This window comes from Cervus canadensis, chromosome 1, assembly GCF_019320065.1.
Source record: "Cervus canadensis isolate Bull #8, Minnesota chromosome 1, ASM1932006v1, whole genome shotgun sequence".
NCBI lineage: Eukaryota > Metazoa > Chordata > Mammalia > Artiodactyla > Cervidae > Cervus > Cervus canadensis.
In genome coordinates this window covers 104,665,987-104,892,287 of record NC_057386.1, presented here as the reverse complement: position 1 = coordinate 104,892,287, position 226,301 = coordinate 104,665,987, and the positions used below count along the sequence as shown (strand labels likewise).

General features: G+C 44.1%; 2 protein-coding genes and 1 non-coding gene across 5 annotated transcripts; 2 read left to right on the top strand and 1 right to left on the bottom strand.

Moving 5' to 3' along the window:
* Positions 1-42,701: 42,701 nt before the first annotated feature.
* Positions 42,702-72,456, bottom strand: SLC15A4 (solute carrier family 15 member 4). The gene is made up of 8 exons (XM_043489014.1): positions 71,828-72,456; positions 62,905-63,200; positions 58,614-58,782; positions 58,110-58,187; positions 57,275-57,443; positions 49,171-49,326; positions 47,931-48,089; positions 42,702-43,840 (listed from the first exon to the last, which is right to left on the bottom strand). The coding sequence occupies exons 1-8, from the start codon at positions 72,350-72,352 to the stop codon at positions 43,692-43,694; spliced, it is 1,701 nt and encodes a 566-aa protein (XP_043344949.1). The 5' UTR covers positions 72,353-72,456; the 3' UTR covers positions 42,702-43,691.
* A 19,329-nt stretch (positions 72,457-91,785) lies between these two features.
* On the top strand, positions 91,786-204,749 carry GLT1D1 (glycosyltransferase 1 domain containing 1). 3 transcript variants are annotated; one of them, XM_043488993.1, is made up of 13 exons: positions 91,786-91,920; positions 111,163-111,311; positions 117,246-117,351; positions 125,263-125,314; positions 133,634-133,693; positions 138,311-138,347; positions 142,040-142,096; positions 153,241-153,336; positions 154,115-154,164; positions 168,855-168,898; positions 171,020-171,140; positions 178,638-178,736; positions 201,479-204,749. In XM_043488993.1, exons 1-13 carry the CDS (start codon positions 91,853-91,855, stop codon positions 201,638-201,640), a joined length of 1,101 nt encoding a protein of 366 aa, XP_043344928.1. In that variant the 5' UTR covers positions 91,786-91,852; the 3' UTR covers positions 201,641-204,749. The 3 variants fall into 3 exon arrangements, with proteins under 3 accessions (XP_043344928.1, XP_043344918.1, XP_043344938.1); XM_043488983.1 differs by having other exon boundaries at positions 133,622-133,693; XM_043489003.1 differs by lacking the exon at positions 133,634-133,693.
* Positions 98,796-98,868, top strand: TRNAE-UUC. The gene has a single exon. It is a non-coding gene; the product is annotated as a tRNA-Glu (tRNA).
* Positions 204,750-226,301: the final 21,552 nt, after the last annotated feature.

The following is a 226,301-nucleotide window of genomic DNA, read 5'->3' as shown; positions in this document are numbered from 1 at the left end:
GTGGATTTATCTCTGGGCTTTCTATTCTGTTCCATTGATCTATATTTCTGTCTTTGTGCCAGTACCATACTGTCTTGATGACTGTGGCTTTGTAGTATAGAGACCCACACTTCTAAGTAAGCTCAAGATGGAGATAGGTGTCTGTATTTTGAGGTATGTGTGGTGGTGGTGGTTTACTCTCTAAGTCGTGTCTGATTCTTGTGACCCCGTGGACTGTAGCCCGCCAGGCATGTGTAAAATTGTTGAAAATACATCATGAAGATTATATTTAAAAGATGAGGTGTGATTACAGATTTTATAATGTTTTGCTATGATTTTTTCCTGAGAATGGGCATTCCCTATCTTCAAAGTGCACTTATCCATAAGCCTATTGCTTGACGATTTTCAGGAATTGGGCAGGAAAATGAAGGGACTCTTTGGGATCGAATGATGGAAGGTTCTGGAATCTAGCAGGTCTGTTCTTCCATCGGGCTCCTTGAGTCTCTAGTTACATTAAGAGAACTTAGAGCTTAGGCTGTAGTTAATGTGAATTTGAAATATGTGAAAAATTTTTTTAAAAATGTGGCAACCATAAATTGTCAATAAAATTTCAATTATCAGCAAAATTTAAAACAACATGGATCTCATAAATGTTTGAAAAATCACATACATTTAAAGCTGTCAGATAAAGTCAGTTGTGTGCTGTAGGCTGTCCAATGACATATTTTGCTTCCATTTTTTTTACCAGGTAAACAGAATTAACCACCAACATCTGTTAGGAATCTTGAACTGAATGTCAGGGTACTCCAGGCCTTTGGAAATGCATTCTCTTCAAAGAGCAGTTTTCCTAAATTCTCATGCATGTAGTCTCGGGCTTCCCAGGTGGCTCAGAGGTAAAGAATCTGCCTGCCATGCAGGAGACACAGGAGATGCAGGTTTAGTCCCTGGGTTGGGAAGATCCCCTGGAGGAGGGCATGGAAACCCACTCCAGTGTTCTCACCTGGAGAATTCCATGGACAGAGGAGCCTGTGGGCTACAGTCCATAGGGTGGCAAAGAGTTAGATATTATTTAGCTAATAAACAACAACATGCTTATCGTCTCAAATGCAGAAATACCCTGGCCATTAAATCTTTGAAAACATTCTCAGTTGCAGTGAAGATGGGGAAAATATACAAAGGAAAACAAAATATTTTTGACTTCTCAGATAGTAAAAGATGATGACAAGATAATATGCCGGGTATAGTACCTACATTGTTTGCAATCACGTAAATGGATCGGATTCATTTGGAGGGCAGCTTAGGAATGGCTCCAAGTGTGAAAGGGTACAGGGAGTGACTACTGATAACTTGGTTTCTTTCTGGGGTGGTGAAAACTTGCATTGGTTGAAATGATTGCACAATTATGTGAATGTACCAAAAACTGTGCATGCATGTGCACTTGCTCAGCCGCTTCAGTCATGTCCAACTCTTTGTCAACCTATGGACTATAACCCGCCAGGCTCCTCTGCCCACAGGATTCTCCAGGTAAAAATACCGGAGTGGGTTGCCATGCGCTCCTCCAGGTGATCTTCCTAACCCAGGGGTTGAACCCACATCTCCTGCATCTTCTGCATTGTGGAAAGATTCTTTGCTTACTGAGCCACCTGGGAAGCCCAACAAAAACTATAGATTGTCAGTTCTACTCTAAAAAGTATAAAAAGGTATTTGAACACGTGCAGCTTTCCTCCACTCTTCTGTATCACAGAATATAGTAAGTGGCTACTTTATCAATTTCCCCAAAAGTGCGATATACACTAACACCATTTTAGATGCATGGGAGAAAAGTTAATTTATTACATACAATGGATGCCTTAGGGCAAAGGGTGTAATTCTCGTGGAAACCCTAGTTGAGAAAGCTGTGGATTTCTAAAATGCTGGAAAATTGGAAACAGCCTAAAAGTTTCAGCAAAGGGATAATGGTTGAACCAACACATTCACCTAATGCACTAGCCTGAAGCTATTCAACAGAATAATAGAAGTAGCTATACTGACCTACTAATATTTCCATGAAAAACTGCTAAGCTTAAAAGAAAATTGTACCATAATGAGATACAGCTTCACACCCACTAGAATGACATTTATTTTAACAGGCAGAGTAAAACAAGTGTTGGCAAGGATGTAGAGAGGGTGGAACTCACACACTGCTGGTAGGAATGTATAATCGGATGGTCTCTTTGCAAAACAGTCTGACAGTTCCTCAAAAGTTCAAACATAGAGGTACCCTTGTGCATGCATGCTCAGTAGCTCACTTGTGTCTGACTCTTTGCAACCTTACAGACCAGAGCCCACCAGGCTCCTCTGTCCATGGAATTCTCCAGGCAAGAATATTGGAGTGGGGAGCCAAGCTCTCCTCCATAGGCTCTTAGCATCTCAGGGATCAAACCCGAGTCTCCTGCTGTCTCCTGCATTACAGGCAGATTCTTTACCACTGAGCCCAGAGCTACCCTTGTGAACCAGCAATTCTGCCCCTTAGTATATACTCCATAGAGACGAAGACACACGTCCTCTTAAAACTTTGTACATGAATGTTCATAGCAGTGTTTTTCACGTTAGCCCCAAAGTGTAAATAACCCTTATGTCTATCCACTGATGAAGGAACAAAAAGTGGTATAACAATACAATGGAATATTACTCAGCCAGAAAAAGGAATGAAATGCTGATACATGCTATAACACATGTGAACCTTGCAAATGTGATGCTAAGTGAAAGAAACCAGGTGCGGGGAATTCCCTAGCCATCCAGTGGCTAAGACTTTCAGCTTCCAATGCAGGAGGCAAAGGTTTGATCCCCGATTGGGAAGTAAGATTCCACACTAGCCAAAAAGGTTTGTTTTTTTTTTTAATTAAAAAAAATGAAAGAAATCAGGTGCAAGAGTTCACATACTGTATGATTGCATTTATATAAAATGTCCACACAGGCAAATCCAAAGGGACAGAGACTAGGTTAGTAGTTACCTGGGACTTGGGGGAGGGCAGTGTTGGGAGTGACTATTGGTGGCTACGGGGTTTCTTTCTCAGCTGGTGAACATGTGCCTTGATTGTGGTGATAGTTGCACAATTCTGTAAACACACCAAAAGTCATCAAACTGTACACTTTAAATGGATGCCTTGTATGACATATGAAGTGTCTCAATAATGCAAGCAAGAAAGTTGCAAGTGAGGGATTTCCCTGGTGGCGCAGTGGTTAGGACTCCAAGCCTCCACTGCAGGGGGCACAGGTTCAATTCCCCAGTGGGAATTGGAATCCCAGCATGTGGAATCCCACATGCTGCACAGCACAGTCAAAAAAAAAAAGTTGCAGGTGAAAAAGACGAGGCCCGGGGAAATGAAGGTTCAGAGGCAGGACTGGGCTTGGTTCTGTGCTGAAAAAATGCTGGAGTTGGGAAAGGAATGCATGACAGCCCACACAAGTCTCTTTACCATGCATAAAAAAACAATCAACATATACATATATGTATGTGGTAGATCAAACCAGCCTGGCAGAGTGTTGATTCCTGGAAGCTGAACGATGAACCCATGAACATCACTGTACTACTCTACAAAATTTTTTTATTGAAGTACAGATTTTTTTTAACTGAAGTACAGTTGATTTAGTACTTCCAAGGTGGCGCTAGTAGTAATGAACCCACCTGCCAGTGCAGAAGACATAAGAGACACGGGTTTAATCCCTGGGTTGGGAAGATCCCCTGGAGGAAGGCATGGCAGCCCACTCTAGTATTCCTGCCTGGAGAATTCCATGGACAGAGGAAGCTGGTGGGCTATGGTCCATAGGGTTGCACAGAGTCGGACACGACTGAAGTGACTTAGCATGCACACACACGCACATAGTTGATTTACAATGTTTCAGGTTTACAGAAAAGTGATTCAGTTATGCATATATATATATGTATATTCATTTTCATATTCTTTCCCTTATAGGTTATTACAAGATATTGGATATAGTTTCCTGTGCTATATAGTAGGTCCTTACTGTTTATCTGTTTTATATATGGTGTCTACTAGTCCCAAACTTCTAACTCATCCCTTCCCCTCTTTCTCCTTTGGTAACCATAAGTTTGTCTTCCTTGCCTGTGAGTCTCTTTCTGCTTTTTAAGTAAGTTTATTCGTATCATTTTTAAGATTCCACATGCAAGTAATATCATATATTTGTCTTTCTCTGTCTGCTTTATTTCACTTAGTATGACAATCTCTAGGTTCATCCATGTTGCTGCATATGCCATAATTTCATTCTTTTTGTGGCTAAGTAGTATTTCATCAGATATTTGTACCACATCATTTTTATCCATTCCTCTGTTGATGGACACTTATGTTACTTCTGAGTCTTGTAAGTAGTGCTACAATGAACACTGAGATGCATGTGTCTTTTCAAATTAAGGCTTTAGTCAATTTACTTTTTAAATTTTGTTAGGAAATTCCATATTGTTTAGGAAGATTTTTTTCAAGTAAGACAAATAACAACATTAAGATTATAATTTCCTCTTAGCTAAAGTAATCACAATAATCCATATATAACTAAAACATGCAAAGAAGGTTGTAATCAGTACCAGTGGTTATCTCTGATGTGCTGGGCTGGGTCATAACAAGGTACCCTCATTTTGTAATTTATACATTTTTTCACTGTTTGAATTTTTACAACTAGTAGGCACTGTCTGAGAACAAAAATAGAGATTGGGTATTTTTAAATTTAATTTTTATTTTATACTGCAGTATAGTTGATTTGGGCTTCCCTGGTGGCTCAGATGGTAAAGAATCCACCTGCAATGTGAGAGACCTGGGTTCAATCCCTGGGTTGGGAAGATCCCTGGAGAAGGGAATGGCGACCCACTCCAGTATTCTCTCCTGGAGAATCCCCATGGACAGAGGAGCCTGGTGGGCTACAGTCCATGGGGTGGCAAAGAGTCAGACACAACTTAGCGACTTAGCACAGCACACACACGGTTGATTTATAATGTTCTGTTAGTTTCGAGGGTACAGCAGAGTGATTCAGTTATACATATACATATATCCTCTCTTTTTTAGATTCTTTTCCCAGATAGGTTTGCACAGAATATTGAATTCCTTGTGTTATAAAGTAGGTCTTTGCTGATTATCTATTTTATATATAGTGATGTGTATCTGCTAATCTCGAACTCCTAATTTATCTCCCCACCCCACCGAAGCTTTCTGATAGGGGATATTTTTACTTGCACAAATAAAGCCGAGAGCACCCCAGCTCCTAGTCCTCCTGTGCTGTATCCTCAGCTGGACCACATGTGTTCAAAGCACCTTGCAAAGTTCTTGTGTGGTTGAAACGGACTCACACACCCAGGCACTTGGCCAAGAGCAGCAGAAACCATCTCTTACCTCCCCCCAACCTTCCTTCACAGAGGCAGCGATCCTGCACAGAATTTTGACTTTGGTGAATGGCCTGCCATTCACCCAAATACCACATCACCATCTTTCTTCCTTGTGATGTGTCCTCTTTGCCCTAGCCCCTAAAAGTCCTTCTCACAGGAGTGAGTCAGGTGCATCCATTATATCTGGGAAGTGCATCTGGGAAGTCACAGCACAGGTGACCCGTCAGCACTGGAACACCAAATGGTTCTCCAGGGGTCTGAAAATTATGACTCTCCCCAGGTGTCTGCCCTTCAACAAACCAGCATCCGTACAGACAGGCCCTGACCTTCACAAGTTTGCTGAGTGCCAGGGAGGGTCAGGAAAGTACCTCGGGCTGACACAGAGCCCAAGGCCCTGATGTTGACTCAGACGTGATTATATCTTACAACTAGAATCCTACCTGGGTGATTTGTGGCTGGACCTGTGACTCTTCTCCAGCCTGATAAAACGATGCCGATAAAGGCTTTTCCAATCCCATCAAGGAAAACAGATCACAGCTGGACCCACCGCCGACAGCGAGTTTTGAAAATGAAGGACATTCTTTTTCTTTAAATGAAAGACTTTGTCAAGGTTTATGGTGAGGCAGGTCTAAATCACCTTGTAATTCATTCCCACCAGGGCCCTGGAATTAAAGTAAACGCGTGGATAGCCAGGGTGGAGCATGGCCTCCATCATTCCCGAGAATGTACTTAGAGATGGAAAGTGATGAGCAGGTGTGGGGAACATTTTGCACCCAAGGCAAAACTAGTCTCATCACCAGGTAAGGAAATATCCCTCGTCTTCCACTGTCAATTTCATCAACATTGCCAGAAGCAAAAGAAGAGATTTTCTTTTTGTTGTGATTGTTGCGTGTTCATGATCAGTCATGTCCGATTCTTTGCGACCCCCTGACCTGTAGCCCACCAGGCTCCTCTCCATGAGATTTTCCAGGCAAGAATACTGGGGTGGTTTGCCATTTCCTGCTCCAGGGGATCCTCCCAACCCAGGGATAGAACCCAAGTTTCCTGTGTCTCTTGTGTTGGCAGACATATTCTTTTACCACTGAGACACGTGGGAAGCCCGTTATTGTTGTTAGTGTCCAACTGCAAAAAGCACTGTTGCTCCGTTAAAGACTGGATCCAAAAGGGATGAGGCTTGAGAGGAAAATAGCTGCTCCTTGGATTTGGTGAGACATACAGGGTGGCCCGATGGGGATCGAGGTCCTTGCTCTGCCACCATGTGACAATGACATCCTGAGACGTGGCCTGGATCAGACAAGCATATCCCTCAGTAAAGCCCCCAGCCCTTCAAATACTCACTCAACACTTTAAAAACTTTTCTGTAGGGACATCCTGGCAGTCCAGTGGTTAAGACTCAGTGCATCCACTGCAAGAGGCGTGGGTTCAATGCCAGGTTGGGGAACTACAATCCCACATGCCTCAAGGAACAGCTAGAAAGTAAAAAAAAAAAATAAAATAGAGAAATTAAAAAAATAAAAACTTCCCTATTAATCCATTCATTCATTGAAAGAGTGTTCTGTGTGTAATGCTCATTTCTAGGCAATGAGGGTGCTATAGTAAACAAGACAAGCAAACTCTCTGAATTCATGAATCTGACATTTTCTGGGAAAGACAGATTGCTAAGGAAGCAACTAAGTAATACTCTTAATACAAAAAAAAAGTTATATTGTTAGCTATACCACCAATGTGAAAGAACTTCAAAAATATTATGCCAAGTGAAAGAAGCTACGCACAGAAAGACATCTGTTGAATGATTCGACTTATATGAACTGTCCAGAGGAAGCAAATCCATAGGCAAAGAAAGTAAGTCGGTGCATGCCAGCAGCTGGGGGAGGGGGAATGGGGGACCGCTGGTGGGTCCTGCTGTCTTTCTTGAATGATGAAAATACTCTGAAGTTGGTGTGGGCATGAGATACATGTATATGTATGACTTTGATGTTGGCATGAGATACACGTGTATGTGTGGCTGAGTCTCTGCTGGCTACCGGAAACGATCACAACGCTGTTGATCAGCTATACACCAGTACGAAGTGAAAAGCTTCATAAAAAAATAAATAAAAATAAAATTGAAAAAAATTTTTAAATAAAATTGATATGGACATGGATACGCAAGTCTGTGAATGAAAGGAAAAAACCATTGAGTTGTGTACTTTAATAAGGTAAGATGCAATAGACATGAACTATGTCTCAATAAAGCTGTTAAAAGAAAGTGATGCCCTGGAAATAGGTTCATCTGTGGTGACCTAGACGAGTGGGATGGGGGGGTGGGAGAAAGGCTCAAGAGGGAGGGGATATATGTATCCATATAGCTGTTCACTTTTTTGTACAGTGGAAACTAACACATTGTTAAACAATTATACTTCAATTTTAAAAAAATCTATATACCTGAAAAATAGAGAAAGACGGTGGTGATGGCAGCTCTATGTCTTTGCTGAGTAAATGCTGCCCCAAGACAATGTGACTTAATAACTGCTTATTGTTGATTCTGAGCTTATGGGTCAGTTCAGGGGTTCAGTTGATCTTGGCTGGCTGCCCGTGAGTCTGCAGGCAGCCAGAGAGGAGGCTGAGGGTGGCGATGGCCTCACTCACCTGTCTGGTCGTTGGCATATTCTTGGCTGGGCAAGGAAACACGAGTGGGCCATGTGTCACCTTCCACCAGTCTGATCGGGGCTCATGGTGCCCACAGGATTCTGAGAAACAGTGTGTGAGGCTTTTAGAGACCTTGAAACGGACAAACATCACTTCCTCTACATCCTTTGGACCAAGGCAAGTTCCCAAAATAGCCCCATATCAAGAGTGGAGACTCTTTTTTTTTTTTTTTTTTTTTGAGAGTGGAGACTCTTTATTAACAGCTCTATTTGGCTATAATTCACATACCGTCTAATTCATTCATGTAAAGTGTCTCAGTGGCTTTTAGTACATTCACAACTCTGCATCCATCACCATGATCACTTTTAGGACATCCTTATTAGCCCCAAAAGAAAATCTTCACCCTTTAATCTGACCTCCTAACCCTCTAATCCCCAATCCATGTCTGTGCAAGCCCTAATCTCCTTTCTGTCTGTATGGATTTGCTTGCTCTGGGTGTTGGATAGAAATGGAATCTAACAAACAGCACTGGACCTTTTGCATCTCATTTCTTTCACTTTACACGCTTTCAAGGCTCATCCATGTTGCAGCCTGTATCCCTACTTCATTCTCTTAAAAAAGTTTTTTTTTATTTATTCATTGCTGCATGATGGCTTTCTCTAGTTGCAGCAGTGGGGGCCACTCTGTAGTTGCAGGACATTGGCTTCTCATTATGGTGGCTTCTCTTGTTGTGGAGCATGGGCTCTAGGCATGCTGGCTTTGTTAGTTGTGGCACATCGGCTCAGTAGTTGTGGCAGACCCTGCTTCCCAAAGGACTTGCATAGTGGCTCAGTCGGTAAAGAATCTGCCTCTGATGCAGGAGATGTGCGTTCGATCCCTGGGTCGGGAAGGTCCCCTGGAGAAGGGCATGGTTACCCACTCCAGTATTCTTGCCTGGAGAATCCCATGGACAGAGGAGCCTGGCAGGCTACAGTCCACGGGGTCACACAGAGTCAGACATGACTTAGCAAACTAAACCACCACTGCTCCCCAAAACTAGAGAAAAGCCTGAGCAACAACAAAGACTCAGCACGGCCAACGGAAATAAATCAAATTATTATTTTTTTTAAAAAACAAGAGGGAAATTCAGACACAGAGACATGGGAGAAGTTGAGGACAGCAGAGACCCGAGTGATGAGTTTACACTCCAAGGATTGTCAGCATCTGGTTGCCAGGACCAAGCCTACCGCCACCTTGACTTTGAACATTTAACCTCCAGACTGAGAGGGAGTGAGTTTCTGTTGTTTTAAGCCACTGTGCTGTGATATTTTGTTACGGCGGCCCTAGGAATGGCATGCACCACGAATTCCAAAATTTTGTTTTTTAATTCCTTACACCATACACAGGGACAGGAACGAGAGCCTGTCCGGAGATCAGAGGTGGAGGGGGGGAGGCTTGCATCACACCCTCCCAGCCTCACTCTCAGGCCCTCCACTCTCAGAGCATCGCTCACCCCCCCCCCCAGCTCAGCTCACCTGTGACGGGACAGCGTGTTTCTCTGCCAGCGAGTAAGTGACCTTCGTTGTGATGACTAGAGCAAAAGCCGCCGCACGCTCGTCTCTCCTGCCAGGACAGAGCCTTTTTATCGTAGGAAAGAAAATATACGGTTTCTCATTTTAAAGGATTATGGGCCGTGGATGCCCGCTTTCTGTACCTTAGAAGCATATAAAAATGTGAGAGCGATGAAAGTGAATAACTTGAAGTCTGCATACGATAAAGTAATTTTATTTTTATTATAAAGCAGTTTGGCTTCAGGTGACAAAAAGATGTTAATATTTGGGAGGGCTGGAGTTTTTCCTTTGGTCAAGGACAAGGGTTGGTTTTAGGGAGGGCATTCAGTTACCGACAACTGAAGCTTTGGACTGACTCTTCAAATACAAACTTGGATGAGCTTGGACATCTTAGGGAATGGAACCCGTGTATCGTTATTATCACACAAAACCCTGAGCTTGTCATATGCTATCACATGATATCCTGAGATTGTGTCTCCAGGGTTGACAGTTTATCTGTGCCCATGTATGCACACACACACAAACACCTCACAAACATGCCCCCATGCAGATACACACACACATTGCACGTGAATTCACATACACACACATAGATATGAAAAGATACATGTGTATACATACACATAGGTGCATGTGTACATGCAGACGCACAAACACACGTGCACACACATGCGCACATGTACAGACAGAGTTGTTTAGTTGCTAAGTTGTGTCCGACTCTTGCAACCTCATGGACTGTGGCCCGCCAGGCTCCTCTGTCCATGGGATTTTACAGGCGAGAAGACTGGAGCGGGCCACACACACAAACTGGACAGTCATAGTCCGCACACACACATACATACAGATGCACAGACACAGGCGCCCATAAACACACATGAACAGTCATGTGCACACTCATATACACACACTGACACTTGTGCACACACACAAACATAGATGTGCACACACGCGTGCACACAACTCTCCCTACAGACCACGTGCTCCCAGATCTCACACCCGGTAGGTGTGTTCAGTGTGCGGTGGTATGGCGCTCTTCTTGGGATCTTTACTGGAGACCCCAAGAAAACGTGGACCTCCTGAGGCCCTGTTGCTTCTCCTCTGACTATGTGTACATCTTCTTTGGGAAGGGTCGGAAGATGGAATTCCAAATCATGATAAATCACGTGGATTCAGCCCCCACTCCCCACCACCACCCTTCTTCCTGTAGCCCCGTCACCTGGGAAACTTGCAGGCAGGGACCCTGATGCTGCGACTGGGACCAGGAAGATCAAAGAAATCAACAGGACACGGTGCCCAGAGGCCTGCGGAGAAGACGCCTCCCAGCGGAGTAAGCCTAGGAGATGGGGCCCTTCCGCCTCGTGGAGTAATTGCGTGCATGCTCAAGCGTGTCCGATTGTTTGCAACCCCATGAACTGTAGCCCGCCAGGCTCCTCTGTCCATGGGATTATCCTGGCAAGAACACTAGAGTGGGTTGCTGTTTCCTCCTCCAGGGGATCTTCCCCAATCAGGGATCAAACCCACATCTATCTTCTGTCTCTTGCATTGGCAGGCGGGTTCTTCTATCACAGAGCCGCCTGGGAAACAAACGCTCCCTTATCCACCGTTAACTCTTCTCATCGCGAGGGGGCGCTCAAAACATTGCCTTCTCCTGTGGAGTTGATGCTGACTTTGTGATGTGATGATGCAGTGATGTTCAGTCCATTCACATCCTTGTGCGGCCATCACCTTCAACAAATCCAGAGGAATTTCAGCCCCTAAAAGAGAAACCCTATGCCCACCCGTGCTCACACCCCCCTGCCTCCCCTTCCGGCCCCTGGCACCCACTAGTCAGCTTTCTGTCTCTTCTCTAGACATTTCACATAAATGGAATCATACAGAATGTGGCCTTTTGTGTCTGGCTGCTTTCACTTACCGCCACATTTTTGAGACTCATCCATGCAAATATTTGTATGAGTACTTCATGCCTTTTTCTGGCTGAATACTACTCCAGTGTGGATACATCACTGTGTTTATCCACTCATCCATTGATGGATATTTGCACTATTTTCACTTTTTTCTGTCAAGAATATTTGTGTAAAAATGTTTTATATGAACACTTGTTTCCATTCTTTTAGGTAGGTGGTTCAGCAGTGAAGAATCAGCCTGTAATGTGGGAGACCTGGAGATATAGGTTCAATTTCTGGGTCAAAAAGTGCCCTGGAGGAAGAAATGACAACCTGCTGTAGTAATCTTGCCCAGAAAATCCCATGGGGGTTGCATGACTGAGTGACTAAACAACAATAACAACAACAGGAACGGAATTGCTGGGTCATGTGATCATTCTGTTTAACACCTTTCTTTTTGTTTGGCTGTGTGGAGTCTTAATTCCCAGACCAGGGATCAAACTTGCATCCTCTGCACTGCACGATGGATTCTTAAATACTGGAATGCCAGGGAAGTCCCTGTTTAACTTTTTGAGGGTCTGCCAAGCTGCTTATGCCTTTTTTTCAGTTTATACTTTTTAAATAATTAAATATAACAGAAATACAGAAAGCTGAAATGATACATTGGAATCTATTATTAAATTATAATTTATATAAATTACTACAATAATAAAGAATTCTAAGATGAACACCCTGTAACTAGCACCTATACCATCTAACCCAGAAGCTCCCTGCCCTGTCTGTGGCCCCACAATTGTAATCCCACCTCTTTCTTACGGATAGCCACTACATTGACATTTAGGCATCCTTTTTTAAAGTAAGTGAACACTATAGCTTGGTGATCATTTCAACCATAAAGTTCATTCCATTTAGCAGCTGCCTATGGTGGTGCAGTGGTAAATAATCTGCCTGCCAATGCAGGAGATGCAAGAGACCCAGGTTCAATCCCTGGGGTGGGAATATCCCCTGGAGAAGGAAGTGGCAACCCACTCCCGTATTGTTGCCTGGAGAATCCCATGGACAGAGGAATCTGACGGGCTTCAGTCCGTGGGGTCCCAAAGAGTCAGACGCGACTGAGCTCACATATATACACAGCACTGCGCTGTGTGGATGAGCTATCGTCTGCCTAACAGTACCTGTCCTTGAACATGAGGATTGTTTCCAGTGCTTTACTATGACTTTCAGAGGACTCCTCATCCCTCTAAGACCCTTAGCTCCTCTTCTGTGAAAGAAGAGATGGGGTGATGATAACTTCCCTATTTGAAAGAAAGTCAGGAAAAGGATTTGACAAAGCATAAAGCACCATGCAAACGTAGGTCCGGGTCTTGTGCTAGATCCTGAAAGAACCTAGGTCTCCAGGGGACGAGTGTGGAGTGGAACGTGTTCCTTAGGGAGCGCCTTGCTAAATCCGTGCAGCCAGGTGTGCCTGCATGCATGCTAAGTTGCTCAGTCGTGTCTGATTCTTTACAACCCCGTGGACTATAGCCCGCCAGGCTTCTCTGTCCATGGGATTCTCCAGGCAAGAATCCTGGAGTGGGTAGCCATGCCCTCCTCCAAGGGATCTGCAAGGTGAATTTTCCTAAATAACCACACCAGTTCCCACATTCCACCTGTTCTTAGAATGTGACAGAGGCTCCTTTCCCAGGGAGGTAGTCTCAGTTCCTCTTCCTGAATCTTGAGGGGACCCAACGACTGCTCCACTGAGAGCATATGGCGGAAGTGATGCTACATGACTTTCAAATTAAGGTCTTAAAAAGAATACCGTTTCTACTTGTGTTTCTCTCATGATGAATGATGCTGAACACCTTTTCATGTGTTTGTTGGCCATCTGTACATCTTCTTTGCAGAAATATCTGTTTAAGTCTTCTACTCATTTTTTGATTGGGTTGTTTTTCTTTTTCTATTGAGCTGCATGAGCAGCTTGTATATTTTGGAGATTAGTCTTTTGCCACTTGCTTCATTTGTAAATATTTTCTCCCGTTCTGAGGGTTTTCTTTTCATCTTGGTTATGATTTTCTTTGCTGTACAGAAGGTTTTAAGGTGCTCTGTGATGACCTAGGGGGTGGGATGGGAGGTGGTTGGGAGGGAGGCTGAAGAGGGAGATGATATGTGTATACTTGTAGCTGATTCACAGTGTTGCACAGCAGAAACTAACACAACACTATAAAGCAATTGTATGTTAAATAAAATTTTTTAATGAAGAAAAAAAAGAATAGATTTCCTGCCTGTCTCTATCTGGGAGATGCTCACTCCCTGGAATGCTCTGCCATGCTGTAAGGAAGCCCACACACTGAAAGGGATCTCCACGCAGAGACCACGTAGAAATACCACATAACACACCCATGTGGAGAGAGTCACGTGGAGCCTTCCCTGTTCTCCCTCTGTCTGGAATGGTTTCATATCCTCATTCCCAAACCAGACCTGCTCAGCAAAACGAGATTCTCGTGATGGGTTTAGGAAAGCATACAGCTCTGTGGAGGGACAGTCATTAGCCCAATAATGACGGGTGCTCTTTGCAAGAAGGAAGGCAGGTGAACGTTTGTTTTATCCTATTTATTTATTTATGGCTCCAGTGCAGGAGACCTGGGTCAGGAAGATCCCCTGGAGAAGAGAATGGCAACCCACTCCCAGTATTCTCACCTGGAGAATCCCATGGGCGGAGAAGCCTCGTGGGCTACAGTTCACGGGGTTGCAAAGAGTAGGACACGACTCAGGAACTGACACTTACACTATGGCTGTGCTGGGTCTTCATTGCTCTGTGCAGCCCTTCTCTAGTCGTGGCGAGTGGGAACTACTCTCTAGCTGCGGTGCTGGGGCTTCTCGTGGCGGTGGCTTCTCTTGTTGTGGAGCACAGACTATAGGCGCTCGAGCTTCGGTAGTTGCAGCACACAGGCTTGGTAGTTGTGGCACATGGGCTTAGTTGCTCTGTGGCATGTGGGGCCTTCCCGGACCAGGGATCGAACCTGTGTCCCCTGCATTGGCAGGTGGATTCTTATCCACTCTGCCACCAGGGAAGTTCAGCAGGTGAATGGTTTAGGGAGATTCCTACAGTTATCTGCTGGAAGGGAGGAGAGGGGAGGCCGAGTGCAGGTAGAGCTGAGCTGGCCTTTGAAGGATATGATGAACAGTGGAGAAAAGAAAACATTCTTTTGTACAAATGAGTTCTGTTGAGACTTTTTAAGGCTAAAAACTCCTAAATCTTCCTTCCAGACTTGCGAGCTTCAATCCTTTTACCTGACCAGCATTTTAAGACGTTTGTCCGTGTTCAGCATTTTACCACTTGGATCAGATGTCCACAGACTTCTCAGCTGTTTAAATACCCAAAGAGTGGCACTTTCTTATCTATTAGCATCCTCAGCAGGGCGGCAGAATGCGTGAACCAGATTGAATTTCCCATCAGCCTTGAGCTTCCCCTTAGCGGCAATCCACTCGCAGGGAGAGAAATCGATGGAGAGGTAATTAAGGATCATGTCGTATCGGGGAAATAATTACGGGGGGAGGAGGACCCCAGACAGCAGTTCTCAGATGTTGTGTCTTGCCAGGTGATTCATCAGCAAACAAAGACGTGAAGATTCCTTTGTGGGGAGGAAGAAAGGTGTTCTCAATATGGCAATCACCGGGATTGAAGACGGTAATGGAGGTGTCATCCTTCTAGGAAAGAAACCACCCTTCTTCACAGAAGGTACGTTGGAAACCTCATAGGCTTCGCTTGCTGTGAGTGCAGCAGGGTGGGGTGGGACTTAGAAATATCTTTCAGATATTGGTAGAAAACAATCTACTATGTGTTAAGCTCATTTCACTTGGAATCCAGGGAGCAGCTGAGCCACTGTCCTCCAGAGCAGAGGTTAAATTTGACCCCAGTCCTTTTTCTTGATAACCATAAAAACTTTATACATCATTTCAGAAAATTCTTCATCTGTCATCCCCCAATTCCCCAGACATACAGCTCTGGCCCTTCCCTAGAGAAAGCTAGTCATGTGAACTTCTTGGATTTCATCTATGTCTTAACAAACTACTATTATGGTAGCAAATCTCCAGGTCTTGGTAGCTTGAGTGGTCAGTTGCTCAGTCATGTCTGACTTTTTGGCCCCATGGACTGTAGCCTGCCAGGCTCCTCTGTCCATGGAATTCTCCAGGCAAGAATACTAGAGTGGGGTGCCATTTCCTACTCCAGGGGATCTTCCCAACCCTGGGATCGAACCTGTGTCTCTTGAGTCTCCTGCATTGGCAGGCGGATTCTTTACCACTAGTGCCGCCTGGGAAGCCCCCTGGGTAGCTTAGTGCAGCTCAGATTGGTTTCTCACTCACATTCCCATCCAAGGCAGGACGGGAAGCCTTCGGTGGACACACTCATGAAGCATGTGACTTCCAAGATCACTGTGGCAAAAGACGAGTGTGGTCACCTGAATAAGAGACCCTTGAAAAGTCAATATTCGAATCCCAGAAACCCTTGAATATGTTTCATTCCATGGCAGAAGGGACTTTGCAGACGTGATAGGATTTAGCATCATTGTTGAAGAGATTATGTGAGATAATGTGTGCTGTGCTTGGTCACTCAGTCATGTCCAACTCTTTGCAACCCCATGGATTGAGCCCACCAGACTCCTCTGTCCCTGGGAATTCTCCAGGAAAGAATACTGGAGTGGGTTGCCATGCCCTCCTCCAGCGGATCTGCCCAACCCAGGGATTGAACCCAGGTCTCCTGCATTGCAGGCAGATTCTTTACCATCTGAGTCACCAGGGAAGCCCAGATAGTGAGGGTACTATTACCACCAAGGTCCTTGTAAGAGGGAGGCAGAGAAAACGGATGGCCTGAGAGGAGTGTCAGAGAGGAGTCGGATGGCAGAAGCAGAGATTAGAATGAGATGGCTGGACCACTGCAATATTGTAATTATCATCCAAATAAAATGAAAAAAGAATGAGATAATAGGGAGCCAAGAAATGCCAGCAACCTCTGGAGGCAAAGGACAGAATCTCTCCCCTGGAGCCTGTAGAAGGAGCCAGCCCTGGCTGCCATCACGTGTCCGTTTGTAACTGCACCCATGTTACAGTACACACACACACACACACACACACACACACAAACACACACACACACACTCACACTGTGGGGGGAAGCCAATGCGAAGATACAGGGAGAAGACAGCTATCTACAAAGCCAAGGAGACAGCCCTGGACAGACTCCCCTTCACAGCCTTCAGAAGACATCAGCCCTGGGACTTCCCTGGTGATCTAGTGGTTAAGAATTCACTTTCCAATGCAGGAAACTTGGGTTCCATCCCTGGTTTCAGAAAAGCCCACATGTCCTGGAGTGACTAAGTCCAAATGCCCAACTACTGAGCCTTTGACCCACAACAAATGATCTCACGTGATGCAATGAAGATCCTGAGTGCCACAAAGTCCCAATGAGCCAAATTAATAATAAATAAATATTTAAACGAAAGAGAGAGAGAGTGGACAGCCTGCTGAGACCTGGGTTTTAGACTACTAGCCTTCAGAATTTCAAATCTGTACATTTCCGTAGTTAAACCTATTTTTTTTTTTTGCCACTTCTGTGTCATCAAGGAGACTTGTTCCAAAATTAACCAGTGATCATAGCTTTTAGAAATGTAGTCCTTTAACCAAAGTTCTGGTAGTTGAGAAATCTTTAGACTGTGGACTCTGAGTTTCTAGATACTTGGAAGACGTTTCTTGGAATGGGAATGGCTGGGCAGTTTTTCAGTTAGGGATCACCTATCCCCAGAGAGGTGCTGCCAGAGAGAATCAAAACATGGGCTCCACTGACATTCAGCCATATTCATCTTAGTTCCCTGTTCCCACTTGGGGTGGCTGGAGACTGTCTCTCCATCTCCTGAAAGGGGAGGGCACAGAGGGCACTCCATGTAAAGAAATCCCACCAGGAAGATTCAGACCCAGAGAGGGGCAAGGACGGTGCTGACAACCTATGCCTTGGTTTCTCCATCTTATGACGAGTCTAACAGGGACTTTCCTGGCAGTCCAGTGGTTAAGACTTCACCTTCCAATGCAGTGAGTGCGGGTTCGATCCCTGGTCCGGGAGCTAAGATCCTGCATGCTCCACGGCCAAAAAAACAAAACATAAAACAAAAATGATGTTGTAACAAGTCCAATAAAGACTTTAAAAATGATTCATATATTTTAAAAAAAAGCAACTTAAAAAAAAAATGAGTCTAGTAAAAGGATGCACTGTGCAGGGTTGCTATGAGTGTTCAGTGACTTACGGCCAGGCCAAGAGTTTAGATCCATGGTCTGGCGCTTGGCTGGCATTCAACAATGAGAGCTTTGCAAACAAGAATTGTGGGCATTTGGAGACCAGTGCATCAAAATAAGAGAGGAAGGGGAAAAAAAGCTCTGCAATTAATTGCAAAGTCATAACAACATGGGTAAATTTCATGTTTCTTTAGAAATTTTTCAGACTTCCTGATTCGTTTTTGTGGATCTTTGCCATTCTGGTCTAGCCCAGATTATAGCATAAAGGCATATTACTGTTGGCGGATACTGGTATGTATTTATACTCTGGACATATGAAAATGCTCTGTAATGAAACGCTACCCATCCTTGATTTATAAAAGCTAAGAAAACAAACCCAAAACACAAGGGACTTACTTGGCGGTCCAGTGATTAAGACTCTGCACTCCCAATGCATGGGGTCCAAGTCTGATCCTCGGTGGGGAACTAAGATCCCAAATGCTGCGCAGAGCAGCCAGAACACACACACACACACACACACACACACACACACACCCCAGCAACAAAAATAGGGCTTCCCTGGTGGCTCAGTCATGGAGAATCCAGCTGCCAATGCAGGAGAGTTCGTTTCGATCCCTGACCCGGGAATATCCCACATGCCACACAGCAACTGGGCCGGTGCACCATAACTATTGGGACTGTGTTCTGGAGTCCCGGAGCCACAACCGCTGAAGCCTGAGCACCCTGGAGCCTGTGCTCCAAAACAGGAGAGGCCCCCGCAGTGAGAAGCCACATGCCGCAACTCGAGAGTGGCCCCTATCGCCACAACTAGAGAAAGTCCACACCCAGTCGGAAGACCTCGCACAGCGAAAATCATAAATAAAAAAGTAAAGTAAAAAATGTTGTAAAATCTGGCACAAATTAAGCACTCGTGAATATTAACTCCCCAACACCAGCTGGTCCTTGCTCAGCTATGGGATTTTTGAGGTGGTTTTGTCATTTCTCTGAGAGAAACCAGTGTCTGCTGCAGCCTTTTTGCCAAATGATTCTCAGTTCATTTAAAACCACCTGAATAGCAAGGTCTGGCCTCGTGGGCGGTGTCCCCTCACTGACTCCTCCTGTTTATGGAGAATTCAACCAATCTCACTCTCCCAGGCTTCAAACCCACAGAGTTGCCACAAAGAAGAACCCTTCAGAGTATATCTTGTTTCCGTTTTCACTCTCCATGTACTTGGACAAAATATTTACTCTCTCCTTCCAGGAGTGATTGGAAAAAAGATTCTGAAGTTTGATCCAGTATCTGCTGCTTCCAGAGAGAATCAATATTTAGATAACACCAAAGCCGAATGAAAATAACCTGGTAACAATTCATTCGTAGCTCTGGAGAGAAGGCAGAGGGGCTGTGGGGAGTTTCCCTCTGCTGGACTTGAAAACTGCCTGTTGTAGGAAGAGGCAGGGTTCTGGCAGGGCCTCCAGGCTCTGAGGCAGCCCAGGTCCTGTGGGGTCTTCAACATGTAAAGTAGGACCAGGACTTCCTTGGTGGTCCAGTGGTTGAGAATCCACCTGCCAATGAAGGGGACATGAGTTCGATCCTTGGTCTGGGAGGATCCCACATGCCGTGTGGCAATTAAGCCCGTTCGCCATACTATTGAGCCTGAGCTGCAGAGCCGGTGCTCCACAACAAGAGAAGCCAACGCAATGAGAAGCCATCGCACTTCACCTAGGGAGTAGCTCCTGTGTGCCGCAACTAGAGAAAGCCCACACACATCACCAAGGACCCGGCACTACCAAAAATATAAAAGATAAAATGATAAAATTTTAAAAAATTAAAATATGACTAAAGCAAAGATCTGGTTCCAAAGAAGGACAGTGGAATGATGCCGATGCTCGTGGATATTTGTGCCTTTGTTTCTGGGAATTCTTCCCCCTCTTCACCAGGAGGAGGCGCTGTCTTTAGGTGGAGACTCACCTCTGTCCACTCTCCTTCCCATTCTTTTCAGGGAACACCTCTACCTGCCTCCTCCCTTCACAGGGTGAATTGTGGTGTTCCTTCTTAAGGCAGCCAGTAAGTGCTCTCGCTCTGGCCCTGGGCTTGCTTCAAGGATAAACCTGTGGACTGAGTGTATCTCACACCAGCGGATCTCAGAACTCTTACAGAAGAAGCTGAAAGAAAGATGTTCACTCTCCCTGCTGTCCATGGAGCTGGGAGGATGTGAGGCTCTGGGGTACCATCTTGCTAACTCTTAGAGCATGAAAAAGACCCCCCCAAAATGCCATGTAAAACTTGAACCTTGAATGGAGGTGGGATTGTGGGACCTGAATGAAAGGAGAAATAGAGAAAAAAAATCCAGAAATGAAATAAGGATGTTTGTCACTCAATGGCAATGCAACTTTATATGGAACTTGACTCAAACAAACTATAAAAATGAATGTGTGCATCAAACACTTAGGAGTCCACTGAAAATCTGAACAGTGGCTGGGTCTTTGATGACATTATGGAGCTACAGTTAATTTTTTTAGGTGTGATCATGGTGCTGTGTGTGAGCTAAGTTGCTTCAGTTGTGTCCAACTCTTTGTGAGCCTGTGGACTGTAATCCACCAGGCTCCTCCGTCCATGGGATTCTCCAGTCAAGGATACTGGAGTGGGTTGCCATGTGCTCCTCCAGGGGGTCTTCCTGACCCAGGGATCGAACCCACGTCTCTTATGTCTCCAGTATTGGCCAGCGGATTCTTTACCACTGGTGCTACCTGGGAAGCCCGTCATGGTATTGTGGAGTTTTTAACAGCTCTGATGTTTTAGAGATACAAATAAAATTTTTATGAACACCATGACATGAACAATGTCTGGGATTTGCTACAAAATAATATGTGTATTAATGTGAAGGAGGCAGATAAGGTTATAAAGGAACAAGAGTAACCAGGAAATGATCATTGTTGGCACTGGGTTTGTATGTTTGCCGCTTTCCATAATAAAGATGTTGAACAATTAGTAGTTCTTTAAATGCTCTTTACCCCAGATGGAGCTGTTTCATTGTGAAGTATTACTTTTCTGTTAGATCAAATAACTGCTCTGCTCCGTTAAATTTGTTCATTAAAAAAAAACCAAAAAACGCGTTTACTTGGCTGCACCGGGTCTTAGTTGTGGCACGTAGCTAGCATCTTCATTCTTTGTTGCAGCATGTGGGATCTAGTTCCCCAACCAAGAATCAAACCCAAGCACCCCACATTGGAAGTGCAAAGTCAGCCACCGGACCACAAGGGAAGTACCTAATCTTGCTCATGTTTGATTCCTTCCTTTCTTGCATATGTTCAAACAGTGGACCAAAAGGTATTGTATTGGCATCTCCAGTAGAAGATGAATTTCTTAAGCAGATAAAAGATGACGATTTTACATCATATTTTGAATAAAAATCAGTTTACAATAATGGTTCAAATTTTTTCACCCAGTTCACGAAATCAAAGTTTTTGGAAGTTCGTTCAGTTGAAGATCTAGGATGATTGTCAATGCTACTTTAAATTCAGCGAGAAGTTCAACACTGAAGACCAAATAGTTATTTGTTTTTATAAGAATAACATGAATACAAATTTTAGTGTAGTACGAGGTCCTGATTTAAAAAAGCAACCTAAATGTCCATTGACAGATAAATGGATAAAGATGTAGTACATGTCAATGTATGACAAAAACCACTACAATATTGTAAAGTAATTAGCCTCCAACTAATAAAAATAAATGGAAAAAAAAAGATGTAGTATAGGGAGTTCCTGCTGGTTCGGTGGTTAGGAATTTTGGCACTTTCATCGGCAGGGCCTGGGTTTGATTCCCGGTTAGGGAACTAAGATCCTGCAATCATAGCAGTGGGAAAAAAAAAAAAGATGTAGCATATATATATATATATATATACATACATATATATATATATGTGTGTGTATATATTCCAGGGCTTCCCTAGTGGCTCAGACAGTAAAGAATCTGCTCCTGGGTCCAATCTTTGTATCAGGAAGATCCCCTGGAGGAGGAAATGGCAACCTACTCCAATATTCTTGCCTGGAAAATCCCATGGATGGAGGAGCCTGGTGGGCTACAGTCCATGGTCACAAAGAGTTGGACATGACTGAGTGACTTAGACTATATGTATCCCATTACATATATATATATATATATTCCATTACATATATATATATATATTCCATTACATATGTGTATATGTGATGGAATATTACTTAACCATAAAAAAGAATGAAATGCCACTTGCAACAGCATGTATAGACCTAGAGATTATCAAGTGAAGTAATTCAGACAGACAGACAAGTATTATATGATATCACTTATATGTGGAATCTAAAAAATGACACAAATAAACTTATTAACAAAGTAAAAAGACTCACAGACATGGTTACTAAAGGGAAAGAGGGGGAGATAAATTAGGAGTTTGGGATTAATATATGTACACTACTATGTATAAAATAAATAAACAAGATCTTACTGTATAGCACAGGGAACTATATTCAATACCTTGTTTTTTGCTTTTGATTATGCCTCACAGCTTGTGGGATCTTAGTTCCCTGACCAGGGATTGAACCTGTGCCATTGGAAGTGAAAGCACAGAGTCCTGACCATTGGACCACCAGGAAATTCCTTCAGTATCTTGTAATAATATATAAGAGAAAAGAATTTGAAAAATGATAAAGACATAGAAGACATACAGATAGCTAATAAACACATGAAAAGATGCTCAACGTCACTTGTTATTAGAGAAATGCAAATCAAAACTACAATGAGATATCATCTCACGCATAATGGCCATCAGAAAAGTCTTCAAACAATAAATACTGGAGAAGGTATGGAGAAAAGGTATTGCCCTATTGGTGGGAATATAAATTGATGCAGCCACTATGGTAGACAGTATGGGGATTCTTTAAAAAACTATGAATAAAACTACCATATGACCCAACAATCCCACTCCTGGGCGTGTACCCTGAGAAAGCCATAATTAAAAAAGGCACATGTACCCCAGTGTTCATTGCAGCACTATTTACAATAGCTAGGACAAGGAAGCAACCTAGATGTCCATCAACAGGTGAATGGATAGAGAAGCTGTGGCATTTATGCACAATGGAATATTACTCAGCTGTAAAGAGGAATGCATTTGCATCAGTGCTAATGAGGTGGATGAACCTAGAGCCTATTATACAGAGTGAAATAAGTCAGAAAGAGAAAAATATCATATATTAACGCACATACATGGAATCTAGAAAGCCGGTGAACTTATTTGCAGGGCAGCAATGGGGACACACACACAGGCTTATGGACCTGGGGGTAGGGAGGGAAGGAGAGGGGGGAACGAAGGGAGAGAGCGCATGGCAATACACACACGACCATATGTAAAATAGACGGCCAGTGGAAATATGCTATATGACTCAGGGAACTCAAACCGGGCTCTGTAACAACCTAGAGGGGTGGGATGGGGTGGGAGGCGGGAGGGAGGGTCAAGAGGGAAGGGACACCTGTATACCTACGGCTGATACATGTTGATGTGTGGCAGAAGCCAACACAACTTTGTAAGGCAATTTTCCTTCAATTAAAAAATAAATTTTAGAAAAAGACTATAGATAAAAAACTGAATTCACTTTCCTGTACACTGGAAACTAATACAACATTGTAAATCAACTATACTTCAATTTTTAAAAAAAAAAAAAAAAAAGGAGAAAAAAAAGCAATAGTATACTAAATTGAAAAACCTTAGGAAGTAGAACGTGACTTGATGACACTGCATAAGCAATCCATAATGGTGTATAATCAGGTTGCATATTTAACAGTATTACACAGCAGGTTATAAAGCAGAGACACCACTTTGCCAACAAAGGTCCATTGTCAAAGCTATGGTTTTTCCAGTAGCCACGGCTGTGAGCATTGGACCATAAAGAAGGCTGGGCACTGAAGAATAGATGCTTTTGAACTGTGGTGCTGGAGAAGATTCTTGAGAGTCCCTTGGATGGTAAGGATATCAAACCAGTTGATCCTAAAGGAAATCAACCCTGAATATTCATTGAAAGGACTGATGCTAAAAACTGAAGCTCCAATACTTTGGCCAGCTGATGTGAAGAGCCGACTCAAAAAAGACTCTGATGCTGGGAAAGATAGAAGGTAAAAGAAGAAGGGGAACACAGAGGTTGGGATGGTTACACAGCATCACCGACTCAGTGGACATGAATTTAATCAAGCTCCGGGGGAGCCCAGTGTGCTGTAATCCATGAGGTGCAAAGAGCCGGACATGACTTGGAGAGTAAACAACAGCAGAGGTTGCAGTGATCTAGCAGAACAAGCAAAAGCTGAGGCAGGCAGCCTTTTCAGCGGACCCCAGTGATCCCTGTTCCCACCAAGTCGTCAACGCCCTTTTAATTCTTTTCCCTGAGTGTGGGCTGGATGAAAGGACTTCCATCTAATTGATGGAATATAGCAAAAGCGCCTCTTACTTTGGTTTTGCAGATTCTGTTTCTCTATCTCTGCTCCATCTCCCTGATCTCCATCTCTTGGAGAAGCAAGCTGCCAGGTTGGGACACCCTACGGAGAAGCCATGTGGCAAACATCTGAGGTCCTGCCAAGAGCCACATGAGTGGGCTTAGAAGTGGGTCATCCGCCCATCCAACCTTTGTTTCCACCTGACAGGAGGACCCAGCTAAGCTCTGCCTGGCTCAAAACTGTCTCGTAATCACTGTGTTAAAGCGCCTCTTGATGAGGGTGAAAGAGGAGAGTGAAAAAAATGGCTTAAAACTCAATATTAATAAAACTAAGATCATAGCATCTGGTCCCATCACTTCATGGCAAATGGAAGGGAAAAGGGTGGAAGCAGAGACAGATTTCCTTTTCTTGGGCTCTAAAATCACAGCTCTTGGTGACTGCAGCCATGAAATTAGAAGACGATTGCTTCTTGGCAGGAAAGCTATGACAAACCTAGACAGTGTATTAAAAAGCAAAGACATCACTTTGCCCTGAATATTCACAGGAAAGACTAAAGCTGAAGATCCAATACTTTGGCCATCTGATGCGAATAGCCAACTCGTTTGGAAAAGACTGTGATCCTGGGAAAGATTGAAGGCAGGAGGAAAAGAGGGCGACAAAGGATGAGATGGTTGGATGCATCACCAGTTCGATAGACAGGAACCTGGGCAAACTCCTGGAGATGGTGAGGGACAGGGAGGATTGGTCTGCTGCAGTCCATGGGGTTGCAAAGAGTCGGATATGACTTGGCTACTGAACAACAACAAACGACTGTGTTTTGTTTTAAATAGTCCAGTTTGGGGGGTAATCTGTGACACAACCCTTGATAACTAATACTAAGCTCTAGTTGTAAGCGCTCAGCTATATTTCTATATATTCAGTGTAAGCAGACCTCAGTGACATCAAGCTGAGTAAGAACAATTCACCAATGCAAAGTACACGGTCTATTTGGTGCTATTTCATCCGATGTTAGGATGTCTGAGTCTTTGGAGAAAGTGAAAATGAAAGTCGCTCAGTCATGTCCAATTCTTTGTAACCGCATGGACTATACAGTCCATGGAATTGTCCAGGCCAGAAGAATACTGGAGTGGGTAGCCTTTCCCTTCTCCAGGGGATCTTCCCGACCCAAGGATCGAACCCAGGTCTCCTGCATTACAGGCGGATTCTTTACCAGCTGAGCCACAAGGGAAGCCAAGAAAACTGAAGTGGGTAGCCTATCCCTTCTCCAGGGAATTGAACTGGTGTCTCCTGCATTGCAGGTAGATTCTCTCCCAATTGAGCTATCAGGGAAGCCCTGGAGAACTGCTCGGTCAATTCACCTGCCTGTCCTATGAAGGCCTTAAACTGTTTTGTAAAAATTCGAGATTCTGTTCAAAACCAGATGCAACTCTGGAATCAGAGTATTCAAACAATTGAAGCATCACAAACTAGCTTTTAGCAAATTGTAGTCACTGGAGGGGGGCGGGGGGGAGGAGAGCGGTGCTGGGAAGCAGGAAAATGCCCTGTGAAAGCACATGATTAGCAGAGCAATTGAAACAATAAGGGTGTAACCCCACAGGCAAGATTTAATTTTGAAACATTGGAGGATTTTGCTTTGAAGGATCCTGACCTGGAAGGAGAATCTTGTGATAGAGTTCCTCTATTTAATTAGAGAAATTGATATTCTGTGTCACAACGGAGTACAATTGAGAAAGCCTGCAATTTTGCAGGCTCTAAATGTGGGGGAATATTAAAGGAAACCTTAAGGAGAGGTCATTCATTTGATAGGTTTTGTGTGGTAAAAATATTTGTCAAAGGAAGGTCTTCCAAAGGGAGGCGAAAAGGACATTGCCTGTGAAAATATTTGGACTGAATATTTTATTATTAATTGCAATGTTCAACATCTTAGGGGGAAAAAAAAAAAAACACCTTTATGTAGCAGCTTTGTTTCTGAGCTTGGATAGATTATATTAAAAAATCTTTGTCTTCTTTAGAAAACTAACTGGGCCATAGTATTCAGGACACATGTGACAAAGAAATGAATGAAAGGATGTGAGTATGTGCTATGGTCTCAATGTCATGGGTCAGTTTGACTGGGTTTCCCAGCTACCTGGTTAAACACTTTCTGGGTGTGTCTCTGAGGCTGTTGCAGAAAGAGGTTAACATTTGAATGGATGAATTGAATAAGGTGGGTGGTTCTCTTCAAACTAGGAGGGCATATCCAGTCCACAGAGGGTCTGAATAAAACAAAAACACAGAGGAAGGGAAAATATTCTTTCTCTCTCCCCCTCCATCCATCCTTCCCTCACTCTCTCTCTCTCGGCCCCCTCTCTCTCCCTCTCCATCTCTCTTTTTTCTTTCTTCCTCTCTCCTTCCCTCTCTCTTCCTTTGCCTGACTTTTGACCTGAAACATCCGTTTTCTTCTGTCCTCAGAATGGAACTTCCACCATCTGTTCTCCTGGTCCCCAGGCATTTGAACTTGGACTGAATTACATCACCGGCTTTCCTGGGTCTCCAGCTTACAGATGGCAAATCGTGGGACTTCTCATCTTCCATAATCACATGAGCCAATTTCCCGTAATCAGTTAGTGAATATATCAATCAATCATCGGTTCAATCAATTAATATATCAATCAGTCATTGGTTCAATCAGTTAATATATCAATTCCATCATTGGTTCTGTGTCTCTGGAGAACCCTCATCAATACAGGCACCAAGAATAATTCACCTGCTTGTGTTATCTTTCAGTTAATGTAAAGCATTCATACAAAATGTAATATACATTTTTAAAATGTATATTTATTTTTGGCTGTGCTGGATCTTCGGTGTTGCATTCAGGCATTCTCTAGTTGTGGTGAGCGGGGGCTACTCTTCCATCCTGTGCTCAGGCTTCTCACGGTGGTTGCTTCTCGTGTTGTGGACAGAGCACAGGCTCTAGGCCGTGGGCTCAGTAGCTGTGGCCCATGGGCCCAGCTGCTCCGCAGCCTGTGGAATCCTCCTGGACCAGAGATCGAACCCGTGTCCCTTGCACTGACAGACAGATTCCAATCCACTGTGTCACCAGGGAAAGCCTACACTTTTTAAAGTTAATGTAGCAAATTTAACATTTTTTCCTGTCATGGACATGGACATTCTCATCCGTATGTTTTAGGCAGCATTGTTATATTTTCAAAAATAATTTTTGAGTGGATTTTATAACAATCAATATAACATCAATATAACAAAGTGCATCAATATAACAAAGGCAGTCTTTTCTAGCTCTGCTCACAATTACAAAACATTGGGACCACCCAAATGCCACTAACCGGAGCCTGGATAAAGAAATCCTGGCAAATTAGTCTAAAAGAATACAAAGCATACTATAGAGAGCACAGAGAACTGTATTCAATACCTAAAATGGAAAGGAATCTGGAAGAGAATATTTACATATATGTATAGCTAATCACATTGCTATACATATAGGTGTAACTATTCACTTAGTTATACATGTAACTAATCACAGTAGAAACAAATGCAACACTGTAAATCAACTATACTTCAATTTTTTTTTAAAAAAAAGGAAAAAAAGAATACTGAGTGAAAATGAATGAACAGCCACATCAACAGAGCTGAATCTCATATGTGAAATAACTGAAGCACGTCATCAAAGGATGCATATGGTAAATCTACTTATGCAAAACTTAAATGCTCATGAAACGAAAAAGCAATGCACGTACATGTGCAGACAAGAAAGAGTGAGAAATACAAAACTGACAGTGGGGGAGGACCAGGGACGGGGTCCGTGGGCACACAGATGCTCTGAGGGTTTTGGTAAATGGGATGGAGGGGACATGGGCGCTTATTTTATTCTTCTAAGTTTATGTGTTATTTTTTAAGTATGGAATTTTGTATAATTTGTGTAATTTAAAAGGGAGGAGCCTTCCATGTAGAAGGAATGTATGTATGCTTAGTAGCTCAGTCATGCCCGGCTCTTTGCAACCCCATGGACTGTAGCCCACCAGGTTCTTCTGTCCATGGGATTCTCTAGGCAAGAATACTGAAGTGAGTTGCCATATCCTCCTCCAGGGGATCTTCCCAACCGAGATCAAACCCCTGTCTCTTATGTCTCCTGCATGGCAGGCCAATTCTTTACCTGCTGAGTCATCAGGGAAGCCCCTTATGGAGAAGAAAGCATGCATGAAAAGTTTAGGAACCCAAGGAAGGTGAATTATTAGAGAAAAGGGTAACATCTTCTGAGACCCAAAACCAGTGCTCAGCTCCACCCAGTCTTCATGCCTTCCCTTCTCCCTTATCTGCTCTTCTCCAATCGCCTCCCACCAGATTCAGGAGGTGTGCTCTTCACCTGCTTTTCTGCTCCTGCTCCAGGCATGGCCTCCCTTATGGGGAAGCTGGTGGGAGTCAGAGGCTAAAGCTGACATGAGGTTTCTGAACACTTAATTGTGCACATGTGCATGCATACAGGAGATTGTTGTGTGTGTGTGCACTTGTGTGCATGTATTTATGCCTGCATACATGTGTGTATTAATTCATGAATGTGTACACACACATGTGTGAATATGTATATGTATGTATGCAAACATATGAGCTTGTATTTGCATGCACATAATTGTATTGTGTGCACACATATGTGCATACATGAGTTGGATGTGTGTAAGTGCATGTATTTGTGTATATGTATTCATGTATGCATATATATGTGTTTTTATTCATGAATCTTTACATGTGGGTTTCCCTGGTGGCTCAGATGGTTAACAATCTGCCTGCAATGTAGGAAGACCTGGGCTTGATCCCTGAGTCAGGAAGATCCGCTGGAGAAGAACATGGCAACCCACTCCGGTATTCTTGCCAGGAGAATCCCATGGACAGAGGAGCCTGGTGGGCTACAGTCCATGGGGTCACAAAGAGTCTGACATGACTGAGCAACTAATACACACATGTGTGCATGCACACATGACTGGGTGTATGCACGTGTATCAGCATATGCATGTGTGCGTGTGTGTGTGTGTGTGTGTGTGTGAGAAGAGGCAGTCGCTAAGCTCTGCTATTGGCAGGTCCTGCTGTCCATGCAGAATCTGGAGACAAAGACAGCCTTTGTTTTACAAGCTCCAACAGCTGACATCACCACCAGGGCTGCCTGGGGCCTGAAGACCAAACACCCCCACCCGTCTGGGGTGAGCCAGGCCCACCCCTTCCTGCAGCAGCTGGACCATCTCCGGGGAGATGGCTGAGCGGGTCCTGGCGTGTGGGCATGCTGCTGGTCTGGCGAGGCTGCCCCGAGGCTGTCTGGCCCCATTCTCATAATCCCTGGAATGAAGCCTGTGGGGGAACCTCACCACAGCCCCTGCTTACCACCAGCCCAGCCCTGACTGACCCAAGGCACCAAACAACATTGGCCCAGATCCTGAGAAAAGTGCTGCTGCCCAAGTCCTCCCTGCGGGTCCCAGGCGCAGCCTCGGTGGGTGCTGGCTTGCTTGACTTTGCTTTACCTCAGCACACTGCCTTGTGTTAAGGCCTGAGCCACCGACAGGCAACAGTGTGCAGCTGTGTTTGTGGAATCTGAAGGTTCTCCTTTTTCTTGCAGGGTGAGGGGGGGCTTCCCTGGTGGCTCTGACAGTCAAAATCTGCCTGCAATGCGGGAGATCTGGGTTTCGATCCCAGAGTAGGGAAGATCCTCTGCAGAAGGAAATGGCAACCCACTCCAGTATTCTTGCCTGGAGAATTCCATGGACAGAGGAACCTGGTGGGCTACAATCCATGGGGTTGCAAAGGATCGGACTCAACTGAGCGACAAACACTTTTCACTTCACGTTCTTTGTTTAAAGTAAAAAAAATATCTTTATTTATTTACTTGGCTGCATCAGGTCTTCACTTAAGTGCGCACAGGCTTCTCTCTAGTTGTGGCACTCTGGTTTTGTTGCCCCACAGCTTGTGGGATCTTATTATTACTCCCTGACCAGGGATCGAACCAGCATCCTCTGCTTTGGAAGATGGACTCTTAACCACCGGACCACCAAGGAAGTCCCAAAATTGTGTTTTCTTTATTTCAAATTAATTTTGGCTTCACTGGGTTTTTGTTGCAGTGCATAAGCTCTCTTTGTTGAGGCATGTAGGATCTTAGCTCCCCGACCAGGGATCAAACCTGCATCCCCTGCACTGGAAGGCTGATTCTTAACCCCTGGACCACCAGGGCAGTCCCTTGATGGTTCCCTTTCGTTGGCAGTACCAGGCTGTGGTCTGCCATTCAAGGCATTGATACCACTTCCTTTTACAACAAATCCTGTGATGACCAGATCTCTCCTCTCCTGTGTGTTAGGCACCAGTCAGGGCCTGTGTATGCATTCCTGTATTTAATTCTCATTACCAGCTTATGAGGCAGACGCAGTTATTATATCGAAAAGGATAGAAGCACACAGAGAGAAAGTGATGTGTCTCTTCCCTCACCTAGAAAGTGGAAAAGTGGGATGTGCCCCACCCTCAACCTGCAGGGAATCTGTTTTAAAAATCTACTTCCCACCAGCGCTCTGCCCACTCTCACTTAGGCAGGAGAAAGAGTTGGCTTAAAAATATATTTTAAATAAATAATACCCAGTGTCATGAGTTGGAAGGTGTCCCTCAGAAGAGATACCCAAGTCTTCCCCGCTAGGACCTGTGAACATGACCTTATTTGGAAGTAGGGTCTTTGTAGATGGAATCAGGCTGAGGAGAGGTTTTTACAGCATGACAGTGGGCAATCAGCTCCTGGGTTGAGCCTCTATGTCATGTTGTTTTCATTAAAAGATCTCATTTAGTTCTGATGACAACTCGAGAGATGGATGAAAGGTCAGTTTTGGGAGATCTTGTTTAGACAGTAAGATAAAGCAATATAGACCAGACTATCTGTTAATAAAATGGGTAGGAGACTTGCCTGCTGGTCCAATAGTTAAAATCCATCTTCCAATGCAGGGGATGTAGGTTTGATCCCTGGTCATGGAACTAACAGCCTACATGCCTTGGGGCAACTAAATCCACACGCCTCAACTACAGAAACCCCCATGCAACAACCAGAAATAAATAAACGTATTTATTTATAAAGACCTGGTGGAAACAAAAATAAATAAATAAATATTTTAAAAATAAATAAAATGAGTAAAGTCTTTGTAGAGTATTGACTGCTGAACTTGGGTGAAGGGCTGAAGTCCTAAAAGGGTCCAAACAGATAAATTGCGTTAACAGTATATAACAGTTATTAGTTTGCTAAATTTGTTTTCCCTTCCTGTGGAGACCATCTCCCAGACTTTCCGTGGAGAGTCACACTCCCCCAGTCCTTATTTGTGTGGTTTGGAGGAGCTGAGTCTGACCTTGTCTCCAAGGTGGCATGAGACGCAGTCCTGGGCAATCAAAGCGCTGTACCATCCCGGCCATGGTGATGGACATATGTCTGTAATCCTGCTAGTAGAGCCAGTGATATCAACTCTAAGACTTTCACTGGAGTTTTGGGAAACAGAAACCCTATTTTCATGGGACTTAAAGTTGGTAGAATGAAAGCATATAGCTCCTAGGGATCAGGAACTCTTGCAGTCCTGTGGGGAAATATGATCTGAGAGGGAGGCCAACACATATAAAACCACATCCAAAAAATGGGAAGACTTGGAGTCCTGACAACATAATGTGAGCTGCTGGATCCAGCCATACCTGAAATTCATGTCTGGGTTTTTCATATCCTTAAACCAATGAGTTATGTCTCTTATAACTTCATGACAGTAACATATTTATCCAGGACTGAATCTTTGCAGGATAATGGGCAACATGAGTCAGATTCCCTCTTATCAAGGACAAAAAAGTAAGACCACACAGAATCTGTCTCTTGGATGGACTTTCCCTCTCCAGGAGGTAGGAGTGATCTGGGTTAATGAGTAAGATAAAGAGAGTAAAGCAGTGGCTTTACTTCGTTGGAATGATACAAATGTCCATAATGTGAATTGTCTGCCCCAAACAGAAAAATCCATCGAGGGACTATGTTCTAACTTGTGACCCACTGTTATGAAGATTCTGAAGACAGAAATGTGAATGACTACTTTTTATACCGATGTGCTGTTTGAGAGAGGCGGTTTTGTTTCATTTTGGCCACTATGAACCATAATAGTCATTCTCTGCTATCAAGTGAATTCTGGGACATGGAGGACTGGAAACGTGCCCGATCCAGGCAGATGATGTAAATGCAGTAACCAGCCTGACCAAAGGTGTGTATGTGTGCCTCCTCGGAGAGGCAGGTACCATGACAAACCAGAAATCATCCCTTCCAAAGGAGGCGGCTCCAGTTTATACCCCAGGAACTGGAATCCCATCTTGACCTATTTCCAAAGGTATGGAATTTTTTAAATGGAAAAATCTCATTTTCCAATGCTGGGTGTAGTGGTTTGAATAGTATTCCCCCTAAATTCGCATCTACTTAGAATTACAGAATCGGATCTTATTTGGACATGGGGTCTTTACAAACGTAAGCAAGTTAAGAATGGAGATAAGACCATACTGAATGAAGGTGGCTCTAAATCCAATGAGTGTCCTTATAAGAGACAGAAGAGAACACACGGAGAGACACACGAGGGGAGGCCATAAAGACTGAGATTGAGCCTGGAGTGATACAAGCCAAGGAAAGCCAAGAGCCCTTCCCTGCTGGTCCAGTGGTTAAGAATCCACCTGCCAATGCAGAGGACACAGATTCGATCCCTGGGCTGGGAAGATTCCACTGCCACAGGCAACTAAGCCTGGGAGACACAGCTACTGAGTCTGAGCACCCTGGAGCCCATGCTCCACAACAAGAGAAGCCACTGAAATGAGAAGCCCCTGCTAGAGAGTAGCCCCCACTCATCGCAACTAGAGAAAGACCACGCGTGCAAGACCCAATGCAGCCTAAATAAATAAATAAAATTCTTATTTAAAAAAGAAAAAAAAAAAAAAAGAATGCCAAGAGCCCCAGGAGCTGGAAGAGGCAGGAAGGATCTTTCCCTGATGTCTTTGGGAGATTCATGGCCCGGTGGACACCTTGATGCTGGACTGGTGGCCTCTGGAAGAGTGAGAGAATTAATTCCACTTGTTTTAAGTCACAAAGCTTGTAGCGATCTGTTAATAGCAGCCCCAGGAAACTGATACACTGGCTGAATTTAGAAAAAAGTACTGAGGACCTCGAGCCATTCTGATCTCCCTCCAGCACTCAGGGAGGACCACCTCCAAGAGGCCAGCAAGTGGCTTTGGACACACGGCTCTCGAAACCTGCAGGAGTAAACACGGGTCCCTCGAGACCCTCTTAGGAAATGTTTTTGCAACTAGAAGAGGAGAAGACCCCCACACAGAACACTGCAGGGAAGGCTGTTTCTTGTTACCAGGTACTTTTCTTCTTGAGAAACATCCGAGTGTATCTAGGAGGGGTTTGTCTACTCCAGCGCCTGCCAGCGCAGTCTCCTTGCATCTTCACTTGTGGGAGTTCCCTTGGTCCCTGAGATACCTTCCTGGAAGACTCCCAGGCTAGCTAGCATTGCCTCCCAGTGCCCTGGACACTTCCCATTTTAAAACTCTCCCATCCCCACTAGGTGGGCCAGGAAACCTCTAGAAAACCCTGGGATCTTTCTGTCTCCACTGGGGTTGGGAAGCTGGGGAGTGATGCATGGGGCCCTGCTCAGCAGTCATCCTCGGCAGCCCAGAAACAGTCAGGGAGTGGATGCGGCTCTGCACAAGTGGGGACGGCTGGTCCCCGTGTCCCCAGGCAGACAGCTCTGAGATGCACCTCAGGTCGTTGTTCAGTCACTCGGTCATGTCTGACGCTTTGCGACCCCATGGACTGCAGCACACCAGGCTTCCCTGTCCATCACCAACTCCCAGAGCTTCCTCAAACTCATGTCCATTGAGTCAGTGATGAAATCCAACCATCTCATCCTCTGTTGTCCCCTTCTCTTTCTGCCTTCAATCTTTCCCAGCATCAGGGGTTTTTCTAATGAGTTGGCTCTTCACATCAGGTGGCCAAAGTATTGGAGCTTCGGCTTCAGCATCAGTCCCTCCAATGAATATTCAGGGTTAATTTCCTTTAGGATGGACTGGCTGGATCTCCTTGCAGTCCAAGGGACTCTCAAGAATCTTCTACAACACCACAGTTCAAAAGCATCAATTCTTCGGTGCTCAGCCTTCTTTATGGTCCAACTGTCACATCCATACATGACTACTGGAAAAACCATAGCCTTGATTAGATGGACCTTTGTCAGCAAAGTAATGTCTGTGTTTTTTTCAATATGCTGTTTAGGTTGATCATATCTTTGCTTCCAAGGAACAAGCATCTTTCAATTTAATGGCTGCAGTCACCATCTGCAGTGATTTTGGAGCCCAAGAAAATAAAGTCTATCACTGTTTCCATTGTTTCCCCACCTATTTGCCATGAAGTGATGGGACCAGATGCCATGATCTTCGTTTTTTGAATGTTGAGTTTTAAGTCAGCTTTTTCACTCTCTTCTTTCACCTTCATCAAGAGGCTCTTTAGTTCCTCTTCATTTTCTGCCATAAGGGTGGTGTCATCTGCATATCTGAGGTTATTGATATTGCTCCTACAATCTTGATTCTAGCTTGTGCTTCATCCAGCCTGGCATTTCTCATGATGTACTCTGCATATAAGTTAAATAAGCAGGGTGACAATATACAGCCTTGACGTACTCCTTTTCCAATTTTGAACCAGTCCATTGTTCCATGTCCGGTTCTAAATATTGCTTCTTGACCTTCATACATACATGTTTCTTAGGAGGCAGGTCAGGTGGTCTGGTATTCCCATCTCTTTACGAATTTTCCACAGTTTGTTGTGATCCACACAGTCAAAGGCTTTAGTGTAGACAATGAAGCAGAAGTAGGTGTTTTTCTGGAATTCTCTTGCTTTTCTATGACCCAACAGATGCTGGCAATTTGATTTCTGGTTCCTCTGCCTTTTCTAAATCCAGTTTGAACATCTGGAAGTTCTCGGTTCACGTACTGTTGAAGCCTACCTTGGAGAATTTTGAGCATCACTTTGCTGGCATGTGAGATGAGTGCAATTGTGCAGTAGTTTGAACATTCTTTGGCATTGCCTTTCTTTGGGATTGGAGTGAAAACTGACCTTTTCCAGTCCTGTGGCCACTGCTGAGTTTTCCAAATTTGCTGGATTATTGAGTGTAGCACTTTCACAGCATCATCTTTTAGGATTTTGCAATTGCTCAGCTTGAATTCCATCACCTCCCCTAACTTTGTTCGTAGTGATGCTTCCTAAGGTCCATTTAACTTCTCCCGCCAAGATGTCTGGCTCTAGGTGAGTGATCACACCATCATGGTTATCTGGGTCATTAAAATCTTTTAAAAGATGCATTCCTGGAGGACCCACCAAATCCAGTGCCTGGCATCATAGTGGCAGCATCCAACTCGGTAACTTCTGTTGCCTGCTCTCTCTCTTCTCCTGTTTCTCTTCCTCTCCCTCCTTTCCTGCTCTGGGATCACACTGCAGGCTCTCCCCAGGGAGGTGCAGGTTCACAGTCATTTTACAAGAAAGAATCCCATGTGAGAAAAAGTGAAATAAAGTCAAAGACAAAGGCAACTTAGCTCTAATCAATTCTTCCCCATCGGCTCAGCTGTAAAGCAGTACAGCAGATGGGGCTCCATCTCTGGGTCGGGAAGATCCCCTGGAGGAGGGAATGGCCACCCACTCCAGTATTCTTGCCTGGGAAGTCCCACAGACAGAAGAGCCTGGCTTGCTACCATCCATGGGGTCACAAAGAGTTGGACACAACTGAGTGACTAAACATACAATGCACACAATAAATTCTAAGTAGGTCTCAATACTTACATAGACTCTAAGAGGTTTGGGGGGAAAAAATGACTTGAGGGATCAGGATTCATACATTTTGGTGGATTCTAACTATTTTTCTTCTCTACACAATTAAAAAAGATTATTTGTAACTCAAATATAATTAACACATGACATTGTATCAGTTTACGGTGTCCATGCTGATTTGATACATTTATATGCTGCACTATGATTACCCCAGGTGCTTCTGTTAAGATCTCATCATTACGTAATTATCATTTCTGTTTTTGTAGTTGGGATCCATCAGGAACTGGTCTCTTATCAGCTTTGAAGTTTATATCACAGTATTGTCGACTATAATCACTATGCCATGGATTTGAACTCCAGGACTTATTAATCTACCACTTTGTACCCTTAATCAATGGAATTTTTTTGTATCAAAAATTGTCTTGGCTGTTTAGGAAAATAACCTGTAGTTCTATTTTCAGCCACTAGATGGCAGGGCAAACAAGAAATGGCAGACAATTGACTAGCTTATCAGTAGCTGGACAGGAGGAGGTAGGAGGTCCACCCTGAGAAGTGTTTTAAGCCCAAATCTTGCTCTGCATCCAGTTGCCTCATCGTGGGAGATGATGCTACCCTATCATCTTATACTGTTTTCAGCAGAACCCTTATGCTTTCTGCAGTGTTATTGTTTGCTTACATGTTTATTGTCTCCCTCATTAAGACATGAGTTCCAAGAGAACGGAGACTTCGTTTTGTTCACTGTTGCTTCCCCCCAGGTTTATAACAGAGCCAGCACACACTAGGTGCCTGGGGGTGGGGGGTGTTTGTTGAATGACTGAATGAAAGGGCTGAATGAATGAACAAGACCTGTGATCCATGCGAGCAGGCCGATTCTCCTTCTCTGACTTTGCTGTTTCCAGCAGCATCGTGGTTCCTTGTGAATGATGACTTGCACTTAACACGGTATCCAGGACATTAGAAAACTGCTGAATTCTGTGGTTTGGTTTATGTCTCTGAAATATCTGAGCCCTGAAGAGCAGTAAGCAGGAAGTCCTCTGGGTTTAACTAGCTTGCTTCGGGTTTAAAATTTAAAATGGCACACATAAATCCACTCGGAGGCTTTTCCAACCATCCCTGAAGTGTGTCCATTCCCTTTCAGCTCCCGGAACGACAAACGGCTTAGGCGGGATGGAAGCTGTAAATTCTGGTGCATTGAGGTCGCTTGAGATAAATCACCCATCTGCAATTAGTCAAAGCAGGCAGAGATTTTGCTGGACTCCCGAGGAACGCCAGGGATGCCCCCATCCTGGAAATGAATAAGCTGCAGGGTGAGATGTAGTGAATTCACATAGCGGGGCCAGGATTAAGGGTGAGGAGAGTGAGAGAGTGAGGTTGAGTCTTGTAACAAAAAGGGGCTCGTGGGGGACTTCCCTGGTGGTCCGGTGGTTAAGAATCTGTCTGCCAGTGCAGGGGGATGTGGGTTCGATCCTTGGTTGGGGAACTAAGATCCCACATGCTGCAGGGCAACTCAGCTTGTGAGCCTGGTACCTGTGCTCCACAACTAGAGAGAAGCCTGCACTCCAACTGAAAGATCCTGCAAGCCGCCACTAAGAAAGACCCAAAGCAGCCCCAAATAAACAAACAAACCCCAAAAAGAGCTTGTGGTCCCTTCCTTCCTCTTCAAAGCCAGCGACTGTATCCTCTGCCCCCTCCCTCTGTCCTCACTTCTCCTAGTGCTGAACTCTAGCCTCCTCACCTATAAGGACCCTTGTGATTCCAAAAGCTCTCCCAGATAACCCATCTCCATCTCAGGATCTCTAATCACATCTTCATCTTTTGCAACATGAGGGAACATAGCTTAAGTTCCAGGGATCTGGATGCAGACATCTTTGGGGGAGGGTAGTATTCAGCCTAACACAATGCTGACCCGAACTTCTTTTTCTTTTTTGCCTCTGTTGGGTCTTAGCTTCCGCACACAGGCTCTTCGTTGGGGCACATGGGCTTCTCTCTGGTTGTAGTGCACAGGCCCCAGAGTGAGCAAGTGAGGAGTTTCCAGGCACAGGCTTGGTTGCCCAAGTCATGTCGGATCTTAGTTCCCAGACCAGGGACTGAACCCTGGTCCTCTGTAGTGGAAGTGCAGAGTTCTAACCATTGGACTTCCAGGGAAGTCCTGAACTTTCAGTTGATATAAATGGCCTGTTGGAATTTGCTTGACTCCAAAAACACACTACTTTTGTGTCCAAAATGTAGAAAAATTAAAATCCTGGACCAAAAATGAAAAGGAGGGTCTTCCCTGGCGATCCAGTGGTTAGGGTGCCTGGTTCTTGCTGTCAAAGTCTCAGGTTCAATCCCTGATTGAGGAACTAAGATCCCACAAGCCACATGGGAAGGTCAGAAAAAACAAGGAAACAAGATGACGTGTCCACGGCTGTTCTGGTTTTCTGACCAGCATGCCGTGCTAGGTGGCTTGGACGGATGACTCGATGGGACCAGTGTGTGGCGGAATGTTCCACTTTCTAATTCAGTTCTCTACAACAAATTCAATTTTCCATATGCACATCTGTACCCATCAAATGAATTTATGCCATAATACAAAGTATAAAAATTCATGTCTGGATCTGTCCAAAAAAAATTAATTTTGTTGGCTATTAGCACTGCCAGAATAAGAGAAGGCGAGTTTAGTATTTTTACCAGCTATGTGTGGAAGGTAGTTTTGATTGATGATGGGCTTCTCCTGTGACAACATGCCTCCTCACACAGTGGCTTGAACATTCGAAATTCTGACTGTGGTCGGCCACAGTGATGGGCAGAAGAAAGGCCCCCAAAGATGTCCATATCCGAACTCTCGGGACCTGTGATTACTTTCACCTTATCGGGCAAAGATAACTGCATTTATTAGCCGACTTGAGATCAGCCTGGGTTATCTGTGTGGTCCAGGCATCATTGCAAGAATCCTTAAAAGTGGAAGAGGAGGCAGAGGTCAGAGGGATGTGGGTGACTCAGCGTGAAGACACTGGCTTTGCAGAGGGAGGGACGGGGTCCTAGCCAGTGGATGCAGGCAGCCTCCTGAGGCTCAAAAGGGCCAGAAAACTCATCTCTGGTTAACCCCCTGGAGGCCCAACGGTAAGGAATTGGTCGTGCTTCCACTGCAGGGGGGCCGGGTTCAATCTCTGGTGGGGGAACTAAGATCCCACAAACCGCGAGGCACTGCAAAAAAAATAATAATAATCTTTCCTGGAGCCCCCAGAAAGGAACACAGACCTTGACTTTGGCCCAGTGAGAACTGTGTCAAATCCCTAACCTGCAGAAGCCTGAGAGAATACCTTTCTATGGCACTTGGTGAAGGCAGTCCTGGGAAGGTGTTAACAGAATTGTTTCTTCTTGGGACTTCCTTGGTGGTTCAGTGGCTAAGACCCCATGCTCCCAATGCAGGGGGCCTGGGTTCCATCCCTGGTCAGGGAACTAGATCCCACATGCTGCAAGTATTAGTGTTTGCACACTGCAACTAAGGAGCCCATGTGCTGCAACCAAGATCCAGCACAGTCAAATAAATAAATAATAAATATTATAGAAAGAAAGAATTGTCTTCTCTCCAGGTCTAGAGGCCAGAGGTGCGGGTGGGGCCATGCCCTCTGAAGGGTCTGGGGGAGGGTCGTTTCTGGCTTCTTCCAACCCTGGAATTGCCGTGTCATCCTGTGTCCTTGGCTCGTGGAAACACCGCTCCACTCTGCCTCCATCATCACATGCAGGGTGTCTCGGGCCGAATTGCCCTCTTCTCGTAAGGACACCAGTCATATTGGATTTAGGGCCCACCTTGCTGATTTGATCTTACCTTGATTCTGTCTACAAAGATCCTATTTCCCAACAGGGGCACAATCACAGCACAGCAGCTGTATCTCTACAGGGATGGATCAGAGGCAGGTCTGGTACAAGGAGGGTGTCTGGCCTTTCACGCTCACAGCTTTGAGTCTGGGGGCCCATCTGGCCACGCTGTGCAGAGTTGTGCTGCGTGCATGGTTTTTTGTGTCCTTTTCTCTTCTCCCTCCCAAGTTTGTGGTTCCGAAGGCTTTGATTAACAGTGTGAGGACACCGAGGCTGTGTCCCCCACACAGTGGGAGAGGCAAGTTCGGGCTCCTTCTGTGGGGAAGGGGCCTTGGAAACCCCCCACCCCCTTTACTCTCTTCTCTTCTGGCTCAGCAGACCCACGCCCGGCTCCGCCACCACCCCCAGCAGCGAGAATGTCACTTCGGGCTTCCATCACTTTCCCAAGACACTCTCCCAAAGTTCACTTTATATAAACGCTGGGATTTCACAAAGCTTTCTCTTTTCTCCATTCTCAAAAGCAGAAGGAACGCAAAGCCCTCCCTTGCCCGTTTTGGTCCCTGGCTACCACCCATCATCTCTGGTTCCCTTTAGGGTGAAGTTAGCGCGATTTTATGGGTTCCTAGCTCTCCCCTCGGCTGTCTTGAGACCCTCCTCTCCAGCACACCAGCCCTCGACAGTGCTCACTAGGGTCCCCACCTCTGACTCATCGCTCAGCGGGAGACACTGGTGTCTGTCTCTGCTTCCTTCTGGAGACACGCCCACCGCCCATCCCCCTAACCTTGGAACATGAGAGCAGCCAGGTTATGTCCCTTCTTTCTGTGCTCTCACAAACCGAGGCTTCAAGCATCACCTACCCACCTAGAATCTCCTGCCTACATTCTGTGGTCGGTCAGGCAGAAGCCACTTTGGTTAGGATATTGGTCTATTTTTAAGAACAGCTCATGACTGCAGCTCCGAGTGTTAGGGGAGAGTTAGGGGAGGATTCGGAGAACTTTGTGCAGGTGAGAGATCCTGACTGGCCCGTCCACCTCCAGCTCTGCTGCTGGTGTCCCCAGACCAAGGGCTTCATCATGCGTCTCTTTAAAGCAACAGGTCGGGTGCCTTCCTCTCCACTCCTTACCCAACCTGTTTTGCCGGGACCCATAGCCGCTAGAAAATCAACCTGGCACGGGGAAGAGAATGTGGTTCCTGGCAGGTCTTTGTCACTATGGAGTCCTGGCTGCGGTGAAGTCGCTCCTGTCTGGGCCTGCTCACCTGTCAGCCCTAGACCCCCTTCCCTGCACTCGGGTCTGGAGGAGGCACTAACAGGTCAGACTGCAGGTGCATCTCCCTGGCCCTAGCCTGGCTTCCTTTCCAAGGTGCGTGCCTCTTTCAGCCCGTTTGGAAAATAGCAAATGCTGATGTTCCAGTTACACAGTCTGGTGGTGGTGTGTTTTTTCCTTTGCATTTTGTATTGCTCCCTTAATTTGTCCTAGTTCCAGAAGCACTTTTTAAAAATGTATTATTTTCCCTAAAAGGCCTTCTTTTCAAAAGAGCAAGGTGTTACAATGAACGTTTGAAAAGTATCTGCTCAAATGATTTCATTCTACTTGAAGATGCCCGTAAACTGTGTGGCGATTTCAGATTATTACAGAGCTCTGCTCTTCTTTAATGCACTTTGATTTGCAAGCGATGGGATTGTTTTGCGCCGAGTTGAACAGTTCACTAATATTGAAGATCATCCATTTTTTTTATTACCTGAACTTAAGTGATCAGGGTTTTCTAAAAGGCCCCTGGTAATTTTGCAAGGACTTGTTGCTTTGGAACTTTGCAGTGTTATATATATCATGTTGTGTTTTCCCTGCTCTCCTGAGAAGAGGCCACCTCCACATCTGGATGTTAACGTTGGGGGGAGATGCTCCGGTGGCCCATGGGAGGTGGGACCCCCGCCTGTGAAGCCAGACGTATGGACAGCAGCCTGTGTGCTCTGAGAAACCAGGAGACTTGTGAGCTCCTGAGAAAGAACTCAGCCTAAAGACAAACCTTCTCTTTAAACCCACCCACGAGACTGTGCAGAAATAAAGCACTCAGTTCCATCCACCTCCAAGGAAGAGAAAGCAGGGACGAGTGTCTTCCAATGGAGAACACGAACCTGTGCGCTCGGAGGCCAACGAACACTGGCTGCAGACCCACATCGAGGTCTCCAGGGCAGGCGTGTGTTTTAATGAGAGCCCCATGACAGCATACTGGTTCTGTGGATTTGTTTATTTAACTGCTGTTCAGCGCCACACAGCGACCACAACTGTACACTCTCTAAATGCAGGTGGGAAGTTAAAAGGCCGTCAGTTCTCTAACCGGTTGGCTTTCTCGACAGCTTCCCCTTGACAGGAGAGCGTGTACCTGGCTCTCTACCTGTACAGATTCCCAGCCCAGGTAAGGCCCGGAGGCTGGGCAAGGACTTGGCCCCACATGCCGCCTCCATATGCCTGGGGCGCCCTACCCAGGGACAGGCTGGGCTCTCGTCACACAACCCCTTCCCTTTTGTGCCCAATCCCTTACAGAAAAAAAATGTGATTTTTTTGACAACATGGGTTAATGGTTTTCAATATGTAATAGATCCTGAAGGCTGAAACTATACCCCTGGAGGATGATGTGTTTATTTCCTAGAGCAGGGCTTTCCAACCCTTATTTATCTTTAACACAAACTCACACCCAGATGAGTAAGGTGTTTGCCTTTTGTTTTCTCCAAACAAAATAACAGAAATAATATAAAATTGCATTTTAGTACAGAGTAGGCACAAGGATCACTCTCCTAGAAAGTCAAAGACTTGCAACAGGAGCAGGCATTTTATTGAGACTTCTCATCAGTTCCTGCCTGAGGACCCCTCACACGGTCTCCATGACAGCTGAGGAACCCACACATAAAACGCAGATACGTGACGATGGTGGACAGAGCACACAGTCAGTGGGTCTCAAAATCAAGGTTTTTTTATAATAAAGTTATACCAAAAGCACAGCAACAAACGAAGAACAGTTTATTAGACAAAACGAGAAACCCCCCATCACGTAACACCCCCGGCCCAGAGCCAGCGACTGTCGACACTCCAGGTTCACACCGAATCCTGCCAACCGTCCCCAGCCGCGCCAGCGCCGTTCAGCGGAGGGCCCTCCCCCTCCAGAGCGGGTCTTCAGTCTCAGTGGTACCACAGGGAAATCGTACATGGGCACTGACTGGGCGAGGTTTTAAAACACACGTCAGGCTGCTTCACAGGCTGAGATGAACACATGGTCTTAAATAGTTCTTAGTACAACATCATGTTCTTAAGGAAACAACAGGAAAGCAATCTCAACGGTTTAAAAAATTAGCACTATTTGAAGCAGCAGATAAAATGTATTCACCACCACCCTGTACCGAGGAACTTGGCGTTGGCAAGATTTGTGGCTTAGGAGAGAAACCATGAGCAGGACTTCTCTATAAAACCTTCGCGGCACTTGACCACACTCTCGTTTCTTAACAAATCCTCCTGTTCCTCAATGGAAACAGATGTCTATTCATCAAGAAAGAAGAAGAAGGCGAGCGCAGGTTTTACGGGAAGGAGATGAGATTCTTGTTTAAAATACTGGGATGCCAACCCACATGGGTGCCGTCTCCGGAGACCGGTGTCAGCATCTGCGGGTGTTTGCCAGAGGAGACCAGCTGCAGGGTGAGCCAGGGTCTTCGGTGGTGAGAAGCCCGCGGCAGCCTGTCCATCTGCTCCAGGAAGGCCCGGGCGGCAGGAGGTGAACCGCAGGAAGGCACTTACCTAGGTCACCGGGTGAGACGAGAGACCAATCCCGGTGTTATGCCAAGTCTCAGGAAAGTCAGCCATCCACTCTCCCAGCCCCTGCAGGCCCCTTCCCCCGGATCCGTCTGTCCATCTGTCCGTCCACCAGACCCGACAGGGCTGCGGGAGCGTCAGGTCCTCCTGCTGGCGGGCGTGCCGTTCGCTCTCGACCGCTGCCGGTCGTATTTCACGGAAATGATAAGGAAAAGCAGGAGGGTGGCTCCTTGAATGGCCGCCAGAAGGAAAAAGTAATAGTTCAAATAGCAGCCGTTGATGTTGCCTGGAGAGAAGGAAAGGAAAAAAAAACAGAGTTTAGAGAGACAGTTTACAAGATTTTATTTCTTTAACTTGGTTCCTAGCAAGGTCAGGGTGACTTTTAAATGTGGTCATTAAAAAAAAAGAAAGAAGGAAAAAAGGACCCTATCCCTAACTTGAAGTACACAAGTGCCTTGCTCCCAGAGCCACCGTGAAGCTGGCTGTACGTCAACACCAGCTCCAGCCTGGAGCCCCGTCGCCAGCCTCTCCTGCTCCACAGACAAGGAGCCCAACTGTCCCCGAGTCAGCTCCGGAAGCGGAGGGTCTTGGTATCCTGGGTGCAGAGTCTGTACATTGATCAAGACGGCGCAGTGGGCCAGGACACAGCCTGGACATCACGTCTCACAGGACTCCTGCATTCCCGCATTGTCACCCAACATTAGACACGCGCCAGCGTCCCCTTCACAGGCCAGGGCAGGTGGCTGAACACACAGCCGCACGCTATGGGAAGACACAAGTCTGCTTTTTAAATTTCTCCTTAAAAACTTCAGGCTTCAAGTCGATATACAAGCACCTTACTTTAACCCAAAGAGCTGACATGCTGAATGCCTGAGCACCACGCAGGCATCCTATGCCCAAGGTTCCATTTCATGGACCTCAGAGCTCAACCAGCCAGGCTCAAACCCAGTGTCGTGGTCTCTGGGCCCAGTTTCCTCATTTGTAAGATGTGACATGGTGGCCAGCCCCCCACCCCGCCCCCAGCCTGGGACAGAGCTGCCGTGAGAAGCACCCAGGGCCTCTTATAGCGCCCAGAGCATCTTACAGCGCCCAGGGCCTCGGACCAGCTCCTCGGCAGAACCCCTGTCAGGACCCCCAGTCTTCACGGAGGTCTGGGGTACCCGGTCTGCACACCAGTTGTCTCTCCATGGAGGACTGAGGTTTCACAGAACCACCCACCACGGCCCCTTGGCGTGGAGACGCAGGGCTGCGGGTGAGGGACCATGCCATCCCAGCTCCCTGCAGACGGCTGTCCCCACAGGCCACAGGTGGCCTACCGCTTACACTGCCTGTCACCAGCTGAAAAGGGCCTGGCACACACTCAAGAGAGGGGCGGGAAACGCGTCCACCAGCCACGCGTCCAGAGGACGCCGCCGGCTCGGAGGGAAAGCGCGGTTCTCTCCGATGGGCTTCACATGCATTTCCCCTTTGTTTACTTAGAACACCAGACTTCCTTCCCTCTGACGGTCTCCGTCAGGCTGGGTTATTCTGGAACTTCCTTTTTCTATCTGAACATACACTCATTAAAATTAGAGATTCAACACTGCTTTTATTAAACAGAATGAACGAATAGATACAATACACGTGTTTGTATAATAATCATTCACATGTTTTTAAAGAATTCTCACTCAGGCTGTAGAAGACAACGATTTCCTATGTTTACTGCTTCAGGAAGAAACCCAGTAATACCTAGAATTTCTACTAGACTGTGCTTTTTACTCAACAGATACTTAAAAGCCGTGGTTTGGTCCTTACTGCCTGCGGGGCTCCACCCTGGACAGAGACCCCCAGTCCTGGAGTCTGGTGTGCCCGCGCCCACGTGGCACTGCTGGGTGGTGCCGAAGTGCCAACCCTGAAACATCCTTCTCCCCAAATGACACAGGCGATTAAAACTAGCAAAGGGGAAAGCCGGCAGGCCGCGCGGACTGCACACGGTGTTTTCCCCGTCAGGGCGAGTCTCAGCCTGGCGTTAGGAAGGGTGTTCAGAACTGGGTCCAGCACCTAAAAGCGATCACAGTCAGCCTTTGCTTTCTTGGGCCTCTTACCAGCACTGCATACGAAGGTGGTAAACTCTGGGTGTTCTTTCTTTGATAAGACAGACTCCTGGGCCCCAAGGAACAAGCTCACGTGTCACCAAACACATGCACGCAAACATTCCCAGCTGCTCTATTCATGACAGCCTCCAACTGGGGAGGCCTGCAACACCCATGCACAGCACAGCAGATAAATGAACTGTGACTTATTCGTACAACAGATCCTCCGCAGAAATAACAAAAGAACCGGTTACTGGGGACGACTCGGAGAACTCAGCGCTGAGTGAAAGACGACGGCCACAGCAGAGGCCTGGGAGGCAACAGGACTCAACGGGCTGACATCATAGCAATTCATCCTGCTGGGACCTGGGGGCTTAACTCAGCAAGGACGGGAGGAAGGCTTCTGTCCTGCATTTGGGTCGGGATGAAGAGCACACTGAGCCGCGCGCTTCAAGACCAGCGCCCCTCACAGCACAGATGTGGTTCCCAATCTAAACACAACAAGGACAAGCAGGCCGACAGAGGACAGGGAGAGAAGGACGGAGGGAGGGGAGACTCAGACCACAGCCAGGGACCCGACAGGATGCGATCACACGTCGGTCGGGAAGCACTGAGCCAGCACCCACCGCCACCTGAGCCTGGGCGGAGCAGGGAGGAGCAAGGAGAGTAGAGAAGCTGGCCTGCTGCTCGTCCTCCAGAAGAATCTGGCACGGCTTGGGGGTGGGAGTGGGGTGTCCCCAGGCCCACCCCGTCCCCCAATCACTGCCCCCAACAGCCCCTGCCCCTAACCGAGAGGGAGCCCTGCCATGTCCTCCTACGCCACCGTCATCTCACCCAGCACCCGGGGCTCCAGGCAGAAGGGGCACAAGCTCTCTGCACTAGAGGGAAACAGGGGAGACCACCTGCGCTCCAGAGGGGGCGGCCGATCCAGGACACACGACCCGGTGCCTCCCTCTCGTGGAAATAATATCAACACACAGGACCCAGGTCCAGCACCGGTACCTGTGTGCATCAATACTGGAGGTGACCCTCACAGCTACAAGTATTAAAACCACCTGTCAGAAGGAAAGGATGGATGACAGGCAAACTACAAGTTATTAAATTAGTAGTGGGGGGATTAAATCACTGGAAAGCAACAAGGATGACCAAAGCCAATCAATCCCTTATGATACATTTAAAAATGAAACAAAAACTAAGAAACAGCATCGACATCTGAAGAACTACGGAGGTTTGCTCTCTGTAGCAAGTCTTTGAAGGAGGTCTGTTCCATGACACTAGGAACCCAGGAGGGCTTTCAGAACCCCTGTGTAACTGGACCTTACCCTCTGGGAGGGGGGCAGCCCCTCCTCACCACAACCAGGCTGGGCCTGCCCGCCCCCCACAGTCCCGGCGCTCACAGCTGGACCACATCAGCCACGGTGCCCAGGGGGTACTGGGGGCTCCGGTTCCTGTTACATCAGGGCTTCTCAGGCCTAAACGCTCAGCTCAGCACAGGAATTTTAACTGAATCATGGGAGGGCTTTTGGAATTCTGCCATTTCTGGAGAACAGTCTCTAAGCTTTCATCAGGTTCCTAAGGGGATTTACAACCTAAAAGTACCAGGGGACAGCAAATACCACACAACTACGCAAGGAAAAGCAACCAAAAGCAGTGGTGGTTTTTACTGGTGAAACATACAGAAGGAAGACGCCTCCATCTCCAGGTCCACCTACAGGCGACGTCAACCTACAAACAGCAGAGCTCTTGTCTCTCGCCAGTGATTTTGCTCAAGATGCCACCTACTGGCAGTGGCTGTAAAACTCCATTATGATTGATCACGAGTCACATTTGTTTTTAAAAAAGCAACTTAACTGTCTATCTTTTTTTTAATCACAAGAAATTAAAAGGTACTGTCAGGGAAAGAAAATACAAAACTAAGATAAATGAAGGGAAATTTGTGATACAGATTTTACCTGCCTCCTAATAAAATAAAGACAGTGCTGGACCTGGCTGGACCTGAGAAAGAAGGCAGTGTACCCATCACAGATGTGGGAATAAATAGCGGCCACTCAGCTGCTGGCGGCGGGTGTGGCCAAGGCTGACCTGGGCAGGAGAGGTACACCTGTCTCCAGGAGATCATGTGTGACATGGGTAAACGGGGTGAGGTGGGTGGTCTGACGCAGCTCGGGGAGCAGGGTGGGGGCTCCTGGCCCAGCCCAGAGACACTGATCGCGTCCAGTCCCAGGTGCCCCATGTGACCTAAGGGCTGGGGCTCTGGATGCTGGTCACTGCTGATGGGGTGGGCAGGGGTGGGGTGGTCCTTACCGAAGTCTGTGTGGCTGCTCATCCACCCGATGGCCTTCAGGGACACCAACGCCAACAGTCCTGAGCCCACGAAGGACCCGACGCCGGAGAAGAAGAAGAACAAGCCCATGATGGCGCTCTGCATGGACTTGGGGGCAGCCGAGTATGCAAATTCCAGGCCTGGGGGGGTGGGGAATGAAGGGTGTTTTTGGAGAGGACACAGCACTGCCTCAGTACGGCTGCCCTCGGAGACCTGGGACTCTGGGCTCGGCCCCTCCCTGCTCTGAGACAGCTCCTGGCTGGCTGCTCATCTCCCACCACAGCCCCTGGAAACCCCAAGAGGTGGTGGTGACCCCCACCCTCACATCGGAGGGCAGCATTTGACTTGCCAGCTCTTGGAATTTCCAGTTCCTCATGGAGAGAAGTTGAAGAAGCCAAATTTCCTACATTCTTAACTGATTTGAGTTTGCAAATGAACTAGTGACACTAAAATGTGGAAATCTACTCAGGAATTCTACCTGAAAGGCAAGGTGTTTGAGAACAGTTTTGGGAGGCACATCTATAACCCAGTTCCTACCATGATAACCAGACATGGAGATGTGCGCTGGGCTCTAAAGGAAGGGCCGATCCCTTTGATTTATTCCTTCCCAAGTTCATGAGCCAATTCCGCGTGAGCACAGGGGGAGGGGAGGAGAGGGGAAAACCAGCGCCTGCAGCCCGGCCAGCTCTGGTTATCAATCATTCTCTCCTTCCCTCACTCCCGGCAGCGAGAAACAGGCCCACACAGAATTCACTGTCCACATGCCACCACGGGATCTCACCAATAGGGAGGAGAGGCCTGTGAGAACACGCTTTACAAATGAGGTTTCTCCCTTACACATCTAAAGGCAGACACTGCGAGTCGGGCAGTGAGGGACCCCGAGGCCTGGCCGCGGCGGGACTGGGGAGCCAGTGGCCAGGCCAGGAAGCCGAGCCCCCCACCCCCGAAATGGGTTCTCCTTTCCTGTCTCCTGTGGACGCTCTACAGCAGGTGACTTTCATGTTGATGTTTTGGGAATCCTACTTTTACACCAAGAAAGGGGAGCCTCAGCCATAACATCACGCTTTCCTCACTGATTCACGTTCTGAACCACACCCGCCCACCAACACCCACCGTGCGCTGTGCAGTTCTCTCAACACAGCCTAACAAGGGAGGAAACAGCACGGCCTTAATCGTGCGGCCAGGGGACTGGACACAGATGCCCCCGACAGGAGACCTCACCTGCGATGCTGGCGAATATCTCACTGACGCCGATCAGCACGTACTGCGGGACCTGCCACCAGATGGGCAAGTCCGCGGCGTAGTACACGACGTGCCCGATGGTCTGGTTGATGGTCTTCTCCTTCACGAGGTCCAGCCTCTTGCTTTCCAAAATCCCTACAATTCATAAGTAGCTTATGAGCATTTATTCATTAACATTTGTAATTAAACTGAAAAACCAGATCCTTAGGACAAGATGCCTGTCGATGATTCTGAGAAATGCATGAAAGGTTAACACCAGATGACACATATCCCCCCAAACCCCCGAGCTCAGGAATTTCCCTTTCCCCCTTTCAGCTTCCCAAGTAGGTCACTGAAAAACAGAGGTCACGTCCTCCGTTATCTCACGCAGGTGTTCTGCAGTGACTTATAAAACCAGCGTTCAGCGTGCTTAACACAATCCTCAAAGCTCTGGATCGCTCACCTAAACGCCTTTTGCTTCCTTCAAAAAGAGGAGCAAGAGAAAGCTACACTGTCCTGCAATAAAAAGATTAATCACACTATTTACTTACCAGAAGGTAATAAATCTGGAGATGCTTTTCCCTTCAAGGTAACATATTTACGCTGATTCACTGACTGATTATCATGACTACAATGACTACCACTATTACTACTAAAGCCAGTTTGCCCATGCAGATGGGCTCAACCTTACCAACAAACTACAGTAGTCCCCCTTATCTGTGGGGGATACGTTCCAAGACCCCAGTGGATGCCTGAAACCGAGAACAGTTCTACATCCTATATATATGTATACACATACTATTTTTTCCCTGCCCACACAAACCTGATAAAATTTAACTTATAAATCCGGCACAGTAAGAGGTTAAGTTAACAACAGTAACTAAGAATAAAACAGAACAATGATAACAACACACTGTAATAAAAGTTATGTGAAGTTGGTGGTCTCCCTAAGTATCTCATTGTATTGTAGGTATTTCCAGACTGTGGTTGATCCTGGGGTCACAGAAACCATGGAAACCACAGCCAGGGACGAGGGGGTGACAGCAAACTGGGCTTCACCCGCCACCAGCGGCCTTCTGCCCTCAGCGGCACCAAGGACTCCCTGGATTATCAGTCATCTGTCAGGTGGGGCAGAAGGACATGGGAAAATAAGCAAGATCATGGGAAAATAGCTATTCTACAAAAAAAAAAAAAAGCAGATCGAAATGAAGTTTAAAACAACAACCTGTAGGACCAAGTTTTTAGAGTAAAGATGCTTTTAAAGAATTCTAGTGGCAAATGAAATAATGGACTCTAATAGCTAATGTATTCATAGTAATTATGTGTTTAAAACAGTATGAGGAAGGACAGGAGTCTGGGTAGAGGGATAGTGGAATATATATACACAAGGGGCTTCCGTGGTGATTCAAGTGGTAAAGAATGCTCCTGCCGGCCTTGTAAAGCAAGCCAGCTGTGCCATGTTGGGAGGAAGGGCAGGGAAAGCTAGGTCAACAGAAAACTGAGCTAACTATGTTAGATCCAGCTTTTAAAACACAAGTCGCCCAAATTTTCTGAAGGCATACTTTCCTAGCTACCCTTCAGCCTTATGTCTGGCACCTGTGTCCTTGATGACTGTTCTTTTTGATCCCTTCTGGACTTTTTTAAAAAAAATAAATAAATAGGAAAACCATCTTGATCTTTTTGTCTGAGGACCTGAAATTTAGCTTCAGAAATATATGACATGAATTACATTTCCCAGTTCCCCGACCTGTATACTGGATTTCCTAACACTAGCCAGTTTAAATCTCTAACAAATTGAGGAGAAGGCTGGTATGATAATCATTATCGCTGCCCTCAGACTGGACGATCACCGCACTGCACTGGCCACCCACCCTCTAGCTTGGAAGGGTTAGATTCAAGTATAGAGCGAGGGAAGAACTCACTCAGCCTGGTTTAGGGGAATAAATGCTGAAGCTGGATAAGACTCTCGCCCGTCACGGGAAAGACAAGGGGGAGTGAAGACCACACTGGGCGTGCCTGCGTGTTTACGGCGGGGAGTTACTGGTGGGGACAACACACGGATTTAGAGAAAAGATACTGCTGACTTCTGGCAAGCTGGCAGACAACAGGAGTAAGCTGCAGGACAGATGTCATCCGTTAGAAAAACACAGCCTCCTGTGGAGGCTGAGGGGGGAGAGGTAACAGCAACCAAGGGGCCCGTAAACAAACAAGGACCACGCCCTAAGGGACAAGAGCACGAGAGGTCACAGAGCGCCTCTCCGGTGGGGACGGGAGGACGGAAGGTGTGGCGCGCGCGGCTGACACTAGGAGACAGGGGGAGGAGCAGGGGCCCGAGAGAGGCCGACGGAACCAGAGCGGTCCTCGGACAGCCGCGGCCCTGCGGGGTCTGGGCACGCCGGCCCCGGAGAGGCCGCAGGGCTCGTGACGGAAGAGACAAGAAGCGCGGGAACAAACCAGCATAAAGACAGAAGCTGGGAGAACCAAGGCAGAAAGAAGAGGGGCAAATTCTACATTAACCACACAAACTCCCATCAGGTCAAACACAAGAGAAAACCCAACACTGTGGGTGAGGAGGGAATGGAGTGTGGCAGCAGCAATGGTCGGGTAAGAGGAGGGGCAGGCAGTCACCGGGAGGAAGACGTGACGACGGCAACACAGGGCAGGAAGGGGGCATCCAGGAAACACGCCGAGGGGCAGGAGAGGCCCCGGTGCCCACCCGGCCCCGCGCCTGCTGCTCCCCGACGCCAGCTCATCCACACTCACCACGAGCCGCAGAGAAAACGTGGAGCCAGAGCACCGACCGGGGGAGCTGGCCGGGCTCTCGCTGGGCCTGAGAGCTCCCGTGTGCGGCCTCCCCGCTCAGCGCTGCTCCCCCAGGAACCTTTATGGGCAAAGTACCAGCACAGGCTACAAGTGCAGCGAGAGTCTGAGGCACACCAGCCCTGCTGGTCATCAGAGAAGCGGACGGAAAGGATACGGCTGTGCTTTGGCTTCCCAGGTAGCGCTCGTGGTAAATAATCCGCTTGCCAATGCAGGAGACGCAAGAGACGTAGGTTCAATCCCTGGGTCAGGAATATCCCCTGGAGGAGGAAATGGCATCCCACTCCAGTATTCTTGCCTGAAGAATCCCATGGACAGAGGAGCCTGGCTATAGTCCACAGGATCACAAAGAGTCAGACACGACTGAAATGACTTAGCACGTAGCATGTGCTAGAAGTGCAGTGAGAATCTGAGGCACATGAGCCCTGCTGGTCCTCGTCAGAGCAAGCAGACGGAAAGATACGGCTTTGTTTGGTGACGGGTTGCTAACTGGAGGAGACCCAGGGCAGACCCAAGTCCTGTACTTTAGGGACACTATCATCTGTGCCCCCTCGGGGCTGAGTTCTAACAGACTCATGCTGCCTAACAGAGAACAGTGCCGCTCTAAGGACACTGTCCCCTGGACCGGACAGTGCCTCCCATTCACCAGACCCTGCACAGACCATCGCATCCCTGGACACACGTCATCCCCGTGACCCCAGGCCCCGGGCAGCACTGGACTCCAGGACTCCTGCTACACGGGATCCAAAACTAACGCAGCTGACAGCACTACAGCCATCGGCCATCCTATGCAGCACCCCACAAACATTTTTAGAAAGTAATACTGGCCAAAAAGGAAGCCCTGAAATGCATGATACAGGAATTATAAAGCCATGATCTCTCTCAACTCAACTAAAGCTTTCTTGGTAGCAAATGGACAAACAACAGCATCAACTATTAGGAACTGAAATAAGTTCTCTAAAAGTACTCTTGGATCAAAAAGAAAATTAAAACCACAGTTTCAATATTCTCCTGGGGAAAAAAAAAGAAACCATTACAACAAACCAAAGTGCAACAGACCTTGATAGAAAGGCAGTACCAGGCCAATTAAAAGAAGAACATGGTCTTTACTGTTAAGCGGGAACAAATAAATGGAAGTGAAGAATTTAACTCAAGCAATGAGAAAAAGAAATCAACAAAACACACTGAAGGTAACACAAGTTAATATCTTAATTATTCACCAAGAAAACATAAAAACAATCAAATGATAAATTCAAGAGACACATCTAAGGGAAAATCGTAAAATACAGTTTTGGCCAATCTAATAAAAAAGAAGACATAAAAAAGTGAAACTAGAAAAGAGGAAGGAAATGCAACAGATTTATTTAAATAACCATTTTTATCTCCTTTCAATTTCTCTAACTCAATAAATTATATTCTAGGGACACTAAAAGATAAAAAGCTTAAGTGATTCAACAAAAAACAAGATCTGTACAAAACTGAGGAAAAGGTGGGAAAATGATCATATTTCCTTTCAGAGAAGTGATGCACCCTTGTAATTTTCTAGGTAAAGACTTGGAAGTTCCTGAGAGCAGAAGGAAATTTCTCATCCTGTTAAACACACCCCGCCTCCAGAAACAGGGCATTTACCAACCCTTTAGTGAAGCTGTGTGACCCGGACACCAAACCAGACTGCTGCTGGTTAGACAGGGATGCACAGTCACCCAGCAAAAGAGCAGCAGACTCCAATCAGACCATCAGGGCCAGCCCTTTTAACAAACAGGGTTTATTTATTTCAACAGTTAAACACCAGAGGTTAAAATAAATAAAAATATGAGCTGCCAAAGGTTGGGGAAGGTGGGAAGGGCACGTCATCCTCCTGAAAACGAACGTCTAAGATATTTGAGGAAAACTCAACATTCATTTCTGCCAAAAATATTCAGTAAGCTTGAAATAAAGTTTAGATATTTAACATCACCATAAACACCTATTTCAAACGAGGAGGTGAGCGTGAACTTTGAGCAGTGAGCAGCTGAAGGCACTCCCATCAAAGTCTGGGATAAATGGAGGGAGACTAGGACTTCTTTGGGGGATTCGAGAAGGAAAGTAATTTCACTGGGCGTGGCAACCCACTCCAGGATTCTTGCCTGGAGAATCCCATGGACAGAGGAGCCTGGCTACAGTCCACGGGGTTGCACAGAGTCAGACACGACGGAAGTGACTTAGCACACATAGACGCATGACGGTAACAGTGAGAACTAGAATCCTGAATACCCAACAACAAAGGACTGCAGGTGAGTGTTTGACATGGAAGGATACTTTGGTTTTTTTTTTGTTGTTGTTGTTGTTGTTTTTAATAGCAGGTGACAAAGAAGTACACACACAGACATCACATCATATATAATTTTTCCCATGCACTTGCAGGCTGATAGCAGAAGACATCCTTGGGTGGAATTATGAGTGCTTAAATCTGTGTGTGTGAGAGACACACAGAGGGAGGGAGGAAGGAGGAGAGAAATGGGGGGAGATGTTCATCTGTGTTTGGTGGATTTTTTTTTTACCTGCCTACAGTTAATAAGTGTTTCTTTATACCTTTAAGGGTTTCTTAGGTTTAGTTTTTAAATCAGGCTCAAATCATTGTACACAACAGCCTTTCATTTCTGTAGAAACACAAAAAGTGTATGTGTATGCACACACAGATACACAAAGTTTGACATACACCATCACAGCAGTGAGCATCTCTGGGGAAGTTACAGCTGATCTTTATTTTCTTCTTTATGTTTCTAAGGTTCCCTTTTCTCCAGTGAGCATCTATTATGTTAGTAAGTTAAGAACACATACAATTTTGAAGGGGAAAGGAAACCTAACAAACTAGCACTCTTTTTTCCTCAAGCAGGATGGGAGAAAACCCGCTGGCTGTGCCTGCTTCTCACCTGAGAAACTTTAAAGACAGAACTGTTTCCAGCAGGGATGGTACTAAACAGAAGATTCTGATTTATTATGGATGAACATAGAAAGTTAAAAGGCAAAATCATCTCTTTTCTATTAAAATGTTGGTCTGCTCTCATGACTCCTGGTTTCCATTCAAAGCTCATTAATGTCCCAGTTAAATAATATTCACTAGAGCTGGAAATGAAATGGCATGAAACACCAGTCACTGCTTACATTAAATTTAATAAACTGTGCCTAAGTCAAGTTATGAGACATGTAAACTCTGTGAATCAGTGATGGTTAAGTTCCTTCCTAATATCTGGTCACTCAGCAAAGAAAGCCTCTTTAGACCGTCGGCACTGGAGGCGGTTTCTGTCTAAGCACGTGATTTGGATGCTGACACTCAGCGCGGCCGTGGTCACAGAGGGGCCTGCGGCCACCTGATGGCAGCCCGACCCTGCTGAGCAGGAAGCGAGCTGCTGGCACTGCTTGTGCTTTTAGAAGGCGGCACTGGGACCCCTCGTGGGCCCGTGGGTGAGACTTTGCACTCCCAACACAGCGGGCCCAGGTTTGACCCCTGGCCGGGGAACTAGATCCCACATGCCACACTAAAGATCAGAAAGACAGAGAGAAAGAAGGAAAAAAAGGAAGAAAGAAATGGCAGCGCTGCCCGCCCAACTGGACCCGCTCAACAGGCTCCCGTCTGCCATCATTTCCTACATAAACAGGCACAGAAACCATCGGGAGGGATGACCCCAGGGCTCTCAGGGCACCCGAAGAAGCTACTCAGCCATAAATGAAACTGAAAGAGAAGATGGTGTGTTAAAGGAACCAAACTCAGAGTCTGCTAGAAGATGCCTGGGAACCTAGCAATCTCTCCTTTCCCACAGGCAGCTGACAAGGATACCTTCCCATGGGGTGCGACTGGTTGGCTGGGGTACAGAGGGGGGGCTCTCCCATCCAGGAAGAGAAGAGGTTCTGAAGCTGGGCTCACGGCAAGTGCCCAGGACACCCGCGCCCCGCCCCGCCAGCACGACTGCTCTGCTCCAGGGTGCCCTGCCCACCGCCGATTCCGCATCAGGAAACCTGCCACCAGAGCCCTGCTGTGACCCCGCTCCTGCTCGCTCAGGCCTACGTGCCCACCTGCACGGAACTGGAAGGGAAATGGGTCACGTGGCTAGCACATGGCAGGAACTTCATCCAGAGACGACCTCCCTTTAATCACCTATTTCATTAAGAAAGAAACTAATTGTCCTCCACGATGTCCCAGCGTCTAGAATATAGATTTCTTAGGCCTAGAGACTCACTTCCGTAAATCTGTTAAGTACTGTATCAATATGTTCACCTGGGTGACAGCGGATGGAGGCTGCAGTGAAGCCTTGTCAGAGAATATTAAATTCCACCTCAGCAGTGCTTAACATTAAATTCCTCTTAACGGAGATGATATATAGGTGATTCAGGAATATCAGCTTTTCTTGTCTTGTTATATAACTAAGCTATTTTACGGTTCAATAATTTTCAAATATTAATGAAGGAAGAGTGCCAAAGCAAGGTGAGAAAGTCAGAAACGCCTCAGCCTTATCGGCACAAGATAGTTCAGCTTATACTTCAAAATCTAAGAATTATGAACTCAGAACGGAGCCCCCAATAGATGTTAGAATGCCTGGGCATTAGTTCTTAACTGCCTTCTTTTTTTCCTGGGGGATGGAGCCTGGTTCTAAAGCTGTATTTGATTTTTAAAAAATAACAAAACTTTCTCTCCAGAAAAACGCACATGAAATTTTACACAGAAGCGCAGAGGGCTCAGGGCATTTGACACTGATTAATGGACCTGACATTAAGACTCACAGTCTGAGGATTATTTAACACCTTTAATTTATAAAATTTCCTCTATCTAGCAATTACGAGTGGTCTAAAATCTAAGTCAGTAGGAGACAATACGTCTCCCTTGATTCAACCCAAAAGTCATCTCCCAGAGCATTTCACTGGTTACAATTCTTCAGGGAAAAAAATAAGGACTCGCTGGTGGTCAGGTGGCTAAGACTCCACGTTCCCAATACAGGAGGCCCAGGTTTGATCCCTAGTCAGGGAACTAGAATCCCATGCTGGAACTAAGAGTTCACACACCACAACCAAAAAGCTCCCACAGCCAAATAAAGAAAATACATATTCTAAAAAACCTAAAAGAGCAAATCCTTAGAGAAAGCATCTTAAACTTCATATAACAAAAAATGAACACCACTCCAGTTTAATAAAATAATCCTTATATGTTCTTTGAAGTACACACGCTTCTTGAAGAACCCGAGTGACTACCATATTCCGAATCACCCACAACGGGAAGCAGGAGGGAGCAGAAACGGAGCCGGCTTCTCACCTGCGGCGAAGGCTGAGCACATCACGAAGAACATCCCCACGGCGATCCTTTTCAAGGATGATGGGAGCAGGCCGTGTCGTTTCAAGATGGGATCGACTAGTTTATCTTTCAGGGGAATTAACAGGAGGATGAGCACAGCATCGAACATGGTCAGCCAGGCTGCCGGAAACTAGAATTTGGAGATGCAGAAGACACGGGCTTATTTTTCTACAGTGCCAGCAGTTGCTTGCTTGACAACTAACGTCTAAATGGGAAAAGCTTACTTCAAAAATAGTTCATTTGTACAAGTATGACCTCCCAGGAAAATAGTCTGTCTCAAGACACTGGATCTGAGGAAAGGCTTTCATTTCTAAAGGGATGTGATTTGGGTTTTCTGTGCTTTCTGGGGGGAAGAAGAATCAGGTCAAATATTCATGCTTAATTGACAGTAGCAACTTAGTATGGCCTTGCCAGATGGCTCAGTGGTAAACAATCTGCCTGCCAAGCAGGAAACACGGGTTCAATCCCTGGATCGAGATGATCCCCTGGAGAAGGAAATTGCAACCCACTCCTGTATTCTTGCCTGGAAAGAGCCTGGCAAGCAACAGTCCATGGGGTTGCAAGAGTTGGGACATGATTTAGTGACTAAATAACCACCACAAAGTCAATTTAATCTAGTAAAGGACATAACCAATGGAAAGACAGTTACAGAAGTGAGTAAAAATTTCATTTCAAAAGGAACATGTTTAGTTCAAGCAACCTAAGTCGTTTACAAAGTATCTGTGATTGGCAGGAGAAATTCATTTGTCACGTAAACCCCCAATGACAATTTTCACATCATTTCAATTGTTCTCACCGTATGAGGATTGGTTGTAATACTGGAAATTTCTGGAATCTTCAAATGAAGACTCTGTAAAACATACGTCGTCTGCATCTGGGTGTAAAAAGCAGTGTCATTACATGTGGACAGCTGTCACAGGCCTGCAGCGAGCCACCCCTCCCCCAGACTACTCTGTGATGAGACTCGCAGAGGTCAGGTTGGAAAACAGGCAGGTCAATCTCTTGGTCACCATAAAAGTCGTCTGGAGATGAACTTTGGAAAAGAAGTAATGACTACCCCAGTGAGAAATCAAATTAAAAGGTGGAGCCTGGAAAAACAGAGGTATGCCCATTCTTAGCTTCATTTTTAAAAAGATTTTCAAAACATTTAAGTCCACAAAAATGAGTCCGTAACTAACAGCAAGATTCCAAGATCCTGGAGACTTATGGCAAAGAAAGCAGGGAACCCAGGCACTTGAGTGCTGGGGCAGAGTTCACGGTGGGGGGAAGAGAGGAAATGAGACCTGAATATAAAACTCACTTGAAAATACACTGTCCAGTAAGGTATCAAAGCCAAGAAAACGGGGACAATCTTGACAAGGGCTTTCACATCTTCCACTTTATCTTCTGGGAATGGCCCTCCTCGAGACATCTTACATGAATCAAACAGACTGTGTTTAGAAGATTGCTGAAAGACTCCAATGCCTTCACTTTGGGAAATAAAATGAAGGAATTAGTTTTCTTCCACTCCCAGAAATCAGTTATTTGGTAACAAATTAGGTTTGGGGATAGGAAATGAGCTTGCTGCACTCAATCTGCTCAAACCCCTTCCACTACCTACTAACTGTCCCCCACCCAATATGGCCACCCAGATTACTCCTCAACATGGGGAGACGTCCAGAAACGGCAGATGGTAGCACTTCCTAGCCAGATGCAATGCTGGCCGCCGTCACGGTGTGATCACCCAGCGCTGTCTGGAAGGTGGCCGACCTCATCCCCAGCTTTGTCACGCTGGCCACTGGTCCTGCGCTGTGGAGGAAGCCGGCAGCTTCATCTGAAGCTGGTGACACCTACATCAGCTACATCACTGGGTGAGCATTTGAAAAGACGACTGCCCTGGATTGTTTGGACCTTAAATTAGATTATCTATCAAATGTCAGGAGTCGATGACCAACACTAAACTCTTACAAAACCGAGCTGGTTTACTGTACTGCAGTCACACTGGTGTGACTGGGAGGGAGGGCTCTGTTAAGGCAAAGTAGACATCGGCTCTTCACTTAAGGACGAGCCGAGATGGGGCAGGGGTGATGCTCCGGGTGATAACCTGACGGCGTCACCTGGGGGCAGATGACAGCGAGTGCCCACTGGTGGGCCCTGACCGCCACCCTATCAGGCACCAGGACACTCACGCTGCACCCCCACCCCCGCCGCGAGGAGGAGGAAGTCAGGGCGCGGAGGGTACGAAACGTGCCCAGCGCAGCACACCCAGAGCACGGGCCGGGATCTGACCCCAGGCGGTCCTGGCTGCAGGGCCTGAGGTCCCTGTCACTGTAGGGCCACCTGTCCTTCTGCTCCCGCCCTCAGGCCTCCCCTCCATGCTCGGGCCCGCTGGTCACAGTCCAGAGCTCTCGGCTGGCTCTGGCACCAGGAGGCCTTCCGGTCCTGGCTCTGGGGCTGGCAGCCCTGCCCACTCGCTCACCCTGGCCTGCCTTACTACACTATTTATAACATGCACAGGTCCCAGGTCTCAGGGGTAACTCCAAGACCTTTCCCAACCCAAAACACTCTTAATGGAGAAACACGCTCTAAGGCCCTTTGTGATAAAATAGGGGGGGAAAAAGTTTTAATTGCATACCCTTCTCTAAAACCAGAAATAAATTACCATTAAGAATGCTTGCAATTCTGGGACTTGGACATAAATGGTAGCTGTCAGCTTTCTAGTTCATAAACTCCTGTCCCATTTGACTGAGTCACCAACTACTGTGAATAATTTTTGTCTTTTAACATTGACATTTTAAATCTTAACTTTCTGAGCAGGGAAAAACTGAAAACTATAAAATTTAAACCAAGTTGTGGACAGAAAAAGTAAATTCAACAGATATTTATTGAGCACCTACTATATGCCTCATTCTGTTTCTAACTGGGTGCTGAGTATACATGCATACATTAAAAAAAGATAAATCTCCTGTCCTTATGGAGCTGAGTCCGGTGGGGAAAAATACTCAGAAAAACACACTTAATGTGAAAATATTAAATTCCAAGCATATTATCATTCATACTTTTACTTGAAAAAATTCATAGCTTCTCCTTTTTTTTGGCCAAAGACGTAAAGTCCCTATAAACCTAACATAGACTCTATCAGTGATTACTACATCATACCGCCAACGCTTCTCTAAATACATTCAAATGTCAAAGAGCAAATTCACTTCACACACAGAGTCATGCACACAGGTTGCTGGCTATAATGCTTACGTTTTCATATCATTAAAGTATTTTAAAAACTATTTTAAGTCACTACACATCTAAAACTTTGCCCAGGTCACACACATTGTTAATGTTATTATTCTGTAACATACATGGGTCCAACATGGAGCCACAAGTCACGAACAACAAGGCACGCAGACCAGCGCTCCCCGAGCCCCCGGCCGAGGCTGCATGTGCAGCCGTGCACGTTCTCCCAGGAGCAGGGGCGGGAGGTGGGGCTGTCAGCGCTCAGATCCTCAACTAGCAGAGGTTAAGGCTCTCAGAAAGGGTGTAGCATTGTTTCCACTCACCGATGAACTGAACTGACAGGCATGGATTTCATGTCTAAAACAGCAATAAAATCTTCAAAACAGAGCCCCCCCCCCAAAAAAAAAAACCCAAAACAGAGACCCCCTAGATCAGAAAGAAACTGGGACTGGGCCAGATGAAATCAGCCCCAGTAAATAACGGAATGCTGGGTGATACTGCACTTCCTTCGCTTCTAGAGCAGACATTCTGCAAAAGCATCCTCATCAGTTAGTTACCACTGACGGGCCTCTTATCAGCTTACTAGGCCTCACAATGATCCTATGAGAGAGGACCTCTCCAGCTGCACAAGAAGGAAATGAAGTCTCTGCAAGGCCATTGACCTGCCCAAGATCAGACAGCCCCAACCCGTGCATAAGGAGAGCACAGTCAAGAGAATTTGCCAGACCATCAACTTCTCTGCAAGCTGGTCCTCTTTGAATTGTGCCAAGGAAGACTTCAAAAACCAACGTAAAGGGAAAATCGATTCCCAAGTCCCAACAGTCTTTACCGCGCCCTTTGTGCATCAAAACCCACATGTCCACAAAGCAACAGTGTCCTCCTGCACAGGTGTACCAGGCATCACCCAGAAAGACACTCTGAAACTTTAATGATACATTTTGCTAGTGGACATTTAATCTATAGGCTAAACATCTGGGATCTGAAACCACGCTTTGGCTGAATTAAAACGAGGCCCCGGTAAAGCACTACTGCCGGCTGCAGAGGCAGCGGGGCTTCAATCATTAAAAATTCTTCAGTGTGGTCCCACCAGCAGCTGCTCTGCACTGTGAGTCTGAATGGACACTGAATGCACTCAGGAGCCTGTGGAGCCCCGCCTGGGGACAGCCAAAGCAACCAGAGGCGTTTAGCCTGGAGCCAAGGGGCAGGGCTGTCTGTGGGAGCTGTTCTGGTACAGCTTCAGATCTACCACGTGGGAGAAACACGAGACATCTGTGATGGCTCCAAGGACATAAATAGCATACAGGCAGACAAGCCACGAGGAGGCAGACAGACGCAGGTCAGTCTGCGGAACGTTCTTTCAACGGGGGCCCTCCTTGCGGAGGGGCAGGAGGCTCCCCAGACTGAGCAGTCCCTCTGCGATTCAGGGACTGAGCACCCATCTCAATGCCCCCGTCTTGATCAAAATACTCCCCGAGAGGCTCAACTCCAAATGGCCCCGAGGACTTCTCTGGGGTGATGGACATATTCTACATTCTGACTATGGTTACCTGACAGAATCAATCTGTCATAATTCCCAGAATAGTACAGGTAAAAGGGAAGTCTTTTATTATATGTAATTTACACGTCAATAAGTAACACCAAAAATTTCTGAGGTCTTTCTGTGAGCTAAGTTCTGGACTTTTCTTCACTACTCTGCAACTAGGGTGACCGACCTTTCACCAGAGCTTGCCCGGGACTTTTGGCTTTAAAACCTCAGGTCGTGGGCAGACAGTGCTCCCCCTGGGAAGTCCCGTGTAAACGGGACGATGGCCTTACCCTACCTGCATCTTAGTTCTGCTACCCTGTCCTCCTCAGAGAGCGGCTGACGTGACCACTGCAGTACTGCCCGCGCTGACCTGCTCAGCTGCTGGCCCTGAAGTGGGAGGCAGCGGCTTACTGCTTACGGAGCAGAACATGCATCTGCACCTACAAACTAAGCAACTGCTCGGTTTCTGAGCCAAAGGACTGTCAGGGCCTTTTAAAATAAAGAGAAATGTATCAAGTTTAATACTGTCTCTTCGATGCCCTTGGCAAGCCTCTGTCTTCATCCTCTTTACACAGCTAAGCAGTCGGGGGCCTCTGTCTACATCAGCAGTGAGAGGAGGGTCAAAGTGCAGGTTAGAAATGAAAAAGTGCGGGCCGGGGAAGGAGGCAGGCCTCTGGCTCATCTTTAAGATGGAGACGGGACACCTCACCTCACTACGGGTGCTGCTGTGAGACATTTCAACTCCAGCCCCATGACCCCCCCAGCGGTGAGCACAGGACAGACAGACGCGAGCACTTTATTTCAGAGTGGTTAGTAAGTCACGTGGAACAGTCTGTGATGAGAAAAAGCCACTCACCCGTTAGGACTGTGCTCCCCGATGCGCTTCTGAGGGCGGCAGGAATATACCAATATCCTGAACATGTCGGTGAAGGCGCTGCCGTCGGGTGGCTTGGTGATGAAGAAGGTCTGGCCGCACAGGAAGACCACGAAAGCAACACCGATGCAGACAGCGGGGATGGCGTAGCCGGTGACAAAGCTCACGTTCTGCTGGATGTAGGCAATGCCCCCCAGCGAGACGATTGCGCCCAGATTAATGCTCCAATAAAACCAATTAAAAAATCTTCGCGTGGCTTCTGGACCCCGATCTTTAACCTAAAATAACATGGAAGAAAAAGACTTAAACCCGTGTGATCACCTTCAAGGATGAAAAACATATATGATGCTTTTATATACATTGTTTCGTGTATGTGTGTGTATGTGCATGCTCAGTCATGTCCAATTCTTTGTAACCCCATCAACTGTAGCCTGCCAGGATCCCCTGTCCATGGGCTTCTCCAGGCAAGAATACTGGAGTGGGTTGCCATTTCCTCCCCGAGGGGATCTTCCCAACCAAGGGATCGAACCCAGGTCTCTTGCATCTCCTACACTGGCAGAAGGTTCTTTATCATTAGCGTTAAATGGGAAATCCATTTTATATATATATATATATATATATATATATATATATACACACACACATATATGTAGAATAGTATGATAAATTGATACAATTTTCTATCAATTACTGTTGTCATCATAATCTTTAAGAAATGCAGCACATGGGAATTCCCTGGCAGACCAGCGGTTAGGACCTGGTGCTTTCACTTCTGGGGCCCAGGTTCAATTCCTCTTTGGGGAACTAAGATCCCACACGCCACGGCCAAAAAAAAAAGGGGGAAAAACAGCAGCACAGTCAAATGGTGTTTACAGATAAGCTCAAGGGTCCCTTGACAAAAAATGTGTTTTACACTTCCAATTACTAAAGATTTCTTCAGTTCAATTCAGTCGCTCAGTCTTGTCCTACTCTTTGTGACCCCATGAATCGCAGCACGCCAGGCCTCCCTGTCCATCACCAACTCCCGGAGTTTACTCAAACTCAAGCCCATCGAGTCAGTGATGCCATCCAGCCATCTCATCCTCTGTCGTCCCCTTCTCCTCCTGCCCCCAATCCCACCCAGCATTAGGGTCTTTTCCAATCAGCCAACTCTTCGCATGAGGTGGCCAAAGTATTGGAGTTTCAGCTTCAGCATCAGTCCTTCCAATGAACACCCAGGACTGATTTCCGTTAGGATGGACTGGTTGGATCTCCTTGCAGTCCAAGGGACTCTCAAAGAGTCTTCTCCAACACCGTAGTTCAAAAGCATCAATTTTTCAGCACTCAGCTTTCCTCATAGTCCAACTCTCACATCCATACATACAGATTTCTTAAATATACTTAAATCCAAGAAATCCTAGAGCATTTCTCAAAGTAGCTCCCCATGGACCACGTGCTTTGGGAATGCCCGGAATGCTTCTTCAAAATACAGATTCACAGGACCTATTATTATCCAGGACCAGCCACGCATCATCTCTGGGGTTGGGACCCAGAAGTCTGCGTTTTAAACAACTTTCCAGAGGACTTCTACTCAAAGCCATGTAGCTCCAAGCCTTGATACATCTGGAACCAGGGGAAAATTATAGACAGTGCAACTAAAACTACGTGCTGTTTCCAGACCAGGAAGCCTCTCGGGGAATCAAGAGAAGTTCTGATAAGGACAGGATTCCTGAAAGGTTCAAAGATCACCGACTCCCTGAACGCAGACACACAGAAGAACCAGGTTACACAAGTACTTTCCTCACGAGCTACCCAGTGGGGGCCTGTCCTGGTGCGGACAAGACGATCTGTGTGGGCATGGGTGCCCCGGAACGTCCCTCCCCGAAGATGGCTTTTCACATCTACATGACACCCCGAGAATGTGCTTGAGCCAGTCATTTCTAGCCAGTTCCATCCCATAAAATGTTTAAACAAACCTCCTGGTTTAAAGGCTGATGCTGGATTGTGTACAAAAACTGCCAGGTCTTGCTGTCTCGGGAACCTCTGTTATCTTGTCCTTACATTACAGGTTATGAAAAGGTTGGACACAAATCTCACATCCATACATGACTACTGGAAAAACCATAGCTTTGACTAGACAGACCTTGTTGGCAAAGTGATGTCTCTGCTTTTTAACATGCTCTCTAGGTTTGTCACAGCTTTTCTTCCAAGGAGCAAGCATCTTTTAATTTCATGGCTGCAGTCACCCACTTCAGTGATTTTGGAGTCCAAGGAAATAAAGTCTCTCACTGTTACCATTGTTTCCCCTTTTATTGCCATGAAGAGATGGGACTGGATGCCATGATCTTAGTTTTTTGAATTTTGAGTATTAAGCCAGCTTTTTCACTCTCCTCTTTCACTTTCATCGAGAGGCTCTTTAGTTCCTCTTTGCTTTCTGCCTTAAGGGTGGTGTCATCTGCATATTTGAGGTTATTGATATTTTTCCTGGCAATCTTGATTCCAGCTTGAGCCTCATCCAACCCAGCATTTTGCATAATGTTATCCACATATAAGTTAAATAAGCAGGTGACAATATACAGCCGTGATGTATTCCTTTCCCAATTTGGAACCAGTTCATTGTTCCATGTTCAGTTCTAACTGTTTCTTCTTGACCTGCATGCAGGTTTCTCAGGAAGCAGATCACGTGGTCTGGTATTCCCAGCTCTTTCAAAATTTTCCACAGTTTGTTGTGATCCACACAAAGCCTTTAGCATAATCAATGAAGCAGAAGTAGATGTTTTCTGGAATTCTCTTGCTTTTTCTATGATCCAACGGATGTTGGCAATTTCATCTCTCACTCATCTGCCTTTTCTAAATCCAGCTTGTACATCTGGACACTCTCAGTTCACATACTGCTGAAGCCTCGCTTGAAGGATTTTGAAAAAAAAAAAAAGAAAAGGTTGGACAATTTCTGGTCCAGTAACAGATCTGAATTCTGATCCACAGAGTACTCTCTTCTAACAAAGGTCATCTCACTGGGGGCCTAAACAAACAGTTATGATGCACAAAAACCATCTTTTTGCAGCCATATTATGTGATATGACATTTTAACTTCTATTTCTTAAGATCAAAGTACAGGTGTAAATACAAAATCAGAATCATGTGCCCCTCCAAAAAATTTTAATCCAAAATGATTAAATATGCTGTTAAGTCGCTTAAGTTGTGTCCGACTCTGTGTGACCCCATAGAAGGCAGCCCACCAGGCTCCTCCGTCCATGGGATTTTCCAGGCAAGAGTACTGAAGCGGGTTGCCATCACCTTCTCCCGATTAAACATGCTATGGCGTGGCAAGAGAGTCGGATACAACTTAATGACTAAATAGCAACAACATGGTAACAAGTAATATGCATTAAGTAATTATCTGGTAATCACTGTCTAAAACTGAAAATCTGAGTTTTAAACCTCACATGGTCAGGATGAGCTTAAACTTGACTCCCTTCCACGTCAGAAATGAACAGAGATCCAAGAACAAATGATGGCAAGACTAATTAATGAGTGAATAAATGATTTGTATGGAGGATGTCTTATGTTTCTAAGAAGGACAGCTCCCCCTGAGGACACAATGCACTTGTTTGTTTGTTTAGGCTGTCCCATGTGACTTGTGGAATCTTAGTTCCCCGACCAGGGGCTGAACCCATGTCCCTGCAGTAGAGGCGAGTCCTAACCACTGGAGTACCACGGAGGTCCCCATAATCCATTCAAATGTCACTAAAATGGACTCAAATATTCGTTATCTCCTGGGAACAAACCAGAGGGAAGAAAAAATTCTAAGCAGCCAATGGCTACAGAGAAAATGTAACTAAAGATAAAAAAACAAGTAATTAGGGTGGGGGACAAACTTAACAGGGAAGAGGGCCAGTAAACAGAATATCGAAAATTAACACAGACAACTTATGTATTTACTGAAATATACCAGGGCCCTTCCCACTGTCTATAGAGGTGCTGCACACCTCCTGGTGAACTTGGCAATCAACTTATTTGAACCTCCAAGTGTAATTCACCCAAATTACTTTAAATAACCACATACCAGTAATTTTCTGGAACAAATGGGAAGCTGCCCTTGTAAACCGCAGATCACATGCTTCTGTGCTCTGGACTGACACCCTCCCTTCATGTCGGTCACATTACATCACCATCTGTACCCTCGCCTCCCGCCCGACCAGATCAAGGGCAAACAAGACCATCATGTGACTGGTCAAAAGACACCATGGCTGCAACTCAAAGAGCAGCTGGAAGAACAGGATCCTGTGCAGTGAGTCAAACAGTAGGCTGATTTGGAAAAATTCCTTTAAACACACACAAGGGCAACTTTTCTTTCCTCTAGGTGAAATGTATCTTCGCTCTCATTGTAAAATAAGTTCTTTCAGTCTGCTATTTCAAATACAGGATCCATCCATTAAGAATGATTGTGACCTCTGAGAAAGGTTAAGTACTGGGGGAAAGGTGGGGCTGACAATCCACATCAGCATTGCCCTTGGACTCTGTGGTGTAAGTCTTCTTTCCAAAGCCAGCCAAGGCCTCCTTCTCAGAGCTGCACAGCCTGACCCCATTCATCTTTCCCTCAGACTGTTTCGAAGAAGCCCTGTGTCACAAAGGCGTGAGTGATAGAGAAGCCTAAAAGGTACCTTCTGCGTACCACTCAGCCACAGAAAAGAAAGAAATCATGCCTTGTGCAGCTACATGGACGGACCTGGAGATTATCACACTAGGTGAAGTCAGTCAGGCAGAGAAAGACAAATACTATGTGATATCACTTATATGCGGATAAATCAACTTATTTATAAAACAGAAACAGACTCACCAACATATAGAAAACAATCTTATGGCTACCACAGGGAAAAGTTGGGGGTGACATAAATTAGGAACTTGGGATTAACAGATACACACTACTATACATAAGACAGATAAACAAGGTCCCACTGTATAGCATAGGGAACTATATTCGATACCTTGTAATAGACTATAGTGAAAAGAAATGGAAAAAGGATATGTATAAATGTATAACCAAATCACTTTGCTATATACCTGAAACACAACATTGTAAATCAATCATATTTCAATTAAACAAAAAAGTTCCTGGGAGCTCCCTGGTGGTCTAGTGGTGAGGACTCAGCAGTGTGCAGTGGCCCGGGTTCAATCTCTGGTAAGACAACTGAGATCCAGCAAGCTGCTGGGCACGGCCAAGATTTAAAAAAAGAATCCTTAAAAATACAAATAGATTTCCTCAAACTCAGACAGGCCAGGAGATGTCAAACTAGCTCCTCCTGAAGAACAGACCACAGGCCTCATGCCTAGAGGGCAGGCTCCTGGCCATACCTCCCTGCACCTGCGGGGGAGGGAGGGGAGACTTCTGAAATCCCCTTCAAAGACCAGCCAGCACCTGGCACAGAGCTAGCACTCCAGCTGAAGGGTACTAACATTTTCGTTTCCACTGAGATACAATTCTCACACTATAAATTCACCCTTTTGAAATGTACCACTCAGTGTTTTTCAGTCTTCACAGATGTCTAACCACCACACCACTGCTTTCCAATTCTACCTTCTCATCACACCAGCAAGAAACCTGATTCTGTTCACAGTGGCTTCCCCTCCCCCATTTCCTGACTCCCCGGTAACCACTCATCTCTTAAGTCTTTATTGCTCTGTCTATTCTGGACATTTCATACAAATGGAATCCTATGATATGTGGTGTTGGGTGCCTTGCATCTTTCAACGGCATGATGGTTTCAAGGTTCATCCACAATGAAGCAAGTACTTCATCTCTTTTCACTGTTGAAGCATATTCCGCATATGTCCATCCATCAGTTGATGGCCATCTCCTTGCTGCTGCTGCTGTTTAGCTGGTAAGTTGTATCTGACTCTTGCGAACCCGTGGACCGTAGCCCGCCAGGTTCCTCTGTCCAAGGGATTTCCCAGAAACAATACTGGAGTGGGGTGCTGTTTCCTTCTCCAGGGAATCTTCCCAACCCAGGGATCAAACCTGGGTCTCCTGCTTGGCAGGCAGATTCTTCTTAACTTTAAAAAATTTTTAAACATACAGAAAAGTTGGAAGAACAGTAAACCACGCACACCTATAGCTTTCATCTATATCCTTAGTTCTTTTTCTGTACATACACAAAATACTCTTTTGGCTGAACTATTAAGTTGCAGCATCGTATTTCACCCCAAAGATTTCATCGTGACTCTCCTAAAAATAAGGCTGTTCTTCTACAAGACCACAAACCATCATCTAAGAAAATTAACATCAATGCAGCTTTACCTACTATGTGGTCTGTAATCAAGTTATCCCAGTCATCCTGATAAATGACTTTTAAAAAAGATGGGTTACAATCACAAAGCACATGCTGTGTGTGGTGGTCAAATCTTTGATACCCCTGAATCTGTTCTCCATGACAGTGTCATGTTAGAAGAGACTGGGTCAATTCTCTTGCAGAACAGAACATTTCTTTGTAATGCCCACATCTACATATCAAAAGAGTCCAAATTCTGTCATGCCTTCTAGAGTACTTCTATGGGACCACTCATTCTTTTAAGGAGTATTGATCACTTGTCTATTACCTACTGTAGAGCAGTCATTTCTGAGTCAGACTTTCTGGGTTCAAACCCAGCTTCCCCACTCACTTGCAGTGGACCAGGGCTGGTCAAACCTGCTAAGCCGCTGTTTATTGTAAAACAGGGATAATTATGGGATAGAAATTGTTGCGGGGTTTTATATAAGATAGTGTAGGAAGAGCACTCAGTACCGTGGGGCATGACCTACACACTCAGCACGCACTGGTCCTATGGCCTGGTCTTTAGAGATGGAGCGACTTCCCTGGTGGTCCAGCGGTTATCAATCTGCCTGCTAAAGCAACTACGGAAGCCTGAGCACCACAACTACCAGGGCGTCCTAGAGCGTCTGCTCCGTGATAAGAGACGCCACCACAGTGAGAAGCCTTTGGACAACGAAGAGTATGGCCCCCAATCCCTGCAACTAGAGAAAGCATGCGCGCAGCAATGAAGACCCAGCATAGCCAAAAAAATACTAAATAAATAAAATAAATTTCCAAAAAAACCAGAAACACAAGATGAAGAACTCCCAGTCCTGGGCCTTGGAAGCTGGCAGAACCATCACAGAATGCCCATCTCAGCTAAAGTATACATTAAGAAATCAAACCTGCACCTAAACCATGGTGTGACCACTCACTACCTACAAAACAAAAGAAATACATCTTTTTGCACCTCCATTTCCTCATTTTAAAAATAGGTCTAGGATTCATAAGAGATTCAAATGAGTTCAGGTATGTAAAGCACATTCCATGGTGCAGAGGAAGGAGGTTAAGAATTCAAGACATTAGGCAACTATTATCTCCAGCATCGTGAGAAGGACTCGCCTTACCATAACAGCCTTTCACAGGTGTGACTAATGTTCAGATTCAAAGGATGCAAGTTGTTGCATCCTGGCTCAGTCACGTACTAGCTCTGTAACTTTGGGCAAATGATTTAACCTCTTGAGTCTTCACTTCTTCATCTGCCAAATGAGCACAGTAACAGCAGAGGCGTCCTATGAACTGACGAAGTACTCAGAACAGGGCCTGATGCACAGTAGGCCCTCTGTAAATGCTGGCAGTCACATGGCTACTTGGCCCATAAACCTAGGAGGAGCCTTCTCTGTTGCATAAGATCAGCCGGCAATTCTGGCGCCCTCTCTGCATGCAATGCAGGAGACCTGGGTTCGATTCCTGGGTCGGGAAGATTTCCTGGAGAAGGGAATGGCTACCCACCCCAGTATTCTTGCCTGGAGAATCCCATGGACAGAGTAAGCCGGGCGGGCTACAGCCCATCGGGGGGGTCGCAGAAGAGTCACACACGACTTAGCCACTAACCAACAACCACCACCTCCGTAACGTCCTAAATCCACCACTTCATTCCTTGTCCATTGCCCCCGTTCTAGTGCAAATCTCTAATTTCTCACCTGGCCAGTGCAACAGACTCCTACCTGATCTGCCTGGTGTCAGCGCTTTCCATACAACTTAGGCTCTATACCAGACTGCAAACTTTTTTCTGTGAGAGGGCAGCTTACATTGTAAGTAACATTCAGTCTGTCACAACTACTTGATTCTGCTATCCTATTGTGAAAGCAGTCCCAGCATAGCTGATAGGTGACCAGGTAGGTGCAGGTCTGTGGTCCAGTAAAACTATTTATGGAGGCTAAAATTTGAGTTTCCTGTCAGTTTCATTTGTCACACCCACAAACTTTCTTTTTTTCAAAGGAAAAAAAAAAAAAACCACTTACGAATCATTCTTAAGTTGCGGGCTCTCCAAAAACAGGAAGTAGACCAGATTCGGCTGGCAGGCCACAGCTGCCAGGCCCCTGCTCTACAGAGACACTGGATATTTTTGAAACGTAAATCAGATCACATTACCCTAGGCTCAAACCCTATAAAAGGCTTCCTACTGTATTCAAAACAGACCTCAAACTCTTTACAAAGCGTCACATCACGAAGCCCCGACCTGCCACCTCTGTCCCCATTTCTTTTCTGTCTGAGACAGACCTGTCGACAACCTTCTGTAAGTTTAAGGCGTACAATACGTGTACGTGTTGTAGGTGTTGTACACAATACGTGTACTGATGTGTTCCGTGCTGCAACACGACAGCTACTGCTATGACAACCGGAGCAGCCCTCTCCTCTGGCCCCAGGGCCTTTGCACTTGCGGATGCCCAGTACAGAAACGCCTCTGTACCCTCCCCCAGGTCTCAACTCCAAAGGCCCCTCGGTTGGAAGGAGGTCCCCTGAGTTTGCAGCTCCGCTCGCCAGCACCCACCGCAGGCAGCCCGGGTGGTAACCTGGGTTACCGGGTCCGTGGCCAATACCGCCCCCTCGCCTCCCACCTGCGGACCCCTCACCTGGTCTGCGCCAAAGGGCGTGATGTTGGCCTTGACCGCGCCCACGCCCAGGCCCACTAGAGCGAGCGCGGACAGCACTGCGGGCGCGCAGTAGCGAGCGGGCGCGTCAGTACACGGCGGCGCCGAGCAATTGCGGACGTTCGTAGGGCCTGGGGCCCCGCAGAGCGCCGAGCGTGTGGCGGGCGCGGCCAGCAGCGGGAAGGCCAGCATGCCAAGCAGGTAGAGCGCCAGGCTGAGCAGGATGGCGCGCGCCCGGCCGAGCCGCGCATCGGCGAGCCAGCCCCCGAACGGCGACACCAAATAGGTGAGGCCCATGAAGAGCAGCAGCGCCTGGCTGGCCTCCGCGCCCTCCCAGCCGAACGCCGTGCCGTTGAGGAACAGCACCAGGTTGGCCGTGATGCCGTAGAAGGCGGCGCGCTCCAGCAGCTCCGTCAGCAGCACGGCCGCGCACGCCGCGCGCCGGCCCTCGAACGCCGTCCGCCGCGCGCCCAGCAGCGGCGCCCGCTCGTCGCCCGCACCCTCCATGCGCCCACTCGTGCACCGCCCGCCGGGCCGCTCTGCAGGGTTATGCCCGGCTCTGCCGCCACCGTTGCCGTCGCCCTTCTCGCGAGACTTGCCCCGCCAGCCTCTTCGGCCCGCCCCACGAGCGTCCCCATAGGGCGAGCCCGCCGCGAAGGCCGCCCGGACTTCCGGTCGCGCCCAGGAAGTCTGCCCTGGAGGTGGCCCGGCTTCCGCCAGCTGCAGTGCGGAGTGCGGGAGGGCGGGGGCGTGACTATATGGAAAGGGTTTTAAAAGTAAAAATCAGAGTCTCGCGCTTGGAGGTTCCCAGATTTCTTGCAGTGACCTCAGCCTTTCCTTGCCCTCCAGGCTACTGTACTCAGGCTGGCCCCTGCATCCGCGCCCGGCTTCCTGGCCCTGGAATGTTGTCTCTCTTCTCTGCTCTGTTGACTCTGGGAGCAGATAGTTCTTTTGGCGGTTTGTCCTGTGCGTTGTAGGATGAGTAATGGCATCCCTGGCCTCTGCTGCTGCTGCTAAGTCGCTTCAGTCGTGTCCGACTCTGTATGCGACCCCAGAGACGGCAGCCCACCAGGCTCCCCCGTCCCTGGGATTTTCCAGGCAAGAACACTGGAGTGGGTTGCCATTTCCTTCTCCAATGCTCGAAAGTGAAAAGTGAAAGTGAAGTCGCTCAGTCCTGTCCGACTCTTCGCGACCCCATGGACTGCAGCCTACCAGGCTCCTCCGTCCATGGGATTTTCCAGGCAAGAGTACTGGAGTGGGTTGCCATTGCCTTCTCCGCCCTGGCCTCTAGTCTCCACTAAATGCCCGTTCCACTCTGTTCCCCACTTGTGACAATCAAAGCTGTTTCCAGATGTTCCCAAATGAACCCTGAGAGCAACTGAGAGCCACCACCTGAGAACAAGCTCAGAGCCGATTTCCTTGTCACATGGCTGGCATCCTGTTTTCCTTCAGCCCTCAACTAGAGTGGTGACTCCTTGTAAACATTTCTTGACCAACCCATCTAAAATGGATTCCACGCCCATCGCATTACCCTGTTTTAGTTTCCACATACTATCCGCCGCGTTTTTATGCTTATTCCTTTGGCCCCGGCTTGTGCGTGGTCCCCACAAGTATGAACTCTATGGCGGCAGGGTTCTTGTGCGTCATTTTCTTCACCGTGCTTCATCTTCGCCCCCATCCTCCCCACCCCACCGCCGGGCACCTATGCCAGACACTGTCACAGTGCCACGGGCACCATGTGGGACACTGCACCAGTGGTGGAACTGGAGAGTGTCCTGCAGAAACAGTCCTCAGCATGCTTCAGAAACCAGGAAACGGGGCTATAATGATTCAGTTCGAGCAAGACCACATCCTCTTCTTCCTCCATCCTTAACTCCAGCTAGGATGGAGCAATTACCTAAGTTGTGGCCTTGCTGGTAGGTCATCTGGGTAAGTAGGACTTCCTAAAAGGCTTGAAGCAGCATGTATTAACTTTTTTATTTTTCAAAATGTCTGACATCTTGACTGTAGCAGAGCAAGATGCTGGCACACAGCGGGCAGTAGATAAATATTTAGTAAACATTTAATGAGGAATAACTGAATGCCAACATAAAACTTTACCCATCATATCCGTTAGTGCTAATCATTTTAAGCTGTCAGTTCCAATGTCCCTTTCCTGATCTTCCCAGATTTGAACAGATCCCCCTTTTATATATCATTAGAACACAGGATACAATTTTCTTACACACCACCCATTATAATTTATGCTTATTTGTTTTGTGAAGATGTTTAGTAGCTGTCCTTAAAGCTCAGAGTGCTGAGATTTTGTTTTCTCTGCTACTATATTCCTAGAATCTTGGACCTGCCAGTGATAGATATGTGTGGAATTAAATAAATTATAAATGAATGATTATTTGTTGAATTGTAAGTGGTGTTGGAAGAACTTGTTATGTTCACCTATTTTTTTTTTTTTTTTGAGACTCTTGTGATGTTCTGCAGCATATATTAGTATCCAAATTTTGCTAGTGGAAAAAGCAACTCTCTCAAGATTCCTATCCCAAATCATACATTTAGTAGGCATTAGAATTTAGACTTGAGTAAAAGGCTCCAAAACTAATTCCTAGTCCAGTGCTTCTTCCACACTCCAGCTGGTAGATAAGTCAAGAACTATGAGTCTCTCTCTTTTTTTTTTTTTTTTAATTTATTTATTTATTTATTTCAGTGGGTTTTGTCATACATTGACATGAATCAGCAATAGATTTACACGTATTCCCCATCCCGATCCCCCCTCCCCCCTCCCTCTCCACCCGATTCCTCTGGGTCTTCCCAGTGCACCAGGTTCGAGCACTTGTCTCATGCATCCCACCTGGGCTGGTGACCTGTTTCACCATAGATAATATACATGCTGTTCTTTCGCAACATCCCACCCTCACCTTCTCCCACAGAGTTCAAAAGTCTGTTCTGTACTTCTGTGTCTCTTTTTCTGTTTTGCATATAGGGTTGTCGTTACCATCTTTCTAAATTCCATATATATGTGTTAGTATGCTGTAATGTTCTTTATCTTTCTGGCTTACTTCACTCTGTATAATGGGCTCCAGTTTCATCCATCTATGAGTCTCTTTTTTAAAGACTGGCAGCATGATACACTCAGACAAAGCACAGAATAATATTAGCATTAAACATGGAATGAAAATAAATCTCTTCAAGTGGAATCACATGGTGACTTAGTTTTGAAGCTCTGCCCAAAATGTGGGCAGATGTGCCATTTTGAATGACAGCAAACTAACCCAGTTAGATTGTCTCATTTAAGAAGGATAAAGCCAGGCAGAAAGGGGGGCAGTGGGGTTGAAGGGGAGGGGAGAGGAGGCAGTTACAGAACTCAAGAAGTGCACCCAGGACTGGTGAGCCCTCGTACCTGGTCCTCGGGAGGTCTGCTGTGCACCTCAATCTCTGTACCCAGAGACTGCAACATATATTCAGCTGGCAGAAATGTTTTCCTTTGATTGTGGTGTTTAAAAGAAGTGAGTCAAAACCACATAATGCAAGATTCAGTTTCTGTGAAATGTCCAAAATAGACAAGTCTATAGGGACAGAACTTAAGCTAGTGTGTGATACCCAGGTGCTGGGGGGATGGAAAGAATGAGGAGTGACTGCTAAAGCCTGTGCATTTCGTTTTGTAGTAGTGAAATGTTCTGAAATCATGGTGATAGTTGCACAACTCTGTGAATATACTAAAAACCACTGAATTGTACATGTTAAATGAATGAACCGGATGGTATGTGAATTGCATTTCAGTACAGCCATTGCCCCAAAAAGTGAGCCAACAGCTAAACACTGGGAGGTTTCACATGTAAAGTTAGATGCCCTGCTGCTCTTGAAAAAACAGGCAGAAGCCCCGGCAATACTGGGACGTGTGACTGCCTGTGACACGAGTGACCACTCCCTAAACCCCCTACTTGAACTGTGATGCTGGTATTTGTGTCTTTACATATTCTTTGCAGGCCACAGTGCCAGAGGGCTGTCTGTGACCTGCCCTTGGTGAAGGAACTGTGGTAGAAGAGTCCCTGAGCTAGGTCTCAGGGTAAACCTTGAGAAGTTCTGGCAGCTTCCACTTTTGTGCCTTGGGAGTACTGGACCAAGCTACCTTGCTGGAGAGACCATGTGTTGGGAAAGATTCTGCAACTCCATGGAGAAGGAGTCCCAGCACCCCAGCCTTCCAGCAGGCCTTCCCGCTGAAAGAAGACACATAAGTAACCACCAGCAAGAGCAACAGGAAAAACTGCCCCGCTGAACCTCCACCCAGATCATGGAATCATCAACAAGTTGAATAGTTATTATTTATTTTTTTAATATTTGTGTCTCTGTGGCATGGGAGATCTTAGTTCCCCAGCCAGGGATTGAACCAGCAGTCCCCAACATGGAAGTCTTAACCACTGGACCACCAGAAAGTGAAAGTGAAAGTCACTCAGCAGTGTCCAACTCTATACAGTCCACGGAATTCTCCAGCCCAGAATACTGGAGTGGGTAGCCCTTCCCCTCTCTAGGGGATCTGCCCAACCCAGGGATCGAACCCAGGTCTCCCACATTGCAGGCGGATTCTTTACCACCTGAGCCACAAGGGAAGCCCAAGAATATTGTAATGGGTAGCCTAGCCCTTCTCCCGAGGATCTTCTCTATCCAGGAATCAAACCGAGGTCTCCTGCATTGAAGGTGAATTCTTTACCAACCGAACTATGAGGGCAGTCTAGACCACCAGGGCGGTCCCTAAATAGCTGTTACTTTAAACCACTAAGTTCTGCGGAGGTTTGTTAGGCAGGATGCAAAAATGAAAACACGCCTGCATTCTCCCATGGCCACCATCTGCGACTCCAGGTAACCATCCAACCTTTAGATGGAGCACACACAGTCTAGCTCACACATGTCATCCCAACTCTCTGTTGTCTTTATTTTTTTCACAGTAGAGAAATTATTCCCCATATCTACACTGACCGCTGTCCAACTGAAATTAGTTCAAATTGAATAAAATGAAAAATTCTGTTTCTCAGTCACACCAGCCACTTTTCAGATGCGCAGGGGCCCCAGGTGGTGGATGGCTGCTATTGTGCACAGCACAGTCAAGATCACTCCACTGCTCTGGAAGTTCTACTGCTCCATAGGAATGTGCAGCAGGCGTGGCTGGTTACTTGTTACCAATGTCCACACCCTCTTTCTCCTTCCAAACAATCCTGATCCCACCCTGCTCTCCTCCAACTACCCGTGTAGTTCAGGAGAAACTAACTTCATCTTTGTTTCTGGATCTGACAAGTTCATACCAGTGCTACATCTCTGATGCTTCTTCCTTTTTTAATTTAGTTTTTATTTTTTATTCCTTATTTTTTTGTTTTCACTGTGTGGCATGTGGGATCTTAGTTCCCTGACCAGGGATCAAACCAGTGCCCCCTGCATTAAGAACGCAGCGTCTTATCCACTGGGCCACCAGGGAAGTCCTTCTGATGCTTCTTCACAGCTTTCAGAAACCCAGACTGTAGCCATTCAGGATGTGAATTTCCACCAGGGCCCAGGAGAAGACAAGTGACATAGATGGGCCCGGTCAGGCTAAAGGAAAGAACTCTTACTCAATGACTGCAAGAGAAATACACTCTTCCAGGGCGTGAATGAGAATACCCATAGACCTAGTTGCCACGGACAGCTGTTTCACAATCATGTGACAAATCGGTGTAGGATGAAGCCAGCTTTGTGGATGGCACAGTGATGAATCAGGGAGACGTCACATAACCAAAGAAACAAAAGATAGTAAATCTGACGTTGTTTAAGCCACTGTGCTGGACTTTATGTTAGTATGACCCAAAACCACCTGTTGTGATTCGATCAGAACATGGGAAAACTGGGATTTCCCTGGTGATTCAGTGGCTAAGACTCTGTGCTCCCAATGCAGGGTGCCTGGGTTCTATACCTGCTCAGGGAAGTAGACCCCCACATGCTGCAACTAAGAGTCTGCATGCCACAACTAAAGATCCTGCACACTGCAACGAAGACCCAGTGCAGCCAAATAAATAAAGAGATTCACGCTGGTGTAAAGCAGAAACTAATACAACATTGTAAAGCAATTGTGCTCCAATTAAAGTAATAATAATAATAATAATAATTTTTTTAAATGGGAAAATAAAAAATAGAATAAGGGAAAGCAGCCTGATTTCCTACTCCTTTCCCCCAACACATGGTCCAATTTGCTGTTAGAGTTTTCCACCTGGTCCTTGTAATCAGTGACTTTGCAGCCTGCATACTAAGCCCACAATGATTGTATAGCTAAAGGGTTGATATACATTGACTCTCACCTCTTTGTTGGGTACATTTATGATCCATGCCCTCTTCATGAAAGTAATTGCATACATAAGTCTCTCCCCTGCACCTAAAACAAATAAATATGTAAAGGACCAAACTCATGCAGCAGGTGTCCAGGGATAGGTGACATCATCTTATTATTAAGGTCTTTGGGCAGCTTCTCCCCCTCCAGGGCCCTCTGGGAAAGAGGATCTTACTGCAAGGATGCTTGTGGTATAAATTGACTTTGGAAATGCCCCGTTTGCTCAAAACACAGGGCCCTTCCTTCTCCACCACCACCCTGCCCCTTGTGCCTTGCTCAATGCAGAGCTCAGAGTAGATGCTCTCGGAAGGGAGGTGTTTAGAAACCACCCAAGGCTGAGGCCATTTCAGGGACTGCCCAATCTTTCTGACTCTTTTTCATGACGTTTCTGCTTCTTGTTTCACATCTATGTGGCTCACCCCTTGCGACCAGGCAGTGGCATGTACTTACTCAGTTTCAGCTTCCTCAAAGTGCTGGTTTACAAACAGTCATCACAGACTTTCTGCACATCCATACATCACTCATTTGTTCAACAGACTGCCGAGCACCTTGCCTGCACGTCACGGTGGCTCAGCATCAGCCGATCCTTCTGCTTTTCTGGTTTCCCAGTTCCCTACAGAGGAACTCAGGCCCAGCTCATCTTTTGTGCATCATTAGCTTTATTAGACTAACAGGTCATGTCATCGGTCTTCCAACACTCCACGGAGAGCTGTCAGAAGTTCTCTTTATTACAGGGAATCCCTATTGCAACAGTTCTATCTGGCTGCAGATAGTCTAGGTAGAAGCAGAAAACAGGACTGAAAACAGAGTCAACCAACAGAGTGGAATCAAGTCTTATTTTCTGAAGCCAAAACCAAAGCTACCCTAACCTGCCTCAGTGGGAATTAATTCAGCTCTCAGAATGACCTGTATTTTATTTTTACAGAGGATGTGAGAGTGTGTGACCAGGAAGATGGGTTTTGATTTGACTTTTTTGAAACACTCACTATGTTGGACCTTTGGAGTAGCAACCTCTGCTTCTTGGGTTATTTCCGTCCTGGCTTTTAAAAACCTGTGGGACATCTGCAAAAGTCAGACATTCACCAACAGAAACGGGGAGGTAGAAGAGGGAGTGAGAGAGTAAGTGAAAGAAAATGAACTTCTCTTTCCTCCTATTTGAAGAAGTAGCAGATGTGAACACATAACAGATGTGGACCAAGCCTAACCATTCTCTTTGCACTCCCACTTTAAAAAGTTCCTTATAAATATCTTAATTTATGTTGCAGTTGTAAAATAATTGCTAGTTTTAAGTGTATTTATTTTTTAAATTAGGCCTTACAGGAAAGATCAATGGAGATGAATCCAAAGGACAAAAATTGAAGCACATATTAATACATAAAGTAACTCAGCATGTGAAAATTAAAGGCATTTCCAATCCATTGGGAAAATAATAGATTATTCAGTAAAGTTTGTTGGCAGAGACTAAACATGTGTGGGAAATAGGCTTCACATATTGTACTGACATAAATTAGAGATAGACAAAATAGTATCATGGACAAATTGAAAAGATAAAAGCGTTAAGAGAAAATATGGGCAAATATAAAATCACAGGGTGGAGAAAGCTTTTCTAAGCCTAATGCTAAAACCATAAAGGAAAAGTTAATTGATTTGACTCCATAAAGATTTAAAACATACTTGTAGAAAAGAAAATTGCAGTTGACAGCAAACGAACTGAAAAAAAAATTGAAATACATATGACCAAGTTATTGTCCTATTATACAGTTCTTTGGGATCCTATGAAATGTATTGAATGAGCATCTAATAAATAAAAGTGGCAAAGTGAATGTCCAGGCATTATTGAAGAGAGCTGTCCTTTGGGCTTTGCCAATCTCTGGTCCTGCTCTGGCAATAGTCCCTGGAATTTCTAGGGTCATCCATGCTCCCTGTGGTTCCAGTAGGACTGTCTGAGAGTGATCAGAAGTGGTCGTGTGATCTATGTCCATCCAATCAACAGTAGTTCATCTATTGCTCTACAGTGATTGGTTCAAAGATAGACATGTGACCCAAGTTAGTTTAATCAGAGCTAACCCCATGACTTATTTTGGAGTAACCAGGATGAAACATTCCTATTTCTCCTGGATTTGGAATTGTAAGGATATAAGCTTGGAGTTGCTGGGGACCATCTTATGAAACCTAAGGATGAAGCAACCAAGAAGAAGGCTGAAATGAAGAGAGAAAGCCCTTGTTTCAACGTGGAATTTTCTAGGTCTTACCTAGTTCTGACCTTGACTTAAAGTAGGTCCCCCCCACCCTGGACATTTCAATTTTGAGTCCATAAATTCTCATTTTGATTAAGCAAGTGTGACTTTCCTTATTTGCAGTTGAAAAAGTCCCAGTTAATACAAGCAATACATACACAGAGGGAAAAGCAAAAATGCAAGTGCCCTTCATGGAAGAAAAAAAAAAAATCACATTTCACCAATACTTTAAAAATGCAAAAAGAGAGAATGTTTCATCACTCAAACTGAAAGATACCCAGTATTACCAAAGTTTGGGGAGATGAGTATTCTTGTAAATGACCAATATAAAATCAAAATTGTGCAACTTTTCTGGAGGAGAATTAGTCATTTGTATCAAAATCACATTCCCATACACTTGGAATGTGCAATTACATTTCTAGGAACATAAGAATGTGGCAGAGACTTAGCTATAAAATGCTCATTGCAATGTTGCTTAAAATAACAAAAAGATTAGAAACAGCAAAGATTTACAATCAGTTCGGTTCAGTTCAGTTCAGTCGCTCAATTCTTTCCAACTCTTTGCGACCACATGGACTGCAGCACATAAGGCTTCCCTGTCCATCACCAACTCCTGGAGTTTACTCAAACTCATGTCTATCAAGTCACTGATGTGATCCAACCATCTCATCCTCTGTCATCCCCTTTTCCTCCTGCCTTCAATCTTTCCCAGCATCAGAGTCTTTTCAAATGAGTCAGCTCTTTCCATCAGGTGCCCAAAGTACTGGAGTTTCAGCTTCAGCATCAGTCCTTCCAGTGAATATTCAGGACTGATTGCCTTTAGGATGGGCTGGTTGATTTCCTTGCAGTCCAAGGGACTCTCAAGAGTCTTCTCCAACACCCCAGTTCAAAAACATCAATTCTTCGGTGCTCAGCTTTCTTTATAGTCCAACTTTCACATCCATATATGACTACTGGAAAAGCAAAGCTTTGACTAGATGGAGCTTTGTTGGCAAAATAATGTCTCTGCTTTTTTATATGCTGTCTAGGTTGCCCATAGCTTTTCTTTCAAGGAGCAAGCATCTTTTAATTTAATGGCTGCAGTCATCATCTGCAGTGATTTTGGAGCCCAAGAAAATAAAGTCTATCACTGTTTCCATTGTTTCCCCATCTATTTGCCATGAAGTGATGGGACCAGATGCCATGATCTTAGTTTTCTGAATGTTGAATTTGAAGCCAACTTTTTCACTCTCCTCTTTCCCTTTCATCAAGAGGCTCTTTAGTTCTTCACTTTCTGCCATAAGGGTGGTGTCATCTGCATATCTGAGGTTACTGATATTTCTCCTGGCAATCTTGATTCCAGCTCGTGCTTCATCCAGCCCAGCGTTTCTCATGATGTACTCTGCATATAAGTTAAATAAGCAGGGTGAAAATATACAGCGTTGACGTACCTCCGTCTCGATTTTTAACCAGTCTGTCATTCTATGTCCAGTACTGACTGTTGCTTCTTGACCTGCATACAGATTTCTCAGGAGGCAGGTCAGGTGGTCTGGTATTCCCATCTCTTGAAGAATTTTCCACAGTTTAATGTGATCCAAACAATCAAAGGCTTTGGCATAGTCAATAAAGCAGAAGCAGATGTTTTTCTGGAATTCTCTCGCTTTTTTGATGATCCAGCAGATGTTGACAATTTGATCTCTGGTTCCTCTGCCTTTTCTAAATCCAGCTTGAACATCTGGAAGTTCATGGTTCACAAAGTGTTGAAGCCTGGCTGGGAGAATTTTGAGCATCACTTTGCTAGCGTGTGAGATGAGTGCAACTGTTCAGTAGCTGAGCATTTTTTGGCATTGCCTTTCTTTGGGATTGGAATGAAAACTGACCTTTTCCAGTCCTGTGGCCACTGCTGAGTTTTCCAAATTTGCTGGCATATTGAGGATAGCACTTTCACATCATCATCTTTTAGGATTTCAAATAGCTCAACTGGACTTCCATCACCTCCACTAGCTTTGTTTGTAGTGATGCTCCCTAAGCCTCACTTGACTTTGCATTCCAGGATGTCTGGCTCTAGATGAGTGATCACACCATTGTGGTTATCTGAGTCATGAAAATCTTTTTTGTATAGTTCTTCTGTGTATTCTTGCCACCTCTTCTTAATATCTTCTGCTTCTGTTAGGTCCATACCATTTCTGTCCTTTTTTGAGCCCATCTTTGCATGAAATGTTCCCTTGGTATCTCTAATTTTCTTGAAGAGATCTCTAGTTTCCCATTCTGTTGTTTCCCTCTATTTCTTTGCATTGACCACTGAGGAAGGCTTTCTTTCTTTCTTTTTTTTTTTCATGGAGAGTTATTCAATTTTATTTTATTTTTTTTTTAGGCTTGAAGTTTATTTATTTATTTATTTATTTATTTTTTCAGTGGGTTTTGTCATACATTGACATGAATCAGCAATAGATTTACACGTATTCCCCATCCCGATCCCCCCTCCCACCTCCCTCTCCACCCGATTCCTCTGGGTCTTCCCAGTGCACCAGGCCCGAGCACTTGTCTCATGCATCCCACCTGGGCTGGTGATCTGTTTCACCATAGATAATATACATGCTGTTCTTTCGCAACATCCCACCCTCACCTTCTCCCACAGAGTTCAAAAGTCTGTTCTGTACTTCTGTGTCTCTTTTTCTGTTTTGCATATAGGGTTGTCGTTACCATCTTTCTAAATTCCATATATATGTGTTAGTATGCTGTAATGTTCTTTATCTTTCTGGCTTACTTCACTCTGTATAATGGGCTCCAGTTTCATCCATCTCATTAGAACTGGTTCAAATGAATTCTTTTTAACGGCTGAGTAATATTCCATGGTGTATATGTACCACAGCTTCCTTATCCATTCATCTGCTGATGGGCATCTAGGTTGCTTCCATGTCCTGGCTATTATAACCAGTGCTGCGATGAACATTGGGGTGCATGTGTCTCTTTCAGATCTGGTTTCCTCAGTGTGTATGCCCAGGAGTGGGATTGCTGGGTCATATGGCAGTTCTATTTCCAGTTTTTTAAGAAATCTCCACACTGTTCTCCATAGCGGCTGTACTAGTTTGCATTCCCACCAACAGTGTAAGAGGGTTCCCTTTTCTCCACACCCTCTCCAGCATTTATTATCTCTCCTTGCTATTCTTTGGAACTCTGCATTCAAATGGGTATATCTTTCTTTTTCTCCTTTGCCTTTGGCTTCTTTTCTTTTCACAATTATTTGTAAGTCCTCCTCAGACAGCCATTTGGCCTTTTTGCATTTCTTTTCCTTGGGGATTGTCTTGATCCCTGCCTCCTGTACAGTGTCGAGAAACTCCGTCCATAGTTCTTCAGGCACTCTGTCTATCAGATCTAATCCCTTGAATCTGTTTGTCACTTCCACTGTATAATTGTAAGGGATTTGCTTTAGGTCATACGTGAATGGTCTCGGGGTTTTCCCTACTTTCTTCAATTTAAGTCTGAATTTGGCAATAAGGAGTTCATGGTCTGAGCCACAGTCAGCTCCCAGTTTTTGCTGACTGTATAGAGCATCTCCATCTTTGGCTGCAAAGAATATGATCAGTCTGATTTGGGTATTGATCATCTGGTGATGTCCATGTGTAGAGTCTTCTCTTGTGTTGTTGGAAGAGGGTGTTTGCTATGACCAGTGCGTTCTCTTGGCAAAACTCTGTGAGCCTTTGACCTGCTTTGTTCTGTACTGTAAGGCTCAATTTGCCTGTTACTCCAGATATTTCTTGACTTCCGACTTTTGCATTCCAGTCCCCTATAATGAAAAGGACATTTGGGCGGGGGGTGGGGTGGGGGGTGGGTGTTAGTTCTAGAAGGTCTTGTAGATCTTCATAGAACTGTTCAACTTCAGCTTCTTCAGCATTACTGGTCAGGGCATAGACTTGGATTACTGTGATACTGAATGGTTTGCCTTGGAAACGAACAGACCATTTTGTCATTTTTTAGATTGTCTCCAAGTACAGCATTTCGGACTCTTGTTGATTATGATGGCTACTTCATTTCTTCTAAGGAATTCTTGCCTACAATAGTAGATATAATGATCATCTGAGTTAAAGTCACCCATTCCAGTCCATTTTAGTTCTCTGATTCCTAAAATGTTGATGTCCACTCCAGAAGGCATTGATTAAATGAATTACAGTGCATACATACTCTGTAATATTTTGTAGTTATTCACACGATACTATAGAAGTGGGTTCTAAGTATTGCTGATATGTTTTTGTATTACTTTTCTATGAGTGAAGTTTGCTCAGTTGTGTCCGAATTCTCCAAGCCAGAATAGTGGAGTGGGTAGCCTTTCCCTTCTCCAGGGGATCTTCACAACCCAGGGATCGAACTCAGGTCTTCGACATTGGAGGTGGATTCTTTACTAGCTGAACCACAAGGGAAGCTGCATAACAAATGACCACAACCTTAGCTGCTCAAACAACACTGACCTATTATCTGGAGGCTTTGCAATTCAGGAGACTGGGCGGGGCTGACTGGGTTCTCAGCTCAAGGTCTCACACAGCTGACAGTAAGGTGTGGGAGGGGGCTGAGAGGTCACCTAGAACTCCCCTACTAGTGGTTGATTCTAGTTCTTTGAGGTGGTGGTGGGAGGCGGGGAGTAGGGCTATCCATTTCCTGCTGGCTGGCATCTACTACCTTCTAGTACTTCTTGTCATGGGGACTTCATTTATTCCCAAAGCCATCTTTAAAGAATCTCCCTGACATCAAATCCTCTCTCCTACTTTGCATCTTTCCAACATCAGGAAATGCCCAGTCTCTTTAAAGAGACAGATACTGGGTTTGACTTAGCTTGCATAATCTCCCTATGGAGGGCAACTGATTAGTTTTGTTTGATTTTTTCTGTTTGGTTGTTTTGTGGACTATAAGTCTTTATTAAATTTGTTACAATATCGCTTCTGTTTTGTGTTTTGGTTTTTCGGCTGCAAGGCATATGGGATAGCTCCCCGTCCCCGACCACAGGTCAAACCCCCACCCCCGGCATCGGAAGGCTAAGTCTTAATCACTGGACCACCAGGGAAATCCTATGGGCGACTGCTTTGGGGATTTGATCACTTTTGCAAATTCTCTTCATGGCATCACCTGGATAAGTGTTTAAATTGGAAGAATGTGAAACAGGAGGTGGGAAATCTTGGGGGCTGAGGTAGAATGTTGCCTATCAATTGTCGAAAGAGCAGTTACCGCCTCCCCGCCCCCCAAAAAGTGTAGAGTGTTTCTACATTTTGTAACAGTCACGAACACAAAACAGAATAAAAATCAGCCACAATAAAATAGTGAGTCCAAAGCAGAGCTAAAGAAAAATCACAGTAAGAAATCCAGACTCCTTGTGTTACTTTGGGAAGTTTCTATGCCTGTTTCCTCATCTGGAAAGTGGTGAGAACCATAGTACCTACCATCTAGGACTGGGGGAAGGTCCAGGAGTATGCTGAGTGCGTAGAATGTTGCTAAGCTCAGGGCCCACAACCACTGCTGGGATGATTATATTTACCTGTTAAGTCTGGAAAAACCTGCAAAAGTATTAATAGGGCTGCTCTCAGATAGTGGGATGCTGTGAGATTTTAAAAATCCATTTACCTGTATGGCTATGTAATAAAATTTGGTCATGTAATAAAAAATAAGTTGACAACCTGAAAGAATAACTATGGGCCTCTGCAAGCAACAGGTTGATACTGGAAGCAGTTGGAACATCTTCCCTTTAGTAAAGCTCCAATGTGCCCAGAATTGAACCTGTGTCTCTTGTGTAATTAGAAATAGGAAGCCGTATAGCTGTCAGACTCACTGTCCGCTTCAGCACTGATGAGGATCTTTAGAGTGAGCATCCTCCTGCCGAAAAGTTATGAAAAGAATCTGCTCAGCCATCAGAACAGCAGTGGGAATCAAAGGCCTGCTTTCTTGCCCAAAGCTATAAGGGAAAAGCACTTAGTCCTGGTTGACTTCCTCCTGTTCATTAAACAACACTAGAAGGAATTAGTTACTTTCAGACTAACAGCTTTTTTTTTGTCACTTTCAAATGCTGTCAGTGAAAGCCAGGAAAAGGAAACATAGTCAGCACACTTAAACCACAGTTCTACATGTATCTTTTTTTTTTTAATGAGGATTTCTCACTTGCCTTCCCTCTCCATCTCTCTCTCTCTCTCCCACACACACACACCATTTGTAGTTCTCAGTACTAAGGAGAGGCATGAAGATGCAAAGATGGAAAACTCTGGGGACTTCCCTGGCCATCCAGTGGTTAAGACTCCACTCCTCCACTGCAGGGGGTGTGGGTTTGATTCGTGGTTGGGGAACTAAGATCCCACATGTCAGGGTGCAGCCAAGGGAGGGGGGAAAAAAGGAAACAAAAAAAGATGGAAAACTCTGATGGAAACCAAGAAGCAGAATACCCCATTTATTAATGTCAAGAAGGGCAGGGGGAGGGGAGGTGGGGGGAGGGGGTGGGGGGATGTAAGCGTTGACTTTTTCTCTTTTTTTAAGTCACAGAGCCATTTTAAAAGCCAATATGCCCACAGTGCCCTCCCTTGAAAATGCTATCACTTTTATGCAGGGTAGATAATAAAGTTTCATTTTCCCCTGCCCAGAGCTAGGAATTAGAGAAATAGTCTGAACAAACACTATGATAAAAAAAAAAAACAAAAAAACAAACACACACACATTTTGCATTATGTATATTTTAAGACCCTTATGTTAGAAGCATCTGGAGAAAACTCCTCCAAGATGCCAAGTTCTACCTCCTCACCCCCTCATAATTATTTCTACATTATTCAATAATAACACAGTTGTCTTCGTACCCTTTTATATTACCTACCTGGGAAAATCATAAAAGACTTCATCAAAATGAACTAATTAACTATGATACTGTTTATAGCTTTTCTCATTTTACAAATGGGTAAATGAAAGCCATGAAAGGATAAAGTAATGGTCCCCCAAAGACATGTCAGAATATCTTACCTCATGGAACAGATGTATTCCAGGAAAACTGAATAAAAGTGAGTTTCAGCCTAGCAAAGCCTACCATGGCAGCACTGGCTTTCACTAAAAAAATCAGAAATGCATTCTCAAGGGAATAAAATCTCACAACAGAGCAAATTCAGTGATTTTATTTAATTCAACAAACATCTATTGATGTCTATTGTCTGGTGTTGGACAAGCAAAGGTGAGAGCATTGAATAAGCTCAGGACCCAGGTGCTGGGTGGGGCTGACCACTCCCTGATCACAAAACAAAATGAGGTAAGTAGAGAAGAGACAGCATTAGGGGTGGGGAGGTACAGAACAATTCCAGATGAGTCATTGGGGACCTTCATACATGCAGCCATCTGTGAAAAGGAGCCTCTGAAATGGATTAAATGGTGGCCCTGAAAAAGAATATTTTTGGTCACCTGAGATCACCATTTTATTCAGGGTGGCAATATACCCAGCTAACAGACTGCATTTCCTAGTTGTCTGGGATGGATGATGCACACAGTAAGATAAAGTCATAAAGGCTGTGTGAAATTCCAGGAGGAGCCCTTAAAATGAAATGCAGCATTATATCCTTCCTTCCTGCTGACCTAGAATGTGAATATGATGGCTGGAGCTCCAGCAATCATATTACACCTAGAGACTATCTTAAGAATAAAGGCCAAACACTATGATGCTGGAGAAGAAAGAAAGAGGTCTCTGTCCTTGGTGACTATGGAGCCAAGATAGAAACTTCAACTTCTTCTAACAACAGGAATACAAATTGAGCTCACAAGGAAATTGAAATGCACCTACAACCACTGTGATGAAGTGGGGAGCTCAGGTCCCATCTGTTACACAAGGAGGCCACTTGACTGAGGGCTTAAATGCTCTGCTGCTTCCTTAATCACACCAAAAGAGAAAAAGTGAAAGTGTTAGTGGCTTAGTTGTGTCCCACTCTTTGCAACTCCATGACTGTAGCCCACCAAGTTCTTCTGTCCATGGAATTCTCCAGGTAAGAATACTGGAGTGGGTATCCAGCCATTCCCTTCTCCGAGAGATCTTCCCCACCCAGCGGTGGAACTTGGGTATCCTGCACTGCAGGCAGATTCTTTCCATCTGAGCCAATCAAACCAAAACCTAAGCTGTAAATGCCTCAAGGTTACAGAACTGAAACCTAAGGATAACCAATCACAGAAAGCCAACTAAGCTTTCAGCAACAAGAGAAGACTCTACACATGGACATCACCAGATGGTCAATACCGAGATCAGATTGATTATATTCTTTGCAGCCAAAGATGGAGAAGTTCTATACAGTCGGCAAAAACAAGACTGGGAGACTTAAATTGAAGAAAGGAGGGAAAACCACTAGACCATTCAGATATGACCTAAATCAAGTCGCTTACGATTTTACAGTGGAAGAGACAAATAGACTCAAGGGATTAGATCTGATAGAGTGCCTGAAGAACTATGGACGGAGGTTTGTGACATTGTACAGGAGGCAATGATCAAGACCACCCCCAAGAAAAAGAAATGCAAAAAGGCAAAATGGTTGTCTGAAGAGGTCATAAAAATAGCTGAGAAAAGAAAGACACAAAAGGCAAAGAGGAAAAGGAAAGATATACCCATTTGATTGCAGAGTTCCAAAGAATAACAAAGAGATAAGAAAGGCTTCCTCAGTGATCAGTGCAAATAGAGGAAAACAATAGAATGGGAAAGACTAGAGATCTCTTCAAGAAAATTAGAGATACCAAGGGAAATTTTCATGCAAAGATGGGCTCAATAAAGGACAGAAATGGTATGGACCTAACAGAAGCAGAAGATATTAAGAAGAGGTGGCAAGAATACACAGAAGAACTATATAAAAAAGATCTTCATAACCCAGATAACCATGATGGTGTCATCACTCACCTAGAGCCAGACATCCTGGAATTCGAAGTCAAGTGGGCCTTAGGGAGCATTACCACAAACAAAGCTAGTAGAGGTGATGGAAGTCCAGTTGAGCTATTTGAAATTCTAAAAGATGATGTTGTGAAAGTGCTGTCCTCAATATGCCAGCAAATTTGGAAAACTCAGCAGTGGCCACAGGACTGGAAAAGGTCAGTTTTCATTCCAATCCCAAAGAAAGGCAATGCCAAAGAATGCTCAAACTACTGCACAATTGCACTCATCTCACATGCTAGCAAAGTAATGCACAAAATTCTCCAAGCCAGGCTTCAACAGTAAACTGTGAGCTTCCAGATGTTCAAGCTGGATTTAGAAAAGGCAGAGGAACCAGAGATCAAATTGCCAACATTCCCTGGATCATTGAAAAAGCGTGAGAATTCCAGAAAAACATCTGCTTCTGCTTTATTGACTATGCCAAAGTTTTGACTGTGTGGATCACATTAAACTGTGGAAAATTCTTCAAGAGATGGGAATACCAGACCACCTGACCTGCCTCCTGAGAAATCTGTATGCAGGTCAAGAAGCAACAGTCAGAACTGGATATGGAACAACAGACTGATTCCAAATTGGAAAAGGAGAATGTCAAGGCTGTATATTGTCACCCTGTTTATTTAACTTATATGCAAAGTACATCATGAGAAACGCTGGGCTGGATGAAGCACGAGCTGGAATCAAGATTGCCAGGAGAAATATCAATAACCTCAGATATGCAGATGACACCACCCTTATGGCAGAAATGAAGAGGAACTAAAGAGCCTCTTGATGAAAGTGAAAGAGGAGAGTGAAAAAGTTGGCTTAAAGCTCAACATTCAGAAAACTAACATCATGGCATCTGGTTCCATCACTTCATAGCAAATACATAGGGAAACAATGGAAACAGTGAGAGACTTTATTTTTGGGGCTCCAAAATCACTGCAGATGGTGAGTGCAGCCATGAAATTAAAAGACACTTGCTCCTTGGTAAAAAAGTTATGACCAACCTAGACAGCATATTAAAAAGCAGAGACATTACTTTGTCAACAAAGGTCCGTCGAGTCAAGGCTATGGTTTTTCCAGTAGTCATATATGGATGTGAGAGTTGGACTATAACAAAGCTGAGCACCGAAGAACTGATGCTTTTGTTTTTTGGTTTTTTTTTTTTTTGAACTGATGCTTTTGAACTGTGGTGTTGGAGAAGACTCTTGAGAGTCCCTCGGACTGCAAGGAGATCCAATCAATCCATCCTAAAGGCAATCAGTCCTGAATATTCACTGGAAGGACGGATGCTGAAGCTGAAACTCCAGTACTTTGGGCACCTGATGGGAAGAACTGACTCATTGGAAAAGACCCTGATGCTGGGAAAGACTGAAGGCAAGAGGAGAAGGGGAGGACAGAGGATGAGATGGTTGGATGGCATCACTGACTCAATGGGCATGAGTTTGAGTAAACTCCAGGAGTTGGTGATGGACAGGGAGGCCTGGCATCCTGCAGTCCATGGGGTCACAAAGAGTCGGACACCACTGAGCAACTAACTGAACTGAGCTGAATTTCCTTACTTTGCTTCTGCCTTTTATGTATAATAGCCTCTCCCCTGCTCCTATCTGTGGAGTGCTCCTGGCCTCTTCTGGTTCAGTGCTACCCAATTGGGATAAATTTTTGTTTAAACTTAAAATTTTGCTTCAGTTTATCTCAACACCTCCAAAGGGGGCAACGGCTTCTTAGCTCAGGCAACTGTGGGAATGATGGCTTCAGTCAGTTCAGTCACTCAGTCGTGTCCGACTCTTTGCGACCCCATCAACTGCAGCCCACCAGGCCTCCCCGTCCATCACCAACTCCCGGAGTCCACCCAAACCCATGTCCATTGAGTTGGTGATGCCATCCAACCATCTCATCTTCTGTCCTCCCCTTCTCCTCCTGCCCTCAATCTTTCCCAGCATCAGGGTCTTTTCAAAGGAGTCTTAATATTGCAAGAGCTCTCATTTTCAAAAGATGTCAGAAATCCCTGGTGGTGGTACCCATGGGAGTGGACATCAGGTCAATCTGATACCCTTGGGAGTCCACTTATGGCCTCCTCTGGTTCCTGTAGGAGGGAATTGGTCATCACCCCTTGTGCCAGGCAGTGGAAAGGGACTCACGACCCTTGGTCCCCAGGGGAGCAATGGGCAGCCACCCACCCCTCCTTGGCTCGGAGGGAAGGGACCTGTTATCATCTCAGGTTACAGTCCACGTGGACGCGGACCTATGGTCACTCTGGGACCACCAGAGGAGCTTCTTCTGGTTCCCATGGAAGGGACCCCCGGATGCCCCGGTGCAGGTCCCATGGGAGGGACCTCGCGGACCACCCCCACCCCCACCTTCCCGGGCACGCGCCCCGCTCGCCGCCCCGCGCTCCCCGGACCCCCGGCGGCGGAACCGGCGAGCGCGGGCGCGGCCTGGGGAGCGGCGGGCGGACTGACCCAGCCCGGCCGCCCGCCGCCCGGGTCCGCGTCCCCGCCCCCGCCCCGGGCCCGGCCTCGGCGGGCGGTGGATGGCCGGGCGGCGGCGGCGGCATGCGGCTCCTATTCCTGGCGGTGCTCCGGCGGCACACGGGCAACGCAGTCACGGCCCAGCGCGTCCGGTAGGTGCGGCGGCGCCCGGGTCCTTGGCGAGGGCACCGGGAGGGGCCCGGGAGGGGGTCGGCCTGGCTTCCCTGAACCGCGCGCCCAAACGGACCCGCCGGCGGGCGCGGGGCCCGGGGAGCGCGGGGCTGCGAGGCGCGCGCTGGCTCGGCTCCGGCGCGGGGGCCCGGGCCCCTGGCTGGCGCTCGGATTCTAATGCGTCCCCCGGGGCCGCTCGGCGGGTGATCCCAGTGATACCCAGCACCGGGATGGCCCCGCGAGGCAGCGCGGCGGAGGCTTCTCGGCACTCTCCGCGCGCATCTCGCCGGGGCCGCCTTCAGGGATGCCCCGTATTGCTTTTGAGTGCCTTAGGTTTGGGGAGACAGCAACGAAACCCCAAGTCGGGGCTTCCGGACGCCACATTTCAGTGGGGACGCTAGAGAAAGAATAAAACCACATGGGTCCATGTATACAATGATACCTATAGACCCGTATAGACACAGGCCAGGGGCCGCGTGTGCTGTTTCAGGCAGGATGCTCAGGGAGGCCTCCCTGTTAGAGTGACATCTGCGCAGAATCCTGGGTGCCAGGAGCGTTCCCTGAAGCTGGGGCGGTCTGGCGGGGTGTGGGGGGGCGGGCTGGTGGCTAACCAGGATTTCCAGGCAGAAGGCGCAGCCAAAGTGCAAACCAGTGTTCCTGCATCCTGCCATCCTAAGTACCTCCCCTTGGACTTCCTGGTGGTACAGTGGTTAAGAATTCACCCTGAAATGCTGAGGATGGAGGTTCTATCCCTGGCGGGGGAACTAAGATTCCTCAAGCGCTGTCACATGGCCAACATAGCCGCTTCACCCACCCACCCACCAAGAAATAAACTTGCCTTCCCTCTTCCTTACCTACCCCCCTCCCTCCTTGTTATCTTCTTAACATTTATCTTCTAATGCAGTTGCAGTTTTCTTGTTTTCTAGATTTACCCCTCTACATTTTCTCTTCTCCCTGCTGGAAGGTAAAAGTCCTCAGGGCAAGGAGGGAACTGATTAGTGCCTGAAGTTCAGTTTAGTTTAGTTCAGTCGCTTAGTCATGTCTGACTCTTTGCGACCCCCGTGGACTGCAACACACAAGGCTTCCCTGTCCATTACCAACTCCTGGAGCTTGCTCAAACTCATGTCCGTCGAGTCGGTGATGCCATCCAACCATCTCATCCTCTGTTGTCCCCTTCTCCTCCTTCCTTCAATCTTTCCCAGCATCAAGGTCTTTTCCAATGTGTTGGCTCTTCACATCAGGTGACCCAAGTATTGGAGCTTCAGCTTCAGCATCAGTCCTTCCAATGGATATTCAGGACTGATATCCTTTAGAATGAACTGGTTTGATCTCCTTGCTGAAGTTTCATAGCAGCCTTTTTTTTTTTTTTTTTTTTTTAAGGCAGAGTGACTTGCTTCATGTAATTTCTCAGTTGACTTCCCCTCTGTGAACCTGCTTCCTCATCATGGGAATGAGTGATGGGGCCACACCTACCCCTTCCTGTCCCCACTTTCTCCTTCAAATGTGTTAGTTCTCCTGAAGTGCATCGGTGAGAATGGCCCACCGGATGCATCAGTGTTCTGAAGTTTATGGTTTTTCCCATGAGAATTTTCACCATGCAGGTTTAAGATAGTGACACTGCCATCACTCATTTGCAAGGCAGCTATGCTTGCCACTATTTTTTTTTCCTATGCTGTGCTACATGTGGGATCTTACTTCCCTGACTAGGGATTGAACCTGTGCCCCCTACAGTGAAAGTTTGGAGTCTTAACCCCTGGACCACCACAGAAATCCCAGTCATCACTCATTTGGACACAGGTAGCAAGGAGGCACAGGCTTCCCTGGTGGCTCAGACAGTAAAGCATCTGCCTGCAATGCGGGAGACCTGGGTTCGATCCCTGGGTTGGGAAGATCCCCTGGAGAAGGAAATGGCAACCCACTCCAGTATTCTTTCCTGGAGAATCCCCATGGACAGAAAATCCTGGTAGGCTGCAGTCCATGGGGTCACAAAGAGTCGGACATGACTGAGCGACTTCACTTCACTTCAGCCAGAAGGCACACAGTGGTCTTCACCCTCATGGAGCACATTCCATGAGGGAAAGAGAGATTTGGGGATATTAACTAGAAGTAAAGGAGGTGATTGAGGCTGTGGGTTCAGAGAAGGGCTCTCTCAGGAGGTGACATTCAAATAAAGACCTCAGTGACAGAAGGAGGCAGTCTCTTAGGGATCTAGAAGGGTGGATGGTCCCAAGATAAGGTACTAGCTCAACACAGGTCCTGGGACCAGAACAGGCTCTTGAGAAGCAGAAAGAAATCTGTGCTCCCTGGACTGTGGTGAGGAAAGGAGGTCAGAGAGAGTGGCCAGCCCAGCAGAGCCTGCGCGCATAGTTTATGCTTTGGCAACTAGAGAAAGCACCCATTATTTAACACTCCACTCCTTAACGCTAGCCACACGTGTGTGCAGGCTAAGTCACTTCAGTCACAACCAGCTCTTTGCAGCCCCATGGAGTGTGCCCAGCAGGCTCCTCTGTCCATGGGATTCTCCAGGCAAGGATGTTGAAGTGTGTAGCCATGCCCTCCTCCAGGGGATCTTCCCGACCCAGGGATCAACCCCTGTCTCTTATGTCTCCTGCACTGGCAGGCAGGTTCTTTACCACTAGCAGCACCTGGGAAGCCCCTCAAGGTGCACACATCAAGCCAAATCGCCCAAAGGCCCTCACCCACCAAAGGGCTTCCGGGGCACCAGACGGGCACTGCCACAGACATTTAGCAAGGGTGCAGGGCCCTTTAGTTACAGTGCTCTTTTTTTTTCCTGGTTGTACAGGTCATAAAATATTGTTCTCTGCTTTGGTCTGTCTCTCTCATCAGAGCCAGGCTTTGGCCTCTCCTTCACTCACTCAGGAAGATTGCTGGGGATGGGAATAGAAAAGGGAAAAAGCAGAAGTTGCGGGAAGATATCTTTTGTCTTTTGAAAGCCTGGGTTCCTTGAGGAAATGATGCTGGGTATCCTGAAGGGGAGGGGAAGTAGTTTTCCTTGGCAACAGACTTCCCTGGGAGCCAATTACCAGAAAGCAGTGAGAGCCAGAGGTTCAGACTTTCTCTGAGGGAGACTCCTGTGATCCTGGGCCATGGGGGAGGGAGCCCCCCCAAATGAATAAGATTGGGGTTCCGAACCATCAGTCTACCTGGGCAGGCTGAGTTGGATAAGACTGGGCTTACAAAAAGGAAAAATGGGTCCATTCTTGCACACTCAAGCTTGTAGTTGTGAATGAACACCCGATGTATAAATAGTGATGCTGATTTGCGGTAGATACATCCTCCGGGGACAGGACAACATACAGGGCATTCTGGGAAACTCTCCTGGGCTAGACTTAGGCTGGTTCAGGTCGCCTGCCTTCACTTGCCAGCTTCCCTGCTTAAGATCTCTGAGATCTAGGCCAGGTTACATAATCACAGCTCAAACCTGCCCCATAGGCTTGTTATTAGGATCAAATGTGAGTTAATGCATTTTCAGTGTTTTGAAACAGGGCTTGGTACTTAGTAGCACTCAGTACACATGGGCTAGTCATGAGAATATGTACCTTAGTTGGCAAAGCAGGGATGGGTCAGTGTGAAAGGGGTGGTGTCTCTGGTTGAGGGGCAAGCAGGTGGGATGTTGGTAAAAGTGGATCCCTTCTGGACCAAATTGTGCAAACCAAACAGTGTAGAATATTCTAGGTCAGTGATTTTTTTTTTTTTTTTTTTGGGCTGCATCTTGAGTGATGCAGGATCTTAGTTCCCTGACCAGGGATTGAACTGGTGATCCCTGCAGTGGTTAAGCTCAGAGTCTTAACCATGGGACCACCAGGGAAGTCCCATAGGTCAGTGCTTCTTGATGGGAGCAGAGGTCAAGAAAATGTGTGAAGGAGGAGGGAGTGATTTTTGCCCCCAGGGAACATGGAGCAGTACCTATAGGCATCTTTGATCCTCACAGCTCCTGGCATCCTGTGGGTAGAGGCCAGGGATGCAGCTAACACCCTCCAATGCACAGGACAGCCCATGATGGAGACTGAATGAGCTCCAAATGTCAGAGGTGCTGAGGCTGACAAACCCTGCTCTTGGTGGAGTCAGCAGATGTGGCTGGAGGGGTAGACCCAAGTCACGGAAGACCTTCAGTTATTCATTTATTTTTGGCTGTGCTGGGTCTTCATTCCTTCGAGGGCTTCTACTCTTTGGTTGCAGTGTACTGGCTTCTTATTGCCGAAATTTCTGATGTTGTGGAACAGGGGCTCTAGGGCACATGGGCTTCAGTAGTTACGGCTCACGGGGTCTAGAGCATAGGTTAGTAGTTGTTCAAGGGTTACTTACCCCATGGCATGTGGAATCTTCCCAGACCAGGGATCGAACCTGTGTCCCCAGCATTGGCAGGCGGATTCTTATACACTGGACCACCAGGGAAGTCCTGTTTGCAGAATTTTAAATAACCCTAATCAAGGCCTACTCTCTGGGATTGTCTCCTAAGCCCTGTGAATGTTAGAAACCTGCATCAGAGGTTTGTTCACCAGCATGCAGCGTGTCATAAAGAAGCGAAGTGTTTAGGGTGCGTGGTTTTCTGCACAGTTATGGGGGCCTTTGTGTGGAGGAGAATCAAGGAGCCCTGCCCACCCAGCAGCCCTGCTGTCTGCATCTCCCTTTGGTCAGTGTCCTCACTGTGTCACCTGGCTCAGCCAGAAGCCAGGTCCAGTGAGGGGATCCATGGTTCCCTCCTCTCATTTCTAATCCCCTGAGGCTGTCAACAATTTCCAGAAGAACCCCAAAATCCTGAGGATCCTCTGAGCCAGGCAAATAGGTTCAGGTCAGTTTCTCACAGTAAAGGTGGAAATTTAAATTGCACAAGTGAAAAAAAAAAGTCATACCGTTCTCTTCGGGACAAAGTAACGGGAGATGAGGTCAAAGGACACCTCCTGTTAGGCTAAAATCAATAGCAGGGCTGGCTAGTAGGTCAGAGATCCTCCACCTCTAAACTCAAAGGTATTTACTCTCTGGCCATTTGCAGGGAAGGTTTGCTGACCCCTGCTCTAAATCAGACCATCAGAGACTTGATAGATCACTGCGTCCCATACTTAGAGTTTTGTCTGCAGTGTGGCTAAAGGTTTAAGGATGTCAACTACAAATTGGCACTTGCCAAGAGCACTGCCAGAGACTGAACAGGGGCATTTGCCATCTGCCTCCGCTGAGATTGAACCCTGCGCTGCTGCAGCTGTTGACCTTCAATACCCCTGAGGGAGTTTAGGGTGGAGAGAGGCACTCTGCTCCAGGGAATCTCGTGGGACTGGTCTTTAGATAGTTGGATATTTTCAGGAGCAGATTCTATGATCCCAATCCTTTTTGTTTGTTTTGTTTAGTTGCCCAGCTGTATCTGACTCTTTGCATCCCCATGGACTGTGGCACACCAGGCCTCTCTGTCCCTCACCATCTCCCTAAGTTTGCCCAAGTTCATGTCCATTGCATTGATAATACCTCCAGCCATCTCATCCTCTGACACTCTCTTCTCCTTCTGCCCTCAGTCTTTCCCAGCATCAGGGACTTTACCAATGAATCAGCTGTTCGCATCAGATGACCAAAATCCTGGAGTTTCAGCTTCAGCATCAGTCCTTCCAACCCTGAGCAACCAGTCCTAAAGCAACCTTCCTTTAGGATGGACTGGTTTGATCTCCTTGCTGTCCAAGGGACTTTCAGGAGTCTTCTCCAGCACTACAGTTTGAAGGCATCAAATCTTTGGTGCTCTGCCTTTTTTATGGTCCAGCTCTCAACAGCCATAAGTGACCACTAGGAAGACCATAGCCTTGACTGTACAGACCTTTGTTGGCAGAGTGTAGTCTCTGCTTTTCAACACACTGTCTAGGTTTGTCATAGCTTTCCTGCCAGGAAGCAAATATCTTCTGATTTCATGGTTGCAGTCACCATCCACAGTGATTTTAGAGCCCAAGAAGAGGAAATCTGTCACTACTTCCAGCTTCTCCTCTTCTATTTGCCATGAAGTAATGGGGCCAGATGCCATGATCTTAATTTTTTTAATATTTCGTTTTAAGTCAGCTCTTTCACTCTCCTCCTTCAACCTCATCAAGAGGCTCTTTAGTTCCTCTTCTTTTTCTGCCACTAGAGTGGTATCATCTGCATATCTGAGGTTGTTGATGTTTCTCCCGCTTATCTTGATTTCAGCTTCTAACTCATCCAGCCTGACATTTCTCATGATGTGCTCAGTGTATAGGTTAAACAAACAGGGTGACAGCAGACAGCCCTGTCATACTCCTTTCTCAAGCTTGCACCAATCGGTAATTCCATGCTGGGTTCTAACTGTTGCTTCTTGACCTGCATACAGGTTTCCCAGGAGACAGGTAAGATGGTCTGGTATTCCCATCTCTTTAAGAGCTTTCCACAGTTTATTATGAACGACACAGTCAAAGGCTTTGGCACAGTCGGTGAAACAGAGGTTGATATTTTTCTGGAATTCCTTTGCTTTCTCTATGATCCAGCAAATGTTGGCAATTTGATCTCTGGTTCCTCTTCCTTTTCTAAACCCAGCTTGATCCTTGCATCTCCTCACGTCTAGAAAAGCACGAAATCCCTTTATGGTGACATCAGATGCACATGACTAGCAGAAAACCTTTTGTACAATGAATGCTTAATGGTATTGAACTCTGCCTTCACCAAAACCTTTTATATAATCTTCCCCCACTGCCTCTTTGGAGCAGTCTCTTAGAGCTATCTGAGGTGCTGCCTCCCAGGCTGCAGTCCTCATTTTGCCACAAATAAAACTTAACTCGCAACTCTCAAGCTGTGCATCTTTTTTTAGTCGAAAAGGAAATGCAAGAAAAGAGATGGAAAAGAAGGAACTTCCCTGGTGGTCCAGTGGTCAGGGCTCAGCACTTTCACTGCTGAGTGCCCTGGTTCAATTCCTGGTTGGGGAATTAAGATCCCACTAGCTACCTATTTCGGCCAAAAAAAAAGAAGAAGAACAAGAGATGGAAACAAGAAAAGGTGGTGAAGGATTGAGGCTTCCTAGGTCCACAGTTCTGGGACTTCCCTGGGTGTTCAGTGGTTTAGACTCTACACTTCTAATGCAGAGGGCAATAGGTTCAATTTAATTTTTATTTTTTTTTTTTGGTGAGGCCAAAAAATTAAAAACAAAAAACCAGAATTACACAGCAGAGTAGGGAGTTCTAAAAGTTAGTGCTTGGGCCAGGGCTCTGACACCAGAGTGAATGCAGTGTTCCTGTGTTGAGAGAGCCAGACTTCTTACAGGGGTGTGTGGTTGTGTGTTCTCTTTTTCCTCCATCTGAAACACAGCGTGAAGTGATTTTATTTGATGGGAAGTAGTTCAGATAACAGAAGCAAACAGAAGACTTTGTGGAAATGCACTGGAGGGGAAAAAAAAGGAGGAAAGTAAATATCATCACATCTAGTACAGCCCTGACCCTACTGCCCAGGGAACCCTCTGCTGGTATAGGTCTGAACTCTGCTGTAACCATCAAGTGTTGCTGGGGGTTTGGCTCTGCAGAAGAGCTCAAAGATACTGTTCTGTGAACCCCTTGACATGGAACCAGGACCCTGTCCCAAGGCTGCAGTATTGTTTCTCGACTGCTCTTCCCTTGTCTCCGCAACCCCTCCCTTCCCTGATGAGCAACTGTTTGAACCTGCTCTTTGGAACTCAGGGAAGGTCACTGAGTCTGTATGAAGCCTATTTCTTGTAAAGGCTTCCATACCCAGAAGCCCCACAGGGTCCTGCCCAGTTTCAGAAACTGCAGGTATACATTAAGTCAGTGGGAAGAGGCTCTTTCATCTTCTCCGCTGATAAAATCATTGTGGCTTATTGTTTTCATTCAGCAAATATTTATTATTGAGTATCTCCAGGGGCACAGTGCTGGGAAGGCTCTGGAACAGAGGAGGACAGGTGAACCCTGCAGAAGCCAGCAGCTGCTCAGCCAGAGAATTTTTAGCACATTAGCTCAGTGCTATGCCCTGTCATTTGAAAGAAGGTTTCAGCATTCTAGCACGAATGTACAATCACACAGATTCTTTAATTACAATATGATCAGTGCTAGGAGGAACTGCCAGGTGGTAAGAGTGTGTTCCACCTGCCAATGCAGGAGATGCAAGAGATGTGGGTTTGATCCCTGGGTTGGAAAGATCCCCTGGAGTAGGAAATGGCAACCTGCTCCAGGAAAATTCCATGGGCAGAGGAGCCTGGCAGACTACAGTCCATGGGATTACAAAGAGTTGGACATGATTGAGTGCGTGTGCACACACACACACACACACATGAGTGTGTTCAAAGGACAGACCTATTTCTAGAGGGTCTGGGAGGCTCCCCAGAGAAATAGCTTTTCCTTTCTCATGCAGTTTTTTTTAATTGAGATATAATTCACATACCATAAAATTCACCCTTTTAAAGCATCCAATTCAGTGGTTTTTAGTATATTCGTAAAGTCACACAACTATCACCACTATCTCACTTCAGAACATTCTTAGCCATCTCAGAAGGCACCCCAGACTCATTAGCTGTCATCCCCACACTATCCCCCAGTGCTCCTCCCCAAGGTCCAGGCAGCCAATAATCTTTTCCCCATGAATTTGCCTCTTCTGGACATCTCATATAAATGAAATCATACTCTATATGGTCCTTTCTGAAGACTCTGCAGAATGCATCAGTACTTAATTCTTTTATAGCAGAATAATATATTGCATTTATGGACATGTCACATTTTGCTTGTCCATCCATCAGCTGAAGGACATTTGAGTTGTTTGCACTTACTGGCTACTGTCAATAGGGCTGTGGTGAATGTTTGCATATGAGAAAAAACTTTTTATTTATTTACTTTTTATTATTTATTTACATTGGCCACACTGCACAGCACGTGGAATCTTAGTTCCCCAACCGGGGATGGAACCCACGCCCCACGCCTTGGAAGTATGGAACCTTAACCACTGGCTCACCAGAAAATCCCAAGAGAAATAACTTTTTAAGCGGGAGCTTAAAACCTGTGGGTTAGCTGGGTGAAGAGGGAGAAAGGTTGGGAACAGCATTTCTGGCCAAGGGACCCGCCTGTGGGGATGCCCCAAGACAGGAAGCAGCTTGTGGAGTTGAGAAGTGGAGGCATTTGAAGAGTTAGCAAGAGAGAGCAGCTGGCCTGGCAGTCGCTGCCTGGTGAAGGTTCTGGATTGAATGCTAGCGGGATTTGGAGTGAGGGACTGAGGTGGCTGACATGGGAACAAAGGGAGAGTACAGGCTTGAAAACAGTTGGGAAGGACCTGGGATGATGTAGCAGAGGAGACAGATGATGTAAGAGATGTGAAAAATTGAATATTTCCTGCCATATCAGTAGACAAGGACGACACAGTCATTGGCGATTGCAGCCGCCACTGATGGTGAGCTGGTGAGCGCTGAGGAAACTCAGGAAGGAAAGAATACCTGCCATCTATTAATAGCAGACATTAGACTGCAGCCTGAGGAATCTCAGGATGTGAAAACCCAGGATACTGGCCCTGGATAGCTGAGGTGCATACCAAAGGAATGATTTCAGCAAGCCCAGACTCTTGCATCTTCCCAATACATAGAAAAGTCTTCAATTCCTTCCCTTGAGATATCTGGTTTTCTTTTTGTTGTTGTTGCTGTAATTTTCCTTTTTTAAAACTTTTTATTTTGTGTCGAGGCATAGCTGATTAACAAGCAATGTTGTGATGGTTTCAGGTGAATAGTGAAGGGACTCAGCCGGACATATCCATGTATCCATTCTCCCCTAAACTCCCTTCTCATTCAGGCTGCCACATAACATTGAGCAGGTTCCCTGTGCTATTCAATAGGTCCTTGTTGACTATTCATTTAAAATATGTGTGTATAAGTCAATCTCAAACTTTGGAACTATCCTTTCCCTTCATCCATCCTCTTGGCAACCTATAAGTTTGTTCTGTATGTCTGTGAACAGGATTTTTGCTTTATCACTAAATTATCCTTTCATATTTTCTATTTTTGGGAGTTTGTTTTTCTTTTTAAAATTTTTATTTATTACTTTTTTGTTTTGTTTTGAACAATTGGTGGTTGCTTCTATTCTGTTTCTATGTTCCCTCCCTTCCCTAATAAGTAACTGCTTGAGTCTGCTCTTTGGAACTCAGGGAGGGTCTAGGAAAGCCTTTTTCTACAAACAAGAAATAGGGGACAGGGAGGGGCTTTGTGACCCTCTGAGGTCAGAGTACTGTTGCTGTGGAAGGGATGAAGGGCCTTGGGAAAAGGTCACCTCTGTGATTAGAGATCCTGATGGTTTATGAGAAGCTAGGCAGGATTTTAGATCAAGAGCAAGAAAGTCTCTAATCCGATGGTCTATAATAGTAGCAGAGATTTGCAGCCTCGTGTCATTGAAAACCCAACCCTAATTGCATGGACAAGGAAAGGGATTTAGCTGCTTATCCTGTAAAAAGTCTGAGGGTAGGGCAGACTTCAGACATGATATTACTGTTAAGATGGTATGGATGGGAGTCAGTTGCTCTCTGTGTCTTGGATCCACTTCCCATTCTTGTCAGGTTTTGTTTGCTGGCACCTCCCAACTCAAGCCCAGCAGGAAACACAAGTCTGAGTGCCTGAAGGTGCAGTCCCGAGTCCCAGAGTGCCTGCCCCAGGCTGGTTGTATGCATAGGTGGCATGCTCTGATTGGATCCTGGAGTTGAGTGCTTCACACTGAAATGAGCAATGGGGATGTTCAAGGCTGCAGGAAGAGGGGAAGTGGAAATGGATGTTATCGAGGTGTCGACAAAAAAGATGTGCAACATGAGAGTTGTGAGTTAAGTTTTATTTGGGGTAAAATGAGGGCTGTAGCCTGGGAGACAGCACCTCAGATAGCTCTGAGAGACTGCTCCAAAGAGGCAGTGGGAGGAAGGAAGGTCAATAGGGGACTTAAATGCAATTGAGTGCTTACTTTACACAAGGTTTTCTGCTAGTCATGAGGAGCTGATGTCACCATGAAGGGATTTAGTGCTTTCCTAGATATGAAAAGATACAAAGTTTGGGATCATGAAATCAGTTCCTGGAAATATCTAGCTATCTAAAGACCTGTCCCACCAGATTTCCTGGAGCACAGTGTCTCACTCCACCCTGGATTCCCTCAGCAGATATTGAAGGTCAACAGCTGCAGTAGCACAGGGTTCAATCTCCACAGAAGCAGATGGCAAATGCCTTTGTTCTTGTTTAGTCACTGGCAAATGCTCTTAGCCAGTGCCAATTTATAGTTGACAGAGGTGACACATTTCAGAGTGAAAGCTTTACTGATACTTATCAGTAAAGGAAAGAGGAAAAGCAGTCCTCTGAACTTTTGAAGTTTTAGTTCAGTTCTGTTGAGTCACTCAGTTGTGTCTGACTCTTTGTAACCCCATGCACTGCAGCAAGCTAGGCTTCTCTGCCCATAACCACTCCCCAGAGCTTGCTCAAACTCATGTCCATCGAGTCAGTGATGCCATCCAGCCATCTCATCCTCTGTCATCCCCTTCTCTTCCTGCCTTCAATCGTTTCCAGCATCGGAGTCTTTTCCAATGAGTCAGTTCTTCACATCAGGTAGCCAAAGTATTAGAGTTTCAGCTTCCAATGAATATTCAGGACTGATTCTGTTTAGGATTGACTGGTTTGATCTCCTTGTAGTCCAAGAGACTCTCAAGAGTCTTCTCCAACACCACAGTTCAAAAGCATCAATTTTTGAAGGTTTAAGGGAAAAATAAATGTTGTAGGTATCTCTTGACTTCCTAGTTTTGCATTCTAATCCCCTCTGATGCAAAGGACATCTTTTTTTTTTGGTGTTAGTTCTAGAAGGTCTTGTAGGTTTTCATAGAACCGATCAACTTCAGCTTTTTCAGCATTCGTGGTTGGGGCATTGACTTGGATTACTGTGTTGAATGGTTTGCTTAGAAGTGGACGAGATCATTCTGTCATTTTGAGATTGCACCCAAGTACTGCATTTTGGACTGTTTTGTTGACTGAGGGCTACTCCATTTCTTCTAAGGGATTCTTGCCCACAATAGTAGATATAATGGTCATCTGAATTAAATTTGCCCATTTCTATCCATTTTAGTTCACTGATCCTTAAAATGTCAATGTTCACTCTTGCCATCTCCTGCTTGATCATGTCCAGTTTACCGTGATTCATGGACCTAACATTCCAGGTTCCTATGCAGTATTGCTCTTTATAGCATCAGACTTTACTTTCATCACCAGACACATCCACAACTGAGTGTTGTTTCCACTTTGGCCCAACCACTTCACTCTTTTTGGAGCTGTTCATGATTGCCCTCTGCTCTTCTCCATTAGCATATTGGACACCTTCCAAACTGGGGGGCTCATCTTCTGGTGTCATATCTTTTTGCCTTTTCATACTGTCCATGGGGTTCTCTTGGTAAGAATACTGGAGTGATTTGCCATTCCCTCATCCGGTGGACCACGTTTTGTCAGAACTCTTCACTGTGACCCGTCCACCTTGGGTGGCCCTGCATGGCATGGCTCACAGCTTCATTGTTATGCAACCCCCTTCTCCATGACAAGGCAATGATCCATGAAGGGAGTCTAGAGCTGAAGAGGATGTAATCCCATCTGTTTAGACACAAAGGGAGCCACGTGTGTCATTTAAAACATTCTAGGAGTCACTTTAAGCAAGGCAGAAACAGATCAAATTAATTTTAATAATATAGTCTTATGAACTCAGTATATCCAAATAATATTTCAACATGTTGTCAATACAAAAATTATGATTGAGCTGTATTTATTTATTTGGTTGCATCGAGTCTTAGTTGTGGCATGCAAGATCTTTAGTTGTGGCAGGAGAACTCTTAGTTGTAGCATGTGGGGTCTAGTTCTCTGACCAGGGATCAAACCCAGGCCCCCTGCATTGGGAGTGCAGAGTCTTAGCCACTGGACCACCAGGGAAGTTCCTGTATGTATATTTTACACTCAGCACATCTTTTTTCAATTTGCCACATTTCCAGTGCTCAGTTGGCTTTGTTATTAGACAATGTAGGACTCACCCTGAAGATGGGACCTGTCTCTTCCATTTGGTGTAGGACCCCTCATTTCTTGTTGTCTCCCCTTCTCCCCAAGTTCATTTACTTCATTAGTCTGAGCTCAGAAGTCTTTTGGGTTCAGGAGACTTGATCTAGATGCTGTACCTGTTTTGTGACTGTATGTTTGCATTCTTTTAAAAAGAGTGACTTCCTAACAGTAATCTCTCGAGTACAAGACTCTGCTAGAATCACATTAAAAAGTAGATTCACTTTACAGTTTGCAGAACTCACCCAAGGAGATAATATGCAAGGTAACACCATATCCCACAAGTGTGCTGTTATTATCTCACTGCATTTATGGAGAGGCAAGGGGGTGGGCAGTGTCCTCTCCAGTTTACTTTCCTGAGCTAGGGCTCACGGGTTTATGTGGGCATTGCCTTGACAGGTCTTCATCTTGCTGAGCTTCATCATGGTTTCAAGACCAGCATGGTTTCTCTTATCAGAACTTCCTTTCTTAAAAAAGCTTTTATTTACTTAATTATTTTTGGCTGCACTGGGTCTTTGTTGCTTCACATGGGCTTTCTCTAGTTGCAGTGAGCAGGGGCTATTCTTCATGGTGGTGCACGGGCTTCTCACTGTGGTGGCTTCTCTTGTTGCAGAGCTAGGGCTCTAGGGTGCAGGCTCAGTAGTCGTGGCTTGTGGGCTCAGTAGTTGTGGCACACAGGCTTAGTTGCCCCGAGGCATATGGGATCTTCCCGGACCAGGGATTGAACCCATGTCCCCTGCACTGGCAGATAGACTGTCAACCACTGGACCACCTGGGAAGTCCCACATCTCAGAACTTCTTGAAATATTATCAGAGTGTGACATCCTACACTTCAACACAGGTGACTTCACCCCACCAGTGACACGACGTTCTTTCCCCCCAGGCGAACCATAGTTGAGCCAGGTTGACATCACGGGACATTAATGTCAACACCAGGTTGGCATTAGGTGCAATGTTCTATGAGAATCAATGGGCCCAGCCCACTGCTCACACTTAGAGGCCCACAAGCTGAGATGGCCTTAAGGAATATTAGATTCCTGTTTCCTGTCTCAGGATCATGCAGGGGCTCCTGGCTATGGAATGGAATGCAGTCTGTGTTGCCTGTCCTGTATCAGTTTTTCTTGCTATTTTTTTTTTAATGGAGACATCATAGTTTATCAAAATCCATATAGGTTAAACACACAAATGATTAAGCTCTGTTTGTGCACTCAATTAAATAGGATGGCTTTCAGCCAGGTGGAAGCAAGTAGAGTCCTACTGAATCTTTGAATCTTGAGTCAGGGGTGTGCAAGGAGGTTCAGTCAATTTCTGGAACATGCTCAAAGTCTCTTAATTTATTGGAGATGCTTTTGTTCTCAAAAAAAAAAAAAAGCTGTCGCTAAGCCAAATAAGCCAGAGTTCCTGGGACATAACAGGTGCTCAGGGAATTTATTAGTTGAATCAAGTTATCACTCATGGAAAGTGAAAAGTGAAAGTCATTCAGTCATGCCCGACTCTTTGTGACCCCATGGACTATGCAGTCCATGGAATTCTCCAGGCTAGAATACTGGAGTGGGTAGCTGTTTCCTTCTCCAGGGGATCTTCCCAACCCAGGGATTGAACCCAGGTCTCCCACATTGCAGGTGGATTCTTTACCAGCTGAGCCACCAGGGAAGCCCAAGAATACTGGAGTGGGTAGCCTATCCCTTCTCCAGTGGATCTTCCCGACCCAGGAATTGAACCAGGGTCTCCTGCATTGCAGGCAGATTCTTTACCTGCTGGGCTCCTGGGGAAGCCCAGGGATGCTGAAAGATCAGCCTCTGTGTACTGGTGCCAAATCTGTTGCAGGAAGGGGGACCCCTTCCAGGGCCTGAGAGTGGGCTCTTGTCTAACACTCGACAATGAATTGTTGGAGGAAATACACGTGCTGGCAAAGCAAGAGACTTTATTGGGAAGGGGACTTGGATGGAGAGCAGCAGGGTAAGAGAACCCAGGAGAACTGCTCTGCCACGTGATTTGCTGTCTCAGGTTTTACGGTCATGAGGTTAGTTTCCAGGTTGTCTCTGGCTGATAATTCTGACTCAGGGTCCTTCCTGGTGGCGGTTGCATGGCTCAGCCAAGATAGATTCCAGTGAGAAGGATTCTGGGAGGTTGGTAGGACCTATGTACTGGCGTCTTCTCTTTTCTTTTGACCTTTCTTTAATTCTTCTGGTTGATGCTAACTTGTTAGTTCTACATTCCTTTCGAGGACCTCCTGTTTAACATAACTAATGCAAGTGGTTCCTATCCTGCCTGGCCAGGGCAAGTGGTTTCAGTCCGTGGTTCCCCTAACGAATCAAATCTCGGAGACAGAGTTTTGGGCGAAGTAGAAAAGAATAGCTTTATTGCTTTCCCAGGCAAAGGGGAGCCCTTGAAACTGTGTGTCCCAACCCTGAAGAATTTGGTGAGGATTTTTATAGCAATGGTCCAAGGGTGGTGTTGCTGATAGGATTAGGGTGTGTGCACGGCCTGCACTCAGGTAATCTTAAACCAGGACCCTGCCCCAAGGCTGCACTATTGCTTCTTGGCTGTTCCTCTCCTGTCTCTGTATCCCCTTCCTTCTCTGATTAGCAACTGTTGGAACCTGCCTTTTGGAACTCAGTGGAGGTCATGGAGGCCGAACAGAAAGGGTCCTGTGCCCCGGCGCCCCACAGGGTCCTGCTTCGTTTCAGAAGGAACAAGGACAAAGCAATTTAAAGGTGTTATTTCCTTAAGATCTTATGGAAAAACCAGAAAGAACTTTTTGGCCAACCTGATACAAATCAGCAGGAAACAAGGCTCAAATCTGGGTCCATAGAGAATTAAGATTAAAAAAAAGACTATTTTGAAATATTTATGAGATCATAAAGCTAGTGTTGAAATGCCATTTGAAAATGTGTTTAATAGACGAAAAACAAGGCATTATCTGTACCCAGTCACCCAATCCAATGTGCCCTGCCCAATAGATTCTGCAACAGCCAGAAATCTCTCAGGTATAAATTTCCTAAGTAGAATTCAAACTGTTTCCTTTCCATTTCCCAACACCTTTGGTTTTGGCTTCTCATTTTAGAGTTTTAAAGATGGAATAACAGTCATTTCACAATTATGCTCTGAAGTTCGTTGTGTCCTTATTTTTGCATGATGTGTATTTTTAGGCTGAAGTGAGCAGATAACTAGACAGCCTGCAGGCTTCTTTCCCGGTTCTGCTTAACAGTTGCCATCAGCATTTCCAAAGGAGTGTGGGGCGGGGGGAGGTTAGGTGGGGGGGGGTGGGCGGTGACGGGGTCAATCAGCGTTAACAGTGGAAATGATAAGAAAAAGATACTCAATAAGTTGTAAGAGCAGAGCTCAAGTCTCCAGACCTTAGTTTTTCTTTCTTGGCAAGGTGATAGCTGCAGCCTTGTGCATTTAATTTACAGCACAAAAGAGAAAACAGAGAGAGAGAGAAAAAAAATTTATCATTCACGTAGTAGTATTGGTGATCATTCTCACCATATTTCCCAGAGTGAAGGTGGGCTGGAAGATTTGATGTATCTTCTGAAGACCTGAGTTCTGCTGAGGCTCCCACTGTGTTAGGAAGTTGATCATTTTATGATCATTTGGATTGAATGTTCTAGATCCTTGTTCTTCTATGTTTACTCTTCTTATTTGATACAATATCGCCCCTAAGTGCCACCCAACTAACTCCTCTCTTGTTTAGCTGAAGAATAACCATCTTTATTATCACTGGAATTAGGAAGGAAATGGCTATGTTGGGTTTGAACTTTGTACTCCAGTACCTTCTGGATGATTTAAGAACTTTTCAAGAGTAATTTTAAGTGTCCTTGATTGCCACCAACGTGCTGATTTCGTGTTTTTCTGTTTGTTCTTTTCTGATTATGTGTTTGGAGTATAGTTGATTTACAGTGTTGTGTTCATTTCAGGTATACAGCAAAGTGATTCAGTCATAGCTGTATTTTCTTTTTTCAGATTATTTTCCCTTATAGATTATTACAAGATATTGAGTATAGAGTCTCCTCTGCAACTGTCCCCTACCAACAGTAGGTCCTTGATGGTTTTTCTGTTCTGTAATAGGAACTCTAAGTGTGATGTGACTGCCTTGCTCATGTGACTGCAGCCCAGAGGGATGGTAGTAGCGATGGGCTTGGAGCACAGTGGAAATAGTGAGGAGACAGCTACATTAGGAGCAGAGGCTGTCAAGTTTCACTGAAGGGAGCTGGAGTTGGGGAATGTTGGGGCCGTGTCAGGGGGCTCAGAAGGCATGATGCATTGGACATCCTCCAGATGGAAGGCAGGACTGGCGCTAAGGGTGGCAAGAGTGGGGTGCGCTTGGCCTTGTGGGGGAAGAGGGAGATGAAGGGCGCTGTGTGCTAGGCTAGGGCGCTTGGACTTGGTCCCAGAGACACATCCAGCCATCACTGCTTGCTATATTCGGGAAGCAAGACAGATCCATGCCCCATTCTCGCAGAGTTGACAATTGGGCTGGCTACTCTTAGCCATTTGAGGGTTTTAAGCAAGGGAGAGGCCAAGTTGGATTGGCTGTGCATTCACATACTCACACACATACATCTCAAGCAATTACAGTAAGTTCCACTTATGAACATCACAGATTTTTAAAAATGCAGAATGTGCATTCGCATGTCTAACCATAGAAGTCAGTCCTGTGTCTGGCATACACTGTCACATGTGTGCATTGTCTACAAGTTGTTTGTGCTTTTGTGTATTTTACTATGCAGTACTGGATAGAGGACAGTGGTGGGGTATCTTTATTTCAAGCCCAGGATATCTGGAAGCAAGCGCAAAAGCAGCAGTCATGTAGCTATTACTGCTGTACTTTTCAAGGTTCTGTACTGTAGGGTTAAAAATGTTTTCTTTATTTTTGTGTGTTTGTTTCCTTTTTATGTATTATTTGTGTGAAAAGTGTTATAAACCTATTAGAGTACAGTAATATACAGCTGATAGTGTTAGCTGGGTACTTAGGCTAACTTTGTTGAACATACCAATAAACTAGACTTGTGAATGAGCTCTCTGAATGGAACTCATATGTATGTTAGGGATTTACTATATTATTTTTAATAATATAGCACCTGGTCAAAGTATCTAGCCATGCAAAAGGGTGTGTGATGAGAAGATAGTCTCTCCCCAGCTCTGGTCCCTGGTTCTCTTTAGACAGAATCATTGTTATCTATTTCTTCTGTATCTTTCTACAGATATTCTATGCACACATGCTCTATATACACAGGGTTCTTCACTTGCTCTCTTTTCATTAACAGTGTGTATTGAGTTCATTCTAAATAACTTCACAGTGATCTGCATTTTTTTCACAGCATCGGACTCGATTGCCTCATCTGCACTGTAATATGACCGGTCCCCTACTGTTGCACACGGAGGTCGGTTTAAGTATCTTGCTTCCTCGGTGCTCACTCTTGGATGCCTGTTTTGCGCTCATACCTGAGTGTGCTTTTAGAATCAATTCTGAGAAGGGAAGTTATTTGATCACAGAGTTTGTGCATTTTAAATCAGCTAGTGGTTGCTACTTTGCCCACAGAAGAGCTTGTGCCTGCTTCCCCAGTCTAGTATGTTTATTTCTTGAAGCCTATGGCAGACTTTCCAAATAGTCTACATTGAAAATATGATTACATTAAAAAGTTGATCACCATTTCATGTATTTAAAAGCCCAATTGTATTTTGAGGGGTATGGACTGTAATTTTATACTGATCTCTATTTGGGTTGATGGAACTTCCCTGGTGGTGCAGATAATAAAGAATCTGTCTGCAATGCAGGAGACCTGGGTTTGATCCCTGGGTCGGGAAGATCCCCTGGAGAATGGAATGGCAACCCACTTTAGTATTCTTGCCTGGAGAATCCATGGACAGAGGAGCCTGGTGGGCTACAGTCCATGGGGTCACAAAGAGTCAGACACGATTGAAGCGACTAACATTTACTCTTTCTTTTCTGCTACCCTTGGTCCCAGTCCTGTTCCCAGTCCCAGTTCTGGTATTTGAGGCTGATAGATGAATATATTTTGGGTGGATTGCTTCTAGAGGACAAGTCAGAAGATATGTATCATTAACTTTTGATTTAATGAATGTTTTGATTGATTTAAAGTTTTGACCACAGCAGCAACCTGTTCCATTTTAATTTTTTGTTTTCCTATCTTTTTTCTCTGTTTATTTTTTGATAAAGGGACCATCTAGAAGCTGCAGGTCATGTGTGTATTCTGAAAGATGCCTTTGACTTTGAAAATCCATCTGAAATCTCAAACTTCATCAAGGCAGAGAACCTGGAGGCAGCTGTGGCTCTGCATCTGTATAGAGGAGGCAGACTTTTGCAAGGTAACCCCCTCTCTGCAGAGGTGATACGCTAGCAGTCAGGAAAACCAGGAGTGCCTATAATTTCAACTTGAAACATAGATGAAACAGTTTATCCCATTTATCCGGCTCCAAAATGGAAGGAACACAGTCATCTTTTCAGTTTGCTCTTAACAGAGTGATTTTCTAAAATGATGTAACCGCACCAGTTGAGATTGGATGTATACTGAAGCTGTTTTTACTACATTAAGAGTCTTATCGTGAATGTTCTTGATGCGTTTTTCTTCACTCAAAATCTAATGTTCAAAAGTTAAAAATGGGACTCTTTCACAAAATGTAGAAGTGAGCACATAGGAGAGAGTTTATTCAATTGTTTTAGTAATGAGGGAACTACTAAGATGCTAAAGCCAGTTTAAAGAGCATTTGGGGAACTGAGACTGGAGTGGGCAATTTAGTAGAGAATATTAGGATGAGGACTTCCCTGGTCCAGTCATTAAGAATCTGCCTGTCTATGCAGGGGACACAGGTTCAATCCCTGGTATGGGAAGATTGCACACACCTTGGGGCAGCTAAGCCTGTGTCCCACAACTGCTGTGCTCGAGTTCTACAATTACTGAAGCTGGTGCACCCTGGAGCCCATGAATCACAGCAGGAGAAGCCACTGCTGTGAGAAGCCTGTGCACCCCAACAAATAGTAGGCCCCCACTTGTGGCAGCTAGGGAAAGGCTGCACTCGGCAATGAAGACCCAGTGCAGCCAAAAATAAATAAATAATAAAATTTTTAAAAAAGGATATTAGGATGGGGTTGGCTGTAGAACTGGTTAATGTCTAGCAGGGCGATCAACTGTAAGCTTTGGGGCTGAGCTCCCTGTCTACGCAGCAGCCTCCCACTAGCTATCTGTTTACACACGGTAGTGTATATATGTCATTGCTATTCACCCAGCTAGTCCCCTCGACCCCCGTCACCCCACCCCAGTCCACATGTCCGTTCTCTATGTCTGCGTCTCTATTCCTACCCTGGAAATAGGTTCATCTCTACCATTTTTCTAGATTCCACATATGTAAATTGATACAGCCACTGTGGAGAATAGTATGGAAGTTCCTAAAAAAACAAAAAAACAGCACTATTACATGACCCAGCCATCCCATTACTGGGCATATACTCTGAGAAAACCATCATTCAAAAGGCCACGTACCCCAGTGTTCATGGCAGCTCTATTTGCGATAGCCCCGACAAGGAGACAACCTAATGTCTGATGACAGATGAAGGATAAAGTTGTGGTACATATATATACAATGGAATATTACTTGGTCATAAAAAGGAATGAAATTGAGTCATTTGTAGTGATGTGGATGGATCTAGAGTCATCATACAAAGTGAAGTAAGTCAGAAAGAGAAAAACAAATATTATGTATTAACGCATATATGTGGAATCTAGAAAAATAATCCTGATATCTTTCTTGAGTGCTTATTAACTTACAGTGGTCTCCCAAAGTTCCCTAGGTGTCCCTCTCTATCTATAATTCCCTACTGGGAACTCTACAACTACCTATATAACTATCTCAGTCTATTCCTGATTACAACTTCACAGAGTAAGTACTTTTAATTAATAGTAAATACTGAAGTCACACAACAGTCTTAGAAAACTAATCCACAGGGAACCTTTAAACATTGCTTTCTTGGACCTTGAAAGGATGTGCAGGCAATCATTCTCTTGGCTTTATCTACAATTTTTGGATATTTCTTCTTTTCCCTTCTAAGGTCAGTTTGACTTCACCAAAAGCCCAGTGGCTACCGAGTGGAGGCAGGACAGATAATTTTGTTGTTGAGTCACAAGTGGCTTTTTCCAAACATGAATTAAATGACTCGGCAGTGGCAGCTTTTCAGGAGATAGTATGTCACTTGAGGCCCCACATTATCTATAGTAATCATCATACGGGGTGACACTTCACTCAGCAAAATGTATCAGCTCCTGAAATATTCAGACATTTCATTGCTAAAGGTGACTTCCTGTTTCCCTGCACTGTATCAAGCCTTAATAATCTTCTAGCTCTTTCTCCCACTCCTGCACCATAGGAAGTTGGACCCTCTTTTCCCATATAGGTATCACTTAATGGTGCAGTGGTAAAGAATCTGCCTGCCAAAGCAGGAGATGCAGGAGACAAAGGTTCAATCCCTGGTCCGGGAAGATGCCCTGGAGAAGGAAATGGCAACCCACTCCAGCATTCTTGCCTGGGAAATCCCATGAACAGCAGAGCCTGGCAGGCTACAGTCCGTGGGGTTGCAAAGAGTCAAACACGACTGAGCATGCACACATACATATGGTATATTTAAGCACACAACTTAGCGATCTTTCTAAATCAGTGCTTATGCTGACCATTTGTCACTCCCAATCGTCTGCTGAAAAAAAAACAAAAACTCACGGTTTCCTAAATCTGGCTTCTTAAAGCCACCTGATATCTGCTCCTTGCTAGATTCAAGCCTAAAGCCTATTCTCAATAAGAAACAAAGGGAAAGATTTGTCAAAACCTTGATTTCTCCTTCCTGTGTAACGTATTCACAGATTCCAGGAATTATGGATGGACATTTTTCGGGGCCATTATTTTAACTGCCTCAGACCTTTCTCTGGTCCCCAAAGGTTCATGTCCATCCCATGTGCTAAAATCTGAACATCCCCTAAAGTCTAAGCCCCTGGCAGAAGGTAAATCATCTCTACATGGTGTGCTTTTCCATGTCTGGCTGTATGTATTTTTGGAAAAGGTCACTCCTGTCAATAGTAAGAAAGGCAAGCAATATGAAATGTTATAGAGAGAAAAAGTAAGTTTCTCTACCATCCCAGATCTGTGTTCTTCTGGGTTCCTTTTTTTTTTTCTTCCATACCTAGCAGTTTGTGGGATATTAGTTTCCTGACTAGGGATCGAACCCATGCCCCTGGCAGTGAAAGCATGAGTCCTGATCACTGGTCCACCAGGGAAGTACCCTGGGTTCTTTCCATAGAGGCATTGGTGGCTAGGTTTTTCTGTTTATCTTTTCAAAGATATTCTTTGTACAGAGAAATGTATGTTGATCATTTTACTACACACATTGTGTTCATCAAAATGCTCTTGATTTTTTTTTTTAACTTAAATTCCTTTTTAAAGTTTTCATTTGAATTTTTTACTTACCGCCTTTCTGTACCTCCTGTGTGTTGTCAGAGTGCTTAGTATCTAAAGGCTGTGAAGTGAGAGGCACTTCACCAGAAAGAAAAAAGATAAAATCTGCTCCTTTTCATGACAAAAGACTTCTAAGGTAAATACAAGGAAAGATCACTACCTTTTCGCTGCAATGTTGAAATCTCTGTAGCGATGGTTTGTTTGAGAAACCCCAGTATGAACTCAAATTAGATCTGGTCTGTTTAGTGATTTGCTTTTGCTCTTTTGAAATTTTTACTGACCTTTGGAAGTCCTTCTGGGAAGCCCTATTTGATGAGCACGTTGTTTAACTTGATCTGTGCATGCTCCATGCCTTTTGAGATTACCAAGGCAGGAAATGTGCCTTCCATCAGTTTAGGGCTCATCAGTCAGAATAAATATGCTCCTGGGGGGAGGGGGTGGAATCTTTTTGCACTTGACATTCGCAGCATCTCAGATATTTTTAGTTCCCATACATTTGTGCCCTCCGTGATTTATCATACTGCATGTTCCTGGAAGATACAGTCTATGTCTCTTTCCTTTCCCTCCTGGTTCCTCGCTGTCATGGTGGCTGATCTCATGAACAGCAGGTCTACATTTGAAGCCTTCTTTTTCCATCATAAACACCAGCAGTTCCAGATTAACCCATTTCCCAGGGACGGTACCCTTGGCTTTATTTGTTTATTTTAATTTTAATTTTTAATTGGAGGACAATTGGTTTACACTGTGGTGTTAGTTTCTGCTGCACAACAAATGTGAATTACCTGTTTGATATACGTATACATATATCCTCCCCCTGCTGAGCCTCACTCCCGCCTCCCCCATCCCACCCCTCTAGGCCATCACAGAGCACCAAGCTGAGTTCCCTGCGCTCTTCAGCATAGTCCCACTAGCGGTTTATTTTATACCTGGTAGTATACATATGTCAGTGCTGCTCTATCAATTCATCCCACCCTCCCCTTCCCGGCTATGTCCACGTGTTCATTCTCTACATCTGTGTCTCTGTTCTTGCCTTGCAAATAGATTCATCAATTCCATACTTCTAGCTTCCAGATATTTGAGTTAATATTGCTGTTGTTTAGTCACTAAGTCATGTCCAACTCTTTTGTGACCCCCATGGATTGTAGCCCATCAAACTCCTCTTGTCCATGGGATTTCCCAGGCAATAATACTGGAATGGATTACCATTTCCTCCTCCAGGGGTTCTTTCCAATCCAGGGATCAAACCTTCATCTCCTGCATTAGCAGGCAGATTCTTTACCACTGAGCCATGGGGAAACCTCATGCATTAACAGACAATATTTGTTTTTCTTTTTCTGACTGACTTTACTCTGTATGACATACATACACAGATATGTATGTCATATGTCATATGTATGTACATACATACATACTCTGTATGACATACACACATACATATGTCATACCCTGTATGACTGACTTTACTCTGTATGACATACATACATACATATGTCATACTCTGTATGACAGACTCATCCATATCACTACAATTGACTCAATTTCATTACTTTTGTGGCTGAGTAATATTCCATTATTATATATATGTATACATATACATATATATATATCACAACTTAAAAAAATTAATTTATTTTAATTGGAGGCTAATTACTTTACAGTATTGTGGTGGTTTTTGCCATACACTGACATGAATCAGCCATGGGTATACGTGTGTCCCTCCCATCCTGAAACCCCCTCACACCTCCCTCTCCATCCCATTCCTCTGGGTTGTCCCAGTGCACCAGCTTTGAGTGCCCTGTGTCAAACATTGAACCTGGACTGGCGATCTGTTTCGCATATGGTATATGTATATTACATGTATATTATATACATGTTTCAATGCTATTCTTTCTAATCATCCCACTCTCGCCTTCTCCCACAGAGTCCAAAAGTCTGTTCTTTACATCTGTCTCTTTTGTTGTCCTGCACATAAGGTCATCATTACCATCTTTCTAAATTCCATATATATGCGTTAATATACTATATTGGTATTTTTCTTTCTGACCTACTTTACTCTGTATAATAGGCTCCAGTTTCATCCACCTCATTAGAACTGACTCAACTGCGTTCTTTTTAATAGCTGAGTAATATTCCATTGTGTATATGTGCCACAGCTTTCTTTTTTTTTCTTTTTTATTTTTTTTAAATTTTTTTAAAATATTTTTAATTAGTTGGAGGCTAATTACTTCACAACATTTCAATGGGTTTTGTCATACATTGACATGAATCAGCCTGCCACAGCTTTCTTATCCATTTATCTGCCAATGGACATCTAGGTTGCTTCCATGTCCAAGCTATTGTAAACAGTGCTGTGATGAACACTGGGGCATACGTGTCTCTTTCAATTCTGTTTTCCTCAGTGATATCACAACTTCTTTATCAATTCATCTATCAGTGGATACCTAGGTTGCTTTCATGTCCTAAATATTGTAAGTAGTGCTGCAATGAACATTGGGGTACATGTGTCTTTTTGAATTATGGTTATACTTGACTTTGATAGATGGAGGCTAACAACATTTTTCATATGTTAAAATTTAAAGCATGTTGATTTAAAATGGCCTCGTCTCACATGATTAACCCCATGTCACGTTCACAATGGTGATAGCTATCCTATTCAGGAGAGTTAGATGTAATTGAACAAGCAACATGACATAGTCCATATACGGACTTTGGGAACTTTGGTTTTTTCTATCAATGCTTGGGGATAATTACTGAGAGGGTGTTTTAAAGGTAAACTGTTTTGTTAAGTGTCCCCTAATTTTGCAGGTAATGGAATTCCTTTTGGGATCATCTTTGGTGGAACTGATTTAAATGAAGATGTTAACCAGGGAGATAAAAACAAAGTGATGGGAAAAGTCCTTGAAGAAGCCAGGTAATACTTAAGAGAATTTCACAGGAGTTAAGCGTTTACCCCTTTTGGATGACCCTTTTGGATAACACAAAACAATGGAGTAAACCAGTAGTTTGGGAGGTTTATATCTTACCCTAAAAAACCAATTTCTTTCTTTCATTTTCTCATTCAGTCAGCACATGTTCATTTTACCAGGAATAGTCATTGTAAACAAGTTACTGGTCTTGAACAGTTCTTTGACTTGAGTTAATATTGGATGAATGTTCTTAGAATGTTTGTTGCGGTGGAAGAGAGAGAATTATTGCAAAGAGTGAATAAGGGTAAACTCAAGGTTTATTAGCACACAATTTAGGGTCAACTTTGCATCGGGTAGAATGCAAATGCCCAAGTAGAATGTTTTCATTTTTACAGTTTTATTGAGATATAATTGACATGCAGAACTGTATCTGTTTAAGGTGGTGGTTTCTTGCTAAGTCCTGTCTGACTCTTGTAGTCCTGTGGACCTTAACCTGCCAGGCTCTTCTGTCCATGGGATTTCCCAGGCAATAATACTAGAATGGGTTGTCATTTTCCTCTCCCAAGGATCTTCCCAACCCAGGAACTGAACCCAGCTTTCCTGCATTGCAGGCAACTTCTTTACTGACTGAGCCATCAGGGGTGAATGGCATAATGATTTGATTTGAAATGATTATCACAGCAAATTTAGTGAACATCCATCATCTCATATAGCTACAAATTTAATTAAATAGAAAAGAGATTTTTTTTTCCCCTTATGGTGAGATTTACTTAAATGCTTAAGATTTATTCTCTTAGTTCCTCAACCAGAGATGGAACCAGTGCCCCTTGCAGTGGGGAGCATGGAGTCCTAAGCACTGGCCCACCAGGGAAGTTCCTGAAACTTTGTGCTCTTTGGCTAATGCCTTCCTGTTTCTCCCTCCCCTACCTTCTTTCATCTTACTCATGCTTCTTTGAGTTTGCCTATTTTAGATTCCACATATTGGTGGAGTCACCCCCCCCCATTTGTCCATCAACGTCTGGCTTGTTTCTCTGAGCCTAAGTATGCCCCAGGTTCATCCATGTTGTTGCAGACGGCCGTATGTTCTCCTTCCTAGAGGCCGAATGGTATTCTACTGTATGTGCATGCCACGTTTTCTTTTCTTTTTTAAAAAAATTTATTTATTTATTTTTGGCTGCTCTGGGTCTTCCTGGCTGCACACAGGCTTTCTCTAGTTGGGGCGAGCAGAAGCTACTTTCTGTTACAGTATGTGGACTCAGTGGTTAGAGCGCATGGGCTTTGTTGCTCTGTGGCATGTGGGATCTTGCCCCACCAGGGATCCAACCCCTGTCCCCTGCATTGGCAGGTGGATTCTTCCCTGGACCACGAGGGAAGTCACATGCTACATTTTATGTATCCATTTGTCTATTGATGTGTATTTAGGTTGTTTCCATGTCCCCAGTATGTGGCCAGCCTTGGATTTTTTGTGGCTCATCTGTAACTCTTCTGTGGCTAAGGAACTGTGGTTAGGGAATCCTGGCCTCTTCAAAAATAATTGTCCCATTTCTGATCCATACCAAGGACAGAACTCCAAGTTCTATTGTACAGCATAGTTCAGTTCAGTTCAGTTCATTTGCTCAGTCGTGTCCGACTCTTTGCGACCCCATGGACTGCAGCACGCCAGGCTTCCCTGTACATCACCAACTTCCAGAGTTTACTCAAACTCATGTCCATTGAGTCAGTGATGCCGTCCAACCATCTCATCCTCTGTTGTCCCCTTCTCCTCCCGCCTTCAATCTTTCCCAGCATCAGTGTCTTTTCCAATGAGTCAGTTCTTCGCATCAGGTGGCCAAAGTATTGGAGTTTCAGCTTCAGCATCAGTCCTTCCAATGAATATCAGGACTGATTGCCTTTAGGATGGACTGGTTGGATCTCCTTGTAGTCTAAGGGACTCTCAAGAGTCTTCTCCAACACCACAGTTCAAAAGCAACAATTCTTTGGTGCTCAGCTTTCTTTATAGTTTAACTCTCATATCCATGCATGACTACTGGAAAAACCATAGCCTTGACTAGAGGGACCTTTGTTGGCAAAATAATGTCTCTGCTTTTTAATATGCTGTCTAAGTTGGTTATAACTTTTCTTCCAAGGAGCAAGCGTCTTTTAATTTCACGGCTGCACTCATCATCTGCAGTAATTTTGGAGCCCCCCCAAATAAAGTCTGTCACTGTTTCCACTGTTTCCCCATCTATTTGCCATGAAGTGATGGGACCAGATGCCATGATCTTCATTTTCTGAATGTTGAGTTTGAAGCCAACATTTTCACTCTCTTCTTTCACTTTCATCAAGAGGCTCTTTAGTTCTTCACTTTCTGCCATAAGGGTGGTGTCATCTGCATATCTGAGGTTATTGATATTTCTCCCGGTAGTCTTGATTCTAGCTTGTGCTTCATCCAGTCCAGCATTTCTGATGATGTACTCTGCATATAAGTTAAATAAGCAGGGTGACATATACAGCCTGACATACTCCTTTCCCAATTTGGAACCAGTCTGTTGTTCCATGTCCAGTTCTAACTGTTGCTTCTTGACCTGCATACAGATTTCTCAGGAGGCAGGTCAGGTTGTCTGATATTCCCATCTCTTTAAGAGTTTTCCACAGTTTGTTGTGATCCACATAGTCAAAGGCTTTGGCATAGTCAATAATGCAGAAATAGATGTTTTTCTGGAACTCTTTTGCTTTTTCGGTGATCCAGTGGATGTTGGCAACTTGATCTCTGGTTCCTCTGCCTTTTCTAAAATTAACTTGAACATCTGGAAGTTCATGGTTCATGTACTGTTGAAACTTGGCACCCCCAGTGTCTTTTGGTTAAGATACGTGTCAGTCTTGCTCCTTAAAACTAGGGTCACAGTTGGATGTAATTGCGTTGCAGGACCCAACTTCTTCCTGAAGACTTCCTGGAAACAAATGTGGCAATGCAACCTTTTTAACATAAGGAGTACCCTCTGTGTTTGTGTGTGTGTTTTACAATAAATAAAGGCATGAAAACAGTGCTAGCTCGCCTTGAAAGTTGATGTATCACTGCAAGTTTTCTTCTTGTTGTTGTTTTTACACCCTAAAATTTTAATGTCTTTAGATTCCTTCAGTCTGTAATGCATTGTCTTTTAGAAGGAAAATCATTCTTCTTGGGAGAAACAGTATGGAATGAATCATCTTATGATATTATCATTAGCATTATTCATTGTGTTATTACTAAAACACACATTGATTTTTATTTGGGAGCTATTGATTGAAGTTAGTGGGCAGGGAAGTTGCATGAATCATAGATTTTTTGTCTGACACGATACAGCACAGTTTTTTATAGAACAAAGTATTGAGCTTGTCTAGCTTTATGACAGGTGTTTATGTGAATACTTACATTTTTTCTATAAGGTATACTTTTCAACTTTTAAATTTTATTTATTGATTGGCCTTGCCATGCAACAAACAAGATCTTAATTGCTAGACCAGGGATCAAACCTGTACCCTCTGCAGTGGAAGCTCGGAGTCCTAACCACTGGACCACCAGGAAATTCCCTCAACTTTTTTAGTATTTAAAACTCTTTTTCCAAGAGACACAGATGTACAGAACAGACTTTTGGACTCTGTGGGAGAAGGCAAGGGTGGGATGTTTCGAGAGAACAGCATCGAAACATGTATATTATCTAGGGTGAAACAGATCACCAGCTCAGGCTGGATGCATGAGACAAGTGCTCGGGCCTGGTGCACTGGGAAGACCCAGAGGAGTCGGGTGGAGAGGGAGGTGGGAGGGGGGATTGGGATGGGGAATACTTGTAAATCCATGGCTGATTCATGTCAATGTATGACAAAAACCACTACAATATTGTAAAGTAATTAGCCTCCAACTAATAAAAATAAATGGAAAAAATAATAATAAAAGCACATTATAAAACAGCAAAAAAAATAAAATAAAATAAAACTTTTTTTCCTGTAGGGTATAGTATGCGAACTTATTTTAGCACCCACTTTTTTGGCTTCTGAACATTGTAATAAGTATTTGGTAGTTATAAATACAAAAATTAAATAAGGAGTATTTGAAACTAGTGAAAATTGCTTAGTGAAGGCTCATCCAGGTGCCTATTAGAAAAACTTAACCTTGCAAGAAAATGCAGTTGTTTGTATGGAATGAATTGCCTCATAAATACTTCCACGATTATGAAATCTATAGCACATTAGTAGGTTAAACCACACGAAATTACTGTTTTGTAGGTCAAAAATGGTTGAATGCCAGTAATTTCATATGGCTTTTGAGCTACTTAGTGTTACTGAAGATGTTTTTGACAAACAGAATTCTTTGTCAATGTAAATATGTTTTGAAATGGCAGTATTCAAAAAAAGTGCAAAAGTGGTAGTTTTTACATTTTTCCTAAGATATGTGTTTCTGTTTATGGTTACCTCAGATAGTATTTCTTTTATTTTTTACTCAAGTATAGTTGGTTTCCAATGTTGTGTTAATTTCTGCTGTAAAGCAAAGTGATTCAGTTATACACATGTACATCCTTTTTAATATTCTTTTCTGGTATAGATTATCACAGAATACTGAATATAGTTCCCTGTGCCATACAGGAGGACTTTATTGTTTATCCATTTTATATATGATAGTCTGTATCTGCTAAGCCCAACCTCCCCATCCATCCCTCCCTCTTGGCAACCACAAGTCCGTTCTCTATGCCCCTGAGTCTGTTTCTGTTTCATAGATAAGTTCATTTCTGTCAAATTTTAGATTCCACATAAAAGTGATATTACATATTTGCCTTTCTCTGTCCGACTGACTTCACTTAGTATGATAATCTCCAGGCCTATCCATGTTGTTGCAAATGACGTTATTCATTCTTTTTTGTGGCCAAGTAATATTCCAATATATGTATGTACCACATTTTCATTATCCATTCGTCTGTTGATGGATATGTAGGTTGTCTCCATGTCTTGCCTATTGTAAATAGTTGAAATGAGGAAATAACCCACTCCAGTATTCTTGCCTGGAGAATCCTATGGCTAGGGGAGCCTTGCAGGCTACAGTTCATAGAGTTGCACAGAGTCAGACATGACTGAAGTGACTTAGCACATGTTATTTTAAATGTCTTTTTCTTCTGAGGATCTTTGGGCTAGGAACTCTTTTAAAAGGTTATTTGTTAGGTGAGTGTAAAGCCAGGGCTACTGTTTCTAAATAAGGGGCCACAATAAAGACTGTTATCTGCAGCTCTGAAATAAATGACATGTCTGGCAAGTTAATTCCAGTTGACCCTCCTGACTCCTGGAACATTTTCCCATGCACCTTTGATGAAAACCCTCCCAAGAATCTCATCCTTCCCTGTTGTCTTAAATATGCTGTAGCTCCTACTGATGCCTCATCCTGGGTGTTGAATGAGCAGGATGTGATGGTGGGGACCATTACGTAGGTAGGAACAGTCACCGTCAGCCTCCGGGCTATGATGCACAGAGTCCGCTCTGCACACTTCGGACATTTTTCGTTTCTTTTCTCCCTCTCTCCACTCTTTTCTCACCCTTACCTGTTTCCTGTTGGAATTTAGGGCAACACTGTTCGTTCTCTTGCTTAATCATTCATTCAGCCGGCAGATATTTTTGCCTTCTGGGTGCCAGACGCTCCAAGGGGCTGGGGCGGTGGATGTGAGCAGAGCAGTGTTCCAGCACATGTGGAGCTGACTTTCTCACAGGAAGGGAGAGCGTCAGGCTTGCCAAAATGAGTGGATTTCCCTTTCCACAAAAGCCTGAGGACTGCACTTGTGCATGTATTCATCAATGCTCTTATGGGATACAATGCAGTCTTAGCGTCACTGACCTCGTTCTCTGTTCAATGGCTCTTCTCGGTTCTTGGGATCTTTTCTTTTTTGACAGTGTGAGGCTGTCACTTGCCATGTGGGGTGCCCTAACATCTTGCAGAAGTTCTGGTAGTTGTGTGACTACTAGTGGAAAATAATATTAGCAGATGTGAAATGAACTAGGGACCCGGAAGTGTGGCAGGCAAGATGTTCTTTGTTTGGTTCTTAAGTTTCTCATTTTTGCAGTTTTTCCACCATTGAAGGTTTCTACACTCCTTGTAACTGCTGTTTAGCTGCTTGTCTCTCCTTTTTATCCTCATTTTTTTAAAAAAAAGTTGATGGCCTTAGAATACAGTTGATTTTATCTTTTCGTCAATGTTTGCGGGGGGCATAGAGAACATCTCCCTGGATTCTCCAATGCCTACTGGACTCAGATGCAAGATTTAATGTGGTCTGGTCCTCTTTGCTCATGTTTAACATACACAAAGGGAAGGATTCCATATTTCTCCCTTAAGTAAGGGGCATGCGATTGGCTATGTCTGGGATCGGTTGCTGGTTGTAAAAGTGGGAGGGGAGAAGGGAAGGCTTGGAGAAGACACAGACAGGGGAATACAAGCTCCCCTTTCTGGGTCATGCCACAGGGGAAGAATCACATAATAATGACTGTTTTTGTTGACTATGCTGTGTGTGCAGCTTGCAGGGCTTTAATTTTCCAATCAGGGATTGTATCTGGGTCCTGACCACAGAAGCACCAAGTCCTAACCACTCAACTGCCAGGGAATTCCCTATTAATGGCTCTTTGCTGCAACATTTTTTACTGTGCTGTTTTGTATAATAATGATTTTCTATTTTTACCACTCCTACACTGGTTAATTGGAATTCTACTACAAGGAAGGGTTGTCTGTTTGACCCTAGTTACTTGTTAAATTATTTATGCAGTTACATCAACATGGACTCATGGCTATTTATTTTATTTTATTGGGTTGGCCAAAAAGTTTGTCTGGGTTTTTTCGTGCCATCTTACAGAATAAATTTTTTAAAATAAATTTATTTATTTTAATTGGAGGCTAATTACTTTATAAGATTGTAGTGGTTTTGCCATACACTGACATGAATCTGCCATGGGTGTACATGTGTTCCCCATGCTGATCCCCCCTCCCACCTCCCTCCCCATCCCATCCCTCTGGGTCATCCCAGTGCACCAGCCCTGAGCACTTGTCTCATGCATCCAACCTAGACTGGCAATCTGTTTCACACTTGATAATATATATGTTTCAATGCCATTCTCCTAAGTCATCCCATCCTCACCCTCTCCCACAGAGTCCAAAAGACTGTTCTATATGTCTGTGTCTCTTTTGCTGTCTCGCATATAGGGTTATCGTTACCATCTTTCTAAATTCCGTATATATGTGTTAGTATACTGTATTGGTATTTTCCTTTCTGGCTTACTTCACTCTTACAGAATGAATTTTTGGCCAACTCAATATTTGACTCTGTAGCTCCTATTACTTTTTTTGGTGCCCAAATCACCCCAGCTATGGCCATCGGAGATATTTTGAGTTGACTTCTGCATCCTTTCGACGAGCCCTCTCTATATTTTGAACTCTCTTACTTTCTGGCTCCATACCTGGTTCATTCTGTGGGTACCCAGTCCTGCTTCTGGAAACACGCAACTCTCAGTGAGTGGGGACATTCACATTCTTTGTCCATGAACATTCAATAAATCTTGAGCACTTCAGCCTAGTCTTCCTTTAGCAAAGTCAGTGAACCACATATCCTGCCCCTGAATATTAAGAAGCTCCTTGCTTCTCTCATCCATCTTGCTTTCTATCGTTATCTCTGCTTCTCTCTCCTTCCATAAAGGAGCAAGAAAAATAGGAAGCTTTGAGCTTCATTTGTTTATTTCCTGCCCACACAACTTCTTTTTTTGGATGTGAGTGGAGATGAGACCTAATAGCCAACGACCATGACTAATAAAGATTGATTGAGCTGTAAATTCCACTTCTCACCTGTCTCTCACCATTTGTTCCAGAGCGCTGTTTCTCAGTTATGTTAATTAGATTCTGCCCTAATTGTTATCATTCTTTTTGTTCACTTTCCTAGATTTGCTGTCGCTTTCACGGAGTCGATGAAGGAAATGGCACAAAGACAGTGGGTAGGTGTTCCTTTCGTGTTTTGATTTGGGCAGTGCTGGTGAAGTTGCAGGATTGGAGAACAGGAAGGCAGTTTTATTAAAGATCTGACAAACTTCCTATCGGCACTGCCCGTCCGTGGAGGCCATCATGGTGTATTATATTTCTCATATATTGACTTTTTTTTTTTAATTTGCGTAGGTACTCTTAAACCTTCACTGATTTTTTTTTTCTGATGTTCTAATTGAGTAGCAAAAATAGCCCAATACCCAGTTTTCATGCTTTGTCAGTTCTTCTTTTGTGTGCTCAGATGCGATGGTTTACAAATCACACTGTAAATGTTGCAGCATCCTCGTACACATTGAGAAAATCTGATTGCATAAGTAGCCCCTTAGGTGGCACCTGGAGTTTCCTAGGCTGGGCTCTTATTTGATGAGCATTAACAAGCAGAGGGCTTTGTCGCTCTGCAAGTTAATGCCCTTATTGACTTTCTGAATTCATTACAACTTAGGGGGCAGGTGAGAGGAGCTGGCAGGAGTCTAAATCCTCTGTAGAGCCCTGGTGGAGCCGGTGTATGCAAAACTAGAGAAAAAAGCCAGCCGAAATGCCGCTTTCCTTGGGTGGACCGTAGGCACGAGGCTGTTTTCTCAGGTGGTGAACCCCTGCAGTGTGCCTGGGCCACCAGGATTGCTGGCCCCTGGGCTTTGCCAGCCAATCATTGTGCACAACACTTACACCCTTGTCATCTGGAGGCATTATTCCTGTCGGTGGCATTTTGCTGGCTATGTGCATTCTTTATCTATAGGATTTCAACTCATAAAACCTTATGCTTGGAAACGGCTACAATGCAACAAGGGCAAACACAGTCTTTTGTGGGAATGGTGGTCCTTTACCAAAGCCCAGAGTACCGCATGCACTTGAAGATCCCCTGCAGCCAGAGTGGGGAGAGTCTTTTTTTTCTTCTCCTCCACCTCAAACCCCCCAGGCAGAGAATCCGAGGGGGCATTTTTCAGCGCAATGTAATGAATGAAAAATAGCAAGCTTCCTGGCTGCTAGTTTCATGTCTGTATCAGTTTGACTATTCATCGGCCTTACAGCAGTGATATACCAGTGGTTCTCAAAGGGCTTTCCCCGGGACTCTCTCAGGATCTCTACAGAGTCACACCGATTTCCTTCATAATGCTCAGACTTTATCAGAGGCATGATGAAAGGCAAAAACCTTTTTCACCATGTGGAGAGCACAGGTGAGGAAAACACTGATGCCTTCATCCTCATGAAGGCAGGGGTACCCATGGATTATTCACCACCACCCACTTATAGTTAAAAAACAAGAGCCAGTTTCGCTTAAGAATGTCCTCGATGAAGCGTAAAAATTATTGATTTTCTCAAATATTAACCTTGGAATACATTTTTAAAAATGTTTTGTGTGATGACACGGGAAGTATACATCAGCTCTTTCTGCTGGGTCTGAGTGAAGGATGGGGTTATCTTGAGCAAAAGCCCTGGTGGGATGTTGGGGTTGTAGACTGAACCAGTTACTTCTTCATAGGATTTTTTTTTTTTTAATCTGAAAGACTGGTAGTCAAATTATGTTTCCTCAGACTTGGGCATCTGGCAGTCATTTAGTCATTTCCTTAAAAATAAGATAATTGAGTGAAGTCGCTTCCAGAAAAATAATGAGTAGTATTTATTGCCAGTGATACCATTTGAATTTTCAAGCAAAAATTAGAATTTGATAGAAAATCCCAGGACAGAAGAGCCTGGCGGGCTATAGACCTCGGGATGGCAAAGTGTTGGCGGTAACTGAGAGGCTGAGCACCCACACAAACTGCCAAGAGGCAGACCGCTTCCCTGTGCAGCCTTTCTGGATGAGATCAGTGGTCATGTTAACAAATGAGACTTTTTTTTTTGGATGCTGTTTAATGAAATGGTTCCATGTTAGGAAGACCTCTGTCACTCAGTCAATCAATATTTTTCAAAAGACGAATAGGTGGCACTACAGAACGATACATAGATAACAGAACCATCAAGGTGCAAGATAGACCTTGGATTTTAATGTATCAGAATGTGATGTAATTTCAGGTTCCGTCTTGCAACTCACATTTGAGAAATAACCATTTGTTGCGTTTTGGTGCCATCATTTCAGTCGCTCAGTCGTGTCTGACTCTTTGTGACCCCATGGACTGCCGCACGCCAGTGGACTTCCCCATGGACTTCCCTGTCCATCACCAACTCCCAGAGCTTGCTCAAACTCATGTCCATCGAGTCAGTGATGCCGTCCAACCATCTCATCCTCTGTTGTCCCCTTCTCCTCCTGCCTTCAATCTTTCCCAGCATCCGGGTCTTTTCCAATGAGTCAGTTCTTTGCATCAGGTGGCCAGAGTATTGGAGATTCAGCTTGAGCATCAGTCCTTCCAATGAATATTCAGGACTGATTGCCTTTAGGATGGACTGGTTGGATCTCCTTGTAGTCTAAGGGACTCTCAAGAGTCTTCTCCAGCACCACAGTTCAAAAGCATCAATTCTTCAGTGCTCAGCTTTCTTATAGTCCAACTCTCACATCCATACATGGTTACTGGAAAAACCACAGCTTTGACTAAACAGACCTTTGTCGGCAAAATAATGTCTCTGCTTTTTAATATGCTGTCTAGGTTGATCATAGCTTTTCTTCCAAAGAGCAAGTGTTTGGTGTCATATCCAAGAATAAAACCCATAATGATCTGAAAAAGGCTCAGGAAAGGCTCAGATTAAAATACTCCTCCCCATTTCAACTACCTATCAGCAGGAAGCAGAATTTTCTTTCTATACTTCAGCCTAAACAACATATGGAAGCAGATTGAATAGAGTAGCAAATATGAGACTCCAGCTGTCTGGAGTCCTTTCCCTCTTAAGCTTCCCTTCCATCCTACCCTCCCACCCCTGTAGGTCATCACAGAGCACCAGGCTGGGATCCCTTAACTTCTTAATTTAAACGGCACCTTTGTCTGTAAAATCTATGTGTCTCCAAGATTGGCAGAGATCTGTTCACTGCTCTGTCAGTGATAGTTTCAGGTGCACACAGAGTGACCATTCCATTTACCTGAGCTTATGTGCCATTTACCTGCAAATACGGTTTTTCCAGTAGTCGTGTGTGGATGTGAGAATTAGACTATAAAGAAAGCTGAGTGCAGAAGAATTGATGCTTTTGAACTGTGGTGTTGGAGAAGACTCTTGAGAGTCCCTTGGACTATAAGGAGATCAAACCAGTCCATCCTAAAGAAAATCAACTCTGCATATTCATTGGAAGGACTGATGCTGAAGCTGAAACTCCAATATTTTGGCCACCTGATGCGAAGAGCTGACTCATTTGAAAAGACCCTGATGTTAGGAAAGATTAAAGGCAGGAGGAGAAGGGGACGACAGAGGATGAGATGGTTAGATGGCATCACCTACTTAACGGACATGAGTTTGAGTAAACTCCAAGAGTTGGTGATGGACAGGAAGGCCTGGCGTGCTGCGATTGATGGGGTCACAAGGAGTCAGACACGATTGAGCTACTGAACTGAACTGAACTGAACCTGCAAATATTCCTTGGGTAAAAGCCTTTTTTTTTTTTTTTCAACATAAGCTGCCTGTTATGGATCCACTTGTTGGCAGGAAGGTCATAGTGTGTAAGGAAGAATAAAAAGGGCCTCAGGGATGTTAACATTTTATGAATAAGTTGGAAGAACTTGAGTCAAGGAGTTTAGATGAGGAAAGGGAGGGGTATGGCGCCTTTGAGTTACAGACACATTGAATTAGAGACAAAGATGGAACCTGAGGCGTAACTATCCAGCTGTGGTCAGAAAGGAGTGCAGCTGGAGATAACATATGTAGGAGGCAGCAGTGTCAAGTGATACTCCAAGCGTGGAAATGATTATTCTTAGATGGGATTAACTTTTAGACGTGATGATGAGAAAGCAGTGGTAAACGCATAGTTCAATTACATTTGGGGCCGACTTTGCAGTCCTGGTGATAATAGCTAGCAGTGTCCTATATGAAGAGTCATCTCTTTTTTTTTGGCTGGGCTGAGGGGCTTGCTGGATCTTAGTTCCCCGACCACTGCAGTGAGCCCTGAGCCGCTGCAGTGCAGTGGGAGCACAGAGTCCTAACCACTGGACCACTAGGGAATTCCTGGAAGGATCATCTTTCATTTCAAGATCAAGTTGGCCATTTGCCTGTCACCCAGGAGGTCAGTCACACTCTAATCCTGGGTTAGCAGTCTTTGTTTTCAGAAAGATACTTTCCCGAATATAATAACAAGGCATTTGAAGAAAAATGGGAGAAGTCAGCAAAACTTGTTTGGTTTTGGATGATATCAGAGGCAGTATCCTAAAAACTCATAGCAGAAAGGATGACTTTATTTTTATAATTTAAAGTGGTGGAGTTAGTTATTAAATTCTAATGTGAACCTGTTTTTTTTTTAAAATACAGCTTTTTGGAATTTTTGTTTGTTTGTTTTGGTGGATGATTTTTCAATAAAGTTCAGCTCAGTATCTTTATTTGATTAGTTTTTAAAAATAAAGAGTATATAGAAATAATATAAAGGTTCACTGTTCAGCCATATCTTTGGAATTCTTTGAGATGGGTTTTTGTGGAAAGACTGTTTGTAGTTATGAGTTCTGAACAGTGATGCAGTTTTTGAATAATTAAGGTTTGGTCTTCATTATTGAACTGCCAGCTTTTGTTTTTAATTCTTTCTTCTTTATTTTGGTGAGCAGGCTTGGCTCAGGTATAAATATAGTTAATCCTTTCTAATTACAATCAGACCAGAATCAAGTTCCAATAATCCCAGATTAGAAAGAAAGATTTACAGCCTTTGTTCCTTACTGCTTTTGTGATTTCATTAGAGTCTGTGTAGATAAATACAGCTTTGAGCATAAAAGCTGGCCTAAAACTTATATTTTCTCAAGCTTCATTTGTATAAAAACACATGCATGCTCTTAAAAAATTTTAATTTTATTAAAAAAAAATCTAATTTTACTAAAAAAATTTTTTTTTTGCCTCTGCCATGTGGCCTGTGGGATCTTAGTTCCCTGGTCAGGAATTGAACCCGTGCCCCGGCATTGGCAGTGTCCTCACACCACTTAACCACTGCATCCCCAGGGAAGTCCCCACAGGCATTCCCTTGATACCAGTACTATAGGAGAGGTTCAGTGCAACCTACAAAGGTGGGCCATGGATCTAATTTAAAATTTTCTGGTTGCCACATTTTAAAAAGTAAGTGGAAACATGGAAAATCAGTTTTAATGATCTGTTTTACCTAATCCACCTCCTGGAGTTAGCCAACCTGTGAAAGATAAGCCAGCCTGCACAGACTGCCCTCACTTTTGATACCAACTGCAAGTTCAGGGGGTCCCCAGAACCAGCCTCAAGTTTGAGAATTTATTCAGAAGTCACTGAGTGTTATTATACTCACAGGTTTATTGCTGGGAAAGGATACAGACTAAAATCAGCCAAAGGTAGAGACACAGGGGCTGATCCTCCATGGCTTTCTCCCTGGTGGAGCCAAGACTGTGCCCTCTGGTTATCCACCTGTGGTCATGTTAATCTCCAGTCATTTTAAAGCAATTTTTCCTGGTGTATAGTCGCTTTACAATTTTGTGTCAATTTCCGCTGTACAGCAAAGTGAGTCAGCTGTATGACACATATGTCCCCCCTTTTTTAAATTTTGTTTCTGTTTAGATCACCGTAGAGGACACAGTAGAGTTCCCTGAACCATACAGTAGGTTCTCATTAGTTACCTATTTTATACATAGTAGTATAGATACACCAGTCCCAATCTTCCAGTTCGTCCCACCCTCCTTCCCCACCTTGGTGTTTATTCTCTACTTCTGTGTCTCTATTTTTGCTTTTCAAATGGGTTCATCTGTACCTTTTTCTAGATTCCACATATATGCATTAACATATAATATTTCTCTTTCTGACTTCACTCTGTGTGACAGACTTAAAATAGAACTGCCATATGACCCAGCAATCCCACTGGTGGGCATATACCTGGAGAAAACCGTAATCCCAAAAGATACATGCATCCCAATGCTTATCGCAGCACTATTTGCAACAGCTAAGACATGGAAGCAACCTAAATATCCATAAGCAGAGGAATGGGTAAAGAAGATGTGACACATATATACCATGAAATATTACTCAGCCATGAGAAAAAGAAATTGTGCCATTTGCAGAGACATGAATTAACTTCCAGTTATTGATCTGAGACAGTATACACTGAGTTTTGCTAGCCCAGGAAGCTCACTTGTTTGGTGTCCAAAGTTCATACTGGGGCTCGTTACATAGACTTGATTGTTTGACTACATGGTTGAATCCAGTCTCCCAAGTGGATTGATACCACTTGACCCAAAGTTTCCACCTTCCATCACATGGGTGGTCTTCCTGGCATGCCAGCCCCCACCTAAGACTATTAGCTGTGACTGGCCCCACCCTAAGCAATACATGCCCTTAGGAATCACATAGATTATTTCTAGAAGCCTAGGGCATGAGCAGTACCTGTCTTGGCCAAGGCCACATTCTTAATTTTTTTTTTTTTTTTTTGGTTGCACCAGACCTTAGTTGTGGCACACGGGCTTAGTTGCTCCATGGTATGTGGGATTTTTAGTTCCCGGACCAGGGATCAACCAGTGTTCCCCGCATTGGAAGGCAGATTCTTTACCTCTGGACCACCTGGGAAGTCCCCAAGGCCACGTTCTTAACTGCATGCCTACTATATCCAAAATATGATTTCAACACCTGAGCAATATAAAAATAACCAATGAGATATTTTGCATTTTGGGGGGGATATTAAGTATTTGAAATTGAGTGTACATTTTACACTTGAGGGGCACACTTTCATCCAGACCAGCTCTACTTCAAGGACCCAGTGGACTCATGTGCCCAGAGCTGCAGTATTGAACAGTGCAACATACCACAGACATGCGTGTGCTGAGCACCTTGTTCAAGATTTCTAAAACATATTCTTCTACAGTATCTGGTAGTGGAAGAAATAATAACAAAAATGAGCAAAGAGAGAGTTTATTTTGCAAACCAGCTAATTTCAGCCCTCTGAGAAAGCTAGGATATTCCTTTGGAAATGTTATTTTGGGACGTACAGTATAGCACAGGGAACTGTCTCAATATTTTGTAGCAACCTAAAAGGGAAAAGAATCTGAAAAAAAATATATGTATGTATAACTGAATCACTTTGCTGTATACTTGAAATGAACACAGTGCTGCTAATCAGCTATACTTCAATTTTTTTAAAAAGGCAATAAGAAAAAAAAAAAGAAACATTATTTTGGAGGTTGTGTTTATGATCATCTACCCGCCTCTCTCTGACTCTGCACAAATTAGTTTGATTGGATTTCGATAAAGAAAGTTTTATCTGTTTTAATTGGAATGGCTTTGTTTGGGCTGGTCATTATTTTTTTAGTGTTGTTTTTATCAGTCTTAATGTGATTTTCTGCCTACTTTGTAAGGGAGCACTGTCCCAGGGGGCCTTTTACTAGGTTTGCTTGCTATGTCATTAGTATTTATCACCCAAGTTCAACATCGGTTATGTTTTGGGATAGTATTACTCTGTTGTTTTGTGATATTTTACCTTTGATTTGGTGTGTTTAGAAATTTGATTCATCACACATGTCTAACTGTGATCTAGGCATAGTACAAATTTAAAACTAGTCTAAAAACAACTTTGCTTTCTTGCCACAGTAACAGACCTTCAGAATGCAAATTTGGGTACTTGTAATTCTAGTCCGTGTTCAGAATGCTTTCTCTAAACTCACCAGGGTTTTACCAGAAATTGTAACTATTTCACCAGAATAATTAAAAACAAATTCGGTATAGATATAATCTTAACTGAAGCCTTTTCTCTCTGCAGAAGCAACGAGTGTGGTTTAATTTGTCTCCATTGGGCTCAAAACCCCACAGTCCTGTGTAAAGTCTAACTTCACTGCTCATATGCCTTTTTTCTAATAAGTACTCAGCTAAGAGAACTTATTCTAAATTCAAATATTTATTTGTTAACTATTTTTGCAAAATTGTGAGCTTGAGTCAATATTGCTTGATGCAATTATCAGATTCAGAACAACCAACATGTCACATGGGTACTCTTTGCTGAGTTTAGTGCTGAGCTAAGCTTCCTGGCATTGTTACTTTTTAGTGGTTTTTTTTATTTTTAATTTGGAAACTGAGTCACTGCCTCCGGAGCCCTGATGTATCTACCCTGCCTTGGCACTCCTTAAAGAAAAATAACTTTCTGGAAGCAGTTAGGCGATACTTAGAGTAATTTTCCTTTCATTGTGTACCTATACTCATCACAGTTCTTTTGGAAGTTGACATACAGAAAGCCAGACAGATCTCATTGGCTGTCATATGCCCGGTTCATGGCACAGGTGAGCTCAAAAGGCCAATGTCTGTGTTAGTTCTGTTCTAACCTGAATGGGCTGCCTCTTGCCTAATTGTTGAAGTTCGTTGTCCTGAGAATTGCTTATTACTTCTTCTTCCTGCATGGCCCACTGCTTTATATCTGATCATCTTTGAAAAATCACATTGACAGAAGCTACACAGACCACATCTTTTATTAGAGCTTCTACTACAGTGGAAACTTAGGAAACATTAGCTTTCTTTGTTTCATCTTTGGAAACCCTAGTTTGTAATGCTGGCCTTCCCTGCAAATAGGCTGCAAAGGAAGCTCAGGGAATGGTCATATCCTAGGGGGCTAATCATTTCTAATAACTTCTATTAAGATTGGCTTCCTTCAGAGATTTCTTGATAGAACTGCAAGTGTTCTTTGCATTTTTCCCCCCATGTGAGATCCCTGGGAATTGAAAAGTTTTAAAGTTTTTCCAAAGGATGGAAAAACTCATCAATTTCAAAGTATAGATTCTAAGTTAACCTTTCCCATGACCTGGGGCACAAACTTTTGGCATGATCTGAAGCATTGCTTCTAATTCAAAAGATTGCTAAGGCACAGAATGGTAGGGGAAGCTCCTGAATAAAATCAGCAATGTGTGCATGAAAAAAATCATCTCTGCATACATGCTAAGTCGCTTGAGTCGTGTCCGACTCTTTGCAACCTTGTGGATTGTAATCCACCAGGCTTCTCTGTCCATGAGCTTCTCCAGGCAAGAATACTGGAGTGGGTTGCCATGCCCTCCTCCAGGGGAATCTTCCCAACTCAGGGATCGAACCCCAGGTCTCTAATGTCTCCTGCATTGGCAGGCAGATTCTTTACCACTAGCGCCACCTGGGAAGCCCCAGACCACCAATGATTCCACGTTATTTACTCCATAGATTTAACTGTATTTTTTTTTTTTTTAATCTTCATGGGGATTTTCCTGTTGGCATTCCTATTTCTTGAGTCACTGGACTACATTACCTGTTACACATTCATTTTGCCCAGGGTTATTTTAGTTTCATTTTTATTGCCTGTTCCAGATTGGATCCCCTGAAATCGGACCCCAATTTAGTTCTCAGATTTCCCCCTCATCTCATTCATGGATTTTTTTTTTTTCCTTTTCTTGAAAAGTCTTGGCTTAGTTCAGTTGTAGGAATTCCGTGAAAATGTCGTGTTCCCTCCTTTTTATTTTTAACTTTTAAAAAATTTTTTAGCCTTGCCTCTCAGCTTACAGGATCTTAGTTCCCCAAGCAGGGATTGAACCCAGGGCCCTGTCAGTGAAAGAGCTGAATCCTAACCACTGGATCATCAAGGAATTCCCTGGGCATTATTTTCTTTCCTTGCTTAAGAACAATTTCTAGGGAGAAAAAGAAAAAGGAGAAAAGAAGAGACCTGTGTCACCTGAAAAGTGCCCAGTTTCTGTGTTTTGTGATATATTTTGAGAGTTTTAGATTTCTTTGAACTCATTCATAACTACTTTAGAGGACTTTTAACAAATCCATCATCAGAAGTTGTATTGAAATTAAAAATAAAAATTAATGTTTTTTCCATCTGTAGAGGATGAAACTGTACACAGATTTTTTTTTTTTGAGTGTACACAGATTTTTAACAATAATATTTATCATGCTTTCCACTTGGTGTAAAGTTTAATTTCAAAGAGTGGGAAATCTTTTTGTTGTTGTCATCTGTCTGGTATTCCATTAGACAAAGACATAAATGAGTATTTAAGTTTGTTACAAAGTCCCATATATTCATAAGTATTTATCCAAAAGGGCCTTGGCTTTTTATATCTAGTAATGGGTCAAATTAAGTTAATGGTTTCTCATAGACATTAAAAATGGAGGAAAAAAATGGAGAATATTCCTTCTCCACCCTTCCTACACACACACACATATACACAGTCTTCTTTATCATTTTATGCACCGGTGAGCTCATCTTGCAAAGGAAATGATATATATGTAAGGACTTCAACTCATGTTATTTCAAGGCAAGTGAAACAGCAATAAATATTGAGCAAAGAATGCTGATTTGTATTTAGAATATTTTAATATAGAGAATGATTTTCAAAATCTATATAAGCCAAATGGCTTTTGCTGGATCACTTTTTAGTGATTGAAAATAACTCAGATGCAGATTTTTTTTATACTGTGCCTCTATTTTCTTGATTTGCCTGGGTAAGATCTTCAGATATCACTTATGACATGTTTTAAAAGCCTATGTCAGACTTGAGGGGGTTCAACAGATTCTGGGGAAATAATCCTCATAGACATAGGTAAAGATTAGCAGATACACCCAGAAGTTTCTAGATAGAGTCAATTTATTCTGTTTATTGAGTTGAAATACTCATTTAATTAATTAATCTTGTTTGTGCTCAAAAGAGCTTTCTTGAGAGGAGCTTTTGGGGTTTATTTATTTATTTCTAAAAATCCTGCATATCTTTTTTAAAATAAATATTTATTTATTTATTTGGCTGTGTAGGGTCTTACCTGTGGTGTGCAGGCTTAGCTGCCCCACGGCATGTGGGATCTTAGTTCCCTGATCCCTCAGCAGGAATCAAACCCATATCCCCTGCATAGGAAAGTGGACTCTAATCCCTGGAACACCAAGGAAGTCCCCAAAGGGATTTTATGTGTTTCTAACTGCACAGCACAGTTCTAACAAAAACAGTAGCAAGGCTATAAACTCCATGTTGCCGGACTTTCATGAATCGAATTTTTATAGAATTATATTGAATCTGTTTTTGTCAAACACATTGTATTACCTTTAAAGTTAAAATGCCATCTGGGTGTATTTTTGGCCATACTTCAATATCCTTCTTATAGACATTTTCTAAGCCAATGTTGTAGCCTTTAGGGCTGGTTAAAGAAGAGGTGTTCTTAAGCCTGTACTGCATTCCAATACAATTTTCTTCAGTTTTCTATTGAAATTATAATTAAACAAAAAGGAATGTTTTAGGGCTCTGAGCTAAATTCTGACATCAAGTGGTTACTATTATACATTTTTTTTCCCATTTAAGTTAACATCTTTTTTAACTAGTAGAGGTTTTTGAAACTTTTTTTTTTTTCTTTTTGGTTTTTTGGAGGCTTGCTATTTTAAGGGTTTTTTTTTGTTTGTTTGTTTGTTTTAAAGGATGCCTCTCCTCTATGATGAATTGAGAAGGATACGCAAGACTTTTAGAGGTCTCAGATGCCTCTGATGGTTAAATGTAACATGTCATGCTAAGGTGAAAAGCGAAATGAGACTGGTCTCCCTGTACCAACTTCTGATCAGCCGTTGTCCTAGCATGGCTGGAAGGTGCCTCTGCCAGAGACTTCCCGTCCAGCAGGGACAGGGCAGGGTAACTTCTACTTCTCCTCATCAATCTCTCCCTTCTTGGGACTGCCTCACCTTGAATGTGTTTCCTAAAACACAAAACTGATTTGAGGATGAAGGTCACAGTGGATCAGCAGATCACATGCCGTACATGGTCTCCAGGTCACCTTAAGGACCACTCAGAGCACCCCCCGCCACACACACACACACACACACACACACACACACACATTCAGAGCTCAGGGTAGCGGACAACTTCTGGGATGGCCGCTCTTTACCTAGTTTAGTCATTTCATGCATGGAGCTGATATTTAGGCCTCCTGGCCAAAAAGTGCACCTTTTAAGACTTTCTCATCCAGGTGACTATATCTTTGGCTACTTACGAGAAACACCCATTGGAACCTACTTGACCCTGCCGCCCTTTACAAGTGGATTTCTCACTCGGCTCCTGCAACTTCTGTCTTGGGGGTCTAACACTGATTTTAAAAATATTTGTGTCACTGTTTCAATATGAGCTCGAGAAATGGATTCTTTTTCTCTCTAGCAGTTTTGTGAAGTTCCACCAGAAAACATCACCAGGAGTAGTGAGTTTATCTCTGGGGACCCATATCTAGGTTATCATGCAAGTATCACCTTGATGTCAAAGAGGATTTTGGGGAGATGCTTTACAGGGTCCTTCAGACCAGTCCATTCACCTCCTGGAAGAATCTGTCCCCTGATGCCTGTCCTCCTGTTTCTCAACGTATTTGGTACCCTTCCTCCATCTCTTCCTCCATCTCCATCTTCTCCTCCATCTTTGTCTTCTTCTCCTTCTCACTTCCTCCTCCTCCTTCTCTTCTGCCCCTTCCTCCTTTCTTCTCCAGAGGTGGGGAAAGTACTCCCTCTTATTCAAGGACTTGTATCGTCAAACCACATTTCCCAAAAAAACTTCGACCTTCAGCCTCAGCTCCTGATGTGCACTTGATAGGCTTTGTCCCTGGCGTGTTTTCTGTCTGAGCTTTATGACTTTTCGACTAACATAGCAACTATATTACAGATATTTGTAATATTGCATAGTGCTTGATTTAAGGGACATCTTTGTGCTTCTTATCTTAGAAATGCTGCATTTTTTAATGGGCTAACCCCCATTAAAAATAGAGGTAACTCTTTGCTCTTATAAAGTAACTAGTCTATGAGCAGCTGTGTAGATGATTCTTTTCGATGTTTTCCAAGAGGATATTTTTATGACTTTCATTTTATTTCTAAGAAACAATGGGAATGGATTATCAAATTTACTTTTTCTTTCTCCCCTTTTCAAAAGCCGCATGCAAAGGATAAGATCTATGTCCAGAGTCAAGGTAAGAAATTTAAAATATATATATTTGAAAAAAAAAAGTCTTTTATCTTTTAGAGACATGCACTGAAATGGAATAATATGATGTCTGGGATTTACTTGAAAATAGAAAAATGGGTACATTTTTATTATTTTTATCATTAAGATCAAAAAGGAGAATGTTATAAAAGAATAATTTAAAATGCAGATCTCAGATCACTTAATAGAGTACAAATACTCTATCAGTGATATGTTTACAAAAGGAAAAGGATGAGCTTCTCCCTATAAGTTGAGTTGAGATGGGGGCCCTGGAACCCTCTGCCTCCATTCCAACTCTTCCTGCTCTCCCCAGGGTCCTGCCCTGGTTGTGATTTCTGACATCCTCTCCTGAGACCCTCAGGATCTCCTAAACACACCTAGTAAAACACTGACCCACACAATAGAAATCAGGGAATCAATAGTTCCAGGAAGAACACAGCTTAGTCCAAGCTGAGATTAGAACCAAAGCTGAGCCCAGGGTCACAAGTTCAATTCCACATTATACACATCACATTGTTGTTATTGTTGTTGTCGTTCATTCGCTAAGTCCTGGGCGACTCTTTGTGACCCCATGGCCTGCAGCATGCCAGGCTTCCCTGTCCTTCATCTTCTTCCAGAGTTACACATCTTGTTGTCATGGTATAAACATAGTAGTGGTGAAAGGGATAATTTCAGCAGCAGAATCATTCATCAAACGCACTTTTTCTCGGAGCCCCCATTTAAAAATGATGCGCTGACTCAGTGTGTATAAAAGGAGTGTGTCAGTGTCAGGGCAGGCCTGGAGTTGAACCTCCCATTCCTCCTCCATGGCCCCTGGTTTATTTTTTATTTATTTATTTTTTTATTTTCAAAATGGTTTTTATTTATTTATTTATTTTTAATTTTTTTATTAGTTGGAAGCTAATTACTTCACAACATTTCAGTGGGTTTTGTCATACATTGATATGAATCAGCCATAGATTTACACTTATTCCCCATCCCGATCCCCCCTCCCACCTCCCTCTCCACCCGATTCCTCTGGGTCTTCCCAGTGTACCAGGCCCGAGCACTTGTCTCATGCATCCCACCTGGGCTGGTGATTTTTCACCAATAGAATAGTTATACATGCTGTTTCTTTTGAAACATCCCACCCTCACCTTCTCCCACAGAGTTCAAAAAGTCTGTTCTGTATCTCTGTGTCTCTTTTCTGTTTGCATATAGGGTTTGTCGTTACCATCTTTCTAAATTCCATATATATGCGTTAGTAATGCTGTAATGTTCTTTATCTTTCTGGCCTTACTTCACTCTGTATAAGGGGCTCAGTTTCATCCATCTCATTAGAACTGGTTCAAATGAATTCTTTTTGACGGCTGAGTAATATTCCATGGTGTATATGTACCACAGCTTCCTTATCCATCGTCTGCTGATGGGCATCTAGGTTGCTTCCATGTCCTGGCTATTATAAACAGTGCTGCGATGAACATTGGGGTGCACGTGTCTCTTTCAGATCTGGTTTCCTCAGTGTGTATGCCCAGAAGTGGGATTGCTGGGTCATATGGCAGTTCTATTTCCAGTTTTTTAAGAAATCTCCACACTGTTCTCCATAGTGGCTGTACTAGTTTGCATTCCCACCAACAGTGTAAGAGGGTTCCCTTTTCTCCACACCCTCTCCAGCATTTATTGCTTGTAGACTTTTGGATAGCAGCCATCCTGACTGGCGTGTAATGGTACCTCATTGTGGTTTTGATTTGCATTTCTCTAATAATGAGTGATGTTGAGCATCTTTTCATGTGTTTGTTAGCCATCTGTATGTCTTCTTTGGAGAAATGTCTGTTTAGTTCTTTGGCCCATTTTTTGATTGGGTCATTTATTTTTTCTGGAATTGAGCTGCAGGAGTTGCTTGTATATTTTTGAGATTAATCCTTTGTCTGTTTCTTCATTTGCTATTATTTTCTCCCAATCTGACGGCTGTCTTTTCACCTTACTTATAGTTTCCTTTGTATCAAAAGCTTTTAAGTTTCATTAGATCCCATTTGTTTAGTTTTGCTTTTATTTCCAATATTCTGGGAGGTGGGTCATAGAGGATCTTGCTGTGATTTATGTCGGAGAGTGTTTTGCCTATGTTCTCCTCTAGGAGTTTTATAGTTTCTGGTCTTACATTTAGATCTTTAATCCATTTTGAGTTTATTTTTGTGTATGGTGTTAGAAAGTGTTCTAGTTTCATTCTTTTACAAGTGGTTGACCAGTTTTCCCAGCACCACTTGTTAAAGAGGTTGTCTTTTTTCCATTGTATATCCTTGCCTCCTTTGTCAAAGATAAGGTGTCCATAGGTTCGTGGATTTATCTCTGTGGCCCCTGGTTTATAGCCACAGAAGACAGTGGTGCAAACACACGGGCTTTGATGTACCACGTGGGTTTGGACGCAGCCTCTAACACCTACTCACTGAGTCATTTTGGATCCGATTAACCTCAGTGAACCTCGGTTTCCAGCCGGATAAACTGGAGGAATCAACCTGCTTAACAGGGCTTCAGGGTTTCCAGGAGGGCATGGAACATACCCACCCAGATTCTGTGCCAGGGCCAGCTTGGGGTGGGCACCCCTTAACTAGCTACTGTTTGTTTAGTCAGTGTGAATGGCCAGCTTAGAGGTGTCTTGGAGAGGTGGTTCGATGACGTCATTTATACTCCATACATTTTAAAATCTTTTCTACTCTCAAGATAAATTGTTAAATGTTGCCTCTGGATTTTCAAACGTTTTACTGTTCTTTTTTTCGAGCATTTTAAACGAAAATCTGTCTGAAGAAGTGACACAGCTAGCAGGCAGTCATGTATGATTTAGAGGGATGAGATGAGGAATTTTAAATACAGATATAATTTCTGTGTAATTTTTTTAAAATATAATTTTATTTATTTATTTTTGGCTGTGCTGGGTCTTTGCTGCTGCGAGGTCTTTTCTCCAGTTAGGGCAAGTCGGGGCTACTCTCTAGTTGCATTGCACGGGGTTCCCATTGTGGTAGCTTCTCTTGTTTTGGAGCACGGGCTTTAGGGCAAGAGGGCTTCAGTAGTTGCAGCTCCTGGGCTCTAGAGCACAGGCTCAATAGTTGTGGCATATGGGCTTAGTTGCTCCATGGTGTGTGGGATCTTCTTGGACCAGGGATCGAACCCATGGCTCCTGCATTGGCAGACGGATGGTCCACCACTGAGCCACCAGGGAAGCCCCGATAATTTCTCTTAGAGTTTAGTTGGTAGTGGTTTGGATACTTGTTACCTAAGCGAATTTTTTTAGGAACTCAAGCTTTCTGTGTTCTAGAGACAGCTTGACCCAGGAATGGATGGTGGGGTTGAAAGCGATGTATCTTTTCTCCTTGGGAGCTGTGGGCTCATTTTATCTTATTTTAAATTTAATTTAATTTTTTTTTGGCCACAACATGAGCATGCGGGATCTTAGTTCCCCTAACAGGGATCAAACCTGTGCCCCCCTGCAGTGGAAGCACGGAGTCCCAACCACCAGGGAAGTCCCTCAGAGGCTCATTTTAAACCTCAGGGGCTTGGAGAGATCAGTGGGAATTCAGTGAAGCTCTCGGAGCTTTAATTCTGTATGAGAGCTGTGAGTGTGACAGTTTTTAAAATGTCAACGCAAAATAACTGGCTGTGTTTCAACAACATGAACTTTCTTCTGTCCTCTTTCCTTTGACCCAGGAATCGCAACAGTGCCAAACACCGCCTTTAACTGGAATACTTTTCTTCAGTGTTCAGGTAAGACAGATGAGACCTTCCGGTAGGACTTTGACACGTGCATCTTGTCAATGCGTCAGTTTCTTGCTCGGTTCACGTGGTTTTGAAGAAGGAGCTGTCAGAGTCAAAGAAGCTGGGTGAAACAGTGGGAAGGGGCAAGGCACAGTTAGAACAAGCTTTGTTTCTCCACATCAGTGGTCTCATCCCCATGAACCTGGGGATGCAGATGGAATGCAAGAGGAAGAGTAGCACCAGCCTTTCTGATGCTGCTCTTGGGACAGCCCCTCAGAGGTTTAGTATCATGTGACAGCTGCTCTTATTAAGGATGCTGACTCCTGTGTTCATTTGATGTGTCTTTATTAGCTACACACACAGTAAGTCACTGCGACAAAAAATTTTTGAAAAGAGTATCAGATTGAGAAACAAAATGTTAAACCACTTGAAATCTCAGCACCCAAAAGGAAATATTAGTGTTTTATCTTTTTATTTTATTTTCTTTTTTTTCTTTTTTTTTTTATTAGTTGGAGGCTAATTACTGTTTTATCTTTTTAAAAAATTTATTTATTTTTCAATTGAAGGATAATTGCTTTACAGAATTTTGTTATTTTCTGCCAAATATTGATATATCTTTCTCAACAGTTTTATATATATATTAATGCTTTTCATAAATTTATGTATAATGCCAATATTGTGCTCTGTGTGCTGTGTCCTAAGTTGCTTCAGTGATGTCTGTTTCTTTGCAACCCTATGAGCTGTAGTCCTCCAGGCTCCTTAATCCATGGGATTCTCCGGACAAGAATACTGGAGTGGGTTGCCATGCCCTCCTCAATATCAATGTTATAGCTGTATTATATATTTTAATGCATTAATATATATCAATGTATTAATATCATCATATGTATTATGATGATATTATCATCATATATTAAATATATAAATATGTGATCTTTATTATACATACATAATTATGTGTGATTATATCTCTGGGGTCGCACAGAGTCAGACACGACTGAGGTGACTTAGCAGCAGCATTTATATTATATTGATAATATATGAATTATATACAACATAGATATGGTTTTGTATTTTAATGTTTAAATAATACATGTGTACAAATAACCCTATATATAATGATTTTTAAAGACAAAAGTACAGTCAAGCTATATTTACTGCTCTAACATACTGTATTCATTATGTTAATAACAATATGCTCTAACTTACTCTTTTTTAAAAATTTCTGAAATAAACTAATATTTACACAGAATGAGATATAGACTTCTCATGTAGATTAGATGATTGCTGACAAATATATACATACCCTAATCCAGACAGATCACCATTCCATGACTCAAGAAAGTTCCCTCTTGTGCTTTTCCATATTTTAATTCCCATCCTTCTGTAAGGGACTCTATTCCAGTTTCTATCATTCTCAGTTAGTTTTACCTAGCCTTAAACTTCATCTTGGTGGAATTATACAGTAAATACTGTTCATGTCTGGCATCTTTTTTGCTCAACAAAATGTTTTTGAGATTCATCCATCTTGTAGGATGATGTATCTGTAGTTCTTCCTTTTTTATTGTTGAGTCGTATTCCACTGTCCGTTGTATGGATATGTCACAGTATGTTTCTCCATTCTCCTATTGATGGACTTTTGGGTGGGCTTCCCTGATAGCTCAGTTGGTAAAGAATCCCCCTGCAATGCAGGGGACCCTGGTTTGATTCCTGGGTCAGGAAGCTCCCCTGGAGAAGGGATAGACTACCCACTCCAGTATTCTTGGGCTTCCTTTGTGGCTTAGCTGGTAAAGAATCCACCTGCAATGCGGGAGACCTGGGTTTGACCCCTGGGTTGGGAAGATCCCTTGGAGAAGGGGAAGTCTATCCACTCCAGTATTCTGGCCTAGAGAACTGAATTAAATTAAATACTAAATTAAATTCTAGTCATGGGGTCTCAAAAAGTCGGACATGACTGAGTGATTTTCACTTTCTTTCACTTTGGGTTGTTTTCCATTTTTAGCTGTTATAAATAAAACCACTGTCCACGTGTTTGTACAAGAAATCTGGTGACCTTTGTTGGGATTTCTCTTGGATAAAGCCTGTAAGCTCAATAGCTTGAGTATAGGGTGGATACATGCTTAACTTTATAAAAGAACAGTCAAGCACTTTTTGAAAGTGTTTCATACTTCACACTTTGAAAACTATTTTACACTTCCACAGACACTGGTGAGAGATCTAGTTATGGCACATCCTTGCCAACAATTGGTGTTTTCAGACTATTCAACTGTAGTTATCCTGGGTGATAATGAATTGGTATCTGACTATGGTGTTGGCCATTCATGTGTCTTCTTTGGTGAGATGTCTAGCCAAGACTTTTGTCCAAGTTTTTTAGCGTGTTGTCTTTTAATTCTCGATCTGCAGATAGTTTTTTAATTTATTTGTTGTTGTTGTTGTTCTGGTAAAAGCTTGTTCTCTCTTTCTCTCTCTTTTTTAATGTTGACAGATTTGTCCTTTTTTTCTTTTTGGTTGTGCTGGGTCTTGATTGCTGGAAGGGGGCTTTCTCTAGTTGCAGCAAGTGGGGGCTACTCTAGTTGCAGTGAGCAGGCTTCTCATTGTGGTGGCTTCTCTTGTGGAGCACAGGCTCTGGGTGTGCAGGCTCAGTAGTTGTGGCACGTGGGCTTAGTTGCTCTGCAGCTCGTAGAATCTTCCCGGACTAGGGGTTGAACCCACGTCCCCTACATTGACAGGTGATTTCTTAACTATTGGACCACAAGGGAAGCACATGGGTACAAGCTTTCTGTCAGATACATAGATTGTGAATATTTTCTTTCATTCTCTGGTTTACCTTTTTGTGTTTTTAACCATGTCTTTCAAAGAGCAGAGGTTTTAAATTTTGTTGAAGTCTAGCTTATCAATTTTTTCTTTAATGGTTAGTCTTTTGGAGTCCTACCTAAGACATCTGCTTACCCTAAGGTCAAAAAAATATTTTCCTAATTTTCTGCTCCAGAAGCCTTAGCTTTTCCATTAGGATTGTAATCCTTCTGAAATTAATTTTTGTGTTGTGGTAGGAGACAGGGATTGAAATTCATTTTTTTCCCATAAATTCCAATATCACTGAAAATGCTTTTCAACGAATTGCTCTAGTCCCTTTGCTGAGAATCAGTTTACTGTATGTGTTCCTTTTATGTACCTGTATGTTGTTGTTAGTCGCTCAGTTGTGTCCGACTCTTTGCGACCCCATGGACTGTAGCCCACCAGACTCTTCCGTCACTGGAATTCTCCAGGCAAAATACTGGAGTGGGTCGCCATTCTCTTCTCCAATGTATCTGTATATACCCACTCTTATGTCAGTATCATGCCGTCCTGTTGCTGTAGATTTATGGTACATCTAGAAATCAGGCAGTGTTAGGCTATGACTTTGTTTCAGAATTGTTTTAGCTCTTCTAGGTTTTTTGCATACCCATATAAAAATTTTAGAATCATCTTGTCAGTTTCTATAAAATCTTGTTGCACTGAATCTATAGATCATTTTTTTTAATAGATCACTTTAGAAAGATTTGATATCTTAGCAATAAATTGTCTTAAAATCTCTGAACATGATATATCTGTCCATTTGCTTGGGTCTTATTTATCATCATAATGGTTTGTACAGATCTTTCATGTCTTTTAAAAATATTTGTAAGGAAATTATTATTTTTGATGTATTATGAAGATTTTTTTTATTTCAGTTTTGAATTTTAGTTGTTGCTAGTATATAGAAGTACATTTGTTTTTTGCACAGTGGCATTGTATCTTGAAATCTTATTATTTATTGATTCTAATTGCATCATGTTCTTAATTCCTTTATTGTATTTAAAATACTATAAATGTATCCAAAGAATCCTTTTTCTTGGACATTTAGATTGTTATTATTTATTTATTTGTTAAATAATTTATTATTTTTATTTTTGGTTGCCCTGGGTCTTTGTTGCTGCATGAGGGCTTTCTCTAGTTGCAGTGACCGGGGGCTACTCTTCATTGTGGTGCACGAACCTCTTGTTGCGGTGGTTTCTCTTGTTGTGGAGCACAGGCTCTAGGCACACGGGCTTCAGTAGTTTCAGCACTTAGGCTCTAGAGTGTGGGCTCAACAGTTTTACATGAGCTTTAGTTGTTCCACAGCATGTGGAACATTCTCAGACCAGAGATAGAACCCATGTCCCCTGCGTTGGCAGGCAGGTTCTTAACTACTGTACCACCAGGGAAGTCCAGGGCATTTAGATTTTTTTAAAACCTTTTTGATATGCAGTGATGAAAGTGCTAAGATTTTAATCTTCATTTGTCTGCCCAAGTGTTTTCTTAGGAGCAATTCCTAGAGAAAGAATTCCTGGATTAGATTATGCATTTAACCAGAACTTTCATACATTTTGTGTGATGGTCACTTGGAGAGATGCCATCAGGGTGCGTGACCATCAGTGAAGCTCTGAGGGTTCCATTTTCCCTACGTGTGGTGCCGCTGTATTTTCTGTGCATGGTATGATCCAAGCATAATCATGGTGTTTAAGCAAAATTTTATTGTACGGTATCTTTAAGTGTAGAAAGTTAAGTTGTCCACAGATAAAGCCCATAAGTGTAAACTGCTTGGGATTATAACTGCCTTTCAGGCTGATCAGCCCAGTAATTCTGGTGAAGGTGCTAGAATAGCTATAATAATCTCAGCAAGGACTTCCCTGGTGGTCTAATGGTTTAGAATCCACCTTCCAATGCAGGGGACATGGGTTCAATCCCTGGTCAGGGAACTAAGATCCCACCTGCCACAGGGCAACTAAGCCCATGTGCCACAACTAGAGAAGCCGGTGTTTTGCAACCAAGACCCGAGGCAGCCATAAAATTAAAAAAGAAAAAAGAATTATCTCAGGAAATGCAATTTGAAGCCTAAGGATTCATCTCTTTTAGCGTGAAATGCTTCTCTTTAAAGACAACAGTGCAAGGGTATCTTTAGAGGGAGCTGAAGTTGCAGGTCCTCCTGTAAATGTCAGAGTGTGAAAATGCAAAATCAGTGCCCTACCCACAGCAAACAGGAAGACACCCCGGGCCTCTTTTTGCTCCAAAAACTTCAAACAGAACCTCCACCACGTACTCCATTCCGTTCCCTTGAAAAGAAGAAATTTTCAAGCATTTGATGAGAAATAATTTTCCAAGTGTTTTACATCAATCTCAGCTACAATGGCAGAGCTGTTGTCAGCATTACAAATGAACCCATGTGGTCGGATTGCTTTATCATGTCAGGAAGTGTAAGCCGTTATTCAGAACCTGGGGGCCTGTTTTAAATCGCCTGCTGTAGGTTATTCCATCATCTATATATCACAGGGCATTGTTGCGGGGTAACTAAGATTCATAATTTCCAAAAAGAGGGTGATTTGTCATCCAGTTCTGTAGCCTGATGTTTGCTTGTTTCATCGGTCTTACTGTTGGGTGATTAACGGAACAGCCAGGAGATTTTAAATACTCCTTAGACAACATTCCCTCTGGAGACCTGCTCGGCTGCAGTCCATTCTTAATGCGTGCAATTAGAAGCTGTAAATGTATTCAGAATAGATGGGCTTAGGGGAGCTGCGGTTGTGGCTGCGGGAGCTGACTGTTGGATAATGGCTTAAGGACAAGATGGAGAATTCAGCAGCGACTCTGGGTTTTATGATCAGGTGTCTGTTCTCATTTGTATGGTCATTCATCTTTGTCAGTTCTGGAGTTCAGACTCCAGAGATGGACCATCTTTCTCACCCATCTTCTGTCTTAACGCTGTCCTCTGGAGAATTCGAAATCTGTGATTGTGTTTTGTCACTTCTACCCTGAGACAGTGAAAACAGAAGTTACAGTGAGGGACTTCTCTGGTGTCCAATGATGAGGGCGCTACACTTCCACTGCAGGGGACGTGGGTTCGATTCCTGATCGGGGAACTAAGATCCTGTATGCTGTGCAGTGCTGCCATTGAAAAAAGGTTGTAATGAATTTGATGAAGGCTGTTAGTGATCAGTTACTCATCTTCTGGATTCCTATGAATTATTAACCTTGAAATAAAGGTTTTTGGTTTTTTTTAAACTCTTTATTGTATATGGGAGTATAGCCGATTAACAATGTTGTGATAGTTTCAGGTGGACACCTAAAGGACTCAGCCATACATATCCATGTATCCATTCTCCCCCAAACCCCGCTCTCATCCAGGCTGACATATAACATTGAGCAGAGTTCCCTGTGCTATACAGTAGGTCCTTGTTGGTTACCCATTTTAAATACAGCAGTGTGTACATGTCCATCCCAAACTCTCCATCTGTTCCTCCCATTCTTCCCTACTGGCAACCACAGGTTTCTTCAGTAAGTCTCTTTCTGTTTGGTAAACAAGCTCATTTGTGCCATTTCTTTTCATATTCCTCACATACAGGATATCGTAGTTCTCCTTCTCTGACTTACTTCACTCAGTATGGGTGGGTTGGGAAGGGTCTCAATGAATACTTGGTATAAACAGGCAGATAGCTGATTAATCCCCAGGGTTTATAGTCACCTTCTTAAACATCTGATGTCAATTTCAGGATGCCTTCTCCTTTAAGGTACACCTTAGGTTTGCTGAGAATGTTGTTATATTTCTAAATCTCCTTAGTTTAAAACGTTAAATCAGTTTTATGCCAACCAGATTCCATGTTCAAACAGGTCAACTAGGAACAAATAGAGAATAAAATAGATTAAAGGTACTAAAGAAAGTGAAATGCTAATCGCTTAGTTGTGTCCAACTCTGCTACCCTCATGGACTGTAGCCCGCCAGGCTCCTCTGTCCATGGGATTCTCCAGGCAAGAATACTGGTGTGGGTTGCCATTCCCTTCTCCAGTGATCTTCCCAACCCAGGGATCGAAACCAGGTCTCCTGAATTACAGTCAGATTCTTTACTGTCTGAGCCACCAGGAAAGCCCAAAAATGCACTAAGTGGCATTGTTATAATTTTTCACATGACAGTCACAATAGCACTTCTGATCTAGAGGTATGTTTTAGACATCAAGTTAGTGACCTGGTCTTTGAGTTTTCAGGCATGTCTTAAATGTTGTTATGGTTCCATCATCCATGATTTTTGCTTTTATTTTTATTTTTGTTTGGCTGCACCAGGTCTTAGATGCGGCATGTGGGATCTTCGATCTTGGTTGCACCATGCGGCTTAGTTGCAGCATGTGGGATCTAGTTCTTTGACTAGGGATTGAACCCAGGCCCCTCTGCACTGGGTGTGCAGTCTTAAGCACTGGATCATGGGGGAAGTTCTAATTTTTGTTTCTAAATACCAGTAACTAATGCATGTAGAGTAATGGTGCCTCGAAGGCCATCAATCCTGAAACTGTAAAAACTTAAACTTGACCTGGCTACACCTTCTTGGGTTTTAAATTCTCACTTTATTTCTATTTTCATTGTTTATTTGATTTTCTCTCTCCTTTAAAACTCCGTATTCCTATATGGATACTCTAATATGCCAGCTCAGATGGTCATATTTTCCTTCCTCGGGCTGATCTGAGGAAAAATCACTTTTTCAGATGGAGCATTCCTGTTATTAGATCTCTTTCGGCATTCACAGACCCCCAAAACAGATTTTTCAACTTAACATTCACTAAGTCTGATCACTCAGCAGAAGTTCTTGAATTTTTTTTCTCCTTATAATAACACACAAAAAAACCAACAAAACAAGCGCTGCTGGAATAGAAAGCAGCAAAGAAAGTGACTTTAAGGAGGATTGGGTTTCTATTCTAGAACAAACTTGGAGTGTGGTACTTAGTCTGTCACGACCGATGTGGTGTCAGACCATGAAAATGACACATTTTGTTTAGAAGATAAAAATACCATTCTCCAGGAAATGGTAATATCGGAAAGGCACGTAAATGGGTGTTTAAAGGATGAGTTCAAACCTTGGTTCATGTGAAACCTGGATCTTAGGGGAAAAGTCAAGAGAAGAAAAATAAGTTTCGGGTTAAAATGAGGAGATGAAATCCACCAGAAAAGTTTAGGTGGGTCTGTGCCCGACCTCCAAGCCTCTACAGGCGAGTCTGTTTTGTTCTTTTTTAAAATCTGAGAATGAGCATAGTACATTTCCCCAGGAGAGGCTGAAATGGAATTACTCCAGATTGATCCATTCCCGAGGTGGGCCTGAGACCTTGGTTGTTTGATCAGGATTTTTGAACTTCATTTCCTGAAAATGATATTCGTATATCTGAAAAATGCACATAAGCTCTCAAACCCAGGTGCTGTCTCTGCATTTAATTTAAAATTTGTTTTTTAAAAATTCCTAAAATAAGACAAAGCATTTGGTTCTTTGTTTGATCCTGTTCTAATGTCCTTTTCTAAATTCCTGTGACATTAAATCTCCAGCCCAGGAAGAAGTGGGGGAAGAGAAGCAAGGGGATATGGGATTAACTCTGTCTCCTTCTAGAGTCTAGTAGGTCGGGGAGGAGAAGGGCAAGGAGGATCTCAAACTCAGTTTAGTGAGTTGGGCACCAGCGCTTTTAATAAAAAATGAAGTGAAATGGAATAGAAAATATCAGAGTGCCTGGTATGTAATAAGTCTAAGTTATTCTTTGAGACTGTACTGTGTATGTGTGTATCTGTGTGTGTATGTAAACAGTTATCTCATGCGTGCAGGGTGGCAATATAAGTCACAAAACATTCTAAAGATCAGTGTTATCGATTATGGACTATATTCGTACAAGGTTGTCTTTCCTAGGGACCCTGGGGTACAGATATGTTGAAGATCACTTTTCTCCAAGGATCTTCCGAACCTGCTTTTCTTAGGAGGTTTAAGGGTTTTCTAAGAGGACATCTGAATCTTAACATTTCAGTAAAGATTTTCTCCAGAGCTAGTTATGCATTATTATTATTATTAGCTTTTGTGATTGTGTCAGAGTACTCTCAATGTGTTATATTACATTTATTCTAATTATGTTACTAAAAAAGCACAGAGGAGGAATTTCCCTGGCAGTGTACTGGTTAAGACTCTAAACTTCCAATGCAGAGAAAGCGAGTTCAATCCCTAGTTGGCTAACTAAGATCCCACATGCTTCAAGGCGCGACCAAAAGATTTAAAAAAAAGAAGAAAAGTCATAGAGGAAATGAACTTGTTTCCATTGAGAATTCAATGAATGAGGTGATTTCCCTGGCAGTCTAGTGGTTAGGACTCGGTGCTTCCACTGCAGGGGACACAAGTTTAGTCCCTGGTTGGGGAGACCCCAGCCATACCCACATACCCATACCATACCCAACCATACCCACATACCATGCAGGATGGTCAACGAAACAAAACCAAACCAGAAGAATACAACAAAAAAAGAACTGGATGAATGAAATTAAATGTATGAATGAACACTTTCTCCTTTCATGGTTTTATGTCCAGTTATATGCATTTGCAAATAGTGAAGTTTTAGGTTCACTTGGGTTAATGATATTAATACTGTTTATTGACCCTGCGATACAGCTGTATAGTAAACCACCTCAGCATATGATGACTTAAAACAATCACAATGTATTTTCTCATGATTTTGTGGGTCAGTGGTTTAGACTTGGGGCTTCCCTGGTGGCTAAGACAGTAAAGAATCTGCCTACAATGCAAGAGACCTGGGTTTGATTCCTGGGTTGGGAAGATCCCCTGGAGAAGGGAATAACAACCCACTCCAGTATTCTTGCCTGGAGAATTCCATGGACAGAGGAACCTGGCAGGCCACAGTCCATAGGGTCACAAAGGGTCAGACGTGACTGAAGCGACTTAGCACACATGCACAGTTTGTACTTGGCTCATCTCTGCTTCCTCTGTGTGTATTGGGCTCACTTGTAAGTTAGGCTGAGGCCTAACAGGTCCTGCGTGAGGGCCTGAGTCTCTCTCCATCAAGTATACTCTTAAGGAGGCAGCCCAGCCTGACTATGAGGCAGCAGTGTCCCAGTGGGTGGGGGCTTCCCAGGTGGCTCAGCGGGTAAAACATCTGCCTGCAACACAGGAGACGCAGGTTCAATTCTTGGGTCAGGAAGATCCACTGGAGGAGGGCATGGCAACCCACTCCAGGATTCTCGCCTGGAGAATACCATGGACAAGAGGAGCATAGCAGGCTACCGTCTCTAGGGTCACAAATTTGACACATCTGACGTGACTTAACATGCATGCACACATGTCCCAGTGGGTGAGGGCCCTGGACACCAGCCTTCAAGACCAAGACTTGGGAATCACTTTCACTTGCTCTGTTATTTTTGGTTTAATATTATTTCTTTATTTGGCTGCACTGAGTCTTAGTTGCAACATATGGGATCTAGTTCCCTGACCAAGGATCAAACCCTGGCCCCCTGTACTGGGAGCTCAGAGTCTTAGCCACTGGACCACTAGGGAAGTCCCTCCTTGCTGCGTAATTAATGCAAGTCCCCAGGTGAGCCCAGCATCTAGGGGTGGGGAAATGGGTTCCACCTTTTGTTGAAAAGGACCACAAAGACTGTGTTTTACTGTGTGTGTGTGTGTGTGTGTGTGTGTGCGCTCAGTTGTGTTCGACTCTTTGTGGCCCCATGGACTGTATCCCTAGGAGCCTGGCAGGCTACAGTCCATGGCATTTTCCAGGCAAGAATACTGGAGTGGGTGGCCATCCCCTTCTCCAGGGGATCTTCCTGACCCAGGGACTGAACCCACGTCTCTTAAGTCTTCTGCATTGGCAGGCTGGTTCTTTACCACTAGCACCACCTGGGAAGCCCCAGTCTTACATGACAGCTTTCAAATGGCAAACCAGAACTTTTATCTATCTATGGGTGTGTATATGTCCTAATATATGAACTTAAGAGGACATTCCTATATAAACCATCTTTCTGGTTTTATAAAGAAGACATTCTTCTTAACTGGAATTTCACTGAAATATTTTCTATGACCAATGGCTGACATTTCAGTAATAGCTGAGTCAGTTCTCTGTTGCCCCCTCCCCCTGCATTGCAGTGGGAAGTACCTTTATGTTTATTAGGCCAGGCTCAGCTCAGGTTGAGCCATCAGAAGAACTGTTAGTTCATGCAGGGAAATGAAAATAAAGGTTTGGTGTGGGCACAGCTGGTTGAAAGTTCAGAGCCGAGCAGCCTCTGAGCTCTGTGGGGTCATTGTCATGGAGCTGCGTCCTCTCCTTTCAATATACCCCGAACTCTTCTGTTGCAGAGATTAACCAAAGTGCTGACAATCTACACATGTTTCTCCTGATCTGTGGACTCAGACAAGTGAAAGACCCTCTCTATTTGGTGGATGCATTCTCCGGTATGTGTTCTTGGGTGACCCCTCGCCTGCGGGATTCCAGTGCGGTTCCCATCTTCAAAGGTCTCTCCTTAGGACTTTGAGATTTCTCATTTTTTTTTGCCCACCAGCAGAACTGTTTCTAGATTGTTGCTTTGGAAACAACCAGAAAAATAATCACGCTGTTAGTCATTTCAGTTGTTTCCTATTTTCCTGTGCCCTCAGCTTCTGTTTTGCTGTTGTTCTTTAGTCGCCCAGTCATGTCTGACTTTTTTGCAAATCCCATGGGTTCCTGTAGCCCACCAGGCTCCTCTGTCCATGGGATTTCCCAGTCAAGAATACTGGAATGGGTTCCCATTTCTTTTCTCCAAGGAACCTTCTCAGCTTCTGAGAAAATCGTAAAAAATAGCCAATAATGATAAGGCTAAAATAATTTTACCTGGAAATAATTTACACATGCCAATTTGTATGATACACTTGGAGTTTTGTTGCACTGCTTAAGTTAGACTATAGACTCCAGTGTATACTAAAGTCCATATTGAGTTACGATGGCATATGCATCCTAACTACCTAATAAATTAGATATCTGAATAATGTGCAATGGTCTAGAAAAAAAAGTTTTCCTTAAAACCATAAAAAGTCCAATACTTACATTTCAAGTAATTGTGAGTTGACTAACATGAAAGCAAAATGATATGAAAGAATTTATATTAGCACAATTAATACTGAACTGACTTATGTTTTCAGCTGTGACTTAAAACCATTTTAAAAGTCTTTTTTTTTTTTCTTTTTTCTCCTCAAGAATGGCATCAAGAAGAGCCCAACGTTTACATGGTTATTGTTGGTCCTGAAGTAAGTTGATTTGCCATGAGCCTTGATCTCATCTCTGTTTTCCTCCATTCTTTTTAGACATTTTGTAAAATTAGTTCCTTCTCACACTCATTTTTTATTTCTTTTTAAGCAAATAAAGCCTGTTTGCCTTTTAAAAAATGAACACCAGGCTGAGGTTAGAGATGATGATGCTTTATAAGTCTTTACAATTAATTTAATGCTACAGAGGGTAAGTAATGGATCCTCTCAGGACTAGAGGCATATAAAGAAAGTTTATCTAAGTTGGTGTATAAGATAGATGTCACATGTGGTCCAGATCATCTTTGAAACTCGTTGGAAGTGCTCAGCAGATATGGAACTGTTCATCCAAGCACTGGATTAGGTAATTGACATACATTTAGAAGCCAAGTGGGGTGGAGAATAAGTGCCTATAAGCACGAGAAATAAAGTCTTCACTGGGGGATGTCCTTGGCTGACCATGGCCATTATCTGGGGAACAGAGGTCAGTGGAAGGGCTTGGAGGTGCTGCCTCTCAGCTCCCTGGGATTCTGGACACCCCCGCTCCCCCTCGGCAGATCTGGAGCAAGCAGGTGATCTGTTCCAGAGTCGATTCTTTTTTTTTTTTTTTTTCAATTGCTACCAAGGCTGTGTTTTTGTTTTTTATTGTTGTTTTTTTTTTTATTTTTGGCTATGCTGGGTCTTTGTTGAGCTCTTCTTTCCTGCATGGACTTTCTCTAGTTACTGTGAACAGGGGCGCCTCTCTAGTTGCGGTGTGAGGGCTTCTCACTGCGGTGGCTTCCTTTGTTGCAGAGCACGGGCTTAGTTGCCTCATGGCGTGTGGGATCTTAGTTCTAGGACCAGGGATGGAACTCACGTCCCCTGCATTGGCAGCTGCACTTCCAACCACCGGCCCACCAGAGAGGTCCCCCCCAGAGTCAATTCCAAGCACTCAGAGAGTCTGGGTGGCAACACTGGTCATCTCGTGAAAGCAAACGCTGATTGGCTCTGTCCAAGCAGTTTAGAAAACAGAACCCTCGTCCCGCCAGCCAGGATGTAACCCAACGCCAGTCGGGATGTAACCCAACGCCAGTCGGGATGTAAGGATGTCTTGTCTTCTCTTCCTGGGGTGTCTGTATCAGGGCTGTGTCTTCTGTTCCCATGAACGACATCTCCCACTGCCTTTCCCTTCCACCCAGCAGGGATGGCTGAGTCTGGGCATGTTAAATGCCTCCGTGACATCCTTGTTCTATTCTGTCATTTCTCATCTTGTCAGTTTCCTAGTTCCCTAGAGACCCATGAGGTATGCAATAGAAGTGGCAAGCTTTTCTCAGGATTCTAAAGACCTCTGGAAATACTACATTTACCTGGAGAAAGGCCCCCTAGCCTAAAAAATATACCAGGAGCTAGAATTTGTGGGGCCATATTGGTTGTCACATGGAAGATGAATCACCCCACCATCCATGTTGTTTGTTGGTATAACAGGCCCTCACATATACACACTTGCACATACACACATCACACACAGGCTCAGGGCAAGCCTTCTGATGGTTAACAAGATAATTCCCAGTGCACTAAAGAATGTTAAGTCACATAGGCAAAGCTATTACTAATATTATTTTAATTCTCTTACTGTCCTTCTGTTTGAGCAGCATGATTGAAAAAGCTTTAATTTGATACTGAGATTCTTGCTAACCAAGAGAGAAGGCTGCAAGCTTAGAGCCGTGGCAGCAGCAGTTATCTTGAAAAAATTTAGTAATGTGGCTTTCCTTTTCATTGCTTTTGTTTTTATGGTTTGGTTCCATTTATGATGCATGATACTGGTTTTCCAACTCTGAAAATTTCCTTTAAAAATCAGTTGATTAAAAAAATGAATTTATTTCACAAAAGTATTAAATAGACAATAGTAGAGAGGGGGCACAGATGTGATGAATTGCAAAAGTACGCAAATAGCCACTTTGGGAAACAGTTTTTGTGAAGACTCAGTGTGCCTAGGAGGTGCAGGTTTGAACCCTGGGTGAGGAAGATCCTCTGGAGGAGGAAAAGGCAGCCCACTCTGGTATTCTTGCCTGAAAAAAATCTCATGGATAGAGGAGCCTGGTGGGCTACAGTCCTTGGGGTCGCAAAGAGTTGGACACGACTGAGCGCGTGTGTGCACGCGTGTGCACACACACACACACACACACATACATGCACACACAGTGTATTTGGAGGCAGAAATACCAAAAGAGCAATACTTGGTGGAGAAAAATGTTCACGAACAACTCTGGCCTAATGATGACCTGATTTCTCTGTTTGACTTTTTCTGTCACGCTTCCTTTTAAGGAAACCTGGAGAGAGGTGGCAAGCTTCAAAGTATAGCATTAAACATGTGCCAGAAACCCTTTTCCAGGAACATAAAGCCTGAAGCAGCATTTTAGCTGGTACTGGAGTCAGAAAAGAGGAAGCGACTAGGGTACGTGTTGTTTTTCCGCATGCATTAGCACCTTCCTGCTTAACTCACTTGCCTACAAGTGAGGAAAGCCATTTGTTTCATAAAGACTTCCTAAGTCATGGTCTCTTAGAAGAGGCACTTCTTTTGTTTTTGCTTTCTTTTGGCTGTGCCAGGTCTTAGCTATTGGGTCTTTGTTAAGGTGCTTGGACTCTCAAATTGTAGTGCAGGGCTCCGTAGTTGTAGCGAGAGGGCTTAGTTGCTCCGAGTCATGTGGGATCTTAGATCCCCCACCAGGTATCAAACCCCACCTCCTCTGCATTGGAAGGCAGATTCCTAACCACTGGACCACCAGGGAAGCCCCATTTATTTTGTTTTCTAAACAATTAGGAAGGCTTTTCCGTCCCCAGGGGAAAGAAACTTATTTTCCCACTTGTTTTTGAAACATACAAGCTTCCCTCTAACTTTAGTTTGCCTACTTTTGAAAGAACAGCAATTGTGAAAAATGTGTTTCCTTCCTCCTAATTTCACTGCAAAGAAATTAGACTCTTGGGCTCTGGGTTGGGAGGCAGTAGGGGAGGGTGGAGACTGTGGCAAACTGTGGCAAGCCTGACTGGGAGCATGATCAGCCACAGCAGGATTTGCATCCAGAGATGCAGGCTCCCTTGTCAACCTTCCAAGAGAAGCCACAGCCCAGAGGCCTTTTTTTTTTCTCTTTTGAAAAAAAAAATGCATGTGTGTGTGTGTGTGTGTGTGTGTGTGTGAAATTTTTAAGTGCTGGCAATTAGCTAGACAAACATTCATGTGTGTCCATGCTCTGACTCGCTTTCTCTCTTTGTTTGCCTTGTCGGTCCTACAAAATGAACCTCTGTAGTTTCTTTCTTTTTTTTAAAGTTGTGTTTATTTATTTATTTTGATCACGTGAGTCTTTGTTGCTTCACTCGGGCTTTCTCTAGTTGGAGCAAGTGGAGACAACTCTCTTGTTGCAGAGCGTGGGCCCCATAGGCCTGAGGGCTCAGTAGTTGTGTCTTGGGGGCTCAGTTGCCTTGTGGCGCGTGGAATCCTTCTGAACCAGGGATGGAGCCCATGTCCCCTGCATTGGCTGCGGATGCTTAACCCCTGGACCACCAGGGAAGTCCCTGTATTTCCTCTTTTGTAACTTCCAGAGGGAGGCAGTCCTAAGTGGTTCTGAGCAAGGTCTCTCATGACTTTGCCTGATGAGAATCAGGAAACAGAGGGTGACTTGAGCTGCGCCCCCGAGACAAAGCAGGCTTACAGGGACCCTGGGAAAGTTGTGCCTTGGGAAGCTTTGGTGCTTCCACAGTTTCTAGTGGAATTTCTCCTTTCCCCTTTCCTCCTCCCCTTTTCCAAGCTAGTCTAATACATCTCTGACATACCTGAGGACATATTTCTTCCTGAGCCAATGCAGGTCCAGAACAAGTCTCGTAGAATCCTCCACCCCTGAGGCCTAGAGGTCCCTTCTGAAGCTTCATCTTCAGCCACTGACTTAGTCTGTGTGGGTGGAGCCAGGAAAGCAAAGCAGCAAGGGAATGAAAGAGAAAGAGGAGCCTGGAAAGGGAACTCTTGAGTGAAGGGCCGTGAAGGGTTATGGTCTGAGAGTTGCTGGTCCTTAAGTTCATTGCCATGAATTAGTAATAATTCTCAAGCACTTCTTCCACACGGCCCTCCACTATCTGTAATTAAAAACCCTCTAGGAAACGGAGAAAGGCATCTTGGGTTGCAAATTTGCCACTTGGAAAAAACCAGTTGTAAGCACCTGGCACTGTGCCAGGGCCACGCTCAGTCTGGAGGTTTCCTGGGATCTGCTCACCTCTCCTCCATCCAGAGAGACTGGATCTTCCAGATCTAACTCTGCCTGCGGGGATGTGGCTGCCTTCTCAGGCTTGCACAGACCTGAATGCAGAAGCGAGCGTTTGGCACCTGACTCCTGTTTCTTTGTCTTGGTCCATCTGGGCGGCTGTAACCAGGTACTGCAGATGAGGTGGCTAAGAAACAGCAAATTTATTTCTGACCTTCTGGAGGCTTCGAGTCCAAGGTGAAAGTGCCAGGTGGATCATTTTCTTCTGAGGGTACTCTTCCTTTATCTTTTTTTTCCTTCAGTTTTTGGCTGTGCTGGATCTTCATTGTTGCATACAGACTTTCTCTAGTTTCAGCAGGCAGAGGCTACTCTCTAGTTGCGGTGCCCGGGTTTCTCACTGTGGTGGCTTTGCTTGTTGCAGAGCATGGGTTCTCAAGAGAGGGCTCAGTAGCTGTGGGGCACAGGCTTAGCTGTTGAGGCATGTGGAATCTTCCCAGACCAGGGATCGAACCCATGTCCCCTGCATTGCAGGCAGATCCTTTACCACTGGACCACCCAGGAAGTCTAGAATGCTCTTGCTTGCTTGCTGAATCCTCGGAGCTCTCTGGGATCTTATCAGAACACCAATCCCATTCATGAGGTTCCTGCATCACTTCCCAAAGACCTACGCTCCCATATATCATCACCTTGGGGATTAAGATTTCAATGTGTGAATTTTAAGGGGGACACAAACATTCAGCCCCTAGCAATATCCCTGCCTTCTAATGGGTCTTTATCAAATCTAAAGAGAATCAGTAGCCACCATCACAAACACCTTAGTGTCGTCTTAGTAGACAGAATAATTTGATTTTCTGAAATACTAAGGCAGCACTGAGTATAATTTAATTAGTCACAAATTCAAGCCACTTGTTTCCTTCTTGGCTCCCTCTTCCCTACAAAAGTAGGCTTTTTTTTTTTTTTTGGTTACACTGCCCTGTTTGTGGGATCTTAGTTCCTCAACCAGGGATTGAACCTGAACCTCTAGCAATGAAAATGCAGACCACCAATGAGTTCCTCAGAAGATTTAAAACCAATAGATTGATATGTAGACACACATTTCATATCCTCCAATAATTCAGATAAACTAGTGTCTCTTAAGTGTCATATGTTTGTTTGCTTTTTCTCCATAACCAGTGGTATGCTGATCAGTGTTGAACAACTGGCTTTGTTAGGATGGGCAAGGTGGTAAACCCAATTTTTTTTTTTAAATCTTTTTGATGTTGACCATTTTTAAAGTCTTTATTAAATCTGTTACAGTATTACTTCTGTTTTATGTTCTTTGTTGTTTTTTTTTAAGCTCCCTAACCAGGATTGAACCCGCACCCTCTGCTTTGGAAGGCGAAGTCTTAGCCATTGGACCAACAGGGAAATTCCAAACCCTATTTCCTAAAAGCCCTATTTGCCTATTTCTGTAAAAAACATTTTCCCATGGCCAGTTTCAAATGACCAGACAGCAAGTAAAGCCAACTCCAGCACATTTTACATGGTGACCCACCACACACACACACACACACACACACACACACACACACACCAGAAACAAGCTTAATTAAACAATCCTCTTGTTTCATGTATTTCACACACTCTGATCTTTTTTAAAAAACCTGTTCCATGCCTCTGCTTTGATATTTCATGTCATTAAAACAGTGCCTATTTTAATTCCAAGGTTGATTTCATGATGTGCTTCAAGATTCGAAGTCTGGAAAACACTGACTTGGACCACACTGAATGGCTGTGTGTGTGTGGCCACTAAACACACTCCTTCTTGAAAGCCAGTGTGTTGGCTGCTTCCTTAATGAGATTCCCTCCCCAGATCTTGGCCTGGCTTCGATATGCTTCTCTTGACCACTCAACTTAAACAAGCTCTTCCTTATTATCCTTACAAGATTTCTAGGCATCTGTCAGTTTTCAGTGTCAAGAATTCAATTTAACACCACTTTTGAATACAGAAGTAGGAGGAGATTAAAAGGGTTTTACACTTGACATTGAATCTTTGCTAAAATGTTATGGGTTAATACACTGATCTTTTGGAAATGGATTTGAGAAGTGGGTCAGAGGTCAAATCTTGGGACACATTACAATTCATCTTTTAACCATTATCTCTTAGAGCGGATTAAACACCCCAAGTACTATAATTATTTTTGACATCTGATGTGAATACACTCTTCTTCCATTCATTTTTTTTTCTTTGTTAACTGCTAAGCTCAATGACTGAATAAACACTTTAAATTGCACCCTTTTGGAGGACTGTAGCCTTTCTGGGTCATGTGCAGGGCCTCTTAGAACAAAATTTCATTGACTCGGTTAGTGAATATGTCTTGAGAAAGAGCTCAGTCTGTTTTTAGGGTGTGCTCACAGTGCACACAGCAGTGATTCCTGCTGTCTTTGTCCGTGTCTCTGCATGGAGCCTGGTCAGATAGGAGACCCCAGTGAAGAAACTACACAGCTCAGCCTGTGCCCCTGGGCTGCAGCCTCAGACCAACTTCTGCGCAAGGACATGTATTAGGAGATGATAAGAGCTTCTAAGAGAATTGTTGGGGAGGCTGAAGACCAGGTTTGACTGCATCCATTTCTTAGTCTCTGGGTCATTCCCTTGAAGGTCCATGGTCTGCCGTGGGTTACCTCTGCCATTTTGTAAGGAGAGGACCAGGCACCTAATTCCACTTCCACCAGACCACACCCAGTGGGCGGAGGTGAGAAGATGCTCAGGGGAAGCAGAATAGGTGAAATGGATGCCAGATATTCAAAGCAGAAAATTGATGATCATGGCATCTGTGAATTACTGATTTGTTTGTATGAACGATCAGACAAGAACCGAATACTTTTGTAGGTCACTTAATGGATATCAATGTGGCCCTTATGTTTAGTCCCAGAGAATAGAATAGACTTGGCCCCTGCCTGGGTGGACATGAGGTCTGGTTAGGAAGAGAGACAAAGACAGGTAACTCTAGACTGGAGGTGTGTCTGCCAGGACAGGGGAGCCCAGGGGCTGGGCTGCATGCAGCGTTCATGTTTGTTCCTACCATGTTCCATGGTCCAGCTCAGAAGGCAGTTATCACCCTCCTCTTTGGAATATTACTGCTCTCCTTTTTAATCGACACTCATCTCTCTACCAACCATTTATAAAATAGCAGAGAGAATGGTGGGCTTCCCAGGTGGCGCTAGTGGTAAAGAACCCACCTGCCATTGTAGAAGACATAAGAGACGCAGTTTCGATCCCTGGGTTGGGAAGATCCCTTGGAGGAGGGCATGGTAACCCACTCCAGTATTCTTGCCTGGAGAATTGCACAAACAGAGAAGCCTGGCAGGCTACAGCCCACAGGGTCGCAAAGAGTCGGACACTACTGAAATGATTTAGCACGCACGCAGAGAGAGTGTTCTTAGATTGCTTTAAAAAAAATGGTGGTGCTGTGTATGTTACACATCTAAAAAATAAAGTGATCATTCTTAGCAAGAACATTTCAAAAAGCGAGATCCCAGTCCCCTGTGAAATCTACTTAATCCTTCATTACTGCTTACTGCTGGCAAGTTCATTAACATCTTTGGAACAAGATCGAATTGTCCCTGTCAGACAAAGGGTAGTTCTGCATGGCTGTGTAATAGAGTGATTGCATGCTAGCTGGGTACCCCTTACTGCTCTGGGCCTCAGTTTCTTCATCTGTAAAGTGGGCATGACTCAGAAAATGCTACCTGCCTCATAGTTTCCTATGAGGTCAAAATAAGCGAATACTTGGCATAGCAGCTGGTTCATAGGCAGCATCATATGGGCGTTTAACTAAAGAATGAAAGAACTTTCTGTGCTAATGTTTCCTTTGTGTGTTGACAGGCTAAGATTCTGTTTTAGCTGCAGGATGGTTTGAGTTAGGCGCTGGTTTTCTATTAAAGCTTCTTTGATCTCTCGATCCAGCCATCTTGGCAAAGCATGTGGTTTCTGCTTGCAGGGGCGTATGGAGTGGGTGCATTTTATGGTTCTCTTTGATAAGCAATGTGGTAGGAACATTCGGCTCGTGCGTGACAGCTTAATGACTTTCCACTATAATTTCTTATATCTAAGATGATTTTCCTTCAGCCTGGGAGTTGAGACAATGTATTTTGCTAGAAAGTAAATAAGCTTAGAAGGAGGAAATGAGAATTTTCTTTGCTGCTTGCCATGCTCTCGCTTCTTAAAGTTTCATAACATGCGCTTTCATTAAATAAAAATATCTACCCTTCTTTTTTTTCCTTCTTTATCTTGTGTTTTGTTCCCCTTGGCTTCACTAAGAGATTTGAAAATGAACTGATGTGGAAGGCAAGCCCAGAAAAGTTTAATGCAGTTTGTACTTTCAACTTGAAAGTTGCTGTTATACCTTCGGCTAAATTTTAGTTAAAGCGTTATGTTAGTTGCTCAATCACGTCCAACTCTTTGTGACCCCATGGACCATAGTCTGCCAGGCTCCTTTGTCCATGGAATTCTCTAGGCAAGAATACTGGGATGGGTAGCCATTCTTTTCTCCAGTTAGGTACTTCAGCTGTTTTTATAAAATTTTTTTTCCTTGATGAAATCTTTTCCCCTAATCATGAGAGAAGAAACATGTTTAAAAATTAAAAACAAAAGGAATTTCTGTTTTTTCCTAATAAGAAAAAAAATTTTTTGGCCACACCATGGAGCATGTGGAATCTTAGTTTCCTGACTAAGGACTGAACTGCCTCTCCTTGCATTTGAAGCACAGAGTGTTAACCACTGGCCACCAGGGAAGTTCTGAGGAATTTGTAACTAAAAATTATTATAAATAAAACATGTATGTCAGAATTCATGGTGGTAGTTTAGTTGCTAAGTCATGTCTGATTCTTACAACCCCATGGACTGTAGTCTGCCGGGCTCCTCTGTCCATGAGATTCCTCAGGCAAGAATACTGGAGTGGATTGCCATTTCCTCCTGCAAGGAACTGAACCTGGGTCTCCTGCATTGCAGTGGGATTCTTTCCGCTGAGCCACCAGGGAAGCCTCGTCAAAATTCATAAGTAAGTGTTAGTCGCTCAATCATGGCTGACTCTGCGACCCCATGGACTGCAGCCCATCAGGCTCCTCTGTCCATGAGATTGTCCAGGCAAGGATACTGAAGTGGGTTGCCATTTCCTTCTCCAGGGGATCTTCCCAACCCAGGGATTGAACCTGGGTCTCCTGCACTACAGGCAGATTCTTTACCGACTGAGCTAGTCAAAATTTATATGTAATGCCAAAAGAAGGCTTTCATGAAATTGTTTACCTTTTCATGATGAGATATTAGGGTTATAATGTAATCAAATGGCTTAGGATAATTCAAGTGAAAAGAATCAAAAGAGGGAAACAGAAGGGTAGAACCAGTTGGAAATCATTCATTTAGCAAATACTATCCAGTACAGAACTAGCAAGACCTTGGGAGGAAAATGAAGATGTATAAGGAGAAGAGTTGGACACATACCCAGCAAGTACCAAAAAAAGTAGGTCCGTGTTTTGTAGGAGGTGGTAGAAAAGTTTGGGAGGAGACTTTACTTCTTGTTTGGATGATCAGACGAAGTTTCTCAGAGAGGGAACATTTGCCCGTGCAGTGGGGGATGAGAGGATTTTAGGGATGGAGGTTGGCCTTCCTGGTGGAGAAGAAGACATGTAATTAGGAGGGAAGTGAGAAGTGGAAAGTAAATGTTACTGAGTTCGAGTTCATAATGCCTGCTGCAGGGCAGGCCAATAAATCAAGAAATGAGTTGTTGGGGCAAGAAATAGCAACTTTATTTTGGGAGGCCAGCAGACTGAAAAGGTCGTGGACTAGTGTCCCAAAGACCCATCTTCCATACAGATCTGCACCTACAGAGCACAACTATTCATGCTTGGCAAGAGACAAGTGAGGCATCTGGTTGTCTTTTTAGAAGACACCAGTCTGTGGGCGATTCATGCCAAATGTGTCACAGTTATGCCAAAGGACATTCAGCCAGCATGTTGCATACACCGAGAATATCCCTAAGACCCTACTAGGACAGAAAACATTTCACTCTTTAAAAAAAAAATTAACTTCTTAATTGATAGTTCTAAATGTTACGTTTTTACTCCATGGGGTCAAAAGCTACCTGTGTGATTTCAAGTGGAAAAATAGGGGGCAGCAATCAGGGGTTGACAATTTCTATTTCCATTTGTTTGAGAATAGTATTAAAAGCAGAGACACTAACACAGGTCAGAATATTTCAGCAAGCGAGTTTCAGAAGTTGAATTTTATAACAATAAACCTGTTAAAATATTGCCAGCATTTGGACTTTCTTAAAACAAATGTCTTTTAAAAAAATTTTTGTTGATATGGGTGTACCTATGGCTGATTCTTACTGATGTATGACAGAAAACCACAAAATTTTGTAAAGCAGTTATCCTTCAATTAAAAAAATAAAGTGGCAAAAAAAATTTTAGTGAGATATAGTTGATTTACAAAGTTGTATTTCAGGTGTACAAAACAGTGATTCAGTTATACATATTTACATATATGTGTGTGTGTGTGTATATATATATATATTCTTTTTTAGGTTCTTCTCCATAATAGATAAGTGATTCAGGTATACACACACACACACACACACACACACACACACACACACATTTCCCTGGTGGCTCAGACACGGCGCTGCCTATAGTGCAGGAGACCTGGGTTTGATCCCTGGCTCAGGAAGATGCCATGGAGAACGGAATGGCAATACACTCCACTATTCTTGCCTGGAGAATTTCATGGACAGAGAAGCCTGGTAGGCTACAATCCATAGGCTTGCAAAGAGTTGGATACAATTGAGCAACTAACATACTCACACAAACACACATTAAACATATATTCTTTTTAAGGTTCTTTTCCATTATAGATTAAGTATTGTTCCCTGTGCTACACAGTAAGACCTATTGTTTATCAATTTTATATATAGTCGTGTTTGTGTGTTGGGCTTCCCTGATGGCTCAGTTGGTAAAGAATCTGCCTGCAATGCAGGAGACCCCGCTTCGATCCCTGGGTTGGGAAACTCTGCTGGAGAAGGGAAAGTCTACCTACCCATTTCAGTATTCTGGCCTAGAGAACTCCATGGACTGTATAGTCCCTTGGGTTGCAAAGAGTCGGACACGACTGCTCTTACTCTATCCCTCTCTCCACGCCTTTCCCCTTTGGTAACCATCACTTTGTTTTTTTTGTCAGTGAGTCTATTTCTGTTTTGTGAATAATTTCATTTACATCATTTAAAAAATTCCAAATATAAACAGTATCATATGATATTTAAAACAAGTCCGTTTCTTCTTGATGGCAACTAAATGGCCTTTGCGGTATTTTAATCATATGGTAGGTTCCATCTGTTCAGTACACTTTTGAGTTGCTTTACATACATGTGTCTAGTGGTGTGTATCTTCTGTACTGTTCCTGCAAGTTTGCTATTAAAGTATATTAAGCTTTTTAAAAAATCTAGGAATAACTTCCACTTTGTTACACACCCAGATTTGCTGTGTCCACCATCAAAGTGATGTCATGACCTCAGGGAAATGAGTGAGCTTTGCATTACTGGTTCTTTGGGATACATCTTCAGCATGTGAATAGTTTAAAGGATCTGGGCTCCACCACACACACACACACACACACACACTCACACACACACACACACACACACACACACACACACACACAGCATTTCCTCACCAGAGGAAACCAAAATGAAGTTTTTGGAAAACACAAAATTATTTCAGTATGACAAACTCTAGGGATATCATCATATTCATTAAGTCGACTTGGTTTGTAATTCCTGATACCTACTGGTGAGGTGTGAATGAGAATAGAAATTGAATCTGCCTTCACTTCTAAACTCATCTGCAGTAATAGGAAGAGCTGGCAGACACTGTATTTGTAAAATGTGCTTACACCCTCATCTACCTCTATCTTTGAAGACATGTTTAGAATTTTGTCTTACACTTGCCTAAGTTTAAGAATATTTTCTCAGTTATTTTAAAATTGTATTCATTGTTAATAAAACCTGGGAGGGATGCAGGGTAAAACCTGTCTACTGATTGTTTCATTTAATAGTTTGCAGTTGGATGAAACAGATGCAATAAGCATGCACTGCAGCTTCATCCTAATAGGCTTGTAGGGACCCTATGACAGGTGGAAAGTTATCCATTAAGATCCTCTTGATACTGCAGGAAGTAAATTTACCTGAGGAGAGGTCATTGTGCATAAAGAGTACATTAGTTTGGCTTCTGATCATCAGGAATAAGGTGTGTTTTCTGTGGATTCTGTGATGACCTTCAGGTGTAGGTGTCTTGCTGAGAACTGTGGCAGTGTCACTGGGAAAGTACACATTTGAGATGAAGTGTATAGATATTTTTGTATTAGTGCTGCAATCTGCAGCTCTCATTCTTATTCATTCTAGCAAGGCTTTGATATTTAACTGTTTTCTTCTACTCCTCATAGAGCAGTTACTGTGTTTCAGAAAAAGTTGTAAGCACTGAATGTCTTTTAACTATTTGATCCTCCCAACAATCCCACGGTGCTGTTATCATTCTTTTCTTATGGATGAGGAGCCTGACGCCCAGAGAGATCCATTAATGTGCACATGGCCATGTGGCTAGCGATTGGTTTGGGAAGGATTTGGCCCAGGTGGTCTGTCTCCAGAGCCCCACTCAGTCTGGACATCTACATATGAGTTTTCTTAAAAGCATGTGGAGTCAAACATGTTGGTGTAAGAGACCAGTTTAAGAGACATTGCTATTAATGTTTGCATTAATTCAGCAAACATACTGACTACTAGGGACATGATGGGACAAAACAGGGGGCCTGGGAGCTCCGCTAGTAGTCCAGTGGTTAAGAATTTGACTGGCAATGCAAGAGACACTGGTTCAATCCCTGGTCTGAGAACATCCCACATGTCACAGAACAACTAAGCCCGTGAGCCACAACTATTGAAGCTTGTATGCCTGGAGCCTGTACTCCTCAACAAGAGAAGCCACCTCAGTGAGAAGCCCATGCCCCACAACTAGAGAGTAGCCCCCAATCTCCACAACTAGAGAAAGCCCACATACAGCAAAGGAGACCCACCACAACCAGTAAATAAATCTTTTAAAAAAAAAACGGCACCTGTCTCATGGGACATATTTCCTCTAGATATGAAATAGGAGTGAAGTGCAGACTTAAGAATATCACATTGCAACTAATTAAAAGGCTGGACTTGGCTTTTTAAAAATGGAAATACAATTTGTGTGTCATACAATGCACCATTTTAAAGTATTTAATACAAAGTTTTGCAGTCATCACCCCTATCTAGTTTTGGGGCATTTTCATCATCTCCCCCAAATCCCATACCCATTAGCAGTCACTCCCATTCTCCCCACCTTCCAGTGCCTAGCAACTAATCTACTCTCTTTCTTTATAGATTTGTCTGTTCTGGACATTTCATATAAAAAGAGTCACAATTTAGGGCCTTTTGTGTCTGACTTCTTTCACTTAGCATCATGTTTTCAAGGTTCCCCCATACTGTAGCATAAATCAGTACTTCATTCCTTTTTTTTGGCTGAATAATATTTCATTGTATGGAGAAAACCCCGTTTTGTTTTCCCATGTAGCAGCCCATGGATGTGCCTTTGCTTTAACATTGTGTGTCTGGAAAGGCTCCCTGTTAAAAATAAAATTTTAATTCAGTCAGATCTTTTATTTTAGATCTACCAAGGGTTCCAACTCCTTCTGCCTCAAAGGTTTTATGACAAAATCCACCACTGTAATCAACCAGGCAAAACTTTCATTGAAGTATTATGTTTTTGTCAGATTTTCCCTTGACTGTAAATGACTTCTGTTTTAGGACTTTGAGTTGAGTGGATAGCTCTTGGCCTCCCATACCTGGAGCCTCACCAAGCTCTTATCTTATAGACCAAACAGAAAATAGGAATGCAGTTGGCCCTGTGTATCATCAGATTCTGTATTCTCAGATTCAACCAACCATGGACTGAAAATATTCAGGAAAAGAGATTCCAGAAAGTTCCAAAAAGCAAAACTTCAATTTGCTGTGCATTGGCACCTATTTACATTGCATTTATATTTTATTAGTACTGTAAATAATCCAGAAATGATTTAAAGTATACAGAAGGATGTGTTTAAGTTAGATGTAAATACTATACCATTTTATATAAAGGACTTGAGCATCCACAGATGTTGATATCTAAGGGGGTCCTGGAACGGTGGATACTGAAGGACAACTGTGTGTGTATGTGTTTGTGTCTTTAAATTTTCTCTCAAGTCCTTCTTTTCCTTATTACTTTGCGGTAGCTGGACTCAGGGGTATTCTTTTGCATTTGATTTACTTTTTCCCTTTCTGAGTTGTTACGTCTGGCTCGGTTGCCATGATCTGCAATACTCTTGAGACATAGATTCATTTCTGGCTTTTCCTAAAATTCATCTTTGTCAATTTTCAGGTTGATCCAGTCTTCACAAGGGAAGTAAAAGCCAAAGTAAAGAGGTAAGTATGGGACTTTCCTGGTGGTCTGGTGGTTAAAACTCCAAGCTTCCAATGCAGAGGATTCGGGTTTGATTCCTGGTCAGGGAATGGTAAAGAACCTGCCTGCCAATGCAGGTTCGATCCCTGGGTCGGGAAGATGCCCTGGAGGAGGGCATGGCAACCCACTCCAGTATCCTTGCCTGGAGAATCCCGTTGACAGAGGAGCCTGGTGGGCTACAGTCCATGGGGTCACAAAGAGTCGGACATGACTGAAGCAACAGAGAACTGAGGTCCCACATGCTGAGTGACATGATGAAATACATTTAAAAAAAAGAGAGAGATAAGGGTAGGGAGTGAACAGGTGTTTTGCAGGAGAGGAAGCCTAGTGACTGATAGATAATCTCAGTTCCCAGCATTCACCATGTCCCAGGCTTTGTTCCCAGCACTTCATTAATAATTCCTCCTTTAATCTCCTGATGATCCTGTGAGAATCTGGGCGCTATTCCTTTCCCCACTGACAAGCCAGGAAGCTGACATGCTGGGAGCATCAGCAGTTCCCTAGGGAGCAGTCGCGTGGATGCACTTGTGAAGACAACCTCACTAGGTCAGGAAATGCCCAGGAAACCCGCTTTGAGGTTATAATTGTCCCTGACCTCATGGGTCAAAACCGAAAAAAAACTAAAAAATCTGCTGGTGAGGGTGAAAATTGCAGCCATTCCCCTGGAAAGCAATTTGCCAGGGTCTTTGCTATCAATTGCATATTTCTGCCCGTAACAGAGACCAAGGCTTCCCTGGTGGCTCAGTGGTAAAGAATCCTCCTGCCAGTGCAGGAGATGCAGGTTCGATCCCTGGGCCAGGAAGATCTGCTGGAGGAGGAAATGGCAACCCACTCCAGCATTCTTGCCTGAAAGATCCCATGGACAGGGGAGGAGCCTGGTGGGCTACAGTCCATGAGATCGAAAAACAGTCAGACATGACTTAGCGACTCAGCAGCAACAACAGAGACCCAACAATGCTGGCTTACACACCCAAAGGCTTTAACTGCTCCCATCAAAAAATCTGAGGACCAAAAAAAAAAAAAAATCTGAGAACCAAGTAAGACTTCAGAGACATTGTCTCCTGTCTGTCTGTCCTGTGCTCCCTACCTGTGACTTCCATTTCTAAGATGACTGTAGCTGTAGAACTCACACATCACTTTCCGTATTCTAAGTGGGGAGATGGGGCAGGACAAGAGCCAGAAGGATCCTCATAAAAGGTTGTCCCCCTTTTATGTGTATATCCTCACCCTCCCAGGATCCCAGCTCCTCCTCCATCACCCCGGAGGACTGGGAAACACTGATTTCACCCCCATATGCAATCAGGTGTCTTTATATTGCTCATAGATACAGAATGCATGTATGTAAATGTATAACCAGTTATGTGAAAGGATAACCTCAAAACCATGAGACTGGAGAGTGTTGGGGGAATGGGGAAGAATGTCTGTACTGTTGGGTGAGAAAAATAAAACAAAGCAAAACCTTTGTGACAAAGTGTTGGGCACAAGGGTATTGGTTGTGTTACACTCTTGGTTTTACTACTTCTAGTTCTCTCTGTTTATGATACGTCTATGATTATCTCTTTGAGTATCTTTTGTACTATTTATCTTTATTTATTTATTTGACTGAACTGGGTCTTAGTTGCAGCATGTGGGATCTAGTTCCCTGACCAGGGGTCGAACTCAGGTCCCCTGCATTGGGAGCACGGAATCTTAGCCACTGGACCATCAGGGGTACTTACCCTCTCTGAGTGTCTTTTAAGAAGCATTGGGAAAAAGGCTGCATTATTAGGAAAGGTCTGTTTTCTAAATCATTCAGAGGAAAATGGCAAGAGCCACATCTCTGATGTCCAGTATCTGAGAATCATGTGTCTCATAGGTCAGAAGGATTCAGGATGGAAGCAGGTGTGTTCACAGGCTTCCTCGCTCCCTTATCAGGGATGGAAATAGGATAGATTCTCACTTCAGTATGGTTTTCTGTACTGAACCCTTTATCAATCATGCTTCCCCGGTGATCTAAGATATTTCTCCAAAATTGTCATCTCTCCTCCCATCCTCTCCCTGTAAGATTCCCAGCCACAGATGCGCTCTGCTCCCTGTTGTTTCAGGACCCCTGGGGTACGGCTGATCAGAGAGATGGCTCAGGAGGACCTCCACGCGGTCATGAAGAATTGCTTCGCGGTGGTGAATAGCTCTGTCTCTGAAGGCATGTCAGCCGCAATTCTGGAGGTGATGATCTAACGAGTCCTGAAAGTGGAAATATGAAATTGTCGATCACCCCTTTTCTTAGTTATGGAGGTGATGCATTTGTCAATAAAGCTGTGTGCTTCTTAAAGCTAACAAGCACAGTGGCGTCTCTTTGGGAGTTCTAAAGTAGTTTTGAAGTTCTAGCTGGGATTTAAAAATACTGTTTTCTTTCTCCTTGCCATTTTTCCTTGCCAGTGACAAAATGAAATAAAACTAGGATAGCGTCGCCTCTCTGACTCACCTAGTAGCTTCAGTGGGAAGGTGACGGAGACTATGAAGGGCTGGGACAGGATGTGGATAAAGGTGTGTTTTGCAGGAAGCCTTCTTTTGTCTGGATTTCTTCTCCCTCTTTTCGGTGTGTGCAATGATCCCAGAATTTAGGGGATAAGAAAGGGATGGGCTTGTGCACATGACAGGGGGTGGGTGTGGTAACGCAGAGAAGAGTGGTTACAGATGCACAGGAGGACCGGGATGGGGGTGGACTGAATCTCTCCATCTAGTGCTCAGCTCTGAAAAATTGCTTCCTGGACCTTCCTGGTTGTCCAGTGGTTAAGACTCCACCTTCCACTGCAGGGGGCGAGGGTTTGAACCCTGGTTGGGGAACTAAGATTGCACATGCCACCGTGCTACACAGCCAAAAAGAAAAGAAAAGAAAAATTGCAAAAGTACTCTCCTTGGGCTAAATATGCACATCCCAGCCCAACCTTGCAGTCCATTGCTCGAGTTTTCTGCACTGAAATAAAAAGCTACTGCTCTTGAAATCCTGGCAGGCTCTAGTTTGACTGTATCAACTCTTGGGTGGAGGACTTAATCCAACACTGAAGCCCTCTGCAATCTCTTCTTACTGAGCATTTTCCACAGTTAGGTGTTTACCCAGGATTTCTTTATTTCTTTTTTAATTTTGGGATCTTTAAAAAATTTTTTTTGGCTGTGCAGCATGGCATGTGGGATCTTAGTTCTCTGACCAGGGATTGAAACTGTGTTCCCTGCATTGATAAAAATGGAGTCTTAACCATTGGACTGCCAGGGAAGTTCCAACCTGGATATCTTTTAAAACTTCTTTTTTTTTTTTGGCCGTGCCCTAGAACTTCAGGGATCTTAGTTCCCTGACCAGGGATTAAACCCCGGGCCCACAGTAGTGAAAGTGTGGCGTCCCAGCCGCTGGACCATCAGGGAATTCCCTTACCCGGATTTCTTAATGGCTTTGTGCCAGTGACTTGAGGTCATCATCAGTGTGCACTTAATACAGAACGGTTTTTCTTTTCTCTTATTTTGCTGTTGGTTCATGGCATGCTGAGTTCCTTTAAGAGTGATATTAGTAAAGAGGACATGCCATCCATCCCGTCATAACCAGCTTTTGGTGCTGAGAGGAGCAGCACCATTGAATTTCCAATGAATGTGTGGAATTTCCTATAGTTCTCTACACATGCCTTGCAGACAATGGATGCCGCAGAAGTCCTATGGATTAGCACTTGATAAAACCCCCTGTTCAGTTCAGTTCAGTTCAGTCGCTCAGTCGTGTCCAGCTGTTTGCGACCCCCTGGGCTGCAGCACACCAGGCCTCCCTGTCCATCACCCACTCCTGGAGTTCACTCAAACTCATGTCCGTTGAGTCGGTGATGCCATCCAACCATCTCGTCCTCTGTCATCCCCTTCTCCTCCCACCTTCAATCTTTCCCAGCATCAGGGTCTTTTCTAATGAGTCAGTTCTTCACATCACGTGGCCAAAGTATTGGAGTTTCAGCTTCAACATCAGTCCTTCCAGTGAACACCCAGAACTGATCTCCTTTAGGATGGACTGGTTGGATCTCCTTGCAGTCCAAGGGACTCTCAAGAGTCTGTCTCCTCCAACACCACAGTTCAAAAGCATCAATTCTTTAGCCTCAGCTTTCTTTACAGTCCAATTCTCACATACATACATGACTACTGGAAAAACCATAACTTTGACTAGATTGACCTGTGTTGGCAAAGTAATGTCTCTGTTTTTTAACATGCTGTCTAGGTTGGTCATAGCTTTTCTTGCAGGAAATAAGCGTCTTTTAATTTCATGGCTGCACTAACCATCTGCAGTGATTTTGGAGTCCCCCAAAATAAAGTCTCTCACTGTTTCAGTTGTTTCCCCATCTATTTGCCATGAAGTGATGGGACCAGATGCCATGATCTAGTTTTCTGAATGTTGAGGTTTAAGCCAACTTTTTCGCTCTCTTCTTTCACTTTCATCAAGAGGCTCTTTAGTTCTTTGCTTTCTGCCATAAGGGTGGTGTCATCTGCATATCTGAGGTTATTGATATTTCTCCCAGCGATCTTGATTCCAGCTTGTGCTTCATCCAGTCCAGCATTTTGCATGATGTACTCTGCATATAAGTTAAATAAGCAGGGTGGCAATATACAGCCTTGACGTATTCCTTTCCCAATTTGGAACCAGTCTGTTGTTCCATGTCCAGTTCTAACTGTTGCTTCTTGACCTGCACACAGATTTCTCAGGAGGCAGGTCAGGTGGTCTGGTATTCCCATCTCTTGAAGAATTTTCCACAGTTTGTTGTGATCCACACAGTCAAAGGCTTTGGCATAATCAATAAAGCAGAAGTAGATGTTTTTCTGGAACTCTCTCACTTTTTCGGATGATCCAATGGATGTTGGCAATTTGATCTCTGGTTCGTCTGCCTTTTCTAAATACAGCTTGAACATCTGGAAGTTCATGGTTCATATACTGTTAAAACCTGGCTTGGAGAATTTTGAGCATCACTTTTCTAGCATGTGAGATGAGTGCAATTGTGCAGTAGTTTGAGCAATCTTTGGCATTGCTTTTCTTTAGGATTGGAATGAAAACTGACCTCTTCCAGTCCTGTGGCCACTGCTGAGTTTTCCAAATTTGCTGGCATATTGAGTACAGCACTTTCACAGCTGTGTCTTTTAGGATTTGAAATAGCTCAATTGGAATTCCATCACCTCTACTAGCTTTGTTTGTGGTGATGCTTCCTAAGGCCCACTTGGCTTCGAATTCCAGTATGTCTGGTTCTAGGTGAGTGATCACACCAATGTGATTATCTGGGTCATGAAGATCCTTTTTGTATAGTTCTTCTGTGTATTCTTGCCACCTCCACTTAATATCTTCTGCTTCTGTTAGGTCCATACCATTTCTGTCCTTTATTGAGCCCTTCTTTGCATGAAATGTTCCCTTGGTATCTCTAGTTTTCTTGAAGAGATCTCTAGTCTTTCCCATTCTGCTGTTTTCCTCTACTTCTTTGCACTGATCACTGAGGAAGGCTTTCTTATCTCTGCTTGCTATTCTTTGGAACTCTGCATTCAAATGGGTGTATCTTTCCTTTTCTCCTTTGCCTTTTGCTTCTCTTCTTGTCACAGCTATTTGTAAGACCTCCTCAGACAACCATTTGGCCTTTTTGCATTTCTTTTTCTTGGGGATGGTCTTGATCACTGCCTCCTGTACAATGTCATGAACCTCCGTCGTCCATAGTTCTTCAGGCACTCTGTCAGGTCTAATCCCTTGAATCTATTCCCTTTGAATCTAATCCCTTGAATCCCTTGAATCTATTTTTACCCCCTGCAGAGAAGGAAATGTTTGGCCATTTGTCCTCCAAGTCTTTGAATCAAGTTTCACATCTCCGTTCTCATAACCCCAGTTTTTTACTTCAGGGTCTACTTACTTTGGATGCTATTATTGTATCATAAGTATCCATTTATTCCTTTGGGCACTAGTTGAATTTACTGGCCAAAGGTACAATTTGTGAATTTTGATGTTTCAGAGGTCATGGTAAATAATTAAAGCAGGAAAAAAAAATCATCTCCATAAACTTAAGAAATGACTGATGGTGTATGCCTAATATTTTCTTTGAATATGGCAGCATTTAAAAAAGCAAACAAAGAAAACCAAAAATAAAATACCATGGGCTGGGGTAGAAGTTATATACCGATGCCTGAAATTCTCGTGTATGGAAGCTTTTAGAGCACAGAGCCTGGATTTGTGACATGTTCTTCTTCAGCCAGATGTTGAATGCCTCAATATCTCAATCTGAGCTTAATGATTAGCATTAATCTCAATTGTGGTTTAAAATCAGCTCTCAACTAGAGTCACTGGAGTAGTATATTGTACTCTTCATATTAGCTTTAAAAATATACATTCTTGGAGTACCAGTCCTTAAGCCTTGCTGAATCGCTTCTTTGTATGTAAATACACATTTCCTCTCCCCCACCTTCTTAAGAAAAGGTAAAGTGGATTTCGGGAATGATTTTGTAGCCAGCACATACAGCATTTCATTGCAGATGAATTGCTGTCAGATCTCATTTACTTCAAAGGAAAGGCAGCTCTGAGTAATTCTGTCTGCTTTCAGATGCCGACACTGTGTTCCTTTAGAAAACTCCAAAATAACCTTTGGGATGAGGGTTTTGAATGAAACTGATTTTAGAGGAGCCGTGGAGGGTGGATTGCATTAGAATCAATTCAAAGACCCAAAGTGGTTAATCACAGAATAAGTGCATCTCACTTTGGAGGGAGGGGATCTTTTGACCTTTTAGAATTAGCATTGTTTTGTCATGCATGGGTGCATGCTAAGTCGCTTCAGTTATGTCCCACTCTTTGCGGCCTTGTGGACTGTAGCCCGCCATCCTCCCCTGTCAATGGGATTCTTCAGGCAAGAATTCTGGAGTGGGTTGCCATAACCTCCTCCAGGGGATCTTCCCAGTACGAGTATCAAGCCCAGTTCTCTTACGTATTCTCCTTTGGCCGGCAGGTTCTTTACCACTAGTGCCTCCTGGGAAGCCCTTGTTTTGTCGCAGAGGCATGTAAAAAATCCCATTTGATAAGACACATTTCTTTTAAACATGGACTATCACCCACCAGGCTCTTCTGCCCATGGGATTGCCCAGCCAAGAATATTGGGGAGGGTTGCATTTCCTCCTCCAGAGGATCTTCCAGACCCAGGAATAGAACCTACGTCTCCTGCATTGGCAGGCTGATTCTTTACCACTGAGCTACCTGGGAAGCCCAATATCAACACCTATATAAGACACCCTTCAAAAGCTCACTTCCTGTGTTGATACAGAACTTTGGTGGCTGTGTTTCCAAAGACTGTTCTGCAGTGTAAGACTGGGGAATCATATCTCTGAAAACCCTTATCAGCCCTGCTGAGGATGGTGCACCAGAGACAGAGCATTTAAATCTATTTTTATTTATTCATTTTTTTGGCCACAGTGCCCAGCAAGTAGAATCTTAGTTCCCCAACTGGGGATCAAACCCACACTCCCTGCAGTGGAAGGTGAAGTCTTAACAACTGGACCACCAGGGGAAGCCCCAACAAAGCTTTTTTAAAAGTTCAAATGTGAAGCTTCCACCCACTTGCTGGATGCTTGAAGAGCTCATGGTGGGCAAGAGAAATCCAGTGACTGCAAACGTGACTAAGTGTTTGGTACCTTTTGAGCTCTGATGTTTCCTGTTCTTAGTCCCCAAATGGGGCCCCAGATACCAGATTTGAGCTGATTTTCTGCTCCAAGTGTCCCTCCCCAACACTGCCCCTTTCCCGGATCATGACCTGAAGGGGTTCAGAGGGTCAGCTAGTTCACCTTCAAACACCATCTCCCCAAGACATGCCCAGGCACTGTGCTCATCAGGACCAGCATCACAGCACAGTCATATTCTGAGACTTTGCCTTTTTGAAGAGGTAACTTTACACCTAAAGAAAGTGACTTGAGAATCAACCATCCTTAATGTCACATCTTGGCTGAATGAAAATAGCATTTCCATATGCTTTTTAAATGACATTTTTTTTCTTTCTCTTTTATTGAAGTATAGTTGATGTACAATATAATATTAGTTTCAGTGTACAGCAAAGCGATCCTGTTATATGTATGCATCTATATTCTTTTTTTCCAATTCTTTTCTATTATAGGTTATTATAAGATATTGAATATACAGTTGCTTGTGCTGTACTGTAAATCCTTGCTGTTTAAGATGAACTTTGTCTCCCCAAAATGATGGTGATGAGCAATGGATTTGAGACCCCCTGTGTTAGTTGAGAGCAAAGCCCCCACCAGGGCAAGGCCACAGTTTTGCAATTCCTGGCCTGTGATCTTTTCCAAAATGCCAGATGGTGCTCACTGAAGGTCAGAGCCCAAGGCCCAAACAGTGGGCTCATAAGGTGCCTGTGACCCTAGTGTTGACATGTGGAGTTACTTTCTGCTTGTGCTGCTGAGTTTTCTTGTTCCCAAGTGCAGTGGCAATTGTTGTTGTTCAGTCGCTAAGTTGTGTCCAACTCTTTGTGACCCCATGTACTGCAGCATGCCAGGTTTCCCTGTCCTTCACTATCTCCTGGAGCTTGCTCAAACTCATGTCTTGAGTCAGTGATGCCATCCAACCATCTCATCTGTTGCCGCCCTCTTTTCCTCCTGCCCTCAATCTTTCTCAGCTTCAGGATCTTTTCCAATGAGTTGGCTCTTAGCATCAGGTAGCCAGTGTATTGGAGCTTCAGCATCAGTCCTTCCAAGGAGTATTCTGGGTTGATTTCCTTTAGGATTGACTGGTTTGATCCCCTTGCAGTCCAAGGGACTTTCAAAAGTCTTCTCCAGCACCACAGGTTCAAAAGCATCAATTCTTCAGCACTCAGCCTTCTCTATGATCCAGCTATCACATCCATACATGACCACTGGAAAAACCATAGCTTTGACTCTAATGACAGTGGAGGGTCCCAGTCTTTACCCTACAAGACAAGACTGGAAATTCATGACTTGGAGACTTTTATCATAATGAGGAGCCCCATGCTGGCTGATCCCAGCCCTTTGGGACTGGAAAGGTGGTTTAGTGGGTAATCAGGTGATAAATCTTGTTCCTCCTTACCTCTGTGTCCATGTCAAAGGGATGTGTACGGACCTGGTGGCATTTGTATGGCTGGTGCTGAAAGAATATTACCCATCAGGGAAAGTGAGAATGATGGTAATTAAAAAATGTATACTCCAGGAACTTGCCTGCTGGTCCAGTGGCAAAGTCTCCATGCTCCCAATATAGGGGCTGGGTTTCGATCCATTGTCAGGGAACTAGATTCCACATGCCAGAGATAAGAGTTCACATGCCACCATGGAGATCCTGCGTGCAGCAACTAAAACCCGGTGCAGCCAAATAAATAGGTAAATATTTTCAAAAAGTGTACTCCAGGCTGCCACTGAAGAAGTGTGAACTGAACATTGGAGAGAGAGAAGGTTTCTTTATGACATTGCAGTAAGACAGGCCATTACAGTATATTGTTTCCCAGCACTTGCAAATACAGTCAGTCATTAAGATTCAGCGTGTAGTTGGAAAATCCGGGGTTTGTGTTGGGAAACCACTTTGGGCAAAGTTTTGGGGTGATTTTTGGGTGATGCCAGAGCTCCAGTGAAACTAAGGAGTCATTCTGTCACAAATTGGCTCATCTCACCACACAGACCCTGACAGTGATCACCCACCTGTCTCCTTTGCTCTTTACATCCTTTCAGGCAATGGATTTGGAAGTCCCGGTGTTGGCGAGGAACATCCCCGGAAACTCCGCGGTGGTGAAGCATGAAGTTACAGGATTGCTGTTTTCAGACCCTCAGGTAAAGGAGAGCGATTTCCCTGTGTTCACCTGGTCTGAGTCGTTTTCATCCGCCTATGGTTCAGAGAGTCTGTAATTCGCATCTTTGTGATTAGCTCTAAGTGTTCCCTTTATACAGTAAATCCCTTACATACAAACAAGCCCAATTTCGAGAGCACATTCATAAGTCCAGTTTGTTTAAGTCCATGAATGCTGGACATTCATAAGTCCAGCAAAATTAGCTTAGGTACCAAACTAACACAATTGGCTATATAGTACTCTACTGTAATAGGGTTATAATACTTTTCATACAAATACTATATAAAAAGCAAACAATTAGGAAAACAATCTTACGGTAGAGGACCTTGAAAAATACAGTAAGACAATGGACATATATTGAGTGGACAGGTGAGAAGAATCACTGGCGAGAGGAGGGAGAGGAGACGGGAGATGGTAGAGCTGAAGGATCGTCAGCAACAGGAGACGGAGGGCAAGCCACAACTTCACTCACGCCTGGCGTTGATGGCTCAGGTTCTGGTTCCTTGCTGGACTTAATTCTATCGACCCTCTTGTTAAAACAGTCCAGTGATGTCTGGGTAGTAGCCCTTTTTTTCTCGTCATAGATGACACGGTAGCACTGGATTGCTTTCTGAACGGCTGCTGCAGCCTTCATGTACCAGTCTACGTTAGGGTCCTATGCCTCAAAACCTACCAGTGCCTCCCCAAGTAAAGGAAATCTGCACTCCTGTTCTCTATATATTGTGCGGTCAGGGACACAGAAGCACAGCCCCTGGTAGAGGAGGCAGGCACGTGACAATGTGCACCAGTGGTGCTGGTTTAGTCGCTAAGTCCTTTCTCGCTCTTGCGACCCCAGGGACTGTAGCCCACCAGCCTCCCCTGTCCTTGTGGTTTTCCAGGCAAGAATACTGGAGCGGGTTGCCACTCCCTACATGACTGGACTTGCGAATGTGAATTAACATCTTCGAAAGCTAGCAGCAACTTGAAGGTTTACATGTAGGGGACTTACTGTAATCAGTGGAAGAGTATATGGAACACAGGGTCACTTTGTCACATGGGCAGCCTCCTGGACATGTGACTCAAAGAAACCTCGGGACTTTCCAGAAACATGAGACCTGGGTTCTATTTCTGATGCTGCTGGTGTTGATTACTGTGACCTTGAGCAAGTCACTTCCCCTCTTAGATGCTTGAATTTCTAGTTTGTTTTTTTTTAAGTTTATTTTATTGAAGTATAGTTGATTTGCAATGTGTTAGTTTCTGCTGTGTAGCAGAGTGATTCAGTGATATATGTGTATATATGTGTGCATTCTCTTTCATATTCTTTTCCATCATGGTTTATCACAGGATATTTAATATAGCTCCCTGTGTTCTACAGTAGGATCTGGTTGTTTATCCATGCTATATGTAGTAGTTTGCGTCTACTAACCCCAAACTCTCAAATAGATTTCTGGTTTCTGAAGCAGGTACTCTTCAGGTATAATCCTATGCTTCTGGAATATCCCCTGGTGTTCAGAAGATCACCATTTATCTGATCCCTTGCAGTTCTTCAAAACAATGTACAGAAGAGGCAGCATAGTTGTGTTCCTACATGTATGTGTCTGATACATGTGTGTATCTGAAATTAAAATAAAGGCCAGTGCAGCTGACAGTGGGCATGGATGATGGGCACAGTGTCATCCGGGGCACACATGTGTGCCAGGACCTTCCTGGACATGCGTGAGGGGGCCCCAGTCCCAAGGTCTGAAGTTCCAAGGATGCGCCTGCCTTTAAACCTCCAGGACCGTGTGCAGGGCGAGTAGCCTTGACCTGAGTCTCCAAGCTCTGTCTGCTCCTCCGTACAAGTGGAACTAATTATAACAGCACATAGAGGTGTGTGGTGGGCTAAAGGGGCTGATATACAGGGCTGAGCCGTGGGTATGGCACGCAGCCCAGGGCTCTGGGTATGGTTATCAACAAAAGAAGAGCCCTTGATGCCCTACAGCTCATGTTGTTGTTGTTTAGTCAGTAAGTTGTGTCTGACTCTTCGTGACCCCTTGGACTGTAGTCCGCCAGGTTCCTCTGTCTATGGGTTTCTCCAGGGAAGAATCCTGGAGTGGGTTGCCATTGCCTTCTCCATTGGCTCATGTTCAGTTCAGTTCAGTTCAGTCGCTCAGTCGTTTCTGACTCTGCAACCCCATGAATCACAGCTCACCAGGCCTCCCTGTCCATCACCAACTCCCGGAGTTTACTCAAACTCATGTCCATCAAGTTGGTAATGCCATCCAGCCATCTCATCCTCTGTCATCCCCTTCTCCTCCTGCCCCCAATCCCTCCCAGCATCAGGGTCTTTTCCAATGAGTCAACTCTTCGCATGAGGTGGCCAAAGTACTAGAGTGGCTCTTGTTAGGTGGCAGTAAAAAAAAAAAAAAAAAAAAAACAAAAAACCTGAAGTCTTTAGATTTAAAAATAGGTTCTATCTAACATCATCTTTATGAAAGCATATATTATATGCAGAAATAAAGGCAGAAATAAAGGGATTTATACTTAAAAGCATGGGTCAACTGCAATATTTGAAAATTCAGTCTTTCAACTATCATACAGCAGATGTTTAATCCCAGATCGCTTTTCCTTTCCCTTGGAAGAATCACAGGTGACCTGGTTTCACTGCCCATTGACATAGAGTCACACAAACAAGATGGGACCGGCTCCCTGGGGGAGCGGCGGGGTTGTGGGTAGTCTGGCATCACCAGGTACCGCGTGGGTGCAGCTGTTCACCTGGGAAGCCACCTGAAAAAGCAGTGGTCGGGTCCAGGGCTTATCTGTTACGGTTTAACAAAAGGCACGTCTCAACTAATGCCTTTCCTTGGAATGTTGTTGTTGGTTAGTTGCTCAGTTGTGTCTGATTCTTTGCAACCCCATAGACTGTAGCCCTCCAGAATCTTCTGTCCATGGAATTCTCCAGGCCACAATACTGGAGTGGGTTGCCATTTCCTCCTCCAGCAGATTTCCAGATCAGGGATCAAACCCACATCTCCTGCGTTGCAGGTGGGTTCTTTATCACTGAGCCACCGGGAAAGCCCTTTCCTTTGAATGTTGTTGTTTGAGGAGGGCATGGCAACCCACTCCAGTATTCTTGCCTGGAAAATCCCATGGACAGAGGAGTCGGGTGGGCTACAGACCATGGGGTCAAAAAGAGTTGGACACGACTGATGCAACTTAGCACGCACGCAGTGCACGTGTTATTTTTTAGTTGCTAAGTCTTGTCTGACTCTTTTGAACCCTCTGTCCATGGGGTTCTCCAGGCAAGAATACTGGTGAGGGCTGCCATTTCCTTCTCCAGCAGATCTTCCCGACCCAGGGATCGAACCTGCGTCTCCTGCATTGCAGGCAGATACTTTACTGCTGAACCACCGGGGGAAGCTGAGCCTTCGGGGAAGCCCTTTCCTTTGAATAGTAACCCCTAAAAGCCAAAACAATACCAGGAAATGAAGAGTGTGTAGTGGTTCCCTGCTGATTCTCTAGACTAAAGCGTATTGCTTTTTACCACGTTCTGCATCTCTCTGCATCAGCACCAGCCATGCCGGAGGTCATAGGATATTGTCTCCCTGTGGGCAAAGAGATTTTATTTTCATCTTCCCAAACACACTGTCTATTTATTTTATAGCTCAATTTCAAACCACTGCAGTTTTATCAGCAAGTGTCTGAATAGCCATCACTTATAAATGGGTGTATCAAGTCCAATGTTAGAACAAGAGCAGTTTGGCTCTCCTGACTTCATTTCATGTTCCTTGTAAGACATTCCTTTTAATATTTGCAAATAATGATCCCGTTGCTGACACATCCAAGTTATTTCTGCTGGTTACCGGCTTCCTGTGAGTTACCAGACACAGCCCCAAAACACTGACAAAATTAAGGCTTGGGCTTATTTTGATTCCAACCCTTTAATGTTACTTTTACAAAGGACGTTAAAAAAAAAAAATAGAACTGCTCTATGTTTCATACAGGGGGAGGCTGTGTTGGTTTTTTTTTTTTTCCTTTTTAATATCACATTTTGAAACATGTGCTAGACACAGATATCACACGTGGCTTTACTTCATAGTTGTGATCAGACTCGACCTAGCAAGGAGTGGGAGCTGTTGCTTTAAAAACAAATGTGCCTTTTCCACAAGTCAGTGGCTGTGGTTGCTGTCATCTTGGTTCAGGAGCTCAGGTGAAATTAACCACTGATTGATTGTCAGTGTTTGTGAGATTTATTTCGAATGTGTATTCAAATATGTCCTCGAAGCTCCATCTCACTTACTGAGAAGGGACTTCCATGCAAGGGTGTCAGCCTCATGAAGTTAATATAGATAGATACATACATAGAAACATAGATAGATACATAGTTACATATATACATAGATACATACATACATACACACATGTGCATTTGCTCTGTCCTGTCCAACTCTTTGCAACCCCATGAACTGTAGCCTGCCAGGCTCCTCTGTCCATGGGATTTTCCAGGCAAAAATACTGAAGTGGGCTGCTATTTCCTACTCTAGGGGATCTTCCTGACCCAGGGATCAAACCCTCGTCTCTTGTGTCTCCTGCATTGGCAGGCGAGCGGATTCTTTACCACTGAGCCACCTGGGAAGCCTACATATATACATATAAAATGCAAAAAGTCATATTTTGGATTTTTAACAAAATGATGATTAAAAATATTCAGCTGTGGTAGGAACAAAATAACCTCTGTTTTTATACACCTTAGCCACGGAAAACCTTAATTTACGTGAAGCTTTCCAAACCTACTAAACATTGATTTTTTTTTTGTTGTTACCACGACAGTCTCATTCTTTTTCTTTTTAGGAAGAAAAGAGCTGAGCTATTTTATGGCACCATTTTATAGCTTCAGAATTAAAATCCATTTGACATTTAGTAGAAACTGTGAATCCGTATTCTTTCTCAAGGACAGACTTTTGAAGTGTGGTCCAAACTAATTGTGCTGGGAGGTTCTGTTTGTTTTTTAGGCAACTGTAAAGAAAATCATAACATTTGGAATAATGATGATGACAGCTCACATTTATCGTGTGTGTAGTTTGTTCTGGCCTCTCTTCTTTGTATTCACCATACACTTTTACTAAGACTGATTTTCAAACTTTGATAGTCAATCAAAAGTTTCAGGTTTGGAAGAAGTGAAGCATGTCGGAGACATAGCAGCCTCTTTCAGGCTGTGTTTGGAACTTGTTTTCGGCTCGAAATATGAGTGATCCTGGACACATTTCTTCTTCCTGGGCTCATCCCTTGATCCGTAAGATGGAGATAATGATGCTAGTCTTTGGGGAACAGCAGAAAGCATGTGGGGTTGAATTCCGTCCTTGGTCACAGAGGAGAGCTGTGTGGATACAGAGTTAAATCGTATTCAGGGTGCTGACCCCTGGGTGATGTCATTGGCTGCCCCCTGAGAGATATATAGTCTGCAGAGCTCTTAGACTTAAGCACTGGAATTAGGCTCAATACAGCGAGATGTTCTCCTTGTGAGATCTGGCCAGCGTCATGCAGAATATCATTTCTCTTTTTATTCAAAACGAGTTTTTAACTTTTTAATTCTATTTATCTGTTTTTGATTGATGAATGCTTTACAGTATTGGTTTGATATCTGTCATACATCAGCATGAATTAGCCACAGGTGTACATGTGTACCTAGGTGTACATATTAGCCATAAGTGTCCCCTCGCTCTTGAACCTGCCTCCCACCTTCCACTATTTCCCACCCCTCTCGGTTGTTACAGAGCCCCGGTTTGAGTTCCCTGAGTCATACGGCAAATTTCCATTGGCTAGCTATTTTTCATGTGTTCAAGTATATGCTTCTGTGCTATTCTCTCCATTCATCTCACCCTCTCCTTCCTCTCCCCCACCTTGTCCACAAGCCTGTTCTCTATGTCTGTGTCTCCACTGCTGCCCTGTGAATAGTTCATCAGTACCATCTTTCTAGATTCCATATATATGCATCAATATATGATATTCGTAAAGCAAAATTTTAACTTTTTAGTCAAACATTTAGGATTCTTGGATATTAAATAAGCGGCGCTGGTGGTAAAGAACCCGCCCGCCAATGTAGGAGATGTAAGAGATGTGGTTCAATCCCTGGGTTGGGAAGATCCCCTGGAGGAGGGCACGGGAACCCACTCCAACAGTATTCTTGCCTGGAAAAATCCCATGGACAGAGCAGCCTGGAGGGCTAGAGCCCACGGGGTCGAAAAGAGTCAGACACGACTGATTGAACTTAGCACTAACACATGATGTATAAGCCCCCAACCAGTCCTTCGAAATGTAAAATCACAGATGACTGTTCAGTGTTGATTGGATTTCCACTGAAGCTCAAAGGAAACTCAGGGCAAACTCAGTTCAGTTCAGTTGCTCAGTCATGTCCAACTCTTTGTGACCCCATAGACTGCAGCACGCCAGGCCACCCTGTCCATCGCCAGCTCCAGCAGTTTACTCAAACTCATGTCCACTGAGTCGGTGATGCCATCCAACCATCTCATCCTCTGTTGTCCCCTTCTCCTCCTGCCTTCAGTCTTTCATCAGGGTCTTTTCAAATGAGTCAGTTCTTCACATCAGATGGCCAAAGTATTGGAGTTTCAGCTTCAGCATCAGTCCTTCCAATGAATATTCAGGACTGATTGCCTTTAGGATTGACTGGTTTGATCTCCTTGCAGTCCAAGGGACTCTCAAGAGTCTTCTTTAGTACCATAGTTCAAAAGCATCAATTCTTCAGCACTCAGGTTTCTTTATAGTCCAACTCTCATCCATACATGACTACTGGAAAAACCATAGCTTTGCAAGATGAACCTTTGTTGGCAAAGTAATGTCTCTGCTTTTTAATATGCTGTCTAGTTTGGTCATAGCTTTTCTTCCAAGGAGCAAGCATCTTTTAATTTCATGGCTGCTGTCACCATCTGCAGTGATTTTGGAGCCCCCAAAAATAAAGTCTGATACTGTTTCCCCATCTATTTGCCATGAAGTGATGGGACCAGATGCCATGATCTTAGTTTTCTTAATGTTGAGTTTTAAGCCAACTTTTTCACTTTCCTCTTTTCACTTTCATTAAGAGGCTCTTTAGTTATTGCTTGTTTTCTGCCATAAGGGTGGAGTCATCTGCATATCTGAGGTTATTGGTAATTCTCCCCGCAATCTTGATTCCAGCTTGTGCTTCCTCCAGCCCAGCGTTTCTCATGATGTACTCTGCCTATAAGTTAAATAAGCAGGGTGACAATATACAGCCTTGAAGTACTCCTTTCCCTATTTGGAACCAGTCTGTTGTTCCATGTCCAGTTCTAACTGTTGCTTCCTGACTTGCATACAGATTTCTCAAGAGGCAAGTCAAATGGTCTGGTATTCCCATCTTTTTAAAAATTTTCCAGAGTTTGTTGTGGTCCATATAGTCAAAGGCTAGGTCAAACTATGGGTGAACTAAATTGCAAGTCAATACAACATTTATTTGCATGGATTTGCCCTTTAGGGTGACCATATTATTCATTGTGCAAAACCAGGATACCTTTGAGAGTGAAAGTGGTATTATTATTAATTGTGTTTAATCTTTTGGCCAAACTTTGCAGCATGTGGGATCTTATTTCCCTGGCCAGGGATTAAACCCATGTCCCCTGTATTGGAAGTGCAGAGGCTTAATCACTGGACTGCCAGTGAAGTCTCAAAGGGGGTGCTATTGATAATTATGCTGAGATGATAGCTTTGAACCTGAACCAAATGATGCAGGTAAGGACTGTCTGCTTGAAAATCTGGGATCAGGTGCATGGCTGGTATTTGACCTGGGACCAGGGTGAGTCCAACCACGTGTGGGAGTTACAATTTTCTAATAGTCATGTTCAAAGAAAATAAAAAGAAACAGATGAAATTCATATCAATAATACAATGTGTTTTATTTAGCTCCATCTAGCCAAACTTGCAGGGCTTCCCTGGTGGCTCAGAGGTTAAAGCATCTGCCTGCAATGTGGGAGACCTGGGTTTGATCCCTGGGTCAGGAAGATCCCCTAGAGAAGGAAATGGCAACCCACTCCAGTATTCTTGCCTGGAGAATCCCATGGACGGAGGAGCCTGGTGGATTACAGTCCACAGGGTCGCAAAGAACAAACTTGCATCCTCTTAACATGTAATTGATATAAATATTTTTTTAAAAGATTTATTTGTGGTCGCTCTGGTTCTTCGTTGTTGCGTCTGGACTTTCTCTAGTTTCAGTGAACAGGGGCTTCTCTTTGTTGCAGTGAGCAGGCTTCTCATTGCAGTGGCTTCTCGTGTTGCAGAGCACCGGCTCTACGAATGTGGACTTTAGTAGTTGTGGCACACAGGCTTAGTTGCTCTGCACCATGTGGGATCTTCCTGGACTGGAGATCAAACCCGTGTCCCTGCATTGACCAGTGGACTCCCAACCACTCGACCACTAGGGAAGCCCGGTTTGAATCATGTTTAGTGAGATCTTTACATTCTTTTTTTTTTTTTAAGTCACTGAAATCTTGTGTGTATTTTACACACCAGCTCATCTCCATCTGGAGATTAAATTTGGATTGAACTACTTGGTTTGCATTGAGACTCCATACCATTTGCAGTTGGGAAAGTAGATGCACGTATGCAGGCTGTTGAAAAGCTTTGCAATACCTGACTTGAGCACCAGTTTTAAAATTTAAATGTAAGTCCACTCAAGTGAATAATTAAAAACGCGGTTCCTCGGCCGCACTGGCCACACTTCCAGAACACGGAGTGGGTGATGGGGCTGTGGGCCTGGTGGGACTGCTCTTAGGAGGGGGAGTGAGTGATGGGGCAGGTGGTCCCTGCCTGACCTCCTCTGTGTGCTGGGTGCCCTTGGAGGGACTTTGCCCATTTCTCTTATTATTCTCATGAGCACCCCACACAGGCGTTACCATGATGCAACCAGAGAGGGTAAGTTGTTTGCCTTAGAAGTTCAGCTGGAGGCGGTAGGGCAGGGACTCGAACTTGCAGCCTGATGGCAGAGTCTGCTCAGCCGGGCCTGAGAGCCTTTGCATAAGATTCCTCCTGCAGCCGCCTCTCCGCCTGTCTCTGTCTCTTCTTGTCTGTCTCTGTATGTCCTTGTCTCTCCCTTCGTCTCTGTCTCTCCGTCTCTGACCCTCCCTCTTCTGTCTGTGTGTCTCTCCATCTCTGGGTCTGTGTCTCTCTGTCTCTCCTTTATCGCTGTTTCTGACGTTGCCTCTGTTTCTCTCTCCTTCTGTCTGTGTCTCAGTCTCCCTGCCACCTGCCTGTGTCTCTCTTTCTGTCTCTGTCTCGCTCCCCATCTCTCTCTCTCCCCCTCCCTCCCCTTCTCTCATTTGGGGAGAGAAGGGACACTTTTCTACAGGACCGTCCTCTAAAAGGATTCTGCTCACGATTTTGTCCAAGTCCCTGGGGAGAGCGGACGTCTTTCTACGTCCCCGTCCTCCTTGGCTTCTCCGCCTGTGGCTGGTCTGTGCGATCAGAAAGACACAGATGGCAAGGGATGCCCCGGGTGGGCATAGCGCCGAGTGGTGCTGCATGGAGCCAGACTTGGCCAGGTGAAGACGAGTGCAGAGCCAGCAGGTGGGGCTCACTGCTCAGGAAAGGCCCGGCCCAGCCAGGCAGCGGATCAGGGATGGAGCGCAGGGCCCTTCCTGGCTCTGGCCCAGGGGCTTGCACTTCAGACCAGCAGGCAAAGTCTGACATTCCCCTAAAATCGGAGGAAGACAGGACAGTTTTTGTTTTTGTTTTTGTTTTTCCAACTGTAGGGTCTTCACTCACGTTTCCAGGGCAGGAGAAAGCATCTCAGACTTGACCTTCTGGCCTGACCTCTGCCGGTGGCCTGCTTCTCACAGACTTCATACGTGCTTCTGGGACCCGCCCACTGTGCAGGTCCTCTGCTTGTGAACAAGCACATTATAGTTTGGGGCTTTTTTGTTTTTTGAAAGTGAGAGGTTTTAGATACTTCATTAAATATGAATATATTCAATTTCAAGGCTTTGACCATCCCTAGTCACCATGGTGTAGAATATGTGTCCTTGTGTAAAAAATACCCATTCAGCGTGCTTTAAGAGGAATAAGTGTTTTGCAATCTATGCAACATGCAATAGAATTTGATATTTTTTTTGAAAAAACAAGTAACTGGGGACTTCTCTGGTGGTCCGGTGGCTAAGACTCCATATATATAGGATATATATTGGGATAGGCTCCAATATAGGGGTTCAATCCCTGGTCAGGGAACTAGATCCCACATGCTGCCGCTAAGAGTTTGCATGTCAGAACTAAAGATCCAGTGTGCTGCAACTAAGACCTAGCACAGCCAAATAAATAACTATTTTTTTAAAAAAAAAGTCATTGTAATTAGGGGGCTTGCAATTAGGAGAGTGTCCTTCGTGACCTGGCCTGACCACACTGAAGGGACCCTCTGTCCCCACTGAGTGAAGTGAAAGTCGCTCAGTTGTGTTCAACTCTTTGTGACCTCATGGACTATACAGACCATGGAATTCTCCAGGCCAGAATCCCTGAGTGGGTAGCCTTTCTCTTCTCCAGGGAAGCTTCCCAACCCAGAGATCAAACCTAAGTCTTCCACATTGCAGTCGGATTCTTTAGCAGCTGAGCCACAAGGGAAGCCCAAGAATACTGGAGTGGGTAGCCTATCCTTTCTCCAGCAGATCTTCCCCACCCAGGAATCAAACCAGGATCTCCTGCTTTACAGGTGGATTCTTTACCAACTGAGCTATGAGGGAAGCCCATCTGTCCCCAGAGCTGCCAGCCAATTCCCTGCCCATGACTCTGTGAGTTCCTCTTACCAGGGGCCTGGTGGACTCTTCTAGTGACTAGATGTCAGGACAGCAAATGCAGTGCACAGCTTGCTGTAGCAATCAGCCTTGTAGGTGCCTTTGAAGTTGATCCTGGAGTTCAGAGCAAAGAGGTGCCGGTGACTTCTTAGCACTTGTAGAATTCAGGCAGGTGGCCTGTTTAGGATCTTTGGGGACTGCAGCCATGAGGGGTGATGCTATAGGAGAAGGAAGGGGGGCCCTGGCAGCCGACTCAAGCCCCCTTCCGAGGGGCTTCCGCCCTCGCGGCAAGCGAGGCAGTGCACACCGGGAGCCCCTCACCTCCGTTCTGGGCTCTGGATCTGTGCGCTGCTTCTGTCTGTCTCTCGGGGGCTCTGTCCCCAGAGTACTGCTCAACCCAGGCATGACTGGGTCTTGTCTGGATGGTTATAACAGCCTCCACTATTCCACCCATGCACTCTTCTCTTGGCCGCCAAAGGGACGTTCATACAATGCAGATCTTGGGACTTTCCAGGTGGTCCAGTGGTTAAGAATCCGCCTTCCAATGCAGGGAACATAGGTTCCATCCCTGGTCTGGGAAGATCCTACATGCCGCAGAGCAACTAAACCCATGTGCCACAACCACTGAAGCCAGCGCACCTAGAGTCCGTGCTCTGCAACAAGAGAAGCCACCGCAATGAAAAGCCTGCGTACCACAACTAAATAGCCCCCTCTCGCTGAAACTAGAGAAAGCCAGTGTTCAGCGATGAAGACCTACCATGGCCAAAATATAAAATAAATCTTTAAGAAAAGAAATTAAGAAAAAAACGCAGATCCTGTCTATCCATTCCAGTAGAAAAGCCCTGGGTGACTTCCCGTGGCTGCAGAGAAAATGCAGCTCCCGTCTCAGTTCCCCGGGCCCCCATCAGCCCCCTCATTCCCCTGCTCTGATCTCCCTGCCACTTTCTCCTGCCTGGTTCCACCCACATCCAGGCCCCCAAGAGCATCCTTCCCCCTCAACTTCACTGTCTCTTTCTCAAGAGGCTTTTGGTGGCCCCTCATCTATCACCCCATTCCCCACACCATATTCTCTATCCCCCCACCCTGTGTTTTTCCTCCATAACCCTCTGCGCAGGTCAGACATGCGCACTTGCTTTTATTGTCCACAGCGTCACTCCCTCACCCCCATCCCAGACTGGATGCCCCCCAGAGTGGCAGTCATGCTGGCTTTTTCATGCAGCCCCCTCGTGATGGTCCTGGCACAGATGGGTGCCCAGCAACTAGTGGGAGATGTACTTAGACCAGGGCATTAAAGGGATTCTCTTTCTGGTAAACACCTTTGGTTATTTAAGTGTGATGTGACCCTACGCCGCGTGCTGTCCAGGTATGACTGAACTGCTGTCTTTCCCTGTTTTCTTTGCAAAGTAGCCGATGACAGCCTCGGCCCCGGAGCTTTGCCTGGACTTTGAGGTGTCCCTCCTTAGGTGGTTCTTTCCACGTCCTCACTGAAGGCAGCGATCCTTGGGTGACACTGTCAATGTCATGCTCACGGCATCTCCCCAAAGCATGACCAGGATGACTTAATTGCAGACTTACTTGCACATTTCTTCTGAGTTTTGCTCTTTCCCTCTGACGTTTGACTGCTGGTAACGTGTCCACCAGAACCATCTCCCGAGTACACCTTTTCTCTCCAAAGCCGTTCCTCATTTTCTTCCCTTCCCTTTCTGCCATCCTCCTCTTCCCTGCCTCCGGAGCTGCCAGCATAGCACAGGCAATGTTCTGCCAGCTCATATATTGGAGCTGATGCTCTGAGAGGAATCTGGGAGGCAAGAGAGAGAGAGAATGTCCACCATCCTTGCCTTTAGCTTCATCAGTAGGTCCCAAGTCCCGTAGATCCGTGCAGTAGCTTTGTGGACTTACTCCATCCTGCTGTGAAGTAGCCTTGGCTCTGGGGCTGCTTCACCTCTGCACGGCCCGAGGTTAATTCCCATTTCTGATACTCCCTGCTGTGTTACCTCGGGCAGGTTCCTGGACCTCTCTGTGCCCCTTGTTTCTGTGAAAGGAGTTGTAGTCATAGCACAGAGTTGGTGCCCTTTTTCTGCAATTCCAAAATCCTAAAAAGACTTGAAAAAACAATTTTACTTTTAGTCAATTGGGTGCCAAAACTCCCTTGGCAGCAAACTCGTATCTGAGCTGATGTGAAGTCATTTGTGGCTTTGTTTGTCCTACTGCGTGGGACTATTCATAGTTTGAGTCGGAAGTTTCATCGTGTTGTTTACGGGGCTCTGTCTTAGACCTACTGGAGGGTATATGCTAATAAAAGGGTACTTAAGCATCTTATCGGGCTTCACGGGTAGCTCAGTAGGTAAAGAAGTTGCCTTCAATGCATTAGGCGCAGGAGACAAGGGTTCAATCCCTGGGCCAGGAAGATCCCTGGAGGAGGGCATGGCAACCCACTCCAGTATTCTTGCCTGGAGAATCCCCATAGACAGAGGAGCCTGACAGGCTACAGTCCGTAGGGTCTCAAAGAGTTGGATACGACTGAGGCAACTGGGCGCACATGCACGTAACCCAAAGTCCTGAACGCTGAAACATGGTCAATGTTGGCTCTTGTCATTGTCAAATTCTGCCTGATTCTGGCCCCCTTGGAAGGCTTTTGGCCACAGACATCAGGAGTCATTGTTGAGAAATTAGAGAACAGGCTGGCACCTCACTGAGGTTTTCTGCCTGACTCAACCAGGCACCAGAGAAGGCAATGGCACCCCACTCCAGTCCTCTTGCCTGGAAAATCCCATGGACGGAGGAGCCTGGTGGGCTGCAGTCCATGGGGTCGTGAAGAGTTGGACACAACTGAGCAACTTCACTTTCACTTTTCACTTTCTTGCATTGGAGAAGGAAATGGCAACCCACTCCAGTGTTATTGCCTAGAGAATCCCTGGAACAGCAGAGCCTGGTGGGCTGCCGTCTGTGGGGTCGCACAGAGTCAGACATGACTGAAGCGACTTAGCAGCAACCAGGCACAGAAGAGAATCAAAAGGCAGTTCACTTTCTCACCAAGTGGTCCATGACACTCATGTATTTGAAAGGATACATGTACCCCAATGTTCATAGCAGCGCTATTCACAATAGCCAAGACATAAAAGCAACACGTGTCCATCAACAGATGAATGGATGAAGAAGATGTGGGTACATATATACAGTGGAATACTACCCAGCCATAAAAAATATTGAAACAATGCCATTTGCAGCAACATGGATGGACCTAGAGATCGTCATAATAAATGAAAAGTAAGTCAGACAAAGACAAATACCATGTGATATTGCTTATATATGGAATCTAAAATATGGCACAAATGAACTTCTTTATGAAACAGAAATAGACTCACAGACATAGGAAACAAATTTATGGTTACCAAGGGGAAAGGGTGGGGTAAATTAGGAGTTTGGGATTAACAGATCCACAGGACTATATCTAAAGTAGATAAACAATAAAATCTTGCTGCTGTATGACACAGGGAACTAGATTCAGTATCTTGTAATAAGCCATAATGGAAAAGTATATCAAAAAGAATATGTATATATATGTGTAACTGAATCACTTTGCTTACACCAGAAACGAATGCAAGATTGTAAACTAGCTACACTCCAGCTTATCTTTATAAGCTGGAGGTTTGGGCTTCCCAGGTGGCGCTAGTGGTAAAGAACCTGCCTGCCAATGCAGGAGAAATAAGAGATGCGAGTTTGATTCCTGGGTCAGGAAGATCCCCTGGAGGAGGGCATGGCAACCCACTCCACTATTCTTTCCTGTAGAATCCCATGGACAGAGGAGCCTGGCGGGCTACAGTCCATGGAGTCGAAAAGAGTCAGACACTACTGAAGCTACTTAGCACGCACACAGGCTGGAGGTTTATGCTGAGTGATTCCAAGACTATTTGTATGTTCTTATGAGTGGCCCTCACTTTACTTAATGGCAGGAGTAGAGAGAATAGCTAATATATGCAGATAGTTGGGAGTATTATGTGGCCATGTTTACATACCCATCATTGTGAAATGTGGCATTTAACTAGAGCTTAACACTAGACCAATGAATGGTGTTGCACATAAGAAGAATAGACTTTTTCTATATGGATCTTGAAGTGGGATTCTCACTGCTGGCAGTTTCCAATAAGATCCATATATTCTGTGGCCTAAAAACTTGTGTAAAATAAGTTAGGCACAGTGGTCCATCTTAGGCCAGAATCACCTGGGGTGGGGGGAGAACTATTAGAAAATACACGTGTATTATGGACCAAATGTTTGTGCCTCCACGCACTCACGCCCAAATCCAGATGTTGACATTCTAACCTCTCCTGTGATGGTGTTAGGAGGCAGGGCCTCCAATAGTCCATTAGGACATGAAGGTGGGGTCCTCATGAATGGAGTTAGAGTCCTAATAAAAAGGACCATACATGGACTTCCCTGGTGGTCCAGTGATTAAGAATCTGCCTGCCAATGCAGGGGACACAGGTTCAGTCCCTGCTCTGGGAAGATTCCATATTTCAAGGGGCAGCTGAGCCCATGTGCTGCAACCACTGTGCCCTTGCTCTCTAGATCCTACAAGCTGCAACTCCTGAAGCGCCATGTGCCTACAGCCTGTGCTCGGCAACAGGAGAAGACACCTCGAGGAGAAGCTCTCACACTGCAGCAAAGAATAGCCCTGCTCAATGCAACTAGAGAAAACCTGCATGCAGCAATGAAGACCCATCGCAGCCAAAAATTAACCAATTTTTTAAAAAAGACCCCACAAAGATCTCTGATTCCTTCTGCCATAGGAGATTATAGTGAGAAAACGACCACCTATGAATCAAGAAGCAGATCCTTTCAGCCTCCAGAACTGTGCGAAGTAAATGTTTGCTGTTTATGAGCTCCCCACCCCAGCCTCTGGTATCCTATTGTTGTTGTTGTTCAATCATGTCCCATTCTTTGAGACCCCATGGACTGCAGCATGCCAGGCTTCCCTCTCCTTCACTGTGTCCCAGAGTTTTCTCAAACTCATGTTCATTGAGTCCATGATGCCACCCAAACATCTCATCCTCTGTTGCCCCCTTCTCCTGCCCTCAGTCTTTCCCAGGATCAGGTTCTTTTCCAGTGAGTCAACTCTTTGCATCAGGTGGCCAAAGTGTTGGAACTTCAGCTTCAGCATCAGTCCCTCCAACGAATATTCAGGGTTCATTTCCTTTAATTTGAACTGGTTTGATTTCCTTGCAGTTCAAAGGACTCTCAAGAGTCTTCTTGAGCACCACAGTTCAAAAGCATCAATTCTTTGGCACTCAACCTTCTTTATGGTCCAACTCTCAGATCCATAATGACTACTGGAAAAACCATAGCTTTGACTGGATGGACCTTTGTCAGCAAAGTGATGTCTCTGCTCAAACAGACTAAGACAACATTCCTGGACCCCACCCCCAACCTATCCAGTCAGAATCTTACAGCAAAGTTTGAGAACCAGAGGTACAGACAAAACCTTAATTAATTGCAGGATTCCATGCAAGAAAGCCCCGGGGAAAACCACAATCTTAATGACAGCACATCTGTCAGTCTTCAGAAAGCTCCTTGTCAATTTCTCCCATCAGTGAGTTGTATTCAAAGCATCTGCGGAAGCGGCTTTGGGGCTGTTTAATTGTACATACACCCTGAGCCTGAAATGCAGAGTTTTTATGTGATTGACTTTCGCTCTTCCAGTAAGAACTAGGATGTATCACTCACAGAAGGTTGCCAGAATGCAGTGTTCTTTAAAACCATCCCATGTTCAGCCTACCAGCCCTCGTGTTCTCTCCTGCATGGGTCATTCGTTTCCTGTTAAGGGGTTTCCCTCTGCCTCGTGGCTTTCAGCTAACATGGTTACGTGAAGGCTCCCAACAGAGGTCTAACTATCCATCCTGTGAAATGGACAGCTTCTCATGCCCTGGATCTGGTTGTTGCCTCAGGGCAACAAGGCAGGTTGAAAGGATTCAGTGAGGAAAAAAAAAATTAATTGAAATACAGTTGATTTAAAATATTACATTAGTCTCAAGTGTACAATGTAGTGATTCATTATTTTTACACATTATATTCTATTTAAAATTACTATAAAATATTGGCTGTATTTCCCGTGCTGTACAATGTATCCTTGCAGCTTGTTTATTTTGTAACAGCTTGTACCTGTTAATCCCATACTTCTATCTCTCCTCTCCCCATTTACCTCTCCTCTCTGGTTACCACTGGTTTGGTCTCTGTGAGTCTGTTTTGTTATATTCATTCCTTCGTTTTATTTTTTTATATTCCACTTGTAACTTTTAACATACAGTATTTATTGTCCTCTCTCTGACTTATTTCTCAGTGAGAAGTTTTTCCACGAGTTTTTCCACCACTCAGAAAGGAAGAAAACTCTGAAAATGGTCAATAACTAATTGAATAATTATGAAAGCAAAACTCTACTCATTTGCATGATTTTTTTAAAGAACTTTTGAAACTTATAACCTATGCCAGAGTTTGCACACTGCTAATCCTGGGGTGGATTTAGTCTGCAAACATGTTTTGTTTAGTTTTGCTGTATACTTAAGATTTTGAATTAGCTGTTGATATTTAACATGGAGTGCTTTTACATAAATACTCGGAATTTTGACTTCTCTTGAAGATCATAGGAAATGTGGAGACAAGCAGAGGCCTCTATTCACCCAGGCAGCTGGGGTTTGACTTCCCTGCCAGGGCCCAGGAGGCAGGCACCTGAGTTTCCAACTCTGATTTTAAGATGTGGGATCCTGATACTTGGTTTCTATTTTCTTTTACTTGTTTTAGTGTTACAGTTACAGTTCAGTTGCTCAGTCGTGTCCGACTCTGTGACCCCATGGACTGCAGCATGCCAGGCTTCCCTGTCCATCACCAACTCCTGGAGCTTGCCCAAACTCATGTCCATCGAGTCGGTGATGCCATCCAACCATCTCATCCTCTGTTGTCCCCTTCTCCTCCTGCTTCAGGCCTTCCCAGCATCAGGGTCTTTTCCTGATGAGTCAGTTCTTCCCATCAGGTGGCCAAAGTATTGGAGTTTCAGCTTCAGCATCAGTCCTTCCAATGAATATTCAGGACTAATTTCCTTTAGGATGGACTAGTTTGGTCTCCAAGGGACTCTCAAGAGTCTTCTCCAACACCACAGTTCAAAAGCATCAGTTCTTTGGCACTCAGCTTTCTTTATAGTTCAACTCTCACATCCATACATGGCTACTAGAAAACCTATAGCTTTGACAAGATGAACCTTTGTCGGCAAAGTAATTTCTCTTCTTTTTAATATGCTGTCTAGATTGGTCATAGCTTTTCTTCCAAGGAGTAAGCGTCTTTTAATTTCATGGCTGCAACTTAATCTGCAGTGATTTTGGAGCCCAGGAAAATAAAGTCTGTCACTTTCCATTGTTTCCTCATCTATTTGCCATGATGTGATGGGACTGGATGCCACAGTCTTAGTTTTTTGAATGTTGAGTTTTAAGCCAATGTTTTCACTCTTCTCTTTCTCTTTCATCAAGAGGCTCTTTAGTTCTTCTCTATGCACCCTTTAATGCCTCATAACTTATTATCATGAATAATTTTCAAGACTAGATCATTGCATGAGTGATGAACACTCCCCTTCCTAACCAGGATTTGGCAGTCAGATGGTGCGTGTTCTGGCTAGTTCTGCAGGTGACAGGTATATAGACGCTATGGGGCTTTGGTTGGGATGATGATACATTGGCATTTATACTTGTTTCCTGGAATTTTTTTGGAAATTTTTAATTTATTTACTTTTGGCTGCACTGAGTCTTTGTTGCTGCCCTTGGGCTTTCTCAGGTTGTGGCCAAGAAGATCTACTCTCTAGTTGTGGTGCCTGGGCTCCTCACCTGTGATGGCTTCTCTTGTTGCGGAGCGCAGGCTCTGTCCGTGAAGGCTCAGTAGTTGTGGCGCATGGCCTTAGTTGCTCCCCTGCATGTGGGATCCTCCCGCACCAGGGATCGAACCTGTGTCCCCTGCATTGGCAGGCAGACTCCTAACCCCTGGACTACCAGGGAAGACCCCGGAAGTTTTGCTACAGCTCTTATAGCATGGTTCTTTGGTCCACTGGATGAGTGACTGGTTGTGATGCAGATGGTAGCCAGGCATCTCTGTCGAAGTGGTCTTTTGTCTTCAGGAGGCTATCTCAGGCTTCTTTGTGGGGTGACCTCAGGCTCCCATGATGGCAAGGTTGGGAGCTCTAGGGCCTTTTGAAGCTTTGCTTGCAAGTCAGACAACAGACCTAGTCTGTTAGTCAAAGCAAATTCCAGGACCAGCCTAGATTCAGGAGATGGGGAAATAGACCTCCTCCCCACTTTATGGGAGGAGTGGGCAGGTCCTATTGCAAAGAGACATTCATGAAAGGGATGGAAGGGCCATGGCCACCGTCTTGCACAGAGTGAATGACAGAGTGTGTCAACATACTTTTCTCATTGTCCACACGAGTGTGTTCAGAATATTGCTTTAGTTGTCATGGGGGAGCTGTTTCAGCCCAGAAGAAAATAATTTCAGGGCCTCAGAGAGTCACTCTCAACATTCCAGAGTGTGATTTTCTTCTTCTTTCTTTTCTTTCAGCCAGTGTCCAGGGTTCTATGCCAGCGGCGAAGATGTTTCTCACTCCTCACCCGACTCTCTCTTGCTTTATTTCAGTCTGTGGTTTTTTTTTTTTTTGTTCAGTCTCACATGCAGAGAGGAATAAACAGTGTGCTTTATCACATCCTATTCCTAGAAACTCTATCATTCAGGACTCTGTTGTAAAACGGCCATAGATTCTATAGAAATCATAAGCAAGGGGGTTGAGTTTTAGCCAAAGTCTCTGTATCAGGTAAATCAAAGATACGAGCAGCATCTTAAAATAATGTACCAAAGCTATAAGCCTCTAGAATAACTTTAATAAGGATGTTGTTATCCTGTGAGATGAGAATAAATATGTTATATTTTTATTATAAAAAGAACACCAATTTACCATAAAGTGTATGCATACTGCTTAAAAATATAATTCTACTCTATTGTAAATATTGCTATTTATATTGCTAGCTATAAAAATCATCCAACGTTTAATTAACAATAATTTTGAGAGTACGTGGATGTTCCCTGCAAACAGCAAAGCATTGTGTATTAATCTCTGTTGTTTTATTGGAATTTACACAAGTTGGTGAATCATAATAATGATAGCTAAGTCTGTGCTAGGCTCTGCCCTGAATCATTGTATTAATTCATTAAATCCTCTCAACATGCTACAAAGCAGGTACTGTTTGTTTTAGTTGTTTAGTTGCTAAGTCGAGTCCAACTTTTTACCATCCCATGGATCATAGCTCTGCCAGGCTCCTCTGTCCCTGGGAGTCTCCAGGCAAGAATACTGGAGTCTTTCCATTCTCCAGGGGATCTCCCGGACCCAGGGATTGAACCCACATCTCCTGCCTTGGCAGGCAGATTCTTTACCACTGAACGCCCTGGGAAGCCCTGGGTCCTGTTATTATTCTTATTTTAAAGATGAAGAAACTGAGGCTCAGGTTACGAAATGCATCCAGCATCATTTCTGTGATTTTTTTCATTCATTTGTATTGGAGTACAGTTGCTCTGCGCCGTTGTGTTAGTTTCTGCTGTACAGCGAAGGGAATCAGCTATATGTTTACACACATCGCCTCTTTTTTGGATTTCCTTCCCATTGAGGTCACCACAGAGCACCGTGCACGGTTCCCTGGGTATACAGTAGGTTCTCGTTAGTTACCTATTTTAACCACATATGGTATATATGTCAATCCCAATCTCCCAATTCATCCCACTCCTCTTCTCCCACTTGGTATCCATACATTTGTCCTGAACATCTGTGACTCTATTCCTGCTTTGCAGATAGGTTCATCTGTATAATTTTTCTAGATTCCACATACACATTATATTATATGATACTTGTTTTTCTCTTTCTGACTTACTTCATTCTGTATGATAGCCTCTGGGTCCATCCACATCTCTGCAAATGGCACCGTTTTGTTCCTTTTTAGGGCTGAGGAATATTCCATTGTGTATATGTACCACATCTTCTTTATCCATCTCCTCTTGGACATAAATTACAACACAATCTTTTTTTGACCCACCTCCTAGAGTAATGAAAATAAAAAAAAAAATTAAACAAATGGGACCAAATTAAACTTAAAGACTTTTGCACAGCAAAGGAAGCATAAGATGAAAAGACAACTCTTTGAATGGGAGAAAATATTTGCAAGCAAGTTAACTGATGGCTCAGACATTAGAAAGTGTCTGCCTACAATGTGGGAGACCCAGGTTCAATCCCTGGGTTGGGAAGATCTCCGGGAGAAGGAAATGGCAACCCACTCCAGTATTCTTGCCTGGAAAATCCCATGGATGGAGGAATCTGGTGGGTTACAGTCCATGGGGTTGCAAAGAGTTGGTTTCACTTTCACTTTCTTTAACTGACAAGGGATTGTTCTCCAAAATATACAAATAACTCATGCATCTCAGTATCAAAAAAACAACCAACCCAACCAGAAAATGGTAGGGTGTGAATTTAAATGCAGGCCTCATGGCTTATGAGCACTGCTTTGACTTATGTGCAAGCATAATAAATAATGCATATTCCCTTCCTCTCTCTGAATACTCTTTAGCAATCAAAACAATTCTAATTCTTTCCAGTTATGAAGGGTTTTGATTAACCTCTTAACCCTTAAACCCTTTAAATCCTTATTAAAAAGTGGCCACTTTGGGATTTCTCTGGCAGTCTTACTTTATTTTGGGCTTCTTTGGTCGCTCAGGTGGTAAAGAATCTGCCTACAAGGCAGAAGACCTGGGTTCAATCCCTGGGTTGGGAAGATCCCCTGGAGAAGGGAATGGCAACCCACTTCAGTATTCTTGCCTGGACATGGACAGAGGAGCCTGGTGGGCTACAGTCCATGGGGTTGCAAAGAGTCGGACACAACTGAGCAACTAAGCGTGCACTTGGGGACTTCTCTGGCAGTCCACTGGTTAAGACTTTGTGCTTCAAATCCAGGGAGTGCAGGTTTGATCCCTGGTCAGGGAACTAAGATCCCACCTGCTCACAGTGAACTCCAAACAAAAAAAATTATTTTTAATTATTAAAGGAGGTGGCCACTTTCTCATTACATCAGTGTCTACAAAAAGTATGGGTAAACATAGAGCAATGTAGACTTCTTCACTCTGAAGCCGAGCACCAGAAGCAAAGTCTAGAAAATTGAGGCTGGTTTAATCCCCTCTCCCCTATGGAGTCAGGGGCAGGGCAGGGCTTATCTGTCACATGCCCACTGCCCCTTGGGAGATGATCAGCGTGGGCCTCAGAGAGGTTAACTAGCTTGCCCAAAGCTGCATAGCTAAGTTACGTGTTTCAAAGAGGATTTGCTCCCAGATCTGGGCCAGTAGAAGCCTGACCTTTTCCACTCTGTCAGATGATGTCCATGATTTGAAGACATGCTCTGTGCCCAGGAAAGATGAAGGAATATAATGAAAAAACAAACAAAACAAAACTGGGCAGAGGTACTATGGTCTACAATATAGGAGCTCAGATCCTGGAGTAAGACCTGACTTCATCTCCCAGCTGAGTACAAAGGAGGGGAGAAATTGTGGATCTAAGAGTCACTGTAGGGACTCAGTTACTATAAGAAACAGCAAGTTTGGGTAATTGAGAAAAGAAAGATGGAGGAAGCATAATTGATGGCTCCAGTATTTTTCTACGATGTTCACCCTAGCGTGTGTGTGTGGGTGTGGGTGTGGGTGTGTGGTTTGTGTATGTAATTTCTTACTCAGTCCCAATGTTTGCACTAACTTGCATCCCTCTGAAGGGCTATTTTTTTTCCAGAATAAGGGAGGTGGGCAAGAGGGACCGGGAGCAAAGGCCGACCTGGGCTTTCATATGTGTTTGCATCCCCCGTTTCACCAATTACTTACCTCTCTTTCTCCTCCACCTCCTTCTTTGCAGGAGTTTGTTCATCTGGCAAAGAGACTGGTGAGCGATCCGGCATTGGAAAAAAAAATCGTGGCCAACGGAAGGGAGTACGTGAGAAAGTATCATTCGTGGCAGGAGGAGAGACAGACCTACAGGCAGCTGGTCAGGACGCTGGAGAGAGACACTGGGGACTAAGAGTACCTGTCTGATGCTGTGAGACGCTCAGCCGTGGGCGGATACCCTTGGACAGAGCTCTGGGCAGGGGGCCTGGCCAGTACAAACCAAGCCTGGTTCACTGGAGTCGTAGATCTATCAGTCATAAGACAATTCATCCAAAACCTCTCTGTGCTTCCAAGTAACATCCCAGATGTGCTTCCGGATCATACCTCATGGAGATGCAGTCCTCACTGGGGTGGGGGCAGGGCCACTGGTTTTAAGGGGAGTCAGGGAGAGAGTTGGAGTAGCTGCTTTAGGACGTTCCTAGGGACAACAAGGGCTTATTTTGTAAGCCCTCACAGGGTAGACATCGCTCTCCTGTCTTCTGATGACCTGTAGCCCATCCCTGCCTGCTCAAGGAGCAAAAGCAAACATCAGAAACATCAGCTGAGAGGGGTCCTGGCAGCAATTTTTGACATGGTACAGACCCTGCAGCCAATCTGGAGCTGACAGATGTCTGGCTGTGCCCCCAGGCTCTGCAGGTTTGCTTCCCTGAACACCAGAAGCATGGCTGTGTGTGATCAGTCGTGTAACTGTAAGATAGCCAGGACCTCTTTAGACAAGAAGGCAGCACCACCCCCACTCCCCCACCCTCTAGGCTCCACCTACCTCTGGCCAAATTGGGGTGGAAAATCAGTTGGCACTAAGGCCTCATCACCCATGGCCTGCAAGATGCTGGGACTGACTCTGGGTTCAGCGTCAGGCACTCAGCCTCAGAGACCCAGCAGTGAGTGGAGATGAAGTCACCAGCCTCCAGCCCATCTCAGGACTGGCACGTGGGTCCCAGTGACCTCATCCAGCACGGGGCGAGTTTAACCAAGTGTCGCCATCACTGTAAGGACACCCTGACCACACCAGGGGCACCCCCAAACCCAGTGCTTCTTTTCCTTGGTGGCGGCATTTGCCTCTGTTGGATCCTGAAACCCCCTCTTTCCAGTGGACATTCCATGATGACTGGGGGTGACACGCTTGTTTCTTGTGTAAAGTTGGAAGCCACAGGATCCAAAGGAGGAGATGAAGCCAGATCTGAGTCCATCCAAGGAAGTGTTTCCTTAGGGCTTGTTCTGATGCCCGCAGACCCTGGAGGGGGCAGGAAGACCCATGCCATCTTTGCTTCAAACTTCACAACATCTTGGGCTTTTTTCTTTCCAACCATCCTGTTTAATAAATAGCCAAACCTAAAAGAGGAAGGCTCTGACTGAACACCTTAAACTCTGGTGCTGATGACATGGAGATGAGAACAGCATATTTATAGATTCTGTCCCATGTCATTTCCAGTTTAATTCTACGCCTCAATCTCACAACAGAGTACCTTCCCAAAGGCAGTTATCTGGTAAACCTGCTCCTCATGCCAAGGATTCTCTAACAATACCCATCACCATCCTCCTTCTTTTTTTTTTTGGTGGCATCTGAGAGTCACAAGAGTTGGGGTCCCCTATGGCAATAGAGAAGAGAGGAAGGGAGAAACAGAGTCCAAACCCCTAGTGGACAGATCCATCTGAATCTGGAATCAGTGATGCAAACCTAAGAAAAGGCCAAGTGTTGTCCTGGGCACTGACCAGGGATGCTGCTGTTGAAAAAATACTGGTCATTGGGAGTCTCTGCTCTCATCCTGGTTGAAGGATATTGTATGTGCTTGGCTCCGCTGAACCTCAGCGTTGTTGTTCATCCATCTCTTTATAGAAACATACACACATGCCTCATGCCCTTTAGGGAAGGGCATGTTTTTAAATGAATAAAGTGTCACCGTCCGCTGTCCAGCCAGAGTCCCTGTGTGTTCCTTTTGTGAGCCTGGTTCAGCAAGAACCAGACCCACCCCACCCTTTAGTTCTTGCACTTTAAAAGCAGATGTTAGTCCACTGACGCATCTCATTAAGAGGGGTTTAATTTGCAATTGCTATTTTAATACCAAAGTATAGACGTAAAAAGAATGCTTTTCTGTAAATGTTCTAGATGCTCTCAGTTTCATACTCCGTTAACTTTATGTTTAAACATTTTGCATATAGTTTCCAATTTGCTGATGTACAGGTTTGGATGACTCAACGAGTCAATTTCCAGATAGAACTGAGATTCTGTAACCTTCACACGCAGAGGGAAATTGCATTTAACGCAGCACGGTGTTCTTTTGCAAAGAGGCACTGCTCGTACCTGACTTGCAATTGGTGTGATGAGCTGGCTGGCACTCACCGCTTCTGCCAGAAGAGCCCTCCGCACCCCTTCCCCACACTTTTTTTTGCAATGAAGTTAAATAGGATAGCTTTGTTTTGATCTGAAAGGTTCATCAGGTATCTTCAGGTTTCCAAAGGCAGACTGTGCAGGCTCTCCATGCAGATGGGAATGGGTGGTCCACACGGTGCCTTGAGCACCCTGCAGACTAGAATGTGCCGCTAGCTGGTCTCTGTTCTGATGGCTTCCCTCACTGTGGCTCAGATGCTAAAGAGTCCGCCTGCAGTGCAGGAGACCTGGGTTCGATCCCTGGGTCAGAAAGATCCCCTGAGAAGGCAATGGCCACTCACTCCAGTATTCTTGCCTAAGGAATGCTGTGGACAGAGGAGCATGACAGAGTGACCAACACACTCACACACACTATCAGTTAGGGATGGGGTTTGGAAATCCTTTGTACTCTCAGCCGGCATGTGGCTTCAAGTGTCCGTTACATTTCTATGTCATCTTCAGTAACAATACTTGGCACAGCTGCATAAACTCTTCCCTAGAAGTTTCCTGGTGCTGGACCTTGCAGTTCGTTAACTGCAACCTGTTAGGAGATGGAGAGAGCCAGCTCTTGTCCTCTTCCTCCTCCCACCTCTCTCCCCTCCCCCTTTCACATACATCTCCCATACCCCACCTTCCCACCTCCCTTCCCCTTTCTGACCCGGTCTCCTCTTGGAGAGTCAGGAGCCTGATGTGGGAATGACACACAGGAAGTCCTCCCCAGCCAAAGCCAGTCCTCACCAGGGAGGCCAGGTAGTAAAAGCGGCAGTTCCCCAGCCTCAGCTTTTATTTTTAAATTTTTTTAATTTTTAAAAGTAATTTCATTTATTTATTTATTTTTAGCAGTTGCTGCACGGGCTTTTCTCTAGTTGCAGAGTGTGGGCTACTCTAGTTGCCGTGTGTGGGCTTCTCACTGTGATGGCTTCTCTTACTGCGGAGCACAGACTCTAGGGCATTCGGGCTTCAGTAGCTGTGGCTCCCAGGCTCGAGAGCACAGACTCAATAGTTGCAGTGCATGGGCTTAGTTGCCCCGCAGAATGTGGAATCTTTCCAGGACAGGGATCGAACCTGTGTCCCCTGCATTGGCAGGCAGATTCTTAACCACTGGACCACCAGAGAAGTCCCCCGTTTCACTTTGAAAACTCCTTATGCTTGGGCTGCCTCTCAGACTGATTACATCAGAGTCTTGGGGGCGGAGGCACCCAGGCCCGAAGTTTCCCTGATCCAATGTGCAGCCACAAGGGACAAGGACCGACTGAAAACATCCACTTGAGTACGGACCAGAATTTCAGGGAAAACAAGGACCATCGAAGTAAAGGGTGTTTGTGACTTTGTATTCAAAAACTGAATCCCAACATTAAGAACATAGAGTACATTTGTCTAATGTTTACTAAGATTTATTTCTGCAGATAGAATTGAAACTCTCAGCGTAGTGCCAAGAAATATTTCACACAAACAAATAAACAAAACCCATCCACTGGGACTTCATCAATATTCCTCTGAGCTTCTTTTCTTCCTTTGATGTTGTGGTTTTCTTTTGCAGTGTCTGCCCTGTCATCATCCTTAAGTCACTCATTACCTGGTTCCATCCTGCCAGAGCCTCCTTTGCCTGGGTTTTAGGTAATTTTCCAGCATCCATTTCATCCATTTCAGGAAAATATTGCATCTTCTGCAAGGTTGGCTATTTCACTTTTTAGCTGACTTACACTGTGTTGACATTTAAACATGTTGAATGTGGAACCATCATTAAGAGGGGCCAACTCTATCCTGGGTATGTGGAGTGGAAGGGTATTATTTAGAATTAACATTTGGGTATGACTGACAGAAAATCCAAAATAATAGTGGCTTAAGCAGGAGAGAAATATATTTTTATCTATCAAGTAAAGAGAGTAGTTCAGCTCAGATTGTGCTTCCCAGGGTCAGGGACCTTCCATCCTCAGCAGGTGTTCATCTCCACCCCCATGGTGTAAGGTGGCTGCCCCAGCACTGCCATCATGCCTGAACTCCAAGCTGCAGGAAGATGGAAAGTGGGAGCAAAGATTTATCCCTTCCCTTTCAGGAAAATTCCTGTTTCTAGTTATATACTGTGCCCACATCCTATTTTAAGGGAAGCTTAGCATTGCAGTCTTTTCTCCCAGCAACTGTGTGCCCAGGTAAAAACCAAGGCTCTATTATTGAGACTTCCCTGTGGTCCAATGACTAAGACTCTGTGCTCCCAACATAGGGGGTTCAGGTTTGATCCTGGTTCGGGAACTAGATCCCACACGCTGCAACTAAGACTCAGGGCAGCCAAATAAATAAATAAAGTTTAAACAAAACAAAACAATGATCTACATTCAAAAGAGAAGGGGATGAACAACCAGAGCAGACTATCCTAGAGCTATGGGACAATTTCAAAAAGTGTAACATGCATAATGAGAATGCCAGAAGGAAAAGAGAGAAACAGAAGAAATATTTGAAACAACAACTCCGATAGTTCTCCAAGATCAAGGTCAGACACCAAACCACAGATTCAGTAAACTCAGAAATCATCAAGAAAGATAAGTGCAAGAAAAATATACATGTAAGCTTAACACATTCAAACTACAGAAGGTCAAAGATAAAGAAAATAATACCTTGAAAGAAGTCACAGGGGGAAAAACCCCCACTTATGTAGAGAGGAAAAAATTTATAAGAATTATATCTGACTTCTATGGAACCAGAAAACAAGATGAGAGTGGAGTGAAATATTTAAAGTTTTTTAAAAAGAAAGAGGGACTTCCCTGGTGGTGCAGTGGTTAAGAATCCACCTTCCATCTAGAAAGATGGTACTGATTAACCTATTTGAAGGAGAGCAAATGGGCATTCCAAGTGACGCAAGTGGTAAAGAACCCACCTGCCAATGCAGGAGACATAAGAGACGCGGGTTTCATCCCTGGCTCGGGAAGATCCCCTGGAGGAGGGCACGCCAACCCACTACAGTATTCTTGCCTAGAGAATCCCATGGACAGAGGAGCCTGGCAGGCTGCAGTCCATGGGTTCGCACAGTCAGACACAACTGAATCGACTTAGCACAATGGCGATGCAGACGTAGAGAACAGACCTATGGACGGGAGTTTGGGGGAGGAGTTTGGGAGAGGAAGGAAAGGGTGGGACGAAAGGAGAGACTCACATGGAAACATATACACTACCATATTTAAAATAGATAGCCAATGGGAATTTGCTGCACGGCTCAGAGAGCTCAAACCAGTGATCTGTGACAACTTAGGGAGGTGGGATGGGATGGGGTGGGAAGTGGGAGGGAAGTTTACGAGTGAGGGGTCATGTGTATACCTATGGCTGATTCATGCTGATGTATGGCAGAAACCAACACAATATTGTAAAGCAATTATCCTTCAATTAAAAATAAATAAATTTTAAAAAAAATCCATCTTCCAGTGCAGGGGCACAAGTTCAATCCCTGGTGGAGGAATAAAGATCCCACATGCCAGGGGGCAAAAGCTCATGCGCTGCAACTACTGACCCTGTGCACCATATTTACAGAGAAACCCACAGGCTGCAGTGAAAGATACCGCACTTTGCGTTGAAGATCCTGTGTGCCATAACTAAGACTCGACACAGCCAAATAAATAAATATTAAACAATAAATAAATAGAGAGAGGAGGGGAAAATGCCTATTTGGGACAGCTTGCAGTACAGTAGCCATTGTGAAAAACTGGTTTTAAATTCTGTGGTCTTACTAATCACTGAAGACCTTTAAATGCCAAGAAAAGTGTTTCCCACAAGGTTTCGGTTAAGCTTTGAAGGCCATCCCAACACAGTTCACCTTTTCTTCCCAAGATCTCATTTGTATACAAACCCTCAGCTGGGGCCATATATCGATTATCACCTCAAACCCTGAGTACAAGAGTCTCCATCTGAATCTCCTACAATGTGTCTTTGTGTGAGGCAAGACACAGTTCTGGAAGACATAATAAAATGAAATGTATTGACTCGATAGGTAATCCCAGTCTTTCTACTGGTTGTTCTCCTGGTTCCCCTAAATGAGTAAGCATGGCAATGCTCATATTGGAAGGCCTTGGGAAATAGAAATAGTTTCTGAAATGATCCATGAGTCAGTTTGACTGAGACAAAATAAAAATTTGGACTAAAAAATAAGATATCATGCAGTATTTGTCTTTCTCTGACTTATTTTGCTTAGCCTGATGCCCTCCAAGTCCATCCATGTTGTTGCCAACGGCGACGTTTCACTCTTTTAGAGAGTAGTAGTCCATTGCATAGGAGAAGGCAGTGGCGACCCACTCCGGTACTCTTGCCTGGAAAATCCCATGAATGAAGGAGCCTGGTAGGCTGTGGTCCATGGGGTCGCGAAGCATCGGACGCAACTGAGCAATTTCACTTTCACTTTTCACTTTTATGCATTGGAGAAGGAAATGGCAACCCATTCCAGTGTTCTTGCCTGGAGAATCCCAGGGATGGTAGAGCCTGGAGGGCTGCCGTCTATGGGGTCGCACAGAGTCGGACACAACTGAAGCGACTTAGCAGCAGCAGCAGCAGTCCATTGCATGAGTTAGTGATGGACAGGGAGGCCTGGCGTGCTGCGATTCATGGGGTCTCAAAGAGTCGAACATGACTGAGTGACTGAACTGAACTGAACTGAAGTCCATTGCATATGTGTATCACGTCTTTATCCATTTGTCTATAGATGGGCACTCAAGTGGTTTCCATATCTTTGGTCAGTATTTCTTTCTTTTTTAAAATTAAAAAAAAAAAATTACTTTTTGGCCATGTCACTCGTGACATGTGGGATCTCAGTTACAGAACCAGGAATCAAAACCATATCCTCTGTGTTGGAATCATGGAGCCTTAATCACTGGACTGCCAGGGGAATCCCCTCAGCCAGTATTTCTTATAGCAGTTGAGACAGACACTGCTCTCTAGTATGGATACCATAATGAATACTCCTTACCCTATCAAAGGGGTCACGTCCTAGCTCAATCATTCACACAGACATGGATGGATGATTACAATAGTCAATGAGCATGCAGCCAACACTCAGGAAGGGATCAGATAAAAGTCCGTGAGATTATGATCCATAAGGCAGTTATGCCTCCAAAGTTAGAATGAAAACCCCAGCCAAGGCACTACAGGTAATTGCCAAGAGAATTGTATTAGGCTTTAAAGGAACTTCTGCTAAAAATGAATACAAAAAAAAGTCTGTTGGGGGGAGGGTGTCAATTTGAAAGAAATAAAAATGACTTCATCTTTATCTGTGGCCACAATCTATTTTAAACAGATTTTTTACAATCTACTTCTTTCTTCAGACTCATTAATAGTCCTTAAAAATTCAGGCTGAAAGAAATATCTTCCCTCCAAATTACACAATTCTGCTAAATTACAAAATCTTTCTTCTTAGAGGAAAAAAAAAAACTTCATGGTGCCATTCTCAGTAGAAGCCTTCGAACTCTTTCTGCAATCTTTAGAAAGCCCCAGCTATTAGGAGAGTCATGCTTCATTTAAAGTGGATTTTCTTCTTTAGCATCTAATATAAAAATATGCTAAGTATTTCCTCCAAATCAGAAAGGTTAATAACCAGGCATTTGCAAGAAGGCAGAGAATGAGGAACCAAGTAACACTAGGAGACTAGCTTTCTGACTTGGTATTTGGTGCAAATTCCCCCATTTTAGAAACAGTTGGAAAAACAACTCACAGAGTCTAAAGATTTTTTAGATTTCTGCTTGCTAAGAAGGGTTTCTTCTCTGTATTACAGAGTCTAGGCTCATGTTGCTCACTGTACAACAGGTCAGTTTATCAAGAGGGGTGATGCTGGGGCAAAAGATAGTGACTTCATTTAAAAAACCAGCAGATTGAGAAGATGGTGGACGAGTGTCCCAAAGAACCATCTTCCCGAAGTTAGAATTCTTTGATACTAGAAGGGGAGAGGGTGTGGCTGGTTGTTGCAAACTTCTTGGTGCAGGAATCTTTTGTTCTTGCAGCTGTCCATGTAGGTCAGGTTACCATGCTCCTATAAAAGTCTAACAAGACAGACATTATTCTCTGTTCTGAAGCATTTTATCTCTGTATGGATGGAAAAGTTTTATACCTTTAAAGGTCAGAGCCTTGAGAAGGGCTCTCCTGTATATTTCAGGCTCTAGGGAACATTCTTTTACAAAAGGTGCGTGACTCAGCCCAGGCAAGAGAGCACAAGAGTTAGAGCTAAAGAAATAGATCCAACATGGAGTCAGATTTGCTCTTCTCTGTCGTATTGTTCCTTTCCTACCCTGTCTCTCCCAGTGTCTAATTTAGACACTATCCAGTGTCTAAATGAGTTTAGAGGCTCCGTGGGCATATAAAAAATGATAATACACAAGGTGATTGAAAAAACATCTGTGTTTATGACTTAAAATAGTGTCATTACTCCAATTTTGTCAGTTATCACAAACATTAATTGGACTCTGTGTGACGGGCAGGGTGCTCAATGCTGACGACCTTGAACTTTACCGGAGCTCTGTGTTCCTGGAAAACAGCAAACGTTAAGAAATGCATTCCCCACGTTTATGTTCAGGGAAATGGTTTACTGCAAACGACTTCCCTTCCCCACATGGCTTATATGAACTCACAGATTGCCTACTCCCCCCACTTCCCATGCACCTCTCCTTCCTCAGGTTCTGGTCCAGCCTTAGTTAGAAGCAGCAGAGAGCTCATCCATCACAGCCCTCCACCCCCACTCCCAAAAGCCTACTCTCAGGACACAGACATCTCCCACACATCCCACTTCCCCATACCCGGCTCTTTCTAAGCCCTGTTTCCTCTTCCTAGATTTAATAAAAAATCCACTTTGCAAAACACAGGAGATGCTTGCAAATCTTATTGTCAGAGAGTCCTCTCAATTGCAAGAAATCCTCACAATTTCCAAAAAATCCACTCCAATAAAATCTCTCTTTGCTAACTCAGGATTTGCTTCTTTTTTGACAGTGCCTTATCTGCAGTGTCTCTATCCTCACACCAACCCCATGACTTAACAGATGAGGAAACCGAGGCTCTGAAACTGGTCCTGAGTCATGGGGGTGGAAAGAGATGGAGCCAGGAAGCAGACTCAGGGGGCTGCTTAGGCTGTTTTCTCGTCTCTCTCATTCTCTCTCATTCCCTACCCTCCCACATTCTCTCTCTCTCATATTCTCTCTCTCATTCTCTCCTTGTCTCTCTCTCACCAACCCTAAGTGCGATTGTCTCCTTATCCCATGCACTTAGTTGTCAGCTAGACTCTAAGGAATTTAGTCTGCACATGAACTAGACAACTGTTCACCCCAAGTCAAAGGAACTGAAAAGGATCAGAGTATGTGACACCCAAATATGCCTCTTGGTCATACAGATTATTTTGAACTGAAGTCGGTGCCAAGATGAGTGACTGAAAGTGGCAAAGTTGTGTCCGACTCTGTAACCCCATTGGCTACAGCCCGCCAGGCTCCCTGGTCCATGGAATTTTCCCAGGCAAGAATACTGGAGTGGGTCGCCATTTCCATCTCCAGGGGATCTTCCCAACCCAGGAATCAAAACCAGGTCTCCTATCTTGCAGACAGTTTCTTTACCATCTGAGCCATCAGACAGACAAAGTTTACTAAGTAACATTCATCTTCCATTAGTTTCCCTATCTGTTTATCTTCCCATAACTGATTGCCCTTAGAATCTCAAATCCCTTTTCCATTTGAGGAGGTAGATGCCCGCCTGCCATTCCAGGGTAAAGCAATTGGAGATTCAATCCTTGTGGACTGAAACTCCAAGACGAGAATACCAGAACCATTAAGAGAAGGCTAGACCCCGCCCAGATCACATGTTTCTCATTCTTGAAGTCAGGAGACCTCCCTGACCACACGTGTGCAGAAAGTCTCCTTGAGGGTCAAAGGGGAGTGACGTTAGCTAATGCCAGTCTACCCATAGGCCTTTGCAGTAGAATCCATCTTGGCTAAGAGATGCATGCACACACATGGGAGGATCTGGAGAGATACCAAAAATGGACCGAGAATCAGGCAAATCAAAATGATTGGCCAAAGGAAGCCAGAAGAAATGCCTGTATAAGTGATTTAAACACGACTGAGGGACTCTCCCTCGGAGTCTAACACATCCTACGCTCTTTTCTTCCTAATGAATACTTGCTTCTCTACTTTCCGTCCTTGTGGAAATTCTCTGCAGAGCTGAAAGGCCAGGGCCCTTGTCATTGACCACTGGTCTAGTGGCTAGGATCTGGTGTTCCCGCTGTGTGACCTGGCCTCTGTCTCTGGCTGGGAATCCGAGTCTTGCTTCAAGCCGCTGCAGGCTGAGGATACCAAAGATCACTTTGTCTTTTCGCGTCTCCACATATATCTTGCCCTTTGTAGAAACTATATGTTAGTCTCTGCCTCTGTAGGAGTTTCACTTCTGTGAGCCTTCATATGCATGTGAATAAACTTGTTCCTCCTATTCATCTGTCTTTTGTCAGATTTGCAGTATTCCGGCCATTGAACCAACAGAGTAGAGGAAAGAGATGTTTTCCCTCATGTAAGTTTTAATATCAATGTGTTTATTTTGAATGAATCACATAGTTAGGAGTATTGGTCTTGTAGAACCGAGATAGAATTTTGATCAATAGGTCTTAAATATGTGTGAAAGCATGCTGAATTCCTTCAGTTGTGTCTGACTCTTTGCAACTCTATGGACTGTTGCCCATCAGGCTCCTCTGTCCTTTGGATTCTCTAGGCAAGCACACTGGAGTGGGTTGCCATGCCCTTCTCCAGGGGGATCTTCCCAATCCAGGGATCGAACCCACGTCTCTTATGTCTCCTGCATTGGCAGGCAGGTTCTTTACCACTAATGCCATCTGGGAAGCCTAGGTCTTAAATATAATAAGACTTTATGGTTTTTAGAATGTTTTTAGCAGCCTGAAAACAACTGTTCTCATAAACTATGATATTGCCTTTATTCAAAATTTTTCCTATTTTGTGGTGGCAGAATACTATACCAATATATTAACTAAGCATATATTTTTTGCACGCACCCATACAGGTACACACTTACATTAATTCTTTGTGAAAATTAGGCCATTTTGAGCTTATTGTATTTGGGACTAGCGGTAGGCATTGCCAGAGCAGGTTCAGATACAAAAGAGTCAGATTCTTGGCGTTGAGTTGTTAAGAAGCCTTTGGACTTTCCAGAGAGAGAGAACAAAGAGTCTTGAAAACCAAGGCTTTTTAATTGCAAAGCAGAGGTTTTTGAGAGAGATAGAAAGGTTCTGTTGGTTCAAAACAGAAGGTCTAGACAGTTATCAGAAGCAAAGTTCTGAAGGACTCAAGGCATAATGTCTGTGCTTTAATGATCAGATTAGAAAGAAAACAGATGAGGACTTGGGTCACCTGAGCCTTGAAAATTGGAGGTGTAGCAAGGCGACAAATCAGCTGCTGTTCAAAAACAGACTCACTGTTGCCAGGAGGAGGGGGTCATTGTGCCTTGAGGACCATACAGGAAGCACCAGGGCCCATCCGGAGGCAGAGGGAGCTGGTGAAGGGGATATGTGCATTAAGCCCACATTTTGGCCAGTTATGAGGAGCAGAACCCTCCATTAATGATTTTTTTAAATTGGACAATAGTTTTTTTTTTTAATTTTTTTTAATATTTATTTTAATTATTTATTTGCCTGCTGCGGGTCTTAGTTGCAGCACACAGAATCTTTAGTTTCGACATGTGGGATGTCTCAACCACTGGACCACAATTGATTTACAATGTGGTGTTAGTTTCAGACGTACAGCAAAGTGATTCAGTGATATGTGTATATATTCATTTTCAGATTCATTCCCCTTACAGGCTTTTACAAAATATTGAGTGCAGTTCCCTGGGCTATACAGTGGGTCCTTGGTGGTTATCTATTTTATATTTAATAGTGTGTTTATGTTCATCCCAAGCTCCCAATTTATCCCTCCCTACTCTCTATTAATGATTTTGGTGCTTTTCTAGGTATGAGAAGATGTAAAAAACTGGGCTTATAAAATCTTCTCCTGAAAAGGTCTAATTATCTGAAGGCATGTTCTGCCAGTATCTTCCAGAGCACAGAGGGCCTCCTTCCTGGCTTCTGCTCTGAATTCCTTTCTAGGTGTGTTGAAGATCAGTGGCTGCAGTGGCCAGTGACTTTGTTTTTGTAGAATCAGAGGGTGAGTGACATCTTTCAACCATCAGATCTAGGACTTGGAACTCAGGAATACTTCCAATTCAGTGTCTATTGTCCAAACTAAGGCAGTCCTATGCCCCATTTTGACAGGAAGTTATCACAGTTATAGTTGCCTAGTTCCCTAAATTAAAACCGAGCAGGTTTCTGTGGGTCTCTGGAGTACAGATCTGTTCTGTGTTCTGCATTTCTTGTCTGCATGATATAGGCTTCATTCAGCCTCCTTGACCTTCCCTGAGTTCCAAAGGGTGGATTCAAACAATTGCTAATCAGGGAAGGGAGGGGATGCAGAAACAGAGGAGAAACAGTCAAATGGGGGTACAGCCTTGAGACAGCGTCCTGGTTCCTATTCAAAAAATATGCATAACAATATCTTTGAGTTCTTTTACAGAACTGGGGCCCCCACCTAGGTGGAGGATGGTAACTTCAGGCTGAGCACAAGATTCCTGGAGCACCGCTCTGTTGCCTCACCACCAACCCATCAAAGTTACAAGCTCTGCAGCCCTCACCCCAAATGCTGCCTTGTGTTTCTGGGGACCAGTGATGACCATCCTGTTAGGTCTCCTGTTTGGCCCCTGTCTATTTCATCTCTGAGAGGAGCCAACAGTTTCAAACTAAATCGCTGTTATTACAAGGGTGAATGCTGGTTTCAGACAAAAAATACCTTGACTTAGATCAGGTAGAGAGAGACTTCTGTTCTGCTAGGCAGGCCTACGCCCATGCACAGCAGGAAGAAGTTATAGAAAAAAGAGACCTTTGCCTCAATTCCCAAGAAGTATCTTGAGTATGAAGTCTCTTAGGGGGGAGTTGTTAGGGGAAGCACACTGACTGAAACCGCCCACCCTAGCTGGGCACCATAGTAACCATTTGCGTGAGTTGTTTTACGACGAGAGGTCCTGGTAAGGAACATGGAACTAATCAGCCATCACCAACCGGAAGAGTTTGGGAAAGGTCAAAAGGAGACACCACATGTCTGACCACCTCCCAGAATCCTTCTCTCTGGCATCCACAAGGCGTGCACCACCATGAAGGACTCTGAGTCAGAATGATTGGCTAAAGACAACCCGGAAACTAATCCCACCACCATAAAACCTGGGACTACAAGCCATGTGACAGAGCAGTTCTCCTGGGTTCCCTTACCCCACTGCTCTCCACCCGGGTGACCTTCCCAATAAAATCTCTTGCTTTGTTAGCACATTGTCTCCTCATACAATTCATTTCCGAGTGTTAGACAAGGGCCCAGTTTCAGGTCCTGGCATATTTATATGTTCATCCCAAGTTCCCAAATTTGCATATTTATATGTTCATCCCAAGTTCCCAAATTGTCTCTCCCTACTCTCTATTAATGATTTTGGTGCTTTTCTAAGTATTAGAAGATATAAAAAATTGGACTTATAAAATCTCCTGAAAAGGTCTAAATATCTGAAGGCATGTTCTGCTAGTATCTTCCAGAGAACAGAGGGCCTCCTTCCTGACTTCCACTCTGAATTCCTTTCAGGGTGTGTTGAAGATCAGAGGCCAGTGACTTTGTCTTTGTAGAATCAGAGGGTGAATGACAGCTTTCAGCCATCAGAGTAAAGTCAGGTCCCTGCTACTGGGCCCGCCTGTGCAGGTAATGAGAAAGAATTCCCGAGGTGTCACCTCCTATCTTTTTTTTTTTTTTCGTCTTTAAAAAAATTTTTTTATTTCTTTTTGGATGTGTTGGGTCTCCACTGCTGCACGTGGCCTTTCTCTAGTTGAGGCAAGTGGGGCTACTGCCTACTTGCAGTGCTTCGGGTTCTCACTATGATGACTTCTCTTGTTGCGAAGCACGGCTCTAGGGTGTAAGGACTCAGTAGCTGTGGCGCATGGGCTTAGTTGCTCTGCAGCATGAGGGGTCTTCCCGGATGAGGGATCGAACCCATGCTCCCTGCATTGGCAGGCAAATTCTTAACACTGGAACACCAGGGAAGTGCCACCTCATCTCTTTCATTCTCTCTGTTGGGGTTTCCTTTCTTACATTTATTTATGATGACCCAACACATGCAGGTGAATTTGTACTGAGATGGGTGTTTTGCAGTTACCCACTCTCCATCTTCACAGCTCTCTAATAATTGTCCTACTCTTGCGACCTCCAATCACGGGCAAGGGTAATATCACAAATAGAATTTTCAAGGTGTTAAAAACATAAATCTACGAGTGAGACTATGTCAGGTTTCATTTAACACATTAGTGAGGGAACCAGTGGGAAATCAAAACCAGTTTAAAGGACATGAGAAACTGATGTCTGTGCATCAATAAAATTCTAAAAATTATAAAATAGGATCATGTCAAATGGTAGGTATAGTGGTTGGCTTCTCTAAATCATTCGCGTTGCACTTTGACAAAAATTATTTTTAATATCTAAATATTGAAACTTGTAACATGTCTGACTCCTAATCTATTACACACACACACACACACACACACACAGAGTCTCTTAACGCTGGCTGTGCTTAGCTGGCCTAGGAATGAACATTCAATCCAAGATAGGCAATCAATCTTTCTCTGAGAATTTTGAGCTGGAAAGAGAGAAAACTGCAACAAATGTTACAGAAAAGAGCAGAATGTGAAATGAGAGAGAGAGAGAGAAAGAGAGTTTTAAAGAATTCAATTACCAGAATTTGGTTGTTCGGGCTATATTTCTTGTCCTTTGTTTTAAAGGGACACCTCTTATCTTTAAAATAAACTCTCTGTTTTGCTTACATTAGTTTGGGTTGAATGGAAATGGCATTCTTGTAACTACCTGAGTGCTGTTGCTGAATGAGGCTGCTTCCATGGCTGCAGAGTCATTAGTGCAGGACACCAAAAGGTCAAACTGAAAAGCACAAAGGTGGGTCCAGCCTTTGTGGCTCCTGGCATTGCTTGGCTTTTAGCATCACTTCAGTCTCTGCCTCTTGCTTCACAGGACACCCTCTGTTTGTCTGGATGTTAGGAACTGAAATGTATCAAATCCGTATGTCGAAGCCCCAACTCTGAATGTGACTGTATTCAAAGATAAGGCTTTTGTGTGTGTGCTCAGTTACCTCAACTGCATCCAACTCTCTGCAACCCCACGGACTGCAGCCCGCCAGGCTCCTCTCTCCATGGGATTCTCCAGACAAGAATACTGGAGTGGATTGCCGTTTCCTCCTCCAGGGCATCTCCCTGACCCAGGGATTGAACCTGAGTCTCTTGTGCCTCCTGCATTGGCAGGTGGGTTCTCTACCGCTGAGCCACAGGGGAAGTCCTTTCATAGATAAGGCCTCTAGGGAGAGAGTTAAGAATAAATAGAATCATCGGAATGGGTCTCTACTCCAGTAGGACCAGTGTGGAATATGAAGGAGGAGGGGACACAGTAGGGGAGGAGGAGCAGAAGCCAGAGGAAATACCAGAGACCTCTTTTGCTCCCACATGATCAGAGGAAAGGCCACCTGAGGACACAGCAAGGAAACCACGTGTAAGCCAGAAGATGGGTCTCACTAGAGACCAACACTGGTGGCTCCTTCATCTTGGACTCCCAGGCTCCAGAACCTTAAAAATAAAGGTCCATCGTGTAAGCCACCCCATTTTGTATTTTACCGTGGCACTTGAACTGATACACTATGTCTTCTTTTCTCTCTTCTAAAAGGATTTCTCTTGGATTTCCCCCTCACCTTTATCCAGGGTGGTCTCATCTTGAGATCCTCATCTTATTTACATTTGCAAAGATGCTTGGTCCAACAGAATCATGTTCCTAGGTTCTAGGTGAACATACCTCCTGGGAGCCTGATTCAACCTGTTTCACCAGCACATATTATTTTTTAGCCAATTTAAGACCACTTATATATATGGCAACCCACTCCAGTGTTCTTGCCTGGAGAATCCCAGGGCCGGGGGAGCCTGGTGAGCTTCTGTCTATGGGGTCGCACAGAGTCAGACATGACTGAAGCGACTTAGCAGCAGCATATATAATCCAAGGCAGGGCCTCACTGTTTATAGAATGTAATGTGTCTGGTGCACTTCTGCATTTATGCAGGGCAGTAGCCTCCTTCATAGAGACCTGCAGCCACTGTGAATGTGAGTTATTTAGGCAGCAGGCCACAGTGTGGCTAGGAGGACAGCTCTGGGAAAGGGTGGAGAGTGGGGCTATTTGACATCAAGTCCCGTGAGATCAATCAGAGCACTTGTTAGCTGCCTCATGGAATAAGGAGGCAGGTGCCATGGAAGAAAGGAGAACATCAAAGCTCTAGCTAGAGATGTGAGCACTTTAAAAATCATCAAATTCTTGAGTGCTTATCCTGGAAGTGTAATGGGTGCAATCTTTCTTTAGGACTATTTGGTTTTATATATGTGTGTAAAAATACTGGAGTGAGTTGCTGTGCCCTCCTCTGGGGGATCTTTCTGACCCAGGGATCAAACCCATGTCTCATGTGTCTCCTGAGTTGGTAGGCAGATTCTTTATCACTGTGCTACCTGGGAAGCTCCATATATAAATATATGTACATAAATATATGCACATATAGTGCAGCATGGAGCATGGAGAATGTTTCACCGAAATAAGACTCTAATGATGTTATCCTGCAGCTAGCACTAAGTCTATATGTAGTTTGAATATATGCATATTTAAATATTTATCTAAATCTATATGTGAATATATATTTAATGAATTTGTTTTGATTTGTAATTATTTTCTAAATTTATAATTATTTATAAAATTATAAATATGTATTTATGAATGCATAAAGAAAATAATAACAATTAAAATGAACTATAACTAAAAATAAAATTAGTTTTATTGATTATAATTTATAATGATCTATATTAAAGATAAAATAGTATCAGTAATTACTTATACATAAACAAATACACAAAGATAATTTTTATGTATTTTATTGATTGTAATAAAAATTGTTTATAGTTAAAAATAAAATTATCTATGTGAAAGTGAAAGTTGCTCAGATGTGTCCGACTCTTTGGGATCCCATGGACTAAACAGTCTATGGAATTCTCCAGGCCAGAATACTGGAGTGAGTAGCCTTTTCCTTCTCCAGGGGAATCTTCCCAACCCAGGGATCAAACCGAGGTCTCTGGCATTGCAGGCAGATTCTTTACCAGCTGAGCTACAAGGGAAGCCCCAAATTATCTACAATTATAATAAAATATTGGATTGGTTAAAAAGTTCATTCAAGTTTTCCCATAAGATGTTATGGAAAAATTGAAATGAACCATTGGACCAACCAAATATATTTTGTTTATAAAATACATGATGTTTATATATATATATGTATATATATGTGTGTGTGTGTATAAAACATATATAAAACACATATACATATGTGTATATATGTTTTATACATATATATAAAACCAAATTATACATATAATTTGTTTTGACCTAGAAATTTTGACCTAGGTCAAATTTCTTTGACCTAGAAATTTCACTTTCAGAAATTTATCCCAAAGACAAAATCAGGGATGATTAAAAGTTTATAAGAAAGGTAAATACATCACAGTGTTAATTATAATGATCAACAATTCCAACAACACAAATATCCAGAAATAGCAAATTGGTTGTTGATGTATAGTTTTAGTATGGAATAATGTGCAGCTTTTATAATTTAAAATATAAATGATATGACTGGACAAGGAAACATAGGCTGCCTAGTTTGTAAAGTATGATCTCAGTTTTATTGAAACTTACACCTCTATGTGCATAAGTCAGAACTTGTAATGGTTCACAGGTGTGTATTTGGGTGATGAGGTTATGGGTAGAAATTATTTTCTTGTGTGTTTTTTCTGTGGCTTTTAAGCTTCCCAAAGTGAACATATTTTATTTTCGTAGGTTAAAAATGATATTTTAAAAATTATTCTGAAATAATAATAATGATTACAAAATAATAAATGAAGAAGGAAAAATAATCACAAAGCCCCAAAACCTCCATCTGTTAGTGACTAGTCTAGAGTTCCATTAAATCAAAATGCTGATATGAAATGCTAACACGTGTTTTCTGGAACAGAGTAGCCGAGGCTGCTACATAAAATGAAGGACATCGTTCCCTCTTATTCCTAAATGTCTCACTGGAGCTATCTCTTTGAAAAAGAGTCTTAAATATCTTCATTGAGAACAAAAACCATGCTTTGTTTAAGCATTTCATTGGCTTCTGGCTTAAGACTGTGTTTCAGTTTTCTTGGAAGTGGTTAATAAAACTGTCGTGAAGCAGAAGTTGGATATAGACATAGGGCACATTTCAGATACACTGCCATAGCCTTGACGTAGAAATGCTCATTTCATCCCTAGACTAGCACCTGACTTTTATCTGAGAGGGCTTAGGGGGAGATTTGGAGTCTCTTTCTAGTAAACTATGGCATGATGGGTAAAGGATCAATATGACCAGTGTTGAAATTGACCTAATTGAAAGTAATGGTTCTGTGACTGTCGCCGTCAGGCATGTCAAGTCCACATAGAGCCTTCCTGGTGAAATCCTGGCATTAGTACCAAGCGCGCTCCGTGGATTCCTCCCAGGCATTCGGGATGCTGGCTTCAATTCAAAGACAGCTTTGAGTGCCCTCAAAGGAAAATTCTACCAGTTGCTAAGCCTACTTTGTTTTGGCTTCCCTGGTGGCTCAGACGGTAAGCCACTATATACTTTTTTCATACGTTAATAATCAAGATAAATTAGAATGTGACCATTTTGTCAAACTTAAGAGACTGGCAGTTCTGAATTTTTGGTCAAAGGTTTTGGCTGATGAAGAAATGTTATTTTAAATATATTTTGAATTATAAGAGCAGAAACTTTTTTATAGTCCCCCCCCCCCATTTAATTGGAATGATTTCCAAGTTTCTGCAAATAAGATAATTGTAAATTTAAAGAATTAAGCATTTATTGGTAAATAATGTATATCTTCTCATTCTGAGAAATATAAGTGGGTCAAGTCAAAATAAATCCTTTAAAGTTTACTATGCTGCCAGTAGTTTCACAGCCATTCTCTTGTATTTATTTTACAGTTAAGTCAAATAAAAATGATTAAGACTGAAAAAAAAGTGGTAGCCAGAGACACCTAAGATTTAAGGGCCAGTCCAGGAGTACTGAATTAACCAAATGTGGGTGATTTCTGAGCTCTCAGAACTCATCTCTCATTACCTCATAACCTCAGTTATTCGAATTTGAAAATCTCCAAAGAAGATGCTTTATTTTTCCTGGTGGAAGTCAGGGTGGTGAACGACACTGGAAAAGAAGAAATGAGCCCTATTTCTATATGAGCAATTTATAATGCAAGTCCCCCCCCCCCCCAAAAAAAAAAAAAAAAAAAAACAACAACAAACCCACAGGATTAAGACTTCATTATCACTGGATGGGGAAGTGTCATCTATCTTTGGACTTTCTGGTCCTGCCTCTGGCTGTGTCGTGATTGGTGAGCAGTGAAGCTCAGAAAACAAGACTGCAGCTGGGGAGAGCCTTTTTGGTTAATCTTTCTCGTCCATAACATTTCCATGAAAAAATAAAGAAACGGTTTGTCAAGAGCTTGTCACAAGCCATGGAGGCTTCCATGTGGAAACCAACCATTTAATGCCTCAGTGGCAGCCGAGAATTTTTCATTAAGTTGTCCAGTATAATTTCATCATTCTGGGAAGTATTCCGCTCTCTTCTGTTCCTTTGGGTTGGAGAGAAGCCAGTCATTGGAAAGTCAACAGCTCTATCTAGGTGCATGGTCAGAGTGAAATTCTTGAAGCATGCTCTTAAAATCCATTATTTACCACTTTGCTCTTAATTGAGTATATATTTTCATAATTTGTTCTTTCATGATGGACACTTGGTTATTATCTCTGTGTCTCCAATGACAATCCATTCTGATCTCTTCCAGCTTTGCCTTGAATGGGGTTCACCCATTTACCCATTATCTGGTCACTCCACGAGTAATCTTTGATCATTTGTTATGGATCAGACACTGGTGTAGACATTGGGGAAGGTGGCTGTGAACCAAGGAGGGCAAGACTCCTACTGTCACAGTGGGGTATATTCTAGAGCAGGGGTCCCCAACTTCCAAAATCTAATGCCTGATGATCTGAGGTGGAGTTGATGCAATAATAATAGAAATAAAGTGCACAATAAATATAATGCACTTTAATCATCCTGAAACCATCTCCCCCCAGTCTATGGAAAAATTATCTCCCTTGAAGCTGGTCCCTGGTGGCAAAAAAGGTTAGGGACCGCTGTGCTCCTCCCACTCCTGGGCACAAAGACCTATTTCTAGACATATGAAGGCTTTAGGGAGATGTGAACCAATGTCACATCTATCTCTTTACATGACACATCTTTGATTTGTGCAATCACCCTTCTACATAAAGGTTATTTATAGTTTAAGCTTAATTGAATCAAGCATTAGCAGATATCTGATGGGATCTGAACAATTTTCAGAGATTACTTGTACTGCAGAATGGCCCAGGTTATTACTGGGGCCCTGGGGAAATAAAATGAGAAGCGGTAACTTTAACATAAGAGATCCATCAACATTACCTGTGCAAACGGGCCCATACATGCACACACATGCATGTATATCTCTAAGAATTTCCTAGAGAAACATTGCAAATAGCTTCTTCTACAAAGAAGCTATTGTTTCTTCCCCTGTCTTTGGATTCATTATGAAATGGAAATATGTTATATGGACACCAGCTATTGTGGGTTTTATTTTTAATGTATTTAAAAAATATATTTTTTTATTTATTTGGCTACATCGGGTCTTAGTTGCAGCATTCGGGATCTTTAGTTGTGGCATGTGGAATCTAGTTCCCTCACCAGGGATCAAACCCAGGCCCCCTGCATTGTGAGCTTAGAGTCTTAGCCACTGGACCATCAGGGAGGTCCCTACTGTGTCTTTTAAATGTATGTCTTTGAGACATATGTTTAAAGGTTCCTAGGAATCAAGGCTTTTTGTTTAAATTTTTAACACTTTATTGAGGTAACATTGTTTATAACGCTATTTGTTCCCCATGTACTGACTTCCATATACACTGCAGAGCGCTCCCCACCTAAAGTTTAGGTTCCTGGAGTTTCCTGGTGGGCCAGTGTTGAGGACTCTGCACTTTCACTGCAGCCGGCTGGAGTTCAATCCCTGGTCGGGGAGCTAAAATCCCACAAGAGAGAAACTAAGGAGTTATCCAACAGACCAATAGTTCATAGTTTTCACCTGTCACAATACAGTTGAGCCCCTGTACCCATTTCACTGCCCCCAACCCCTTCCCCTTTGATAACCACTACTCTGTTCTCTGTATCTGTGTTTGCTTCTGTTTGGTTTGTTCCTTCTCTTTCCTTTTTATGTCCCCATACAAGTGAAATCCTATGGTATTTGTCTTCCTCCATCTGACTTATTTCACTTAGCATAATACTCTCAAGGTCCAGGCTGTTCCAAGAGGTAAGATTTCATCTTTTAGTATTCTATTCTGTGTGTGTGTGTGTGTGAGTATGTATCTCACGTATTCTTTATCTATTCATCTATTAATAGACACTTAGGTTTCTTGCATGGGATTCCCTGGTAGCTCAGCTGGTAAAGAATCCACCAGCAATGCAGGAGACCTGGGTTCGATCCCTGGGTTGGGAAGATCCCCTGGAGAAGGAAATGGCAACCCACTCCAGTAGTCTTGCCTGGAGAATCCCATGGAGAGGGGAGGCTGGCAGGCTACAGTTCATGGGGTCACAAGGAGTCAGACACGACTGAGTGACTAGGCACATCACAGCACAGGTTGCTGGCATATCTTGGCTGTTGTAAATGTTGTTGTAATAAACATGGGGCTGTGCATATAGCATTGGGGGGGGGGGGCTCATGGCCCCTTTCTCCATCCTCAAGTTCAGGTCAGCTCAGTTCAGTCACTCAGTCTGTCCGACTCTTTGTGACCCCATGGACTGCAGCACGCCAGGCCTCCCTGTCCAACACCAACTCCTGGAGTCCACCCAAGCTCATGTTCATCGAGTCAGTGATGCCATCCAACCATCTCATCCTCTGTCATCCCCTTCTCCTCCTGCCTTCAATGTTTCCCAGCATCAGGGTCTTTTCAAATGAGTCAGCTCTTCACATCAGGTGGCCAAAGTATTGGAGTTTCAGTTTCAACATCAGTCCTTCCAATGAATATTCAGGACTGATTTCCTTTAGGATGGACTGGTTGGATCTCCTTGCAGTCCAGGGGACTCTCAAGTCTTCTCCAACACCACAGTTCAAAAGCATCAATTCTTCTGTGCTCAGCTTTCTTTATAGTCCAACTCACATCCATACATGACTACTGGAAAAACCACAGCTTTGACTAGACGGACCTTTGTTGGCAAAGTAATGCTTCTACTTTTTAATATGCTGTCTAGGTTGGGCATAACTTTCCTTCCAAGGAGTAAGCGTCTTTTAATTTCATGGCTGCAGTCACTATCTGCAGTGATTTTGGAGCCCCCAAAATAAAGTCTGTCTTTTCTCTTCTTTCCACAGCTATTTGTAAGGCCTCCTCAGACAGCCATTTTGCTTTTTTTGCATCTCTTTTTCTTGGGGATGATCTTGCTCCCTGTCTCCTGTATGATGTCACAAACCTCCATCCATAGTTCATCAGACACTCTGTCTAGCAGATCTAATCCCTTGAATCTATTTGTCACTTCCACTGTATAATCATAAGGGATTTGATGAATCAAATCATACCTGAATGGTCTACTGATTTTCCCTACTTTCTTCAATTTAAGTCTGAATTTGGCAATAAGGAGTTCATGATCTGAGACACAGTTAGCTCCCAGTTTTGTTTTTGCTGACTGGATAGAGCTTCTCCATCTTTGGCCGCAAATAATATAATCAATCTGATTTCGGTGTTGACCATCTGGTGATGTCCGTGTGTAGAGTCTTCTCTTGTGTTGTTGGAAGAGGGTGTTTGCTATGACCAGTATATTCTCTTGGCAAAACTCTATTAGCCTTTGCCCTGCTTCATTCTGTACTCTAAGGCCAAATTTGCCTGTTACTCCAGGTGTTTCTTGACTTCCTACTTTTGCATTCCAGTTCCCTATAATGAAAAAAACATCTTTTTTGGGTGTTAATTCTAGAAGGTCTTGTAGGTCTTCATAGAACCATTCGACTTCAGCTTCTTCAACATTACCGGTCAGGGCATAGACTTGGATTACTATGATAATGAATGGTTTGCCTTGGAAACAAACAGAGATCTTTCTGTCATTTTTTTTTTTTTTATTTTTTTATTAGTTGGAGGCTAATTACTTCACAACATTTCAGTGGGTTTTGTCATACATTGATATGAATCAGCCATAGATTTACACTTATTCCCCATCCTGATCCCCCCTCCCACCTCCCTCTCCACCCGATTCCTCTGGGTCTTCCCAGTGTACCAGGCCCGAGCACTTGTCTCATGCATCCCACCTGGGCTGGTGATCTGTTTCACCATAGATAGTATACATGCTGTTCTTTTGAAACATCCCACCCTCACCTTCTCCCACAGAGTTCAAAAGTCTGTTCTGTATTTCTGTGTCTCTTTTTCTGTTTTGCATATAGGGTTATCGTTACCATCTTTCTAAATTCCATATATATGTGTTAGTATGCTGTAATGTTCTTTATCTTTCTGGCTTACTTCACTCTGTATAATGGGCTCCAGTTTCATCCATCTCATTAGAACTGATTCAAATGAATTCTTTTTAACGGCTGAGTAATATTCCATGGTGTATATGTACCACAGCTTCCTTATCCATTCATCTGCTGATGGGCATCTAGGTTGCTTCCATGTCCTAGCTATTATAAACAGTGCTGCGATGAACATTGGGGTGCACGTGTCTCTTTCAGATCTGGTTTCCTCAGTGTGTATGCCCAGAAGTGGGATTGCTGGGTCATATGGCAGTTCTATTTCCAGTTTTTTAAGAAATCTCCACACTGTTCTCCATAGTGGCTGTACTAGTTTGCATTCCCAGCAACAGTGTAAGAGGGTTCCCTTTTCTCCACACCCTCTCCAGCATTTATTGCTTGTAGACTTTTGGATAGCAGCCATCCTGACTGGCGTGTAATGGTACCTCATTGTGGTTTTGATTTGCATTTCTCTGATAATGAGTGATGTTGAGCATCTTTTCATGTGTTTGTTAGCCATCTGTATGTCTTCTTTGGAGAAATGTCTGTTTAGTTCTTTGGCCCATTTTTTGATGGGTCATTTATTTTTCTGGAATTGAGCTGCAGGAGTTGCGTGTATGTTTTTGAGATTCTTATTTGCTATTATTTCTCCCATCTGGAGGGCTGTCTTTTCACCTTAATTATAGTTTCCTT

Excerpts from the sequence above, each read along its gene's own strand:
- SLC15A4 (XM_043489014.1), bottom strand. The coding sequence starts at position 72,352 with ATGGAGGGTGCGGGCGACGAGCGGGCGCCGCTGCTGGGCGCGCGGCGG. Across the intron at positions 63,201-71,827 it reads CGCCCTTTGGCGCAGACCAG|GTTAAAGATCGGGGTCCAGA; the intron begins GTGAGGGGTCCG and ends ATGTTATTTTAG. Across the intron at positions 58,188-58,613 it reads ACTGGACAGTGTATTTTCAA|ATGCAGACGACGTATGTTTT; the intron begins GTGAGTTTTATA and ends TTTTACACCCAG.
- GLT1D1 (XM_043488983.1), top strand. The coding sequence starts at position 91,853 with ATGCGGCTCCTATTCCTGGCGGTGCTCCGGCGGCACACGGGCAACGCA. Across the intron at positions 91,921-111,162 it reads GTCACGGCCCAGCGCGTCCG|GGACCATCTAGAAGCTGCAG; the intron begins GTAGGTGCGGCG and ends TTTTTGATAAAG. Across the intron at positions 138,348-142,039 it reads GATCTATGTCCAGAGTCAAG|GAATCGCAACAGTGCCAAAC; the intron begins GTAAGAAATTTA and ends CCTTTGACCCAG.